Raw genomic sequence first — 216,746 nt, forward strand, 5'->3', positions numbered from 1 at the left:
GTATCGTTGAAATGTCGGAGGGATCAGTGAAAACCGTTTTGAAAGATCATTTGGTTCCGAAAAAAAGGTCAAAGCAGATTAAAAATGAAGGTTATGTTGACAGTTTTCTCCGATTATCGAGATGCGATTCACTCCGAATTCCTTCCGACCGGCCTAACTGACCAAACGAAGCTATTCGTAAAAAGAGACCGGAATTATGGGCCGACAACTCCTGGTTTTTGTACCACGATAATGCTCCGTCACATACTGCATTGATTCTTCGTGAGTTTGCAACCAAATTTGCAACCAATATCGTGCCGCAACCACCTCATTCGCCTGATTTAGCTTCATATGACTTCTGGCTTTGCAGAAAACTCAAACGACTGTTCCAAGGAAACCGTTTTGAGACATTAAACGGGAAATCGCTACTCGCATTCAAGGCTATTCCGGAGATTGACTCTAACAACTGTTTTGAGGATTGGAAAAAACATTGGCACAAGTGTATTGTAAATTTCTTTAAGGGGGACGACATAAATTTTAAAGAATAAATAAAAAAAATTAAAATTATAAACAAAGTCTTACTATTTTTTGCCCACAGTAGTATGTAATTTTTGTATTCTTTTTGCCTAATTCTTTCTTAAACATATTTTGACATTTTTAACATTTTTTTGTTTTCAAATAATTTATTTATGAGTATGTAAAAAATATTTCTTTAAAATGACGATAAGCAGACGTCAGCCGTTGCTATATTTCTTGCTACTCATCGTATTGTTGCAATGGTCCGCAGCAACGAACGACCCAAATGAAGACACTTTCTATCAAGATGTCAATTATTACGATACCGTGGCTAATTCCATTAACTTTGATGTCGATAAAGCGCTTTTACAACAACGTTTAAATGGAAATACAAAACTTGACGCAGATAAGAATCCCATTGATAGTTACCAGATCGACGACGACGGCGAACAGGATGCGCTGGACAGTAAAGAGGCCAGTGAAATGAAGCGTGAACCGCCATTTCTGTTGGAGGATGAGTCACTGAATCGGAAACGCGATGCCAGCGATAATGATAACACACTGTGCCACGAGCAGGAACAAAAAGCTGCATACATTTGTCATGCGCAAACGCCAGAACAGCAAGCGTGTTTAGATGCGGCCGTAAAGGACACAAAGGATACGATTGAGCATGTGACGTGTCTGATAAAACGCATGCGCGAACATGCGGTGTCCATTGTGAAGGAGATCAATGAACTGGAGGGCGATTTTCTGGGCGCCTGTCAAGATGAACGGCCGAAGCCAATTTGTCCGAAAAGACCGCCCAGTAGAGGCAATTGTAAGGGGCGTTACGGTTTTGCTGAAGAAGATGAGCCCAACAGCAGCTACAATGATGGCTTCGGTGCTTTCAAGCGTATCTACGGAGAAGCAGGACCACCAAGTAGTAATCAAAAAGCAAGTGATAACTCTAACAATCCCGCGGCTTTGAATGAACAACACAGCGAAAACAGTAACGGTAATGAAGGTGGCGGCGGCAATCAAAATGTCAACACGAATACAAATTCAAAGCCGAATTCGAAGGGTGCGCCCACTAAACCGCGCATACTTGTAAACGAATACGCAATGCCGCTCAAAGCCGACATATCCGATTTGCCACCCAACGAGTTCATAGAGCAGGCGCAATTTGCGGTGCACGCATGGAAAAATCAAATCGAGGAATGTAAGCGACTGCTCGACGAAGCAATGCTACGTGCTACGCAGCGTGAAGCCAACGAGTGCGCTGACAATCCGAATACGAGCGTTCAGCACATTATAAAAATCATTACCACGCCCGAAGAGGCCATGCATGAGGATGATATGGCACCGGCGGCAGCAGCTTCGATCACGCCCGTCCGCAGCGCCAATATGAAGGAAACAAAAGTTGCTAATAAAAATAGCAACAACAATGTGAATAATGATAATCCAATAGCGTTGAACAAGGTCGCGGTAACAAACGAAAAAAGTAACGACAAAGCCAGTCTCGCCGTCGATGACATGAAAGCGGTGCATGGCGATAACAATAATGACGCCGACAGCGATACCGATACCGATATAAATGATAGCTCAAATAACAGTAAACGCAACGATAACACGAAGAAGTGTCGCAGCGATAAGGAGAAGAAACATCGCGCTTTACCGCCGCTCTTGAGCGTGTTGCAGGGCATGGGTTTTTAATTGTATAATAATATTTATGTTTTATATTTTATATATAGTTATTGGTTATGTATTTTAGGTGTAGCGCGATCTAACGTATTTATTTTCGATACTCATACTTTATTTGCATTTTGTATTTATAATAAAAATATATATTATAATAAATAACTCTAATAACTCTAACAATATTGCGTAATATGTGGGCTGTATGCAGTAGTATCAAAAATATTGAAGCAGTGATTTTTACTAAGAAATAGTTATCGATACATTTCTTTGATACCGGAAAGTACATAGCAATAGTTTGCGCTAAGGCCTTACATCACCTTAATATCCCACTACCTTCCTATAACAACTTTATCTATATAACCTAAAGAAGCTCAGTTTTATATGCGCCGAACTCAAAAGTGTCTTTTGGTGCGAGTCTGGCATTTATACCCAAAACATTAACCAATAAGTATTCAATCGATTAATAAGTGATGTTGAGTTCATAGCAGAGGAACTCTCTGTTGCCAACATGTCGATTTTCAAGCACTGTTTCTTTAACTTGTTCGATGTTATTAACAGCAGTGGATGAAGGACTCGCAAGAGGCAAGTTTCGTTGACTTCACGACCTGAATGCTTTGTGCTACTCAAATACTTGTGTTAATGATAAAGTAGACACGTCAGAAAAACGTCTGCAACGTCGTTATTCAATTTTTTCCTTGCTAAAAATCGCCAGACAAACTTTTCGCTTTGTCAAACTCATAACAGGTTTTTCAATTGCGATGCTACAAAAGTAGAACGATAGGGACAGCAAACGACGCCATATTTTTTTCGCTTTTTTGACATTTCTCTTCAGTAAGATTTGCCATTTCATCATGGAAAGATATACAATCCAACAACGAGTCGGAATTATTAAAATTTACTACCGAAATTCGGAGTCAGTGGCATCAACTTTAAGAGCACTACGTCGAATTTATGGTCGTCATGATCGTCCTGTCAGATCAACAATTGATCGTCTATTGGAAAAGTTTGAATCCAAAGGCACACTACAAAATGTTCCCATGCCAGTGAGACAAAGAAGTGCCCTTACTGTCGGGAATATTGCTGCCGTTAGCGCATCAATTGAAGAAGACCGAAATCAGTCTCTCACTTCGTTATCAAGCGTTGGGCATCTCTGTGACGTCGTTGTGGCGAATTTTGCAAAAAGATCTTTGCCTACATCTTTACAATATCAAATTGACGCCAGAACTGAAGCTGCTTGACCACCAGAATCGTCGTATGTTCGTGAATTGGGCTGAGCAACAACTTGAAAATGATCCGGATTTTCAACGAAAAATCATCTTCAGCGATGAGGCTCATTTCTGGCTGAATGGCTTCGTCAATAAGTAAAATATGCGTTATTGGTCAGGCAACAACCACACGTACTCCATGAGTCACTATTGCAACCCGAAAAAATTACGGTTTGGTGCGGTTTATGGGACGGCGGCGTCATTGGCCCTTATTTCTTCCGTGATGGACCGGCACGTTACTGTGAATGGCAATTGCTACCGCACAATGATAACCGAATATTTATGGCCTGAATTGGATGATATGAACTTGGATAATATGTGGTTCCAACAGCGCGGCGCCACAAGCCACACAGTGAATGTCATAATCGATTTATTGAATACCAAGTTTAGTGAACGTTTTATCTCACGAAATGACCCAGTCTCCTCGGTCGTGCGATTAGACGCCGGCAGACCATTTTCGGTAGGGCTACGTCAATTCTATGGTCTATGCCAACAAGCCAGCGACGATTGATGAACTTCGTACGAATATCGAACGTGAAATTGCAGCAGTATCGACCGATTTATGCTTGAAAACCCTCGAAAATTGGGTTCAACGTCTGGACTTCTGCAAGCGTGCTCGTGGTGGCCATGCAAAAGAAATCGAGTTTCATACGTAATGGCATCGAATGAACTTTCATAGTAATAAAGAATTTCATTGATATCCCAAACCGTTTTTGTTTTATTTAGAAAAACTTTTGTAGCGCTCTTATTGAAAAACCCGTTATTTATAACTGAGATATGGCGAACAAACGTCACACGAACATAAAATTGTTTTACCAATCGAAGAAAAATTTTAAAGATTGGGTTTGCTCGCGCAATTTGAATGGTACAGTCTGGGTCATAGTCAATATGAATATTTCAGGCATAAAACACTTTTCGATATTTTAATGGATACTAAGTGTTATCGAGTGCTCATCACTTGTTCCCAAAAAACTGTGCATCATGAACATTAAGAAGAGTTGTAAAAGAATGTTGAGGAGAATACTAGTAGTACTTTAAAATGTTATTTTATTAACTTGTTGAGAATTTCAGACTTCATAATGCTAGACGAATGAAATAACAAGCAAATTGAGCAATAAAAGGGGGGCCTTGTAATCGTTAACTGTTTTCATATTTAAAATACAATTAATACTTTGATAATACCTACCGTTAACCCAATTCTTTTGTTGTGTTCTTCATACCAAAGTACATTTGAACACATGTTTGTAAATACTCAAAAGTAATAACACACTTAAGTTAGCAACCGCAATAAAGGAAATAGGCCAGCTATTTTAAAATTGCCTCATGTCTTCTATGCACATGTCCTCCAAAGTGTCCAAAGTGTCTACATTAGTATGCGTACCTATGTGTGGGTAAGCGTATGAGAATGTGTTGAAGGTAAGACCATTGGGAAGTGGCCCATTACTAACACGCCACGTGGTAATTAAGCTTTAATATTAACACTTTCATTGCATATGTTTATATGTATGTATGTATGTGTGTACGTAAGTTAAACGGCGTGTGCTTGCAAAGTTTCTTAACGATTACGTGCATTTTGTTGTTGCAACTGGAAAGTGCCACAAATGACATGTGTCATGAAGTGCTTTATTGTTGTTTAAGCGCAGGAAAAAAAGACGGCTGGAAAATCGTGTTGGAAGGGAAGAGAAAATGTGTGCTAGCGCAAGACTTGCCGGACTAGGAAATCATATGGTTTTTCCAAAATAACGGTTAATCGGTAAATTAAAATATTTTAAAAATTTTCTAACGTTTTTTTTTTTTGGAATTATTAATATTTTTTAACGAAGGGGTTATATACAGTTAGAAGACCGAAAAAAAGCGAATTATGCAGAATTTTTTTGAGAAACCTTTAAATTTATTGATCCAAAAATTTGATATCTTTTAACTGTATTTTAAGACTTAGTATTAGTAAAAATATTTATTTGGAAAGAATCTCCGGGAGCTTCTCTCAAAATATAACAAAAGTCAGTCAAAAATCAATGTCCAAGGCTTCCCACAGACGAACATGCCTCCACCCTCGCAGATTCTACACGAGATCCAGCGCAGAGAAGCCGCATCGGGAGAAGACGAGCAATACCAAGCAGCAATAAGAGTCGAAGCACGCCATCGACGACAACAACACGAAAAAATAGGAGAAACTACGGGAGGATATAAACAGAAACCCCTGGGGACTCGGGTATACAATAGTGATGCAGAAACTCGATGCCCGAGCAAAGCCACCTGACTATAACCGCTGCCAAAATGGATCACATAGTAAACGCATTCTTCCCCGCAAGCGAAATCTAGTAATCCAGAGCAGCCTCTAAGATTTCTGCAAATCTCGAAGTTTACCCTCGAGGAGCTGTAGTTAGCCACTGGCAAGCACAAGGCCAACAAAACACCCGGCTCGGACGGAATCCCAGCAGAAATCCTGAAAATAGTCGCTGCAAAGCGACCGGCATTACTTTTGATTATGTACAACGCCTGTCTCGAAGCCGGAATACTCACTAAACTGTGGAAAAAGCAACGGCTGGAGCTAATCAGTAAGGAAAGAGGAGATGCCACTTGCCATCAGCATAGCGCCCACTTTGCATGCAAAGGCTACTTAAATCCAGACCCGTAGGGACAATCTACGAAGCTGGCGGACTCTCCCCTAGACAATTCGGCTTTAGACCCGCAAATCAACTCTAGGAGCTATAAAATGCGTCATTGAAAGTGTAGAAGCCGCACAGCGTAAATGGGAAAAAGATGAAAAAATAGTGTTGCTGGCGACTTTAAATGTCCGAAACGCCTTCAACTGCGCCAGACGAGTGGATATGATCGACGCTCTCGGAGAAAGCTTTAAAATCCCCTACTATCTCAGAGCTGTGGTGCGGAGCTACCTTAGTAACAGAAAACTGTTGTACCAAACTAGTGAGGGATCACGACAGATAGCGGCCACGTTAGGAGCAGCACAAGGATCCATTCTAAGCTCAGACTTGTGGAACATCAGCTACGACGCTGTACTAAAACTCGACGTGGCAGACGACATTGCAGCAGTAATTACAGCAGGAGACACAGAAGAAGCGCGAAGAAAGCTGAATCTGGTTATGACGTGGGCAGAAGCATGGCTCGATTCACACAACCACCAGCTCGCTACGAAAAAAACGGAGCTACTACTGCTAACAAATTGAAATAAGTATGCATATAATCGACTGCGGAGATTCTTAGGACACAAAAAGCAGTAAATTACATAGGCTTACCGGACGCCGACTGCTGAAATTGTTTGGAAGAAGATGCGGTAGAAACAAGCCAGCACTTCCTTCTTGACTGCGTTTGGGAGGTCAAGACTTAGACACTTGGGGGCGCATAACCTCAGACATCCTACCGAACTGGCGGGTGTTGAAATTAAGTGCCTTTGTAAATTTGTATTGGCTACAAAGCGTTTTGCCAATCCGTAAGTCCGAACACGGGAGTTCTTTTTTCAATGGCTTCACAAAAGACTAAAATATCAGTCCACGTGCCATCTCTGATCAGCCATCTAACCTAACCCAACCTACATAGGCGTAAGACTGGATCCCAAATTAACCATTCTTTGTACAAATCCAGCACGTCGCAGAAAATGCAGCGAATATCACATCCCAACTTAGCAGACCAATGGCCAACATAGGGGGCCTCAGCCAAGAAAAGAGAAAGCTCTTAATGTCGACGGCAATCAGTGTACTATTATACTTAACTGACAGTTGGCTGCTCACCAGACATTGACAAAACGGCGCTCATTTATTTACAACCAGTGGAGTAGTATGGCAACCCACATGCACTGGAAGTAAATCCTTTATTGCATTATCCTGTCACAGTAAGTTTTTCAACTTGGCTTTTGCAACGGCAAATAATTTCACAATTTCATTTCAAGCGCCGAATTGAACGGTCGACCTGGAAAAAGCAGCAAGCACCACTCGTAGGAGCGCAACACCGAGCAGCAGTTCCCTTCAACCACCGGACGCCACTCTCTGGCGAATGGTGTTACAAACATTCTCAATTAGAAATATATATAAAACCAAGTGGGGCACTGTCTTGCCGTGTCATTACAAATCTGCCGTTTGAAAAGTCGATGTCACAGTGAAAACGCGAAATCTAAAAGAATATCTAACTTACAGAAAAGAAATGCAATTGCATGCAGACTGTGAAGGACAGTGAATATTTGAAAACTTTTTGGTGTTTTTAAGTTTTGTGCAAAACTTTTTTTCCACTTGTATTTCGGTTGTCCGTGGAAAGTTTCAACTCTTCGTGTGTGATTTTTTTTTTTTTTTTTTGGATAAAACTCGCATACTTATTTACCTTAACTGTGCAGTTTACTGAATTATTTCGCAACAACTAAACCAAAATCTAAATGTTTAAAAAATTATAAAAAGTTTTTGCATAAATTTATTTTAAATGTTGAAACGCAAACGTTATAAAAAGCAACACAACCACTAAATGTGAGAAGAAAAACGCAATTTGCGCAGCAAAATTAAAAAGTAGTTGGAAAAAACCAAAAGTTGTATGCTCCAGCCACGTCACGGTGTAAAGTTTGCCATGAACCTCATACCAAATATGTGCGATAAAATGTTTATACTGATTTTATTTTATTATAACGGTTCATATAATTGGAGTAAAAAGGTTTAAACAAATAGAAAACGCATAGCACTTGAAGCGCAGCACGCAGTAAAGCCGCAGAGGAAGGACACCAGTGTAGCAGGTTTGTAAAATTTTCAATTTTCTCCGCTATAGCGGAAAATATACTTATTATTATAAAAATTCTTAAATTATTACATTAGTCATAACAATATTTTGTGTATATGTGGCGCTTGTGAGCAGGGGTTGAGCCATTTTATGCGATTTTGTATATTTACGCGTGTGTGAGCCTTTGTTTCTTTGTTTGCGATTTATCGATTTTTTGGCAGACACATTTTGTTTTGTCAGACAACCATTACAACAAACCCACACTCGCATAGCAATCGTACAAAGCAGCCACTTATAGTGTATTTGGGGTTATGGTACACGCGCAACACTGGTGGCTTGCAAAAAGGGTTATATGAGGAAAGTGCGAACTCAAGCAGCTGATAAAGTGAGTGGTCTCAAAGAAACCCTGAACCTATCCGCGATTTCAACGCTCTTAGCCTGATATAAAGAAAAAACAACGAAAAATTATCAAACTAGAATAATGTCGCAAAGTCTGGAACTACGGAAGAGTTTAAAAACAAAAAAAAATTACGAAATAGTGACTACCTGAAAAAAAAACAAATTTTGTATAACTTTTTCGCCTATAGTAATGATATTAAATACTGAAATATTCGAAATTGGCTAGTTCCAGACATAAACAAGTCTATAAAGAAGACGACCTTAAAATTTCAAGTAAATTGGTCGAGTAGAACCTGAGAGATCGTGGGTATAGTTTTGAAAAATACAGAACATTTTTGAATATGGCTAGTTCCAGAGGTGAACAAGTCTATAAAGAGCATTACTAAAAATTTCAAGTATTTCAGTCGAGTAGAACCTGAGAGATCGTGGGTATAGTTTTGAAAAATACGGAACATTTTGGAATATGGCTAGTTCCAGAAGTGAACAAGTCTATAAAGAGCATTACTAAAAATTTCAAGTATTTCAGTCGAGTAGAACCTTAGAGACCCTGGGTTCTGTTTTGAAAAATACAGAAATTTTTCGAATATGGCTGGTTCCCTATATAACAAGATTAAGTAAGACTACTAAAAAAATGTTAGGTAAATCGGTCGAGTAGAACCTTAGAGACCCTGGGTCCTGTTTTGAAAAATACAGAAAATTTTCGGATATGATTAGTTTCAGATATAAACAAATCTATAAAAAAGACAACCTAAAAATTTCAGGTAAATCGGTCGAAGATATCGTTTTGAAAAATACAGAAAATTTTCCAAATTGGCTAGTTTCCGAGATAAACAAGTGTATAAAGAGATCTAAAAATTTCCGGTAAATCGGTCGAGTAGAACCTGAGAAATTGTGGCTATTATTTTGAAAAATACAATTTCGAGAAAAGTGCGTTTATAGTTTCAATTCCGGCCGAACCAGTTTGTATGCCGAGCCAGCTAAGACCCCATATCTCCGATAATAATTTGAATTTTCAAAATCCTCTTGTAGGCATATTAAGGAATAGCTGAACTTTGAAAAAACAAAAGCAAAATTTTATTTTTGAATTTATTTTCAAAAATTTTTTATTTTTTTATTTTTAACATTTTTTTTATTTTTTTATTCGATTTTTTTTTTATTTCTAGACCAAAATAGTACCTTGCGGGGTACACCTAATGTAAAATTTAAAAAGCACAAAATATTTCGAGAAGTTAAACCTTAAAAATAAAAGGTTTAAATTTTTAAACATAATTTTTATATCAATTTTTAAAATAATAATAATTTAAAATAATTTTTGAATGACAGTATTCTAAAATATAACCTTAATGAATATATTTTTAGCCGCGTACTTCTCGGAAAAGTGTTTTTCGAATTTGGAGTAATATAGTTCTCCATACAATGAGCTACCAGTTTTATGATTTCAAAAAATCGAATTTTTGCTGGCCAAAAACGAGAAATATTTTGGATAATATTCAACATTTTCTCTAAAAACGCCGCCATTTTGTGAAGTTTTGATTTTTTTCGATCATAAGTTATTGTATAGATAATATTTTCTAGGATAGAGTGTTTTCATCCACGGATAAAGCGAAAATCCCCGCAAAAGGACCTTTTTTTAACAACGTCGGATATCGTGTGTAACTTGAAAAATATTTGAATATTTGAATTTTTTTATAAAACGGAAATTTTTTTTTTTGAAATTTTGTGTTTGAAATTTTTTTTCTTTTAGTAACAATTTTTAAAAATTCTTTAGCTGATAAAGTTTAAGAAAATAATTTTCTCTAAAAAAGTTAAATTATTATTTAAAAAAAAAAATTTTAATTGTATATGTTTTCAGTTAAAACTAGAACATTTTGAAACCATTATTCTATAATCGTTTTTTGGAACTGCCACCTCCTTAAACAATATAAAGCCACATATTTACCTACGCTTCCCAATATTATTAGTCATCACTGTGCTGAGCAAATACTCATGCATCCTCTATTAAACTCTAAACTTTGTTTATATAAAACTATAAACTGGTTACCAAGGCAACTCGCTAGTAAAATGTAGGTGGACAGACAGTAAACCAGTGCAAATACTTTTCGTTTAGCAAATCGTTTTTTTTTCGAAATTACAAAATTACTTAATTTTAATTAATTCCAAAACTATAATAACATATTTTTCAACAACTGCAACTAACTGTTTTCTAAAAAAAAATCGGGGCGGTATTGTGTTCTTCATAATATTTAGAGAGAAAATTCCATTGGTAGCATACTATTAGGCGCATGCGCTTGCTCTGGCAATAAAGCAGGAAAAAAATGCATATTACGCATACTTTCCAGTGAGCGGATTTGTAGTAAATTATGCTGAAAGAAAGAATTCCAAACAGCAGCCACAAAATGCCAGCAACAATTGCCGTATGCAACAACAACAACTGTTGTATTATTTGTTTACAAAAATATTTACGATTGCTGGCACGTGATGGCCAAGCGAAATTGTGTAAGAAGAAGAAGCAGCGGCAGCACGAACAATATTTATAACGATTTTTCTACTGTGTGTGTGTGGGGTAAAGTGTTTGTGTGTTGGTTGGGTGTGTATGTAGGTGCTTTTTAAGTGGATTGTAGGCGTTTGGCGGTTATTGAGCACTTGAAGTGCCCTCAGACCTGCACGTTTGACATTTATGTAAGCAATAAATTTCCATTATAATAATGCCATTGGCTTCTGCGGGCACCTGCGTCGAAGCGTTATCCTTCTTTCAGGTTCATTGATTTTGCGAAGATTTTTGTTTATACAATATTTGTAGTAAATAAAAGAGTCTTATTTTGTTGAAGAGTTCAACAAAAGTCAAAATAAAATAATTTCACTTATATAAACATACATATAAATACAGAATGTATTTGAAAATTTACGTGGAAACAGTATTATTCATGATAATATTTAAGCACCTACTCGTACTATTTTTTCGATTTTGACTGGAAAAATCCATCCTTCCCATTGACTCTTCTCAAGCTGCTAGTGTATAGCACCTGACTAGGTTCAATCAAGCTTCTATAATTTTTTCAAGGAACTCACTTTTCACAAGACATACATACATACATATATATTTCCTTCGCCTAACGATGAGTCAATGCGCTGGTTGGATTTTCCATAACCAAGCGTTATGCTTTAATTTGCTTTGCTGACGTCAATTCGTTGCACGCGGCGCTAGTTTTGTAAGTGTGTATGTCTCTATAGGAATTTATGCTGTTATACTTGTGAAATTGTATACTTTATTTGACTTGCTAGTAACCGTTATTGTATTTGTGTGCGTGTTATTGTTTGGCAATGATCCACTTTTATTTCCCGTGTTATGGCCACATTCGACTATGGCATCAAGGACTTGCAGCTGTGGCTTCAGTTCAATTGCACTATAACGAGTTTGAAAAGAAATTCTGTTATTTTGTTGTATTTTGGATAGTGGAATTCATTCAGTACTTTTTTATGTGTGCGTTTGCAGTTACAGTTACATGATTTTACTCAATTCCGACTGCGACTCTGGCTACACGCACGAGGAGAAATGTGAAGAATGACCTATATGTCAAGTTAGTCTCAATTTCAGCAAGCAACTAACACGAAAGGAATTAGACACTGAGATTTCCGTTCGTTTCCAGGAAGTTTACAGAACAAGCAAAAGTCATTTGGAACCAAATCTAGCGAATGAAATTATTGAATGATGGGTATTTGAAGAGTGAAGTAGTGAAGACACTTGAGGCCTTGCTACTCCCGACCTTCGCTCACTACGTGAGCCTAGCAAACCACCAGCATGGCTTCCGAAAAGTGTACAGTGTCACCACAGCACTTAGCGTCATAAACACGCAGATAGTTCGTGGCCTTAACCAGAAACCACTCTGTGAGAGAATGATCCTCGGAGCGTTGGACTTGTCAAAAGCCTTTGACACAGCCAGTCACACAATGCTACTGCAGGACATCGAAAAAACTATGCTCCCTCCAGGACTGAAGAGGTGGACCATGAACTACTTGATCGGTCGTAAATCATTCGTACAATTTCGAGGTAGAAACTCAAAACTGAGAAGAATTAAAAAAGAGACTCCGCAGGGTGGTGTTCTCTCCCCGCTATTGTTTAACTTCTACAATTCGAAACTCTCACAGCCACTAGATCACATCGTACGCTGATGATTGCAAGATATTGACGTTGATGTCTTGATGGCGTCAAGATTCCGTCCGTCAATAATGCTAAAATTTTAGGTGTGACTTTTGACAGTCAGTGCTCCTTAACTCCTCATACGATCGCGGTCGTATCGCCAAAGTACAGAGCCGCAGCAAAATTATCAAGTCGCTAGCCGACAGCACACGGGGAAAGGATAAAGAAACGTTGTTGGCAACTTACAAGGCAATCGGCCTGACAGTCCTAAACTACGCCGGGCCAATGTGGTCGCCTGGATGCAATGAAACGCAGACGAGGAAGCTGCAGACCTGTCAGAATACTGGACTCCGGACTACGAGAGGATGCCTCTTGAACGTCTACACATTGAGGCCCTAATTCTCCCAGTTAAGGAGCATAATTGACTCCTTTCCAAACAGTTACCGCTGGGGACCTTGCAGCCAACTGCTTGGAGCGGAATCGCCTCCTAGGAACATCAAGAGATCATTCCTCCACTACGTCGACGACATCAGACAATACGTCGAACAGACATAGGACGGAACGCACTTCCGACAAGCAATACAAGCCTATCACAGTGGAGCAATCAACACCGACTCCCTTTAAGTGAAAGGCGTACTTGGAGTTAAACTATCATCCCTTGCAGAGGATGAGCTCGAGTTGTCGCGTGAAACGATAGTGACCCCTGTGCAACTTCGTTCTAGATACTGTAGCAGGTTAAACTCCTACCTATCCAGAATAGACCCCGGCACATCCAATATATGTCCTGCGTGCAATGAGCATGGCCACCTCTTTGCAAGCCCCACCACCCCACACATTTGACACTTCTTTCCCTTTGATCCGGCCCCGTCGAAACAACACGTTTCTTGGGTCTTCCGTTGGCTGACGTCGACGACAACTTAGCTTCCTTACCATCCAGACGGGGCTCTGGCATCCGTTAAAACAACAACATTGAAGCCGCGAAGGCCTTTATACCGAAATATCAATCATTGTGTGGGTCCATAAAGGATGAAGAGATGATCGAGAGTAGTAATATTATATCTTCTCTAAGACAAAAATGGCGCATACAATTTTTTCATGTTTCGACGTTAACAGAAGTGGAGAGTATACCCATTATAACATTTTTTTGTTCCGCTCTCAATAATTTAAGGCATCCTTAAGCCCTTGGAAGTGTTCTAATTCACTAAAACCTCCGAATATTAAAGAAATTCGAAAAAAAAAATTACTAGCATAAATCGGTTGACGCGTACCGTGTGAACCAGTCTGTGTCAAACTCGATTAGATTTATCTTATATTTTCGATTGAACCTAATGGATCCAATATTTTGCCATTCACGTATGCTACTTTGAATCCGCTTATTTGATAATCCACCAACCTACACAACTTATATAAAACCAAATAGGAATATTAATGGCTACGACAGTATTGTCACTCAATTCCATTCATGTTATTTATAACCAAAATCGTTAAATTTCAACATATGTATGTACATCAATAAAAATAAGTAAAAAAACACCAACAACAGCTAAGAACTATGTGTTTTTCTTTTGTGGCACGTTTTCCCGCATGTGTGAACACCTACTCAAGATCTACCTCCGCCCGTGGCGTACAAAAGTTGGTGACCTCCCATCCACCCACTCTTATTTATATAGCAAGGACGTCAGTGGCACAGTTTGCGCCAATTTGGAGTGCCCTAACGAGCATCACCAACGCAATTGGTTGGCACTACCACAAGTGCACATATCCACATGTCTTTGTGTGCGTGTATTGTACAATTGTGCATGCGATATTTGGCCTCAAATGGCTCCCAAGCGGTGCCGAATTCCAATATTCATTGTTCTGAAGTTTAATACTCTTGGCATATTGTCTACTCATGGTAATGGCATCTGGCAACTCTCACTGCGTTTCGTGTTTCTGTATTTTCTTAATAATTTGCGTGTTATTTTATGTTTCATTGGAACTTGACCGCAAGTCCATTGAGGGATGACTCATGGTTATAATAGGATTTGACATATTATATTATACGCCCGCTGAATTGAGTCAGTGTTCTTTATGAGCGACGCTGGATTGGATTAGGTTAAGAGGTCGATCCTAACAGGGATTTCACTTGGACAATTTAGAACGCCGGTCCTTTGTAGAACTTAAAACATATATACAAGTATAATATATACTAGGACCCTTTCAAATCGACAATCCTTTGAGACTATCACAAATTTGTTAAACCGCTAATGTCAGTTTTGGCGTTGTCTTCTGGTTGGCCGAGGGTAAGATTACCGAGATGTTTCAGCCTCAGTCTTGCAAAAGCTGGACAATGGATAAGAAATTATCTATTTCACCTCCAACCCCTTCCATTCAACTTTGACAACTAGCATCCGACAAGATTTTTAGGGTAAGCGGATGCATGTCTATTGGACAATGTCCAGCAAGAACCCCTAAGATTGCGGCAAGATGATATCTGATAAAGTAGTTCCATTTTCTGCGCTCTACTTTAGGCCGAAAGGATCTCGCAGTCGAACAGCAGCTAGTCTTCGATCAGGGACCGCTACGGTAGTTCATTGGTCCAGTGCTAGAAAGCAAGTTGCAAATAGATATCTAAATCGGTCCCATTCCGCACTAGTATTATCGCTCTGCTGTCGGAATGAATGCATACCTCCCTGAAAGAAGCTGCATTCGAAGCACTACATAAGTCTACCGCCGTCTTAATATCAGCCAGATCTGACTGAAAAATATTACAGCTTAAAGCTAACATTGACGAAGAACTCCTTATAGCAAACTCCCCTTCCCAACTCCCTTCGACCCATTCGTGTAAAAACTCTCTGTACCTCTTCTCCAGCGATTTCTCCTATCAATATATCTCTCGTCGGTATGTGAGCAGAGTGGTCGATCGAAAGGAAATCGGAGTGCACCACATCTTGATAATCGAAGAAAACTGTCAACATAACCTTGATTTTTGATCTGCTTTGACCTGGCTTTTTCAGCTTCGGCTTACTACAAGTATTTCCACGATATTCGGCCGATTGATCGTCTGTTTCCGGGTCGTAAGCATAGTCCAAGACTTATCGCCAGTAAAAAATACGCCCATGGCATCCTAGTAGTCGGAGAGGCATTGTTTCACGAACGCTAACGCGACGCTGTTTTTCGAAAAAATTGAGTGATTTTGGAACCAATCGTGCTTTCACTTTTCTTAGGCCCAAATTATCTTTCAAAATGGTTTTCACTGATCCTTCTGATATTCCAACGATGCCAGTAAGACCTCTCACTATTAATTGTCGATTCTCAAACACCAATTCCTTTATTTTTTTTTGACGTGTTGATCATCAGTTGATGTTGATGGCCGTCCCGGACGTGGTTCGACCAAAAACCAAACTCTATAAGTCACTCATAATTCCCGTCCTGCTGTATGGTGCAGAGGCTTGGACGATGTCAACAACTGATGTGTCGACGTTGCGAGTTTTCGAGAGAAAAGTTCTGCAAAATTTAATGGTCCTTTGCGCGTTGAATATCGCATTCGATGGAACGATGAGCTGTACGAGATTATGACATTGACATAGTTCAGCGAATTAAAAGACAGCGGCCACTCAGGCTAGGTCATGTTGTCCGGATGGATGAAAACACTCCAGCTCTGAAAGTATTCGACGCTGTCCCGCCAAACAGAAAAAGAGGAAGACCTCCACTTTGGAAGGACAAATGGAGTTTTCGCTTGGAATATCCAATTTAACATAGCGAAAAGAAGAAACGACTGGCGCGCTGTTGTTAACTCGGCTATAATCGCGTAAGCGGTGTCTACGCCAATTAAGAAGAAGAAGTATATCTAATACTACTAAAGATATTTTCTAGGAGTATAAGTCATTTTATCCCTTTCATAAAAAGTGACTATAGAGGTTTTTAAATGCTGTCTCTCACCTTTCCGTCTAAAGTTTTAAGCACATTGGATAGTAGATTAAAAGGTGCTCAGACTAGCACTTGGCACTTTATCGCATTTGAGCATGAAAACCACTTAATGATAATGATAATATGTGTATATACTAGTTATATAAGTAGTTGAGGTACTGAGGTGCGCGTGTAGGGAAAATATATACAAATATATGCTGTCATAAGATTTTCCGTGAATCAATTTTAATGCTATAAATATTTGTTGATTAAATCTATTAAAATATCAAGCGATCTTCCGTTCTTTTTGTTCACAAATAGCTACAGGAAGTCGGAGATTTCTACAACCGTTGCAATAGTGTTTTAGAATCACTAAAATTGTGCGACAATGAATAATTACACTGGCATTGACAGAAATCTAATAGCCGCGCTATAGGCTTGTATAAACCTATATTTGAAATAAAATATTTGTTGAGGAAAAATATATTATATTATAATATCCACAATTCAAAATTAATTTGCATGGCATAAATATATTATAAGGTCTGATCAAGGTCTGAAAAAAACTAGATTAATAGCTTTAAATTCCAAAAACTTGTGTCTTGACAAATATAAAATGCAACTTCATTGCACAGACATAAATAAAAAATATATTTGCAATGCAAATACATAATCACCAATTATGGAAATTAGCATAAATATTTGCGAAATATCTGGAAACCGACAAGTCATGTGGGCGAAAAACGCTACACACTTCAAACTCTTAACTTCCGTTCGCAAATTAATTATGTCCATGCATTTAGTGTTTATATTAATTTTTTCTCAAGTCATTAGCATTCGCATTATGCGATTTTATTTGTTTGTAAACAGACATGAGACGGTTGAAAAATATGCAGATATCGAATATTTTTGCGATAAAAACTAGTTTTGGAGCGAAAAATTTGTGCGATAAACGATAACTTATCTAGAAGTGACTAAGGTTTATCAAAAAGTATACTGTGTGCATAACATAGTAGATATATATACATTAAGATAAAAAAGCACCCAGCAGAAATTGTAATTAAATTCCACGAGTAAATGATACAAAGCCTTCAAGGACGGCCAAGAGATCGTGCTGGATGAACTTCGACCTCTTCAAATGATGAAAATATTAAAAAAGTGAAAAATATGGTGCTTGAAAATCGTCAGGCAAGTGTTAGAGGGATGGCAAGAGAGCTCGATATCTCTCGCGAGTCTATTCGAATGATTTTGGTGGATATTTTGGGTATGAAACGCGTTCTTACTGGACTGGTGCCGATAAAGCGGATTTTTTTCAAAAAGAGTACCGTATACCGGTCTATTTGGACAGGTTTGAACGTGCAAATTCCGATCCCACATTCATGGAGAGCATTATAACTGCCGATGAGGCATGGGTTCATGAGTTTGACATGCAAACAAGTCAACAATCATTGGAATGGAGAAAAAAAATAAGCCGAAACCAAAAAAACCACGCCAAAGCCGCTCAAAAATAAAGGTGATGCTCATTGTTTTTTTCGATGTTCGGGTTTTGGTGCATCATGAATTTGTTCAGGAGGGGCAAACGGTCAATAAGGAGTTCTATTTGGCCGTATCGAAGCCTTTGCGTGAGAACATCCATCGAAAACGGGCGGAATTGTGGAAGAACAACCTTCGTCTCCGGCCACTATTGTGACCGAATTCAAAGCCGAAAACGCAAAGAATACCATCGATCAACCACCGTATTCACCAGATTTGGCCTCGTGTGATTTTTTCTTCTTCCCCAAACTGAAATTACCGCTCCGTGGAACCCGTTTTCAGTCGATCAAAGATATAGAACAAAGTTCGCTGAAGGAACTGAAGGCCATCCCAAAAAGTGCTTATAAAAAGTGTTTCGAGGACTAGAGAAATCGTTGGCATAAGTGTATTAGATCTGGTGGATATTACTTTGAAGGCAACAAAATAAATAAATATTGATGAATAATTAATAATTTTTATTTACAATTTCCGGGTACTTTTTTGTCACAATGTATGTTCATGTGATACATATTTACAAACAAAAAATCGCTGACTATTTATAAAAACTGCGTACGCTTACCATAATTATTTTATTTACTTTGTTACTAAGTGTTAATGTGCCTTCATGTTGATTGGATTTTTCTAAGTATGTTCTTAATTATGATTAGTTACTAGCTTATCTTAGTAACAACGTTTATCAGCTGATTTTTGTTCGTAATAATATAATTAACAAAAGCTAAAAGCTGGTAACCATGAAATTTTCGTTATTTCTTCCTTTGCTAACGCTTTTATCGGTTTATATTTATGTTAATTTCTCTAATGTTCGTCTAAGTTATGACTACAGCGATATGATAACTTTTTTAATGGCCTTTTAGCATTTTTTTGTTTTGTACATAAAGCTGTTTGTTTGACATTGAATTTAATGCGCAAATCCTAGAGAAATGTATTTTACAACGCCCTATTTCTAGATAAGCGCTAGTTAGCTTTAAGTATACTCGAACGAAAATAAATTATAGCGTTAGTAAATCTCTTATCAGTCGCCTAACTGCGTTGTTTTTAAGATTATTCATTCAAATTATTATTTTTAGTTTGAATAGATGAATTTACAAAAGCACCGTTTAGCGAGAGCTTTATAACTTTGGAATTTTCCGTAGAAATATATATGACTACATATGTTTTTATTTTCCTGATAATTGTAGCATTTAAGACCCATACAAAAATGTGAATCAATGTTGCTGCAGCATACATATGTAGAATAATGGGCGAGGCATTGGAGTCTGGAGCGAAGTACTTTTACATTTAATATTTCTGATATAGAGAAGTTTCATTTAGTTTTCCATCTCCAGCAGTAGTTTTTAAACGAAAACAGGTGCTGGAGAGTCTTCACATACCGTTTAACCAGTGAATATTCAGAATATTATAAGAAATTGGAGCATTTATCGATAGCTAGGCTTAAAAGCTCGTATTGTTGCTATCGGATGGGATTTTGGGTGAAGCAATATCCATCGTTTTCTCATTTTTTTCTGTTCTCAGAGCTTCAGAGCATGGTTATTGGAAAGAAATTGGTCAAACTCAGATTTATTTTGAAGAAAAAGAGCGATTTATCTCAAAAATTGTATCGAAAAGTTGGAAGATTGTTATAAATTCCCTCGATTGCATTTTGGTTGGGTTAGTTTAGATGGCTAAACAGATATCGCAATTTATCTACTATATGCAATCCTTTGTGAAGCCAAAAACGAAAAGATTTGCTATGTTTGATCTTATAGGTGAGCACAATGCATGGTGGTCAATACATTTTTTTACTGGCATTTAATTTCTAAACCCACCAGTTCGGTGAGTTGTCTGAAAGTATGAGCTTCCAAGATTTTAAGCCTTGATTTCAAAAACGCTGCAGGAAGAACGAAGTGTTGAGATGTTTCTACCTTGTCTTCATTCATACTTCTTCTGCAGCTAGCGTCCTGTAAAATTTCCAACCTTATAGCATGAAAGCCGATAGGACAATGACCTGTTATAAGCCCACAACTAGAGAAAAGGGCAAACAGCTCACTAGTTCCCTTGATCTTGGGCCAAAATAATCTTGCGACAGCGTATGAATCGATGGTAACCGAGCGCTGGAAAGCTCCCGCGAAGCCCAGCTATCCGGTGGTAGAAAAAGCGGGAGTACTGCAATAGTCAGCAATTCGGAAACTGAAATTGATACTGAGTTCCTGAAAATATCCCCCGTTACCAATTCTCCCCTCATGTTTGTCAGTTCTCATCCGTAAAGAAGTTCACTGGTGTTTGGGGAGAGAAAAAACCGCCAGAGTGTGGTTTGCCAACTAAATGATCCAAAAGCCCTGGCATAAAGTCAAAGATGTGAGGATTTCTGAATGTTAAGACATATGTATGTCATTTAGAAACCTAGATTTTCTAAGTCTGATAGCAACTTTCGCGGCCATACACCAGTCTGGGATATCTAGGGGGATATGTTATATACAAAAGGGTATTAAGTGCCATGGTTGGAGTGGATCTTAGTGTACCACACATGCTGATAAGCGTCGCTCGTTGTACGCTCTCGAGTTTCCTTGCAAGTGTGGTCTTTTCTCCACACCAGCCAGCTTCCACCACACAAAGTCTCTATAGAACATAATGGATTTGATTATAGTGTCGTAAAGAGAGAACCATTTTCATTGAGAGATCCTATCTTTTGGCAATGGCTTCGCTACAGCAGTATAAGCAATCAATGCGTTCTTTGCTCTATCCTCGATATAAGGTTTCCATGTAAGCTTCATATCAGGAACGAGACCGAAATACCCTGAAGGGATTACAAGAGTTTACGGGCTTCAAAAAATCGAATTTTGTTTGTTGTCTTATAAAATTCGACAACTCTTCAAGAATATTGTCCTAAATTTTGTTTAGTTGATCCGAGTAATAGTTTCGGAGATACAGCCTTGAGAACTTGTATGCTAGCTAGACAAAGTGCGCCGTCGCCGTACGCGTTTTTCTCGAGACTGAGTTTTTGAAGTCGATTGGCAAGATTTCTCGAGAACTACTCATCCGATCTTCATGAAATTTTACACCGGTCCGTGAGATACAATTCTTAAAGCCTTGAACGAAGAATTTTTTTTCGATTACAACTATTTGAAAAATAATGTCGAGAAATTTTTACAAAAATTTTAATTTTTATGTAAAAAATTTTGCCAAAAATACAATTTTCACATTTTTTTCCTTAGTTAAAGTTCTAAGTTAAGGCTTTAACTAAAACACGCATTTTTTCACTTTAAAAAATCCTTTAAAGAGTTATCCTGCCAACGCAGCCGCAATTTTTTCCGAGTTGTCACAGGAAATGGCGTCACTATGGCTGAGTTTAAAATATTTTTTTCCAAAAATTTCATAATTTCTTTGTTAATAGTGTATTTTTATAACAGTTAAAAATTTTAATAAAATATTTCATTTTTTCTGTGAGAAATTTTTTTGAAAAAAGGCTATTTTTTTACCCGAGGAAACTCATGTTTATGCGAACTTTTCAATCAGTCTTTTAATAGCATTGTCTCAAGTTTTCTATGATAACGCATATTAATAATTTTGTTGTAATTAATAACGACTTTGCTGTACTGTATTAAGTTTGTGCGATTAGTAGCAATATAGGACAATGCATGTTGATTTATGACCGCATTTCGAAATTTGATAATTACGTATTGAACTAATGGCCTTTAAACGGTTACAAGTATTATTTTAACTATAATTAATTTATAGTTTGTATAACCTAAAAATAACTGCACACAAAATTAATTAACGAGGCCGTTAAATATTCTCTCTATTATTACATATACCAGAAAAATGAGAGCTTTCAACTCAGATAAGACATACATACTTACATATGTATGTACCATATATATTTACATAGCAGTTATAATAGGCTTAAAGTGGGCACATGCCCTTATTTTGTTTAAAATTTCAAACATATGTACAGTATGTGTTATATTTCTTGAACATATGTCTGTATGTATGTATGTATGTATGTATACTATTTGCTTAAATATGTCATACGATGTGACAATGTGTCAAAAGCATTTTACCTATTAAAATGTGAGTTAATTAAATTAATTTGAGTGGAAAATTTTGCACTACAAAAACACCAAAAAGTGCTGCGCATACTGTCAACATGCTGATAACAAGAAACACACTTACATATCGTCACCTAAAATGCAAAATAACGTATCATCAAAAAATTTGAAATTGAGTATCTTATTGCTTACGATTCACTACTATAAATTACATACATAATATTACATATGTCCATCATTTTCAGGTTCTGCGCTCATATATGAACCAGTTTTAACCAATATTAAAATTTTTTTTCACTCTTGTTCCATTTTATTTCGTGTTTCATTCACGTCACTGTAAATTTTCGAAAATGTTGTTACGTTATTTTGTATTTTAGGTGACGATATATACACATCTGATTACATTATATACTCATACTGGCAATAAAGCTAATTCAATATTGACATTTTATGAGTTTGCGGTGTAAAATTCCCAAGTTTTTGCTGTAGAAAATGTATGCACTTCTCAATATGAAAAATGTACGCTTAGTTGCACTCATTATAGAAATTACTTAAATTACTTAGAACTTTGCTTTTGGCCCTAGGGGTTAGTTCCCCAAACCCTTCCACAAATTTCTTCGAACACAAATTGTTTTACGGCTACAACAGCTGTCGGCTGAAGGTTGGTGGTTGAAGGCTCACCGTTGGCTGTAAGCGAACGTGTGGCGAATGACGTTGGTAATGTCAATATTTTAGCACTTGTTGTTGGGCGGTGTCACAAATGTCGCATGCATTAGACATATAGCCATTGGTTTACAGGCATGCATACTGACGTGATGAATGGACAAACATTTTAGACTAAAGTCGTTAAAGTCATCGTTATGGTTATTATAGTTGAGTGCGCAATATTTCCCCATTATTGAGCTCGAAGTTTTATACGTCAAAAGAAATTTGTTATGTGGGAGGGTATTTGTTCTATAGTCCAGATTTATAAACACAAATGAACATGCATATGTATGTAACTAAGTATTAGCTACGAAATATTAGCTACAAGGTCGTGACTTATATCGATCAGTTTGTATGTCTTCTGGGAAAGTGGCGAGGTGGACAGGAACGCAGGGATTGGCATTGATGTGTCTAAACTAGATAATTGAATGGGAGGTGGTGTCTTTTCAAATTAGATACCAAAATCGCCTTCCGTTTACCAGATCGCTGCGGTGTCTTTCAAACGGAGATCACAGCAAACAAAGAATGGAGTTTATTTATATATACAGATAGTCAATCGGCATTGAAATCACTAAAGTTTCCTAGGGTTTTATCAAAATTAGTAAAATAATGCCTTGATCTCTTAGTTGATCCAACATTATAATTCACGAGAAACCTGCAATGGGTTCCAGGGCATAGTGATATTCTCGATAACTGTTAGGCTGATAAACCAGAACCTAAAATTAGACTCCGAAAAAGAGACTATTTGCATGCGAACATGTTATAAATTTAACTGAGTAACGGTGAAGTCAATGCCGACATGCCGCCTATTAATATTCAAAAGGAATGATTTAAGAACTATAGTCGGGGTACTAACAGGTTACTGTCTAATTGGCAGACGTGCCAGCAGTCTAGGTACAACATACAACGACGATTGTAGAAGCTGTCAGGAGGTAGAAGAAGAGGAGACAGTAAAACATCTATGCAAGGCTCTGTACAGAAAAAGAATCACAATTAACGGTCGCGGGTTTTTGCATGACGTTTCAGGGGTTGTGCAAATAAAATTACATGTATTGATGGACTTTATCAGAAGCACGGGCTGGTTGAGAGAGGCTCGATGCGATGGTACATTATCATCATGTAAAATCTAAGAATTCTTCTTCCACAATTCCGGATGTTTTCACGCAATCGCCTCAATGCGGCCAAGTAGAACTCCTTATTGGCCGTCTGTCGCTCCGGATCAAATAAATAATGCACCAAACCACAAATATCGAAAAAACAATGAATATCTTCTTGATTTTTGAGCGGCTTTCGCGTGTTTTTTTTTGGTTTCGGCTCTTTTTTTCCTACATTTCAATGATTGTTGACCTGTTTGCAAGTCAATCTCATAAACCCATGCCTCATCGGCAGTTATAATGCTCTCCATGAATGTGGAATTGGAATTCGCACGATCAAGCCTGTCCAAGGAGACATGTTTACGGTATTCTTTTTGAAGAAAATTCAGCTTTATCGGAACGAGTCGAGCAAGAACGCGTTTCATACCCAAATTAATAGAGATTTCGTGTTATCTTGCCACCTCTCTAACAATTGTCTGACGATTTTCAAGCACCATATCCTTCACTTTTTTAATATTTCAGATTATTTATTTTATTTTTATTTATTAAAATCTTCGTGGCATAATATACTTAGTACAGGGTACAAGTTCTCTTGAAGTCGATAATAATGGATGTGGATAAAATGTGTCTACATCATATTACAGACCAATTTATACATATTTATAGAGCTAATTTGCCATTACAAGTCAATTTCCACTATTTTACTGCGACTGAGCGCTTCTTTCTCGAAAATTATATTTTTCAAATTTAAGAATTTTTTAATTATATACCATACATACTTATGTATGTACGTACATTCAGCATAAATAGCCCGTACTTGTTTACATTTACGTGCTACATTATTACGAAAGCGCAAAAAAGTAAAAGCGAAAGCAGTTGCCAAATCAAAATTCAAGATTTTTCTATGCCATGCAGCTGACGTTGTCAAAATGCCTAGGGCAACGAAATTAGTGAATCGCATAATGTAATACAAAATAGTTTAATTGTTTATTTTTATTTGCATAATAAGTATACTGAAAACATACATATGTATGTGTTTACAGAAGACTACATATACTGGCTTAACAGACTTCGTTTCCAACAATTGAAAAGTGGCGAATCGAACACACAACTGGTATAAAGTAAATATACTGGTATAATAGATGGCATCCCTATCTTCGTATTCCTTGTAACGCCTACTTCTCACAGAAATAACCAATATATAATCAATATGTAACCAATATACATATAACCATTTTATAACCAAAACTCAAATTTTGTTTCAATATTAGTGATTTTTATTAAATCGTTTTTCCTTCGCCTATAAACTTATGAAAACACACATATTTATGTACATATATGTGATAAAACACACAATTTGACGTATACATTTTGACAAGTCATAGACTATTAGAATATTATAGAAACATTCTGCACGAAATGCTAAAACTGAAAAGCTGCACCATTCACACTAACAACACGACAAAACCAACAAAACTGAAAATAAAACTATAATGTGGTTAAGAATTTTTACAACAACACGATTTGTTTATAAATAATGCCTTAGCGTAAACAAAAATGTAGGCCTATGAAACTACATATACAAGGTGCGTCGGATGTGGTTTTTAACGGGTGGTCCAAGTAAAGGTACCTTTTTCAATAGCCTTTTTTTGACAGATTACATGCCGCTCGACCTTTTCAGAAAAACCAACGGTTTGGTGTGGTTTGTTGGCCGGTGGAAACATCGGTCCATAATTCTTCAGAGAGAACGTAACCGTCAATGGCGACCGTTATCGCGGCATGATAACCAGAAATTTTATGCCTGAAATTGAAGCTCGTGATCTCGGCGACATTTGGTTTCAACAAGACGGCGCCACTTCCCACACATCACATCAAACAATGGATTTATTTATGGATTCGGTGAGCAGATAAGTTCACGTTTTGGGTAGGTTGATTTGGCACCAAGATCGTGTGATATCACACCGTTAGACTTTTTCCTTTGTGGATATGTAAAGTCTAAATTCTATGCGGGCAATTCCTCTTCGATTCAGGCCTTGGAACAAAACATCACGCTTGACATTCGCCAGTTACCAGTCGAAATGCTCCAACGAATCAGCGAAAATTGAACTCAACGGATGGATTATCGGAGACGTAGCCACAGCCAACATTTGAAAGAGTTAATTTTCAAAAAATAAATGCCAAAGAATGTTCGCTCGAATGATAATAAACACAATATATTTGCAGTTTCTGTGTTTTTTCTTTAAAAAAGCAGGGAACCACGAAATGGATCACTCTTTTCATTACTTGCTAAAGAATAAAGTATTTTTTAGATTAAAAAGAGACACTCAAATATTGCTTTACATAAGTTCACTGTTATCTCGAACCGCCATTGTTTGCTATTGCTCTTCTAATTTCTATCGGCAACGCGGTAGTTGTATATTTGTCTAGAAGTGCGAACGGAAATGAGCCCTCACAGATAGGGAATTGCGCACTTAATTTAAACAAACATTATACCTAGGTACATATACTTAGGTACATAATTGGCATATTTAAGATAAATTAAATAGCAAGTTTAATAAAATTGTTTTCAATTTAATGTGGGGGCTTGAAATTTTGATTTTTTGTCATTTAAGTGAATTTTATTGATTTTGATAGGGAGTAAAAAAAAATTCCACGGAAATGAAAGCGATATTGCTGCAAACGTAGGAGTTCTTACTTGACACTGTTTAATAGGGATCCCTGCGGTAAGAAGACATAACCGAAACTGACATTAAGGGACTACATGGGTTTCCTCTGGTAAAAAACAGCATTTTTCAATAATTTTTTTCTTATATAAAGAATGAAGAAATTTATTAGAATTTTTTATTGTTGCAAATATATAGGTACTATTAAAAAATAAATTCTGAAATTTTTGGAAAAAAATATTTTAAATTCGGTCATTGCGACGACATTTTCGGTGACCCCTCGGAAATAACTCTTTACAGAATCATCTAAAGTGAAACAATATGTGTTTTAGTTGAAACCTTAACTTAGAACTTGGACGAAGGAAAAAAACTGAAAATTGGATTTTTAGCAGATATTTTTACAAAAAAATTAAAATTTCGCAACATTTTTATTTTCAAATAATTTTAGTCGAAAAAAAGTCCAAGTTTTTAAGAATTGTAATTCAAAAACCTTTGTAAAATTTCATGAAGATCGGTTGAGTAGTTCTCCAGAAATCTTGCCAACCGACTTCAAAAACACAATTTCGAGAAAAACGCGTTTAAAGACGGCGCAATTTGTCTAGCTAGCGTACAAGTTCTCAAGACTGTACCTCCGAAACTATTACTCGGATCAACTTAAAAATTTAGGACAATATTCTAGAGGTGTAGAATTTATTACGAAAATAAACAAATCGACTTTTTTTGAAACCCGTAAACCCATGTAACCCCTTAAGCTGTCCAAGTGAGATCATGGTTGGGATCGACCTCTTAGACTAGTCCAACTTAATACCATATATACGAGGTTACAGTATAAAAGTCACAACGGTCCGGTGTTCTAAGCTGTGCAAGTGAGATCTCGTTTAGGATGGAACTTTTAGACCAACCTAACCTACTATATTCGATGATTTTCAGCAAAAATATTTGCTACTTTCCCGAGTCTCGCAATACTTTTATAAGAAACGACCCTAAGTTTGGGAAATATAAAATTATGTATGAAGGGTAACCCTTTGATGAAAACGTTTTTCTACAATTTTTTTTTAGATGTTTGTAATCGGCCTCCACTATAGTGAGCCCATAATTGACCTGGATACAATTACATACTTACACATATGAAATATTCAAATATTGACAAACTAAAGATATTTTGAAATCAAAAAAATGTGCATATTTTTCAAAATATATTTTTATCTTTTTTTACAGTGCGCGGCAGTGACGTTGGGACGGACAATTTGTCGACGTGTAAAAAGTACGAGAATTCGCAAATTTAATTTTATGAAGTAAAATATTTTTCAACACTTTGAATTTTGAAAAACAAAAAAATTAATATTACTAAGAAAACCAATTAACAACAACAAAAATAATTACAAAAATTTGTGTATAAACAACAACAACAATAATTACAAAAATTTGTGTATTAACTAAATAAAAATCAGCAACGAATTTTGAAATACTTGAAACATAAACAAAAAGTAAGTATTTCACAACTCGCGGAAAATTCGCCAAACAGCGCGAAAGTGGATAACTCGAAAAAGAAATCGCCTGTCAACACAAACATGCCTAACGAATTCTAAAGATAAAAACGGCAAGTAAATAGTGAAAACAGGTAATAAACATTAAAAACGTTAATAAAAAAGTGAACAATAGCCAAAAAACAGTAAAAAAGAGTTACGAGGCGCTTACGTACAAACATTAAGTAAACAAAAAAATTCCAAAACAATAAAACAAGCAGTAAACGAAACGATTTTTATTTTCGCACAGCACTACGTCAGCTGCCGGAAAGTGCAAGCCGTTTGGAGTGCAAACTAAGCAATTGTCGGATATTGCGACTCCGAGCCACGCTGCGCCTATCAGCAGACCATAGACAAGCAGTCAAGCAGCTAAGCCGTCAGTCAGCTGTTTACGACGCAATAAAGGTTTACAAATACAACTACATACATATATGTATGTGTGTGTACATTTGTATGTATGAATGTGTATGCATTTAGAGCGGTGAAATATTTATTGTGATTAAATTACCTGTGCAGCAGGCACTACACGCCGCGTAAATTGTCTCCTAACCCCGCTGTCAGCACTGACAGCTGTATAACTGTCGTAAATCGACGTTACAAACTAGCGTAGTGGCACAATAAAGCCATAAATTGGGCTGTAGAGACGTCAGCGGCGTAGACCTTCAAAGCCAAAACACAAGCAACAGCATAGACAACAACAAATACAACAAATATTGAAAAGCAAACTTTTGTTATCGTGCCACACAACTAATACACGTACATACATATATGTATATATACGTGTGACTGTGACAGCGACAAAGCAAAAAATAACAATAAACATAACAACAAGAAAAACAAAAATAAAATATAAAAGAGAAATAAGAAATAAGAAAAAAACTAAAAAAAATCAAAATAAAAATAATACAAAATAAAGTAAAAATATTTTACTAATAATCAAAGCAGCACACAAACAAAGCGCGGCATTAGTTGTACATTAGCGCAAACAGACATACACACATCCACACATTCAGACAGATAGACGTAGTCTGATAGCTGGCATTCGCCACTCGCCGCCGATCATCGGCTCTATATATATGCGCTGGCACAGCTCGTAGCCACAGATCGTACGTATTCTGATCGTCATTTAATGTGCATAGCAAATTGCCAACAATTCAGTCGTCTTTTGACTTTTGTGCGGATAACTACCAAGCGAACAAGGATCACAGTGCATTGAGCTACAAACAAAAGGAGAACAGCGCCCAGAGAGCCACACAAAAAAACAAACAACAGCAGCGACAGCTACCAGCGTTAAACCGTTCCAAATCGCCAAGTAATTTGGATCGTTAGAATTTTCTGTGCTGAACGGTGCAAAGAAACCGTTTTCCAATGTCGATTAATTCGCCAATACACACAAACTCTGACCTGATTTAAACAGGCAAAAAGCAGGCAACCAATTCGTATAGCAGTGCGTGTTAAAAACAACAACAACAACAGCAATTAGAACAACGCCACACATAAAGGGTGTTGTTTTTTCGTTTCCGTTTCGTTTTCGAAAATATTATCTATCAGTTTCGTTTTACGTTTCTCGTTTTTCCTTGTTTTTTTTTTAACTGCGTTTCGCTCATTTATACTTCGTGTTGAGCCATAATTGGAGAGGAAAAAAAGTGAGTGTAACACAAAACCTATACGCAAGTGCGGTTCCAAAGCAGTTTTAGCAAAAAATCACGTGCAATTAAGTATTTACTACAAAAACGCACAGCGCACAACAAAAACAAGTTTGACATAGTAAACAAACAAGTGACTCATTGGAACCAAAAGGTGTCGACAGCACTTAAGTGAAGCCAGAGACTTCCAGGCAAATCAATCTTGTAGGCTACTACAGCGTACTCTCGCGCTCTTATATATAGCCAACCAAACGTTTGCAGCGTCGATCAGTCGTTAGCGAGCAGTTACAGACGATCGTGTGTTGCGAAACGTGCGTTTAGCGCGTTGCAAAGTACAAAACAAAAAACACTTTTACGTTTAATTTAATCACGTTTTCTGTGCAAAACATAATAAACAATATAGAATTGTTGCGTATTAACGGTGGTGAACTCAAACAACAATCTGAAGAAACAAAGAATTTAATTTATCCGGGCTTTGGCCGTTGTATGGGTAAGTGAATTGGTGTCAAGCGGAGTTTAGTGTTACTTAAGTTATATGTATGTATGTATGTTTGTATATATTATATATAATACATGATTGAATTTCGTTAAAGCAGACGCTAGTTAATTTAATTTAATTAGAAAAAAATGTTTTAATTTAAAATAAAATTACTAACAGAGAAAAATTGAAAGTTCGAAGGAACATAAAAATATAGTATTTGGAAATTAATAATTTAACAAAAAAAAATAGTTTTAACCCCATTTAGTGAAACATAAAAATAGTAAAAAAAATACTAAAGAATATTTATATATAATAAAAACTAGTAGAGAAAACCCAGGAGTTTGAAAAGACAAAAAATGATAAAAAAATTTTGAGAAATTAATTTTTAAAAACAAATTATAGTTTCAAGCCCATTTAGTAAAATATAAAATTAGTAAAAAAAATTACTAAAAAAAATATATTAAAATTAAAAATACTAACTGTCGGTAATTCGAATCGACAAAACAATAAAATATTTTTTTGAGAAATTATTGTTAAAAAAAATATTGTGTCAAGCCCTTGTATTAAAAAAAAATAGTAAAAAAGTATACTAAAGAATATATTAAAATAAAAATACTAATAGAGAAAACCCAGGAGTTCGAAGAGATATAAAAATACAAAAATTTTCTGAGAATTAATTTTTTGAAAATATTTAATTAGTAAAAGTAAAAATAGTAAAAAAGAATTACTTAAAAATATATTAAAATAAAAATACCAACACGATAAGCCCGGAATTTGAAGAGACAATATTAAAATAATTTTTTGAGAAATTTAAGTTCATAAATACATATAGTATATTATTATTATTACTTTAAGACCAATTAAAAAATCATAAAAAGTACAAAAAAAATACTCAAATAATATTAAATAAAAATTTTAAACACGAAGTTAGAAGAGACATAAAAATAAAATAATTTCTTGAGAAATTAATTTTTTTGAGAATAATTAGTATAAATAAAAATAGTAAAAAAAATATTAAAAAAGAATAAAAAATACTAAAAAATATATATTATTAAACTAAAAATACTAACAATTTAAATACGGAGTTAGAAGATACATAAAATTATTATAATTTTTTGAGAAGTTAATGTAAAAAAAAATATAGTTTCAAACTCATTTAATAAAACATAAAAATAGTTAAATAATTGTTAGCCATTCTGAGGTTTTATATTTAGATTTAGAAATTTTAGTATTAAAATATTGAAAAAATATTGAATTTTTTGAAAACATCAACAGTTTTTAATCCGATATTCAATCAAACGTATTCATTTGGATTTAAAAAGATTATCTTCAAGTCTGCTAAGTGAACTTCAGTCATGTACTATATATAGTATAAAACATAAATATATTATAAAAAAGTATATTTAATTATATATTGTGGTTTGTGGTTTGAGTATTTATTACACATACAAATTTTTAAATTTCTTTCCAAAGTTATAGCTTCAATAACATACATACATATGCATGTGGTCAAAACAGTCTAAGAGAATGTTCTTTTTCCTCTGAAGTCAATAAGCTTTCATTTATATATCAGGGTTGATAATTTATGAGCCCAAAAATAATAATAGCATGAAACCCACTGGAAAAGAAAGAAAATAAAAAATAATTTATTTTTCGATCTGAGGTTGGAAGTGGAAGGAGTTGTTGATTTTTTACGTGTAAAAAATGGATTTTCTCGATTTCTGGTAAAACTAACAGTCCTATGGAAAATACAAAATTATTTATTTTTGTAGCTTATTTTACTTAATAATGTAAAATGCTCAATAACTTTCAATCGAAAACTCTCACGTCTAAATATTTCCTTTTTCTTAAGTCAGTAAGTAGTAGAAATCTCTAATTTTTCAACATTTTGTTGTAAAAATCATAAATACGTTATTGTGGTAATTTTTCCTAGAAATTATTAAACATTCTCTGATTTAAAATATATAAAATATAAATATTATTAAACATTCTCTAATTTAGGAAACGCAAAAATGTAGACTATAATGCCACGCAATATCACTAACACCGAAAAGCATGCTAAGCTAGTCCTGCTCACGCTAATATTACGTCATACAGACTATATGGATGCGAGCAAAGTTCTCGGTGGTAATAAGCCACCATTTTGAAAATGAACGCAGCGGCATAATTGCTTTCCGTTTCGATTTCTGACATTTCGTATCCTTTCACCACTTCGAAGTAAGACCTCTCATATAGATATTTATTTCAGTAAATATTTTTACCTATGTACACGAAACCGTTATAAATTCCCCCAGCTTCATTATTTTACTGCCGGCAAATGTCCAAACGAAATATTTGATCAATTAAATGCCTTTGCAGCCATTACATTTCTGACAAATAAATAATTGATTTTAATTAAATGGCCATCAAACAGGCAAACCAGCTGTTTTAAATTGCTGAAAGCAAGTAAATATTTTTGCAGCGACGTAAATTAAAGTAAAATAAAGAAAAATGTTAACTACGGCTCTAACAAAGCCATAACACCCTTCAGAGGTGCATTTTTATGGCACTAAAGGGTATAAAAGGAACTTAGTCTTGATTTTAATCGAACAGTTTGTATGGCAGCTATATGCTATAGTGCTCCGATCTGAACAATTTTCAGAGATATTATAGCGATATCTTGGCTAATAGTCTATGTCAAATTTGGTGTAGATATCTTTTCAAATAAAAAAGTTTTCCATATCAGGACTTGATTTTAATCGGTCAGTTTGTATGGCAGCTATATGCTATAATGGTCCGATATAAACGATTTGTTCGGAAATTGTGGAGTTTCTATGGTGAAGAGTCTGTGCCAACTTTAGTGAAGATATCTTGTCCAATAACAAAGTTTTCTATATAAAGGCTTGTTTTAATCGGTCAGTTTGTATGACAGCTATATGCTATAGTAGTTTGATATTAGCTTTTCTAAGAAATTTTGTAGATTCTTGGGCTGATAAGAACGTGTGCAAAATTTCGAACCAATTTCTCAAAAACTACAGGACTGATTCGGGTATATACAGATTGACAGGCACGTAAAAGAATAAGCTACTCACATAGTCACGCAAATCATTTGGCTACAAATATATCAACATATGAGTATACATACATACATATATATACATATGTACTCTGAAGGATTTTCGACTTTTCCTTCTGTATCTTAGAAACTTCATGGCAAACATAATAAGCACTGTTTAGGGTATAAATATTAACTGGGAAAAACTGATAGCAAGAAGGCACACAAAGAACTAAATTTATGGGAAAATAATGTTTTTTCCGAAAATTGAATTCTTCTATAGTTTTCCATCGCATTTAGTGAAACATAAAAATAGTGAAAACAGCATTTAAAATAGAAATTTTTAATATTTGCTTTAAAGACCATAATACGTGGCAAACGAGATACAAACAGTCACAACATGTACAAACATATGTATGTATTTATTTTCATAGGGGTATATAAAGGTATTTACGAGGCAGTTTTATTTTTATAGTGACCACAAACTCATACGTACATGTGTGTGTTTGTATGTATTTGCACTAAAATTTCTTTTTACTCGCTGCTCGCTAATATTTCTACTAGCGGTTAAATAGTAATTTTGCTTGGATACTCAATATCTATATATACATACGTATGTACATACATATGCATACATATGTATGTATGAGTATGTACGAGTATGCAGTTGTAGCTATGCAAACAGTAGAACTATTTGCAATTACTATAAATATTATTGCTGTGAAAAATGCGTTACCAGGCGCGTTGAGCGAGTATCAAATGAAAAAGCTTTTATTTATTGGCACCTACGCTTATTCAACTTTTATTTTTTGTATGTAAATGTAGGTATATGCTTCGCTGTATGCGTTCGTATATTATTTTCATTAGTCAATAAATTTGTTCAATCACTCGCGATGGTCACAGCGAAACAGATGCGTGCAAGAGAAACCGAAATGAAGACATTTGAGTAGCGACAGATTGTATTATGTATTAGAAAATATTTGCTTAGACTTATACACGAATGTTTAGTAGAACAAATTACGAATTTCAATTTCACGTGACCTCCATCTGGCGTTCACATGCACAAGTACATATATGCTTGATAAAGTAAGCATGTGTGTGTGGCTGAGTGCTTTAAAGGTCTGCGGTCTGATATGTAGGGGTTTTTATAAAGAAATATTTGGGTACAAAGTTTACTTGCTTTTATACATACAAACATATGTATATGTATAGATGTACATATATATGCGTGTAAGTGTTTGTGTGCTTGCGTATATTTATTAAGCAAACATTAATTACTGACTATTTTATTTATAAATCTACAAACCGTACATATGTATGTATGTAAGTTGTGTTTTCTCTTTGCTTCTCCAGCGCTCATGAATCAGCGTGTATTTTCTCTAATTTAATTACAGTAGTTTTTTTTTACAAAAATCATATTTAGCAAGTGATTCACAAAGCTTTTAGCACACATTCGCGAGAAATTCAGGAAAAACAAGTAGGAAATACATATGTATGTATGTATGTATTAATGACGTTTGTTAGTGGCGCTAAAATATACATAAATATGTACACATATGTACACATGTATGCATGTGTTGGCCCGCATTGTAATGCTTTTAGAGCTGACGTAAATTGAAAACCCGCTGCAAATATCTATTTCTAACAGTTTTCAGTGCGTTAAAAAAGAAACCATTGATTATTGGAATTCTGATTATTGGATCTTTGTACGCGTGGGCGCAGACTTGAATATTTATTGTCGAATAAAAAAGTTTGCTTGATTTTGATCGATCAGATTGTATGGCAGCTATATGATATAGTGGTCCGATTTGAACGATTTATTCTAAGATTTTAGAGTTGCTTTGGACAATAATCCTTGAACAAATTTCGTGAAGATATCTTCTCAAATAAAAAAGTGTCCCATATAAAAACTTGATTTTGATTGATCAGTTAGTATGACAGCTATATGCTATAGTTATGCGATTTGAAGCAAATTATTTGAAAATTATAGGGTTGACTTAAATAATAATCTGTGCCAAATATCATGAAGCTATCTTATCAAATAAAAAAGTTTTTCATATAAGAACCTGATTTTGAACGACTAGATGCTATGACAGCTCTAGTTGCAAATGTTTTGTCCGATACTGTATATCTTATAGTGTTGCGATATCGATGATTCCGAGAAAAAAGCAGCTTCTTAAGGAGAAAAGCTCCTGCCTAAAATCTCAGCTCGATATATCAAAAACTGACTAGTTCGCGTAAACACAGAGAGGGGTATCTAAAACGACTCAGCTCCTCAAGCCGATCATTTACTTATATATACACTTTATAGCGTCTCTGTTGCTTTCTTCTGGATATTAGGAACTTCCTGGCAAATTTACAGCGCAAAAAATTATTTAAGGTAACCTAAAAATCTCTAAAGATTTCGATGCTCCCTAATAACTTAACTGAAAACTAGAACTGCTTGCAAATTCTACCGAGAAATATGAATACAAAGTGCACATTTACTGCAATTATTTTCTAGACTTTACAAAATTGTATGAATTTTATTGAAATTTATGATTCCCCACATACAAAAATAAACCAAAAGTATTGTAAACATTTTCCCAAGTCAACGACAGTTGGCATGCCCCATTCTATAGCATTTCTCTAGCATTTTACGCATTGGAGAACGGCAGCCAGCCAGCTAAATATGCATCTTCATTAAGAAATCTCAGTGCGCGTCAAAGCTACATATTTGAGGTCATTGAAATTTCCCAGATGTTCGACTGTATGGCCTCAACAACATACATACATACATATGTATATACGTATGTACATATGTGGATATTGTTTAGGGTAGGGTGCGAAATTGCTTCTCTTCGCTACTCTCACGCGTCACATTACGGAAGTAATAAAGCTATTAAAGTACTATTGTTTGCTTAATAGAATTGAAAAATGACAGCTACGGCATTTTGTCTGCAAGAAAGGAAGATAGCTGCACTGTTTAGGGATTAGGTTAGGTCGTAGGTTGTCATACACAACAGATTGCGTCTGAGTGGCATCCGCCATTCTAATTTATTATTTTGCACCTAAAATCTTGTTGTTATACTAAAATAAATATATGTTAAGTAATTTGTTTTCATCGAGTTCCATAAACAAACAATGATAAGAGATCAACAACAAAGCATGATCACCTGATGCAATGTTTTAGGCTGCAAACAGCAGTCAAATCGGAGGAAAATAAACCTGGCAAACATACATATATGTAGCATAGGCTTGTCTTAACAACCCAACAATTTCAATAATTTGCCAAAAATTGTCAGATCTTTTCGAAAGCTTCCACATAACCTTCCCGTAAGCCTTAAGTAAACCAAAAATTCATAAACTGGATTCCTGTTCTAAGTTTACATATGTAAGTACACATAAAGATCGACGAACTAGCCCGCTTTGCGGCAGCGTCCAAGATGACGGGACTAGAACCATGCATCGCGGTGGGGTCCCACACTCTTAAGGAGCTGCCTGGTGTCGGCACGGAGGAGAGACTGGAGAGATAACAGCACTGGCAGCAGGCCATGCTAAGCTGCTTCTAGGAGGGTACAACCTCTCAAGGTTTAAGAAAATAATCAACCTCCCTCGTGACAAATTTCGCCTCCTTGTCGTGCTCCAAACAGGGCACTGCAGGCTCAGGAAGCACATGACCATAGTCTCTTGCGCAAACAGCCGATGCTGCGACATGGGACTGGAAACTCCAGTATCCTGATTCTTGATTGTCCGCCAATTCGCAAAAGCAGGCGTACGGTCCTAAGTTCCATCTACGTGGACAAGGGTCACATTACTTTAGTAGCGCCCCGCAGGCTCTTGGAATTATTTAGGATGCTGGACCTAGGTGACCATATGTGACATAGGAGAGAGTACAATAGACCCTAGGGCACAGTAATACCTCATTATTAACTATCTATCTATCTAGACATAAAGATACAAAACAGTTGAAGTACTCAAACCACATTCCTGTTACTATTCGCAATATATATACTACACTATACTACACATTCAAAATTATATATTTCCTACCTATCAATAATAATAAAAATTTGTATTTCATTATTTTTTCGCCCACACACAGAGCTTTCTAAACAACCATCGTATTTTGGAGACGAGCCGGACCTCCTGTTCAAAAGCGCGCAGGGCCGGAATAGTCTATTTTCTTCGTGTAACGGTGCTGCAGCCGCCTCCGCCGCCGCTCCAGCAACCGCTGCCGCTACAGCTACCGCTATTCCATTAACAAATAACGCAACAGCCAAAATTAATCTAGAAACCTCATTAAATGATTGCGAAAGTGGCTACGTGCCAACGGTTGGCCGTTGGGGCGCCGAATGGCCAAGTTGACTCGCCGAAGCCAGCCTGGTGCGATGTGGCGCCGCCGCCGCAAGCACAACAGCTGTTGAAGCAGCTGTTGTTGTTGGCTCCGGCGCCGATGCCGGTCCATCGGCGGGTACGGTACGAGTTGGATTGACTACGAACACCGTTCCTGTTCAAGATAGACCACAAACCAACAACGGCCAACGAATTGTTGTCGCCCAACAGCAGCAATGCAACGTGGACAACGGCAACAAGGCGTGGTCGACGGACAACCACCATGATGTTGATGAAAGCCATGTGGATGATGACAACGACACTGGTGGACGACGCGTTACAAATGGTTACGATGCAGTTGGTGCAGCCGCAGCAGCAGCAACAGCCGCAACAACAACAGTTGACAGCAAAATTAAAAATGTTGAGAACAACATGGTGGAAGCTGTTGTGGCCGGTGCCATTGCAATTGACTCCGATACGATTGGAAACATTGACAAAGTGGATAATGTGACATCGAATGCATCAATGGAACGCTGCTCGAACATACGTAAACTACTTGAGGAGCAGCATCGCAAATGGTGGCGCAACCAAATGCACGGCCAACAAGAATGGTGGGCCGATGAGGATAGCTACAATTTAACTGCATTCAATCAAATCAATGGAATCTGGCCACTGGGACATCCGCTGCCGTTGCCCGATTGGGCAGCCGGTTGTGATGATGAATACGCCAAAGGCGTACTACATTTCGATTCGGTTTGGGAATATGAAGATCTAAATGCGATTATTGAGACGAAATTACATCGTATGCTCGAGGAGACACATTACGATACAGTTAACTTATTTGTGGACTTTTATCGCGCCTTCAAGCGTACACGTCGCTCGGATCTGAAGTCGTTCTTCCAATTCTACGACTTGCCCATAAACCGGCGCCATCACATGTGTGTCTCATTGGCTATGGAGATAATGACACGCATTATTGAGATCTTTCCAGTGCTACAACATTATTTGTATTTAGTTTCGTGCGAAGAACAGGTCATGTCGCAAAGTGACTACATTGAAAGCACCGATGAAGTGGGTGGTTTGAACTCGCCGCATGCCAACGTCGAAAAGGAACACGCTATGGTTGCTATGAAAATATCGATTGCCGGACGTGAAGGTGTTATGATATTGGATCCGGGTTATCACATCGGACGTGCCGTTACCGTGATGTCTGACCAAATGTACCCACATACAGGTATGTAAAAGCAGTGTGCCTAAATTAACACACATTTTTTAACAAATCTATTCACAATTTCGCACAGGTTGGTTCACACAGTCGAAGGAAGCGCGTCTGCAACGTGACTACTGCTACAACTATTGTTTGCAAAACAAGAAGTTCGTTGAATGGATGGAACGTGAAACACGCGGCGATGAGCAATCATTCAAATCATCACTCATCTACGTCGAACAGCCCTATGTGACGGCGATCGATGTGACAGTGCGTCGCAATCTGGTGTATAACTTCCGCTCGCTGTTGTCGCGTGACGCCAAAGGACGTGTGTTCGCGGGCATTTACCTACCGGTTGTGCCAAACTGCAACGAGTCACATTTCACCCTCTTCTATGATGGACCAAATGATCAGCGCATAAAAGTGAAATTCATGTTCAACGTCTTCAAGAACCCAGGAAAGGTATAACCGTTGTGCTAATGAGTTACTCGTTGCATTATTTCACACATGTATGCATTTTTTTATTTGCAGATTCCCGATAATGTGCAGCAACATTTGTGCAAATTGGCACCGCAGTTAAATATGAAAGAGAAGGAGCTCACCGAACTCTGTAAATCCTTAGCCGATGTCATCAACGATCAAGATTTCATACAACAATTATTGTCCATTAATGAGGATATCGGCGTTATGTCAGCTGAAAATTGACAATTAAAGGATAAAAAGGTCGATGCTAACCTAAAAGGTGTGGAAGAACACAAACCACCTAACGCAAATGGCACGACTGCAATAACAACGTCAACAGTGGGAGCTCATTCGAGTGTCAGCTCGACATAAACTTAGATATTTTCTCTGCAACTTAATTATTCCTCATTTCACACTTATAAAAAGTTAAAGTAGAACAAAAATAACAAAAAAAAAAACATATATAAGCAAGAATTCTTCATAATGCACTTAGATGAAACAACAAAATTAAAGCATGAAAAATTAAGTATATACAAATATACGGGGTTACTAGTTTACTGGTAGTTTGACGACATTTATTCTTAACTTAAAACAAAAATTATTCCACACATATAAACAAGTTAACTCTAATAAAAAATATTATGTACTATATACATACTATATGCAAAGTACTTGAGAAAACAAATGTCAATCTTTAGAGATTATTTAACACTATATACACAACCATTAGAATGTTACAATTTGTATTCACACAGCTAAAATATTTTTGCTCATTTAATTGTTTAGTTAATTCTCATTTGACTACTGCTTCACTATAACGGTGGATATCATGTCTTGCTACGCTAGTTTTAACCACTTAAATACTTACATATATAAAGAAATTGTAGCAATTGTAAAATGCGTGCTGCGCACAGTTTAGCCAGTTATTAATATAAAATAATGTGCAATTTTTTCAAATAAGCAAATACTAATTGCAACAGTATCACAGGTACATACTTATATGTATAGAGCAAATGATATGTGAGACTTTTAAACGCAAGCTTGTAGCCGCATAACATACACTTAAACACAAGGACATGATATTCCTAAATAGTAAATGAATTTTTGTGACTCACCACTAGACTCTACCTATGCATACACCCGCTATAATATTATATTATTATTGTAATGATCATTCTTTAATTTAGTGTTTTCAATTAAAGGCAAATATAAGAAGAAGAGAAGAGGCGGAATAATGTGGAAAATTATTGTTTAAAAAATATACAAGACCATATATTTAAAACACTTATGTAACGTAGCTTATATATATATATATTCTATGCACGAAATAAACTTTACTTTGACAAAAATAAAATGTTCTCTAATTAATATTGAAGGATGGGTACAGCGGGATTTGCAATATGACTGTAGACAAGAAGTCAACAAGTTTAATAAAAATTAAACAACATATTCTAAATTTAGCTGCACCGGAGCTTTGTTGTTGTTGTAAAGAAGCCTTAACCTTAACGGGTGCATCTCTTATAGCATAAAAGGGTATAAAAATATTTTTACCTTGGTTCGAATCTATGGTAGCTATAATGAACCGATCTAAAGAATTTATTCCGAGATTTAAGCTTGCCTTGGACGATAAAATGTGCCAAATTGCTTGAAGGTATCCTGGCAAATAAAAAAGTTTTCTATACAAGTACTTTATTTCGAGCGATCGTTTATAACCTATTCAGGGCATCACAATGAGGTGTGAAAGCAGTAGATGCGAATTGCTGTGATTTACCAAGAGGATCGGTTGAATATGGTTGAATATGCGTAATAGCCAGGAAACTATATCTCTGCGTCACTTTCGCATTTCATACAAATATTTCTAAATCAATAATATTTGTTTTAAATTAGCTAAACTTACCTATCACACACATCACAATTTCCATTTCCTCCATTGCATTATATTTCCGCCGGGAGAATCACTAATTTTGCACGCTATTAAAAAGAATATGTAAAACTCACTTAATAAAAGTCTTTACTTACATTTCAGTAAAAATATGTTGAAGCACAAAACACAACACTTTAGTAATAGATAGTTACACAATTTTTTACCAACCATTCATTAAATACACAATTTTTTAATAATTTCTTAGAATTTCCTCTTCCAACTGACGCGTATCCCCGAAAATATAAAAGCGGAATGGTATCCGAGCGACATCTTACGTTTCATGCAGCAAAAAATATGCTGACGTTTTCTTTTGACAGCTACCTCTCATAGCAGCCAACTTTCGTCGTCTACGTGGAAACGATCGGATAGCCGAATTGGAAAAAACAACGAAATCGTCAATACCACGACAACGAACTGTCATACGTTTACGGCGAAGTCTTTATTTTTTAGGAAGCAGTCAATTGGTTCGTTGTGATTTCCATTGGCCAGTTGTAAATACGTGTTTTTATATAGAACTGCCAATAGCTAAATTACAAAATGGTAAATTATTAATGAGAATGTTCAAGTGTATAGAATTATCAATATTATTTTGCATAATTGCAGCCTGCACCAGCAAGTTCAACATCCGTGGGCAGCGGTTCACGTTCGCCAACTAAGATGACAGCACCACGCAGTGGTGGTGCTGGTGGTAGCAACCTCAAGCAGCGAAAGACCACAAGTAGCACCACAGCGGCCAGAAGTCGCACCACTGGTGCTGGCACTGGTGGTATGTGGCGCTTCTACACCGATGACTCGCCCGGCATTAAAGTGTAAGTGTTTACGTGCCAACATGGCATTTTATGTTTAGCATAATTGGGGTCACAATTGTCCACAGCGTGCATTTGTACTTTCTCTTTTCTTAAGTATAAATGATCAAGTTTGAAGTTTAAAAAGTGATATATAAATAGTTAGCTTTTAAAGTTTTATATTATTAATGATTCAGTGTTTTTGCAATTTCTTGTAATATCAGATTAATGAAGTTTTATTTCAATACAAAACAATTGCAGTGCAATATATATTCCATTCGTTACGTATTAGTAAATTACAAAAATAAATGCATTTCTTTACATTATTAATAAAATAATTCATTATATTGCAGTGGACCCGTGCCCGTGTTGGTGATGTCTCTGCTTTTTATTGCCTCCGTATTCATGCTGCATATTTGGGGTAAATACAACCGTTCTTAAGGAATCAGAAGAAGCTATGTAGCAAAAGTTGGGTGTGTATAAAGACAACAAGAACAAACGGCGAGCGTACACCTGTAGCAACATTTTTGGATCTTATGGAAATGTCAACGTCATCAGTGTAACAGCAAGAGATTAATGGCGGCCATACAACAAGTGCTTCCCAAGTGGCCGGTTGCTGCTTTGTACACACCTTTATATGTCTGCAACTAATTTCCAATGTACACTTTTGCTCTTAAGTTTAGTAAATAAGTTAATTTTCTACGTTTAAATTCAATTTCCATAAAATTGCTGATTGTCATTTATTATTTTTTGCTGCGTCTTGTAAAAGTATGCAGACAAAACAAAAACTCATTCCACAATTAGATTGGAGAATCAATTTTTTCGATTTACTTCCATTTGCAATTCGTAAAGTTAAGCATTTAATTGTGCAAAAAACATAACATTTGTTGTAAATGAGAGGGATTGTGGTTTTGTTCTCGATCAACTTAAATTTACAGTGCGCTTTCAACCAAATTATGTGCATTATGTAAAATCAAAGATACATACATATATTCTGATTTACTGGATACTTCGAGACAAATTAAAAATATGTTAAGATAATAAAAAACTAAAATATATTAAAATTTATATAATCGCTTTATTTCTGGGTATTAGTTTATGAATAGCTTAGTGGACGTATTTCGTAAAGTAAATTTTTAACATTTACCAAGAGTTTCGGATCTTTGCAGCGATTGTCGAGTGCGGAAAGAAATGCGGACATAATGAGATGATGGAAGTCACAATAACTCTAAAAGAATTTGAAATCAATTAATGAAATATGCAATATGTGTTGTTGTAGCAGTAGAAAGCAATGTACAAAGAAATTACAAGTAAAAACAGAACTTGATTTTAATGTTCTTGTTGTAACGGATTTTAATCGCTTAATTTCGCTATATGTTTTTATTATGTTGTAAAAAAACTTAATACTCACATCTATATTGCGCCAAGTCAATGTGTAGTCCAATAAAAATACATCCAAATTATCCGAACACAACTCCTTTATATCCACAAAGGTGGCATTCTCCGGAGTTATATGCACTTGCATCATATTTTCTTGTGGATCACGACAATGTCCGAAGTTTAATACAATATCACGTCGGTTTGCCAAACGATTCCAATCGGAGCGTGCAAATTTCAACATCAAACAATGTAACGCTATGCAAGAGTAGGTGTGTAATTCACAAGCTAAATGCTTTTCTGAAAAGTAACCTGTATAAAGAAATAAAAAAACAACATGTATAGCAACAACATATGTAATGTTCATTATATTACCATTTTCGATATAAAACCGAGCGTCATGATTCGAAAATATATTCAGGAAACGGTCATGGAAGTGCTATAAAGAAAGGCGAAGGAAGTTACATTTATATAATAAATTATTTATTTAACAATAACCTTTTTTAATTCTTTAAAATCTGTTATCGGTTCTTTTATGTCCATGTAGATTTTACGATGCCGAACATATCCTTTTGTGGGCTCTGTTACATAACCGCGATAGCCAGCAGCTGAAATATTAATCACACATCTAACATATTGGGTCTCCAGTGTAAAAATTACTTCGCCTTCACTAATAAATATATACAAAAACAATAATGAAAATAATAATAATGACTATCAAAATAATTATTTGTTATTTCCAGTGAGTTTACTTCTCTATGTCTGGTTCAACTCTCCAATCTTTAAAGGGAAAGTGCTCGTATAACTTGTACGCCAAACCAATTGTGCCTTGAAATTAAGAAAAGTAGCAATGTTCCAGTATTACTTACTAGTTTTTTTAATTTCTTTCACATACTCACCCAATCTATTAGTCCAAATGGTGATTTTATGCTTCTCTTTTTCATACTGTGTCTTATTGATGTATTTAGTTGTCCAGTGTGAATATTGAAATGCTTTCTGTTTAACTTCCTTTTCAGGTTCTAGCATTTCCTCTGCTTCTTTCGATAGCTCTTCCTCTTCCCTTTCTTCCTTCTCGTCTTCTTTCTCTATATCTTTTTCCGACTCCCTCTCAATTTCCGGTTTCACGATAGTTTCCAACCGTACACGCTCCTTTGGTTCTTTACCCTTTAGTATATCCAGATCGCTTGTTCGTGTTTTACGCTTAAGCAATTTATGCTTTGCCACTTGTAAGCTTGCCACGGACTGTGATGTCACTGGTGTTTTAGCAAATGACTCTTCTGACTTGATATTTTTCATTTTCTTCTTATGATCCTTAAATAAAATCGCGTTCATTTTCCGATCGGCCACTTGAAGTGTTTTTTTGTAGCTGCTCTGATATGACGCCCGGATTTTGTCCAGTGTTTGCACCAAATCGGAGAAACTAACTGGATGTTTTGTACCTGTAGCTGTCAAAGTATCTCTGTCCTTATCATGTATTACATAATCCATGTGCATCTTTTCGAGGCGTGGTAAATTAGGGAAAATGCGCTCAGGATTATTTTGACCATCATATTGAAATTCCTTAACTGCTTCCAACTGTTCACTGTCTTCGGAGGGACGCTTACGCAGCAGAATACCGCCTTTCTTCGGCTTGCCACGTTGCTCCTCGTTGGCTTCGTCTTGCAATTCGACGGGAAACTTAAAGGACGATATAATACGTGGCAGGCAATAACGTTGTATATTCCGTATTTGTACAAGACTCAAAGGCAAATCCAAAACAAAATCCTCAAGTGTGGGAAAAGTAATTGCTTGATGCATCGGCGTTTGCTGCGATATAAAAGTGACTAGCGACGCTATCGATGGACGGAATATGTTCGAAAATGAGCGTTTCGTGCGCATAGAAAGATTCGATGTCGATTGTCGGGGCGTATATGAAAGGTCCACAGAAGGGTAAGTAAGCGTGGTGCTACCACGATCCTTAGACAACACCTTATTCTGCTCATCAATTGGTATAGATGGCGTTGTACTCTGTATATTTGCACTGGACAATATCTCCGTTTCGTAGCCTACTAAATTATCTTCGTAATGGCATGCCAATGGCTCACCCCATAAGCATAAATATTCCGGCAGTTCAATTGTTACAACAAAATTCGGACTATCACAATTTTGTGGTGGTGTCAAAAAGAGTTGACTCAACTCGGCCGCCGTTAGACGTGCTATGCTACGCCTAGATAATGCAGACGTGCGCAGAATTGATGAACTAGAGTGTAGCGAGATACGTGAAGTAACTGGCGGTAGAACTTCCTCAGCAATAACGTCTTTAATAATTAGCAATTCACCGTTATTCTCGTGCCATGTCATATTGAAGTCGTTGAAATTGTAATGTACAGGTTTCTTAACAAAATGTAGTTGATATATGCCGCCGAGAATGGTATATTTCTTCAAATTTATCTACAAATGAGAAAATAAAATTTTTGTATTATAATACATATTATTATAATATATTATAATTATGTATATATAATATTATTATAATTTGTATATACATATGACCTCATCGGTTTCCAACTGCAATGACTCTGGATTATAAATATTATTTATGAAATTGTTGTAACGCTCATTTTCCAATTGCAAAAAGTCATCCCAGACATCCGGAAATGTATTTTCGGTGATTACAGGCGGCTCCTTTGGCAGTTTAATCAGTTTTGGCTCCTTCTTTTTGTCATCGTCAGCGGACTTGGCTTTTTTTAAACTTTCCAGCTGTTCATTCAGCGCGCTAGTGTTAAAAAATATACGATTTTAAGGAAAATGCTTTATAAAATGTCAGACTATTACAAAAAATTATAAATTGCAAAAAATTGCTTAAAACTTTTATTATTATTTTAATCCTGTATTAAAATGCTAAAATCTACTTGAGCAGCTTATTGGTTTTTAACTTAACAATCATTTAAAATCATTTACAGTTAATAAAAATATTTTCAACTTATTGCAAGCAGTTAAAATATAAAAATACTGAACACTTTTGCATACAAAAAGACTTACTGCACTTTGCTCTCATAGTCGGCGCGTCTCTCCATCAATTTCGTACGCACTTGATTCTGCAAGTCCACCTGTAGAAAATGTTCATGCACCAAGCATTCGTGTAAATCTTAAAACAAATGTTAAAAAGTAAATATTATTTGATTTTACAGCAGCAATTAATTTCTAACAATTTGTTTTGATTTTTTTTATATACATACTTATGTGGGTAGCTTACCCGGTATGCCAGCCGTCAAGTCTTCCACAACGTCTTTAATGTCTTGCTTAAAGCTCTTAGCGTTCTCACTAAATGGATCGAATAAGAAGTGTATGGCTCTTATGGTAAGGTTTTCTTTTAGAATGGAATACGGCAAAATAATCTTAACTTGAAGTTTATGTAAATTTGCCTCAACACATGGTAAGCTGTTTGTGTAAGAGAAAAATGAAAAATATTAAAAATATTAAAACTAAACATTAAATATAATATATTAAATAAGAAAAACGTTAACTTCAACTGCACGTAAGCTGTAATACCCTTCACATGTGCACATTATAGCAAAAAAGGTATATAAATATCTTAATCTTGATTTTGATTTTTTGGTCAGGCTTTATAAAAGAAAAGCAGGCACCGAGCTTGGCCAGTGCTTGTGTGACGCTCACGCCGTGAAGTGATGTGATTTAACAGTCATAATGTAATCTCGCGGGAAGCTGGTTGTTAGCTGGCTCTATATAAGAAAAGCAGGCACGGTGCCAGGCCAGTGCTTGGGTGATGCTTGCACCGTGAAGTGATGTGATTTAACAGCCATAATGTAATCTCACAGGAAGCTGACTGTTAGCTGGCTCTATAAAAGAAAAACAGGCACCGTGCTTGGTCAGTGCTTAGGTGACGCTTGCACCGCGAAGTGATGTGATTGTAGAGTCACTAGTGACTTCAACGGTCAGTTTGTATGGCAACTTTGTTCGATCTGCACAATTTATTCGGAGATTATGTCACTTCTTTGGAAAATAGCTCGTGTCAAACGTCATAAAGATATCCCGTCAATAAAAAAAAATTTTTCAAACAAAAACTAGATTTTAAAAGATTAGTTTGTACGGCAGCTATATGTTATAGTGGTCAGATACCGGCGATTCCGACAAATAAGCAGCATCTTCGGTAGAAAATAGCATGTGTAAAATTTCAGATCGATATCTGAAAAACTGAGGGACTTGTCCCGTATATTCACCCGGAGAGACAGATGGACATGGCTAAATCGACTCAAACTTATTATACACCGCTCACGGTAAAAAAAAATGTTTATACTCACTCTAGAAATTGAAAGAGTATAGGCACATTTTTTAGCGTCCAAATGTGTATACCAAAGTTTTCGCATTCATAAAAATATTCTGCTGTGGTGGCATCTACAGAACTGCGCGTTGAGATGAACTCGTTAGCTAAAATTAATTTCAAATCTTATTTAATAGCAACAAACTTACTCCATATAGGAATCTTCGGATGATAATATACGATATGCATAATGATCGAAATAGTGCTCGATTTCTTCATAAGCCGCTCTTTTTTGCTGAAAAATCAATAATATTTTTTATTAAGCCATATTTTTTTCTTTTTTTTTTAATAATTACAACATGCCTTTAATATATCGCGCAAAATTCGTAGCGGCGCATTGGCTGTTTTCGCATCATCATCTCCATAATACTCAATGCTCTTTACAACCTGTCGTCAAGAATAATTAATTTTGTTTGCAAGTGCTCAACTTATTTACATAAAAATTACTTTTAATAGTAAATCGATGTTAGTTTTGTACTCATCTCCGAAATTGGGACGCATTTCTTTGACCAATGCCCTGCGCGTCATGTCTTTGCTATATATATCCTGTGACAAAACACTGCGCTCATCAACCGACAGGAGCCAATCAATTGTTTTCTCCGTATTCAAACGATCGAAATGCTGCAATTTCTCAAAGAACAAGCGCACAGCTGGCGGTATATAGGGCTTGGGCAGACCATCGCAAAGCAAATATTTTTTCCACTAAAAGCAAGCGTTTGATGAGTATATACAAGTATGCAAATATAATTAATTTGCTACAAACTTTCTCTATGACATCCTCTCCGCGTTTTAATTCTTCCACTTTAAGAAAGGCCTCTGTTCAACGAAGAAAAATGGAAAGAAATGGAAAGAGGAATTTAGTTTATTCCGCTGCTACAAAACAGTTTGCTTGGAGTTTGCAAAATCGCTACTCCATGTCATTAAAGCACAATACTTCTTACCATTACTTCTTACTTTATGTAAAAACTCCATGAAGCGTTTGCTGCCCACTTACCGTCAATAAAGGAAAGACACGTTCGCAAATCTGCCAATCGCATTGCATACTTCGCATCGCGCGCTTGTTGCTCCTCCATTGTTAAAATGGTGTATTCTTTTTCAATTTTTGATGCTTTATTTCCTTTTCCGGCAGATTTTCTTTTCGGTTTCCTCTTTGCCATCTTTCTCGCGCTTTGTTTACTCTTGCTCCCGTTTTAATGTATTTGCACAATAAATCACTTAAATTTCGAGATTAAAAGGCGTTTTCATTAAATTTATAAAAAAAAACATATTTTGACTAATGTTTGATATTGTTGCTGTTATGTATTTAATATTAATTTCGACAATTTGAAAAGAAAGTAATTGAAATGACAAATTGTTTTTAAGCCAGAAACATTGTTCATACATATATGTACATAGGCAAATAAAAATTTTTAATAAACACAGTAATTGCTTGATTTTATTTCTAAAAATTTTAAATATTGGCAACTAAATTAATAAATAAAAATAATTATTAATCAATATACATATATAAGATATTTAATTTGCCGGCTCAGCAACAATTTGGAGACTTCTCAATAACTGTTTTCTTTTTAGTCTAGTGGCAACTATGCAGCCGCCATTGTCGTATTCGTTCTGTTCTGTTGGAATTCCTGCCAATTCGTTCATTTTAATTTTGATCTTGGAGCAATCTACTTCACTTGTTCAACGTTTCGAAATAATTGGAATAATTTTTATTGAAATGAAAGTTTTCCGTAAAATATTGCTAAAATCTTGTAGGCATAAATATGTTGCAACCATAATTTGTACAAGTTGAATGTTATTTGAAGGGATGGCATTGGAAATTGCTGATACAATTAACAAACGTAAGTTTTTGCTTAAGCTTTTGTTCAACATGCTTATAGTTTGATGATTGTTCTCGTCCTGAAAAAGTGTCTTACTTTTAAATTTCACAATTTATTTGTAAGCACTTGCATTTTTGCGGATAGATAAGAACGGCCAGCTGAGTTATTCTACTTAATAATTAGTTTTAGTGACGTAATGCATTTGTTTCATATATTTCTCCTTAAATTTTACAGCCTGCTAAGTGAAGTATAAATGGGTTGTGCTGAACAAAATGACCTGATATGTCTTAATAAAGGTAAATATTGCAGAAACAATATTCTGAGTGATAACAATTATATTTAAGGAAATAAAAATATATGGACACTTAATGATGATAAGTTTAATCATAAGTAAATAATTGCTGATTTACAACTTAAAATTTAACCAAAAGGATTCTGATGATCAAAATATATAACTTAATATGAAATCTGAAGTGTATTTCCCTTATTAATGACTACTTTTTATTTCTTTTAGAGCTGGAAAAATTGCAGCGGCTTGTAAAATGTGCAGCTGAAACCGAGTAATCTTGCATCTGCGATTTGCTTTAATTAAAGCCAGCTGAGGGAGAAAGCTTGGTAATACTGCTTAAGATGACCCAAATATCAAAAAGGTAAATATTCAACAATTTAAATAATTGCATTTAATAATTGATGTCGTACATTTAAATTCAAATGATGATAAGTTTAATCATAAGTAAACAATTGCTGATTTACAACTTAAAAATGAACCAAAAGGATTCTGAAAATACTAGAAACTAATATTAATTTTGTATCAATTATAGAGTTGTAGTTAATATATTTATGTTCTTTAATTTCAGATTGCAGCACCAGTTCAATGTGAAAATGTAAAAACAATATTGGAAGCTGCATATTCAAATGGTCAGTATATATATAAATTAAGAAACTTTTTTATATTTATATGATGACTCATAAATAGTATAGTTCATTTGAAATATACATGTAACAAATTTTTTCAACTGAAAATATTAAATAATATTCAGTTTCGTACATTAATATCTTTCAAAAACTAATGTTAGCTCTTTTTATTTGTTACAGATTTCCTGAAGGATATGGTTTATATATTACTATTCATTGACATATTGAGTAAACGTGAAAAGGTGTGTATAAATCTCTTATATTTATGTATTTTCTTTAATTTGATGATTTATCCGCACTCAGGATCCCTCTTCTGAGTGAACCCAATTTAAAAATCATGCTGTCCACTTCTTAACTGATCTAATTTTTTCATACTATAAATGAAATGAAAAAATTTTCTTTACTAACAAATATTTTCTTCATTTCAGTTAAAACATGTTATCAATCATGATTATTACGGAAAAGTTTGGAGGTGTAGCCGAAGTAAAGGTGAGCTTGATTTACTTCTGTAATTTAATATTGAATTTTAAATGATGAGTTATCCTCACTCAGGATCCCTCTACTGAGTCGAACCCAATTTAAAAATCATGCTGTCCACTTCTTAACTGATTCCTTATTTCAAAATCAATTTGTCGATATGAATCTTCAACATTTCTAATATATTTATCTTTATTGCAGGCTTTTGTATTCTCTCTGGATTTGCAGCCATTAAACATTTGTATACTAAATAAACTAAATAAAAACAAACATTTTTAAATGAAAATATTCGTGTTTATTTCAATTCTCCACATGAATATATTACAATTTTTTGTGTTGTGGTACCCGCCTTACTTCCACATCGTTCCATTTTTCGTACTACATCTGCTCCGCTAATTACATGTCCGAAAACCACGTGTTTGTTGTCTAGCCAATCCGTTCTATAAATTAGGCATACAATTTTAGCGCTATTTATTTGTATAATGTAGAAAAAACTTACTTAGTGGTGCAGATAAAGAACTGTGAGCCATTTGTGTTGGGTCCTGAGTTAGCCATTGATAGCGTTCCAAAGCCATTGTGTTTGAGAGTGAAATTTTCATCTGCAAATTTCTTGCCATATATAGACTTTCCTCCAGTGCCATTGTTATTAGTAAAATCACCACCTTGGCACATCTACAATTGCGTTTGTCTATGAGAATCTGAATACTTTTCGCTGCATTTGGTTTACTTACGAATTCTGGTATGACGCGATGAAAAATACTACCTTTATAGCCAAAACCTTGCTCATGCGTGCAGAGCGCACGAAAATTTTCCGCTGTCTTCGGCACTACGTCGGCGCGCAGTAACATTATAATGCGACCCACATCATGACCACCTATTCGTATGTCGAAGAAAACTTGAGGATTACGTTTCTCTGCTTTCTCAATAACCACGGGTCCACTAGGCTTGCTAGCAGTTGTATCGGCGCTCTCGTCATTAGTGCCAACTGTGTTTTCAGCTTCATCATCTTTAAGTGTCGCGCCGGCATGTTTCTGCAACCAATCATCGTCAGCCCAGACAGGCTTAAAGCTTCCTTCTTTAATGCGCACTGGCTTGGCGAGATTCACACGTATCGTGCGACCACAAAGTTCCGAGTCATTCTATTAATTAAAATCAATGTAATTAATGTTAAGTAGATGATTTTGTCTAGCAATATACCATATTATCTATCGCTGCAGCGGCATCCTCCGACATTTCATATTCTATAAAGGCGAATCCACGATGCTTTTGCGACTCGTAGTCAACCGGCATTTGTATATCGGCAATATCGCCAAAAGGTATAAAAGCATCATTAAGTAGTTTCTCAGTCACTTCATCTGCTAACGCTCCGACGTAAATAGTACGTTTATCGTTGGACATGTTCGAATTTATTAATAATTTCAATTAATACTCATTGAGAATATCACCATTACAACAAGCACAAACGTAAACAAAAACTGTGTGATGTTTAACTGTCAGTAAATTGTCATACTTCAACGAGTCTCGAAACGAGTACGTTATATTGCCGTATGTATCGAATTAGTATTGTCGGCTGGTATTAACTATAGTTGTTATAAAACTTTTATTGTAACGCAAATTACAAAAACAAATGTAATTCTTTATTAAAATAATTATTACTAACTCTAGCGTAATAAATTGCAACCGCTTATAACTTTATGACATCGTAGCCGTACACCTGTATTTATAGAATTACTTTGTCATAAAATCTGGTATGGCAGCTCTTAAGCAGACATTTTGAAAAATTATAAATTATTTTTGCAACGAATTGCTAGGTGTTCACTTCATTTAATTTCGCTACATCTTTAATTAATAACATAAAATAATAATAAAATAAAGAAAACCAAAAAAAACGTGAATGGGGTTAAGTCATCATACATTTGTTGGTGCACTTTCAATTTGCAGGCAAAGAAACTGAAAAAAATATTAAACTTCCGGCGGTAGGTGCTTAAATAGTTGATATTTGCAGACATATGTAAAAATTAACTAATAATAAAAGTGACAATTAGCTTTACAAAATGTTTAGACTGTGGATCAGCAATTTGTGTGTTATTAACGTGTAATTTTGTTTAAATTTATTCTATTAACAACATTTACAATCATATGCGGCATTTCTATTGAATATAAATATACAAATTGAAAATTATAACTGTAAATATTTTACCTAAAATTCTAATTCATATTCATAACTAATTGCTAGGTAAATCTTTCCGTTTGTAAGCTGTTTGTTGTTGAATCTTGGTGCCAGTGGCCATTTAGGAGAAACATTAGTAGTGCTTTTGATATGTTAGGTATATAACTAACGGTATATACAAGAATCGTGGCACCAAACAGTAGTAAAATATCTAGAAATATAGAATATTATATGTTATTTTATTTAGTAAAGTTGAACATCGAAATATTGTCCTAGTTACATATGTAAAAACTCTGCTTATCAATACTTATTTTATGGTCTCTTAATGGTTATTAGTTGTCTGTGGATAATCTCCGATATTTGCAACGTGCTATCAAAGTAATAAAAAGCCGTTTTGTGTGAAACAAAATGTTAATTAATCAGCGGAAGGTGCCAACAATATAAATATATATGTATATAAACATTTCTGAGAGCTTATGGGACGCAATAAATATAATATTATTCATTTCCTTGCAGGCGCAAACAACTTATTAGTGCTGCAAAAAATAGTTATCATTCAATCAACATGCAAATTAATTACTGAAATTAAACTCTTCGAATAATGCTAAAACTTAAATTCTTTTTTTGAAATTTTTTAAATATGTATATTTTAGTCTGATACTTTATAAAGATGTCAGCGTTTTTTCTCAGCCATTTTCAACTTACGCGAAAACACACGCTCCCAAGGCTCACAAATCGAAATTTGCGTATTCAGTTCGTAGAGCATAAAAAGCCATTTGATATAATTCAACGTTTTCTGAAAAATATTTTGTGTTTTTGAAAACATTACGAAGTTTTTTTTTAATTACGAAGCTCTTTAAAATCACGTTAGTTAAGCGCAGGAAAATAACGATTTTCGATTTCGCTGCCGCTTAATTAGTGTATAAATAAAATTTGTGGAGTTTGTCTTGTCAGCTATTTTCACTAAATTTCGTACTGCTTTAGTGCCTTATATTCCCGTCCCGTCAAGTGTTTAGAATTTTGTAACAAAGCGTTAATTTAGTGTGTTGTTAACACGCGCCCTTTCAGAAACCAACTGTCAATTGTTTATTAACTACATTGCGGAAAACAACTCCTGAACTTATCAAAATTCTTTCTATAAGTGCACGTGTACCTTGATTACCGGCTTCTGGTGCGCATCGTTTTTTTAATAAAAGGAAATAAAGACAAAACCAAGCCAGCGGCGTTATCGATAGATCAAGGTGGCTCATATAGTTTATAGCATAACTTTTATGAATGTATATATACATATGTGTACCTAGTTTTATATACATATATTTATTTTTATATAAGAATATGTGCACACGTTTGTCTTACATAGGTATGGTGCTATGTTTGTATGATTATGTCAGCCTAAGGTGTTCCCTGAATCATTTTTATGGCGAAGGCCTTATCGGCTGCAATGATAAATCATTTTTTATAGATAATGTAGGATACAAGCGATTTTTGCGAACTCATTTCTGATATAATTTAGTAACAATTGTGTGCTTAAAATTAATAGAGTTATTATTGAAAACAAATGCTTTACATACATAGATAATATTTACGCACATTAAATGTTTCAATGAAGCTCCCTTAACCCTTAATTAAACCCGTTAGGTATCAATGATATCAGAAATATCCACACAGAGAGCACATCATTTGGATAGATGTGTATATGCGTCGCCAAGCAAAACTCAACACGCTTATCCGAATTTAAATGTATGCCAGTGGACTTTATGCGTTCAGAAATCGATGTGAGATTTGTATAGGGAAAGTTGAGTGCATAGCCATAGATCTGAAAATATGCATAAAAGTATATACATAGTTATACCAAAATAAAATTTACTTAAATGTAATTGTTGCAAAATAAAATAGCCAGGGGCACCTAGAGATCGCATAAAACTTTGTCGAAGTGTTAAAAACATTGTACAAAAATCCAATTCCCTAGAAGAACTCTTTGTAAGAATATTTGAAAATTCGAATTTTAGCTTAAGCTCGTTTGGATGACGGGAAATTTGTGAAAACTTTTTTAAAAATTTCCAGTTCCATTTCCGTTTCCAGGTACAACAATCGTTTAAGTGAGTACCTGCCGAAGTCGGCCTAACCTCACGGTGCTTTAAAAAGCACAGAACATTACAAATAATAAATTCTTTTTGCACGTATTTTTGGTTCCAATTGGTCTATGTGGAAGTGACTCCTTTTCCACCTTGGCCGGGTTCGAGGCCAATCTAAAACCTCTGCCGTTCCTTTGGTCCGGCACCCGACCGCAGTGCGACTCTAGACTGGATTGAATTTTAGGTTTAAACCACAGCCACCACGAATCACCACAAAGGGCCAAACCCAATGAGCAGGTACAGATAGAAAGCAATCATTAAGTTATTCATCTATGACGATCTCTAAGTCTTTACATTTTTTTACGAAGGCAAGGGTAATGAAATACTGGACTAGACGGCCAAGAGAGGCGTACGACTCTGTTATCCGAAAACGTGAGTCGCATTGGTAAAAGCATATATTGTCTATACGACCATCTGGACAGGAACACGGTAAGCAAGGTCCAAATGACACTGAGGTGCAAAACAGCAAAAGTCATGTGTAAAGCGGTACATCAAAAAGTTGCCACTGGCACCCGATAGAAGGGGGTATAGGAACATGATAGGCGGCGCACGTCTGCAAAATGGGGCTGACAGATCGAAAAGGCTGCAGGAAATGTCAAGAGCAAGGCACCAAGAATGGAGTGTCTCTTTTGCACTCGTCCTGCAACAGCACGGCAACGGTTCAATCACTTGGGGTTTCTCCGCAGGAGACACTAGAAGAGATATCATTAGTGAGACTAACCTGTTGAGCTTCGCCTAAAGGATGACAACTCCTTATGGATTACGTAACGCTACTTCAACTGGTAGCGCTAAAGAATAAAACTGAACTCAATTCCCACGACAGCCGATTCTACGCACCGTTATACACCCGGATTTCATTCGGACAAGGGCTGTTTTTTCGGCGATCTAACCCCGTTTGGATCGGTGAGTACTAAAACTGAACTAGATTAACCTAACTTAAATGTTTGTTGGACCACCAAGATGCCCTAATCTAAGCTGAAACCCACAAACGCCGTCCTCAAACTCTTCTTTCATAAGCATGTCCTGGTTTTCAGTTACCTTATAGTTTGGAAATTCAGCCGCTACTTGGTCGGTGTACTTAGCTTCGGTGTACGATCCATTATCGGAAATACTTAGTTGTTCTAAGTCTTGAAGAATGCTTTGCAGGCGTGGCTGAAAGGCGCTGTTATGAAATATTTTAACGTCAAACATTTAAAATTTTCACAATAATTTGCTTTACAATTACCGATTCCAAATGGTCTTACGCATAGCGCGCCACGAATTGATTTTCTTCATTATCTTTCGCTCAATGTTGCGTCTCAGCTCGAATGTATTGAAGGCGAGCTGGTAAGTGTAATCCAGTTTTTGTACACCGCCCAACGGGGCAGGATTGCGTTTCGTGAAGGCGGGCAGCCAACAGGATGTGTCGTTCAAATTGAAATTCGTCATTGTGACACGCGTTTCAGATTGAATGTTGGCGTATAACTGTAACGATATTGCTAGAAAATTTTGCACGACTCTTTGATCAGATAATACTCACATTGTCCTGCGCCACCACCATGCATATCTTGTAGAGCGGACAGAAGACATCCCTTGTGCCGGAACGTTTGCCCGTCTGAGGATCGATAAGCATGAGTTCACCTTCATCACTTCTATACAGAACAAAAGCACACTCGCCATACGCTGTGGCATGACCGAGCACGAGCCAACAATTAACACCAATGCCGAGGAGAAAATTACACAACAACACGCCAAGATCCTTCAACGTACACCAATTGGTATCCAACACACATTGGTTATTTAGCCAAATGCCATCGAAGCGCATGCACGGGTCGTAGGTCTTCAATACATTCAAGAGTGCGACGAAACGGCAAGCCAATTCGAACTTCTGTTCGTTCAATTCCAACGGCAGTGGCACCGGTTCCAAGAGACGCGTTAAACAAACGCGTTTACCCTCTGCCGTGCAAACTAACGGTTCAATATAACGTGCGGAATGCAGCTCTTGCGCTTGCAGCGACCACTGTAGCAGCTGCTGTCGCACGTCCTTCAATTCGGCACATTCCAAGCTAGCGGTATTGATGTGTGGCAGTGTCACGTGCGGCTCAATGCTCATGTAGAACCAAAGGCGCACCGTTTCTTTTATTTCCGGAAATTGTTCAATAGATATATTCACGTCAGCTTGTGCGGTTATGTGCTCCAGAGTTGGTTGTTTGTAGCCAAGCAGCACTTTGGGTGTCTTCAACTCGATTACGCCATCAAGCTGAAAGTTAAAACAAAGTGACTAGTTGGAAGAATAAAGTTCTGGATCGGTCAAACCGGACCATGCACGCACCTTTTGTTGTGAGAGCAGTGTGTGCAAGGGAAACCGGTATTCACCCAGCCAATTAGTTTGTACGCGCTGATAAATATCCATGTTGCGCACGCTGAGTTCATCGTTAAGATGATTCTCGATCACTTCGTCGAAGAGTGAGATTTTGAGATCGTCGCGCAGATCCGTCAAGCTGCCACTAAACGCAAGAAAAGTTAGTACCCAAAACGTTGAAAATGTTTATTGATTTTTTGCCGTGTGCTGAAATACCTGAACTGCAAGATGAGTTGCTCATTCCATGTCGGATTTGAGCCCTCTACGGTTAGCGAGCGACAAAATTTATCTCTGTAACTTAGTACTATGAACGGACGCACGTTGGAGTATTTATAAACTGAAAAATTTGGAACATTTGTGGTAGAACTCTGAATACTGTTGGGTACTCAAAACTTACGCTGCGTCACGAACATGTTCGGGCTCTCATTACTGCGTTCCTTACTCTCGTTATCCGTCGTGCTTGGTATACGCACTGGTATGCCGGTAGCGCGTACGATATTCAGAACAATCTTGTAGTTTTGACTAGCATCCATATCCAGTACGTGCGCACGTGACGTAGTTGACGGAGTGGGTGGCGCGCTCAATGTACGTCTGGGATTGAAGATCAAACTTAAAACCTGAAAGAATGTGCTGTGGCCAGCGTTAAGAAAGTATAATTATTGTTGTTGTAGCGACAGAAATCTGACGAGTTGACAGTCCTTGGTCGTGGGACAGCATTCTGTTGCTATAACAACAAAACCAACAACAACAAAGTATAATTATTTCTAACTTATATAGAGCGTTACACTCGCTACACACCTCCAACTGGCAGGCACATCGCCGATCAGCAACTCTTCGGCGCTGGCCGCAGCAATGCTCAAACGCGCACACTGGCTACGTAACGCTTCGTACAGTTGCTTCAGATACTTTTTGCCCTCATGCTTATGCAAATCTATCGGATCCATCCAATCGCCCGCTTCAATGACCGCCTCCTCCTTATCGGACCAATCGAATTCGAGCTCATTGTCCAGTGCCGCAATAAAGCGCAAATCGCGTGTGCGCGGATCATTTTTCAAGTAACGTGAGCGCAGTAGCTTAAAGCGTCGGTTATGCTTCAAATCTTCGATAGGGCAAAAATGCAACAAGTCCTCTTCGAAGGTACACGTGTTAAATGACGTCGCTGCCGGTTTATCGGGTTCAGCCGACTCACTTGCTATTTCGTCGTCATCAGTGTGCTGTGCATTGTCGTCCAATTGCGCTAATAGTTTTTCGGCAAGGGGCTCTCGCGCAATTGCTTGACTCGTGGGTGAGCTTTGCAGCGAGCCGGTGGGACTGGTGTTGGCGGCAGTTGGCACATACCAGTGTGCGCTCAAGTCCACTTGTTCCTCACATTGAAAGCGTATGGTGAGACGCCCACTGACGTTTAATGATTTTTGCGCTGTAAAGCATATGCGTTGCTGCTCGGTGTCGGCCGTGTGCAGCGCGTGCGGTATAGGCACCTCTATATCGACGACTTTGCGCGCTGAGTGCAGACGGAATTTTTCGTAGAGCTGGTAAGAGCAACGTGTTGAAAAATACAAAAGTGGTTGTATACATTATTACATTTACCGTTACTCTTATATCCTTTGGCATGCGCCGCTCCAAAAAGATGCCAAATACCTCGTTCATCGGTATACGTAAATCGGGTTCGATGCGATAACTGCGCGTCGCGCTCACAAACTCGCCATCGAAGTAAATTTTCATGTAGAAACTTTTTAGTCGTTTCAAACCGGGCAGGTTGTAAAACTCGCCCTCACATACACGATGTAGTTGTACATTGATCTTCGGTTCGCCTTGCGCACCCAGACACTCGGCTAACTTGGCGCGCAATTCCGTCGACAGCTGTGTGATATCCGGTTTACGTGGCTTAATTGGCAGCTCGGTTATACCCGCCTTGCGATCGCGCGCCTTCCACAGACGTTTGGCGCGATAATAAATCTCCAACTCCTCGCGGTAAATTTCATTCAAGTCAGTCTCGAAGCGCTCAGCCCAGCGTTGTGCTTCCGCGGCCGTATTTGCCGCATCCTCCACGTGAATGCGCAGTTTGAAACGCGTACATTGGTAATCTTGTGTCTTACGTAGTTGCTTGAGACGCTTCCAAGTGTCTAGTATTTCTTTGAGCAGCTGCTTGGAATGCGCCTCCTCCTCATAAAGCCTGTTGCGTAGCGCACGCACGCTCAGCAACTGATTTTCCAGTTGTCGCGCTCGTCGCTCAATTGTACGCGCCGACTCCTGTTCGGCGCTGTTCCTTGACTCACGCAGCAACAGCTCATTGACCACGCGACGCTCGGTCTGCAGTTGTGCGCGCAGCTTTTCACAAATACGTTGCTGTTGCCGCTGCACATAATTCTCATGGAGTTCTTCCAAGGCGTTAGAGAGTCGATGTTCCTCCAACAAATGCGGATGAGCTGTGAAGAGCAGCTCCTTCATGTAGATGCGCACAAATTTCCTTGTGGGTATCTCGTCCGGTTGACGTGTCGGTACACAAAATACCGGATGAAATTTATGTGCGCAAAAGCTGCGGTAAAGTGTACGATCCTTCGTATATGACGACCACGTTGAATTGGTAAGCTTTAGTTGTTCCACAACTGCTTTAGAGATGGGTTCATCTCTCGCACGCTGCTCTGCTTGATGCCGATTCAGCATACGACAGATATTGGCACTTAGTGCTTGCGGCTTTCCTCTACTATCCAGATTCTCAAGACTACTGACAGCCAAGGCGACTTCCGACGTGAGTTTCGCCTGTGGCTTGAAAAGCAAACTTGCGTCTGGTATGAACTTTTCACACTCAATCCGTTGCACGACCACATCATCTTCATCGACTTGTATGTAGGTGGAAGCGGTTTGCTCGCGTTGCTGTGTGGAGGTCGGTGAAACGGTTTGTTCGCTGCCCTCAGACGCATTCTCATCTTCCTCGTCAGCAGTTGTAAACTCTTCCTGCTGCTCGTCGTCCTCTTCAGTCCTCTCGCTGCCATTGTCTAAACTAGTTTCTTCAATATTTTCGCTCTTCAGTAGCTTCTTATGTTGCGCAGAGCTCCCGGCTGTTGGGAGTTCTTCCTCGCTGGTGCGACAAAAAAAATCCAGACTCAACGTTAGCTCATCTTTTCGATGACTCTGTGGACTGTTATCGATAGACAGACTTGTGTTCTCCAATAAAGCTTGTACCTCGCGCTCATTTTCCTGGTATTCGCGAGTTGGTCGTGACTTGCAACGTTTGGTTTTGGTACGGTTCACTGGTTTAGAGCTCTTCCGACGATTTTCTTTGGATTTCTTCTTTCCGGTTTGTGTGAGACGACCACTCATTATTATCTATTTCTTATTTTTTTTATAAAATTTGATTTGCTACACGTGAAAGTCACCAGAATGCTTCGATTTGTGTTTGTCTGCTTTTGGTAATGAGTTTGTGCGGCTTATTAGGTTTCCTAGGCAACCTAATGGTACAACTAAACACAGGTAGTGACAGGGTTGAAAGTACGAACGGTTCGTGTGCACTTATCGTGGTAGGTAGCGCTATAAAAACAAGCAGACCAAGGGCAATTACCGATGCAATAGTCTTCAAAAACGACTTTTATCGCGGTTAGCTCAACATTGGTAACTGCTATTCGAGCACTGCTTAGCAGCAATTTAGATTTTTGACATACTTATTACGGTAAATTCAGGTTCCTGGATCCTGATTTAAAAGAGTTGGATTAGAAAAATATGGTTAGTGAACGAGACAGGATTTAGGGTTCAAAGAAATGGAAAGCATTTTGTGTATATTGTAGATTTGTAGTTAAAGGTGAGGTCTTGGTTAGCAGGACTATCATATCTTATAGTAAACTGAGCTTTCGCGAAACTAATGGAACTCAGTCCGGAATTGCGAATTTTTTGTTTGCGTAGCAGAAGAAATTGTAATTGTAACCGAAATCATCTAACGGAGGACCATGGAAAAATGCTGTTTCGACGGGATCGAACCATATGGAGAGGAGTGTAAGATGAATGGATTCATTGGGCTTGCAGAGAGGTGGTTAGTGGTATGCGGCGACTCATTGTATGCAGGGCATATGCATATTGGGAATGTTGGTGTCGATTTCGGATAGGTAGCAGTTCAGCCTGCTACAATATCCAGATTCGTAAGACAACTCAAGCTATTCATCTGCAAGTACGACATTCACTGAAAGACAGTCGATGAAGGTTTTAATGTCGTTCGGTGGATGTCTGATATCTCGGGCTCTATTCTGGATAATTAAACTCCTACTTAATCTGCTACCGTATACAGAACGAAGCTGCGCAAGGGTCGCTCTCGAGCGGCCAATTGCCTTTTAAGTTGATAACAATGTTTTTTATCTCCTCCGGCAGCTGGCTAGCGACTTAAGGATTTTTTTGCGGCTCTGTACTTTGAAAATAATCGCAGTGACCTCACCTACTGTGAGAATTTTTCCTATTAATATATTAAAAATACAACAACACATCAGCTGAGCACTTTTCTCCATGCTTTGACCGACCTATTTCATTTTAGTCTACATAACTGTGTATATAAGCAAATAAATGACACCTGCAAGAGTTAAAAAATTTGTTTTTTGCACTAAAAGTGCAAAGCCCGCACACTTTCCTCCCATAAAATAACAAAAACTTGATCTCCTTGACTTGAGTTTCTTCACGCCATTTGCATACTAAATGAAACATTCGCAATTTTGTTGTTTGTTTTCGTTTTTCTTTTGCTTATGGCATACAAATATAATGCAAATTTATATTTAATTTTGTTAAAAATCAGCATAATGAGTACAGCATAACTACCAGTAGAGACATTCACCACATTTGTTAACATTTTTGTAAGCAAACGACTTTCTATATGTATGTATGTATATGTACTATGTATGTATGTATGGGTACGTACGCTTGCTACGTACTCAATTAAAATTAATTACAAAGCTAGAATAAAATAACAAAATGTGTATATTTAGTTAGAATGAATTCCAAAGGCTATATATTGTAAAAAAAATACTTTGCAAAACAATGGTTAGAGAGAGTAGGGTTATAAGCGGTTGTGCAGTTATTTGTTTGCTTTACGGTTAGCTAATTTTAATTTGAGAAAAATACAATTTAAATTTTGAATAAGTCTAGTATTGAATATTTTATTTAAAAGTAAATCGGACGCAGTTACAGATGCGTCAGTTACGCGTGAAGCGTTTCGTGTTGGTATGCCAAATGCGTTTGAAAGAAATCTAAGTAAAAAATACTTATTAAAAAAAAAGAGCATAGAGTGTTGAGTGCTCTGCTTGGAACTCCTTGTTGACTTGTTTTGCTTCTGTTTCTGTTTGATCAACCAATTTTCTTGAATAAATATTGTATTTTATAATTTTTAGCTTAAATACAATGTTTATATTTATGTATGTTGTTCTTGTTTTTGTAAGTTGATAGCTACGCCTTTGTGCGCGCACTGTCAGCAAAGGCGTAGGCTTTAATGGAAAACGGCACAACTGTTGTTCGACTACTCGAGCACAGTTACTTCTTCCTTGACTAAAAATTCAACGATTTCCTCATCAACTTCCTCTGTATCCAAATTATCAGTATCAAAATCTGCAAGAGAAACAATTTGTTCCAATAAATGGATAAAAAAAAAAGCTTAAATTTTTGCATTTTTGACACTTACGATTTCTGAGCTGTAGGCGTCGGCTCTTTTGCTCCTTCCATTCGGCAATGCGTTTGTTGCGGTACTCCATGAATTGTTCACGCAATTGTGAGCGTTTCTCGAGCAATTCTTTGGATGCACGTGTCAAACGTAGACGATCCTTCTGCTCGAATATTGGGTAGTATTTCTTCAAATTCTTCTTGATTTCCTTCTGTTGTGCTTCCGACAACAATGTGGGCGGACGTGGACGCCATAAAAATTGTACGAAGTTTTTCAAGATGGTACGTCTTATGATACGACCTTGGAAGGTGTACATGTTGAAGCCTGTATCTTCTTTAACCTTCCACGCTGAGACACCAGTCACAACATAACGGCCGGTTGGGTCCCATTCGACTTCGGATGCGCGGAAATGATCGGGCGATGCAGTGATAATGAAGTCATTGTTTGTGTCAACAAATTCAAAAGTGCCCATAGAAAGATTTGCCATAACAATGAATTGGCCGCGTGGCGACCAGAACAAGTGCGTGCATGACTTCTTCTCCAATTTCTTCACAAGTGTTGGTTTCACACCTTTGTTCATCTCGTAGAAGCTGACATTCGCATTGCTTTGCTCACCATGTATAATCGAAAACTTATTGCCGACAGGCTCCCATGCGAAAGCAAGAATCAATTCGCGAATTTCCACTGAATCTACGGGGACTTCTTTTTCGCGCATGTGGAATATTTCGAAATTGTAGAACATACCGAGGAATTTCACATCCAGCTCCTTTTTATCTTTCTTCAATTTCGAGTAGCGATCCACTTTGACGCATAGATAATCACCTGATTTCTGCCAGTGCAATTTGCAGTCGGCTACATGGAAAAGATTTTTGTTACGTATTTCGCGTTTCTTGGGAATCTCCATAAGTGTCACACGCGCAGGAATTTGATTTTGTTCTTCTACCCAGTAGGCAATTACATTGTCGGTTGGCGACCACGAGAAGCCACGTATGCCAGGTATCTTAATTGACTTAAGGTCGAGCAGGTAAAACGAGGGTGTTTCGTAGATGTGGATTGAATTATCGCCCATACGTGCAACGTATTTGTCGTCATGCGACCACCGGAACATCGATAAGACGGACATGCCATCAGCGACGAAAGAGCGCTTTTCAACACCGGTACGTATATCCCAAATAATAACCTTCTGGCCGGTAGGTGTTGGTCCATAGGTAACTAGATAGTTTTCACAAGGTGAAAACTCCACGAACTGTGTGTTTGCATGCGGGAATTTCTGAATCTTTTGGAAGCTACTACCACCCCAAATGGCCACACCGGGTTTGTGAAATGTTACCACATATGTACCGAGTGGCGACCATTTCACAAAAGTATCAGTGAAGCGTTCGCGAGACTCCAATTCATTGGGCTCAGGTAGAGTGTTCTGCCAAAACGATACTTGTACGGAGTTGGGTGCAGTTTCAGCGGCTACGCTATATTGATCATAAGCATCCGGATCGTTGATGAAATTGTATAAATCGTTCTGGACTTTGAAAGGTTGTTGAGTTGGTGGTTCCCACTTTTCAGGTATGTTTTCATACCTACATAAATAATGTTGTAATATTATTAATATTTACATTAATAACGCAAGAAATACTTACTTCTGAAAATCAGTAAACAAATTAACGGAGAAGGTATGATTCTTATCAAGGCGATGATTGTTAAGTGATTTAACGGCCTCTTCAGCCATACTACCGTTTTTGTATTCCATAAATGCATAACCCTTTGTTTTACCCTCCTCATCAACCGGGAAGACGACATTTACGATTTCACCGCAGTGTGAAAATAATTTCTGAATAACAGATTTCAATTTCTCCAAACGGGATGGTTCTACTTTTGGTATGTTGTCCACAACAACAACGCTTTCAACACCATCTGTCTCCAAAGGACGCTGTGCCAACATGTTGGCTAACAGCTCTGGAAGTTAAATAAAAAACAATATAAACAACATTATTGAGTAAATTTTTGCACAAACGTCATAATTATTCAATTTTCTTTGCATTTTTGCCCCTTTTGAGGTTATGTTGCATGTACGGTGTTTGGCGTGCAAAATCACTCAAAGCAGAGCCGCAGTGGTGCTGCGCTGGCACTTACCATCGTCGGGAATGTCGTCAACATAGCCCTCCGGATCTTCGAAATTTGGCTCCTCTTCATAATCTCCATCATTGCCATCGGCACCGTACTCCTCACTTTTCTTTTTAGCCATATTTTAAACACAAAATTTGCACTTTTTCTGAAAGTTCCGACCGCCTTAAGTCATCAAACGTACGCACACCGAACGAAAAGAAATTGTTGCTGTTAAGTTGGCTGCATTGAAAGTCGAAATTGACACCCGAATTGTCAAACAGGTAAAGGCGAAAAATACGACAATGGAAGAAAACAAAAAGTTAAAGCAATAATTCACAATGATTTTAAAATTCACGATGGTTTTGAAAGTGGTAATATATTTTTTTGTAAATATATTTAAATTTTCTTAGCAAATTATTTACAAAATCATTACTTCGTGTTCCAAGCAATTGGTTTTATATATTGTATACAGATATATTTTCGCTTCCATGGCAAAAACAATTTTCATTGAGAAATACACATAACGGCACATGCGCATTAAAATGATATCTCAAGTTCAATGTGCGAATTAAGTTTAAAAAGAAATTCATTCAGAAAATGTCTTAGATTGGAGTGGCCGTACTTATTCTAGGTATAACTTACGAAATCACGTACAATATATTTTGGAAATAACATGCTAATTCCGATAGTCAAATTTATATATTTTATTAAAATGGCTTATTAAAAAAATCTGTAATCTTAAGAAATAAAATACGGATTTATTACTTTCCAAATTTTGAAAAAATCTATTTTATAACGGTACAACTTTTGTGTATACACATTTGTATTGTGATGAACACTATTTGCAACCCTGCACGTTTAGTGCAGCCACAACAATCCAGCAAATACAAAGGGGAAGTGATAAAACAACAACTGGCGAAGAAAATAGGAGCGACTGCGTTTAGGAGCAGAGCAAGCAGAGCTGTTACAGCGCAGTCAATGCGGACAGACGGAACGGATACGCGTATCAGGCATAGTGGTGGAGGCGAAAATGTTCACGCAATTTTTTATTAAGGAAAATTTAAATAAATAATGTAAAAATAAATTAGAAAACGTCGCTTTAATCCACAATATTGATGAAGTGAGTGTTAGTTATGAAATCGAAGTTGGAAATGTAGTTGAATGATTGAAAAATCTGCAAAAGCTGAAGAAAATTGGAAGAAGAAGAAGCTGTGGCAAAAGTGGAAAAGTTGGAAAAATTGATGGTGGTGTCTACTTTGCGAATGCCAATTTGTAGATATGTAGATCAAGTGTTCGTGTGCGTGTGCCTGTGACTGCGTGAAAATTTTCAGAGCTTCTCCAAAAACGACAGTTCGCATTATCCAATATATAGAGAAAAAATTCCGATACACGCTGGGGATTGTTGCAGGCGTCGCGCCCAGCAGCAATTGCGTTCGTTTTATTTAGCCTATCATAACATCAAAAAAAAAAAACATTGACAATTATAGTTTTGAAACATTTTCTTATAAAATTCGTTTAAAGTATTAACTTTTAATTGAGATAGGATTTTTTGCTTTTAACTGCAAATGTCCTCGATTTGGTCAAATGAAGCAGGCAAAATTTTTTTCTAGGTCCACAAGATACTGCTTGGAATAGTTTTTTTATTATACAATCTTTCAAAGCATAAATATACATATGCAGCTTATCAGAAAAGTACTTTAAAATAAAAAAGATATTTTCCAAATATTACGTATGTATGTACAGAAATAATATAAGTTTTGCCTTATTTACAAATTTGAAAGATTCGTTTTTTCAGTTTTGGTCAGAATAATGACTTTGCTTTAAAATACCCTAAAAACTAAGCTATTTAGTTACTATTTTAGATATTGATAATGCAGGGTTTTTTAAAAAGTTAGTCCAGACGTCAGACGTAAATTGTAAAGGATGAAGCAAAATTCGTATGTGTGCAAAGTCGTGCGGAAGTTTTTTGGTCAACGAAGGCTGTGGCAGCAGCGCAAGCAACACTTGCTCTCTCGTGCTCTGTGAAAACATGCGTAAAATGAGAGACAGCAAATAAAAAACATTATTCCTATGTGTACATAAATTTCATTGTGGAAAAACAAAGGCGAAGTAGCATAGAACTCGAAAAACTGGAGCTGTTTCCGCCAGAAACCAAACAAAGGAAGCGACAACATTATTAGAAGATATACTTTACGCACATACATATATAAATTTGTGGATATATTTATATAAAGCTTTTTGCAACTCCAGCAACAGCCGCCAAAAAAAAAGTAGAATGTGCAACTGGAGAGAACAATAACATCAGCAGGAGCAATATAACCTACATCTACGAAGCAGCAGTAAAGATGGAAATAAGAGAAATCGCCCAAAAATATATCTTGTTATTTTTGTAGTTGCTGTTTTTCGCTCCTGTTCAGCTTTCTTTATGCGCTTTAGACCATATCCAATTTATTTGTGCTACTGTTGATGTGCTTATTTTTGTTCTTTTTGTCACTGCTGTTGCTGCAGTTTGCATTGGTTGTCTTGTCGCTGGAGCAACATTTTATTGTTGTATCTATCGTTAGGTAGTATCTGCCGATACTGCTGTCTGACTGGCTTGAATATGTGTGTTGGAGTCGCTGGCGCAGAGTGATATGCCTACCAACTCACAATCACCTTGTTTTTTGCGGTAGAACACATTTGTTTGCCGTTTTTGTTGGTCATAACCGATTTGGCATCGCCCACAAATTTCAAGGCGCCGCCAAACAACAATTGCATATATTTTTGCTATGCAAAATATTTCTGTGAGAAGAGTTGTTCATAGCTTAAAGAATAATAATTATGGCCAAAAATATATATTACAAATATTAGCAGCTTAAAACACACGCTTACAACTCTAATCTTTTCACTCATATCATTTTTTTAGGTTACAATGTACATATGTATGTACATACAAAAAATTTGCCTCAGCACATTTATAATTAGAAAAATATTAATAATTACATATGTTACATATGCTAGAAGCGTTTAAGTGAGAAAGTTAAAAAATTTTGTATATTTGACGGTGGCCAAAACAGCAAGCCAATCGTACGACGTGCAAAGTCTTCAACCTGTGAGTGCCAAAGGAAAAGCAAAATAAATCCGTGTACATATTAGTGAACAATTTTCATATAATAAACAAAAATATTAAGCCACAAAACGCAACGTAAGACAAATTAACCGTTCACAACATCTACAAGACCAAATCATAAAAAGTAATTACTAAACAACCAGCTCAAAGCGCTTCGTTAATCCGTGCGTGTCGGTCGGTCACTGGATCCATCGATCGGGCGATCGTTGGTCACTCACTGGTTCGTTCGCTTATTCCTTCGTCTGAGATAAAACAACAACAACTTCGTCGTAACAAACTTACACAGTTACATGTATTTGTGTGTGCAGTGAAGGCGTTCGGTCGGTCCAGTCGGTTGGGTCCAGTCGGTCGGAAGTTTGTTCAGCTTTGAATGTCTTTATGCTTTAATCATGGTGAAATTGACCACCGACACAATACGCTACCACATTAGAACCTTTCTGATTACAAATCATGACAGAAGGACATGAAAGGTACGTAAATATGTGAAAATATTACCTTATAAAGTAATAATAAGTATTTAAAATAAAGTAAATATTAGATTTCGCACGTTGGCATAGCCTTCTCCAGTAATAAAGGTGAAAAAAGCTATTATCGATAACTTTGAAATTGTTTTATATAATACACATGTGATCAAATTTGACCCGGACTGACAAAAAAAATGCATTTTCATCTTTTTTAATATACATACATATGTATGTAAGTCTTTATTATCGTCTTCAAAATAGTCCTTAATAGAATTTTCCTTACATTTATTAAAAGTCTCGGCTGAGTTGTCCTTCAGTGCCTTCAGCGAACTCGAGGGTTTTCAGGCACTGTTTCTTTAACTTTTTCGATGTTATTGTTATTAACAAAAGTGGATGAACAACTTGCATGTCTAAATGGGGCAGTCCGTGTCAAATTTGATCACATTGTATTCTTCATCATATTTTTATGTCTCTTTTACTTATCTACTACAAAAAACGGAAGTAGGCCTTTGATTATACATATTTCTAAACAATATTTATACATCAGAAAAATTATTGATTTTATTTATGATCGAGAATTACGTGTAGCGCATTACAACACTCGATTGTATTGTATTAGAACTTTTCCCGTGTGGAAAAGCAACTTATTTTGACAGATACAGTGACGCTTACACGATGTGGAGCCCATTCAAATGAGTCATACTCCCCATAGACTATCTAAAGCGCTTGCTTGAAGAACTGCTGAAGTGTGCCATTAAAATTCAGCAAAACGAAATTGAAACCACTTCCGGTCTGTATATGCCGCTATCGCGTAATTTTTTCCTCAATATGTTTTTGATTCTTCAACAAATAACAAATTAAAATTCAGCAAACACTTGAACAGCACATTCGGAAATTTGCTTACGTTCATTAATAGTTGTTTTGATCGTTAATGAAATTGCGCACAAGTTTACGAAGCCATAAACACAACAAAACGAAAGCATGTTCCCTTACACCCGCAACTAATGCTGCGCGAACGACCACTACTTTACTTAAATTTATGGGTGATGTTGTTGCTGAAATTGCAGCTAATGCTCAATGGAATGAATGAATGATCACGCGCTGTTAACATCGATGTCTAAGCATAGAAGTTTTCTTCATTCATTCTATAATTATTGAAAACAACAAAAGAGTTTTAAGCATGCCATGGAGTTTGTAACACCCAGTAGGAATTGTCAGAGACTCTGAAGTACATAGATATATTGGGTAGTCGAAAAAGTTTTTTCGTATTTTGTCAAAAGATGTCGTTGTAGTCGATATCTCTAGTGCTACCAATCATATTGTGTCATACTATATAGTGCTTTAAAGGTGAGATTTTAAGCCTCATTTAACAAAAACAAAAATAATAATAAATTCGGGGAAGTTGAAAAAAAAGTTACAACTGTTCAAAAATGAATGAAAATAATAAAGAAGTTCGCTATATTTTGAAATTTTTGTATAAAATGGGAAGAATGCCACGCAAGCCAACAATGAAATTTGTGAGGTTTATGGAGACGATGCAGTATCAGTTCGTTTAACACAACAATGATTCGCTTGCTTCCGTTCTGGAAATTTCGACATTAAAGATGCACTTCGCTCTGGTCCACCTATCGTTGAAAAAGTCGATGAAACTATGGAAAATATTGAACAGGTCCCTCGCACAAGCAGCCATGACATCGCTAAGGAATTTAACATTTATCATCCAACGGTTTTGAACCATTTAAAAAATGCTGGCTACAAAAAGAAGCTCGATGTTTGGGTAGCACATGAATTGTCTGTGAAAAATTTAATGGACCGAATTAACATCTGCGATTCTTTGCTGAAACGAAATGAAATCGAATCATTGCTGGAGCGAATGGTAACAGAAGATGAAAAGTAGATCAAATACGACAATAATGTGCGAAAAAGAACATGGTCCAAGCGTGGTGAAGCTCAACAAATAGTCGCAAAGCCAGGATTGACGCCTCGAAAGGTTTTGCTGAGTGTTTGGTGGGATTGGAAAGGAATCATCCACTATGAGCCTGGTCGAAAAATTGATTATAGATTTTACTGTCAACAACCGATGAGATTGAAGTAAGCAATTGAAAAAAACGGCCAGAACTGATCAACAGAAAGGGCTTCGCCTTTCATAAGGACAACGCTAGACCATTTACATTTTTGATGATTCGCAAAAACTGGGAGAGCTTGGCTGGGAAGTTTTTATGCATCCACCATACAGTCCTGACCTTGCACTATCGGACTACTATTTGTTTCGGTCTATGCAGAACTCCCTTAATGGAGTAAAGTGGACTTTAAGAGAAGCCTATGAAAATTACTTGTCGCAGTTTTTCGCCGAGAAACCAAAAAAAAATTAACACTGATGGAATAATGTGTCTAGCGGAAAAATAGCAAAAAGTGGTCGACCAAAACGGTGCATGTTTGCTTATTTACTAGTGTAAATATAAAAAAATAAGTTGAAGTTTGATCAGAAATACGAAAAGACTTTTTCGACTACCCAATCTTATATTGTAGCACATCAAAGAATTCACGAAGCTGGCGGCTTTATTTCATAATCTATGTATAAGTTATTTAGTGCTCTTTTTCTTCGCTATACATATGTATATTGCATATTGTTGAATGTACATATGTATGTACAACAAATAACTATATTTTTACAAAGAAAACTTTTTATGTTTAGTTGATATGGTATTTGTAGAAATACAATAGGCTTGCAAGTAAGTATTATAGCATACACCCACTACAGTTCGGTAGTTTTTTTTTCAATCATTCGCGAAGCCAACCAACTCGGCAAACAATCAGACAGTCAATCAACTTGCCAAGTCATTAATTTCTTTCCTCTTTTTGCTATCTTTCAGTGACATCATTTCGATGCCGTCAATTTGCTTGCCTTTCCATTCATTAAGAATAACAGAACAGTGAATTCTTATATAAGCTTTACCACTTCTGTTCTTCAAAGACTTTTTGAGCATAAAAATATTTGTATATGCTCATTTACAGACACATACATATGTACATATGTATGTATATACATCCATGATCATTTGGTATATTGCTATTTAATATTTTATAGTTTGTATAACAAGTACTTCTTCAACTTTTGCTATAACCAAAAGTTTCATTCATAAGTTTTTCCGTGCATACACTTGTACATGTCCACTAGGTGGTTCCACATACATACATACGTTTATATAAAGTGTGAATTGTAATTTATTGACTCATTCAACGACTATGAGTAGCTCTAATAGAACCCTCATACCAGCAATAAATTGATAAATTATATGGAAACATGAAAGCGTTTTCAAGAAAGCATTGCTTATCGCACCAAGAGGTCTGATAATGATTTATAGGCACGCTTCATGCTGAAGGCGTTAAGCAGATCTTGAAAATTCTGGTTCAAAGGTTTTTTGTTTTTTATGAAACAGTAATATGGTATAATATCATAGAAAGTATGCTCAGAAAAACAATCAATCTGTCGGTCTTAAACTATGGTGAATAAGTATAAGCTCTATAAGAGGGTCGTTAGATGACGATAGATTAACAAAAGCTTCTGCCAGGTACAGATTTGGGGTCGGTTGCGTCATATCGCAATGTTGAGGACCGCTGTTTCATATTCTGAACCATTTACAATTTCTTTATGCTTATTTTTTCACGTTTAATTTTTTATATTCAATGTGGTATTCTTAAAAATGATTAAATCTTCAGCAGTCAAAATTTGATGGAAGCTGTATCTAAAATCGTTACAAATTAGGGGTATTGGTTAGGTTGATCCAAAATCGATTAATCTCACTTGGACACATATTCATTCTTTGTGTTACTTATAAACCCCTAAATGATGGATCACAAGATCCTCATTGTTCGACGATCCGTTTAGTGCTTACCACAAATTTATTTGGGCGGTTAATATTAATCCCAGTAACCTCATTTTGTTCGCTAAATGTGTGTCTACCGAGATATTTCAATCTGAGTCTAAAAGCTGCACAATAAAGAAGGAAGTGACAATATGATTCCAACTCGTCTTCTTCCACACAGAATTGTCAATGAGCGTTTGATAGAATAGCCTGCGATGTTGGACATTGTTCAGTTAGGCTAAAAGCAAGTCGTTCGAATGATCTCTTACGGTTAACACTGGACCAGAAAGATCTCGCAGTCGCACAAGTTCTGGTTGTTGACCACAGCTTCCTGAGCTCACTGGAGGTCCAACGCCAGAACGCAAGCAGATCTCGGAGAATCGACTCGGCTCCAATCAGATGAAATTGGGGAAAGGTTGTCCTCCTAGCTAGCTCATCGGCTTTGCAGTTTCCAGCGAGTCCGCTGTGATTGGGCAGCCATACGAGTCTAATATGAAATAGGCTGGATATTGCTAAAAAGGTCATGCACTCCTTGACCAGTTTAGAGTGCACAGTCAGCGAGCTCAAAGCCAGGCTGTCGGAGCACCTCACAGAAGGAAACTGCACTAGGTAGCACATCTACTGTTGACTGACATCAACCTCAGCTTGAAAGACGTTTAGACGATCATCATCAAATTTAACCCGAGATGGTCGTAAGAACTAGAATCTACATACATAAGTATGTATGTGTTTGATAGCTGTTTGCTTTCGGTGCCATATGTTACTATGGTAATTTTTATATAGTAGATCTTTGGACTTATGGTACGTTCCTCAAATCGGAAATTAAACCAGAAAAAAGTCACAGAAAACCAAAAATCTGGTGAATACGGTGGCTGAGCAATGACTCTCGTTTCGAGTTTTGTGCAGAAATCAATCACAATCATTCTAGAATGCCACAACTAACAGACCTGAAAGCGTCTTTTAGTGCGAGTTATATTTTTTTATTCTGAACTAGCGGCGCGACCAGCGTCAGTTCGAAAGAAGTCCTTTGTCCACACTAGAGAAGCTCTAGAATATAATATTAAAAGTATTAGTAAGCTATATTGTCTATCCTGCTGTCCCAGAGCTAAGACAGTGTTCTATTATTAAATCATATACATTTTTATAAGCTCTCTTCAGGCTTTTTTAAGAAACTTGTCAAATAAAATCATCGGGTCGTCTAGCTGACAGTCAATAGCAACCAACGATTCAGCATTTTCTTTTTGCCATCGCTTTTACTACACTTTTCCATTAACATTGCTTGCATACATTTTCGCTATCATTCAACATCGTTCGCTAAGTCGGCATTTATTTTGCTATTGTGTATGTACTGGTGTATTTTTACAAGCAATCAACCCCACGCGTACTTAACAAACGCATATAGGGTAAACACTTTCACGTACACACTCACCACTCCAAGGTGTAAGTAGGTAGTAGGTGTTCATTCATGATTATTGTAAAAGTTCACACGAAAATGCATACATGTTGTGTACTCGCCGTGCTCGTTGAGTGGATCGGTAAATTCGTGTAGCAATCGGTAAATCGTCTGGGAAATGTTTTGAGGGTTTGCCTATGCGGGCGAGTGCGTGCAAAAATATATACAGATATGTCAATATTGGTGTACATAAATACATGGGTATATGGGTATGTAATGCATTAAGCTATAAAAAGTAAGAGTTTTCAACACAAAACCTTCGCCTAACAAAGCTAAAACTATTTACATACTGACATATACATATGTATATGTATGTACTCATGAAAGTCTATATACATACATATACTATGTATGCACTCATGTCGAAACCCCACAACTTTGTGCTTTCGTTCGTCGGCACGATGTGTTGTGCGATAATGCTTTTCGCTAACTTCAGTGCTCTCACTGTATTGTCTATTGGCCTAGGCAACATTCTATCACCCATCAATTGCTCAACACCCACAAAACACCAGCCACCACCACCTTTCAAGCGCACAGTTTTTGCCATGAAAGTGGAGTGAATGGAGCACTTCCTTCCACTGTGTGTATAGATGATGGCCTGCGAGAGTGTGTATTTCCAAGTTTGGAGTAAGTAAACGAAAATGTGTGCAAAGCGAAAGTTGTAAAGAGCACGTTTGTTGGCCACTGAGAGAGCGCATGCTGCACAACTTTACCACGCATCGCTATTTTCCCTTTGATTTTGGTTAAGGTAGGCTTGGTTGTGACAAACCAAATTCTGTTTTGTATTTTTTGAAAAATCATGCTAGAATATTTAACTTTATTGGTTTGGCATTCAAAGTATATACATACTTCTTAGATATAGTTACAAATATTATATTTCTTTACCAGTCTCAAAAATGTATGCCTTTTTAAATTATTTATTCTCTTGCTTATATTTTGTTCTCTGCACTTTTAATGTAGCTGTAATGCTGAGTGAGAGCAGATATAAATTTTTCCGAACTCGAACGAAAATATTCGTTCATTGTTATATGCGGAGAGCAAGGTTACTCCACTAAGAATCCACTTCAACTGCATGCCAAAGCACAACAACGGCGTTTGATGCAAGTGAAGTTTAAAGGAATTTCATATTTTTGAAGGTTACACTCCTCAAAAGTTATATTAGCGTGCCTTCAACTGTTGAATTATCTTCTGAGAGAAAAGTTGAAATAATTGAGAAATGATTATTGCAGATATTTCATAAATTGATAATTGTGGGCAAAAAATAGTAAGACTTTAATTTAAATTTTGCGCGAAAGCCCATTCGGCGAAATATTTTTTTCTATGTTGGTATAACTTTCAGTTACATCTTTGCCAAATGTCACATCAAACAAATCATTATCGTTTCTGTAGTTCAGAAAGTTGAATACGAACCACGTCCAAGACGGCCAACGTCAGCTGATGATCAACACGTCAGTAAAATAAAGGAATTAGTGCTTGAAAATCGACGATTTATCGACAGAGAGAGGTCTTACCGACAACATCATTGGAATATCGAAAGGATCAGTGAAAACCATTTTGAAAGATCATGTGGGCCAAAGAAAAGTGAAAGCACGATTGCTTCCAAAATCACTAAAATACCTCTTTATCATTACCTCAAACAATGCTTTCCGACTACCAGGATGTCATGAAACGTATTATTACTGACGCTGTGTCTTGAATCTATGTTTACGACCCGGAAGCAGACGATCAATCGGTCGAATATTGTGGCAAAGCTGAGCCGAAGCCGAAAAAATCACGTCAAACTGTCAACAAGAAATTCTACTTGAATGGCCGGAATTATGGTCCGACAACTCTTGGCTTTTCGTGAGTTCTAGGCCAAATTTTGAATCAGTATCATGCCGGAACCACCGAATTCACCTGTTTTAGGTCCGTGTGACTTCTGGCTATTCAGCAAACTCAAACGACCGCTCCGGGAAACCTTTTTGAGTCAATTGAAGAATGGCTACGCGCATTGAAGGTTATTCCGGAAATTTACTTTAACAACTGTTTCGAGGATTGGAAAAAACGTTGGTACAAGTGTATTGATGAGACCAAGGGGGATTACTTTGAGGGGGACGACATAGATTTTGAATTATAAATTAATAATTTTAAAATTATAAACAAGGGCATATTTACTTTTTTGCTCATGCTAGTATACAATAGTTAATATTTTTTAGTAATAATAGTAATATTTTCAGTATTTGGAGAGCGAACAATCCTGTAGATACCCTCCAAGCGCTCTTAAATCTAGAAATCGTGATTATCTGTAGTGGTTGTGGCGTCAATTGGAAATTCCAAGCGAAGACAGGTCTTTCTCCACCTGGTCGTTCCAACGGAGTGGAGGTCTTCCTCTTTCTCCGTTTCCCTCGCCGGGTACTGCGTCAACTACTTTCAGAGCTGGAGTGTTTTCATCCATTCGGACGACACTACCTAGCCAGCGTAGCCACTGTCTATAATTCGCCGAACTATATCAATGCCGTAGTACATCTCGTGAGAGCTCATTGTTTCATCGAAAGCGATATTCGTCGTTGCCAATGCGCAAAGGACCAGAAATTTTCTCTCGAAAACTCGTAACGTCGACTCATAAGATGTTGTCATCGTCCATGCCTCTGCACCATATATGACTTATAGAATTTTGTTTTTGACGCTGGTTCCAAGATATTATCGCAGACTTCGAAGTTATGACTGTCAACAGGGACGTGGATGCCTAGTCGCGAGTGCGACGACTATTTGTTTGATGGCAGAAGATATTTCGTTTTGCCCTCGTTCACCACTAGATCGCTTCGCTGCCTTATCTAGTTTGGAGATAGCAAAACTAACGGCGCGTGTGTTTAGACCAATGATATCAATATCATGGGCGTACGCCAGCAGCCGTACACTTATAGAAGATGGTATCTTCTCTGTTTAGTTCCGCAGCTCGAATTATTTGCTCCAGAAGTAGATTGAAAAAGTCACAGGAAAGTCTGAAACCTCGTTTGGTATCGAACGGCTCGGAGAGGTCCTTCTCGATCCTGATGGGGCTTTTGGTGTTGCTCAACGTTAGTTTACACAGCCGTATTAGTTTTGAGGGGATACCAAATTCAGACATAGCGGCAAAAGGCAGCTCCTTTTCGTGGTGTCAAAAGCAGGCTCTTTTGCAAGATTTAGGGCATGGTGATATGGTCAGTTGTTGATTTGCCAGGCCTAAAGCCACACTGATAAGATCCAACCAGTTTGTTGACGGTGGGCTTTAATCTTTCAGACAATACGCTTGATAGAACCTGATAAAGATTTATTATAGAATCACAGATTAACAGAGAAATGTTTCAAGAACCAAGTTCTCTCAGACAAAAAAAGTATACAAAATAGAACCACAACGAAATTTTTACACTATATTGAAAATATAAGAAATCAACTGTGCTTAAAGAAATAAATAGTTTTGCGTTCGTTCCAATATTGGTACTCTATAAATATTTTTACTGTAACCACACACATATGTATGTATGTAGTCCACATTTTTATTTATAAATTTGCATTATGACACACTTAACTTATAAAGTAAATACATACATACTACATACATATGTACATACTGCATACCATGCCGTTCTTTGTATTCGTCATTATCATTCAATAAATGGTTCCATTCATAATAAAGGCAGGTAACCTAGATTCGTTTATTTGTCCTGTCTCGCTATATATTTTATCAACAACTAATCTACTTGTCATTTTTCCTTCACCCATCGGTTTGTCCGTCCAACCGCATACAGCGCCTATAACACATGTGTTTTAATTTACATACGCGCATACATACATATGTACATATGTAAGAAAGTGTAAATATACATTTTTTTGTGTAGGTGTGTTGTATGTATGTAGAAAAGGCTGGGCCGCTGATAGTGGCACTTCATATTACATACCTATTTAACTTAGCTGGTTGGTTGGATCGGCGCTACAGTTGTTGGCTGGCTGGCTGACTGGATTGCCAGCCTTTTCCGCTGCCCACTAACGCTGTTACATTTGCAATCAGGCAGCCGGACGTGGATGTTTGTATATGCATGAATGTAGATATGTACATACTTACATACATACACATGTATATGATATACATATGTACATATGTATGTAGATGTATGCGGAGCTATTGGAAATTCATTCAGTCATTTCATAATTGTGTACCTACCGACATATGTATGTATTTAAGAAGGTGTTAACTCTAAATAACAGCTCTAACTTTGTTGGAAGCATTTTGGCAACACACTATTTTGCCCTCAAGCATTATTATTGATTTTATTGCAGAGAGGCTGTTAAGCTGGGCGTTGAAAAGATTTAATTATTTGCAAAAAATTGCACTATTTAATTATGAGTAATAGAAAATAATGCTGCCATTGATTAAAAAATAAAGTGTACGCTAAAAATAAATTACATATTAAATTCCCACTAAATATTGGGTAGTCGAAAAAGTCTTTTTCTATTTTGTCAATAAATGTCATTGCAGTCGTATAACTCCAGTGCTACCCATCACATTATGTCATAGCATACAGTGGTGGAAAGGTGAGATTTTAAGCTTCATTTAACAAAAAAATAATAATTTCAGGGAAGTTGAAGAAAAGTTACAGCTGTTCAAAAATAAGTAAAAATAATGAAGAAATTCGCTATATTTTGAACTTTTTTTGTATAAAAAAGGGAAGAATGCCACGCAAGCCACCAATGAAATTTGTGAAGTTTACAGAGACGATACTGTGTCAGTTCGTGTAGCACAACAATGGCACGCTCGCTTCCGTTTTGGAAATTTCGATGTGAATGAACCTATCGCTGAAAAGTCGATGAAATTATGGAAAAAATAGAACACAGTTACATACATAAATAGCCACGACATCGCTAAGGAACTTAACATTCATCATCCAACGGTTTTGTACCATTTAAAAAAGGCTGGCTACAAAAAAAGCTCGATGTTTGGGTACCACATGAATTGTCTGTGAAAAATTTAATGGACCGAATTAACATCTGCGATTCTTTGATGAAACGAAATGAAATCGAACCATTTCTGAGCGAATGGTAACAGGCGACAAAAAGGGGATCAAATAGGACATTAATGTGCGAAAAAGATCATGGTCCAAGAGTGGTGAAGCTCAACAAATGGTGGCAAGGCCAGGATTGACGCCTTGTAAGGTTATGCTGAGTGTTTGTTGGGATTGGAAAAGAATAATCTGCTCCAGCCTGGTCGAACGATTGATTCTATATTTTACTGTCAACAACTGATGCGATTGAATCAAGCAATCGAAAAAAACGGCCATAACTGATCAACATAAAGGGCTTCGTCTTCCATCAGAACAACGCTAGACCACACGCATTTTTGATGTCTCGACCAAAACTGGGAGAGCTTGGCTGGGAACTTTTGATGCATCCACCATATAGCCCTGACCTTGCACCATCGGACTACCATTTGTTTCCGTCAATACAGAACTCCCTTAATGGAGTAAAGTTGGCTTCAAGAGAAGTCTGGGAAAATTAGTTGTCGCAGTTTTTCGCCGAGAAACCAAAAAAAATTAAGTCTGATGAAATAATGTCTCAAGCGGAAAAATGGCAAAAAGTGGTCGACCAAATGGTTTTATGCCCGCTCTAATGTACATACATAACTTATTGTATATAGCGTCATATATTAATAAAAAAAACAGAGAAACCAGAAAAGTTTTACACTGATGGAATAATTTCTCTAGCGGAACATGGCAAAAAGTGGTCTACCAAAATGATATACATTTGGTTCATTAAGGTTTATTATTAAAATAATTTGAAGTTTGATTAGAAATACGAAAAGACTATCATCGTTTTCTCCTGAAGAAGCTGCTCATTTGTCGGAATCATCGATATCGGTTCACTATAACATTCAATTGCCATGCAAACTGATTGATCTAAAGCAAGTCCTTTTATGGAAAACTTATACATTTGACAAGAAATCTTCACGAAATTTGGCACAGATTAAAAAATGAAAAATGTAGCCATAAACTAAACGCCTTACTGTTCTAAATCTACTTTTTCATAATCCTTGATAATTTATATAATGATATAATTTAGCAGCATAAAAGAAAAACACGGAAAAAGCATAAAATAATATTTAACACATCATACATAGATGCAGCAAAAGGCTTGCCTCCACCCACCGCCTTCCCATATGTGTATCATTCATTCATTCGTTCTGCAGCATATCGTGAATGAATTTCTCCGGCATTAGCTTTATAGCAGACAATCATTCACAATAGCATTCGTTTGTTGCCGAAACATACGTTTGTAGTGTGTGACCTTCGTTCTCACAAACGGCAGCCAATTTGTATGTGTGTGAGTGTAAAGTTCTCGATATGGGGTAGTGTGTAAACTTAACAGCGACATTGGACAGTGTGATGGCAAGAGGCAGCGTGGCCGAGCGGTCTAAGGCGCTGGTTTTAGGCACCAGTCCGAAAGGGCGTGGGTTCGAATCCCACCGCTGTCAGAAATTTTTTTATACAATTTAATTTTTGCATAAAATTTTTAATAATTAAATATTTCTGTACTTTTCTTATAATTAATATTAAAAGTTAAATATTTATGGTTTTGAAAAGCAGAACAATAGGGGATGACGGTAAACAATTTTAATGTGCTAAATATTATTTTCGCAGCTTACGAATTTATGCAAACTTTTATATATAAAAATTAGTGTTGTATTAATTTTTGAAATATATACTGCATTATATACATATGTGTGTATGTATATTTTATGTATAAATTTATTTTACGGTAAATACATTAAACAATTATTTCATTCATATAATTTCCATTGATAGTCTTCCATTTCCAAAGTTCATCCATATGTATGTAGCCATATAGGAGCATATATAGGCTGAGCTTGTGACCATGAAGTTATGATGAGCTCAGCAACGCCAAGCGGCTAGCCCATTCTGAAAATGCTTCTATGTATGTAGTAGGTTTGTATTTGTGCATACATATTCACATAGTTAATCATTGAGCAATACCTTTACTGCCTGTTCGCTTGGCATTGACAGCATTATCAGGGACATTGCCTAGGTACACGCCTTCTACTTTCTATATGTGCCATGTATATACATATATACATATGTACTATGTATGTGGCTATATGCAATATATTGCGTGCATATTTAGCTAAATTTCCATGTACAATGTAAAATAAACATTTTGATACACTGGATACTAGCGTAAAGAATGAAATGCCGTTTCAACTAGGGCTGACCGTTACTGGAAGGGGAAACATGTATGAATACATTGCAAAGAAAAGAGTAAATATTTTCATTTTATTTATAATTCTGAGAGTATTAAGCACGTACATATAAAAATAAATTATTATTATTATTTTTGTTTTCGCACTTCTAAGCTTCGTAGACTTTGTTTTACTTTTTATGCTTAAAAATGCGAAAAGGGGAGTAGGGTTGTAAACTAGCGTGTTATTGTAAAGAAAACGTAAATTGTAAGTAGAAAAATGCTACAATAAATTTCACAAGTGTTATTCTTAATCCGTATGAGTTTATTTTCGCCTGAAATGGCATATTTCACTTATAAACTTCACTTATAAGTTTAGTCTGAACACTGATTTCAGTGTACTTTTTTCCAGTAGTAAAGTATAAAGCATAGTACAAGGAAAATTCCTATTAAGTAGAATGTTGGAAAAGCCTTTTCAGAATAATTGAAGAAAATGCTGCTTATTGTTTTGAAATTTTTTTTATTAAAAATACTATATGCTTATATACAACACGCATACGTTATGTATGTACATTAGAGTGGGTCGAGTTTCTATATTCTAAAATCATTCTGGTCGACCACTTTTTGCAATTTTTCCGCTAGAGACATTATTCCATCAGTGTAAAACTTTTCTGGTTTCTCGGCGAAAAACTGCAACAAGTAATTTTCAGAGGCTTCTCTTGAAGCCAACTTTACTCCATTAAGGAAGTTCTGCATTGACCGAAACAAATGGTAGCCCGATGTTGCAAGGTCAGGGCTATATGGTGGATGCATCAAAACTTCCCAGACAAGCTCTCCCAGTTTTTGCCGAGTCATCTAAGATGTGTGTGGTCTAGCGTTGTTCTGAAGGAAGACGAAGTCCTTTCTGTTGATCAGTTCTGCTCGTTTTTTTTCGATTGCTCGCTTCAATCACGTCAGTTGTTGACAGTAAAATGTAGAATCGCAGATGTTAATTCGGTCCAATAAATTTTTCACAGACAATTCATGTGCTACCCAAACATCGAGCTTCTTTTTATAGCCAGCCTTTTTTGAATGGTTCAAAACCATTTGATGATGAATGTTAAGTTAATTAGAGATGTCATGGCTGCTTATGTGGCGGTCCTGGTCAATCTTTTCCATAATTTCATCGACTTTTTCAACGATAGGTCGAGCAGGGTGCATCTTTTACATCGAAATTTCCAAAACGGAAGCGAGCGTGCCATTGTTGTGCTACACGAACTGATACAGCATCGTCTCCTTAAACTCAACAAATTTCATTGGTGGCTTGCCTGGCATTCTTCCTTTTTTATACAAAAATTTCAAAATATAGCGAATTTCTCCATTATTTTCACTAATTTTTGGAGGAGCTGTAAAACTTTTTCAGCTTCCCCCAATTTAATTTTTTTGGTTAAACAAAGCTTAAAATCTCACCTTTCCAACACCATATGGTATGACACAATGTGATGGGTAGCACTGAGGATATACAACTGCAACGACAGCTATTGACAAAATACGAAAAGATTTTTTTGACTACCCATATGTATATGTATGTATATTTTATAGAGTCTCCGATGTTTCCCTCTCTGTATTGCAAACTTCGTGGCAAACTTAATATAACCTGTTCAGTGTATTAATATGGACAAACATTGATGTGAGCGAACACACTCATCTTTATCTACATATACTTATACATATGCATATAAACGCTCGCCCAAATACACATTTGGCTCAAGCATTCTATATTTGTATACAGAGCTTCTCCACAAATTGAAACTCCATTCATAACCAGCGCCAGCAGAAACTCCACTTTTCATTCAGAGAATATGGCCACATTGTGTCAACATTGAAGTCACATTGAAAGAACGTCATGGAAAACCTTGAAGCGATAATAGCAAAATGACTTGTACTAAAATAGTGATAGAGAAAAACTTGCGAATGCCGAGCTAACCCAATGGAACACTGTTGTATACAGTATACACGTGAAAACTCCATTCATAAAGTTGCAGCAATTTAATTTATTATTATTTTTTTTGTTGCTGCGCAATACCGCATACTTCCATTCTCTCTACACAAGCACAAGTAGTGTAAACGTGTGTGTGAATGTTTTCGCAGTTTGGGAGTTTTGAAGTTGCGCATATGTACACCGTAATTTGAGTTTGTGCAGGACGCACGAAAGCGACAGGAAGTCGTGCAGACACCAATACATACATAAGTACACACTTTAGCACTTCAGCGCAAACTCCGAAACTCCAAAAAACAAGAAGAGTACGCAATAATTTTGCCAAGAACACGTTTGACTCCAGCGTTTTGGCGCTACCACCTGTTCCGCTGCTTTGCTGCACACCTTTTGCTCCGTGCTCCGAACATGTTTGCGAAGCATTTCGTGTAGCCAATAGAAGGACACAACTACAATAAAAAATTGCTGCTGTTTGCATTTGTTGAAGGTTGTCTATAATATTTTTTTTTTGCCATGCAACGATGTTATTTTTAACAGCAGCTGCGACTTTAATACTCTTAAAAGGCCTTCGTTTCATAATTTTGTACGTAATGCAATTCTTTGCACACGGATGATTGCATGACTTTGGGCCCGTTGGTACGTTCTTTATGTGTATTTAATTAATTGTATCATCTTACAAAAGGTGGGCATTTGTGTAACAGGTTTTCTATGTATGAAGGCAAGTGATTTAATTTTAGTGCTTGACGTTTAGGGGTTCATGGGTTTACGGGTTTCAAAATGGTTAAATTCTACAACACCTCTAGAATGTTTCAATTTTCAAGTTGATTCCAGTAATAGTTTCGGAGATACCGTCCTGAGAACTTGTGCGCTCGAGGCTAGCTAAGCTAAGTGCGTCGTCTTTGAACGCGTTTTTCTTGAAACTGTGTTTTTGAAGTCGGTTGGCAAGATTTCTCGAGAACTACTCAACCGATCTTCATGAAATTTTACACAGGTCTTTGAGATACAATTCTTAAAGAATTGGATTTTTTTCGATTATAGCTATTAAAAAAAATCTCGAAATTTTCATTTTTTTTTAAACTGTCTGCCAAAAATCCAATTTTCAGTTTTTTCCTTCTTCCAAGTTCCAAGTTAAGGTTTTAACTAAATATCGTATTTTTCACTTTAGATGATCCTGTAAGTTGTTATCCTGCCAACACAGGCGCATATTTTTTCCGTTTAAAATATTTTTTTTCCAAAAATTTTAAATTTTTTTGTTAATAGTGTATTTATGTTACAATAAAAATTTTTATATAAGAAAATTGAAAAAAGGCTTTTTTTTTACCCGAGGAAACCCATGTAATCCCTTAAATGCACAAGTGAATATAATTCCTTTAGAAACATACATACATACATAAGTACATTTATTGCATTCGTTGGCGTTTAATCGATTTTTATATTGAAATTTTTACTTGCATATAAATAAATATTAATTTTAAAATTTATTATATTTTTTTTTTATAATTTCAGCGACTTCTTAGTTACAGTACGCGCACAGGTTATGACCAGAGACGAAAGCACCGAGGGTTGGTTACCACTCGCCGGGGGTGGTTTAGCAAATGTTTCAATACGCAAACGTGCTAGACTATCCCCTGGCGCTGCTGGACATGAATATATCATTTACGGCCAAAGAATCTCTGATCAAAGTGTGAGTAATAATATGCAATATAAAATTTTGATTTATTAATAAACATTGCTCTTAAGAATTTATATTGAATAATAAAATTAATTGTAAACATTTTCAAAAAATTAAATTAGTTCTAAATTTTTTAAATAATAAAATTAATTCTAAAAATTTTCAAATCAAATGCTTTAAAATCAAGTTTAAAAACGAAAGCAATTGCTTTGTTAAATCAATTTGTAAGTTTCTCATCAATCGATTTATCGATAAATATGCAGAAGTGTCAGTAACTATTTACATATCTCAGTTATTCTCAATTGGTAATAACTCCATTCAAATTAAATGCATTTGCTCGTATTTTAGGTAATTTTAAGCTGTGTCATAAATCGTGATCTGAAGTATTACAAAGTGATGCCCACATTTCATCACTGGCGTGCTGGTAAACAACGCAATGGTCTCACTTTTCAAACGGCTGCCGATGCGCGCGCCTTCGACAAAGGCGTACTGCGCGCCTACAATGAATTAATTGATGGTAATTATCACTCGCTGGCGCAATGCAATTGTAATTGTTAGCGGCAAACAGCAACAAAATCATCACCAATTACAACAACTATAAAAATCATATACTTTTATACTATGCGTTTCTTGTTGTTGGCAATGCTTGCAATTTCTTTGTTTAATTGTGTATTTGTGCGCATTTTCGTTTATATTTAAAATACTTTTTTTTGTTTATTTCACTCTCTACTACATTTGTTTTGTTAATGCTTGATTTCCGCAATTTACCATTATTAAAAATTTGCCTTACCCATATTTGCATACAAACATACATAAGTGTGTACAAGTGCATTTTGTTGTGGTAATTTCATGTTTTGGTCTTAATATTTTGTGTTTTCTGCATATAAGCACATCTAAAAATACATTTAGGTGCACTTATTTTAAGTAATAGTGTTGACTTTTATATTTTTGGCACAACTAAATATATTTTAATGTACAATATATATAATTATTTATGAAAAATAAATTAAGAATAAAATTAGATACTTAAATATAATGTCTGTACTTATGTGTATACATATATGAAATGTAATTGATGTTAAATACTTTTAAATGCATTTTCAAAATAGCGACATTATAAATCCGGCGGACGAAAATAAGCTATAATGCGCTTTACAGGTGTATTTCTAGAGCATAAAAGTGTATAAAAAGATCTTTACATAGATTTTGATCGGTCAGTTTTTATGACAGCTATATGTTATAGTGGTCCGATGTTAACTTTTCTGACAAATGAGTAGCTTCTTTGGTAGAAAACAACGAGTGTAATATTTCAGAGTGATACCTCAAAAACTGAGGGACTAGTTGGCGTATATACAGACGGACAGACAGGCGCAGTTGACTAAATAGACTCAGCTCGTAACGCTGGTAATTTAAAAAAATGTTAAATGTAGCGACCGACGTTTCCTTTTGGTAAAATTATACCAAATAGTAATCGGAAGTGGTTAAGTCTGTTGAATACAGCGGGTGAGGCAGCAGCTCCCAGCCAAGTACTTTGATTGTCTCCTGAACCGATTTTGCTTTGTGTGCCAGTGCATTGTCGTGTAAGAAACTTATTTCGCCGTGTCTTCTGGCCCATTTTGGACGTTTTTCGATCAATGCATGGTTCAAATTGACCAATTGGCTCACTAAATATCCTCTATATTGCTTGCATTTCGTAAATATTATTATTAAAATTTTACATTCATTTCAAAAATTAAATTTAAAACTTAAAATACCTGTTTATCAAATTAAATTTTTTAATATATTTTTTTTGTATTTTCATATCATACATATACATATGTACATACAAATTATATAACAATCACTTCTAAATATAGCATGTATTAAGTGTGCGCATGTTTTCCTATCATAATTTCTAGATTTTTTTACATGCACAAAATTCAAGCATAATTTTACTTTATTTTTATAAAAATATTTTTTATTTCAACTCACTTTTGCTTAATACATTTGGTATGATTTTCTTTTTTACTGCTTTTTCTCTCTCTTTCTCTTTCTTTCTTGATCTGCTTCAAAAAAAAAATAATTGGAAAATATCATAAATTAATGCAAAAATAATTGAAATCTAAAATCAACACAATGTTGTCTAATTCGCCATTATAAAAAATGTATTGTTCGAAATTCAAAAACTTCACAACAAATATGTATTACGAAATTATAATAAAACAAAATCATCCTTAATAACTTCATGCTTGGTAAGTTAAACTTAGTGTAAAAAGCATAAGGTATTGAATTAGTAGTTTTTGGCTTCCCGTAATACCTATATAGTGTTGTGTCCCATAAATCTGTGTTTTCATGAGGCGCTTAGAGAACATTTCTTTCCGAAATGCTAATGAAAAGACGCCAAGAGTCCCATATTAAACAACAATTTTATTTAATTTTTCGCCGTATTTCGTATTGTTAATATTTATTTAAATTTTGTATTTATTTTTTAATTTTTAGTGTTTAACTATGCCGTAAATCAATTAGTAATGCCTCAGCATTTTTTATTATTTAGAAATTTGTATAAATTTTGATTTAACGGTGATCCATAACATTTCTTTTTTACAAAGCTATATATGTACATATATTAACGGTATTTCACACTTTCTCCCTTTTTAGGCCTGGCCAAATCTAACCCATCAATAATATGTCCGCCCCTTACAAAATATGACTCTGTGGGTGAAGACGACGTTTTTATGGTGCGTATTAAATCGTTGTAATATTATACTTATTTTTAAAATTATTTATATATTTTTTATTTTCTTCATAGACCCTAGATCTACCTATAGAAGCCGAATGCATACAAAAGTCACATTCAAGTCCCGAAGGCAGCGAAAAAAGTCACAGTACGTTCACTTTCTTCCTATATGGTTTTCTAAAATTGTGCTAATCTTCAAATATTTTATTCACACTTTTCCAACAGAAAGTATTAGTGTCGATCGCGGTGAACGCATCAGCAACAAAAGCGATTTGGACCGATCTTCGGATGGTACTGTCACTCAACATCCTAAAGCCACCATTCACTACATATCGAACGAGAAATCATGCAGCCTACAAGCGCCACCACCACCACCCTCGCTGTCCGCCATCAACGTGTCAACTGGTGCTCATAACAACAGCAACGTTACCACAAACGTAAGCGTAGCCATCGTTTCGCCCCCAATCACCACAGTCTCGTCGAGTCAACTTGAAGCGCCACCGCCATCGCTGCCAACAGCCATTGCGACTAGCGAGAATTACTCCTATGTTCAACTAACAGCGGTAATGAATTTTCATTGTGTGTATGCAGTCTCATTAATGCTAATCTTTTCTTTCCATTTCCGACTTTACTCTATTTTTTGCGTTACCTCTTATTCTTATTTACTTTCTTCGTTTGATTTTTATTTCCTGTTCCTTTTTTTTTTGATTCCTGTCCTACAGGTGCATGATTACAATTATCCGGTTGTCGATCAGCCGGCTGGCGCGCAAGTGTTAAACGCACGCCGCGAATCGATCAGTGCATTGAAGAAACGAAATGCTTTGGAAGCTGCACAAGCACTTGCGGCTGCTCAATCTTCTCCGATTGCCGCTGGTGTGATACTCAAAGATCCCACGAGCAATGTGGATATCATTAAGAAGAGTCAACGCGCTCGTTGCCGCTACTGTCACGAGCTCTACAATGACGAATGGAATCGGAAGGGTGCATGTGAATTTGCACCCGATCGCTTTCGTTCGGCATTCGAGTATATTTCGGGCATGGGTTGTGCGCGTTGTATGTTGTATCATTGTATGAGCGATGCCGAGGGTGAAACGCCACAACATCCATGTCAGTGCGTCAATGAAGCTGGCTGCACTAAGCGGTAAGTAACGAAATCGTGTAAACACAAACGGTGCTTTCGCAGTTTGAGTCGGATTAATTAGTTTAAAATTAAGTTTGCCATGAAGTTTGTAACACTACAAAATATGTATTTATATGAATAAATAGCCGAGTTGAGAGTCCTTCGCCGGATAAAAATCCGGGTCCGTTCCGGTTACGTAGACCCGACTGTTGTGGGAACGGCCATGGATTAATGTCCAAAGCAACGCTGTAATCTCTGAATAAATTGTTCATATCGGACGGCTATAGTATATATCTGCCGTACAAACTGATCGATCAAAATCAAGAACTCGTATAGAAAACTTGTTTATTTTCTTTTCTAATTTCGGCATGCATTATTGTCCAAAGCAACGCTACAATCTCTGATCAAATTTTTCTCATCAGACCACTACAAATTGAGCGATGAAACTAATTTTCTGGGAAATCTGTGTAGAAACTTATTTGTTTGAGTAGGGTTTTATAGCTTCGGTGCATCCGAAGATCACTTTTTTTTTTGTTTCAATAATATTTAATACAACATTCATCTTTCATGCAGTTGGCTCGGCTTAACATTGCTATCATTGCTCGTACCCTGCCTTTGGTGTTATCCGCCGCTGCGCGCCTGCCATTGGCTGGGAGTATCATGCGGCGTGTGCGGCGGTCGACATAAACCACAAGTCTGACATTTGGAGGGACGATTGCAAAAACAATTCGACAATGGCTATGTTTACGGTTATGAGGATGCTATGAATTCAGACAGTTATGATTACGATGGCAACGGTATTGGCGATTTGGATGATCACTACGATAGCTACAATTACAACTACAACTATTGCAACTACAAAAAACTTAATTACAATAGTTATAGCTACAATTACAATAACTACAACCAATATAAACAACAGCAAAAACAACAGAAAGTGCAACAAAAACAACCACAAAGGCAACATTCAACAAGCACTAGTGGCACATTGACACAACAATTCGAACAATGGCACCTTAGCGATGACGCCATAATAGCTAAGGAACAGGAGAAGATTAACAAGCAGCGCTTGAAACAACAAAAGAAGGAGAAGAAGAAGAAACTCAAGCAACAACAGCAACTCCAAACGCCAATGCATTATGCGCTGCAACAGGCACGACCCACAGCACAACAAAATGACTATGGGCGTTTGCTTTTCTAAACTAATACGCTTCATACATTTGTAGTACTTTTGGTTTTGGCACAAAGTGAAATAATATTGTATATGTTTTATGGTAGGTTGTTTAAATTTGCATTTCGTAACATTTTCACTAATACTTCATATAAATTGCTCAAGTTGATTGCTTTTTTTTCTATCACAAATCATATTTATCATCCATATTTTTTTGTGTATATGTTATTAATTTGTGAGGCCATATATAATACATTCTAGTATTTTTAACCACATGCTTAAATGCTAATGATACACACAAAAGCTGATAAGTTCAAAACTTATATTCACTACTTCAGAACAGCCTGCACTGTCTTTTCGCATAAATCTTTTTTTATATGCGTTGTTTAAACTTTTTATTAAGTGATATATTTATATAGTGTAAAAACTGGGTTTTTATGTACAGTTTCAAAATAAGTTAAGCAATTTTATTTTTAAGCGTGTGACTTGAAATCTAATGTTAAGTTGTAAATAGTTAACTAACGGTACACATTGCGAAATTTATTTGCGATGACGACGCTTATATTAATTTTTTTTTAATTTTAAATTTTCTACGTGTAATATACACATTTCTGTATCTCTCATCGGCTATAGATGCTTCGTTTAATTTAATTAATATTAATACAAATGTGCCACTTATAATTGTTTGCTCTAATATATACTATGTTTAAGTTTAACGAAGTTTCTTTGTGAGCAGCGAGCGCGCACAGTATTACTAAGGCAAATTTTCAAATGTAATAGTACAAGTAAAAATAAAAGTAAAGAAATGACGCCAAAGCGAGCAAGAAAGCTGCTGTCAAATCTACAGAACGCGTTTTGTAAAATGATAATTGAAAAATGCTAAAACAAAAAAAATTGCGTGAACAAAATTTTTGGTAATAAAGAATCGCCTGAAAGATGCGTTAAAATTGAAAAAAAAAGCTTAAGAGAGAAATTAATGTGACATAAAAGGTACAAAAATTAGTATGCTTTGTTTTGTTGGTTCATTTTTAATTTAATGGAAAAAATATAATAACAATATAAAAATTTTTTCTCACTTAATAACGAATATTTATATTTTTTTCCAACTTAATATTGAATATACATACTTTCGCTAATTTCATAATAAATATATATTTTTTTCCCAACTTAATTCAATATTAATATTTAATATTTTTTCCAACTTAATATTGTATATGTATAATTTTTCTAATTAAGTTTGAATAAATATATTTTTTGTTTAATTCTCAGCTGTACAATAATGTGTATTTTTTGGTACTTTGACAACTGGCGTTAATACTTATTAAATTATTTTCTTTTTAAACAAAAATAACGGTACTCTTCCCAAGAAAAGATATTATTTTAGATATGAGCACATTACTAATTTGCTAGCCAATGCAAACAATTCAACTATAAACTTTAAAGCATAAATTTTTGAAGTTCCACTGTAAACAGAAGGCTACAAATTAGCAATGTGCTCTAAGCTACAATAAATTATAAGAAATTAACTATAGTATGGCAAACCACTGTAGTCGGCGAAAGTTGAAGAAAAATGAGAATTGTAGATTTCCAACCGACTACTTATAAAAAAAAAATGCATTAAAACCAAAATAGTGAAGTCAGCGCTATTATTTTACAAAATAAACAATGAGAAATTCTGCGTACAAAAAATATTATTGGATAATGTGAAGTGAAAACAATATTCACGAAAATAAGGCAAAAGCTGGGCGCATTGAACCTTTAAAGAAAAGGCAATGCGGCCTACAAGAAATACATTAAAAAAGTTGTAAAATTCTTACAAACAAATATTGGAAGCAAAAAGTAGCAAACTACAAGAAATTCCATTAAAAAATTTATTGTGTACAAAAAACAAAGATAAAATAATAATTATTTAGTATTTCGCGCATATTTGCAATGTACGCAGCTTTTTTCGAACAACTACTAAGAAACGTAACGCACTTTTTGCCAGCCCTTAGTTGCATTAAGAAAACTTAAAACGAAATGAAATAACAAAATAAATAATTAATTAATTTTTGTGTAAAAGAATAATTTTGACTCTTCTTAGGGCTCATGAAGACTCAAAATTATTTCTTTTGTTAATTTAAAAAACACGCACACACGTTTTTTTTAATAGTAACGACATTTTTATTTAGCAAAATGTCATATACCTACAAATATTTTTCCAATTAAATGCATTAAATATTTTTCACAATAGACACACAAATTTGCAGAATATTGCTATTTTAAAATTAACTGTGCTTTAAATAAATAAAAAAGGTAAAATTTGCGTTACATTTGCTTTGAGGTTAGTAAATAGCGGCGCGACAATTGCATAGACGCGTAACAAAGTAACAAAATAAAAAACATAAAATGTACCGTTAAAGCCAACAGTCAAATGTGAAATTGTGACAATTGCCATTTGACTTTTGGGCTTTGCTTAAGTGTTTTTTCAAAAGAAATATAAAAAACTCATACTTCTATTAATAAGTAAATGTTGAGAAACATGTATGTAAGTGGTAAAATATGCAGCTACTATATTAATATAATATTACTATTGTATACCTACTTATTGTAAAATTACAAAAACAATTCTGGAAAAGTACATGGGTATCTAACTAAATGTATGTATTCAAATATTGCAAAGAACCAGTCAGAGTAATTATTTAAAACAAAAACAAAAAACATAAATTGTATTCAAAAAAAACTAAAGAAATATATTAAATTAAAACTCATAAAAAATGTATTGTATGTGCAAGCATTGTAAAACTTTTATTTCATATAAACTTTTCTAACTTTTGTTTTGAGGTAAATTAACAAAAGAAAAATCAAAACAATTTATTATGCTACTAAATAATAATTCTGATTATTACTTAAAATTACTGTGTTTATTATTATTATTATTGTTGTATTTAAGTAAATATAAAAAATATATGCATAAAACGTGTCTAAAATAATAAAGAAGTATTTAAATATGTAATAAAAATGTGGATGAATTTAAAGTAGATGTGGCAACATTTTGAATTCGGGCGCTATAACGGCCAAGAAATGGAGGTGCGAATAAATGACATTTAATAATAAATGCAATTAAGCAAATAAAAACTAATAAAAAATGAGGTTGTGCAACATAGCAACAAATGCAGCATATATAAACAAGAAATTTAAATAAAAATATATTGTAATGTGTTACTAATAAACAAACAGGCTTATACAAGATAGATTGGTACTACATGCTCCGAAAAACACAACAACGCTGCTTTATAAAAAAACGTTCCCTGTCAGGCAAAGACACAGCAGAATAGGCACTGAAATGCATAATGGGCGTGATTTAAGGGACTGCTGGTAATGAAAAATCAATTGCTGCATTTGTGTCCCAATTAGCTTTCACAGGCGGTTTTAGCGAATTCGATATTCTGCAAAATATTATAAATGTCACATTTTTAACGTATCACCTTGTAAAGGTTTAATAAATAAACACAAAATCGTAGCACAGACCAGTTCATCACCCAATTCAGGTATAATATACAAATACTGTATTGAAACCCACACAAATTGTTAAAAATAAATTGATTTTTGTTTGCCTTATTATTAAATGTTATTAATATTTACAATGATATCATATTTTAGTGTTGAACTATAGTGGAGATTCTAATATTTGTTATGCATTTTTAGTTGTTGATCTTAAAATATTGGCGTGAACACATTTTTTACGCACTACTTTTCACTATTGATTAGTATAATTATTACTATTAACAATTGTTACATAATTCTTATTGAAATGTTTATAGAATTATTTATGTAAAATTTTTAATATGTGAAATTTAAAAGAAAAAACCTGAACAGTTAGTAAAATATTAGGAAGGTGAAATAAAGCTGCTGATGAATTACAATGAGGAACCAATACAAATGTAGGAGATATATTAATGTACAGGTATATGTTGGTACAGATGTATATCTTCGGCAAGAAGAAACGACATTCCAGCTTCTTGAGGGAACCCGCGGTAATAAATGTTTTTCATAAGTGTGTAAACTGTATTAATTACAATAATGGTATACAACTCCTTACTGAAAATATGCAAACACACAAAAAATAATAATTCGAATGGTGGAAATGCCATTAAACTATAATACATGCATTGAAGCAAAATGCAAATAATAAAAATTTAATAAAATATTTAATAAAATCTAATGAATAAAAAAAATAAAATTTGAATTTGTGTTTTACTAAAATTGTTAAAAGTAGCATTCTGGAACTTCTAAAATGGCTAGTACATATGTATACAAATTTTGCCAAATGGGGAGACGGTATATACATACATATGTACTTTCAATCACATCAGATCAGGTCTAAGTAACCGGAACGGACTCGGACGTTACAACCACAACAACGCTTCCGATCACCATACCCTCATGGGAATTGCCAAATACTTACTTTATAGGGGATATATGTATTCTGACTTATTCTTGGTTATAAATTTTATTATTCGTGCTGAAGAATTTTTGCTGCTGAGCGCCAAGGCACTATCAACTTACATCAACAGTAAAATAATGACTTTCAATATATTTGTTGCTACTTCCGGCTATTTCCATTCAAAAGTGACAGTTTTGGCTGCTGTCAAAGCCTGGCAGCTCTGCTCAATCAGCTGTTTCAGATCAACAAAACAATTGCATTTCTATTTTTACTACAAGCTAAAGTAACAAAACACTAATAATTTTCATATTTCGCTACATTTTAATAAAATCTCGTTCACAATGGAAAAATTGGAGGCGCTGAAAATATCATCAATGCGTCCACGCACAAATATACTTGACCGACCACTATCTAAAGGTAAAGGCGAGGTATCGCAAAGCATAGTAGCACTGCTTTTCAGTGAAATCGTGCAATACTGCCAAAGTCAAGTGAGCACAGTGCAGGAGCTACAAAACAGGTGCGTACAGCTACAAATATCATATTGTTCATATATTATCAATTAGTTTTTTTTTAATAAAGATTGCATGCCCTTGGCCAAGATGTGGGCACACGGGTTATTGATTTATACTTTATGCGCGAACGCAATGGCAAGCGTGAAACAAAGTTAACGCAAATGCTGTTATTTGTTAAAACAACAGTATGGAAGAATTTATTTGGCAAAGAGGCTGAAAAGCTCGAACATGCAAATGACGATGAATGCACTTATTATATTATCGAAAAGGAACCAATGGTCAATACGTTCATAAGTGTGCCTAAAGATAAGAGTACACTTAATTGTGCCAATTTTACAGCGGGTATTGTGGAGGCAGTGCTAAAGCATTCAGGATTTGTAATCATAAAAATACTTTAACTGTCGTGTTACCTATTTTATGTATGTATATTTTTTTTGTTCACAGCCTTGCAAAGTGACGGCTCATTGGCATAAAGGCACAACATACATGGTCAAATTCGATGACAATGTTATTGCACGCGACAAACAACTGGAAGATAAATAGATTTTACTGCACTTTATTTATATTAATCGCAATTTTATGTTCAATTTTCATATTAATTAGTCTACGTTTATTCATTAATAAAAGCGTATGCACACATTTTCAATATAGCTACAACTTTGCCACAAGCTATTTTTGTTATGCACTTTTCTCCGAAACAAGATTTAAATGAATTTGAATTGACGATCCTTATAGGCCACCTGACCAGTGCGGTATTTGTGTTCGCGACCATCTCGCTCTGATTTCAGCGCCCAAGCATAGATAACAATTGGCAACACAACGGCGAACATACCAGTGCGGAAGGCTACTCCGGTTGGTCGGAAGTGCTCATAGTTGGAGACACGCATCGCTTGGAAACGCGCCAAACCGGCATCGAACTGTAATCAAATGCAATATCATTACTTTAGTAAATCGGTAGACTATTGATGACATAACAGCGCGTCAGACAATATATTTACCAAAGTGCCACCTTCGCCTGTCGCATGTCTGTGGGGGTTTGATATTTGTTTCAAATATTCGGCACGCAACTTTGATGTCTGCTCATGTTTGCGACGCAAGAAATCCTTCTCAGCTGCTGATAATTCAGGCATTATTGCTGATTGTTTTCGTTTTTATACACACAGATTGAATCGCAGCAATTTCAGCGAACAGAATTATTTTTGCTGTCAGGCAATTGTCAAAATGATATGTCAATTTTCAGCTGCTTGGTGCTGTTGGCATTACTGCTAAGCGCAGATATGTAATAGATTCATGAGCGGATAGAATACCGTTAGTATTTGAATGTGTTTTATTGTGTAGTGTGTGTTTTTACAATTCTGAATTATTTTTAATATATTTAAATTATTGAAATTGATTGAATTGGTTATAAAAACAACTATTCGTATTGTTCCAATTGACAGGTAAAGGTTTCTATCACTAATATAGTGTTCGTAGTATTTTGCTTAGAACACAGAGAAATTTATTTTTGCGGAATGAAAGTCTTATCTGCAAAAAGTATGTCCCCAGCCATATCTTTATGTAAATCTTGAAAAGTTTATAATATATACAAGTTCGCATGTAATTAGTGTAAAAATATAATATGTAAAAATTCGCAAAAACTCAAAACATGCCCATTTTTAATTAATTAATTTAATGTTCAAACAAGAAAACAGAGCTTGAAAAATACTTCGTACCTTTGTTTATCTATACACATTACCATTTAAACCTCCAAATCTGTGCATTTTATTTCACCTGCATGCCTTGCAATCACTTCAGTGAGCAAATAAATTTACCGGCTAAGTAAATGCACATGTACAGTGGCCGGAGAAGCAAGGACATCAAAGCCTGATACAATAACAACAAAAGTACAAAAGCATACTCGCATGCAGCAGCCGCCACCCCTATGCAAATACATGTCTACATATGTACATATGTATGCCGACTTATTTTCCACTATCACGCGCAAACCAACAGCATTTGTTTTTTTCGGAAGGGGTAGTGGCTGAACAATATCTATCACAAGGCACGAGCGCATGTTGCCCGGAAAGGAATTATATGTATGTTTACTACAAATAGAAAAAATTACAAGTCAATGCCCAAACGATGAGAAACCGACCACTGCGCATGTGCAGCAAAATGTTATGCGCAGATTTGTGATTACTGACGGACTGGCTACTTGTTTATATGTCAATAGGTATTTATGTATGTATGGCTGTATAAAGTCGCAAATTTATAGATTTATGGCTGCTGCTTCGGTTCCTCATATGAGGCAGTCTTTGCTATTGTTGTTGCTGTTGATTTCGCTAGTGCTACTGCGATAATTTGGTAGGCACCGCGGAGGTGGTGAGCGCTTTGCTGAGTTAATATTGTCACATAAACTACCCTTGACTTAATTTATGTATATTCTCATCTTTTATATTTTTGCATTTGTTTTTGCAGAAAGGTGTTGGATGCGATGGCAAACTTTGTATGGTAAATACAAAAAGTATGTTTGTACATATGTGATTGTGGATACATTTTTAAGCGTAACGAGTTGGATGCATTAAAGTGAAGTGAATAACGCAGGAAACATATGTATGTTTATACCATATATATTGCATATACTGAGATGCCCCACCCTAAAGGATCCCAGAAGTTGGGAAAAATCTCCGTTTAGCTCATTTTTAAAGCGTTACCTCAGCATTGCATGAATTGATTAAATAATTCCAAAAGTGATTGGAGCCACAGTTTTGGGTATATAATGGATTATGGACCCCAATGCTGGTTTTATATAGAAAACGGAGTATCCAGAGATTTTTTCTTATCTAATCGCAATTGTTTTTGAGTTTTTGTTATATTGGTTAATCCAAACCATTCACGTGTGTGCTCGAAAGGTGGTCATAACCAGCAGCTATACCTCAAGCACCTACGGAATGAAAGAGAAACTGATAAAAGTATCCCTAAGAACACTCAGTATCCAAAAGTGCTCTCCCATTTTGATAAAAAAAAACAACAATCCTAAGAACGAGGTCGACAAATAATATCGCAGGATGTCAAACATTAGAATAGGTTGTTCTAGTTGGTACGTGTTGTCACGATCGGACCTTTGAGGTAAATTCGCATAACCGTTGTCCGCTGAGGCGTCCATATCCACCCTTATTTCCTCCAAAGTTAAAGAAAAGGTTATATACTATAAACAACCCATATGGGGGCTAATCCGAAACTTCAACATTCTTCGCAAATAATAAAGTTTTCATCCAAGAAATTGATTTTGATGGGACCGTTTGTATGACGGCTATGTTCTATAGTAATCCGATTTGAATAATTAGTGCGCAGATTGTACCGTTATTTTAGAAAATGATCTAGAATACATTTCGTTAATATACCGCTTAAATAAAAAAGTTTTCTATACAAGCACTTGATTTTGATCGGTCCGTTTGTATGACAGCTATATGTTATAGTGAAGCGATCTGAAAAATATATTCGGGGATTGTACCGTTATCTTAGAAAATAATCTAGGTCAAATTTCGTGAAGATATCTCGTCAAGTGAAGAAATTTAGTTAAGTTTACTTAAGTCAATGTGCTGCTAACCTACGTGCCTTCCAATTTAAAGCAACTTATAGCTATATAACAAGACTCAAGGACGATTTTTTGCGCAGAAAAGTTGATTTTTATAATTTTTTTTTTCAAAATCCTTAACTTTTTTAAATTCATTAAAATATGTAGTATAAGTATCTACAAGAATTTCTAAATATTTCCAAAAATATTCAATATATGAAATTTCCATAAAATTCCTTTTGCGATTAATCAATAAAAATGTCGTAAGGAGCAGTAGGCGCAACAACAAATTCAATAAGTACAATGTTTCACGTTGCCAGTGCGCATGTCAGGCTGCGCACAACACAAAATATACAGAACAGCAGACTTAAACACAAAAACAAACCAGCTACACAGCCAGCCACGAAGCGGCGAGCAAACCCACCAAGCAACCAACGAGCACAACAGCCTACCACCACCACCACCCCCCTTTGGCAATGCACGCGCTGCACCAGCTCAACGAAAACGCACGAAACGAAGTGCCGTTCAGTTGCAAGAGAGACGGCGGCGCGTACGGAACTAAAGTGTTGTGGCAAATAACGAGGAATACAAATAAAAACAACAAAAAAAAAGCACAATAATTAAATAAAATAAACGTGCGCGCACATATCGATGTAACAGTAGTTCGGGTGAAAAGTGTAGCAGCAAGGATAGACGCCTGAAAGTGTGCTTAAGTTGTGCTGCTGCTGTGTGAGCCGATTATCAAATCAAACACACACACATACATCAGCATACGCACGGAGGCGAACAGCCGAAGCGAATCGAGTGAGTGAGCGCAAGCTGCATAAGTGGACGATTGCTGAGCAACGAGCTCAGCGGAATATTATCTATACATTTGTGTATGTGTGTGTGTGTTGGTGCCACAGCTGTGTTGCTGGAGGGAGGTTAGGCTGGCCAAGTGCACTTTTGCTGGTCTGGTGGCTTATTGTTGCTGTCTAGGGGTTGCTTGATATTTTCACGTCCTTCACACTTTTCGTTTTGAAATAAAAAATATATGCGTGTGTGTGTGCTTGCACTCGTTTATCGCACATTGTACGCCACGGAGTTGCGCTGTTGTGCCTTAGCCGCCGTAGCGCTCAACGGTCCACGCTACAACAATCTTGGTGCGTCACTTTTGTCGACTCGCCCGCGTTTAGTAGGGCACAGACGAGTTGAGCGTCAGGACGCGCGTCAAACCGGTAATATACAGGTGTGTGACACATACACAAGAAATTGGCTTAACAAACGCGAGTGTGGTCTAGTATAATTGATTTATTACAAATTTGGAGTTGCACACATACACACACACACACACATGAAAGAGTTGGCATAATATTGATCTGTTAATTAGTTGCGTGTAAATTTTGTGAAGTTCCGTTATTTGATATATTAATTTGTGTGTGTTCTTCCAAAAGCATACATTTAGGCTGTTTTTGAAGCATACATTTGGGCTGATTTCTTCCAAAAGCATACATTTTGTCAGTTTTTGAAGCATACATTTAGGCTGGTTTTCTGCTTTGAGTTCTATGAACATAATATACATTTATACATACATACATATGTATGTTTGTATGTTGCCGCTTAAGTAGCTGCCATGTGCCGGTGTTTGGGCAGGAGGTTGCGCGCATGAAAACACACACTTTGTATGTATGAGTGTGAGCTTTGTGAAAATCGAGCATAATAAAAGTTGAGTGCCTTGGCAGGGTAGTTAAAATTTCACTTGGTGGAAAATATTTTTTCTCTAACATTTTACTTTCTGATTTAGCTGAAGATCGGTTTTTAAGATACACATATATATACATTAGGGTGAGCCACAATAAAATAAATGACGATTTTTTGTGCAAAAAATATACTGTTAGAAAAAATACCGGTGCAAACCAGGTGTTCCGGCTAAGTTTTAAAAGTGTTTGTGAGCATTCAAAGTTTTCCATAAAAAAAAAATATGTAAAAAGTCAGTTTACATTAAAAATAGAATACAGGGTTTGTCCGGAAAGTAATAGGACTGATTTTCTTTCACCGTACCTATACCTCGCAGCGTGCGCGCACCGACTGGATTCGGTAGAGGGCGTTTCTAGCTAACGAACGAGCGGCTGGTCAGTTGTCTCTGAGCACCTGGAGCGTCAGAACAAACATTTTCGCGTGACGTGTTTCTGTGAGTGGTGCAAGCCGAAAATGCAGCGTTAGAGCAGAGGTACGGGATTAAATTCTGTGTATCCGATAAATCTGCAACAGAGATATTTGATATGATCAATCAGGCTTACCCAGATGTTGCTTAAGCAAGAAGTGGTGTGTTTCGGTGGCACCAGGCCTTTTTGGAGGGCCGGGAAGAGATCGCTGATGAAAATCGTTTTTTTTAACATCAAAGGAATCGTTCACCATGAATTTGTTCCTCCTGGACAAACCGTCAACGCCAAGTTTTACGTGAAAGTCCTCAAAAGACTCAAACGAAGGGTCAATCGGGTCCGACAAGACGTCGCAGCCGATTGGAAGTTGCACCACGTCAACGCCCCGGCTCTCACCGCCCCTCTTGTGAACAGCTACCTAACCAAGGCCAACATTCTAACGCTTTCGCAGCCGCCCTACAGCCCAGATGTGGCCCCCGGACTTTTTTTGTTTCCTTGCCTGAAAAGGCCGATGAAAGGCATGCATTTTGAGAAGACCGAGGAGATCCAAGATCCTTAACAAGCAAAGCAAGTTCTAAGCTCATATTTTTCACTCAAATACCGCTAAAATTAGTGAAGTTATGACTAAAATAATGTAAGTAGCGCCTTAGGGTATGCTATGCTTGTTAGCTTTTCTCAAGTACTCTCCATTGATTGAAGTATTGAATTTTGAAAGTCAGAGAAAGTTACAAAAGTTTTATATGCACGAGCTCAATTTATAAATAGTAGAATTATTATAGTAGAATTGGCGTTAAGAAGCGCCTAATGGTATGCTTTAAATATATATCGGAAAGCTTTTTAAGCAAAATAATATCTTGTCTGATTGTAGTTGTATCCTATAACTATTATTTTTTGAAAGATCTTAACATTATTTTTCGTTTAACAAAAAGTTTTCAGCAAATTGAGACTTTTCAGTACAGGGTGCTTTGTTTTTCGCCCAGGAAATTATTCAACAGAACTTTAAAATTCAGAATTTAGAATGCAGGACTAGAAAAAAATATTGTTAATCTTATAGCTACTTCAGTCTACCATTGAATATATCTTTTCGAGCTGATGCATCAGTGAAACAATATTAATATAGCATACATTTCGGGGCATAAAAATTCTATTCTTTGTTATTTCTGTAAATTTCAGCTATTAACGCAGTCTTTAGGCGCCAACAAAGATGAGTCAGAAAAGCAGTGCTCGTTTGAAGTTGAAGCGTCGTTCCGGTGAGCAATGGGTGTCCACCAATCGCGTACTAAACAGCATATCGGGCTCTAAGAAAGCTTGCAATATCGGACGTAATCCAAACTTCGATACAGACGAAACCAAACTGCTCATACAGCTGTGGGGTGATCCGAAAGTGCAGCGCACACTAATTATAGCGCACAAAAAACATGCGGTGCTCTGTGATCTCGCCGCTAAGATGCAGCAATACGGTTACTATCGCTCGCCGGAAGAGATCAGCACGCGTGTCAAGAATCTGAAATGTTTCTACAATCGTTTGAAGAAAGAAATCGAGTCGGGCTTGGCATCGGCCGCTGAGCCCACTTGGAAGCATTACGCCGAAATGGATGCGATCATGAAGCGGCCGATCTTTAGTGTGCGACCGAATGAGGTGCCGCCACCATCGCTCAAATATCAGTTGGAGAAAGCGCGTGAAGAGCGCGAGGAGCGTAGACAGAAAATTTTGGAAGAAGGTAAAGCGACGGTAGTGAAAATTTTATGAAGATCCTTTTTTTAAATTTACTTTACTTTTACAGGCGGCACTGTGTCTGAAAGTGATGACGGACTGGATGAGTTGGTGGCATTGAGTAATGGAAATGCCTCGAAAAACGACATTGACGATGGTATAATACCCGATGTCGAAGTAGATATTAACGATGAGGCTTTTGCGGCCATTGCTAGTGCGGCGGAGAAGACCGCTAAACCGCTTTCGGCAACCAAACGACGCAAGATATCGAAGGCCAGCGACGGCAGTTTGGAGTTGTGCAATGAATATGGCGAGGAGCATATCGCCGACACGCGTAGCACAGATAGCAATGATATGGGAGAAGTGCAAATTAAGGAGGAAAATGACAGCATGGATAGCGAGGAGTTCCCCTTGTGCAAGGCTGTAAAGCGCAAATCGACGGATGGTGAAAAGTCTAAACAAAATCAGTCAAAAAAACAGAGCGCCGCAGCGACCACCACAGCGGCTAGCACACTGATCAAAGAGGAACCCATCGATGTGGATGCTGACGAAGAGAATTCGGTCATTGCAACGCAAAAAAATACTATGCCCACACTCATCGAACGCTTGGGCGACAACTCGTCGAGCATTGTTCTACCCGTCTCAAGTCCCATGACGATTGTTTCAACCGCCGCCAACGCATCCAAAGCAACAACCACCACTACGTCCAGCGCACAATCGACGCCGCAGGGTAAAATCTCTCTGGTACCCACAAATTTCCTTATGCAACCCAAACCAACAACACCAACCGCCACAACACCTATAGCAGCAGCGCCAGCGCCACTGATGCCACTCACTCACCAATCACAAATTCAACTGCTGCCGAATGCATTAAACACCAGCGGCACATTGCAGCCCGGACGCATTTTACTCAGCGGCACCACGAGTGTGAGCGGCGCACAGGGCACGCCCACCAGTGCAGGCTTTGTGGCTACGGGTCCGGGCGGGATGAAGCTACTGCTGGTCAATGCTGATCAGGCTGCGGGACAAATGAGCGCAACTAACACGACTTTGAGTAAGAGCTTGTTGCCGCAAATAAATGCTGCGCTACTGCAACAGCAGCAACAACAAAAGCAACAGCAACAACAGCAGGCGCAACAACAACAACAATTGCAACAGCAGCAGCAGCAACAGGAGCAACAAGCACAGCAGCTGCAGAAGGAACAACAACAGAAGCAGCAACAACTACTCAAGAAAGTTGAGGAAGCAAAAGCCAAGGCCGCCAATAAGCGCCAGCAAAAGCAGCTGCACGACAAGCAGCGACGCGAGGAATTGCTCTCACGCAAGGAGGCAGCTAGCATGCGTATACTGCTGCGTCACATATACAACGCACAAACGGAGAACAATGAAATACAGCAGCAGCGGCTGGCGCTGGAACGTGAGCGCTTCGAGTTCGAGCGTTCTGCTGTGGACCGCTTCTTTGCCGAATTACCGAAACTATTCACACAACAGCAGCAGCAGCAACAACAGCAGACGCAAGTGCTGCAACAGCAACAACAACAAGTTGCTGCCGCAATGCAGGCGCACACACAGCAGATGCGCCTCAATCCACCGAAACTGGTCTTCACGACCGCAGTGCCGGGCGGTGCAAGTATAGCGGGCGTGACTGGCGGTGCGACCATACTGACACCAACCAAGCTGGCGGCCAACGCTTTGCCCAAGCTGGCGCCGGCACCAACTGCGGTCATCGCACAAGCTCCGTTGACCGTGACGGTGCCAGCTGTCGATGCGACTGTGCAAAGCGGTGATGTACAACTGGTAACACCGAAAACGGAGCGGGAGGACTGAGGGGCTTTTAATGCGCATTGAATAAATACTCACTCTCTCCAAATAAGGTGCAACAACCGTTAGTGAAATTTTTTTAAAAGAAATAAATGATGGTCAAGGGCATTGAAAGTGCACAAACTTGGCAGTTTGTGAAATCCTAATTAAACATTTACAGTATATGACAAATATACGCATATTGATACTTATGTATAACTTAAAAATGCTTCAAATGAAATTTGAACCCACAGGCAGAATTAGTATTAATAATATTGGTTGCAAAAATTGAATTGATATTCGTAGGTATATATGTATACATACATACATATGTGTGTATATATTAGAAAATGCATGAATTAATAAAAATGCATAGCAATTATTTGCAAAAAATTATATGTATATTTGCACACTATAAATTTGTTTAACAATTGCAATTTCAATACTCATTTAATTGCTTTTTAGTTCAAAATATTAATTAATTTATATATTTTTGTAATAAACTAACAATATAACTACGTCCAAAAAATTGTTTTTAATAATTTATAGAATTTGTAAAATATTTGATAAATTAGTAATAATTTCTTAGATAAACTTTCGTATAACTTCATATTTTTTATTATGCATAAAATCGTAAGTGCGTAAAATTTCATTTTTAAATAGATTTTTTAAGCAGAACGCAAACTATGAAAGCGTAAAGTCATATTTAAAACTATATTACAGTATTTTTTACAATTAAATATTAAATTTAAAAAAATATATCTGTATATATAAATATAATGAATTTTTACTCGTCTTTTGTTGGCTAATAATTGGAAATATTGTGCAATTGGTCTACTAATCAACGAATTAATTACAAAATTTTAAGGATATAGTTTCACAATATCTATGTATATTCTTAAATTACATTTAATACCGTTCACATTATTGCTATGTGGTGTTTCAGTTAATTGTCTTAATTTAAATTTTTTTTGTCAATTTTTTGCAAATTTGTAAAATGAGAAATTGTATGTATTTTAGCAATACAAAATAAAACTTGCGCATAGACAAGCGTTTAAAAGCAAAACAAAGCAGTTCTACTATTTTAACAATTTGGATCATCGTCAAAGAAACGGTCAACTTTATAAGCACTTATCCTATATAGTCTATAATTATTATTTTTCACTAACATTTGACTACTAAAATGTATTAGACGCTAATCAGACAACTTTTTACGTACAACATTGCTGGAATACAATTGTCTTAGCCGAAAATTGGTGTGCGTTTGGATTTGCTGTAAAGTCAGCTTCATTTGACGTACGTACGTATGATGTATCAAAATGGTTTTGTCTTAAAATTGTGCATAGCTCTGCGTTTTTCACTCAATTTACCTAAGATTTCCCTAATACACTGTATAACCTGTTTATTTATCTTGTATTATAGTAAGTATTGATCTCCCGTTCCATATCACGTATTTCCATAATATCAGTTTTGAGTCGTTGTTTTAATATCTCACGGAAAATTGCCTCACGATCGGCGCTGTCACTGATGCCCATTCTTTGTAGTGAATAATCATTGATGCGAAGCAGAGCCCGGCCGGTAATTTCGTGCTGCAAAATTAAACCAATTTAGTTATTTATTATGTATCACTCATATACAACAAATAAAATGTGTACAAAACACTGTTGTAGTAAAAAAAAAAATAATTTGCTCGTTTTGACTTTTACAATTCAAAATTATTTGTCATTGTTTGACACATATAATTGTAAATTGTTTAATAAAATTCAAGCGTCAAGCCATTAGCTACTTTTAAAGAGATAAAACACTGTCTAAGGCTTCAAAATAGTTGAAGAAATTAAAACGAAAACGTTTAAGGATTGGAAGTATTATCAGCGGAATAAACAGCGTAATGACAGCCAGAGTAGCGAGCGTTTGTCAACAGGGCATCGACTTCAAGTGAGTACTACGCTTCAATCGTTCGTGGAAATTTTTAAATTATAAAAAATACCTTTGAAAAGAGCTCCAGATATTGTGGATACTCCCCACAGTGCCGCATATACCATTTCCTTACATCGGTTACCGACCATAGACACACCGACTTGGGTCGTGCGGTCTTCATGCGCGGCCGGCTGCTTTGTGTTGTTTCCTCAACCATAGCACTAATTTGTTTTACTGTACGGAGGTGTTTGCAGGTTTTTTTTTGTTTAAAAATATGTTTTTAATGTTGTATTGTCGTTATCGATAATTATTTAGCATTTTGCTGTAGTAATTTTATTTTTAAAAAGGATTTGTGCCAAAACTAAAAAATGGTACATTAGTATAATTTTGACAGCTATATGTCCGGAAGATTCCAAAAACAAAACAATAGGTGCAGTGTTGCAAAGCTGAAAAATCCGAAGAATACAATTTCATAGCAAAATATAAATAAATAGTAAATCTTCGTGGGCTGATTCATTATTATTGTTGATACAATGCGCCTTTTATAATATTAATAATGACTTTTTTATAGCTCAGTGCTTTTTTGTGATTATTTCAAAAAATACAACATTTTATTTTGATTTTAATCTCTCCGTCCGTCTGCGTAATGCCTCAATTTTGTTTAAATGGGCAGCACTTTATTTGCAGTTGGCTGCATTTCTGCATGACTGGCGGTTCGTGAACTGTCATTGGTTTGCCACTCAGACCAAAGCGAAAAGCGAAAAAGTGATTTTCAACTAATTCTCAACAAAGATTTTCAGACGTTTTATCTCGAAATTTCCAATTATAAATTGTCTAAAGCGATTAATACAGAGCAAATATAACGCGTACGCAGTGAACTACAACTAAAATTTGGATATATTGTAATAACGTATTTGCAGCAGCAGAAAAATGGCCGGAGCAACGTTGTTTGAACGCGCTCAAGCCCTTACAAGCGTGAATCGGGAAGAGGGTATTACTCTATTAAATAAAATTGTACGTGAACAAGAGGTAGCTGAAAACGATGAGGAGTTAATCCGTTTGAAGGAGCAGGGCATTCTGCAACTTGGCGAGCTATACAAGCAGGAAGGCAAGGCCAAAGAATTGGCTGATTTGATCAAGGTGACGCGACCGTTTCTCAGCTTGATAAGTAAAGCAAAGGCTGCCAAAATGGTGCGTACGCTAGTTGATATGTTTTTGGACATGGATGCTGGCACTGGTATAGAGGTGCGTATATAAACGTTTCTATATTGTAATTTTTATGCTAAACTTATTTGTGAAAATTTGTTTATCTTTAGGTGCAATTATGTAAAGACTGCATTGAATGGGCAAAACAAGAAAAGCGCACATTCTTACGTCAATCTTTGGAGGCGCGTCTGATTGCGTTATTTTTCGATACCGGTTTGTATACAGATGCATTGGCACTTGGTTCGCAATTGCTACGTGAATTGAAGAAATTGGATGACAAGAACCTTTTGGTTGAGGTGCAATTGTTGGAGAGTAAAACTTATCATGCACTTAGCAATTTGCCGAAAGCCAGAGCCGCACTCACATCTGCACGCACAACCGCCAATGCGATATACTGTCCGCCAAAGGTGCAGGGTGCGCTCGATTTGCAATCCGGTATTTTACATGCCGCCGATGAGCGTGATTTTAAAACAGCTTTCTCCTACTTCTACGAAGCGTTCGAGAGTTTCGACAGTGTGGATAATGCAAAAGCTCTAACAGGCCTAAAATACATGTTGCTGTGCAAAATTATGCTGGGTCAATCCGAAGACGTGAATCAGATTGTCAGCGGTAAATTGGTAAGCCTAAAAAATCTCTTATGTAATTTTGTGTTTTTACTTATTTCTATTACATTACTACGCATTTTGTAGGCAATCACCTATTCGGGACGCGACATTGACGCCATGAAGGCTGTCGCTGAAGCTTCACACAAACGTTCACTTGCCGATTTCCAAGAAGCTTTGAAAGACTACAAGAAGGAATTGTCCGAGGATGTAATTGTGAAAGCGCATTTGGGCACGCTGTATGATACTATGTTGGAGCAGAATTTGTGCCGCATCATTGAACCATATTCGAGAGTACAGGTGAGCAGTTAATCAAAACTTTTCATAACAATATTTACAACTCATCGTTTTAATTTGCAAGGTTTCTCATGTCGCCGAATGCATTAAATTACCCATGCCACAAGTGGAGAAGAAATTATCGCAAATGATTCTGGACAAAAAATTCAGCGGCATTTTGGATCAGGGCGAAGGCGTACTTATCGTATTTGAAGAGACACCCGTGGATAAAACCTACGAACGTGTTTTGGAGACTATACACAGCATGGGCAAAGTAGTGGACACACTTTACCAGAAGGCCAAGAAGTTGTCATAGATAAACTAACCGTTTCCAAACAATATATAATTATAAAGAAAATTTTAACAAATATTTTCTCTTTTTATAAACAAAAAAACATTTTTTCTGTTAAATTTATAATATTAAATATTGGCCCTAACAACAGTAATTGCAATCAGGCTCATTGTAATTCTATGCCGCATACTCAACCAATCCGTTTAACGACCGTTGCTTGTATACGAATTGGTGACAGCATTGAGCACAGTAAAAGCAGCAAGTTTGTAGTGTAAAAGTAATAGTGCAAATCTCCGAAAATACCGTAAACGATTTATATAAAATTTTTGCTAGTTTTTTTGTATGCAAGATAGACGGATCAACAAAATATATATTTACTTAATAAAAAAAAGAGAATAACTTAAAATGTCTGCTGGGCAAAATTGGCACCCATTTATTGTATTTGTAGGTGTACTGACTTAGCCACTAACACAACTATAAAAACAACAGATAATAACTATAACAATAACAGAAAAATGCAAACCATTGCTGTTTATTAGTAAAACGAAAATAAGTAAAATTTCGAGCGATAACGTATATTCCTTTAATAAAGAAAAATAAAGCGAATTATTATTATTTTGTCTCTCATATTATACTTTGCTTTAGTTTAATATTTTTTTGTTAATACTCTTTGTTTATTTTTGTTTATTACTGATGCTATACTGAAATTATACAGTTAAACAATAAAATTACTTTCTTTAAACAAAATATTTGCAAATAATTTCTATTCAATAAAAATATGTAAATATATATATACATATATTTCAACGGAGGAAAAATAAATGCTATAAAACTATGGAAGTGGTTTGATCAAACTTTTTTTTTTCCTCCGTTAGACCATCTCAACCACAACAACAATATAACTGTTTAGTAACAGCTTTCTCGCTATGCACAAATCTAGGCGATCCGATAAATTTGGATGAGATTTCTTTACCACTAAACAGAGTACGGACACCCACCACAAAAACAACTATACCTACAAATATGAAATAAATTGGTTGATATCTTCGCTAACAAATTCTACATATGTATCTAGACAGCTCAACTTGGAAAGCATCGAACAGATTTTATTAAAAAGCACCGAGACCCCATTTCTTCAATTACGTCGACGACTTAAAATAATACGCCGACCAGACTTCGGACTCAACTAACTTCCGACAAGTACTGAGCGCCATTCAAAGTGGAGCCATTAACATCTGCACCGACCCCGTCTCAGTGAATGGCGTACTTAGAGTCAAATCAGCACCTATTGCAGACGAAGAGCTAGAGTTTCGGAGAGTGACATTTGCGCAGCATCGTTCTGGCTACTATAGCAAGTTAAACTTCTACTTAACAAGAATCGACTCCGACACATCAAACTTATGTCCAGCGTGCAATGAGTCGCCGCATGACATTAGCCACCTCTTTGCATGTCCTACACATCCTTCCTTTCGACACCCTTGTCCTTTTGGTCCGACGTTGTCGAAACAGCACATTTTCTGGGCCTACTGTTGGTTGGCGTCGATGGCAACTTATCTAATCCTTACCATCCCAAAGGGAATTAGGTACCTGTTACAACAACAACAACCCTGTTTTCATCAACAAAATTCGGTTTTATCGCACTTAAGACCGTAAAAATCCAGCTAGGTTTTCAACAATAGCCTTTGATGATCATCAGATGTTATAAATAGATATAAGGCTAAGAATTATTTAAAGGATTGTACGATTCTTCGAAGTATGAAGTTCATTTAGACATCCGGTAAGAAAAATAATAGCTAAGGACTGTTAACTTGGCAGCAGCCTTATAAATTACTTCAGGGCTATAATAACAATAATTAGGGAACACCATTCTAAGACCAAGGGACATTGTCTATGTTGTTGTTGTAGTGGCAAAGAACGTTCTTGAAGTAATTTGCGGGAGCACTGTAGTCCTAGGGCGCATAATAGTCGGTGTCCATTTTTCACCTTGTAAATTCAGTATGAGTGTAGCGTTATATATGTACATAATTCAGCTTCAGTTCTGTAATCTGTTTATCACATGGTGCACGTGGTTTATATTAACTTCGAGGTTGTAGATAATTTCGTTTAACATGGAACCAGCATTAACATCAACCATAACGTCAGCTTCGAAATCCAACGCATAATAACTCTTACCAACAGTTGCTACTTCGGACTGAGTAGGCAATTGAGAAGTAAAGTCCTCTCTCGACGAACGAAGACCGAATTCTATAAGTCATTCATCATCCCCGTCCAGCTATATGGCGCAGAGACATGAACGATGACAACATCTGATGAGTCGGCGTTACGAGTTTTCGAGAGAGAGGTTCTGCGGAAGATTTGTGGTTCTTTGCGCATTGGCAACGTCGTATACCGCAGTCGATGGAACGATGTGCTGTACAAGACTTACGACGACTTTGACATAGTTTAACGAATTAAAAAACAGCTGCAATGCTAACTAGGTTATGTCGTCAGAATGGATGAAAACACTAAAGCTCTGAAAGTATTTAACGCCCTACCCGCCGGGGGAAGCAGTGGAAAAGGAAGATCTCCACTCCGTTGGAAAGACCGCGTGGAGAAGGACCTGGTTACACTTGGAATCTCAAAGCGCCAAACAGTGAAAAGGAAGAATGAATGGCGAGCTGTTGTAAACTCGGCTATAACCGTGTAAGCGGTGACTACGTCAATAAAGAAGAAGAAGACACGGGGTTTGTCATATTACAGAATACAAACATTAATAATTGATTTGAAAAAATATTTCGGGGGTTTTGCGAAATTTCCGCATAAAAATACCAAAAAATAATTGTTCGGAAAATATTAATTAAGACTCAGAAGAATTGATAACAAATTCTTCTCAATGAGCAATAAAAAGAAAACAAGCCAAACAAACGTGTAAATACCCAAGACAAAAAATCAAAAAAAAGTTCGCCAATTTCGAACAGAGAGCACGCAAATACAGCTGTTGCTACAGTTAGCTGTGAGCGATGGGGTTCCCTGAGCGCCAGCAACGTAACAGCACAAACGATGATAAGCGCAGATAAGTTCTGACGCGCGCGGCGCATATAAAAGCAATCGATCATCCACGGACAGAACACATTCTAACGAAAGCTCAAACAGCAAACACACAGCAAGCGCAGCTTCAACTGCTACAACAACAACATGAAATTCTTTGCGACCAGCATACTCGCTTTGGCGCTTTTCGGCGCACTCGCCGCCGCATACCCGCAATCGTTGGGTGGCTCGTTGAGCAGCAATCCGAACGGCGGCGCCGATGCTAGACTGGAATTGGCGAAGGGTATTGGCACGCCGGACCACAATGTGATTGGCAAAGTCTTCGCTGCGGGCAATACGAACGGCGGACCAGTGGCCACGGGAGGCGCCTTGGCCTACAACAAGTGAGTAGAGATTATAGTAAATATTTTTAATAAGAGTTTGCAATGACAGTGTCTATGCATTTGCTCCGCAGTCATGGCTTGGGCGCTGCCATCTCGAAGACGCACATTCCCGGCGTACGCGACACCTTCAGTCAGAGCGTCAATGCGAATCTCTTCAATAATGGCGTGCATAGCGTGGATGCCAATGCCTTTGCTTCGCAGAACAAATTGGCGAATGGTTTCAAGTTCGAACGCAACGGCGCCGGTTTGGAGTACTCGCACATCAACGGTCATGGCGCCAGCTTGACCCACAGCAATATACCGAACTTCGGCAGACAATTAGAGTTGGGTGCCAAGGCGAATTTGTGGTCTTCTCCCGATCGTAATACACGCTTGGACTTGACTGGCAGCGGTTCGAAGTGGTTGAGTGGACCGCTGAGCGGACAGAAGGACTTCAACGCCGGTTTGGGATTGACTCATATGTTTGGCTAAACGAAGATTAAAATGCTGCGGGGTAGTAAGAGAGTGGGGGAAACACATATGCTTCATGATTTGTGTAAAGAATTGTTCTTAAGTAACAGAATTTATTGTCCGTTTATAAAAAAAATATTTATTATAAAATAAAATTGTATTCGAAAAGTAAACCTTAAAGTTATTCTCATCTAGTTTTTGATAAAATATAAGACAGAAAATTAACCCTGATGAATAGTGATTTAAGGTTTGTCATTCAAGTTGTAAAAAATATTACATCAAAATTATTACTAACGACGCTCAACGCTCCGACGGTACTATAAAACCTTCGGATATATTTCTGACAGGAACAAGTTTCCTATACAAATGAATCATCCGTTTTAAATTAGGTCGAAAATTGAAGAACCTTCTGCAAGTAGCCCCACCTTCCCTTCTGGTCGAGAAGTAGTGCCTTTTAGGACACTGCCTAGTCAGCTAGGATAGGCTTGCTTTAAATTTTTGAAGCAGGTTTTTATAGAGATGAAGATTAATCAGTGTCTTCTAAGTGATCCAGAAGACCAGTTTAAAAAGATCGTTAACGGACAAATTAAAACACTAAATTTGTATATTTTTTGGAGTAGAGTTGATGGTGTACAGACCTAAAAGCTCATACTTCTATTCAAGGGATCTTGGTAACATTTTAGGGGTCATCACAAAGCACCTACCCTTAAAATCCCACCCTCAGAAAAGGGGAAAAGTGGATTCGGCGGAATGCAGAGCTTGAGCGGAGAATGTTGAGACGCTCGAGCATTATCTATGTCAATGCCCAGCCTCCAGCCGGATGAGAAGAAGAATAATCCACGGCTACCAATACTCCAATTTAAGAGAAATTGGCTAGCTGGGGGGAAAAAGAATCTGGTATTTCACCATATCCACGAAGTTGCTGGAAAAGACTTAAATTGGCGTAAGGATGACTCATGCGCCTCCCTTTCCAACCAACCGACCAAATATTTATTTGGTTCTATTTTTGACTACCGTTGGCTAGAGAAGAGATCTGCAAACAGAAAAAATTGCTTATCTATAGTCACAATTATGTTGAGTATATCATGTCTAAAATTGCAAATTGCATTTTGAACTAAGTAATATTCTCGAAGTCCAAGCAATAGCTTAAGTCATATAAAAGTTCTCCGGATTCCGGCATTCTCCGAAATAGGTGCATGCTGCTTGGATCCCCTTTCATCGGCCTTTTCAGGCAAGGAAACAAAAAGAGTCCGGTGCCACATCTGATCTGTAGGACGGCTGCTGCAGCGTTGGGATGCCGGCCTTGGTTAGGTAGCTATACAGAAAAAAGGCGGTGTGAGCCAGGGCGTTGTCGTGGTGCATCTGTCAATCGGTTGCGATGTCTTGTCGGACCCGATTGACCCTTCGTTTTAGACTCTTGAGCACTTCCACGTAAAATTTGGCGTTGACGGTTTGCCCAGGAGGAACAAACTCATAGTGGACGACGCCTTTTATGTCAAAAAAGACAATGACCATCGTTTTCACTTTGGATTTGCTCATTCATCACGACCTCTTCCCGGCTCTTTAAAAAAGTCTGGTGCCACCAAAACAAACTACTTCTTGCTAAAACAACATCCTGCTTGATCATATTAGACGTCGCAGATTTAACGAGTTTCCCCACACAGAATTTAGTCGCGTACCTCTGCTCTAACCCTGCCATTTCGGCTTGCATCACTCACAGAAACACGTAACGCGAAAATTTTTGTCCTGACTCTGACCGGCGTTCTAAGCTGTCCAAGTGAGATTCCTGTTAAAAACGACCTCTTAATCTAACTTAACAGGGCTGGTGATTTGTGATATTTTTAAGGTGAACAAGGGTTGGAATGAAAATTTTGCTGCCTTTAGAAAGTATACAAAAACATAAGAGACATTTTGTTATTCCAACTTTTTATTCAATAAATATTCTTCAAATTAACAACATTATGCTTTGCGCAAAATAAACTTATGATTGAACGCTTAACCGAACATATGGGTGAGACCCACACCGCCGAAGTAGTCGCGCTGACCACTCAGTGGACCACTTGTCCATTTCGAACCGCTGCCAGTTAAATCGATGCGTGTATTACGATCCGGTGAGGACCACAGATTAGCTTTACCGGCCAACTCCAATTGACTGCCGAAGTTAGGAATAGTGCTCTTGGTGATACTAGCACCGTGACCATTGATATTTGAATACTCCAAACCGGCACCGTTGCGATCGAACTTGAAACCATTGGCGAGTGTATTCTGTGACTTGAACGCATTGGCATCCAAACTGTGCACGCCGTTGTTGTAGAGATTCGCATTGACGCTTTGGGTGAATGTATCGCGTACACCGGGAGTGTGCGTTTTCGAAATGGCGGCGCCCAAACCGTTGCTGTAATGAAAGAATTCCATATAAAAATTATATTTGTGTACGCCTAACTCTAAGCTTTATACTCACTTGTTGTAAGCCAACGAACCGCCAGTGGTAACTGGACCGCGATCGGTATTTCCAGCAGCAAAAGCGCCAGCGACTAAATTGTGATTAGGATCGCCAATTGCCTTGGCAATGTCCAAGCGTGCATCGGCGCCACCACGTGGATTACTCGCCAACGAGCCGCCAACACCAACATCACGTGCCACACGCACCAAGATGGGACGTGGTGGGCGTGTCGGTGGCGGATAGTAAACCAAAGTTTGTGCACGAGCGCGTTGTGGATGTGCCTCTACGTAGGCGTTGAGTGCAATCGCAGCGACTAAGGCGAGTAAGAAGAGCTTCATTGTAATATTTTTTTTTGAGAATGGAGAATTTGCGTAGATTAGACTGATTGATAGCTGATCACTGCTGTGATTGATTGCTGTGTGCTAACTGATGGCTTGCTGAGCGCTGCAGCGTGCATTTATGCGATTTCGGAGGTTTTGTGGAACTGAACTCATTTCGCTTATCTCTTAGATCTCGCGGCTTTTTGTTGTATTTTTGTTGTAGAGAACATCCCCGAAATACGGAAGCTGCGAGTATAAATCTATATGTAGCATTGTGCCCGCAGTTGTTTTGCTATTGTGCTTTGGTGTGTTTGCTGAGATGAGCTGGCTTTCTTATCAGTTGCGATTTCACGGGGCTTCCTAGGCAAAATTTCTATACGTGCGAGAATGTCTTGCAATGTGCATGCATGTATATTTAAATATATGAAAATAGGTATGCAAGTACATTAGGGGATTACTTTTTATATCTCACAACGCTCTGAAAAGCTGAGTTTGAAACACGTCCACCCAAAAGCGTTCTAAAGTCCCCGTTTTATTATAATATTATGTCAAAATAAAGGTGAACAGTGATAGCTTGGGTGAAGTAATTTTTAAAACATGTGTAAAAATTTTCTAATTTGTATATTATCAATCTCTATCAAACCAGAAATTGGTCTACAGCCAGCTTCACGCGAGATTACATTATGACTGTTAAATCACATCACATCGCGATGCAAGCGTCACCTAAGCACTGACCAGGCACCGCGTCTGGCTTTCTTTTACAGAGCCAGCTAACAGCCAGCTTCCCGCGAGATTACATTATGACTGTTAAATCACATCACATCGCGGTGCGAGCGTTACATAAGCACTGACCAGGCACCGCGCCTGGCTTTCTTTTATAGAGCCAGCTAACAGCCAGCTGCTTGTGAGATTACATTATGACTGTTAAATCACATCACATCGCGGTGCGAGCGTGACCTAAGCACTGACCATGCACCGCGTCTGGCTTTCTTTTATAGAGCCAGCTAACAGCCAGCTTCCCGCGAGATTACATTATGACTGTTAAATCACATCACATCGCGATGCAAGCGTCACCTAAGCACTGACCAGGCACCGCGTCTGGCTTTCTGTGAGATTACATTATGACTGTTAAATCACATCACATCGCGATGCAAGCGTCACCTAAGCACTGACCAGGCACCGCGTCTGGCTTTCTTTTATAGAGCCAGCTAACAGCCACTCAGTCCAACAAAAACGATACTGCGCTGGATTTTGTGGCTGATGTCCTTGTTGTTCTTAATACTGTTTCCAAGACAGACGAAATTATCTACGATTTATCTACGTGTGAGCCAAGTCGCGAATGCCATGACTGTTTGTCTGATGACAGGAGATAATTATTTTTATGAAAAGTATGACGTAAGCCTAAAGTTGTCTAATCTCACACAAGCTCTAAAGTCTAAATCAGCTGATCAGAAATTTTATACAAATTATCTTTAATAAAATATCCAGTTTGCTATTGTTTATTGAGATTTGATCATTGATTATCATACGTGTTTATGAAAAGTGGTATTGAAAGCCGCTCGTAAAGTTGGAGTTATTCGGAGGGTTCCATTCGGTTAATCTCGCGCATAGACCGGTTTGGTCCATTTCGATCCCAGATGGAGTTCAGTTGCTAAATTTAAGAGGAGTAGTCATCGTTTAGGATGCCTCCGCTTGACGCGAATTTTAACAGACTCTGTGGCCTCACTATTGATACCTCTTTCAGTTTATCATACCGTGGGGACGCCAGATGCTTACAGTGTAGTCTTGCCAATGCGGCACAAGTGCACAAGATATGCTCCATTGTTTCCCTGATGCTCTGCTCTAGACATTTTCTGCAGTTTTCTGTGTGTCGCCACCAGACTGAGGGAGGGTTCTATAGTATAAGATCGGAGTGCTGGGATTTAATTGCAACAGATGGCGTTCTCAATGAGTGGAAACCCGAGGGTTTCGTTCGCAGGGATAAAAGATGTCACTCTCCACATAATTCAAGGGAGAAAAGTGGGAAAGAGTAGAGGTTACGAATAGCAGTTCTTCCTGATTGTTCAAACAAAAATCTATTATCTGATGAACTATTTTTTCTTTGGTTGGAACTTAAAAATAGATTTTTCTAAAAATCTTAACTTATCTTGAATTATCTGAAGGACTTATAATCTTATTTCCTAATTTTAGATAAATAAATGAACTCATATCCACATTCAAATTATTATTTTGCAAATTCTGTAGTTCACGCCGTGGGTCAATCAACGAAAAATTGTTCTTGGGGGATTTTTTGTTGGCACAGCTGTTACCAATCTTAAATATGCATGCATATATACATATATATACTTATATGTATGCAACTAAATGTAAAAAATATGCATGCTTTGGAGTAAATCCCAAAAGCATTCGACTGATAAGGAAGACAATTTTTTCGTGGAAGTCTTAAAACATTACAGCACACATGCAGACACACATATGCATACACAAAGTGAGTCTCAACAAATGAGAGCCAAAGAATCCCCGCTGTTGCGGAACAAAACGCTCTTTGTGCAAGCGCGAGCGTAGTTCTTCAGCCAAGCTTGCGCCTTAGTATAAAAACCAGTTAGAGCGCCACAAAAGCCAACAGTCAGCTTGACACAACGCCAGCGCGCAACATACAGCCACTAACTGCTCAAATTAAATTCCAGTTGTTCTTCTATATTGGACCAAAAATGAAGCTATTCATCTTCGCTATTATTGCTGCGGTTGCACTCAGCGCCTACGTAGAAGCACATCCACAACGCGCTCGTGCGCAAACTTTGGTTTACTATCCGCCGCCGACACGCCCACCACGTCCCATCTTGGTGCGTGTGGCACGTGATGTTGGTGTTGGCGGCTCGTTGGCGAGTAATCCACGTGGTGGCGCTGATGCACGCTTGGACATTGCCAAGGCAATAGGCGATCCTAACCACAATTTAGTCGCTGGCGCTTTTGCTGCTGGAAACACCGATCGCGGTCCAGTTACCACTGGCGGTTCGTTGGCTTACAACAAGTGAGTATAAAGCTTAGAGTTAGGCGTACACAAACATAATTTTTATATGGAATTTTTTCATTATAGCAACGGTTTGGGCGCCGCCATTTCGAAAACGCATACTCCCGGTGTACGTGATACACTCACACAAAGCGTCAGTGCAAATCTCTTCAACAACGGCGTGCACAGTGTGGATGCCAATGCCTTCAAGTCACAGAATACACTCGCCAATGGTTTCAAGTTCGATCGCAACGGTGCCGGTTTGGAGTATTCAAATATCAATGGTCACGGTGCTAGTATCACCAAGAGCACTATTCCTAACTTCGGCAGTCAATTGGAGTTGGCCGGTAAGGCTAATCTGTGGTCTTCACCGGATCGTAATACACGCATCGATTTAACTGGCAGCGGTTCGAAATGGACAAGTGGCCCACTGAGTGGACAGCGCGACTACTTCGGCGGTGTGGGTCTCACACACATGTTCGGTTAAGAGAGCGAGATAGAGAGATGGAGATAGAAGGAAAGGAGAAGATAGTGAAAGTTCCTGATACATTTAGAAGTAGTATGTGAATTGGCATGTAAGAAATATGTAAATTAAAAAAATCTATTTATTTTTCGGTGAAATAAACAAAATACACTATATAACATGATTCGTAAATTCTTAATCAAGAAATAGGAGTTATAAACAAGTATGTACAGCATCGTTGTATTCTTATTTTGGCAATGTAAAATAGTCTGCTTGAGCAATTGAGGGTCCTGAAAGGTCCATAATCATCTACTCAACTTTCCAAGATCGGCAATTTGGGCTTTCTTGCTCTTATCACACCACTTCATTAAGCTCTGCTGCTTCAAGGACAGATAGCAGAGCTCCTGGGCCAATAGATGTGACTTGCTTTTTCAGTGGATTCGTTGTTATGATAATTTTATTTACCATAGCTCCTTTTACTTCTGATAGCGTGTCAATCAGCGAGTATAAGCTCTGTTGTCTCTATCGGAAGATCACAAAACCGATATTGATCTGAAAAACAATATTCCAATTTATATAAACTCTGCAAATTGGTCAGTTGTTTCTCAACTGTTGTAAAGGTGACCCTTCAGGTCCAAGATATCACTCATTTTGTGGATACTGGACTAACTATCATGGTGTACTTTGGTGCCTTTCGTAATTGTGGAGTCCACATGTTTTTGACCATATTTTAAGCTTCTTTTAATTGAGACCAAATGCAATCATTTTAAGAATTCAACATTCCAGTAAATTCCGACTAATGATATAATACACTTCGATTTTCTAATAGGAATGTGGTACCGGTGAACATCAGTATATGTTGAAGCCTCTGGTGGCCATCCCAGTTGAGATTTAAGGCAAGTGTATGGAAAATTTGCATTAATCGTGAGCCTCTTTTGAGGGAGATAATAAAACATGTCAAAATGCGTTTTAGTCAGTATCGGTCAAATTTGATCATATGATATATTCATTAAAAAAAGTTCGCTGAATCCTCTGAAGACCATCCTAGTTGAGGATTAAAATAAGTGTATGGAAAATTGGCCGTTGGCCTATTTTGAAGGAGATCATAAAGCTTTTTATTAAAACAAGTCAAAATCTGTTTTTTATCAATCCTGGTCAAATTTGATCATATAATATATTCATTAAAAAAAATTTACTTCGAGTAGAGTATTTTGCGCAGTACAAAATCAGCATCCCAAAACACTTGTTGAATGTGGTTTTAATGCACACTTACAACACGAGGAATCAAAAAGAATATACGCTAATACAAATACACACAAAGTTCCACAATCACTTTTCCCTCTCACTCAACATAATCACAGCCCCCTCATTCTCTGCGCTTTAATCACACGCTTAAAAGCACACATTGTCGGTTGCTGGTGAGGACAGACGGTGCATGCGTTGAGTAGTCAGCAATTTGCAGCACATTTCCATTGCTTTTGTTTTTGTTGAGCTTTTATTGTTCGCATTTCGCTTACTTTGCTTTTTCCAATTCGTGTCTACAAGTGTTCTTTTTTCTTATTGCTACAGTTTCCGTATTCTTTGTTTCTAATAATAAACTTTTTTTGTTTATTCCCTCCTTACATTGCTTTCATATTCTTTTCGCCATCTTTGAATTACCAAAGTGTGGTAATTTTTCGCCTGTCTGGCCGTTACTGCCGCCGCTAGACGCCAATCATTACTTTGTTGGGAGTCAAGAGACAATTTGACGCCAGTCTATTGAAAGACAATGCCACTTGAGGCTTCGATTTTACGCGGCTGTGATTATGATTTAAATGAAAGCTGGAGTGTTGGAAGATTGAGTGTTTATTTAAATGTATGAAGAGAGTGTGGAAAATTTCATACCAAAACGCTTAAAGGATTTTTCTAAAGCATAAATCAAAGATTATTTCTGAAATTAGTATTGTAGAACTTTGAGGAAGATTTCTGTAAGAGCAACGTATTGATCCCGATAGGTAACTTGTTAATGTCTATAATTTTGACCGACGAAAGTGACTTTTTATTCTAAAATTGCTAGTCGGAAAATGATGTGGATACTTCTGACATATTTGCTTAAATCATAGGTAGAAAGAAGCTCTAATCATGTGAGAAAATCCAAGCCTTTTCAAGAGCACAGGGTTCACGTTTGAAGTCAGGAAAAACTCTGAACTTGAAGGATGAAAGAAATAAATTGTATTAGAATAGGATTGGTTCTCTAGAATATGGAACATCTTCATCTTGTACGAAGCCAGATATCGAGGATTGGCGCCAATTCCAGATACCAAGTGCAGAAAGGTCCTTCTTCTTACTCTACCCGATCTCTGCAGCGAAGTGAACGTCCTTTGCTTCCACCGACGGTTACTGAATCGATTATTTTCAAAGCTGTATTGTTCTATCCATCCGGAAACATGACCTAGCCAGCGCAGCCGCTGTCTCTTAATTCGCTGCAGTATGTCAATGCCGACATATATGTCGTTCCATTGACTGCGGTATTCGCCTTTACCATAAATCTTCCACAAAACCTTTCTCTCGAACACTCTTAACGCCGAATCATCAGATGATGTTATTGCGTATACCTCCGCACTATATACCAGGACGGGAATGATGAGGGCTTATAGAGTTTGATCTTTGTTCGTCGAGAGAGGACTTTATTCAATTGCCTACTCTGTCCAAAGTAGCGCCTGTTGGCAAGAGTTATTCTGCGTTGGATTTCAGGGCTGATATGGTTGTGGATGTTAATACTGGTTCCAAGAAAGACGAAAGTATCTATGACTTCATAGTTATGACTATTAACCGTGACATGTGAGCCAAGTCGCGAATGTGGGGACTGTTTGTTTGATGGCAGGAGATATTTCGTCCTGTTCTCGTTCACAATCAGACCCTTGCTTTCTTATCCAGTCTGAAAAGGTAGAACTAACGTCAAGGTTATTGAGGCCAATCATGTGTTGTTGTTGTTTTAACGGTTATCTAGTTCCCGCTAGAGGGGTAAGGTTCAGATAAGTTGTCATGGAGGTTATTCCAAGGAAACATACTGTTTCGATGAAGTCGGATCATAGGGAGAGGGATGTCAGATGTGTAGGGTTAGCTGGGCATGCAAAGAGGTGGTTTGAGTCTTGCGGGGACTCGTTGAATACTGGACATATCTTTTATATATCGGAGTAGATTCTGCATAAGGAGGAGTTTGACCTGGAACAGTATCTAGAACGAAGTTGTGCTAGGGTGACTTTCGATTCTCGCGGCAACTCGAGCTATTTGTCTGCGGGTGGCGGTATGGCTCTACTGCGAATGACAGTCAGTGTATGTCTGAAACTACTTGCGTCCGGAGTCTGGTCGGCTCATTGTCTTATGTCGTCGACGTAGTTGAGGCCAATGATATCAATATCATCGGTGGATGCCAGATGATATTATAGAAGACCTTGTCTATTTAGCTCTGCAGCTCATATTTTGTACTCCAGCATTAAATTTAAGCAGTCAGACGATCGACCTTTTTCTTGTTTGAAACTTCGCTTGGTACCGAACGGTTCGGAGAGGTCTTTCCTGGTCCTGACGGTGCTTTTGGTTTTACTCAAACTTCGGTTTATGCAACTGTATGGGTTTTGGGGGATTTTCAGTTCAGACATAGCGACATAGTGACAGCTCCTTTTCGTGCTGTCGAAGGCTGCTTTGAAATCATCGATGTCGATGCTTTTTTCACGGGTATTTTTCCAGGCGCATGATGAAAATCTGGTCGATAGCAGAAAGCCACGGCTAGGTCATGTCGTCCAAATAGATGAAAACACTCCAACCCTGAAAGTTTTCGACGCTTTACCCGCCGGAGGAAGCAGAGGAAGAGGAAGACCTCCACTCTGTTGGATTGACCAGGTTAATAAGTACCTGGCTTCTGCAAGGAAGAACGATTGGCGCGCCGTTGTGAACTCGGCTGTAACCGCGTAAGCGGTGTCTACGTCAATTAAGAAGAAGAAAAAAGCCACGCTGATAAGAGGCAATCTGATTTTTGAGGGTCGGCTCGATAGGACATCAGTTTTGATTTCTACTCTTGAAATAAATTGTATTCGTTTCACTGCCATAACGTTCCTAATTCGATTTAATTATTGCGCATGTCTTATCATTTGATAAAACGTATGTTGAATTATTTTTTTAATTCTCTTTAATATGTAAAAACCTTAACAAACTTAACCTCAAACTCAACTGAAGCAAGATAACAAAAAATGCTCGTTTTTGCCTTTAAATTTGAACTACAGCAAATTTATTTAGAAAAGCCCACAACTAAAGCTTCGCTGTCGCTCGTTTCTTGTTTATTCGGTGACGGAAACTGTCAAGCAGCTCAGCTTATTCCAAACAAACTCAGCGACATGAAACAAATGAATTGGTATTGACTTCATTAAGCTCAAACGTCCACAGCCTGACTGAGCTTCTGCGCTCTATTGCTTTTATGCTCTCTCTCTCTCCCTGTAATGCTCACATGTGCATGGCGCTCATTCACTTAACGGAAAATGAGAATTGAATTTAATGCGCTTTAGCGCGCACACATACGCCATGAAGGACGTTGGGCAGGCACCAGCACAGGGGGTGTCAGTGGCATATGAATTTCCTAGTACGAAGCGGAAATTGAAATGCTACTTGGAAAACGCTGCACGCTTTGAGCTGTGTTGTGTTTTCTTATGCTGAGTGAATGCCAAAGAAATTCGATTTGACAAGTCGGTTTGGTGAAATCGAGCGAGAGTCGCTGCAAGAAGTTGAGCGGAAAAGCAGTAGAGCGCCAGAGCAGTACAGTGACAACCGTGGTAGCAGCAGCAGCAGAAATTATATATGACTTGTGCTGGCGCTATTATATAGTAGAGGCGCATATATTTTTGTTGTTTCGCTTTGTGTGCTGTTTGGTGATACTTGGTCTAACGGTTATGTATAATACACGCCAAATTATGCAATATACTTACTGCACGTGTGAAAATCACTGATTGGCGAAAAGTTTGTGAAAAAAATTTATAAAAAAGTGAGAAAAATTTAAAAAGCGAAGAAATTGTGTGTAAAATTCTTGCTAGAAAAGTGTGTATAAGAGGTGTGTGTGAAAAGTGGTGAAAATGCTTTGGCAACGATAAGCAGTGAAAAAAATCGAATTTCACAGCGCTCGTTTGGCCTTCGGCGCGTTGAAGGCGAGTGAAAACGCGTAATACTGATAGCAAGCGCAAAGAATTGCAACAAAATCTGCAAAGAGTTGTAAAAAGAATTGCAAAGAGTTGAAAATAAAATAAAAATTTCCCTAAAAGTCGCGAGTAAAATTTGTTTTATAGAAAATTTTAAGCAAGCAAAGCATCTGCCAGACTTTTCTTCAACGACCTCAAGCAGACAATTGTCATACAGGCAAGTGAGTATACATACAAACAGCACACACACAACAACAAACAGCACACACATACACCAATAAACAGCACAGACACACACCAACACACAGCACAGCATGTGTGCTGCTACCTTGAATGTGAGCATTAAGTTGACAGTTGCAGGAAGGTGGCTAAGAGAGAACAATAAAAATCACTAAGTGTAAGCTTGAAAAGCTGGCAAAAACAACAAGAACGCATGGTGATAATTTTAAGTATGCGATTTGATTGGATAAAACTGACTGTGGACACAAATAAAAGCAAGGATGATGCAAACACAATAACAACAAGTGTATGAGAAAAACGAAAATAGGAAAGCGTAGAATTTAGAATGAAATATACATACATATATGTATGTATGTGCATGGAGGAGCATTTTAAGCAGAAATAATTGAATCAAAATTTCAGCTTTGGTTATAAATTGGTTATTTATCGGTTATCACACACATATTGATAGAAAATATGACTTTTGGTTAAAAAAAGGGGATATATATCGGTTATCACACACTCTTATTGAAACAAATTTGGAGTTTTGGTTATAAAATGGTTATAAATTGGTTATCACACACTCATATTGAAACAAAATTAGAGTTTTCGTTATAAAATGGTTATATATTGGTTATCACACACTCATATTGAAACAAAATTTGAGTTTTGGTTATAAAATGGTTATATATTGGTTAATATATCTGACAACGAATTAACATTTTTTTTTTGCAATTTTCTATAACAAAACTAACTCACTCGCAAGCCATAGCTAGTATGTGACTGCTTAAAAGCAGAGGAGGGGGAGAGGAGAATAAAAATAAGCGTATATATGTATATGTCTGAGCGCAATGTCTGCCAAAGTCTCCGCTAGGGTTTATTCAATATTGGCAAGATTATATAAAAATCATAAATATCATAGGCGCACGTAGCTGTACGTCTTCAAACAAACACACACATACAATTGTAATATAGTACTACATATTTATTTATGTATTTGTGTGTGTATATAAGGGTCTGCCAAGCTATTTCTGTGTCTCAAGTGCTTAGTAAAAATTTGCGTGCGCTTATTTTCGGCATACATTTGTGGGTAGTTATGGGAATATTGGTGAGAAAAGCACGTGGAAAGTGAATTTGGCTGCTTGACAAATAATATAAATCTCAAAAGCAGAACTGCAGGGTTATTTTTGTACAAGTATATATGTATGCATTTATAAACTATAGAATATTTTATTTGTGTAAATAAATATGGCATGCTGATTTTTTGGCATTTAATGGGAGCATACATGCTGCCATATAAATTTTTTCGTTGTCAAAAGGAAAACTGCGTATAAAATCAATAAATTCAAAGCAGGTATCAGAAAAAATATGTGAAATTGTGCTGAAATTTTGCATGCATACTTTTTACTACAAGTAGCTGTTAATTTGTAGGCAGCAGCAAATATGATGCCAATAAAAGATATGGCTGCCATACAAATTGTTCGCTCAAAATTAAGTCCTTGTATGGAAAACTTTTTTATTTAAAGATGTATCTTCAAGAAATTTGGCACAGATTTTTATCGTAGCCATTTCCACAATATTCGAAGAAATTTTTCAGATCAGACTACTATAGCGTATAGCTGCCATACAAACTGAATGACCAATACAAAGTGTTTGTATGGAAAATTGTTTTATTTCTCATTATATCTCCACGAAACTCGGCATGTATTATTGTCCAAGGTAATGCCAGATACTGTGAAGAATTTGTTTGAATGGGACTAACACAGCATATAGCTGCCATACAAACTGAATGATCAAAATGAAAAAAACGTCTTTTTATATACTTTTTATCTATAAGAAATGCAAGTAAGAATTGTATTATGGCTTAGGTGCAGACAGAGTTAACAATTTTTCTTGTTTTTTCATTTTTGTTTTTTTTTTATATTTTTTATTTTTTTTTATAAAATTAAGTAAACCTCAGTTATTGCAAGATTGGTTAATTCCATTAATAATTTTAAAATATAAAATATGTACTCGAATTGCATTTCTTTAAAGAGTTTTTTATCAATTTTTCAAACAAGCCAACAATGGTATCTTGAATCATTCCATTCATTGTTTAATATTCCACAAATTTTTCCGCCCACCAAATAATATCTAAAGCTTTATTTTTGTATCATGCTGTTATTGTTGTCAATAAAATAAGCTCCTATCACGCTTTTAAGTTTTAATAAAATCCCAATAAATTCCGTTTACTAAATGAGCCCCACGCCAGGCTCACCACACACTCCAATAGTAAGTTGGAAGAAAAAAATATCTGAAATAAAAACTGAATAAATATATAGGCTTACGTGCGATATGCGTCCAAGTGATTGCATAAAATGTTCAATAAGTGCACAATTGCAGCATAAAAGCGCGTTAACAAAACAATGAGCAGTGTAATAAGCCAGCAAACAGAGCATAGCATTAGCGATACATGGCGTATGAGTAATATATTGTAGGCAACGTTGGAGATTAAATGGCAAAGTGCACATACGCCATGGCGCACAGGCGACAACATACATATGTACATGCCATATATATGTACCTATGTATGTACTTACATATGTACTTAGTGCTTTTAGCATGAAGGCGCTCACACGTAGTTATTTGCGTGCGACCTTACACATGCAAATGCATATAATCGTATATACATACATACATACATACATATGTAGTAGGCAGCTCAAAGCCATTGCCAGCTTTGTATGTACATATACTTGTATGTGGATAATGCAAAATGCGCAATGACATAGAAAAATGTTAACTGGCGACACTGACACTCAACTGAAATATGATATTGAGCAAAGCAAAGTGCAGAGGTTAAATATATAAATTAAAGCAAAATAAATAAAAATACGCCAAGCGGAAAACGAAAAGCCAAATAAAAAAGCGCACAAATGAAAATGAAAAAATACGAAAAATAAATGTTAGTTAATTGTAGTTCAAGTGCGGCGATTAGCAAACGATTTAGCAGCAAATTTGCTGGTGTTAATGATTTTGAACTTTCTGCTATAGAACTTAAGTGAAGCGAGTGGCATGTATTGATGTGTGGAAAAAGTGAAAAAATAGGCTATTTGGCAATTTGGCTGTTTGACTTCGAAAACTGCTTTGAAGGCTGGAAGCGGAGGTTTTTACAGAGTTTGTGCTGAGGTTTAAAATATAGTGTTTTTTATTGCAGTCAAATTTCGAGCAGAGAGAGCAGACGTGTTCTATTAAGTGACTATGGCTGACCAAATTGCTGTGTAATATTGCTAGAAAATAATAAAAAAAAATTTTAAAAATTAAAAAAATTATAAAATATTTTACAAATGTTTGCTTTAATAAAATTAATAATAAAATTTGTAATATAAATAATAATAATTTAATAAAATTATTTTTTCCGCTGTTGTCACTTATCTCTATGGCTTATCACGAAATTATATGCGAGCAGTCTTATTCTATAACAACTCTCCAATCTCCGACATGCTTCGAAGGCTACTTGCTGCCAGCGAAGTATTTTTTTTTTATTTTTTATTTTTATATTGCGTCCTTGTCAATCATTGTGCGACGTGATAAGTGAAGACGACACAAATTTCTGTCAATTTGAAGAGCTTTTCGATTTGTATTAAAAAATGTGAAAAAATGAAAAAAAATGAAGAAGAGAAAATAAGTGTTCTATGATGCATGTCATTATTTATGACCTACAATAAGCACACAAATTCGCAAAAATATAATAATATGCTTATGAAGACGTTAGCAGAAAAATAAATGTCTCCTGTGAGATAATGAAATCTTATTTGCATGCCAAAGTGTGCGTCAACACGTCAATGTTTAGTGGGAACTCAAGATAAATTTAATAATCACGCACTTAAGCAAGCACTCTATCATTTCGAAGACATTCTATAATTTAAAGCATACCAATAGGCGCCTACGTCGAATACGAATGCTTGTTTGCACACGTCACACAGTGACACAGATTCATTGTTACGCCTGAAAAGAAATAAATATAGTACGCTTGTGTGGCAGAGAATAAAAGTGGGAGAAAGAAAGAGCGAAAGTGACATTAATAAGAGTCAGCTGTCAAGTTCGAATGGTTTTTGAAAGTTGTCATTGAAATATAAGTCAGCTGAAGATAAGGTCAGTTGGAATTGGGAACCAAAGGTGGCTTGTATTTATAGCGATAATGATTTATGATTTGAAATTGTCAAAGAAACCGTTTGAAAACTATCAATAACAACAAATAAATACAGATATGTAAAGAGTTATTTTTGGTTATTGTGATAATTTATTGAATTTATGGAACTTCAATTAATTTCGTCTCTGGCGATGGAGTATGAACAGCAAAAAAAATTATTTTTGTGAAGACTTGTTGAACTAGTGGAACGTCGAGTAGTTTACTCTTTTACAGCAAGGAACGATAAATGATATTACCGTGGACGCCTTCATCAGTTTCTTATTTCTTATTTTGAACTTATCGAACGCTAAAAAATTTAGTCTATGGCAGTAGAGAACGATCAATGAAACTACTTTGTACCCTTCCTCGAGTTTTTTGTATGAAGAACTACTTCTGGCTTTCAGAAAGTTATGTTGAACTTGTGGAACACTAATAAATTTGGTCTCTGGTAGCAGAGAACGATAAAAGAAATTTCCATGGACCTTTCCCTCACCTTTTTCTGTGAATATCTGCTTCTGGTTTTCAGAAAGTTTAACTGAACTTGTGGAACACTAGCAAATTTTGTAACTGGCAATAGAGAACGATAAGAGAAATTTCAATGGACCTTTTCATCAGCTTTTTTCTGTGAACAACTGCTTCTGACTTCCATAAAGTTTTATTGAACTTGTGGAACACTAACAAATTCGGTCTCTGGCAATAGAGATCGATAAGAGGCATTTCCATGGACCCTTTCTTCAGCTTTTTTCTGTGAATAACTGCTCCTGACTTCCATAAAGTTCTACTGAACTTGTGGAACACTAGAAAATTTTGTCTCTGTCAATAGAGAACGATAAGAGAAATTTCCACGGAGGATTTCATCGGTGTGTTTTCTGTAATGAACTACTCCTGGCTTTCAGAAAATACCGTGGACCCTTCCTTAAATTTGTTTGTGGGAAGATCTCCTTCTGCCTTTTAAAAAGTTATATTGAACTTGTGGAACATTAAGAAATATAGTATCTGACAGCAGAGAAAGATAAATTAAATTGCCGTTAACCGTTTCTTCAGTGTTTTCTCTTCCTCGATATTATTAAATACTAAAATATAACTATATTTTCATATTCACATTCATTGAAGAAAGTTTTGTTGAAAAAAATTTAAATAATATTTTATACTCTTTTGCTTCCAGATTATAAAATCACATTTTCGGGAGCAATGAGCTGTTGTATGGTTGTTAAAAGAAGACAAGGAAAAAAGATAGTTCAACGCTAAAATTTAGGAAACACTGCAAAAGATCAATAAGAAGACACTAGCCTGGATAAAAAAGATTGAGTAATTGATAAAATTTTGCAAGAAAAAAAGCGAAAAATAAAAAAGTTGATGCAAACATAAAGAAATATTTGTAGTTATTGTACATTGGTCTTCGTAAACCATACTAAAATTCGCGACACCGAAGAGGATAACACTTGTTGCAACAACTCGGCTTACCTCAAATAGAGGTAGACCAATACGGACAGCGAAAATACGCTAAAACCCATAAACTTTAGTTAAATATGGCTCAATACGGTGGTGGCGCACCAAACCCCTTCGGTGCTGGTGGCGGCTATGAACAGCAGCCTAGCTATGGCGGCGGTTATGGACAACAGATGGGCGGCTACGAACAAACTGGTGGAGGTTATGATCAAACAGGTGTAGGTTATGATCAAAGCGGTGCGGGTTACGATCAAAGTGGTGGCTATGGTAATCAGGGCATGGCTGGTAGTGCAGCTTATGGTGGTGGCATGCCGAATGCCGGTGGAGTGCCACAACAGCCTTATGGCATGGCAGCACGTCCAAGGGTCGACGTAGAGGCTACTGGTGAAGTGGATCCAACACTGTAGGTTTACTAAAATAGTTTGAGAAATGCTTTCAAATAAAATAAGATCTTGCTAACAGCTATCCGGAAGCCAAAGAGTCAACGCACAAAATACGCGGTCACTCTGATATTATCGAAATGCTTTTTGGGCCCACCGAACACGAACTCATACCGGTGAAGGCCTTTTATTTCTTCTTCTTTGCCGCTTTTGGTTCACTGTTTCCACTGATGGGTGTCTACTTCAAACAGATGGGTATGAATCCGGGGCAGTGCGGTATATTGATTGGTATGCGTCCATTTGTGGAGTTCTTGTCGGCACCCTTCTGGGGTTCCTATGCGGATCGGTGAGTACAGTTTGTTGTGTGGCTGTGATTTATTTCATATGAGTTAACAATGCATTTATAGCTGCCGTCAAGGCAAAAAGTTGTTGCTGGCCTCACTCGCATGTTGGGTGCTATTTACTATACCTTTGAGCTTCATCAAACCGGAGGCTGTGAATTGCATCGAACGCAAGAATGAAACCGATTTCGTTTTGACTTTGACACGCACGAAGCGTGATCTCTCCGCATATGACATGAGCGACATGAATAAGGACGATGTGGAGAGTTATCATTCTCAAGCGGCTTTACATGACGCGTTAACAATGCCAGCAAGCGAAGCGATGGAGGAATCGCATAGAAGGTGAGTGCATGCGGAGTGGAAAATCGCTGGTTTAAGGTAACGAAGCACTACTAATCGCTTCTGCGGCCCATATTTATTGTTCTTATGGTTCCAAAAGACTCAAGTATAAAGATATTTTTTTGCTTTCTTTAGACGCAAACGTTCATTGATACCACGCATTGATGCCGGCATCTCACCCATACACATCAACTTTGTCAGCAATTACGATGACAAACAGCATCGTGACTATGTTAGCCCCATATTCTCCTCGATGGTTTATCGCACACCCGACATTCAAAAGGCTTTCTTCCTGCTCTTACTCGTCATACTTATTGGTGAGTTCTTCAGCGCTCCCGCCATTACGCTCGCTGACTCAGCTGTCATCACATTGCTGGGCGACGATGCTGATAAGTATGGTCATCAGCGCATGTTCGGCTCACTCGGCTGGGGTATTTCTATGTTCATTGTCGGTATTGTGCTCGATCACTCGACACGTTTCTCGCATCATCCCTGCGGTGCCGGGCACATGGAGAAGAACTATAACATCTGCTTTGCCATCTTTTCGATATTGATGACTTGCGCTATTGTATCGGCGTCGAAGATCACTTTCAAATATGATCCCATCGACATCGAACAGCCCGTTGAGAACCCGGATGCCACCGCTAACAAACAGGCGGAGGATGAGAGCATGGCTGAGCTGGCTGCACAGCTGAATTTGCCCACGTTGGCCATGGGTAGTGGTACGGCGGCGGTCGGCAAGGCACCACCGGCCGCTGTGGGCGCACAGTCGACAATGTTTGCACAGACGACTAAGGAAATGCCCGAATGGTTGACTGTGTTGACGCACTTCAAAGATATGAAAACTATTTCGTTTCTATTTGTCGCCTGGTTTATGGGTTTCGGCATTGGACTGATATTTACCTTCCTCTTTTGGCATCTACAAGACTACGGCGGCACTCCAACGCTTTTCGGTGTTGCCTCTGTGATTAATCACGTATCCGAGATCTTTGCCTACTTCTACAGCTTTCGTTTCATCACACAAATCGGTCATATAAAGGTGTTATGCCTGGGCTTAATCGGCAATGTGCTGCGATTTTTGTACATCTCATATGCGACCAATCCGTGGATGGTGTTACCGTTCGAGCTGATGCAGGGCGTAACACATGCTGCCGTATGGGCCGCTTCCTGTTCGTACATAGCGCACAGCACACCCAAACATCTGAGAGCTTCAGCACAGGGCGTACTGCAGGGTATACATCATGGTTTGGGACGCGGTTGCGGCGCCATTATTGGTGGCATGTTTGTCACATACTACGGCACTACGAAAACATTCCGCGGTTATGGCCTGGCTTGCCTCGTCGTCTTGGGTGTTTTCATTTTCGTGAATTTCTATCGTAAAGATCAGGGCTTCATCTCGGATTTGCCAGCAACGGAGGATCCGCGTCAGGTAAGTTCATTACTGCTGGCGTATAGCACAGTTTGTAGTACAAGCTCGTTCAAATTACAGGTAGCGGAAGAGACCTCACATCTGGCGCCACATGGTGTACCCAGTAATCCAATACCGCGTGCACTCTCCAATGCACGTCTGAATGAGATGAATCCAAATGGTGGCACTGGCAATAGTTACGGCACCTACCAGACTTCGGGCGGTAATCTGGACATACCTGGCGCTAATCCACACAACCCATTCGCGCAATAAATTGGACAAAGTAAAATTTGGATAAGACGGGAAAATAGTTGAATTGGCTGAAGTGTGAGCATGGTGTAAGAGTGAGAGGAGAATATTTTTAGATGATTTTGCATTTACATATGTCTGCGTAGATCTTTTTTTGGTATGAGTTTCATGAACAGTTTTGATCAGATCTATTTGTATAGTTTATACATACATACGTAAGTATATTGGTAGAATAATATTGTTAACAAATCTAATCGTATAATTAATAAGAGACCGTATTTGTAGTGGAGGGCGATTACCTGGTTATTATTATTCAACTATTATAATTACTTCTTGCATTAGGTTTTAAGTAAAAAATTTCGTATTATCAATAACAGTGTTACTAAACTTATTAATATTTTGATTACCATTACTTTATTGGTATACATAAATTACCAGTACCAATACCAATGTACAATCAATTAATGTAATCATTATCCTTACCATTTTCATAATTTTTCATACTATTATTACAATTTTTGGAATGCCATACAATTACTTTTAACTATTTATTTTTATTAAAACCAATATTCTCCTTAGGTAAAGTATTGTTAATCTGGTAATGATTACTATTACCACCATTACCGTTTGATTACACCAATTTATTATTTTTATATAAAAAACATTACCAATAAAGGTATAATTGCAATTACACTACATATAATTATTTTTGCATTACTGCGCAGCAATGTACATATTTTTTAATTATTTATTTTTGATTAAAACTTTTACTAAGTAAAGTATTATTATTATAATCATTAACACTGCATTGCACGAACTTACTATCATTATTATTAGTTCAAGACTATTACCAGTAATATGTATAATTAAAATTACATTACATATAATTATTTCTTCATTACTGTTCACTAACGTACTATTTTAACTACTGATGTTTTTTTTTTAAAACAGGTTTCTTACAAAAGCAAAGTATTGCTAATCTTGTAATGATTACTTTTATAATTACTACCAATACTATTGGATTACACCAATTTATTATCATTATTATTGGTTCAAGACTATTACCAAATTATTTATAATTAAAATTACATTACATGTAACTAGTTTTTCATTACAGCTGTATTTATTGAAGTATTTTTGTCTGGCAACGGTTACTATTACCACCGCATTCTACCAATTTATTATTATTAGTTCCAAACCATTATCAGTACATGTATAATTAAAATTACATTACAATTACATTACACATAATTACTTTTTCATTACTGTTCAGTATTGTAGATATTATGTAAAATATTTTGTTTTAGTAAAACCAGTATTCTTACACAAGTAGTGTATTGCTAGTCCGGTAATGATTACTATAACATTGCAACCATTACCACTGCATTACACCAATTTTGTGTTATTATTATTAGTTCCAAACCATTACCATTACATGTATAATTATAATCACAGTACATTTAATTACTTTTCCATTACAGCTCAGTATTGTAGAAATTTTGAAAAAATTTTATTTTTATTAAAACCAGTATTCTTACAAATGTAATCATTACATTGTTTAATTATAATTACATTACAAATAATTAATTTTTCATTACTGCTCAGTATTGTAATCATTTTGCAAAACTTTTATTTTTGTTAAAACTAGTCATCCTACAAAAGTAATCATTACCAATACTAATCTGGTAATGATTACCATTACTAGTCTGGTAATCATTACTATCAATTTCTAAATATTTTATAAATTTTCGCTCTCTGCTATTTCTTAAGTGTTACATATAAAAACTAACTGTCCTTTCGTTACACCGTTAGTTAATTAAGTGAGCGGAAACGCAACACAAAAATAGCTGTATTATATTTACTAGCAAATTTTACATTTCATTAAAAAAAAGTTAGCAAAATACAATTCTAGATGTGTTTATTATAATTACAACTTTATTGAACTGTTCAGAAATATATTAATATGAAAAACTATAAACTTTAGATATGAAATGAGTTAAACGAAAATACTACATATTTGAAGAGTAAGATATAAAAAAAAAATAAAATAAATAAACGACAAAAGCATAAAAAAACACTAAAAAATATTAAACATAAAATTGTGTAATTAAACAAAGAGAACGCAAACATGGTAATGAAAAACAATCAACTTGAATGTGCAGCAATACAATAGCAACAAAAACCAGCTCAGTGTAGAATTTGTAACGAATAGAAAGTAGAAAAGAAATACGAAAAATATACAAAAACAAACAAGCATACAGTTGTAAAGGGAAATGAAAAGTGAATACGAAAAAAATATTACAGTAAACATATCTTGGAGGGCGGCCTGCATTAGCAAAAAAAAATTATATATTTTTTGTTGTAATGCTAAGTAATTGGCGACATAGAAATTTTATAAAACTCACAAAAAATAATTATTGAAATTATTTACCGCGTTTTATTGCATGTTTAAGCAATTTTATTCATTTTCAATGCGACTCTGTGTGAGATTTCCTGATGATATATTTTTTGCACACACCTAAGCTACAAAGAAATGTTAAAATATATATTTTTAAATACACAGCAGTAGTGTAGACGCAGTTAATATTATACTATATATATATTTGCACATAAGTACATGCTGGCATTTACATACATACATATATAAAGTAATTAAAAATCTCAAGATTATATAAAATTAATACAAGTACATAAGTAAGGGCGCAGCAAAATGACATTGAAGAGTGCCGAGGAAAAATGAGGTAATGACAACTATGAATAACGGTAAATTGTTGAGCTGACACTGGCACTCAAAATGTAATTAAGTAAAGTGACTGGCTAATTACCAATAAATAGCCAAATACAGCTATGAATTACATGAGAAATTACTATAATTTATTTTAAATTATTCTATTAAACTTAAAACTGTGGCAACATGGCATGCTGAAGGTAATATTTTGTTGCAATAAAACTCAGGAATTGATAAAAATCTTAAAGATTGTAAATTAGATTTATTTTAAAAATTTTGATTACAATTATTTAATAGCAAAATGCTTTTTTGATAATTTATTTCTCGATTTAATTAGTTTAATTATTTTAATAAAATATTGTTGTTATGTCATCAATTATATTAATTTTTAGTAAATAATTATAACGTAACTAGCAAAACAAGCGAAAAATGGCGTAAGAAAAAGTTGCGTGAAATCTCCACTGCTTTAACAGTGTAAGCTCCACCAGGAATTTTAATTTTTACTGAAAGCTTTATCAAAAGCTTGCTAGGTAGGGTGAAGCATATTGTATGAAGAATGTACATAAGATACATAAGAAGTGCTAAATAAGCAAAGCTTTATGAAAAGTTATAACTAAGTTGCTCTTTTGATTGAACAGCGAAAGCTCCGTTTGGAAGTTTAATTTAAAGTGTAAGCGCATCAAAGATTTTGTTAGACAGAGCAAATATATTGTATGTAGAAACACTAAATACCAAATTAGAAGTAAAAGCTCGGTGAAAGTATTCAGACATGAACGAAGATATGACAGTGACGGTTAAAAGTAAAAATTTAAAGTGAAAGCTTTAAATTTTATGTCACTAATTTCCGTGTAGCGAGGCATATTGTATGAAGAATGTGCGTAAGAAATGCTAAATAAGCAAAGCTTCATAAAAGTTGTAACCAAGTTGCTCTTCTGACTTAACAGTGAATGCTTCACTTGGAATTCTATTTTTAGGTGAAAGCTTAACAAATTTTTGTTAGGCGGAGTAAATAAATTGTATGCAAAAACGGTAAACACCAAATTACAAGTGAAAGCTCGGTGAAAGTATATCTTTGAATACGAAGATATAGCAGTGACGACTAAAACTACAAATTTTAAAGTGAAAGCTTTAATCTTTATGTCACTAATTTGTATGGAAAACATTTATTTTTCAACAATATAAAAAAAAACAGCAATTATAAGAAGACTTTTCAAATTCATAGGAGCTTTCATGAAAGCTTCAGAAAGGAAGTGGCAATAGAAAGTATTTTGGTTCATAAAAATGAACGAAGATGTAACAGTGATGGTTAAAAATAAAATTTTTAAAGTGAAAGCTTTAATTTTTATGTCACTAATTTAGATGAATTATGTCACTAATTTGAATCGAAAAATTATTTATTACTTTTTTTATATTTTTTTTTAACAATAAAATAAAGAAACAGCAAATGTAAGAAGTAAATTTTATGCAAAAATGCTAAATACCAAATTCCAAGTGAAAGCTCAAAAAACTGAAGCATTCAAAAATGAAGGAAGATAGAACAGTGACGGTTTAAAATAAAAACTATCAAGAGAAAGCTTTAATCTTTACCAGCAAATGTTAAACGAGTTTTCAAATTCATGGGAGCTTTCATGAAAGCTTAAGAAAGGTGGTAGTTAGTAGTAGAAGGCATTGTAGTTAGCTACTAGAGTTTAACACGGTGACGGTTAAAAGTAGAATTATTAAGTGAAAGCTTTAAACTTTAACAGCAAATGAGAAGAAAAGTTTTCAAATTCATGTGAGCTTTCATGAAAGCTTATGAAAGTAGAGTTCATCACACGAAATGAAACGCGATTTTAAGTTTCCATGAAGTCATGAAAGCTTCAATAAAGCTCTTAAAATGCAAAATGAAAGCTCAATGTATTTTTGGTGAGAATGATGTATAAATAATAAATAAATATATATGCGCTAGCGGAAGAAGTGAACAAAATGTAGCGTGCACGTGTACTTGTATGCACATACATACGTCATATATTGAAATTTTTTTGGTTGCAATGCTTTTTTCACATCACAATCATATCATTTTAGCAATAAAGTAAATATACAGCTATGTTGCAAGACAAAGTGTTTAAATGTTGCAAACAAATAAATATGTACGTAGCTAAAGAAATGTGTAAGGTATAAAGAAGAGTAAAACAAAGTTAAGTATACCGTTAAAATATTGAATTGGAATAAATCATATGCAAGAAAATCAATGAGAAGCAGCAGTAATATACCTAAATGTTGTACCTTGGTAAAAATACAAAAAAAAAAATAAAAATAATTAAACAAATTAAAAAACATAAAGTAAAAAAATTAAAATTAAAATAAAAAGTTATAAGAATTGAAAAAGTGTATTGTTTAATATTACTAATAGTTTTGGAAGACAGCTGATTTTGAAAGTTTTTTGGAAAAAATAATTGGCTGACGGCAAAAAATCTTTAAAATTTATTTATTGCTAATTTTTAAGATAACAACAAAAAATGTAGAACACTTTTGAACGAATGATATTATTGAAATCCGCCTCATTGATCAATCAATCGCTACATACATAAGTTATATACAAAACTACACTGAAAAAAATTAGCGAAAATACAAGAAATTATTTAGAACAAGCATATATATATACACATATACATTTATAGCGATAAAAAAATAAAGAAATAACTGTGCTGTAGTTGTAAATATGGCAAAATAGCTGGGCGAAGGCATGAGAAAGGAATAGAGACAAGAATTTAATTTTGAGTTATGAGTTCACTTTGAGTTTTGTGGCACTTTTAGTTGTTTGCTGTGAGAGAGAGGCAGATGTAGGCATATCCAGTAAGAGAGTAAGAGAACGGGCAAGATGTTGTGTAAAAAGATTAAAAAAGAGTAAGTGAAAGAGAATAGTAAACAGCTGTTATGGAAAATATTTTTTTTTTTATTTTTAGTTGATTTTTACAGCTGGTCAGTCAGTCTAAAATAAATAGAAATAGACAAAAAATATATAGATAATGTACCTAAAAGCTTAAAACATAAGTAAATGTACTGGAATGAATAAAAGCAGGCATTGCAAAGTTAAGCTTATGAACCGATTGATATTACTGAACTACACCATATATTAGAGACAAAAAACACAGATATGTATGTATAATAATGTCAAAATAAAATATTGCAGTACTATAATACTACAGTTTAGGTAACATACACTACATGCACAGAAACTAACCCAAAGATAACCTAAACCTTTTGATTTTTAACCGAAAGCTAACCTAAACTTTTATGATTTTTAACCGAAACCTAACCTATACTTTAACTTTCATTTAATTTTTTTTTATTAAACTTATTTTATATCATGAAAAATATTTTCAAGCACTTAGTTACACACTAGTTAGTTACCGTTACCTGCATTTTAGCATAATTTGTTAAACATACATACAAACATGTTACGCAAAATATGTAAAACACTCACTCACAGCTGCATAAAATTATATAAGTAAATAATATAAAGTATGTATGAGCATTTCTAACAAAAAAGTATTTAAAATTGTTAAATGTTACCACAAAAAGTCGACAGCAGCCGTTGAATAAGGTTAAAAAGCATTCAAAATGAACTGAAGGCGAACAAGTATTGTAATAAATAAATATATACACATACATACATACTATATATACAAAAATAAATACATATATACATATATAATATTATTGTAATGTAAACATTAACACAAAAATACTACATACTTATACCAAGGATAAGCAAATAAAGATAACAAAACCGAAAAAGAAATTTAATAATAAAAATTTATTGAGTGAATAAAAACACAGTGTGTTGTTTTTTCTAGAAAATATATTGAATTTATTTAATAAAAAAAATTTACAGAAAAATTTGGAATTGCTAACAATAAAGGATGTATGCTAGTTCGCATTCGATATCGATACGGACTATGATTTCAGGACTGCAGCTTTTGGATACTGTTGAAGCCTGGGCTGGTGGTCAAGGTATTCTCTCAGTCACCTTAGTATGTGGTAGTAAAACCATGCAAAAATGGCTGGCGAGATTGCCTCCGTCCTGTTAAAACCCTGCCAGGTCTCGGATCGGAATACGCTCCGCTCTCGCGATCACTAAGTTGATGTCATAGGCGTCCACGAAAGGCTGCAAAAAGCTTCAATTTTGATAGAGCGGCTACCGGCTAGGGATGGTAAGATAGACATTAGGCGGAGATGCGAGGAGGAATTGATGGCAACAGCAGAAGAACCTAGGTTCATGGTGGGCTCGGAGACCATGGAAATGTGAGAGTGGTCTGATCAGGTGTGCCAACGAACGGTCTACCTTACTGTTTAAGGAGACGACAGCTAGTGTTGGAAAGGTCTGGAAGAGAGCCACACGCGATGGCACAGAGCGAGGCTTTGGACAAGATCACTGCACCCTCGCAAGATAGAGAAGATATTGCGTTACTATAATCCGTCTCTCCCGACTGGTCACTGGAGCTTGTTAAGGCTGTTTCCACAAAGCCCAAATTTCGGTAAAGATTCGCAAAACTATCCTAATCGAAACGATAGCAACCGTAAAATTTTTTCTTGGTATTAAGATAAAAAAGAATCCGTTCTGAAGGGGAAAAGAAACTTATCGTATATAGTATGATTCAAACTAGTTCGGAAAGTACTTCTTTTTCTTTATAGACATCGAAACTGATTACGCGGTAACAGCTTAGATTACAACAGCGCGTCAATCGTTAGCTCGGTTTTTCTTCACCTAGCCTTTAAACCCCAGCCACTTTCAACGAAGTGGAGGTCTTTCTCTTCCTCGGCTTCCTTCAGTGGGGACAGCGCCGAATACTTTGAATACGCTGAAGTGTTTACGGCCATTCGGACGTCATGACCTAGCCAGCGTAGCCGCTATCTTTCGCTGAACTGTGTCAATGTTATCGTATAGCGATATTCTCCGTGGATACCGCGCAAAGTACCATAAATCTTTCGCAGAACATATCTCTCATCAGATGTTGTCATTGTACATGCCTTTGCACCATATAGAGGATGGTGATGATGTGTGACTTGTAGAATTTAGTCTTTGTTCGTTGAGAGAGGACTTTCTCTCATCTGAACCTATTGTGTCCTTTTAATTGGTGTTTTTTGACATGCCGGGTCCCAAACTCAGCGCAAAACCCTGGGGAGGGATGATTCGCCTTCTTACTTTAGCTCGGCTGTTTTTTGGCTACCCAAAGGATACTTGATCTATGACCGATAGTCGTGAGCTGCTTGAGTCATATGCAAAAGAATTGTTTCTTGGCGACTTCCAAGTGAATGGCGCTCAGAGAACTTGCGTGAACTTCTTCATGGCTCCATACTTCGGAAGGTACATACTTTAGTTAGATTGAAGTGATGGTCTGGCGTGATTCTATGAATGAAAAATCAGTGGCATGACTTCTCCTTCAAACAACATACATACTTCATTTAATCCTATACATTTTTATATCCTCAAAACCTCAAGCAATAACCGCACTACTACTTCGTCAGCGTAATGCCAGCTGAATGGCTCAATGGCCAACTCTTTGCTGGAATTGCATTAATTAAAACAGCAATTCACAGATATGCAACGCTGATTACCAGCTGCTTTATTTGAAGTGCTTTAATTCGATGAAATCAAGGCAATGGCACAGTGCGAGTCATAAAATCTTGCCGACGCAACATGTGGGCCAATTTTACCGTTACAGCATGCGGCACTAGTATGTGACAGGGAAGAACCTGAAAAGCGCTTACGGGCAAATCTCAATTGTGCTGATATCCAACCACTTGTCTGCGGCTGCGATTTAATGAGGCATAAAAGTGTGAACGACATTTAAAATTACACACAAATACTGGCGCACTTACATACACATAAATAAATATTTATACACGAGTATTATTATATTTATGTGCATAGTGCTGCGCATCCGACAGCAGTTACGTAAGTGAAGGCAAATGAATGTCAACGCCGATGTCCTTTTAATATCCACTTCATTGGTTTTTAATTAATTTTAAACATCGATAAGTGTCAAGGTATTGGTTTAATTTCCCTTTTTTTTGCTTTTTTTCATTTAAATAAGCCGAAAATTGTATTTGCATTGCGCTTGTTATGCTGACAGCATCCTTTGTGGGCTGTTAAGAACTTACGCATATAATGACGCAAGTGATTTCACGACGATCATGTGATGTGCGGTTGATTTAATTGAAAATCCGGGCTGTAGTTGTCGGAGGAATTTAAATGGTTTGCATAAATATTTTTTTCTTTAACTTTGTTTGTTATAAAACTTGCATTCGTAGCGAATGTGGTGAGTTTATTACCAAACGAAGTTCTGATATATTTAATAGTTTACCGTTATAATTGAGAAATTTTGATTTTATACTTATCCGACATAACTTTTGTTAGTTTTTCTTAAGTACTTTTCCGGTTTTAATGGTGTTCGTCCACAGTTGTTATCGGCACGAGGTGCTGGAAAGGTACCGAAAACTATCTCAAGACAGTCTCGGTTATTCAAGCATTAACGCTGGACAATTCGACTAAGATACATACTATTTGTTGAGTGGCATATATGGGTTAGTGAAATGGTTTGGTTAGGTTAGAATAAAATGTCGATCCTAATAGGGAGATTCCAGGTGGGACTCTGAAAAATATACTTCCATTGATTTAGTTGCATGCATAAAAAAAATGTTAAAAAAAATCAAAACCCGATGGAACGAGCTCCCTGGGTGGAAAGTCATGTTTAAAACTCCTATTGCCACTCGATAAAAGAGACTGCAAGAACATGATGGGAATACTAACTGATCACTGTCTGGTAGCGACTCATGCCCGCAGCATGGGACTGACAGTTTGAGAAGACTGCAGGAAATGTCAAATAGAGCTGGGCACCAGGGAAACTATGGAGCATCTCTTGTGCTTTTGTCCTGCATTGGCCAGACTACGCTGTAAGGATCTGGTATCCCCAAGGCATGATACACTGGAGGAGGTATCGATAATGAGGCCGCAGAATCTGTTAAAATTCCCGTCAAGCGCAGGCATCTTAAAGAATGACTTCTTCTCTTGGACCTTGGAACTGAACTCCATCTGGTATTGCAAAGGTAATTTCTTAATACTTCGTGGTCTGGTCGGTTATTGAAGTACCAACTCTGGAAAATTCGACTAAGATCCATGTGCTTTGTTGAAAGGCATGTATGGGTTAGTAAAATCGTTGGGTTAGTTTAGGTTAAAATTTCGAACCTAACAGAGATCCCTCCAGTACATCAATTGATTTGGTTTCTGTATTTAATTGATGTTAGCCAACTTTGTCGCCATCAGAGGATTCCCACTCAGCCGCTTGAGTTTTGAGCTTTTAACCACCAATTCTATGGGACACTGAAACCCCATTTAGTTGGTCATGTTCTATATACGATTTTTGAAAGATTAAGTTCAAATTAAGACCATTTTACAAAATTGAAGAATCATAGTCTCCTTCGTGTTTATTGCATCGTGACAGAGAATCTTGTAGTAATTGAAAGCTGGAAAATTTATCTCCTGACAAATTTAGCCTTAGGTTAGGTTAAGTAAATAGGCTGATATTCGTGAGACCACGAATAGTGCCACTTGGAGAGCTAGAGACGCCTACCCGTTGAGATGCTCAGGACTCATATGTACGGATCCGAAAGATCGACCCATATCAACAAAGAATTCCTCATTTTTGGAGGCGGCTAATATCAATTCCAGTCAATTCATCTGGTTCGTAGAGATGAGAACCGAGGTGCTTCTGGTAATGTCTCTAGTCTGGCGAAAGTTGAAAGAGAAGGACAAAGTGTCCCCTTGTTGGAGTTTGCCGTTTGGACACTAACCAGTAAGAACACCTGTCATTACGGCGATATGAACGTTGCTAAGATCAAATAGTTCAATACACGTCTTATATTCCACTCGTTCCCATCCAAGCAAGCTCATCGGCTTCACAGTAAAGTCTTAAGTTGCAGAGAAAAACAATACAAAAACTCCAACTTCCCGACTTATTAGAGATTGTACTTAGAGAAGAGATATACCATCCTAAGCTTTCTGGTTCTTAAGGCTTGAGAAGCTCATTGCTCCAACTTAACCTTTTGAAAAAATGAATGTTGTAAAACCTAAAAAAATCATTTGCATTTATGAAACAGTCAGAAACTAGTCAGTCATTCAACTTTCTTGCTTCTGAATCAACTCACACCCTGCCCGCACTTAGCTTTTCACTGTCATTCAAATAGTTTTCAAACATACTTAGCGCGACCTGGGGTTGACAGGTCCACTTTGTTACAGCAAAAAACCAGCAAGAGTCCACCCTCACTGCCGGGTCGCTCAGCGCATTCTTGTAGTTTTCGCTATTGTTGCATTTGTTTACAGTTACAAAAGTAGTGGCTATTGTTTTTGCTGAGTGTGCTCGGCGAATGCATTGTGTTGTCGATTGTTGTTGTTTTTTTGTCGTCAACGCGCCCAAACAATAACTCTGACAGCGTGTGGCAGCTGCAACACTTCCAGTCGTTTGTTTTTGTTTTCTTTTTGGTGGAAAATAAGTGCGAGCCGGGATAAAATGAAAGAGTTTTGCATTTGACAATGCGCTACTGAACTTAGTTCTGTCACTGTCCTTACACGCATTGAAACAGATTGTTGTTGTATTCTTTTACTATACGGAAAACTTTGTTGAATTCTGAATAAGCATCATCAGTTTAATGAACTCATGTCTGCTGAGCTTGAAAATTGCTGCTGAAAAGGCATATCATCTGAACCGCAATGCCTTGGAGAGACATAATTTTGACCGACTATTGAAAAGTTTTGCGGCGAATTTCTTTCTTGCAAGCATACATTAGATGCACTGGGGAAATAGCAGCAAGAATTTGTATATTCTTATAAGTAAGGAAGACTGCGGCGGTATTGTGGTGGCAGTCGCCCGGGAAATGACAAAATATAGATTTTTCCATAATTTCTGGCGAATAAATATATGAATATATATGGACGGGCTACCCAACGATATGTTGTACGATATATTGACATAGTTCAGCGAATCAAGAGACAGCGGCTAAGCTGGTTAGGTCATGTTGTCCGGATGCATGAGAACAATTCAGCTCTGAAAGTATTCGAGTCAAACCTCGTCGCTGGAAGCAGAGGAACAGAAAAACCTCCATTCCGTTGGAGAGATCAGTTGGAGAAGAACTTGGCTGCACTTGGTACCACGAATTGGCGCCAAATAGCGAAAAGACGAAACGACTGGCGCGCTGTTGTTAGCTCGGCCGGTAATCCATCGGCCCCTCCGCCGTTTTGTTCTTCTTCAGACGAGTAATTGCTATTCGAACTTCTTCATGGTCGGACAGTGGAACTTCTGCTTCATTATCCATTGAAGAATCGGGTTCGCACTTTCTGGTGTTCTGCTTTCATTGCCACTCGCATTTCGGCTTCTATCTTTTTTTGTCTGCAAAGGATGGAGTCATGTGGAGAAGTTCACGCAAGTGAGGAAAGTTCTCTGATCGCCATTCACTTGGGAGTGGCCAGAAACGATTCTTTTACACATGGCTCAAGCAGCTCACTACTTCCGGTCTTTGACCAAGTATCCTCTGGGTAGCCTAAGAACATCCGTTCGAAGTCGAGCTAAAGTGAGAAGGCGAAGCATCCCCTACATAGGGCTGTGCGCTGGGTTTGGGACCCGCCACGTAAAAAAACACCCCCAGTGAATAGCTATAACCAACCTCGGATGAGAGACCCCTCTTTTGATGACGACCACGGCAAACGAAAAAAGGACTACGATATAAGGGCATGCACCTGGAATGTCTGAACCCTTAATTGGGAAGGTGCCGCTGCCCAGCTGGTTGATGCCCTCGGGAAAATAAAGGTTGATATCACCGCCGTCCAAGAAATGAGATGAACGGGACAAGGACAGAGACGAGTAGGTCCGTGTGACATTTACTACAGTGGCCATATAAAGGAACGCAAGTTTGGTGTTGGATTCATGGTGGGAGAGAGACTCCGTCGCCGAGTACTATCATTCACTCCGGTGAATGAGTGCGCCCACGAAGGACGATGTGACCAAAGATGCCTTCTATGAGCGCTTGGAGCGCGCTTGAGAGCTGCCCCCTCCACGATGTCAAAATCGTGCTTGGCGACTTTAACGCCAGGGTGGGCAAAGAAGGTATATTTGGCACTATGGTCGGTAAATTCAGCCTCCACGATGAAACATCCCCAAATGAGTTGAGGCTGATTGACTTCGCCGTGGCCCGAAATATGGTTATCTGTAGTACTAGATTCCAGCATAAGAAGATTCATCAAGCTACCTGGCTGTCTCCGGATCGAAAAACTACCAACCAGATCGATCATGTTGTGATAGACGCAAGACACGTTTCCAGTGTTTTAGACGGATCACTATCTTTTTGCGGCCAAGATACGCACGGGCCTCTGTGCAGCATGATTTGAGTCTTAGATGTTGCTTTTTATCAAAGATCACTGAGGTGTAATTGGTTTAATTAACTTTTTTAGGTGAACATTCAGTTGGATTGTGCTGTTATCAGTTCAGTAATGAAAGCCTAGAGAGTTATAAATCACGCAGTGATGCTTTTTATATTCAAAACGGCTGTGGTTAACATTTAAAAATCAACCACAAATCTACTTTACTTCACTTGATCAACATATAATCATAACTGATAATCTTTTATAACTATCCACACACTTGCAACATTTTTTTTTTGCTTTTTAAATAATTTTCGCTGCAGTTGCGCCGCTCCCCTGTTGCATGCAACACAATTTGCATAAGCAAGCGACCATAGCATTTGGCCGCTCAAGCAAAAGCTGCATCAGCATTTAGCGGCGATGAGTGGAAAAGGATTGCGGATAAGCAGGGAGAGCAGCGAACTGCTAGAAGTAGCTGTTGCAGAGAGATAGAGAGCTACAGCACTCATGGGAGGCGAAATGCAGCGACAGCTGATGGCTAGCAGCGCAGGCTATTGCTCAAGCACACCCACCCCCAACCCAAAGAAGCGCAGCCAGCGCCGAGTTGGCACACTGCCGTTTGGGACAAATACATTTAAGTTTTTGGCATGCAATCGGGTTTCAATCTGACGCGATGTGAGTGTGTGAGTGTGTGTATGTGATTTTTGTGTTCGTGTGGATGTCTGCGCAGCGCCAGCTGATGATTGTGGCATGCAGCTATTAAGTGTAGCACTTTTTGGTGCTTGGTGTTTTTCTCAACTATTTTATTTTTGATTTTTTTTTTCAGCTCGTTTTGCTTCCGCCGCTTGTTGCTGCCGCTTGCCACTTGCCGCAGAGACAATAACTCCTAAAAATGTTTTCCTTTTACTGTCACTGATTTCCATGTTTCCTTGCTAACAACATTCTTGAAGACAATTTGGTGCACTTCTGCTGCTTTTGCTGTTGCGCAAGCACTTGGCTGCGTGTGTACAAGTGTGTGTGTCCATAGAATGCTGCTTGCCACATGCTGTGTCACATTGTATCGCATGTCTTGCCATTTTTGTAGATTGTACAACACATTGCTTTTGTTCTTGCTGTTTTTGTTGCTGCTTGTTTGCTGATTTTGCTTGCCACCACTGCTGTTGCATGCCACATCAATTTATTTAAATGTTTCGTAAATGCGCTTCTAAACGCTATTATTTTGCTTTCACAGCTTTATTTCTTGCTTCCTGATTTTATTCCGCTTCCCTTTCCTCTCTTCCTTATTTGTGCACCTTTTCGCCAGCAAACGCCAACGACAGCGGCTCTCAACTCCCCCTCGGCGCTTGGCAAAAATCACTGCTGGCGAGTGTTGCCAATGGCAATGCGGTTTTGCAGGCGCTGCATTTTGCAAATGTATGCATGTGTATGTGTGTTTATTGTGCAAAAACTGCATATTGCAAATGGTTTAATGTTGTTGTGCTAACAACAAAGTTGGTTTTGTTGAAGATGCTGCAGTGCGCGTTGCATTGTTGTCTCGGTCTTTTTATTTTCCATAAATTCTATTTTCCATTGTCTTCATTTGCGATTTGCTTTGTTGCAAGGGATGTTAGCAAATAACTGTTGTTTGGCGCGTTCGGAAATCTATGTTGCCGTTCGGTGGTATTTTTTACTAGCTTTATAATAGGCTTGATTTCAAAGAAAGATTCTTAAAGATTTAAATAATTATAGTATTCCTTTTAGGTTTGTAAAACCTGAGACACCGAAATTTAGAATCTCGGAATCACCTAACTGTTTGGTGACGACACACGCTCGCAAGATGGGACTGACAATTCGAGAAGACTGCAGAAAATGTCTAGAGTAGGACACCAGGGAAACAATGGAGCTTCTTTGGACACTTGTTCTGCAATGGCAAGACAGGAAAGTCTAACGGTGTGATATCACACGATCTTTGTGGCCAATCGACTGGCCCAAAACGTGAAATTATCTGCTCTCCGAAGTATTCTCCCAATAAATCCATTGATTGATGCGATTGTTGGAAGTGGCGATGTTTTGTTGAGACCAAATGTCGCCGAGATCACGAGCTTATTTTTCAGGCAACAAATAGTCGGTTATCATGGCCCAATAACGATCGCCATTGATGGTCACCGGTATCATTTTTGAAGAAATATGGGCAGATGATTCCACCGGCGCACAAACCAGACCCAACTTTTTTTTTGGATATAATGGCAGCTCTTGAATCTTTTCAGTTTGGTCTTTGTTCCAAAAGCGGCAATTTTGATTGTTTACTTACCCATTGAGCCAGAACTTCGCCTCATCGCTGAACAAATTTGGTTCGAAAACGTCGGATCTTCTTGGAACTTTTCAAGAGTCGAGGATCGAGCGGCTTCAGTTTCTGCACAAGCTGTATTTTACACACTTTCATTTTAAAATCTTAAATGCGACAAGTCGTTCCATACGTCAGTCCGAGTTGGTGCGAGCGGCGCCGAATCGACTTTCCACTGTAACTTGTAATAAGCATACCGTCCACTATGCATGTTAAACACAGCGGGTAAGCTCTATGAAAGGCTATTTAAACCAAGACTGGAAGCTTCTATCAACGAAGCTGGAGGACTCTCCCCTAGACAACACGGCTTTAGACCCGGCAGATCGACTCTGGGAGTTATAAAATGCGTCATTGAAAGTGTAGAAGCCGCCCAGCGTTGATGGCATAAATCCATAATCTAGAGATGCTGGCGACTTTAGATGTCCGAAACTCGTTCAACAGCGCTAGACAGGTCGATATGATCGACGCTCTCGAAAAAAGCTTAAAAATCCTCGACTACTTCCGAGCTGTAGTGTGGGCTCGCCTTAGTAACAGAAAACTGCTGTACCAAACTAGAAAGGGATCGCGACAGAACGACAGTCACATCAGGAGCAGCCATAGGATCGATTCTAGGTTCAGACTTGTGGAACATCAACTACGATGCTATACTAAAACTCGAAATGCCGGACGAATCGTACTTAATTGGCTACGCGGACGACATTGCAGCAGTAATTACAGCTATAAATACAGAAGAAAGCTTAATGTGGTCATGATGAAACGGTCGCAAGCATTGCTCGATCCATACAATCTCGATATGGAAAAAACAGAGCTACCCCTGCTAACAATAAACACATGCCCTTCGAAATAAGTATGTAACCGACTACGGATATCCTTAGGACACAAAAAGCAATAAACTATCTAGGCGTAAGACTGGACCCCAGACTAACTTTCTGTGTATAAATCCATCATCTCTCTTAAGAAGGTGAAGTCTTTGTACCTGCTATACCCCATATATGGTTTGAGACTTTACTAACTGAAATGTCTACCCAAAACAAAATTCCTCTTTTCCTTGTTCACTCTTTTAACGATCGCAGTACAGAACCTGTTAGTTATAATGGACTCAATCTTTCACTTTCTTCATAAGAAAGCTTTTTTAAACTATTCTGTTTAGATAACAGAGTTATGGATCCTTCTTAAAACCCCAATTAACCCGGCTTATTGTAGGTAAATTAAATTTTCTGCCAACATAAGTATAGTCTAATTTCTAGTTTCAAGCTTTTCAAAATCGAAATTTTATTCTCCCATTTCAGATCGGTCTTAGTATTATTAAGCATATAAAATTTTCAACTGGACCGCGTTCGTATCCTCCATTGAGACGGAAAGCATTTATTGCTGCGCTTGCTCTGCTGTTTGTGGAACTGTTTGAACAGCCGTTGAGCCATCTGAAGGTATGCCGTAAAAGCTTAGCGCTATGGAAAATAAAACGATGGCGTAGTAAACGGTAAATGCCATATCCAAATCGAAATCCATTCTGTTTATTTGAATTTTTAGTTTTATATGTGAATGTAAATTTATTTATCTCAAAAGTTGAAAATTTTTGAATGAATTGTTGTGAATTTTTATGTACAAATGTAACTGTAAAATAAAGACGAATTGTCAAACGTTACGGAGAGAGGGTTGCCACTTTATTGATAAATATTAATTATTATAAAATAAAATAAAAAAATAAATGAAAAAAAAATTAAGAAACCTTCAAAATGAACACAAAAATTTCATCAGATAAAAGTGAAAATCTCAGCAAGGACAGCAGAAAACATTGAAACTGAAAGTAACGGTTCATTATATGTTTGAGTACACACTCAAATCTCACATATAGTATACGAATTCTGTCAAAGCTCAAGCCAAGCGATTGCTGACTCTGAACAGATTGCTGGCTGCCGCTAGAAAATTGGCTATCAAATGCTGTTGTTGTTGTTATCGTAGCTGCATAGCATTTCACTATTGAGTGCACACATGAAACGCGCTGCTTATTAGAAGTGCACTTTGTATGCTAATGAGTGGATTGAGTGACTTGCAAGGCGGAGGAGGTTACCAGTTTAGTTGCGAAAAGTAGATGAAAAATGAAAGTCAACAAGCGGGGCAGGAAGAAGTGCAAAGGAAATGCAAAATAATTGCAAAACGCGTCTAATGCACAGCAATTTAAACGGAGGGAAGCATGAGAGCGGGTTCAAAAATGATGATGAGTGTGTAGCACAGCTGACATTGAGTAATTGAGTGAGTGATTTTCGTAATGTCAAAAATGTGTCAGTGTGTGGGTAAAACGGCAATGATTGCAGTTTTTATCACAAGGAGACAATGTTAATCGAAGTGTATGATATGTAATTGCAGGTATGCATTTTAGCGTGTGCAAATGTTGGCAAATTAGTCGTGTTGCCTTTGTTGCTTTCATTAGCTACATTTGAACAAGGTCACTTATACTATTCTTTTGCTCTAGATCGCAATTATTTTTATGGCCTCCAAATCATAATTAGTTGTCAGGCAATTGTAATCCCCCTACTTACTTTGAAACCGCATATGGACCAACTTATAGAAAGAATACAGCTAGGAGACAAGATAAACTGTATATTTTACTCTCGTTGAACCCCCAGAGGTGATCTAGTGATTGATGCCTAAAGCATACAGATATTATGGAGGGAACACTTCTCCAGTTTGCTGAATGGCAGTGAAAATATAATGCCAGGAAAAGGCGAACCCGATTCCCCAAACGATGACGATAGAGCAGACGTAACATTGCCCTACCATGAAGAAGTTCGAATAGCAATTTCCCGCCTGAAGAACAACAAAGCGGCGGGAGTCGATGGACTGCCGGCCGAGCTATTTAAATACGGCGGCGAAGAGCTGATAAGGAGCATGCATCAGCTTCTTTTTAGAATGTGGTTGGATGAAAGCATGTCCGATGATTGGAATTTAAGTGTGCTCTGGCCAATCTATAAAAAGGGAGACCCTAGCATCTGCGCCAACTACCGTGGGATAAACATCGGATATCCGGTTCTATCGAGCGTATTGTATGGAAGATTAAAGCCCACCGTCAAAAAAACTGATTGGACCTTGTCCAGATATTCATCATGCGCTAAGTCTTGGAAAAGACCCTTGAAAGGAGTATCGACATCCACCACCTTTTCGCCGCTTTTGATGCTGCTTTTTGCAGCACGAAAAGGAGCTGCTTTAATGCCGCGATGTCTGAATTTGGTATCCCGGCAAAACTAATACTTTACAGCCGTATTAGTTGAGCAACACTAAAAGCTCCTTTAAAATCGGGAAGGATCTCTCTGTTCGAGCCGTTCGATATCAAACAAGGTTTCAGACAAGGCGACTCCTTATCGTGCGACTTCTTTGATCTACTACTGGAGAAAGTAATCCGAGCTGCAGAACTGAACAGAGAAGGTACCATCTTTTATAAGAGTGTAGAACTGCTGGCGTACGCCGATGATATTGATGTCATTGGCCTCAACATCCGCGCCTTTAGTTCTGCTTTCTCCAGAATGGATGAAGCAAATGGGTCTAGTGGTGAACGAGGGCATGACGAAATATTTTCTGTCATCAAACAAACAGTCGTCGCAATCGCGACTAGGCTCCACGTCACTGTTGACAGTCATAACTTCGAAGTTGTAGATAATTTCGTCTATTTTGGAACCAGCATTAACATCAACAATAACGTTAGCCTCAAAATACAACGCAGAATAACTCTTGCCAACGGGTGCTACTTCGGACTAAGTGGGTAACTGTGAAGTAAAGTCATCTCTCGACGAACAAAGATCATATTCTACGAGTCATTCATCATTACGGTTCTGCTATATGGTGCAGAGGCATGGTCGATGACAACACTTGATGAGTCGAGGTTACGAGTTTTCGAGAGGACGGTTCTGTGGAAGATTTATGGTCCGACGACATTGACAGCGAATTGAAAGAGCGGCTACGCTGACCAGATCATGTTGTCCGGATGGATAAAAATACTCCAACTCTGAAAGTAATCGAAGTAGTATCCACCGGGTGAAGCAAATTAAGAGGAAGACCTCCACTCCGTTGGAAAGACCAGGAGGAGAAGGACCTGGCTATATTTGGAATCTCCAATTGGCGCCAGAAGAACGATCGGCGCGTTGTTGCAATAACCGCGTAAGCGGTGTCTACACAAATAAGAAGAAGAAGAACCCGCGTTGGTCCGAAAAAATAAATTGAGATACCGTTAAGTTATTGTAATCTAAAATAATCGAATGGAGAGCTTAGTGTGTCACTGATTTTATGGATTTAGGTTTACGGCTTAGCTTAGAATCTATACCACTATGAAACTAGTGTGAAACAAACACATATTCGGAGATTTTACAAATGCATTGCCACATGTAGGGCCCATCAGTACTAGCTTATGCCACACATATGAATAAGGTATGAATTTTATATATAACGGTTCGGAACTATGTATTCATAGCAATTTTTTGACTTATGTACCGTTATGTACCACAAAATTGTTACGAATCGTTTAGTTTAGCACTCTTGATGGTCACCACTTTCTCTTCTTCTTCCTCAGCTATTCGATTGTTATTATGCCGCTGACTACCGCAATAGCTGTAGAAATACACTGAGTGTTGCATGAAATGTTGCAAGCAATTTGAAGCAACAACTGAGCAATTGTTGTTACTGTTTTCATGTGTTCGGGCGAATTTTCGAAATTGCTACAATGACAGCGACAAGATTGTTGTTGTTGTTGTTAATTGTACTTGTTATTATTGGCGTCTGTTGTTGTTGCTGTAACATGGCTGTGATGCATTTCTGCTGTTGCAAATAAATTTCATGGCTTGCCACATTTCTCTATGCCGACTAAATATACATACAAACATACAGACATATCCGTATAAATGTATGTATATATTTATATGTATGTATGTGCCACTTGCATATCGTCGCCTGAGTATCCTTTACCGTCAAGTTAGAATGCGTTATTTCCGTTAGCTGCCGACTGTTGTTACTCCGCTATAACAACTACAACAACAGCAGCGCGCTTTTAGCGCCGAAGGAGTGAATGAATGAGCGGCTGACTGAGTGTTTGGCAGCACACAGTGGCTACTACCACCTGTATGTATGTATGTTTGCATGACTGTATTTGTATATGTATGCATGTATAAGGGTAACTTGCTCGCTGCTGGTGCAACATTTAGCGGTAATGCTTAAAAATGGCTGCGGCATGCCGGAAACGGATGGTGTTGCAGTTGAAGTGGCATGCTTGCGCTTGAATGCGCTTTTCAGCGGAACACAGGCACAAATACGCACACACACACGCACGCAGTTTCAGTTTTCATTCAATTCGTGTAGACCACACAAACAAACGCATACACAGACACACACAAACAGTGGATTCTCCGCAAGCATGCATATTCAGCATATAAATAGCATATTCTCACTCTAAAGCCGAGCAATTCTTCTGCTGTACGCCATGGCAAAGAGTGAAAGCCAACAAGCGGTGATAAATGAAGTTTTAGTGGTTTTTGACCCAGTTAATAAATTGTTGAAGTCGCAATTGCCGGCAACACTTACATGCACCGCAGCGGGTGGTTGGTTAAGTCAATGATTTTTTGAGTGATATTTGAATATTTTTATACACTAACCGAGTTTGTGACACCCACAAAGTGTGGTTGGCTTTCTGTATATAAGCGAACTTGTCTCTCAGTGCGTGAAATATCGATGAAATTCTGTACGCGCTCTTTTCTCCGCAAGAAGCAGCTCATTTGTCGAAATCAACGATATCGAACCATCATAGGATATAGCTACCATATAAACTAACCAATCAAAATCAAGATCGTTTATAGGGAATTTTTTTTATTTCAAATGATATTTTCACAAATTTTCGTATATGTATATTGGGTGCATATGTATATATCGAACTTCAACTTTTTTTTATATTTATAATGACTTTAATGAACCAAATATGTACCCTTTTGGTTGACCAATTTTTGTCATTTTTGCGCTTGAGACATTATTCCATCAGTGTAAAACTTTTCTGGTTTCTCGGCAAAAAACTGCGAAAAGTTATTTTAAAAGGCTTCTCTTGAAACCAACTTTACCCCATTAAGGAAGTTTTGCATTGACCGAAACAATTGGTAGTCGGATGGTGCCAATTCAGGGCTCCCAGTTTTTGCCGAGTCATCAAAGAAGTGTGTGGTTTGGCGTTGTTCTGATGAAAGATGAAGCCCTTTCTGTTAATCAGTTCTGGCCGTTTTTTTTCGATAGCTTGCTTCAATCTCATCAGTTGTTGACACTAAAATGTTGAATCAATCGAACGACCAAGCTGGAGCACCAGTGGATGATTCCAATCCCACCAAACACTCAGCATAACCTTTCGAAGCGTCAATCCTGGCTTTGCAAACATTTTTTGAGGTTCACTACGCTTGAACCATGATCTTTTTCGAATCTTTTTGTCATATTTTATCCACTTTTCGTCTCCTGTTACCATTCGCTTTAGAATTTCATTTCGTTTCAGCAAATAATCGCAGATCTTAATTCGGTCCATTCAACTTTTCACAGACAATTCGTGGTCTACCCAAACATCAAGTTTTTTTTGTAACCAGCCTCTTTTAAATGGTTCAATACCGTTTAATGATGAATGTGAAGTTCCTTAGCAATGTCACAGCTGCTTATGTGACTGTCCTGGTCAAGCTTTCTCATAATTTCATCGACTTTTTCAAAGAAACGTCGACTAGAGCAAGGTGTATCTTTCGCGTCCGAAATTTCCAGAACGGAAGCGAACGAACCATTGTTGTGCTACACGAACTGATACAGCATCGTTTACCTAAACTTCACAAATTCCATTGGTGGCTTGCATGGCAATCTTCCCTTTTTTATACAAAAATTACAAAATATTGCGAATTTTTTCATTATTTTCACTCATTTTTGAACAGCTGTGACTTTTTTTCAACTTCCCCCAATTTCATTTTTTGTAGAATGAAGCTCAAAATCTCACCTTTCCAACACTATATGATATGAGACAATGTGATTGGTTGCACTGGCGATATACGACTGAAATGACATTTATAGATAAAATACGAAAATACTTTTTCGACTAACCAATATTTCTGAAGGGTATTCTAGTTTGAAGATTCTTCGGTCTGCTGCTTTTTTACCATAGCATCGAATGGTTCGGATAGACCTACCTCTAGCTGAACGTCGATTTTGAATATTAGGAAGCCTAAGAATTATATAACTAAAAGAAACGATAAGAGACAGGACATGGATCGTCGAATGGTCAGGCACTTTCACTCTTTTTCCAGTCGCTGTCACCCTTTTTCGAAACAGATCTTAACGCTCACCATAGAAAAATTTATTAAATACACTATTTATACCGTTTATTGAACCTTTTCGTGTCAAATATGTTTATATTTTACGAATTTGACATCCTTAGCGAAACTCAAGTCCATGCTGTGTCAGTTTTTTCCATAGCTTGCATATGTATTTTGGCGCATCTTACGAGAAATATTGAGCTTCACTGATATATCGAACTACCCTCGTATATATCAATCTACTCCAGCCAGCTCCCTTCATGCCCGCAGCGGGGTAATGAAAAGTGCAATTCTAATAATCTGAAAAAAGTGAAGTTTATTTTAGTTTTAGTGCGTAGTTTGGTTGGAATGTAGACCAGACTAGCTGCACAGGTCCCACAAAGTTAAGTGGGCGTATCAAGGGTACACAAGTCAAATGTTGAATATATGGATTAGAGAGATTTTTAAAACTATGATGCTGATGCAGCTGCATATATAAATTTGTGCCAAGAAGAACAGCGCTGGAAATTACATATATACATATATACATACATATAGACATATAGTATATATATACATATTCATAGATATACAGACTTATATACATATTGATATATATATAAGCAAGTAATAGTGGTACTCAGGCAGGTATAGTAAATAGAGCACTTAGGGGAGATTGAACATTAAGTTAGGTTAAAGATTTATAGCAAAGAGTGGGGACAATAGCTGAATCTTGGAGTGAAAGCTTAAAGTGTGATAAATGAAGTAGAGAAATTAAAGAGTACCGAAGCTGAGGAATTTACGACTGCATGAAGTAGCTGCTATTTTCGATTCGCTGCAGTTTGCTGTGTAGTTCTCGCAACACTTAGGAGAAACTTGCCATAAATATAGTTGGAGTTGGATTAAATTATAATATTCAAACGTTTATCTTCGGTGTAACAAGTTCATAGAGTATAAATTCTTAAGTGAAAGTTAGGTTAGGTAATATGTGTTATGTTGAGACCATAGTCAATGAGAGCTGACGACAAGACTCGGGTGAGAGAACCCCTTTTATGAGAGCAACCTTTAAAAAATTAAAATCTCAAAGGGTTTTTGGATTGTCGAAAGCTGTACGATAGATCGAGCGGAAAAAAAAATCGAATCTAAAGTGCTCACGACGTACTCTGAAGTTAGTTGAATCGACTTTTGTAGCGATGTGAATCGTATTAATTCCTACAGTAAACTCCAAAGCTTTCTCAAAACGTTAGAGTCAAGTTTTAACCAATGTATTTCGAAAAATTTACATCTGAGATGATCTGAGGTGACCTCACCGGAAGCTGGCTCTTAAAATAAAAGCAGGTATCGTGATTGACCACTGCTTAGGTGACTATTAGGCCTGATTGTGATGGGATTAAAAAGTCAGGAGGCGGCCTCACGGGAAGCTGACCAGTCTTTAGGTGACTCAGGCGCCTCGAGGTGATTTTATTTGATAGTCATGAGGGGACCTCACCGGAAGCTGGCTGTTAGCTAGCTCTATAAAAAAAGCAGGCACCGTGCATGGCCAGTGCTTAGGTGACTCACGCGCTTCGATGTGATCTGATTTAAAAACTAGAGGTGACCTCACGGGAAGCCGGCTGCCTTTTACATTTAGTCAAGTCAACAACCTTTGTTTACATTTGGGGTCAGTGAACCTCTTGTTTACATTTTATGGGGATAATGACTCTTTTTTAACATTTTGCTAAGGTTAATGGCCCCTTTGTTTACAATTGGGGGTCAATGACAGTTATTGACCTTTTTATTTACATTTAGCCGAGCTCGAAACGATTGTTTACTTTTCGCCAAGACAACAACCTTTGCTTACACTTAGGACCAGTGAACTTTTGTACTTCGAGCATATTATTAATTATAGCACTTTTGGGCTGAAGTAAAAGTTTGTTTGGAAAAAAACGAGTCTATTTTTAGGCGCGATCTCAACTTTTCTTGTTATTTTTTTGGATGTTCCGTCCAGTTGACTTTTTATGAGAGTTTAAAAAATTCACTTAATTTTACTTTAGTTTGGGACGTCGACAAACGAAGCTAAAGAAATTTCTATAGCAATTTTATATAAAAGGTTGACCTAATTAATAGACTAACTAAAAAATTTTAAATAATTAATTATTTTCTTTGCTCTCGAATTTCTCATAAAATCAAAGAATTTTGCCATTGCTTTACCATTTCTTTCTCGCGATTGCTCCACGCATTTATTACCCACTCCAAAGGCCACTCTCTTCTTTCTTCCATTTTTGCTCCAGCGCCATTTTCCATTAGCATTGTTTCCGCCAAACCCACACATTGCTAGCGCTCGGCGGCAAATGAATTGAATTGACTTGACTTGATTAATCACATTAGCGCGCCAGCAGCATTAATCAAATGGCAATGCGCCAGTGATCTGGCAACGCTATTAATTTTATTACACAAACACATGCACGCACACAAACGAAGCGAAAACAACGCAGAGTGCAGCGAGACAAAGGCACTAAAAATAGACGCGAAGTAACTGGCTTCAGGAGCAGCACACGACTTTTGTACGGAAGTTTGAAGAAAGCGACGATTTTGAGTATTTTTTACAACGAAACTGGAATACTTGAAAATGGCAGCGGCTGTTGCAGAAAGGAGTATTGTTTCATTTGTTGATGTTTTTTTTTCAAACTCCCACACTGTCCTGTACAGAGCCTTTATTTTGCTTTGGATGAGTGGCAAAATCCTTGCTTTGCTGGCTTACTGCATCTGTCGCCTGCATTGTTGCATTTCTTGCATTGAGACACCACCATCACATGCATATAAATTGTATGTAGCTTTCTAGAAGTATGCAAAATTATATGCCACCAGCGAGCAGACAACAAGTGACAACCGCTCCGCCTCCTCTATTGTACATTTATGTGGGTCTCTTATAAGTAGTGCGCATATAAATTTATAGCATAGCTTACTGTATGTATTACCATAAGGATTCGAGACACTTGTGTCATATGCAAATCACTTAGTGGCGCAGAAGTCACTGTGCCACAGCCACTTGCGTGCTATGCCAAGCCCTGCCTTGCCATGTAATGCATTGCTATGTGTGCTGGTGTGCTCTCTACTACCAGGCGAATTACTTTTTATGTCCGCTCATCAACTTACAACTCAACTCAACTCACTCAACTCAACTCAACTTGTGCGCCTTCTAAGTTCCTAAGTTGTACTCGAAGTGAACTAAAGTTCCTGCTCAACTTACATTTCCTCCGCCACTTATGTCTACACTTCTCTTTATTCTTATGAATTTATGTATGTGTGTGTAAGTAGTTTATGTAGAGCAGTGTAGTCGCCTAGATTATGCTCACTTGTCTACATATTGTGTATATACATATATATTCTTTGGCTGGAGTACAATTTCAGTCACTTTGTCCGACACCACTCGAAACTGTGAAGATATTGGCGCTGGCAGTGTATACTTTCTCAAGATGACTGCATTATGCCAAGACTATGATTTCCATTGTAACGGTGTAGTGCATGAATACAAACTTCCATAATTATGTATTGAAATTAGATTGCTATTTTTCATATATTATTTCAAATGAACGCTGTTGGCCTTAAAGCTTGAATTTTTGTTTCAATTTATATTTGAGGTTTTATACGAATATTACCATGTTTATGATTTGGAGAGAAACACTAGTTGGACAGCAGAATGTACTGAGCTTTGTAAGCTTGAAGTAGTTATAACATTGAAGCTTTCACTATTGCATATGAAAGCTCAAAGCTTGAAGTAATCTTTGTTAAATACACTCGAAAGACATAACAGGTCAATTGAACAGTCTCCGTCCTGACACACAGATGACGCTACTAGAATCAAATCCATATTACTTTTAGTTAGCCGTAACCTTCAAAAGGCGCTTGAGAACTTTCAAAGCTGTCGGATCATTAATTTGTGAATTATATCATTAGAAAAAATGGATAATAAGGAATTTCGCGTCCTGACAAAATATTGCTTTTTGAAGGGAAAAAATACAGTTGAATCAAAAACATGGCTTGAAAATGAGCTTTCGGAAATTTTCCCAAGAAAATCGACCATCAAGAATTGGTATGCTATGCCTAACGGTTTGAAGCTATCACAAATTATTTGATGTTGCAAAGGTCACTTTCGGCTATCTCTCCTGGTACGCCGAAAATATGACTCAGGAGTTGTTTCAAGATGAAATTTTCTAAGAGCAAGTTATGCAGTACATAGGTTCATTGTATTTTACTCTAGATCAGAACGAACTCGTAGTCGTATAGGCAAATTACATAGCAGGCCCAGTGTTAGAGCGCAAATGGACAATGGATATACTCGTTTCCACTTCGATGTAAGTACTACATGGGTGCCACTTGGTATGAAATAGTCATGTATACTCATTAATTGTCTATTTGTTGATTGAATTTTGAACTTATTTTAGTTATTAGTTTCACTTTTATCCACAATATAATTTGATTACATTTTCTTATATAGTTTTAACACCTTAAAGCTTTTGTATCCAACTTCGGCGCCACTTTCATCTTCTTTCCTTCATAAATACTCTAATCTCCTTAGCTTTTGCTACAAAATCCGAACTTCATCACAAGCAAACGGAATTTAATATTCAATACAACCATTTAATCTTCTCCTCCATCATCATTTTTACCTTGCACACTTCCGTTTTCTCGCAAATTACCCAAAGAGTGGGCGTGAATTAAGTGCAAATACCTAATTTCTCATCAAATATTCCAAATTTAATTGCAATCATATTAACGAGTGTTTTATTGTTGTTGCTGCTTAGCGTGAAACTGCCAAAAATGCTTAGAACTTTTGAAGATTTAATATATACATATACTATATACATATCTTTATATATAGACGCGTGTGTGCGTCGTTGGCAAGGCGGCAACATATAATTGGATTTGTTTAACGCGAAAATGTGGAAAACTGCTACAAATGCATACTTAGTACTGCTTGAATGCGTTTGAGATGCGGAATGCGATTAGGCGGCAGGGTTGCCAGGGTGTTGAAATTTATGATGTAGTTGTTAAGCGTTTTTTGCTGCTAGAAAGAGGTTTAGATCTTAATGGGGTTGTGCTAATGAGTAAAGACAATTTTACTTTATGAATATAACTGTACTAAATTAGTACTAAAAATTAAAAAAAATTATGAATTGTACAGAAAACGTTTTATGGAATGGAAATGGTATAAAAGTACTTGAAAGTTCTTAAATAGTACTAACTTTAGTACTAAAAATTTTAAATTAAATATTAAAACTAAGAAAAGATTAGTATTAAAAATTAAAAGAAAATTAAATTTAATGGGAAATTAATAACATGGTATTAAAACTAAGAAGTACTAAAAAGTTGTTAAAGAGTGCTAAATTTAGTACTAAAAATTTAAAATGAAATAGTAAACCAAAATTCCAAGGAAATTCTTAATAAATGTAAATAATTATTCTTAGCAAAGTTTAGTGCTAAATTTTAATAAAGAAATGTTGTAAAGTGTACTAAAAATTAGTATTAAATTTTTTGAATATCTTAATGCACTTTATCTTGTAAATATGTTAGTTTATAAGAATTGTGTAAAAATAAAATTAAAGTAAACTAGTTTACAAATTTATTACTAAGTTTAGTACTAAAAATTTTAAATCAAATTCTAAAACTAAGTTACATGAAAATATTAGATGTAGTAGAGATAATATAATACAATTTTTGTATTTTTTTAGTAAATTAATTAATAAAAAACTTTAATACAAAAAAATTGTAAAGTGTACTAAAAATGAGTACTAGATTTTTGAAATATTTTAATACATATTATTTTGCAAATATTAAAGTTTATAAAAAATTTTGTGCAAAAAAATTAAATTAAACTCATTTACAAATTTTGTAATAATTTTAGTACTAAAAGTTTAAAATCAAATACTATGAAAAATATTAATAATTTTTTTAGTAAATGTTTGTAAATAACTCTAATAGAGAAGAATTGTAAGGTGTACTAAAACTAGTTTACAAATTTAGTACTAAGTTAAGTACTAAGAATTTTAAATCAAATAAGTATATTTCATGAAGAAATCAGTGTTACTAAAGATACTATAAAAATGTAATTTTTAAAAGAAATTTTAACAAAAAAATTTAATAAAGAAAAATTTTAAGGTGTACTAAAAAGTATTAAAACGTTTTTAGAAAACCTTAATACATCTTATATAGCAAACTTTTTATTTAAAAAAAAAATGTGTAAAAATAGCATTAAATAAAACTCGTTCACAAATTTAGTACTCAGTTTAGTACTAAAAGTTTAAAATCAAATACTATGAAAAATATAAATAATTTTTTTTAGTAAATTTTAGTAAACACTTTTAATATAGAAAAGTAGTAAAGTGTACTAAAAATCGTTTACAAATTTAGTACTAAGTTTAGTAATAAAAAAATTCTAAATTTAATTTAGTAAATTTTAGTAAACAATTTTAATACAAAAAAGTTTTAAGGTGTGCACTAAAAATAGGTTGCAAATTTAGTACAAAGTTTGGTACTAAAAATTTTTAATTTAATATGAAAGCTACTTTTCAAGTTAAGATTAGAGATACATTAACAAATTCTACTTTTTTTTGTTTACTTTTAGTACTAAATATTTTAGGAAGGGTTCTAAAGTCTACTAAAAATTAGTACTAAATTTTTGGCATTATTTTTTTTTGTTAATTTTTTATTAAAAATAAATTTTTAGTGTCATATTTGCTTTAAAAAAAAATACTTCAAAAATCTGGCAACTTTGCGCAACATACGAAGTAATGCGTGCGTGAAATGTTCAAAGTAATTAAATTGTACGCGTTTATTTGCAATCTAATGTGTGAGACGCTACGCACCTGTTTGTCTACACGCTACATAAGTAAACAACAACAACAAGGTTTTCACACAAATTTATGTATATAAATAGTATGCAAATACTCGTACAGTGCATATTTTCGAAGGCTTCTATTTAGGCAGCTATTTAAAATGCATGTGTGCTCACCAGCAAGAAGATGAAAGGACATTTTAGCTTGGGCGAAGAGAAAGAGAGCGTAAGAGAGTTGGTAATTTGGTTACTGTTAGATACAGTGACATAATGAGATTTTAAGCAGTTAATAAAAATCATGTGGTGACATTTTGCTATGAAAAGTAGCAACAAAGCATATTATATATACTTACACCAACATATATACATACATACATATAGACAACACCAAATATATATTATATGTATATGTATATGAAGCGCTTATACAAACAGTGAAATAATTTGCATTACATACTTTAATATTCAAAAGCAGCTTAATTACTTTTCTATACCCCCCGCCTGCACAGCTCGCCAGCAGTTTGTTTGAAAGCTATTTGTGTTGCCTACTTTATGGCGCTGCAAAAGGCAAATTTCAAATTCTATGTAATGCAAATAAGCAAAATTTGTGACCCAAATTTTTAAAATTTATAGATTTCAAATCAAGCAACTGAAGCTTGTTGCGGCTGCAAGCGGTTGAAAAGCAACCCTTCTTCACGTGGCTTGTTTGTGCTTATTTTACGCCCACGCTTGCTTTGGCCACGGCCCACAAACTGGCTTGTAAACAAATTTTGTAATCAAATTGCAATTTGTCAGCTAAAAATTTTAATAATTCAAAGGCGACATAAGAACTTTTTCACCCTTCTCTTTTTGCTGATTTTTCTATTTTGTTTGGTCTTTGCAGTGGTTACCCTTTTGGTGTCGTCTTCATAGGTTGTGTTCCAATTTCGTGTTTGTATGGCAAGTAATTTGCTGATTTTATCAGTGATTCTGTAGGGGTAGAGGTGGTTTTGTGAAAAGTGCTGGGTTTGTAGGTCGTTGTTGTTATTTTTTTATGGCATTTGCATTTGAAAGTGAGCCGAAAAAATATTTCGTTAAAGGTACGAAGAAAACGGTCTCTCAATATGGAGGACTATAGAGCTTAATCTTCAAGAAGACACGCTGGCGGGAGTGTCGAATTCTAAAATCTCCCTACGGTTACTAACAAAATGATTATGAACCTATTACGAGAGATGGGGAAAGATGCGGTTGGAGGGGAATAGCCCCCTAGGGAATCTGACGCGAAAGCATGGACTTCTGAAGTGGTCGGAGTTGCGAGGCAGTTGATGCTGGGGCTTGCGTGGAGAACTCGTTGGCGTTCCAGTTGATAATCTTCAAGACACGGTTACACACTAAAGAGCGTGGGCGGGATGAAGTTCCGAAAAAGCTTCTGAATCTGTGGAACGATGTTCAGGTTTACTGAAGTGGTCTACGGTTTTGGATTTCCAGCAACCTCGGCGTACGTGCGAAGGGGTTTTTGGGATCGTGGTTGGGGTTGGAGTAGCTGTACCCGGGGACGAAAGGCTCTATGTATATAGAAAACATAGGCGCAAAGGGCGTGAAATTAGTTTGGCGTGTGAACGAAGTTAAAGCTAGAGGAAGATTTTCTTTTCTTTTTACCTCGACCGTGACGTTGAGGATATTGAGCGTTTGAGGTCGAAAATGGATTTTGCTGAAGAGGCTGAAGGGTCTAGGTGAACCTAGATCATAAGCCAATTTTAGGGACCCTGCGTAAGCGGTGTACGCTCTTCACTGCAGGAATGTTGAGCTTAAGCTCATAGAGAATGGACTTGACATCAAGACACTCCAGGACAACCCTGATGACGATAATTAGATCATGGTCTTGATTGAGATGATTTGTAGTGTTGAGAGGACTGAGCGGAACCCCTTGGCGGTTTCGGGATAGACTAAACGGGCATCTGACGTACATTTAGCGGAGCGGATGGATTACGCAGACCGTCTTTTAGGCTATGCTTTCTTACGGAGAATTCTGATGGGCGGTGAACTTCGTTCCTTCTGGATCAGATCATCGCTTTAATCCAAGGATGTGGAGAGGAAGTTGTTATCATGGGTTTCTGATAGGGATTCCGAGTATGTGGTGCGGAGACGTTTGTGTTTTTCCCGGTTAGCAACTTATTGGAATACAAGATCGACTTCGGGATCAATGAACATCTGAGCTTGGTCGGCGTCGGGGACCACCGAGTCGGTGAGTTTGGAGAAGGATTTTAAAATTTCATCTATCGAGGGAAAGTAGATGGGAAGAGACATGGCGAGAGCGATAAGATCGCTCTTGTTGAGATGGCAAGGGTCCGGTAGGAGATTCATATTGTACACTTGTTCGCATATAATGCATTTTGTGTCGCTCGGGCAGCGTCACAACTTGAACTGCTTCTATAGCAGTAGCTTCACACTTCAAAATAAATATTGTTTGCCCTTCTAACGAAATAAAAAAGTGGAAATTACGACCTTTTTTCAAAGGCCATATAACCAGTAAATTGCTTTTTATATTTTGTCTGGGTCAAACTTTTCTCCTCACACTATCGTCATTTTTTCCTTTCTAAAATCATTAGTTCGAAAATATTTAATTTTCCACATTTTCTTCTTCTTCTTTTCTTTGTTACCTTTTTCTATGACCTTCGACGCTTCAGCACCCAACACTCGCAGCACTCAACGTCTGCAGGCGTTTAAGTAGTTATGCCGTTGATGGGTGCACCCATCAGCACCGTTGAGTGTTGCCAATCAACTTTTGACCCAAAAGTCAAGTTGCTGTAAATTTCGTGAGATTCTATTTCGTGTTGCTTTTCATTATTTATTTTGTATTTTTTGACAATTTGCTAACAAACGGCGGGTGAGTGCCTAAAATGGCGAATAAGCAAATGGAGAAAAAATGAGCGAAATTAGAAATGGCAACTGTAAAGAAGGAAGAATAAAGCAAGTATGCAAAATTGTGCGGTTTTCGAGCAAAAGAAAAAGAAAAGGCAAAAAAATTAGGGCGTGGGTGCATAGTGCAGTATAGTCCATGCTTGGTAAAATGGTAAATTGTGTCACTGCCTTGCGCCGGTTACGCCATTTTGACTGTTTTGTTCCGATTTTCCTTTTGCCTTTTGCACCGGAGACATAGATTTAATCACAAAATTGCTTTATTTACCTTTAGTTGGTTTCTAGTTGGCGGTTTTTGCAGCACTTTCTTGAATATTGCCACCCACATGCGAGATAGAGGCAGATTTTTTATTGTAAAAGTGTTAAAGTGGTGTCCTAAAAAGTAAAGATTGGGGTCAAGATAAAGCTTTTGCTAGTTAGTGGTATGTATTTCGAGAGGTAGGAGGTAGCTAAGTGTATTCCAAGGGGATTATAGAGTTAGAGTAAATCCTTCATTTTTTTATGGTATGCAGAATTTTGAGCTTTTATCTGCTTTAAGCATACTCGGATTTTTTATAAGTTTGGAGTGTATACACAGGTCGTCCGATATTAGCGCATCCATATTTCTCGTTATTTGTGTTCCAATCTAGTCAGTAAAGCTTTATATACCCTTTAGCTTTTCCAGAGCTTTTTAAAGCTTTCATGTTTCCAATCATGTGTTCGGTTTTATATGTTTTTTTTTAGATATTTCAAAGCTTATAAGTGCTTTTAAAGTACACGTCGTCGGAAGCTTAGTGCATACACGGATTTTTTAAAGTTTTCGAGTGTATACAGAGATCGTCGGATATTAGCGCATCCATATTTCTCGTTATTAGTGTTCCAATCTAGTCAGTAAAGCTTTATATACCCTTTAGCTTTTCCAGAGCTTTTTAGAGCTTTCATATTTCTAATCATAATCGTTGAACTTTGAATGTTTTTTTAGCTTTTCAGAGCTTATTCGAGTTTTTAAAGTACATTTCGTCGGAAGCTTTGTGCATATTCGTATTTCTTATAAGTTTCGAGTGTATACAGAGGTCGTCCGGCATTATCGGATCCACTTTTCTTATAATTTTTGTTCTAATCGAGTCATCATATCAGTTGAGCTTCATACGCTTTTTAAATGTTTGTTTTTAGCTTTTTCTGAGCTTACGATATGAACTTTATAAAGAATAGACCGAGGCAAAAAATCGACAGGCGACCACATCTAAATATTTTGACGTTACGCGACTACAATCAAAAACGAAATGAAAGAAAGTGAACCGAGCTCAAATTTGTAAAAAGTTGGTTGAAAATTTAAAATTTGCCTGGTAAAATTTTTTTCATTTTTTAGGTACTTTCATTGCTCTACCAACCCAAATAGTACGCTTGGGTTGCCATCAAAAATGCTTTCAAATTAATTGGCTGTGATGCTTTGTCTCCGAGAAGGTCAGTTACCAATGCACAAATAAACAATTGAATTTCTAGTAACGCTGTGGCATTCGAACAATGCGAGTACATCGGTTATACAAGTATATATAGATATTCACTCACTTACCGACGAAACAATACAATTGCACAATAAAAAGTTGGAGCAAAATCTGGCATGGCATGCAACGAGAGTGAAATGTTGATTGGCGAGGTATTGTTGTGCTGCGAATGTACACTTTGCTGCCACAAATTCGGCTACCGACCGATTGTTTGGGCCGCCAATGAAGCAATGGCGACTGTGTGCGCCATAACAATAGGTGGAAATGGAAAGTGAATTCTGAATGAAGCTATTTGCTGGGTAACAGTAGGCTCACTTGGACGCTGGTAGCTGGATGGCAAGCAACTGTGGGCAATTGGGGGCAATTAAATTGAAATTTTGACAGTTTAGTGGTTGGGTGAGAAAGCGGATTTACAATTTCTGACAGGTGCTTAATTGCCTGTTTAGAGTTTGACGGTATATGAGGTGAAGGATTGAGGTTGAAAGACCGGTTTATTGCTATAAAATCATAGGAAAGTAAAAAAAATACAAGACAACTTCATATAATGTACACGTCAAAGTGACAGTAAGTCATAATGCTACAATTTCATATATAAAATTAAAACACAAAAAATTTATAACAAAAAATTTATAGTTTAACTAAAAATCTTAGTGACGGTCTACGACAAATTTAAATGAATAATAATAATTAATTGAGTTGCATATCAAATTTTGTCAAAAAATGTTAAAGACAGCAATAATGACCATGACTGTGATTATGATTTGAAAATGTCAGTAAATGTACTTTGAGGGTGACTTTAACATATACGTTGACAACCAAGAGGAAAATGGCAGCTAATGTGTCAAAAATAATGGCAATAATGTCAAAAACAACGACCATAATGTCAAATTTAATATAAATAATGACAAAAAATGGCAATATTGTCATACATAATGACATTAATGTCAAACGTAATGACAATAATGTTAAAAACAATGACCATAATATCAAATATAATGACAATAATCTCAAACATAATGATAATAATGTCAAGCCTAATGACCATAAAGTCAAAAATAAGGACAATAATGTCAAAAATAATGGCAATGATGTCAAACATAATGACAATAATTTTAAATATAATGGAATAATTTTAACATAATGACAATAATGTCAAAAATAATGTCAAACACAATGGTAATAATGTCAAACATAATGGCAATAATGTCAAACATATTGACAATAATGTCAAACATAATGACAATAATGGCAATAATGTCAAAAATAATGGCAATTATGTCAAAGACAATACAAATTATAAATAAACAAAAAAATAACCAATTTACATTAGCATAATACTCAGACAACCATGAGGACAGTGACACATACAGAGAGAATAAAACAACGTTTATGACAAAATAATGACAGTGAGAGCAAGGTAAAAAGAAACAGATTATTGTACAAATTTTGAGTTAAATGACAATTTTTTTGGTGAGAAAAGAACGTCTTCAGATCAATATCTCAAAAAATTGAGGGATCGACTCAGTTTGTCACTAATGACAATGACTTTTCAAAAAATGACAAAGTCAATAACATGGAAGTTGATTGTGACAATAATTAGAAATATGTGTTTCTGGCTGCAAAAAACATTGATTTATCTGCTGAAATAAAGATTGTGCGCCTAAAGGTATGCTACAGAATCAGATACATAGAACTAGCTGTAAAAATCCTCAGTTATTGCGCCTAGAAGTGCATCAAACAAATATACAATACCTTTCCATATACTATTTCTGAGAAATGCTTTCAAAATTGACAAGCTGACAGCAGTTATTGCTAAGTACAGCTCAGTTTCACAGTAAATGACGCAAATTAACAACACTCATTTCGTTCTTCTTGGTAATTTCCAATATATTGCAGGGACACAGCTGCCATTGACGCTGTCACTCAACACACTACGCACGCGTTGTTTAAATCTCAATTTGGGAAGCAGGAAAATTTAATAAAGTTACCCCATTTCCAGTTCACTGAACTGTCAGTTAATAATTTAACCTAATTCTTATATGTCAATAAAGACAGCAAACATAATGGCAACAACAGGACAACGGAGACAACAACAACAAGTTGTTGAACGAAAACGAGCACACTGATAACTAACAATAATAAGTGAAATAAGACGACAACAACAAGCGTGTATAACGGAACAGCTGCCAAGGAAACAACAACAAGCCGAAGTATGCAATAAAGGAAGCTGCTGAGAAGCAAGAAAACGCAGCGGCACTTAAAAGCGGAGACGGTGAGAACGTGTGGACATAAATACATGTGGGAGTTGGCAAATTTATATAATAAGTAAGGAAGTGCTAAGTGCGGGTGTAACCGAACATTTTATAGTCTTGCAACTTGTAAGGAACATAGCGGGGGAGACCGTTGACTTCAGCTGCACTGAAACTTTAATATCGATCTTCGAGGTATTTCTTAAATAAAAAATAGGTCTTTGGTCAATCAGAACTTGGCAGATCAATTTGTACGGCAGCTTTATCTCATAGTGGTTCGATATCGGCGATTCCAATAATGAGAAATTTCTTGGGAAAAAGAAAGCGTTCAACTTCGATCCATTTGTGTAGATTTAGCCAAGTCCACAACTTTTGTTTACATTTAGCCAAGTTCATAACCTTTGTTTACATTTTGGGATCAATGAAATCTTTGTTTACTTTAAGAGATCAATGACCCTTTTGTTTACATTTGTCTGAGTTCAATGACAACTTTGTTCACATTTAATCAAGTTTACAACCTTTACATTTAACCGAGTCAACAACCTTTGCTTACATTTTGGGGTCAATGACCCCTATGGTTACATTTATCCGATGTCCGATGTCCTTCGTTCATTTGTCCGAAGACCCTTCAAGTGCACAACATTTGTTTACATTAAGCAAGTCTACAATCTTTGTTTATAATTGGGTTTAATGACCTATAGTAAGTAGGTTGAACCAAACTTCTTGTGGTGCTAAGGTATATATTTACCAAGTTTCTTCCAGACATTTTAATGTCTACTCAACTAACAGTTTGCAAAGATGAACGGACGGACTCATCCGGATTTCAACTGGTCTCGTCATCCTGATCAATTATATATGCAAGTAGTACAGTAGTAACTCCATCTCCATCTCGATTAGTTTTTGGTGAACAAAACTATTATACACTGACCAGCATGTTGCAGGAGTATAAAAAATTTGAGTGGAATGACAATAACAACAAGTGCAACGGATGTGATGGACAACTAAACAAGGGAAGTGAAAATATGCCGTACATTAGGAGGAACCAAAAAGGAGGAATAAAGTTGAGTTGGGTTTGTTGGTTGTAAAGGGATTCCTTGCAATATTAAGATGTTTTGCTGAAATGCAGAAGAAGAGAGAGCAAGAGGGGAGAGACATAGTATGTATGTATATGTGAGTGTATTTGAAATGTGTTAAAAATGTAAAAATCTGGACAAGCATCTTGAAAAACAAAGACATAGGTCAAAAGGCAAACAATGTAAAATAAGTCAACCGTGACTAAATCAGTTGTCTGGCAAGTGAGTGAGTGCTTGATAGACTGTAAGAAGGGGCAGAAGTTACAAGTAGGTGCCTGATGTGATGAACGCTGCGTCATTTTAATAAAGGGAAAGTATTTCTGGGAAAATGTGCACAGTAAAGTAGCTTGTTTATTTTATAAAGCGTTGCGAGATTTTAGTATAGAAAATATAAATTGTTGATGGACGGTTGAAAATAAGAATTGAAGAGACAATTTAATAGATAAGCGAGTTAAAGTGTGATATGTCTGTCAAAGGAAGATAAGATATATTATGATAACATATTTTTGAAATTATCCGAGAAACTTTTTATGAACGGAAATTAGTGGTTTCTTCTCTTCTGTAGGGACTTGAACTAAGAAGTTTAGAGTTATGTAGCTATTCGAGGTCTGATTGCTGACAGATCGACATTGAGATAAAATTGGATGTAATAGAGGTATAATAAGATTAAAAGAAAAGAAAGATAAAGATATTCCAGAAAGAAATGCTAAATAAGTAAAGCACCAAAAGGAGGGCGAAACATTTCTTGACTTATTCTTGGTCTTCTATATTGATCATTACCTTTCTTTCCCTCTTACATGAGTTTCGAGGGAAAGAATGGGAATGATAAATATAGAAGACAACTGTCTCTTTTAACTTAACATAACCTCTCTTAACTGCCTATTATGGGATCTCAAGAAGGTTCAAATAAGTGATCGAGAACTCCAGCTGTACTCCGGACAATTTAACTGTGTATTTTATGTTATCAGAGCGAACCCAGGGTTATTGGGCAATGACTGTTAGGTAATATACGAATTTCAAATGACGGAATATTTTTATAGTAATCTGACAACAACAACTGATTTTGGATATCGTTACGAAAGATCTCTATTTCTCAAGAAGTTGCTCATTCTTATGCGATAATCACTGAGGAGATTTAAAAACGATTGGAATTAAGTGCTTGTATTGACTCCGTTGGTAATATCAAAAGATCAGATAGGTGACGAGTTTAGTCTGATTTAGCGATGTTCGTCTGTCTGACCGCTGAACTAGTCTTTCAGATTTTGAGATATCATTACGAAATTTTGCACTGTTTCATTTCTCCACAAGAAGTTGCTCATTGGTTGGAATCGCCGATATCGGATCACTGTAGCATATAGCTCTCATATAAACTCAACGATTGGAATTAAGTGCTTGTATTGAAAATTCTCCAATTTGGTGAGATATCTTCTAAACGAAATTTGGTGAGGTTGATACTTTTTTAAAAAAAAAAGAAAAATTTGCAAAATCTCTCGGTTCTTTAAGAAATTCTTCAGATCGAATAATTTCATTTAAATGTTACAGCTGCCATACAAATCAACTGTTCGGTGGTTTGTACGCTGGTGGAAGCTTTGTCATTTTTCGCGATATGTTGGACGAAACGTTACGGTAAATGGCGATCGCTATCGTTCGATGCTAACAAACTTTTTGTTGCCAAAAATGGAAGAACTGAACTTGGTTGACATGTGGTTTCAACAAGATGGCGCTACATGCCACACAGCTCGCGATTCTATGGCCATTTTGAGGGAAAACTTCGGAGAACAATTCATCTCAAGAAATGGACCCGTAAGTTGGCCACCAAGATCATGCGATTTAACGCCTTTATTCTATTTTTTGTGGGGCTACGTCAAGTCTAAAGTCTACAGAAATAAGCCAGCAACTATTCCAGCTTTGGAAGACAACATTTCCGAAGAAATTCGGGCTATTCCGGCCGAAAAATTGGACTTTCCGAATGGACCACCTAAGACGCAGCCGCGGTCACCATTTAAATGAAATTATCTTCAAAAAGTAAATGTCATGAACCAATCTAACGTTTCAAATAAAGAACCGATGAGATTTTGCAAATTTTATGCGTTTTTTTTTTTAAAAAAAGTTATCAAGCTCTTCAAAAATCACCCGATACAATCTCCGAAGAGATTGGCTTGATTGGACTACTACAAGATATAGCTGCCATACAAACTCAACGATCGGAATCAAGTGCTTGTATGGAAAGCTTTGTCATTTGACGCGATATCTCCACGAAATTTGGTGAGGATGATAGCTCTAAACAGTGATACAATCTCCGAAGAGATTGCTCAGATCGTATCACTATAACATATAGCTGCCATACAAACTGAACGATCCAAATCAAGTGCTTGTATGGAAAGCTTTTTCATTTGACGAGATATCTTCAATAAATTTGGTAAGGATGATAGTTTTAAACAATAATTTGAGCTCTATAGAAATTGTGTAGATCAGATCACTATAATATATAGTTGTCATACAAACTGAGCACTCGGAGTTAAGTTCTTGTTAGGAATCAATTGTATTTTTGAAGGGTATAGCAACCGAAGCTAAAGATTTTTCTTGTTTATAATGAAATTTCTTCATTTATAATTAAATGAAAATAAAAAGAGATAATACTTTAGTTATATCTCTAAGACAAATATAGCAATTATATAAAATCAAAACAAAATCCATTCGCTGAAAACTATTTATAAAGCGCAGCCACATCCAATACCGAAACTAATTACCTAAATACTCAACAAAAAATGCCACCTTCAAAGGCAATTCAATCCATTAAGGCCTTAACTGCACACGCTCACCTCACAGTAATTACTTTTTTCGCAGGAGTTTCCGGCTGTGATTTGTTTAATGTGTGTGTGAGTAGGGAATAGGCAACCGAATCCGACACACTCACACTTGTGTGGCGCTGCGGTTTACTTTAGCAAAATTCTTAACAAAATTTGGTTTGGTTGCGTTTTTCTTGTTTGCTGTTCTCCCTCTATTTTCGTTGTATTTTTTCAAGTCTCGCAGTGCCTAGACTGTTTGCCTTATATCCCCAGATATCTACACGCGCTTGTGTGGATGTGTGCTCATACGTGTTATTGGTGTTGACAGCGCTGCTATTGTTGTTGTTGTTGCTGCTTGTGGCTACCACTTCAATAATACTTTTTCCATTTTTTCTTTGCTGCTTTGCAGTTGTTCATGTGTTATTTCTTCAGTGTTTGCGCTATACACTGCTGCCATTGTTATTGTTGTTGTAGTTTGTGGTCTTGTATTTTTGCCGTCTAATTTAAGGCCACCTTAGTGAGCCAGTCGCCTTGGGGCCACTTTTTGACACTTTTGCCTTGTTCAACGACTGGCTTCGCCTCTCTGTGACCCCGCCATGTATGTGCGCTTTGCGTTTGTGTGCGTGTGTGCGCACACTTATTCATTTTTGCATTTCACCTTTTCTGCTTCTTCGCCTCGAATATCTTTTGTATGTATGTGACGGTGTGTGTGTGTATTTACGCGGGCTTTTGAACACGCTGAAAGGCTCTGCCAAGCATAATTGGGTAACCCAAGTGAAAGCATATAAATAATTTACGCTGCCACACGATTCAACACTTGAAGTGGAGCGTTAGGGCGACTCGACGCACATACTCGTGTATAATGAGGATTCGTGGAATTATGGGGATAAGAAAACTATATGTATTATTAAGGATATTTTTCAAGACGTCTAAACTTTACGTAAGTGCAGTGGAAGTGGTGTTGAGATGTGTGTGGATGGTATCAAGTAGTAGGGAAAATACGATCAAACTCGGTTGTAATTCTCAACCAGTTTATGATTAATATAAAATACTTTCTGTTTAAATTATTTTTTTTATTGATGGAGCTGAGTTACTTTTCAAATTCACTTTAGATGACGATTTCTTCAGGTGTAATCGGGGAAGCTCCCTCTTTTTTTGTCGCGGCAGTCAGGGAGGAGGTCTTCGATCTCATACTGGCCTCGATTGTGATTACATCCTTGACCTTTGTTTGGAGGACTCCCACTTATTCTCCAATCACAGGTGACCTGGATTTGTTGTATCCCTGACATGAGGTTGAAATGTTCTGGAGGATCTCACTTCATTCTTCGATCACAGGTAAATTGCGTTCAGTCCGGTTGAAGGAAGACCGTCTAGAAAACCCTTTGGGAATCTTAGGAAAATGAATCAAGAAATATACTGTATTTTTGCCTCAGAGGCACCTATCTGATAGATCCGGTTGTTTTTGTGGGGCGGGGGTGGAGGACTGGTCGCATGTAATTGCAGAATTCCCGAAGCACTGGGACATCAGAGATCTAGGTAGTATGGGGATTAGTTAGACTGATGGACGTTGTTATGTTATGTTAGCGGTGTGATCTCCACTAGTCGGAATATCGAACAGTTAGGGTCGTTTGCGCGCAAATTGTTTAGGCGGCGAAGGCGTTTAACTGAGAATTATGATTAGCTTCTTGTGTGAATAGTGTGTGCGTATAATGTACATATGGAATCCAACCCCTAGTCAACGGTCCAAAGCAGTATGGTAGTAGTTTCGGCTACGAGGTCTGACGGGAGACTTAATTCTGATACCACGGGAGTAGGAGACCTGGGCGTTCGCTCCAACCTGGTCATGCGGACTGGTAACTGGGGGAGTATCGTGGTAGTTGTGGTTAAAAACCGAATGCGGGAAAAACTGACACTTCGTCAGTTGATTGTGGAGTTGCATTGCAACCGGGTGTCGGACCCAAATTACGGCAGAGGTCTTAGATGGGCTTCGAAACCTACTAAGGTAGCTAGTGTGCCCATTCCACACTGCCAATTGGTACCGACTCGTTTGGTGGATGTTGGAACTCTCAGAAATCTGTGCATCTAGTAGAAGACTCTTCAACAACGTCTGGAAGAGTGGGGAAATTTACTGCTTTACGTTATACAAAACTGGACAGAAAAGAACAGAAAATTATAAGTCCGAAATAAGGAAGGTTAAGAGGTATTTATCGGAAACCTTCTACGGAAAGGTAGAAGGGTGTAATGAATCCCAATCGCTTGGGATATTTAAAAGATGAGAATGACAACTGAACTATGATCACTAAGGAGACCCTCCTCGTTCCTATGGACTTACTTTCCGATCGATTCTTTCTCTGAGAAAATACCATTTGGAGCGTTTGAGACAGAATGCGTAGCCTTCTCGACCCTGACCCTGAACAAGCGTCACCGGAAATGGCCGTTTCACTCGCGTAGCCTTCTCGAGCCTTCCGAGTAAGCATCATCTGACATGGGCGATTAACTCTCTATCTTTGGGCTTTCATTCCATATTCAGCTTAAGAAAGAGAGAGCTGAGTAAGACGCAGTCTTAAGCCGCCTGAAAGCTTGTTATCTGACTGTTAGATTTGTACGAAGTAGTATTATTGGCAGTTTTCAAGATATAAACGGAGGATTATCATGTTTTTTAGTCTTCTATAATAGTTATGAATGGAAATTGTAGTATTTTTTTTACTATAAAGAGAGGATAAGGCAAAAATATTACGAAAGCTTAGTTCAAAAGTGGCAAAGATGGTCAGTGGGTTAAATTCAGTTAAGTTTGAAGGAAGTTTTTTAAAGTGTAACTGTAAAATGTTCCAAGAAGAGAATTCTGAATTTAAATAAATATAACTCTGGCTTCTCTTCAGTTGTGAAATAAATCTTTCGCCTTTTACTAAAAAATAAGTCTGATTTAGGCTTCTATTGCTTTCGCGTTTAAGCGACTGTTGCCCCGGACTTTACTTGTTAAATATTTCAGTATAAGACTGTTTCTGGGAGTGTGTTTATGCAGAACATTTCTTTTTTTTTACTGTGATGTGACCTTTAGTGCTGCAATAGCGCCATCTTGTGATGAAGACGAAATGTGAAACCAATTGTGTTCATTAAGTAAGATCGTCTGTAATTCTCAACCTGATTTAGGATACTTCTTAGTATATATTATTTTATGCTATAAGTATATTTATAAAGACTTTTGAATCCAGGTGAGTCTTCCATATTCATTAGGTGCAGGCTTCTATATTTTCTCATTTCCAATTTTAGATTTTCTTACCAAATTAAATATATATATATATGTATATATATCATATACCCTCAATTTCATTGGAGCACACCTTAGTCAACCCACCATTTTCATATTAATAATTTAATGGCGTATTCACGTTTAAGCAGCGGATAAGTGAAATTGTTAACACCATTAAAGAGTTTCATTAAAAAGGGGTTAATAATGTTAAATAGCGTGAAATGAGTTGTACAACATAAAGCGTACAAAATATCAGCTTACGTAATGCCATTAATGACACACACACACATATCGCTGCCAACACTTTTCAATTTCTATTCAAAATTCACGCAACACTCTCACTTTTATGCGCTGAATGTCAGTCAGAGTGACAGCTAAAATGATGCGTGCGTGAAATTACCGTTACATGTGTATGACATAGTCTTCTGTGTGTGTGTGTGTGTGGTTGTGCATATAAGTAAAATGGTTATGTAAATTTCAATAATTTCTTTTGGCAAACGCATCAAATTTGATATGACATTAGTGGGGAAGCGTGAGAATGGTGCGTGAGGCAATGCCTTTTATAGCGGAAGTGTGGCTGGGATTACACTTGTTTAATTTAGAAAACCACAAACGTGTCTATTTTCAACTTTTTGTATTCATGCGCTTTGAAGTCTACCCATATTTGATAAGAGCTTAGTTTGTTGACGGTTTACGACGGTGTCTCCACCAATGTTGCTGTCATAAGCTCGTGTTCATATTATAAATAGAGAGAGAGAGGTTGGAAAGTTAGCTTTGCGGAGAAAAATCTTTGCCAAGGTTTTATAAAACAAGTGCTAAAGAAACTGTGGTGCTTCAGGATTAGAGCAATATAAGAGGAATTATTCCGAAATTAGTTCCTTTCGAACTCAGTGTCAGTTGAATGCAATTTACAGTTGCAATTTATCGTTCGTTATTCGTACGAAGTTTATCAATCGTCGCTGGCATATTGGCATAGACCATAGACTTGACATAACCTCACAGGAAATAATCCTACGGCACCAAATCCCACGACCGAGGCGGCCAATTGACTGGGCCATTTCGTGAGATAACACATCCACCAAACTTGGTTTTCAATAAATCGATTATGACATTCGCTGTGTGGCTTGTGGTGCCGTTTTCTTGGAACCACATTTTGTCCAAGTCCATATCATCTAATACGGGCCAAAAATATTCGGTTATCATTGAGCGGAAGCGATGCATATTCACAGTAACGTGTCGGTCTTGATCATCTCGGAAGAAGTACGGCCCATGACGCCGCCGGCTCATAAACCGCAGCAAACCGTAATATTTTCGGGATGCAATGGTGACTCATAGAGTACGTGTGGATTGCTGCCTGACCAATAACCCATATTTTGCTTATTGACGAAACTATTCAGCCAGAAATGAGCCTCATCACTGAAGATGATTTTTCGACGAAAATCCGAATAATTTTCAAGTTGTTGCTGAGCCCAACTTACGAACATACGACTATTCTGGTGGACAAGCGACTTCAGTTCTTGCGGCAATTTGATCTTGTGAGTATGTAGGCCAAGATCATTTCGCAAAATTCACCACAACGACGTCACAGAGATGCCCAACGCTTGAGAACGTCTTGTGAGAGACTGACTTGGGTCTTCCTCAATTGATGCGCTAGCGGTAGCAATATTCCTGATACTACGGGCACTTCTTTGTCTCACTGGCAGGGGTACATTTTGTACTGTACCTGTGGATTCAAATTTTTCCACTAGACGGACGAATGGGTGCCGCACGAGCTCGCTTTTAATAAAAAAGAGTCCGAGCAGTGTTGGGTGAAGTTCAAGTGTAAAAACAAGAGTTTTTGGGTCGATATAATTGATGAAACAGCATTTCACTACGAAATCCAATCAACAGTCATCCGAGTGAACTGCACACGACGGACCCGTTCCAAAGCGCGGAAAAACGCAATAGTCGTCTGGCAAGGTTGTGGCGGCTGTAGCCACAAGTCAGTAAAAGCGATGGCAAAAATCATTGAATTGGGTTTTGAATTTCTTCTGCATTCATTATTTTCTTCAAATCCAGCTTCTAGCGACTATTTACTGTTCTAAGATCTCAAAAGAATGATCGCTATTAAGAAATTGTCGTCGAATGAAGAGGTGATCGCCGAAACTGAGGCTTATTTTGAAAAAAAGGACAAATCTTACTGCAACAATTGTATCGAAAAGTTGGAGGGTCGCTATAATTAGTGTATTGTCCTTCAAGGGAACTATGTTGAATAAGAAAAAATGAGTTTCGGGGAAAAATGTGTTTTACTGTGGTAGCTCGAGGACTTCTCAATTGACCTAGAGTAACTGGTGGCATATCGGCACCATTACCGTTGATTAAGAAAATGCTCTTCTAACTGCAATTATTTTTCTGCAGTCATCAGCAAACTTATAGACGAAAGTTTCGCCTTTCAGGTGCGATATTCTTCCTGCTTTCGCTTCATAGCTTTGGATATCGCACGAAGAGTCCGAGTAGACAAAAGCAAGCTCTATAGAATGTGGAAAAGGCATGTTTTTTAGATTATCTCAACAAATTCTGGATGAATTTCGATTAGGAATTTGACTAATTCGGCTGCTTGTTGGAATTTTACTCGCCAATCTATAGTTCTAATGGTAGAAGTAGTGCCAAACTAAGCGATACAGCTAGTTTCGACACACTTCCGTCGAAACGAAAGGAATAGAAAACATTTGATGTGCATAAAGTATTAACTGTAAGGCATTATCGTCTTCTTCTACTTTTTTATTGGCGTAGACACCACTTACGCGATTATAGCCGGTCATTATCGTCTTGCCTGCTTGAATTCGGTACAAGCGAGCTGTTGCTTCAACAAAAAACTACCCCGACAGTAAATTGATTTAATTAACATGCAAATGCGCGTAATGCGATCCGTTTAGAAGCTTCCAAATATGACCCAAATTTCAAACGAAAACACATATACCTACACCGTCGACGAACAAATCACTCGGCAATTGCGAACACAGCTGATAATCACGGTGGCTAAATGCCTACAAATACCGATAATCAAACGCAGCGCCATTAAAATCAAAGTCACCACCTGCCACACCCAATAAATCAGGCTTCAGTTTCATGCATGGTGCAGATAAAATTGCTGTGCATGTGGCAGGTTGCACGTGCCACACACATGTCTATTGGTGCAGCGATATCTGTGGGTTCAAATTTAATAATATGCCCTATATTCTTGTATTCCTGCTAAGGCAAGATGTCGAAATTGGAGTAAGCAAACATGAGCGCTGCTCGGCGATAACGAAATGAGCTAATCGCTGCACAGGCAAGCGAGTTAAGAATGTGGCCGTGGCTCAAGTAAGTCATAAAGACAAATTTATATGTGCATGCGTGTGTGTGTGTGTAACTGTGACATGAAAGATTGTCAGTATCAAATGCTGCAGTAATAGCAACAACGAGTCCATCATTAGTGCGGTAAAAAGTCAATGGTACTACCAACAGAGCTGGCGCGCTGTCGCGTAGTCACGTGTCGGCGCCAGTAATTTAAAACTGTCATCGGCGCAATGTAACGTTTCATATTCGAACGATTCGCTGGCATTTCGGGTACGCACGCAGTATGAAGCTGTGTGGGTGTGAGAGAGTTTGAGGGTTGAGGTTGCGTACCTTCATTGCTGTTGATAAGGGTTAAGGCAATAGTAGCGGTTGTCAGTGCTGTGGGAGGTGGAGGGCAATCGAGTATCACTGCAACTGTGCCAAATTAAGCAAATACACACCAAAACATATTTACACATCTATATACATACATAAAGCAACTATTTGCTTGAGCACTTGTGTGGCTACAACAAATAATCGACACGACACTTCAACGCTTTGCTGCTTAGTTATGTGTGTGTGTGTGTTTGTTGACGCTTGTAATACCATTTGGTTTGTTAGAATCGCAAATGTATTACGCACATATTATATAATTTATTGCAAATTTGCCAAGCGTAATGAAGTGTCGTCCCCATTAAGATTAATTGCCATGGGATAGTTGTGGCACCCGCCGGCGGCTGGGCATGGTAGACGCCAGGCGGTGAATTGTCAGCGGCAGTCACTCGCACACGAGTGTAAATAAACAGCAACGCTTGCTGGCAGCTGAGACACAATGGCGCGCACGTAAAACTTATTTCGAGTTTCATCTTTCATTTCAATTTCTTTTATGCTTGACTTCCAGCTTTTTTGGCGTCCAAATATGCAGTAGCTACTCCCGGACGATTTTTAGCAGCGCAAAAATTTACTAATTTTTTGTTACTTTTCATGCGAGTGGTTGTTTTCTTTATTATTTTTCAGGTGCGTGACTGCGTAGCGGTATCTCAAAGGATTTATAGTCTTTTTGAATTCCTTGAGAGTATGAAATTTATGAGGAACTCGGTTTTGAAATTCATGCCGAGCACCAAAATCACGGTCGAACTAAAAATTTCACGATTCCAGCGATGCCAAGGTTGTATTTGAATCGTAATCTTTCTTGGTAGTAAAGCTGATAAGGCAAGGTACAGGAAAATGCTACTTTTATAAGTTTGTCAAAACTCAAGGGTCAGTGTTATATGTTCATCCTAATTGTAGGCAATATATTTCTTTAAAATGCTTCTTACACCAAATTGTTAAATTCAAGCAGGAAGAACAGTAAAGTTAAGTAAGTGTTGCCTACAATTAGGCGAATTTGAATAAAATGAAAATGAGTTGAAAAGCACCCGGTCTACCATTGCGAAATATTTTTTTTTTGGCGACATTCGTTTTTTGTGTTCAACATATTTTCCTTCAAAGGTGATACACTGATTACAGCGGCTGCCCAAGTTTTCGATAGCATTTTTGTAATACGATTTGTACTTTGCTTCAAAATAGGCTTCAGTTTCGGCAATCACCTCTTAATATGACTAAAATTTCTCCCCAACGAGCATTATTTTGAGCTTTTAGAACATAAAATAGACGATGATAGCCAGATCTGGAAAATACAGTGGATGGGGAAGCAATTCGAAACCCAATCTAGGGACTTTTGCCATCGCTTTCACTGACTTGTGACACATTGCATTTTCGTGGTGAAACATCATACTCCGTTTCTTCAAATCAGGCCGTTTTTCGGCGATTTCGTTTCGTCGGTTTTATTACGCTTGAACATCACTAAAATCTGTTCCGAATCATCAACTCGCCGTGGTGTTTGGTAAAAAGTGAGCTCGCGCGACACCCACTTTGCCCAGAGCTTTCGGATATCCAAATAGTCGTGAATGATATTATGATCAGTTTTTCTCTTTAGAGTGTCTCTTATCTCAAAAAACTTGGTCGATATCGGCGGTTCTGATAAATCGGCAGATACTTGGATAAAAACGGACATATTTCACATTGATACCTCAAAAACTGAGCGACGAAGATGCCGAACTGCCTTTGGTGGTCACTGAAGATGAAATACTGACCAAAGCTAAATAAATTAAAAAGTACAAAGCGCCTGGAGTAGTTGGCATACCCAAAAGAGCTCTGAAAGGAGACATGACTTTTCTTTAAGAAAAAATCTAAAAGCTCTGAAAGTTCTCCAAAAGCTTTTTGCTTCATTCACTTACTTTTTGAATTATTGAAAAGCCACAAGTCACAATAAAAAAAAAGTTTCTTCATGCTTCATTTCGTGCTGAGCTCTTATTGCATCAAGCTTTGTATTGTACCTGCTCGTTGATTAATTATGCTTGCCATTCATTATAGAAAACTTCATTTAAACTTTTTGGGCAAGAATTGTTCATTTAAATTTTGGTGAGGAGTTATAAAATTCATTACATTTCAATAAAATGGAAAAATTTAATCAAGTAATAAGTAAGTAAATCAAAATAAGAAAACATAGCATACATTCTGGCGTTTTCAACAAAAATCTTTGAAAGCTCAATACATAATTAGTATTTAAAGATATTTATACGCTATTTAGGTAACTCGCTTGTACTCTTCCTAAACCTAGAAAGTGCCAAGTTCATTGCGATAATTGGTTTCATATTTCGCATCCGTCTAACCAGGCCGAAAGGTCAAAATATCAAATACTATTTAAAATAAGTAATATAGGCCTCAGCATACATAAAACATTATACACATATTTTTGCTAATGGCTGTCAAGGGTTAAGGCTTTATGTTTATATATGCGCGTGTATGTAAATTTCGTGGTAACCAAAGCTTCGGTTGGTTTTCGATACCCTCATTTGGTAGTGTGTGTAAAAGGGATCAGTATGGCACCAGCAAGTGGAGACTAATTTATGAAGGTAACCATTAATAATACGAAAATTTATGGGTAGTTTGCAACTCGAGGTCACAGCAAATGTAAGGCAAATTTATGAGAAGTAAACAAGTAAATACAAATTGCAAAAAAATTAACAGATTAATTGGTAGGCAGTAAAAGTGGATGGCTTGTAGCAAAAAAATATATCATATATTAAGCAAGTTTAAAAAAAAAGTAATAAACTAAATCTAACCTTAAAAATGGAAACATTTAATTAAGGCATTTTTGTGTACCACCGGATTAGGTAATGCTTCATGAGAGAGAGAAAGTCTCTTCTATTGTACGGACTGGCTGACGCTTAATCTATTGTAAGTCTCCTAGATTTGTCATAATTTGAACTGAAACTTCGCTGACAGCTTTCCATTTATCAGGGAATTGACGCATACATTTGTGTTATCAAATTTTTCACCGTTACACTATCGCCGAGTGTAGATTTTAGCTTTTTTCTTTTGTATTTAAAAAAACGGGTGCTTTCAGAGCTATTTTAGAGCTTTTAAACTTTTTTCTTAAAGAAACAGTTTTTAGAATTTTCATAGCAATTTAAACAGGAAGTGAATGCATATAAAAGCTTTCGCAGAGCTTCCGGAGCTTTCAGAGCTTTTAAATTTTTCTCTTAATTAAACAGTTGTTAGAATTTTCATAGCAATATCAACAATCAAATTATTTTTTGCATGTGTTCTAGCGAAAAACTTAAATTAATGGCTTTCTCAATTTTGGCACTGCATAAAGTAACCCGAAATGAGCAAAACTGAATCGCTTTCTGCCCAAACTCAGACGCTAAAATAAAACTCATTAAGCAATATATTTGCGCTGCTAATTTATGCATGCTTTATTTATGCCAAGCGCTGGCCTATGAATAAATATAGACAAGCTTAAAACTTCTTGGCTAATTTCACACATCACACATACATACATACTTACTTATGTATGAGTAAGTAGTGGTTTGTATGGCGTGTTGGGGTCTATTTGCTTAATAATGCGCTTTTTGTAAATATAATTTATTATTCTTCCAACACCTCACACCCCAGTCTGGACAAAGGCAACTAACTCGCTGTTTATTTTTATATAATTAGCTGCGCTTAATTGAATTTGCCGTCTGGTAGTCATAAATAAGTAATCATTAATATTTGATTAGTAAAAGATAAGCAGATTTAATAATGCAAAGGCAAAAATAGTAGTAATGTAGGAGAATAGAAAATGAGGCAAAATAAGTAGTAATTTAAGGAGAGCGTTTTCACAGCTTTTTAGAGCTTTTATATTTTTTTCTTAAAGAAACAGTTTTTAGATTCTCCTAGCAATTTAAAAAGCAAGTGAATGAATCAAAAAGCTTGCTGGAGAGCTTTCAGAGCTTTTTTTAGAGCTTTTACACTTTTTTCTTAAATAAACAGTCTTTAGAATTTGCATAACATTATCAATTCCTTTTAGAGAAGATAAAGTTGTCTCATTTCATTACGTTGTTCATTTACATATATAAATACTTTAGACGATCTTCGATGTTTTTTTTCTGTTTGTTACAAACTTAATACACACTGTTCCGGTTATTAAAGCAATTTAATACATGAATCAAAAAACTTTTGGAGATCTTTCAGACCTTTTTTAGAGCTTTTAGAATTTTTGTCTTAAAGAAAAGTTTTGAGAATTTTCAGAGCAGCTTTTGGGGGCATTCCGAGCTTTTTTTAGAACTTTTTGATTTTTTTCTTAAAGAAACAGAACGTTGTTCATTTATTTAAATACTTTATATGATTTTCGATATTTTTTTGTTTGTTACAAACCTAATACACACTGTTCCGGCTATAAAAATAATTAAATACAAAATCAAAAAGCTTTTGGGGAGCTTTCAGGGCTTTCAGAGCTTTTTTACAACTTTTAGATATTTTGTTTTAAAGAAAAAACAAGTTTTTATAATTGTCGTGGCAGCTTTTGGAGAGTTTTCAGAGCTTTCAGAGCTATTTGATTTTTTTTCTTAAAGAAAGAGAAACAGAACTTGTAAGAGATTTTAATTTTTTGTCTTAAAGACACAATTTTTAGAATTTTTTCATCAGCTTTTGGAGAGCTTTTTTAGAGCTTTTTGATTTTTTTTTTAAGAAATACAAACAGAGCTTGTAAAAGATTTTCTAAGAAACTAAATTTTTACTATTTTTCACGCGCAATTAAACATAATTCCAATTAAACTCCACACATTTTCATACAATTTGGCTGAAGCAAATATGTTACGTATACGCCATGGCAAACATTTTACGCATATAAGCGTTTAGTCAGCATTTATTCACCAATACACTTGTAATTATGTATATATACTTGTAAATTAGTTATATATATACATATATCCAAAACTTATATGAAATATTTGCGTATTACTAGCACAGCTTCCAGGTTACGTATACGCCGCGTACGCCATGTTGCGACTTAGTGCTGAAGCATCATTTATCGCTTCTTACTTTTATTTAAACTTGTTGTTTGTTTCATAAAATCCATAATATTAAAGCTGTTAGCACTATTTAATTTCCGGTTTCGATATTACAAAGCAATAAAAATGCTTGCTGAGCGCAAATGGTTGGAGTGGCCTGCAAGTGCTTGCTGTAGCTTTTGTTTTTCCACACTTTTTTCAGTAGAATAGTGCTTTTAATACTGCTAGGTTTTGCAATTTATATATCTTCTACTGTTTATAGGAGCTGGAGCTGAAATAAGCAATTCTGTAGTCAGCGAGTTGAGAAGAGCAGCATAATATTCTTTACTTAGCTTACTTAGCAGCTGCTTTGGAAATAGTTATACAAGGTGACTCCTTTCAGTTATTTGTTGCAAATTTATGAGAATATAAGTCCGGAAAACTGGGGCCTTAAAAATTTAGCTTTAGAGTACTATGTTGTGTAAGCCTCGGGAAAGTGAAGTAAAGATCGTACCTATTCGGGCAGATTTTTTTCAAAGTGAGCACACTATTTCAGCTATTATTTCACTCAGCGGAAGTAATTTCGAATTATTTCTCTCTCATAAAGCAAATATTGAAAGCATTCACTCATAGTGTATTCTAAAATCGACAAATTGGCAACTCTGTACATATACAGTTATATTTAGTATTATAAAATAGAAAAAATTAGAGAAGACAGTAATTAGTGAGCACAATCGACGCACTACTCAATTTACGTTCTACATTGAGTTCTCAAACCCCACTTATTTCTAACGTCCAGTGCTTTCAAAACTCTGCACAATTTTTGGTAGAATTTTTAAGCAAACAAGTTTGCCCATAATCGCTAGTTATTACAGTTATTTCTATCATAATAAATATATGCAGCCTCCCAAAAACCTATTGCTGCTGCTTACTTTTTTACATACACCGTCAACTCTCTGTGGAAATTTGAGCGTAAATGCTTCCTTTTCGGCTAAAGGATTTGTGTAAATAACAACATTTGCCCTGCACTTATTTGGGCTATTAAAAATGCAGACGTTCCCGGTATTTGTGTAACTTCTTTGGTACTCTTTTTGCGCTGGCAACTTCTTTACGCTTCCGGCTAACGGTTGTTGTTGTTGTTGCACTCAAGCTATAGTTGCGCTGTGGACTACTCAACTGCAGCTACAACTCTTCCGGTTTTTACTTTTTGCATCTGTAACGGTGCGTTGGTATGTAGATGTGTGTGGGTTATAAAGCTGCAGCTGTTGTGCGCTTCTCGCTCGAGGCACTCGGAGCATATACTTCGAAGTATACTCAGTCTGCCGTTAAATGGGAATTCGATTATAGCGTAAATATACTTTTAATATTGGAAAATTTGCAATATTTACACATACAGACATGTAGCTTTTGCAAAGGATAAAAATGAAATTATTTTTTTTTATAGAATTTCAATTTTAAGCTTTTGTTATAATTAGAAGTTTCGTTGACCATGTTGGAGGTCTACTGATTTTTAACTAACTTTTTAAAGGTAAAATATTAGCCAAATTGTTGTATAAATGCAAAGTTCTGAAAACCTTTAAAATGTCCCACCACGGCTGGTGAGCTTTTCGAAAAAACTTTGAGTTATATGCTTATATCCTTTCAATATAGCTTTACTTATGTCTAAATTACTTACAATGGCTTTCCGCGTGCTTCATAATTATACATAGAAATAGAATGACTTCGAAGCTTGAAGTCATGAAATCGTTCAAGGTTAGAAACATATAGAATTTGCATAAGCTTTCATGCTCATTCCACGTTTAAAATCATTGAAGCACAAAATGTCAGAAATATATACTATAGTATAAGCTTTCACACGCTTTTAAGGCTTGAAATTATAAAAGCATCACTAAAACTCTTAATTCAACCAGTATTGAAAGCTTAAAATCTGGAAAGCGCATACTGTCAGAAAAGTATTCATCTTCATACATTGAAATATAATAAGCTTTCATATGAATTTGAAGCTTAAAATCGTTAAAGCTCGAAAAGCATCGATACGAGTATTTAGTCTGTTTCTATACGAGTTTGTAGCTTAAAGTCATGAAAGCACTACAAAAGTTTATTACCAGGAAGCTTAGAAACTTAATAAGCTTTCGCCAGTATAAAAAGGCTTACAATTATGAAAGCGCACCCTGTCAGAAATGTATTAGTGTTCATACATAGAAATATATAGTATATTTAATACGAATTTGAAGCTTCAAGTCATGAAAGCTTAAAAGTTCTGAAATACATTTAAATCTAATAAGCTTTCATAGCATTTTGAATCCAAAATTCATGAAAGCACCACGAAAGTTTCTAATGTCAGTTATACATAAAAATTTAATAAGCTTTCACCGACAGTGTAAGCATAAAATCATGAAAGCGCATACTGTAAGAAATATATTAATGTTCACACATTGGAATATAATAAGCTTTTATAAGAATTTGGAGATTAAAATCATCATACCTAAAAGATACACAGAAATTTGTTCAGCTTTCATATGAGTTTGAAGTATAATGTCATGAAAGCACCACGAAAGTTCTTAATGTCACAAATACATAAAAATTTAGTAAGCTTTCATACGAAATCGAAGTTTAAACTCATGAAAGCTCTTCATATTAGAAATACATAGAAATTTAAGAAGCATTCACAAGTATTGAAAGCTTAAAATATAATAAGCTTTCATTCGAATTTCAAGCTTAAATTTATGAAAGCTCAAAACAATATAAATACATACAATTGAATAAGCTTCCATACGAATTCGAAGCTTAAAATCATGAAAGCACTATGAAAGCTCCTCATATCGGATAATAATAACTGCCGAAGAACTATTTTTTGAACAACCTTAAATCCGAAAGATGGACTCAGAAAACGTGCGTACGACGTCTGTTTTACTTTCCGCAAGCAATTCACAATTTATCATATACCAAAGCACAGTAGAAAGTCCAACCCAAATGGCAAATTGTTTTCTAATGTGAAGGCATAAATTCGATGCAACAAATGCACGCATTAAAAGCTCCTCTCTATCAAGACACAAGCGATAAGAATAATCTCTCTAAATAGAACGTGAGCTCAGTGGCATACCTATGAAAACACTGAGACTACGGATACTAACAACAACACAGTTATCACCACAATCAATAGTGCAGAGACAATGAACGCATTGTTAGTGTTGTTAAGCACCGTTAGCACATCTCAAACAACTAAATAACAGCGCAAACCATCAGCAACAACTGTTACCAACTAACGGCTGGCATTTCTGCTTCAATGCCTCGGCACACAGCCCAACCGCTAGCAACAACAGAAAGCGCTTAAGAAAGTCTACCACCCGCGATCAGCCCCAACTTGCAACTCAATTGCAGTGATTTGTGCCGCCTAGCGCGCTAAACATATATATGGTGTTTATATACATAAATATAGACACAAACATACACAGGCTGCCACAACTTGTTAATGGAAGCGTTAAAGAAATTGTTTCACATTAAAAGTGTAGCAGCAACTTCAGGCAGCACATGAAATGGCCAACAAAGGAAAACTTGCCGACGCCTCTGTGCCACGAGGGGGTGATGTATTGTGGTGCGGTTTGTGCGCACATTTGCAGCTGACGAGCTGACAGTCGAGTTTTTCCATTTCTTCGTTGCAGGCGCGTGTGGAAATTGTTTTATACTTGCCGCTTGCCTTTCCACTCCTTTTGCTGTTGTTGTGTTTATTGCCATGTGTTGGGCCATCAATAAAATCATCGAGGTCATTAAATGGATTAACTGCCAGCCATCAGGCGCATAAGTTGCCACTTGCCACTTGCCGCTTTTCGATTGTTGTGCGCTTACCGCGCTTGAGACTCTCGGCCGACAGACACTTGTCTGCTGTTGGATTTGGCTGCCAGCTGTGCTGCTGCTCACAATGCCTTGATGGTCTGGTTTCTTCTAATTCTGTTTTGAGCTGTTATGAGTGGAGTGCTGCTGCTCACAATGCCTTGATGGTCTGGTTTCTTCTAATTCTGTTTTGAGCTGTTATGAGTGGAGTGTCTTTTGATTACGACTTCATAAATATTCATATTTTTTAATATTTTATTTTTAATATTTTTCTTGAGCTCATATTTTATGCATATTTTTTTATATATAAAATTTTTTTTTAGAAAAATTTGACAAATTTAAAAACAATTTTTTTTACTTGATACTTTTTTATTAAATTTCTAAAAACTTTTTTTGTAAAATTTTTTAAACTTTTCTATAAAAAGAAATTTCTAAAATTTTTTAGCTTTAGAGCTGTCATTTCATCTAAAGAAAACAACGATTTGGTGTGATTTGAAGGCCGGTAGAAACATCGATCCATATTTCTTTATAAATGATGTCGGTGAAAATGTAACCGTCAATGGTGACCGTTATAGCGCCATGAGATCTCGGCGACATTTGGTTTGAACAAGGCGGCGCTACCTCCCACACATCTCATTAATCAATGGATCTATTGAGAATACACTTCCGTGAGCACATAAATAACTCCACGTTTTGGGCTGGTCGACTGGCCACCAAGATCGATATAACGCCGTTAGACTTTTTTCTTTGGGCGTGGGTATGTCATTTGCCAGTTACAATTCGAAATGTTCGAACGTGTCATCGAAAATTGGACTCAACGGATGGCTCATCTGAGAAGTAGCCGCGGCCAATATTTGAAAAAGCGAATCTTAAAAAAAAATAAATGCCAAAGAACATTCTTATATTTCTGAGTTTTTTCTTTAAAAAACCAGGGATCCTCGAATTCGCTCACCCGTTATATGGCGAATCTACGAATTGACTAGCGTTCACAAATATTCGTAACTTTGTTTCATGTGACAGACATGTCGATTTGATCGTTATTGGAAACTGCACTACTACTTGCATACAACTATTAATTCCTTTATATATATGTATTTGATTTCGTATATATTCATTGATGTCAATCGGCAATTGTGTGGTCCAACACACTTGCATTATTCAATAACTTGAGCTGCTTACTCGCCACTGTACACATTAGTTTTGATTTGATTGCCAACTGTCGATTAAAGTTGCGATTAGCATACAGAGAACGCTCGTAAATTTAATGTTAATTATTACGCTTCGTTGAAGGCGTAACTTGGGGTGGTGGGAGAGGGTTTAATTGAAACATTACGAATAAATATATAAATATATTAAACAATTTTCAGCACAAATATGTTCGTATATTAATATTAATATTTTAATTATAATAAAAATATGTTTCGTTGACGATTTAAGTTGTAGTTATGGTATCTACTAAGTGTATCCGAAATATAAATGTAAAATTTAATTCAGTAAAAACATTTTTATAGTAATCAAAAAATATATATATTATTAATTTATAATTGTATAAATAGTATCTATAGTTTTTTCCATGTTGGCAAAAAATTATTAAAAATTAAAAAAAAAAATTCATATATTTTTATGTTATAAAAACTTTTTGAATAATTTCTGGATATTTCCTAATCTAACCCTAATCTTTTTTCCTTAAACACATACTAGCATTCTTTTTTCATATCATTAGCAAACACAGATTATGCACTGATATTCAGGAGCTTCTCTCGTGCTCGGAAAAAATGATTTCGGACGACATAAATTTTGAAGAAACCCAGAAAAAGAGATGAAAAAAAAGACAAAACTTCCCTTGAAGATGGGCGAGGTATCAGTAAAACCGCCAAGTCACACGCTTTGAAATCGGCCAGGCAGATAAGAGCTTAGCTAAATCTAGCGGTTAGTGATATGACTGTAAGGAGAAGGCTTTTAGAAAGAAACTTATGTGCACCAAGTTCAAATAAAAAGCCGCTACGCGTGAAAAAATTTAGAGCTCATCAAATGGAATTTGCCAAAAAAACATGTCAACTGGCCTGTTAGCAAATGCTGTAATATGTTGAGCGCTGACAAGTCAAAAATTTATTGAATTTAGAGCACTTGCTAGAGAGACTGTACTACATCCACTCGCAATGCAGTTACCAGCCGAAGCACATCTATAAAACAATAAAGAATGGCAGATCAAAAACGTTAAAAAGATATTGACGGTATCAGACAACTTTTTTTCAGATAGCAACGAGAGCTCGACATCTCTCCGTTCCAAGGCTTTTGGTGGATATTTTGGGTATGAAACGCATTCTTGCTCGACTCGTCTCGGTAAAGTTGAATTTTTTTCAAAAAGTGTACCGTAAACAGGTCTCCTTGGACATATTGGATCGTACGAGTTCCGATCCCACAATCATGGAGAGCATTATAACTGCCGATAAGACATGGGTTTATCAGTTTGACATGCAAACAAGTCATCAATCATCGGAATGGAAGCCGTTTTCAGTCTAGTGAACAGATAAAAAAAAATTCGCTTAAGGAGCTAAAGGCCATCCAAAGAGTGCTTATGAAAAGTGTTTCGAGAACTGGAAAAATCGTTGGCAGAAGTGTATTACATCTGGTTGGGATTACTTTGAAGGCGACAGAATAAATATTGATGAGTTATTAAGTATTTTGCGTTTAATTTACAATTTCCTGGTACTTTTCCGACACAATGTATATATATGAAAATTATTATGCATATCATTAAATCATTATTTGCGCTCACATTAATTAAGCATAAATAGTTGTGACCTATTTGCTAAATGGAATTTAGTGCTCACTAAATAACTGCATATCTACACACTGGAAATTTACTGAGTGACATTGATTTATATGTAAATATGTATGTATGCTTATACACTAGTGGTCTAATTAGTTATCTACACGTATGAAAATATAGTTGATATTTTGTTCGATTCAAATGTGACCCCATTTAAGCGGATTATTTATTTGCATTTTATGTAAACAGTCACTGTAATTTGTCATTTACATACTTAATAATATAAAAAAAGTTAAATTCAAAAATTATTCTAAAAATTGATTTACTAATGCAGATGCATTTACTTTTTTTTATTGATGTGAGTATGTATATCTTTTAATAACTTCAACCACAACACAATTAAAGAGCCCCATGGGAGTTGTTTACCTATGAGAAGAATATGCTTTAAAACATATTTGGACTAACTTTTCATATATAAAAAATCCTAGAAAAATACTCATATCTTCGAATAAAAATTGTTCGTTGAAAAATGTTCATAGCCTCATCCTCGTAGAAATTCTTAATTCCATTAAGCATGTCCAAAGTGTCCTATTTGCGGCACTTTTTTGAAGAAATATTCGGCTTTATCGGAACGTGTTGAGCCAGAACACATTTCATGCCCAAAATATCCACCAAAATCATTCGAACGGACTGGCGAGAGATGTCGAGCTCTTAACTCAGCACTAAGCGAAGTTAAAAAACTATAATTTGACACATAGGAACGCAGTAGAAAGAGGCAGAGAGGTGTGGAATAAAAATTTTGAAAAATGTTCATAGCCTCATCCTCTAAAAACGAACTCGCTTAGAACTCCACCACCACCGACACTGTAAAACAGTGTGAAATAGCAAGAAATCACCGCTTATTCCCCTCATAACGTTTCTGTTAAATACTACTAAAAGGAACAAACCAATAACTAAATGCGCCTGAAATATTGAATTTTATTTTCGGAATGGTATTAACTTTTATATAGGTCAACTTGTTAGGATATATTAGGTTAGGTTATCTGAAAATAATTTTCATACTACCTTTCTGTTCCTTTAATTTTACCAGTTTTCAAAATTTGAAATGCCTTTGATGTAGCCTTAAAATTTGGCTGCTGTTTTAAAACAAAAAACACACCCCTGTATCGAATTTTTTAAGCAAAGCCGAAAAATTTATTATGTTGAGCACTTACTTGCGTTTAATGGCATATAAAATTGAGTTTTTATTAGCAAAACCGGAAGCTCAAATGACAGCTGTGATAAGTAGCTTAAAAGCTTAACCCTAATCGAATTAACAGTGCGAAAAATATGGCATAATTTTCAATAATATTTATTTAATTTTTTTTTTAATTTTTATGCTAGTTTAAACTGCTTTTCCAATAATTATAAATTCGCCATAAATACTTAATTTTATTAGTTTTGAAATGGCAAAACGCTTAGCTGAAAGAGTGATATAAAAGCAAATAAAAAAACGCTTGCCAATGACAAGCGCATATCTGGCGTGCTTGTGGTGTTACAGAAATATCAAAACAATGCGCTGTCACAGGCAGTTAAATAATATTTCTAATAAACATCAACGCAAATTTGTGTGTGTCTTCGAAACATTTCTGGTGAATTTATCTACGCGGCTAACCACAATTCAAATTAAATGCCTTCGAAAGAAGCCGAATGAGATGAGACAAGGAGACAAGTGATCAGCGCGCACTAATGGCGAACACACATGTGGCTAGGCTACATATATATGTATGTGTGTGTGTGTGTATTTATGTGTTTATAAAACTATTGCTGCGGTTAACTCGGCATGACAGACAAACTTGGTATGCGGTCGGCAATCGATTCATTTTGCTGATTGTTGATAATGTGTGGGCAGTTCTGTGAGTAATGAGTTGTGATTTTTCAAAATATTACTGTTTACATACATAAATATATGCGTATGTGTGCGTGCGGCGTGTGTGTTTGTCTCATTAGAGCGCCATGGTAGGTGTGTGTGCCCATTTATTTGGCTTATATTGCGGTCAAATTAATAGAAATTATTGTGGAAATATTTGTGTGGACAAGACACGCGTGCATGGCGGGCGTGATAAATTTGTGCAGATAAATATAGAGTAAATAAGTGCGGCGTAAATAGAAGTGTTGTGTAAATAATAAGACAAATTGTTATAATTTGAAGTGTGAGGGTATGGAGATGTAAATAATTGCGCTTGTTGGCGTAATACTGATAATTTTTCATACAATTTTGAGAGCAGAGCAGAATAAAAAAAAACTACTCAAAAACCATCAACTTGTAGCGTTTCTGGATTAATAATCGTTCAGTGCGCCGACACTCGTAAAAATAAATTCACCTCATCCTCTGTTTCTGTGTTGTTACGGGCAGAGTTGCCACACCTACTTTCCCTTCAGTGACTTTCGTAGGATACGGAGGGAACGAAACAGTCTTATTTCTCTTCAAATACGTACGAAGAAGCTTGTCCATGATTCTAGCTGTTGACTGAAATTGAGTGGTAGTAGATTCCTCAACTCGCTGAGGCTTATCATTTTGCATGAATCTGCTGTTCTGCAGGCATTCATGCTGCTCAACAGATTCTCCGGGCTGAGTGTTTTCAGGGTCCTCTTTGGCGATGTATGCTGGCTTGAGCCTATCCACGGATACAATCTTCTTTCTTCCCTCGACCTTGATTTTGAAAACGTAGTCATCTAGGTGCTCTAGGCCATCGTGCGGTCCAGAATAGCCACCTTATGTCGCTTTACTCCATCGATGCGGAGAAAAATGTGGGAGCAAGTGTAGAGATTTAGATGAAATTTCGAGATTTAGTGTGATGGCCAGTTGGTGTGAGCTTTAATGCTCTGATGTGGTCACGAAACTTCTCGAAGAAAATCTGTGGGTCCGATGGCATGTTCTCCGAAACGAAAAATTCTCCGGGCACAAGTAAACTTGTGCAAAATACAAGGTCAGCGAGCAAGGTGAAGCCTTTAGGTCTTCTTTAAAGCACGTGCGAAGATCTTGGAGTACTGTGGGAAGAAGTTCCGTCCAAGGAGCCACAGAGTTGCTAGATAATGTTATTTTGTTGCGATGGACACCAATCAGCCGTGACAAAGCCGTGAAAAGCGCAGACTCAAACCGGGAGCCTTGAAATGTGGTAATGGTCATTGGGGTGCCCAGCTGAGTAATCCAGTTCGAGTAGAATTCATTGCAAATGACGTCAGCTGTCATATTCTTCAGAAGAACAGCGACAGGCCTCATCTGGAAAATCTACCTATGATTGTTAAACAGTGCCTGAGCTGATTGACGACTGGTTCACTGAGATCGAGGTGTGCATGATTGAATCCAGCGTCGATGTGTTTAGGTGTGAGGCGATTGTGACTCTGACGCTTGGAGCGCAGGCACGGTATGCAGTTGCGGGACCAGCTCAGTGCGTCCCTCTTGCTGCACGGCCAGATGAATTTCTGCTTGAGTGTGCGAGCGTTAACTCGACCACAGAGATGGAACAGTCCATGGACCGTGTCGAAGGCCACTCGGCGAAGTTTTTGGGAATGAAAGGTCTCACTACAGATGATATAGAATCACAATAAATTAAGATGTTTTCGTCAATCGTTAGGCGTTGAAGCTTCAAGGTCGTGTTGTTGTTGTGAATTAGCTGCTGGAGCTCTTCATCCTCTTGTTGCTCTTGCTTGCTTGCTGCTGATCCTTAAGAAGGATCGCTATGCTAAGTTTAGATGTGGTGAAATGAGCAGCGAAGACCGGCGAATGCAGTGGACGACCAAAAGAGGTTGTTACCGACGAAAGCATCAAATTTTTAGGCATGTGGACTTAACTCCGTCCAAAGGTCCCAACGCACTCATAATATGATGATGTGGTGAAATGAGCAGCGAAGACCGGCGAACGCAGTGGACGACCGAAAGAGGTTGTTATCGATGAAAATATCAAAAATGTAGGCATGTGGACTTAACTCTGTCCAAAGGTTCCAAGACACTCATGATATGTCGATGCCTAGACGGCAGTTCTTGGGGCTGCAAGCCAGGTATCATAAGATTAATGTATACAATGATCGTAAGGCCCTATTGTCACATTTGAAAGTTGCTGGGGTTCCCAGCTGCTAACGCAGTAATGTCGTCTAGGCCTTCAATTAACGGAAAACAACAACTGGCCCTCTTCCAAGGGCGGCGTTACGAAGAAGGTTAACTTGCCCAAAGCACTTGAAATCATGCTGGGGTAACACCACTGCTCGAAAGGTACCAAAGGGCAGACTGTAATGTCGTCTCAACAAATGAAAGGCATTGAGCAGACATTGCGGAATCAATCTCCACCGCAACTAGCGTATCGCTATACTCTGCGGCCAGAACCACTATAAAGGAGCTGCGTACACAGAGGATAGAATAGGGTTAACTTTGGCAAAGAAGTTCAGAGTTTAAGGAAATGATCAAGGCGGAGACAGAACGCTCAACATACAGGAAACTCCGGAACGACTTGGAACAGTGAACTCTAGAAGACCTGATTCCGGAATGTCCAATAAATTGCAGAAGCAGGCTTAAGGCCGATGAACCATAGCAAAAAAAAGTTGAAGCTTTCTATGTCAAATTAGTGAAATAATTAAATCCAGTGCTGCCAAAGGCAAGCAATAAATATTGATAATTCTAATTAAGTAACTGAGGCTGCATTTGCCATATTTTCCAACTAACAGCAGGGAAGGACACGTCCTGTTTACATACATACATAGCTAAATATTAATATGAATTGATTTGTGTGTGTTGAGCATTTCAATTAAATGTGCAGGGTAAAATTAGAAAAAGGTAAAAATAGAATAAAAAAAAAAATAAAAAAGAAATTAAAAACAAAAGCAAACACAAAACAAATGTCGGAAAATACAAAAATATGTAACTGTTAGCATATATTTACGCAGTGCCACCGCAGAGCAGAAAATATGTAAAACGGAAATAATTACGCATACGCAGTGCTGCACTCAGCTAACTACAAAAGCTGCGAAAGGAAGCTGTGCTGCGTCAAAGCAATCATGAATAATCAGCATGCGCATATATGAGCCAGAGCAATGTCTATATTATAGTAACAACAACAAATTAAAATTACAACAACAATATGTTACAACACCACACTTAATAAAATTACAGAGCGCAATGAACCGAGCGCCCTCGACGCTATTTGCTTTTGTCCCGCGCTGACAATGTTATGTGGCAAATGTTAATAGAGAAATGACAAAACTGTGGCAACTACTACCACAACAAACAACAACACGCTTGTTTTCAACAAACTACAACAAAAACAAAAAAAATTAACATACAAGCAGTGCTTAGGAATTTTCGCCCCTTGCCCGCCCCATTTGTTGACCACATTTACAAAATGAAAATGTATGCGCACACAAGCCCACATAACTGTTTTGCAAACATGACAGCATATATTTGAAAATACGTCGTTCGGCATATATGCGGCTGGTGGCGATGGTGGTGGCAGCGCTTGGCGAGCGGAAATCCAGCGCTAGTTGCCACAACAAGGCAGGAGGCCAGCAGTGGCGGCAGCAACAGGCCAGCAAGCGGCCAGTCCGTGTAATTGTATAACTGGGCCAGCGATGTGGCAACAACAAAAACAAGCGAAACAAGAACTAACGGTAATATTAGCATGCTACACACAGCAACAAGAGAAAAAAAAGCATAGAAAATGCGCGCAGTGCTGCAGCCAGTGTTGCCATATGCAATCAAGAATGCGTGTTAGGCGAAAACAAATACACAGACACACACGCAAATGCTGTGTGTGTGCGAAACAAGCGGCGTTGAAATGTGCGGAAATGCTCGCAAAATGTCTGTCAACACGCTTTGCATTTGTAATTGTATGTGAATTCGCTGCTAAATGCATATGTATGTGTTGGCTTGTGCATGTATGTGTCGTAAATTGTTTGGCGTTCACTTTCGTTGCAGGTTTTGGCGTTGTATTTTTGTTGTTTTTTTTGCATATTTTGCTTTGCTTTCCTTCAATTTGTTGCCTCAACGCTTTCGTATGTGTATCTAACGCTATGTTTGCATGTGTGTGTGTGTGTGTATTTGCTTATGTAAATGCTTAACTATTGTCATTCGCCTGCATACACGCGTTCGTAAATATTTATGAGTTCCTTCACTGGCTCATCAAAGTTTCAAGTGCAAGCGCACACATACAAATTGGAAGAGTTAGCCCTGTTTGGAAATTAAGGCTTACGTAATATGCATAGTTCAACACAGTACAGTTATATATTAGTGTATGCATGTGTGCATGGAATTCCTTAATTTTAAATAGCGCAGTCTTATTAAAATTGTCAGCAGATTTCATGGAATGAGTGGCTCAAAATCTGGAAAAAGTCCAGGCACTCGTATGAGACAAGCTTAAAAGTTTTCAAATCTTTCTTTATAGTTAACATTGTTTTGAGGTCTTAGCATAGAAAAGGGTAGCTGGAGAACAGTTTCGAAAAATACTAAACGAACTCATGTATTTTATCGACGTTTTCTGAGATTTAAGATATGCTGAATCGGTTATATGTGAGCTCTTTGGGCAAAAATTTTTTTCTTTAAAATTTTGGTCTTGTTAATTAGCACAATCAACCTCATTTTAAGGGCTTCTAAAGTCATTCTGTTTTCTTTTTTTTAAATTCAGTCCACAATATACTCTGTTCGTTACCTTCGGAACCTAGACCTGTGTTGTTATATGACCTATACGGAATTCAGCAAACTACTTGCGAATGGTTAATGATCAGTACTTTGATGATTCTAGCATCTGGCTAACTTCTTCTTCTTCTTTAATGATCTCTTCAACGTAGTGGAACTCTTCCACTTCCTCTGCTTTTACTGGCGGGTTCTCAATTGAAAACCATCATAGCTTCTCTTCCATTACGGAAAAGGAGTGGAGTTCTTCCATTTCTTCCGCTTTTACTGGCAATCTCAATCGAAAACCATCATAGCTTCTCTTCCATGAACACTCCTAAGACAAACTCATCGGATGTTCTCATTGTCCATGCCTCTGCATCATTTAGCAGAACGGGAATGATGTTGTACTTGTAGAGTTTGACGTGTGAGCCAAGTCGCTAATACAATGACTGTTTATTTGAGGACAAGAAAAATATTTTATCTTAAAAAATATTGCAAAGATCTTCTTCAAGAACTGATAGTTTCATAGATGACTTATCGTGGCAGCCTTGGACTCCACCTTTTGCAGCTATCACAAGCGCCATTTGCGTCTTTCTTTTTTATTTCGTAGATGGTTTTTTAACTAGCTTCGAACTGTAAGAAAATATATGTTTACTGAGACATTAACTCTTCCTAAGGTAGTATATTGTAGAGTACCTAATTCTTTATATGCATTGGTTGCCTTTTAAATTTCGTGATTTGGCAACACTGATATTACTCGGAATGTTTGGACACTTGACCGAGACGAATATTTTAAGTTACTGTAAGAAAGACAAGTTTTTTTTTTATAGCAACTTAAAATATTCATCTCGCCCAAAAAATGATCGCTAATGGTAGATCATTCCAAGACGAATCTCGTGAAGGTCCACCAACATTAATTATTGTCCCGAAAACTATTGTTGTTGAGCGTAGACTGATACTGCAAGATCGTTATGTGACCTATCGGGATATAGAGACACTCAAATTCCATGAACATTTTACTGTAAAAAAACTGTTTCACGTTGGACCCCACATCTTTGTCAATCGCTCAAAAAAGGCTTGTGTCGATTGGTCCAGGGAAACGTTAAAGAAATACGCTAGCGTTACTTCGAAACATGTCTATGCCATCAGAAAGTTGATAAATCGTGGATTGATACATAGAAACCCTAAAGTAAATAGCAGTCGACAGTATGGCTGTTTCCAGATGAGCCGAATACAACAAAGTTATTAGCATGAAGCACTTCCAAACAAATGGGTGCCAGCATTTATGGAACAACTGAACATATCGCAACAATACTTGTAGAACACCCAGAACAATATATTCTAAATGATATACAACCATTTCTTTGCTGGTTGTATTTCAAGAAATTAGGTAAGCCATCCGCCGAAAATGGACCGCTCTTTACTACAGTACTGCGAGCTTTCAAACATCGACTAAAATAACTGATACCAAAAGTCGCCGAGATCACGAGCTTCATCTCAGGCATCAATAGTCGCCATGAACAGACCGACGATTCCATCAGCCCACAAACCATACCAAAGCATTTTTTTTCTGTATGAAATTGCAGCTATTGAATCTTTTGAGGTTGTTCTTTGTCCCAAATGCGGCAATTTTGCTTTTTAATATACACATTGCTCCAGAAATGGACCTTATCGCTGAACAAAATTTGGCTCGAAAAGGTCGGATCTTCTTGGAACTTTTCAAGAACAAAAATAACATGACAGCTTGACACGACTCAAGCGTGACTTGTCAAGCAAAGGCTACCTCTACTTGGATCACCCTTTAGAAATAAAGCTTGAAGCACTAGAGCCATATCAGTTCTGAATTAGAACCTATTCTGAAAGGAAACAAATGCTTTAGGTATATTACTCACAAAGTTTCTTCAAAAATCTATGAACTTCTATTATTTTACTGTAGAATGCGAATGCCTGAAAATGGTGGCAGCACTCGGCTAACATCAAAAACCGCCATAAACTCCACTTATCTTACAAATTTCACTAAATATGCCAACAACACTTTCATCATCAATAAAAATAACCCATATACCCATAATGCCTACCCGAAATTATCCCAGCAATTTCATTTAAAAGAAACCAGCTGCTGCCGCACATTTTCTTGTTTGCCAACACATTTATTAGCCCTTTAAAAGCATTTACGTACGCCCCGCTCCCCGCTGCTGCACAAAATTGAATATTTAACACACATACTTGTACATATGTATGCATACTTAAATAGCTCTCGTATGTGAAAATAAGATTGCTCGGCGCATTTGATGCTTAAAATTGCATTCGAGTGCCAGTGGAAGTTGTGAAGTGGAGGTTAAAGTGTGTAAGTAGTTCCAGTTGGCAGCTGTGCGTGTCACGTTTCACGGCTGCCATAAAAAAGTGTGCACGTACGCACACACACACACAAATGCAGCGCCCGGCGATAATATAAAAATGGGCACTACTCGCAGGCATACGAACTTCAATGGACTTTATTTCGCAAGTATTACACCTTGCAGCGCTGTTTGGCAATCGTGAGGCATGTTCAGCATAGCTCGAGGCGCAAGTGGGCAGCGCGTGACAGACCGTGGACCGTGACGCTTTGGGCGACAATTGGCGTTGCTTCGATTTTGTTTTCATTATTTTTATTTTTCATTTTCATTTTTAGTTTTTGTTTTGGTTTTTATTTTGCGTGAAAAAGGACGCCCAACTATGCGAGGAGAGTGCGCAGCGAGCGTTGAGTATAAAAATAATTTTTATTCTTGCAGTTACAACAACAACGGTAACAGCAGCAGCGGTAATTGGAGCGTAAATTTAGTGCTGCAGCAGTGCGAAGTCCGAAAAAAGCAGCAAATAATGTCAAAATATAAATAAATTAAAAGGGAAAATGAGCAAATCGGAAAGTGTAGCAAAATTAGAGCGACACTAGAGCGTTTTTTCGAGCGCTATGAAGAGAAGCGGCAACTATTTTTGTATTTGAAAAAAGAGGAAACAAGTGTTTAAGGTGAAAAGCTGCGTTGTTGCTAAACAATAAAATGCAATGGAGTAGATATAATTTATGGTGGAAGGTGCAAGTGGAAAAAAATCAATACATTTAAGCATGAATAAAGCGAAATAAAGCGATTAATTAGAAAAAACGTTGGCAATTTTTCAATAAGCAGTTATTTGGTATTGGAAAAAAGTGTCATGCGCTGTAGCGTTGGTTATTTTGAAGTAGAAACGAAATAGTTGTAATTGAAGAAAGATGGAGTTACATTCAAAATCACGTAATGCAATGTTTTACATACATTTCGAAATTTAATCTATTGCATAAAGCGAAAATTAAAAAAAAAATCAAGTATAAATGCGAATAAACTGAGTTTTTTGTCAATGCAAGTGGTTAATAGCGCTGTCATGGTTGATAAGTGACAGCTGACAGTTGCGAAAGTTAAAGCAAAGTGTTTTTTAAGTTGTTAATTCTAACAAGCAACTTCTAAAATTAGCAAAATTTATTGCAAAGTGATGTAGATGTTGCCCATTTTGACAGATGGCAACTGTCAGCAATAAAGAGGTTGCCGTAATGAAATCTGAGAGATTACATAACCAAGCGATTTATTTAAATTTATTTTTTTTTTTCTATAAAATATACGCTTTAATAAGACTGAAAAATTATCAGCTTCGATTTTCTATGAGATTTCTTATTATTGCTGTAATGGTTGATAGGCGACAGCTGACAGTAGCAAAAGCTAAAACCAAGGGCTGTTGAGTCGTCAAACTTAAAAAGTAATCTCTCTAAATTAGCAAAATTCACAGAAAAATTATGCAAATGTTGCCCATTTTGACAGATGACTATTGACAGAAATAAAGAGGTTGGTGTGATGAAATCTGTGAGATCACAAAACAAAGCAACTTATTTTAAATGAATTTTTATAAATATTCCCAAGAAAATATACACTTTTATAAAGCTGGAGCTTGTGTTTTAAATATCATCAAATAAATGGAAATATTAATTCTTTTGTCATTTGAAAATGACAGCTGACAGCAAAAATTGACATTGAATATGTTAAAAATCCTGTAAAATAACTGCTTTAAGTAGAAAAATTCACTGTAAAGTTATGTAGATGGTTTTTTTTTTGGCTGCTGACAGCTGACAGCATCTGAAAGATTACAGTACAAAAAAAATATTTTGAATAAATTTTTATTGAAGTTTCCACGAAAATGTACCTTATATTAAGACTGGAATATTTTGAGCCGTTGTTTTGTTTTAATATCATCAATATAAAATTATTAATTCTGTCATGGTTGACAAATGACAGCTGACAATAAAATTTGACATGGAATGTGCTATAGATCCTGTAGAATGACTGCTTTAAGTAGGAAAATTCACTCTAAAGTGATGCAGTTGGTGCTTTTTATGACAGATGATAGCTGACAGCATCTGAAATGTCACAGTACAAATATTTTGAATCAATTTTCATTAAAAATCAAAGAATAAGCAAAAAGATCAACTTAGTTAACTATAAACGCATACAAATCTTCATTAGTTAAATCAAATGACATTTTACGCTCTCAAAGTTGATAGCTGTCAAATGACAGGAAATAAGCATACCTAAAGTGCTGTAATTTGCTCTATTCTGATCATCTTCCAATGTATCAGGGCTATGAAGGGCGTAAATATATATATTGTTGTGAATCAAATGATTGTTAACCTTGTCATAGTTAACAGCTGACATGTGACAGAATATACAATTATATCAAATTGATTTACTTGCTGTAATCCTGATTATTTATAATTTTATAACTACTAGAGTGTGATAGTAAGGCTAGTGATTGATAATAAGACTGTGGCACTGAATTGGTGTATATATATTTTGTCAATAATTTTCAAACTGAGAGCTGACAAACTGATTTCTAAGAATATGAGACTGATTTGTCGAAATGTCGTACATATTTTAATTTGCAACCTTTATTTGATAAATATGTTCGATATACACGACATCAAATTTGTTTTGTGAGATTTCATAAATGACAGATGACAGCTGACAGTTGAAAGCTTCGATTGTATAAACTAAATGTTGACCAAATATTTAAGTATAAAGTTATAAGTTAATAAAAATAGTATTCTTGAAAATGCTACTTATGACAATACTACTTTTTCGAATAATATTTTTAAATTTCAAAAATTTTTCCAATAAAAAGCTTTAAAAAATTCTCATTTGTCTTAAAAACTTTCACTAGCTGGCTCAACAACATTATATATACATACTTCGGCTTTCATCTCTGGCTGCTGTTCGGCTCCACAGCCGCCTAATTTGTAGCTTCGCCGGTGGCGCTAGGCATGCTTTATTACTTGCGCGCCTCAACCAACAACAACCAAGTCAGCAACAAGCAGCAACAGAAATTTACAACAGAATCGCATGTACAAATGTATATATACCTACATATATACATATAGTATATATAGAAACGTGAACGCAGTAATTTGGGGAAGCTTTTTGGGCCACTTTGCTGCCTTCGGGGTTAATTAAAAGTTTGCATGGGCACTGGCGCTTGGCGACCGACCGTGGAAAAGCGAAAGCGCAGCAGCAACATCACCAGCCGTAAGCAGAGTTGGTGAATGGCGCGAATAAAGGCGATATAAGTTGAGAGAGCGAAGAAAAAAACTAAAAATAAATAAAAATTAAGAAAACCGCGCAGCAGTAAATAGCGAACAAAGTGACCGCAGTAGAAAGTGCATGAAAGGGCACACGGAAAAAGACCGACTTTCGCAGGAGTTTCGGTCACAACGCGCATTCCCACTGCGAGCAGCGTATTCAGGGGAGCGCGAGCTTTTACAATTTATATATATTTATTTTTACAATTTCGTTCCAATTTTTGTTGGTTTATTTTTCGGGAAGAAAATTTTTATTTTATGGTAGAAAAAATATTTATTTTTTTAAATTTTTGCGTTTCTTTTAAATTGTGAAATTAATTAACTTAAAAAGTGTTTCGCTTGCTGTGCGCTCCTGCTGTGCTGCCTACATTTAGGCACTTGGTGTAGCCAAAATGTGGTGCTGCATACTTTTAGGTGCCGCAAGGAACGTGAGCTCTTTGCGCTGTCTACATTTAGGCGCTTGATGTAGCTAAAATGTTGTGATGCATACATTTAAGCGCCTGAGGGAGTGCACGCTGCATACATTTCGGCGCCTGATGTAGCCAAAATGCTCTACTGCATACTTTTAGGTGCCGCAGGGAATTATAATTCTCTGCGCTGCATACAATTAGGCGCTTGAGGTGGCGAAATAAATGAATTTTGAAGAGCACAAAAAATTTTAAAAATCTAAAGATAATTTCAAATGAGCAGGCATCGCCGTACAACCAAACTGGCGAAATGGCCGCTTAGAAAAAACTCGCAAATGACAATTCCCACATAATTTTGCAAATGTTTAACTAAATTGTATACTTCATTATTTCGTGTCTTCGCTGTTCGCGCGCAATTTTGCGTATTTCATTGGTGACCTCTTTGCTCGCATTTAATTAACTGCACTGTGGGGAGCGCTGCCGCTGTGCCACCCTTGCCGTCATGCCTCAAAAATGCAACACTGCAGCGCGTTGCTAAAATGCGAACCACTGGCGTCGCCAAAAACTGACGCTGCGCTGGAAATATTTTGCCTGGAAAATTCATTTTATTTTTGGTTGATGCAAAAATATTTTCTGAAAACGCTAAGCAGCAGCGTTTTGCGCTGCAACTTTTGGCTGTGGCATGTTTATGTGGCTTACCGCAGCGCACGCCAGCTTGCGCCCAAATGCCAGCGCTGAGCTTGAGCGCAGCATAAACTGATTTATTTCCCCTCGGCGCATGGAATTTATGTTTGCTTTTCAATAATTTATTTTTATTTTTGCCGAACTGTACTAATTTTGTGTGCCATTTTTATTGTTTTTGTTATGGCTTGCTTGCTTAAAATAAATATGTGCAAACTTTCCTGTTTTTCCGTATTTTAAACCACTGTTCCGGCTGTCTGTAGCCTCAAAACGCTAACGTTTCCTGTGACGGTTTTCTTTCCGGGTTTCCCACTCTTAAAATGGTGTGCACACACACTTGTACGTTTTCATTTATCTTTATGTGTAGTCTACATTCAACTCGATTTTGCTTAATTCACAGTCGGCGAACTTTATTTTCTGCCTTTTCACCTGATTTTCATTTCTTCTCAACTGCAACTAATTCAACCGCACCGAAATGCCAGCGCGACGGCGTCTCGTGCGCCTGCAAAGTGTGATGAAGTGCGTTTTGTAGCTGTATGCAGTGTATGAGTGTGTGTGTGTTTGTGTGTGTACGTTTTCACTGTGCTACTTAGCATAATAAAGTCGTGGGCCCGCTTGGCTGCACAGGCGTCGGGCGGTCGTCGGTGCTGCTTTAGTGGTCGGTAATGCCTACTTAATTATCTAAAAAGCGGAAATGAGAATTTTACTTGTTGCCATTTGCAAGTTTTTGAACATGCACCAAATATATGGGTGCCATTGACTCGCTTTCATTGCGACCCTGTGGGAATTGGATATAATACTATAATATGAAATTACTTTGGAATCGATTCATAAAGTAACAATAGAGATTCATAGTTCAGAAGCGGTTTTTGGTTGTGATTTTAGCAGAACAGAACGGTTTAACTCACTTCAGCTCTTTATAAGGATATTTATTTTTTCTTGTTTCCAGAAAGAATGCTGAACTTTCAGTTCATATATTCGAGCCACAGAGTGTTTACTGATCGATAAATTGATCTTCAAAGAAGCTTAAACGTTTCCTCATATGCCATTCTCATATAAACTTTCTAATTATAATAATATTCGATAATTATCGAAGCAATAATAGAGCCAAGAACATTGTTGTTGTTAAATTAATGGCACCAAACATTTTTCTAAATGATATCGAAAAAACCTACCAAGTTGACAGTCCAATGCCGGATAAAAATCTTAGTTATTTCCGGATTCGAAAACCGTGCGTCGTAAGGACAGAGTATTGAGTGTTTGACTACGAATAAGTTGTTCAGGATTCGAACTCTAACAAATCCAAAGCCTAGTATATAAGTAAAGCTTAATTTTGCTACCCTCGGGTGGGAAAATAATATAGACCCCCCCCATTAGGCCCTTCCGGTGCTGAGAATATTCTTTGTGTAACGCACTTCGACAGCCAAGCGGCCAAACTGGTTTTGAGCTCGCTGACTGTGCGATCAAAACTAGTCAAGAAGTGCATGACCTCATTAGTAATAGCTCTACGCTTTTTCTATATAAGACTCGTATAGGTGTCCGGTCTCGTTGGAAACTGCTAAGCCGAAGAGGCTGGCCAAGAGGGCATCCTTTCCCCAACTTCATACATTTGGGGTGGAATCTTCTCCGATAGCGCTCAGCTAGCGCTGGCAAACGACTGGAACTTGTGCGACTGCGAGATCCTTCTGGCATACATTAAGACATCGTTCGAACTACTGGCTCTTAGAAAAGTCATCCTCGCTACAATTATAGGTGTTCTGACTGGACAATGGGTTTACATGCGGTGCGCTTAAATGATCTATTGGATGCTCTTTGGTAGGTACATCTTTGGTGAACCTAGAGAACTGGCTGGGATTGATATTAACCGCCTTAATAGTCTATATGAAATTTCATGAAAATATCTCGTAAAATAAAAAAATATTTCATACAAGAACTTGCATTCGTTCAGTCTGTTTATATGTCAGCTACATACTATTAGGGATCGGTATTGGCGGCTCCGATAAATTAACAGTTTTAGGGAGAAAAAGTGTGTATAAAATTTCACGATGGACTGCGGTATAGGGTGGTGTATACTCCCATCATCTTGACATCTCTTTTTAAATCCCTCTGCCACACTCAGCCAGAATCCTCCAAGCGGAAGTGCGAGGTTTAGATAAGGCCTGTGAAGCACTATAAAATAAAAACGGGAGGATATAGAAGTCAAACATATATACGGACAGCCAGGCAGCATTGTTAGTTTCTCGACACCACAAATAAGTTCTAGCGTAGTCTGCAACATCTGAATGGCTTTAAGCTCACTGGCAGTTCAACTCTACTTGTCCATAATTTGATTTTCCGGTCGCAGGAATATTTTCGGCAAACAAAAAGGCGGACGTGCTGGCAAAGCTAGGACCCTCTGGCCTCTTTAGACGACTCCGAGGCGGAGTCAGTACCATGCCCGCTGGGAACGATCAAACGAGAGCTTTATAAAAATTTTGAAAAACTAGCTCAGAGCAGATGAAACTCTATAACAAGCTGCAAGAAAATAAAACAGATACGGCCCAAATATGACAGAAAGCAAATCAAGAACTTACTACTGGTTTTCCCATAAGAGTGATATGGCTTCTTTTAAAGTTTTTCCAAGACAAAATCAGCAAATTTCCGAAGTTTACAGAGGTGCAATGGCTTCAGTTTTTGAGTGAGAACAATTTTATACGGATGCCAAGCCAAATCCTTTCTCAAAATCCGCGAGATTCTAATTTGAAACAGTTCTAGTTTTCGAGAACGTCTTGGAATCGACAAATATGCCAAATATGATCTATCACCAAGTTTGTTTAAAGCAGCTGCTTAAGTAGGTACACCTTAGTAGTGCGCTGCGACTTTTTTATTGGATACAAATATCGACCAAAGAATTTGTCTCAAATTTTGTATTTCAAGCTAAATTTCGTGTGCAGAATCATTGCGAGTGTTGGAAAAGGCTTTTATCAAAAAAACAAACTTCTTCTAAAATGGTCGAGAGATCGTTAAAGACATGCTTCTTTCTGGACGACCTTCGCTCTCCGCAACTGATGAAAATATTAAAAAAGTAAGGGATATGGTGCTTAAAAATCGTCAAGCTATTGTTAGAGATATGGCAAGACAGCGCGACATTTCTCGCGAGTCCGTTCAAATGATTTTGGTGGATATTTTGGGTCTGAAACGCATTCTTCCACGATATATGCCGATAGAGCTGAATTTTTTTCAAAAAGAGTACCGTAAACAGGTCACTTCAGGGCATGCTTGATCGTGCCGATGAGACATTGTTTTATGAGTTTGACATGCAAATAAATCAGCAAACATCGGAATGGAGGGAACGAAATCAAGGTGATGATCATTGTTGTTTTCGATATTTGTGGTTTGGTGCATCATGAATTTGTTAAGGAGGCACAGTTTGTCAATAAGGAGTTCTATTAGGCTGTATTGAGCCGGTTGCGTGAGAACATCCGTCGAAAATGGCAGGAATTGTGAAGGAACAATTCATGAATTTTATATGATGATAAAACATCAAGGTATGGAGCCACGATTGTGACCGAATTTAAAGTCAAAAATGCAATGAATACCATCGTTCAACCATCCTATTCGCCATATTTGGCTCCGTGAGATTTTTTCCTGTTCCCTGAACTGAAATTGCCGCTCTGTGGAACCCGTTTTCAATTTTTTTTTGTCAATTGCTGTTTTGTTTCGGGCTCATACGCATAGATCCATGATTCGTCACCTGTGACGATCTTATAAACGTCTTTTGAAGCACCGCGATCGTATTTTTTCAGCATTTCTTTACACCAATCCACACGAGCCTTTTTTTGAGCGATTGTCAAATTTTGCGGATCCAACGAGAACAAACCTATTTTACGGCCAGGTGTTCATGCAATATCGAATGTATGCTGGTGGGAGAAATGCATAGGCATGCCTCTATCTGAAGGCATGTTACATGACGGTCTTGCATTATCAGTTCACCTACGGCATCGATGTTTTCTGGCACAACGGCTGTTTTTGGACGACCTTCACGGAATTCGTCTTTGAGCGAGCGTCGGCCACGATTGAATTCGTTGTACCAGTTTTTCGCAGTGCTATAGGATGGTGCTTCATAGCCATACAAAGATTTTAGTTCATCGATGCACTCTTGTCGTGATAATCCACGTCGAAAGTTGTGAAAAATGATCGCACGAAAATGTTCACGAGTTAATTCCATTTTTTGGCCGAGATGAATTTTTTAATTCCCTGTAAATAAAACAATTCACGATTAAATGACAAAACGTTTTGAGTGATGTTATGCTAAAAAATGTCAAACTTTCCAATGGAAATGTCAGATTGCACCTGGCAACACTTAGTGTTGCCCTAGGCCAGAATATATATAGCAGCGCTCGTAAATTCTGACGTTACCTTCGGGGTGTTATAAATTTCATGGCAAACTTAATATACTTTATTCAAGATATAAAAGTATGTTTGGATATTTCAATTTTGGTATTTCGCCAGCTTAGAATTTCAGCATTACATTATTTCGAAAAAAAACTTATCGAATTTGCGCAGAATTCAAGTATTTCACTGGAACCAATGGAATTTCGCACAGCGAAAACGTCAAAGTATTTGAAATTTGAAGCGTTGACAGCACTCATAATCTGACAAGCAGTAAAAATGTATAAAATATTTCCACCGAAATAGCGAAATGTAGAAATATGTTCAGCAGCGCGCAAATCGATTTAAGTTTTCATGTTTTCGCATTTTTATTGCGGCTCTCAAATATTTTGCCATTTTATGATTTTTGCTATATTTTCGCAAAACTTTTCTTTTTATTGCTTTGATGGCACATGTCTACACATTCGCTATTGCTGCTATTGCCGCTGTTGTTGTTAATGTTGTTTTTGTTGTTGTTGTCGTTTTTGTGTCATTTAGCACGCAAAATTTTTATTAACTAACGAATGTTCACACGCTGTCACCGAAAACTATTTTTGCGCGCGCCAACGAAATTGCGCTGTCAACTTGCCTGTTGTTGTTGCTGCAGCTGTTTTTTCGCGCTGCTGCTGCCGTTGTTGTTGTTGTTGTGCACATGTCGCCGCTGTTGCTGTCAGCAAAGTTGCCGCTGTCAACGTGGCCATCACAGCTGCTGCATTCGCCGCTAAAGCGCTTATCACTTTTGTGCCGCGCTTTTGTCACACTAACGGCACGCTTGCTGCAACGTTGTTTTTTTTTGCAGTTTTTTAGTTTTTAAAGTTGTTTTTGTAGCTCTTTGCTGTTTTTGGCGCCCTTGCTCTCTGTTGTTGTGGCAGCAACATGCTTGGTAAGCTCGCAAGGGAAGCTGCTCGCTGTGATTTCATATGTTGACACTGTTTTTGTTGTTGTTGTACATATGTATGAAGCTGTCATATGTTGCGCTGGCACACCGGATGCTTTTGATAACCGAAACGTGACTTAACCGCTGTCAAGTCCGCGCCGGAGTGACTAAAACACAGCGCAGCAGCAGCGACGGCGGCAGCGGCTGCAATAACCGAAAATAACAGTAAAAAGCGCACAACAAGTGAAATAAATGCAAATGCTTGTTTTCAACACATGCCTGTGTGTGTGTGTTTGTGTGAGTAATGCAAAGCCGTTTTTGTTGTTGTTGCTTTTCAATAGTAAAACACTACCAAGAATGCCTTGGTGAGCGCGTAAGCGGTGAGTGGCGTGTGAAAACAAATTTTATGCGCCAAACTTTTGTTGTTAGTGATTTTTGTCGTCTCATTCGTTTTACAGTTCTAACGGACACATTTTTCAGCCAATTTGTTGGCGCATTTGGCGCGACAATTTAATTTTTCAACTTTCTAATTTTGCAGTCTTTCCATTTTTATCATTTTGTGTGTTTCAACAAAATATAGCTGTTGTTGTTGTTGTTGTTGTTATGTACAACTTTATTGAGTGCATTATCGAATTTCAGCTATGCGAAAGTGCTTTCAAAAGTTCATGTTTTAATTTGCAAATTGTTTCAATTTAAGGTGTCGGTATTTGACCTCCGCCATTTTGTGTTGATATATGTACCGTTATAAGTTAATGCTATTGCAGCAAATATCTGTATAAGTGAGCTGTCAAAGTAGAGTGTCCGGTGATTCGGTAAATTTCATACACCTCTAATTGTAATTCTCAACGAGTTTATTAAATATTGGTGGGTTATAATCTCACTCAATTTACCATATTTTCTGGTACGGCGCAAAATATAACACGGACGTATCGTCATACACAAACAAAATACTCCACTGGACCAAAACTCTTCAAAAATGGGGAATTCACACGGCAGCTGATGTAAAGACCCACCCGCTCTAACCTGAAGGAGAATTTGGACATTGAAATTTCTAAGGTCTTAAAAAGTATCGTACAAAGAAACTAGGCCTAGCCAAGGTATGGTGCAGGGAGGTTGGACTGAAAATAAACCCCTCGAAGACGATCATCGTCCCGTTTACGATACGCAGGTCTCTGCCAGGCTTCAGGAACCTAACCCTTAGGGGCAGAGAGGTTGAGATGACTAATATCTAAATATCTTGGCCTCACGCAGTATTCAACTCTGCGGTGGGAACAGCATGTTGATCGGACCATGGTCAAAGCTACGAAAGCACTTATGGTGTGGAATCGACTAACCGGTAGAGCCAGAGGCTGTAAGCCAAGGGTTGTCAGGTAGTTGTAAACCATGAAAGCACTTGCCTGCGTCTGCATGCCGGGTGCCATACTCCAAACAGATAGCAGAAGTAAGGTAATATCTTCCCAGCGCATGAAGGTCTTAAGTGGCGACATACCACCGGCTCTTCACCTAAGGGATAGCATTACCAAAAGTGTATACTTCACTAGGAAGTTCAAGGATACCCTCAGCAGTAAGGCTGAATGGAACGATTCCACTCTCAAGCTACTGCTTAGGGATAATAAAATCAAGTGGTCCACCGGCTCGAAAACATCGAAGGAAATTGGAATTCTAAGCAGAGGATTTTTGCTATAAGTCGGTGCGTAGATATAGACCTTCAATACAGCTATCGGAATAAGCGTATGACGCTGAGTATAACTTCAGCGATAGTCAAGCGGCACTCAAAGCGATCTCTGCGTACGAGATCAAATCGCTATTGCTCCACGAATGTATAGAACGTCTGAACAGTCTATCAGAACGTAACCAAGTTCACCTTATCTGGGTGCCAGGTTACAAAACTATAGCCGGGAATGAACTGGCTGATCAGCTCGCCCGCTCCGCAGCATCCACCGATACGGTAGGACTCGAGCCTTTCGTTGCGGTTGATCCCCTTACTATAAAGGAGTTGCTCCGCAAGGATGAGGGAGTGGGTATGAAGAGGTATTGCCAACAATTCGAAGGCATATGCCATGTCAAGTTGCTAATAGGTGGTTACAACCTTAAAAGGTTTAAAGATGTAATCAGCATTTCAAGAGATTATCTCAGGCTACTTGTCACCTTCTGGCCAAGAAGCACTTATGTATAACATGGGAATAGCTTCTTGTGCGAATGGGCGGTTCTGCGACATGGAGCCTGAAACTCCAGAACACCTCACCTGCTAATTGAGTGCACAGTTGTCTGTAGGCGCAGGATAAAGGGTCTTGGATCCATGTCTCCAAATAGTGATCACATTGCCTCAATAGCACTTAGCTGTATATTGGAATTTATCAATATGCTGGAGCTAGGTGAATCGTTGTGACTTAGGGGAGGGCACTATAGAACTTAGGTTGCGGTGCAATCCTTATTTAATTTTCGAATTTAATCTAAGGACTAAAAGATCTAAAATAGTTGGAGTCAAATCCAGATGCTAACAGATAATCGGAATAAATGAAAGATTCTTATCTCTCCATCACTGACCTGTGAATTTACTCTGATGAATTATTAGCGACATGGAACAACAAAAATTACTCCACGGTAATTAAAAGAGCTTTGGCATCTGCACTAATGATCTTCCCATGCAGTATAAATACAGGTAGTACTAGCAATATCAGTTTATTTAAGTTCTAAAATGACACGTTGTTCTTTTTTTAAGTTAAACTCAGGAATTAGAGATGACTTGGAAAGATTCGGTTCGAAGTTAGCAAGCAGCTAAAGCTTAGTATAGATTTACTTTTGGCATTTACTGATTATTTTCTTCTTTCCTCTTTTGCACTGTGATTGTACCCCGAACAAGGTATATTAAGTCGACCACGAGTTTGTAAGAAGAAATGTTGAAAACCAGCTCAGTTTTTCAGATATCGACCTGAAATTTTACACACGTTGTTTTCTCCTCAACAATGTGTCCATTTGTTGGAATCACAGATATCGGACCACTATAGCATATAGCTGCCTTATAAACTGATCGATACAAATCAAGTTCTTGTATGAACAACTTTTTTATTTGCGAAGATATCTTCACCAAATTCAGCATGGGTTACTGTTTAAAGCAATAGCGTAGTGTCCGAAGAAACTGCTCAGATCAAGTAACTATAGCATATGGCTGTCATACAAACTGATCCTTCTTGTATTGAAACTTTTGCATTTGTGAAGGGTATTAGAGCTTCAAAGCAGTCAAACTTAAAGTTTTTGTGTTTTGCTTTGAGTTAACTAGAATTTAGTCGGCCATAAATTCCACAAGTTACTTAAATTGCAACAACAACTACACTTTTACTTTAAACTTCTGTACAAAGTAAATATTCAAGCGTAACTTTATTTATTGCCACCGTGCGCTTTTATTGTTTTATAAGCCGAGCGATTTAATTTGATGTCAATGCCATGCTGCTACTGTCGACTTTAGTATAGAGGAATTTGGGCAAGACAACAGCAACAATAGCTGCTTGAAATTACAAAAGCAATTCAAGAACGACAATTGTGCCGTAAGAAAGAGTGGCACAACCCTTGAGAAACAATCTGAGAAATACCTGAAGTGCAAAAGCAGAGCATAAGTTGCAAGCAAATGCAAACGCAAAGAAGAAGAAGAATGTGCAACAAAAGTGAATAAAGTGTTGGCATTGTTGCGCGGCACACGTGCAAAGAATAGGACGATGAAAGCAAAAACAAAAATCTTATATGACTTTATTTAATTTTATTGCAACTAAGCTTAAGACTTGGAAGCACTGTGTGTGTGTGAGAAGTGTGTGACGTGTGTAGGTGCATTTGGAGACAGTGGTAATGACTGCCTGAATGCAACACTGCATAAAGGTATGAATGCAACGCTGTGATAGCTGAGGCACAAATGCACCGGAAAGGTCTCGTAAACACTATATGAGGCAATAACGGTACTTTATTGTGTAAGGTTTCGGGATTTCGGCACAGCAGAGGGCTTTAGCGGTTGCGTAAATTAAATTTTTCCGCTCATCACCGCGTTGTCAAAAAATGCCAAGTATTTTACTTGCGTAGCAAATGGAGTGCCAGAGAAAACTTGACGAAAAAATTAAAGTAGAAAGAAGAAGAAGCACATGGCATTGTTTATAAGAGATCGCTCGAAAAAAGCTGCGCGCCTTGGCGGCAAATTCCCTAGCTGCAAGCTGTAAGCAGTGCAAAAAATGAAATCAAAGTAAGCTCTGCGGCTGCAGTGTGCCAGGACACATACTGCCGGCAAAGACGCGTCTCACGAACTTTATGCGCATATGACTAGCGGCTCCATTAGCGACATGCGGCGACTTATATGCGAAAAGTACTCATGTGCCATGGCGGCACAGCGTGCTTGGGCGCGTGTGTGTGCCTAGAAAAGTAGTTGAGAACGTGACGCTTCATGTGAAATGGTCGCTGTGCTTTCGAAATCTGTCAACTCCATGGTATAATGTGGCTCTCCAGTTGCGTGACAAGTAATAAAAGCTTGGCTGTGTCAGCTGAAGATGCCATTGTAACTGAGTACCAAACGGCTGCATTTTGCAAGGACGAGACAAATGATGTGGAAAAGTGACTAATGAGCAACACCTGAGGCATTTGCTTTCTATATACACAGATGGACAAAAGTCACCGTCATGTGGCCACTTGAATGTTTAAGAAGCGACCATGCCCACAAAATACTAAAAACACAGAAATTGAAATATACATCTGTAACTGCAATTAGTTTAATTTTTATTTGTGTACAAAATGTCTATTTTACTTTGCCTTACGTACAAAAACAAAGACTTACTAATATTATCGTACATATTTCTAATGGACAAAAGTCACCGTCATATCAGACAAAATTTCATTTATAAGCGAAGCAAACATATTTTAATATGTTGTATGTTTACCGTTATTTTTAATAACTTCTTGCAAACGTTTTGGCATCGAATGAACCAATTTTTTCGTAACATCTGAGCTGATTTTTAACCATTTTTCCAGAAGTATTTGCTTTAGGTAGTTTTTGATGTGATATGGTTTTCTCGAACGCGTCTATCCAAATGGTCCCACAAATGCTCGATTGGATTAAGATCTGGGGACTGTGGAGGAGTTTTCAGGGTGTGAGGAGTGTTGTACAAGACCCACAATCGAACAATTTCTGCTGTATGCTTGTGTCGTTGTCATACTGAAAGTAGTACTCGTTCTCAATCCTAGCTTTTCAGCACCTCTCTTCAAATTTTCTTTGAGAATATTCAAATACAGTGTTTTGTCCATTATTTCGTCAATAAACACTAACTCTCCAACGCCAGCTGCTGACATGCAACCCTACACCATGACTCCAGCACCTCTATGTTTTACTGTTGAGTGAATATTTTTTCTGATTATGCATCGCCCTTTTGCCGCCATGTCAAAACACGCCCATCTGACTTGATAACACAAAAATTTACTTTCATCAGAAAGATAACTTTCTCCCAAAAAGTCATTTGGCTTTGTTTAAGTGCTGTTTGCGAATAAAAGTCGTTTTGTTTGGTTAATTTTACTAATGAGTGGTTTTCTTCGACAAACTCGGGCATTATATCCATTACTATTGAGCACTCTACGGACAGTGCGAGGGTGCACAACTGTACCTGTGTCTTCCTTCAGCATTGCAGCTATTTCTGACGAAGGGGTTTTTGGCTCTTTTTTTATTATCTGTACTATCTCCCGTTTTTCCCGGTCTGATAGCGCAGGTGGTCGCCCGCTTCTATGTTGATACTCGCAATCTGGATCATTTTTAAAACGATTTATTTTACCGGTAATTTACCAGATTTCCCGAATGCTTTTATGTTGTTTATAAGCATTTAAGATAATTGTACGCTCCTCAACAGTCGTTTCTTTCCTTTTTTGACTCATTTTGTATTAACACGCGGCATATGAAAATATTTGCACACAAATAACGGTACTGAATTGTGACATGTTAATTTCGAAGTTACCATATTACATGGAATTGATTATAGAATAGTTAGAGTGCTCAAACTGTTTTTATTACTTTATATTTTTTAAAACATAACCACGAGTAAAAAAATGCAATGGGTGACTTTTGTCCATTAGAAATATACGATAATATTAGTAAGTCTTTGTTTTTGTACGTAAGGCAAAGTAAAATAGACATTTTGTACACAAACAAAAATTAAACTAATTGCAGTTATAAGATGTATTTCATTTCTGTGTTTTTTAGTATTTTGTGGGCATGGTCGTTTTTAAACATTCAAGTGGGCTACATGATTGTGACTTTGTCCATCTGTGCACATATGTGGGGTATAACATATGTGTATATATACATATCCATTATATATACATAACATGTAGTTTGAACCTTCTTCCCAGTTTAGTATAGGTTATATGTGTAGGCTTTGTTTAACTGAAATTCAGGTGAGTGAATATATTTTACGATGGGAGCGGAAGTTGCTAGACGGATCTTCAGAAATGTATGCAAAAATTCTGCTAACAAACCAAATTTTTAAATTTCACCAGTTTGAAGTAAACACCAAACGAAATCTCTTTTTTGAAACTCAATATCTTTTTATTATATTTTTATAAACTGGACAAGAATTGGAAAAAAGTATTTTAATGAAATCTGTAGTTACTTCATTTCCTGTTTACTTAGTTTAGCGCCAGATTGAGGCGAAGTCTGAGTAATCCCAATGAAGCATTACCTCTACGGGATTAAACCATCCGTAGTCCTGGATGGTTTTGTTTGCGGAGAGAGTAAGGAAGTCATTAATATTTGCTTTGCTGGAGGAGAGGTATTTGAAAATGTGGAACTCAACAACAAAGGTAGTGTTTTGACCCCCACGAAAGCATAGCTGGTAACACAATATTGTTCTATGGTGTATTCGTCTGGTTGAATGCGATCAAAAATGCTGTACTGGACAAAAGTTTAAACGTGTCCAAAGAGTGGCACTCTGAAGCACCGTGGACCACACTAGCAATATCATTTAAAGGTATCTTAACATTGGATAGCACCGCCAGCAGGTTCCACAAGGCGTTCTGGGCGTCGGGGAAGCAGGGCATGAAGGGGATCCCGTGCTGAAGATGATGCCTGTGGCCCCTCTTCCTTCAACTGCAGTTCTGAAATTTGGGATCATGTGTCACAGACGTTGGCTCAGGAATATGGGGTAGAGAAAGGGCGTTGAAAGATGCCAACGATAGGGCGATGTGGGGGAAAAGGTTCAATAGGTTTAATATAAAATATCCTCAATCTTAGCCTTAGGGTTCAGACCACCGGGTTTTT

The 216,746-nt window shown here is 37.0% G+C and overlaps 16 protein-coding genes, 1 long non-coding RNA gene and 3 other non-coding genes across 26 annotated transcripts; 13 read left to right on the plus strand and 7 right to left on the minus strand.

Moving 5' to 3' along the window:
• The first annotated feature begins 7,353 nt into the window (after nt 1-7,353).
• LOC126755557 (uncharacterized) lies at nt 7,354-40,622 on the plus strand. The gene is made up of 5 exons (XM_050468213.1): nt 7,354-8,169; nt 27,817-30,260; nt 37,370-38,833; nt 38,901-39,268; nt 39,338-40,622. Exons 3-5 carry the CDS (start codon nt 38,032-38,034, stop codon nt 39,509-39,511), a joined length of 1,344 nt encoding a protein of 447 aa, XP_050324170.1. The 5' UTR covers nt 7,354-8,169; nt 27,817-30,260; nt 37,370-38,031; the 3' UTR covers nt 39,512-40,622.
• Nucleotides 40,623-41,565: 943 nt separating this feature from the next.
• Nucleotides 41,566-43,050, plus strand: LOC126755570 (protein transport protein Sec61 subunit beta). Its single transcript, XM_050468225.1, has 3 exons — nt 41,566-41,732; nt 41,796-42,001; nt 42,331-43,050. The coding sequence occupies exons 1-3, from the start codon at nt 41,730-41,732 to the stop codon at nt 42,416-42,418; spliced, it is 297 nt and encodes a 98-aa protein (XP_050324182.1). The 5' UTR covers nt 41,566-41,729; the 3' UTR covers nt 42,419-43,050.
• Nucleotides 43,036-48,968, minus strand: LOC126755571 (uncharacterized). The gene is made up of 15 exons (XM_050468226.1): nt 48,670-48,968; nt 48,439-48,491; nt 48,123-48,377; nt 47,979-48,062; nt 47,825-47,910; nt 47,656-47,757; nt 46,590-46,774; nt 46,376-46,481; nt 45,887-46,109; nt 44,254-45,784; nt 44,107-44,182; nt 43,853-44,024; nt 43,730-43,793; nt 43,389-43,666; nt 43,036-43,205 (listed from the first exon to the last, which is right to left on the minus strand). Exons 1-15 carry the CDS (start codon nt 48,830-48,832, stop codon nt 43,074-43,076), a joined length of 3,510 nt encoding a protein of 1,169 aa, XP_050324183.1. The 5' UTR covers nt 48,833-48,968; the 3' UTR covers nt 43,036-43,073.
• Nucleotides 48,969-49,272: 304 nt separating this feature from the next.
• Nucleotides 49,273-51,173, plus strand: LOC126755572 (uncharacterized). Its single transcript, XR_007666501.1, has 7 exons — nt 49,273-49,516; nt 49,730-49,791; nt 50,010-50,145; nt 50,353-50,413; nt 50,591-50,652; nt 50,839-50,899; nt 51,089-51,173. It is a non-coding gene; the product is annotated as an uncharacterized LOC126755572 (long non-coding RNA).
• On the plus strand, nt 49,858-49,940 carry LOC126757701 (small nucleolar RNA Me28S-Cm3227). Its single transcript, XR_007666779.1, has one exon. It is a non-coding gene; the product is annotated as a small nucleolar RNA Me28S-Cm3227 (small nucleolar RNA).
• On the plus strand, nt 50,201-50,284 carry LOC126757700 (small nucleolar RNA Me28S-Cm3227). The gene has a single exon (XR_007666778.1). It is a non-coding gene; the product is annotated as a small nucleolar RNA Me28S-Cm3227 (small nucleolar RNA).
• LOC126755559 (peptidyl-prolyl cis-trans isomerase E) lies at nt 51,160-52,361 on the minus strand. Its single transcript, XM_050468215.1, has 4 exons — nt 52,085-52,361; nt 51,619-52,026; nt 51,387-51,559; nt 51,160-51,327 (listed from the first exon to the last, which is right to left on the minus strand). Exons 1-4 carry the CDS (start codon nt 52,283-52,285, stop codon nt 51,183-51,185), a joined length of 927 nt encoding a protein of 308 aa, XP_050324172.1. The 5' UTR covers nt 52,286-52,361; the 3' UTR covers nt 51,160-51,182.
• Nucleotides 52,362-53,171: 810 nt separating this feature from the next.
• Nucleotides 53,172-61,079, minus strand: LOC126755550 (coiled-coil and C2 domain-containing protein 2A). 3 transcript variants are annotated; one of them, XR_007666499.1, is made up of 10 exons: nt 59,121-61,079; nt 58,332-59,062; nt 57,931-58,163; nt 57,750-57,870; nt 57,504-57,678; nt 56,712-57,431; nt 56,418-56,656; nt 56,231-56,354; nt 54,629-54,873; nt 53,172-53,268 (listed from the first exon to the last, which is right to left on the minus strand). XR_007666499.1 is itself a non-coding variant. In XM_050468203.1 (10 exons), exons 1-9 carry the CDS (start codon nt 60,852-60,854, stop codon nt 54,679-54,681), a joined length of 4,272 nt encoding a protein of 1,423 aa, XP_050324160.1. In that variant the 5' UTR covers nt 60,855-61,079; the 3' UTR covers nt 53,172-53,268; nt 54,648-54,678. The 3 variants fall into 3 exon arrangements, 2 of the variants coding, with proteins under 2 accessions (XP_050324160.1, XP_050324159.1); XM_050468203.1 differs by having other exon boundaries at nt 54,648-54,873; XM_050468202.1 differs by lacking the exon at nt 53,172-53,268 and having other exon boundaries at nt 54,585-54,873.
• Nucleotides 61,080-62,222: 1,143 nt separating this feature from the next.
• Nucleotides 62,223-65,490, minus strand: LOC126755553 (eukaryotic translation initiation factor 3 subunit B). Its single transcript, XM_050468209.1, has 4 exons — nt 65,290-65,490; nt 64,797-65,112; nt 63,184-64,736; nt 62,223-63,110 (listed from the first exon to the last, which is right to left on the minus strand). The coding sequence occupies exons 1-4, from the start codon at nt 65,399-65,401 to the stop codon at nt 63,022-63,024; spliced, it is 2,070 nt and encodes a 689-aa protein (XP_050324166.1). The 5' UTR covers nt 65,402-65,490; the 3' UTR covers nt 62,223-63,021.
• A 708-nt stretch (nt 65,491-66,198) lies between these two features.
• Nucleotides 66,199-94,242, plus strand: LOC126755556 (sprouty-related, EVH1 domain-containing protein 1). Of its 2 annotated transcripts, none has more exons than XM_050468212.1 (9): nt 66,199-66,382; nt 68,168-68,841; nt 84,842-85,019; nt 85,356-85,524; nt 87,645-87,724; nt 87,796-87,871; nt 87,949-88,283; nt 88,446-88,864; nt 89,417-94,242. In XM_050468212.1, exons 2-9 carry the CDS (start codon nt 68,822-68,824, stop codon nt 89,541-89,543), a joined length of 1,404 nt encoding a protein of 467 aa, XP_050324169.1. In that variant the 5' UTR covers nt 66,199-66,382; nt 68,168-68,821; the 3' UTR covers nt 89,544-94,242. The 2 variants fall into 2 exon arrangements, with proteins under 2 accessions (XP_050324169.1, XP_050324168.1); XM_050468211.1 differs by having other exon boundaries at nt 66,200-66,382; nt 87,949-88,286.
• On the plus strand, nt 80,559-80,638 carry Trnal-uag (transfer RNA leucine (anticodon UAG)). The gene has a single exon. It is a non-coding gene; the product is annotated as a tRNA-Leu (tRNA).
• Nucleotides 94,243-94,666: 424 nt separating the features above from the next.
• LOC126755565 (trafficking protein particle complex subunit 5) lies at nt 94,667-95,602 on the plus strand. Its single transcript, XM_050468220.1, has 3 exons — nt 94,667-94,957; nt 95,020-95,329; nt 95,397-95,602. Exons 1-3 carry the CDS (start codon nt 94,782-94,784, stop codon nt 95,493-95,495), a joined length of 585 nt encoding a protein of 194 aa, XP_050324177.1. The 5' UTR covers nt 94,667-94,781; the 3' UTR covers nt 95,496-95,602.
• On the minus strand, nt 95,493-96,172 carry LOC126755568 (uncharacterized). The gene is made up of 2 exons (XM_050468223.1): nt 95,951-96,172; nt 95,493-95,869 (listed from the first exon to the last, which is right to left on the minus strand). Exons 1-2 carry the CDS (start codon nt 96,080-96,082, stop codon nt 95,657-95,659), a joined length of 345 nt encoding a protein of 114 aa, XP_050324180.1. The 5' UTR covers nt 96,083-96,172; the 3' UTR covers nt 95,493-95,656.
• A 2,879-nt stretch (nt 96,173-99,051) lies between these two features.
• LOC126755552 (AF4/FMR2 family member lilli) lies at nt 99,052-104,391 on the plus strand. Of its 3 annotated transcripts, none has more exons than XM_050468206.1 (3): nt 99,052-99,312; nt 101,823-102,370; nt 102,434-104,391. In XM_050468206.1, exons 2-3 carry the CDS (start codon nt 101,854-101,856, stop codon nt 104,188-104,190), a joined length of 2,274 nt encoding a protein of 757 aa, XP_050324163.1. In that variant the 5' UTR covers nt 99,052-99,312; nt 101,823-101,853; the 3' UTR covers nt 104,191-104,391. The 3 variants fall into 3 exon arrangements, with proteins under 3 accessions (XP_050324163.1, XP_050324164.1, XP_050324165.1); XM_050468207.1 differs by lacking the exon at nt 99,052-99,312 and adding an exon at nt 99,562-99,736; XM_050468208.1 differs by lacking the exon at nt 99,052-99,312 and adding an exon at nt 99,562-99,725.
• A 357-nt stretch (nt 104,392-104,748) lies between these two features.
• Nucleotides 104,749-106,499, minus strand: LOC126755569 (protein aveugle). Its single transcript, XM_050468224.1, has 2 exons — nt 106,151-106,499; nt 104,749-105,752 (listed from the first exon to the last, which is right to left on the minus strand). Exons 1-2 carry the CDS (start codon nt 106,295-106,297, stop codon nt 105,570-105,572), a joined length of 330 nt encoding a protein of 109 aa, XP_050324181.1. The 5' UTR covers nt 106,298-106,499; the 3' UTR covers nt 104,749-105,569.
• A 303-nt stretch (nt 106,500-106,802) lies between these two features.
• Nucleotides 106,803-109,203, plus strand: LOC126755558 (26S proteasome non-ATPase regulatory subunit 11). Its single transcript, XM_050468214.1, has 4 exons — nt 106,803-107,325; nt 107,397-107,903; nt 107,976-108,188; nt 108,250-109,203. The coding sequence occupies exons 1-4, from the start codon at nt 107,011-107,013 to the stop codon at nt 108,478-108,480; spliced, it is 1,266 nt and encodes a 421-aa protein (XP_050324171.1). The 5' UTR covers nt 106,803-107,010; the 3' UTR covers nt 108,481-109,203.
• A 2,350-nt stretch (nt 109,204-111,553) lies between these two features.
• LOC126755564 (attacin-B-like) lies at nt 111,554-112,489 on the plus strand. The gene is made up of 2 exons (XM_050468219.1): nt 111,554-111,866; nt 111,938-112,489. Exons 1-2 carry the CDS (start codon nt 111,631-111,633, stop codon nt 112,335-112,337), a joined length of 636 nt encoding a protein of 211 aa, XP_050324176.1. The 5' UTR covers nt 111,554-111,630; the 3' UTR covers nt 112,338-112,489.
• A 1,736-nt stretch (nt 112,490-114,225) lies between these two features.
• Nucleotides 114,226-115,206, minus strand: LOC126755561 (attacin-B-like). Its single transcript, XM_050468217.1, has 2 exons — nt 114,778-115,206; nt 114,226-114,711 (listed from the first exon to the last, which is right to left on the minus strand). The coding sequence occupies exons 1-2, from the start codon at nt 115,095-115,097 to the stop codon at nt 114,312-114,314; spliced, it is 720 nt and encodes a 239-aa protein (XP_050324174.1). The 5' UTR covers nt 115,098-115,206; the 3' UTR covers nt 114,226-114,311.
• A 2,480-nt stretch (nt 115,207-117,686) lies between these two features.
• On the plus strand, nt 117,687-118,736 carry LOC126755563 (attacin-B-like). The gene is made up of 2 exons (XM_050468218.1): nt 117,687-118,110; nt 118,177-118,736. Exons 1-2 carry the CDS (start codon nt 117,791-117,793, stop codon nt 118,574-118,576), a joined length of 720 nt encoding a protein of 239 aa, XP_050324175.1. The 5' UTR covers nt 117,687-117,790; the 3' UTR covers nt 118,577-118,736.
• Nucleotides 118,737-123,293: 4,557 nt separating this feature from the next.
• Nucleotides 123,294-138,162, plus strand: LOC126755551 (major facilitator superfamily domain-containing protein 6). Of its 2 annotated transcripts, none has more exons than XM_050468204.1 (6): nt 123,294-123,935; nt 129,270-129,956; nt 130,016-130,279; nt 130,341-130,616; nt 130,749-132,042; nt 132,103-138,162. In XM_050468204.1, the coding sequence occupies exons 2-6, from the start codon at nt 129,634-129,636 to the stop codon at nt 132,292-132,294; spliced, it is 2,349 nt and encodes a 782-aa protein (XP_050324161.1). In that variant the 5' UTR covers nt 123,294-123,935; nt 129,270-129,633; the 3' UTR covers nt 132,295-138,162. The 2 variants fall into 2 exon arrangements, with proteins under 2 accessions (XP_050324161.1, XP_050324162.1); XM_050468205.1 differs by lacking the exon at nt 123,294-123,935 and adding an exon at nt 127,655-128,091.
• The last annotated feature ends 78,584 nt before the right edge of the window (nt 138,163-216,746 follow it).

This window comes from Bactrocera neohumeralis, chromosome 4 (assembly GCF_024586455.1).
Source record: "Bactrocera neohumeralis isolate Rockhampton chromosome 4, APGP_CSIRO_Bneo_wtdbg2-racon-allhic-juicebox.fasta_v2, whole genome shotgun sequence".
In the NCBI taxonomy this organism is placed as follows: Eukaryota; Metazoa; Arthropoda; class Insecta; order Diptera; family Tephritidae; genus Bactrocera; species Bactrocera neohumeralis.

Bases quoted from the DNA above. Each gene is read 5' to 3' on its own strand.
- LOC126755557 (XM_050468213.1), top strand. From the start codon at position 38,032: ATGGTGGAAGCTGTTGTGGCCGGTGCCATTGCAATTGACTCCGATACG. The intron at 38,834-38,900 runs GTATGTAAAAGC...AATTTCGCACAG, and splicing joins CCAAATGTACCCACATACAG to GTTGGTTCACACAGTCGAAG. The intron at 39,269-39,337 runs GTATAACCGTTG...TTTTATTTGCAG, and splicing joins TCTTCAAGAACCCAGGAAAG to ATTCCCGATAATGTGCAGCA.
- LOC126755570 (XM_050468225.1), top strand. The intron at 42,002-42,330 runs GTAAGTGTTTAC...ATTATATTGCAG, and splicing joins GACTCGCCCGGCATTAAAGT to TGGACCCGTGCCCGTGTTGG.
- LOC126755571 (XM_050468226.1), bottom strand. From the start codon at position 48,832: ATGGCAAAGAGGAAACCGAAAAGAAAATCTGCCGGAAAAGGAAATAAA. The intron at 47,911-47,978 runs GCATGTTGTAAT...TTGATTTTTCAG, and splicing joins TTTTGCGCGATATATTAAAG to CAAAAAAGAGCGGCTTATGA. The intron at 46,110-46,375 runs GTAAGTCTTTTT...TTTTAACACTAG, and splicing joins GACTATGAGAGCAAAGTGCA to CGCGCTGAATGAACAGCTGG.
- LOC126755559 (XM_050468215.1), bottom strand. From the start codon at position 52,285: ATGTCCAACGATAAACGTACTATTTACGTCGGAGCGTTAGCAGATGAA. The intron at 51,560-51,618 runs GTAAGTAAACCA...ACGCAATTGTAG, and splicing joins ATCGCGTCATACCAGAATTC to ATGTGCCAAGGTGGTGATTT. The intron at 51,328-51,386 runs GTAAGTTTTTTC...CCTAATTTATAG, and splicing joins TTCTTTATCTGCACCACTAA to AACGGATTGGCTAGACAACA.
- LOC126755550 (XM_050468203.1), bottom strand. From the start codon at position 60,854: ATGAGTGGTCGTCTCACACAAACCGGAAAGAAGAAATCCAAAGAAAAT. The intron at 59,063-59,120 runs GTAAATGTAATA...TGCTCTTACCAG, and splicing joins CAAAGGATATAAGAGTAACG to CTCTACGAAAAATTCCGTCT. The intron at 56,657-56,711 runs GTGAGTATTATC...ATATCGTTACAG, and splicing joins TGGTGGTGGCGCAGGACAAT to TTATACGCCAACATTCAATC.
- LOC126755553 (XM_050468209.1), bottom strand. From the start codon at position 65,401: ATGGCTAAAAAGAAAAGTGAGGAGTACGGTGCCGATGGCAATGATGGA. The intron at 65,113-65,289 runs GTAAGTGCCAGC...TTTAACTTCCAG, and splicing joins TGACGACATTCCCGACGATG to AGCTGTTAGCCAACATGTTG. The intron at 64,737-64,796 runs GTAAGTATTTCT...TTATTTATGTAG, and splicing joins TTGTTTACTGATTTTCAGAA to GTATGAAAACATACCTGAAA.
- LOC126755556 (XM_050468211.1), top strand. From the start codon at position 68,822: ATGACAGAAGGACATGAAAG. The intron at 85,020-85,355 runs GTGAGTAATAAT...CTCGTATTTTAG, and splicing joins AAAGAATCTCTGATCAAAGT to GTAATTTTAAGCTGTGTCAT. The intron at 85,525-87,644 runs GTAATTATCACT...CTCCCTTTTTAG, and splicing joins CTACAATGAATTAATTGATG to GCCTGGCCAAATCTAACCCA.
- LOC126755565 (XM_050468220.1), top strand. From the start codon at position 94,782: ATGGAAAAATTGGAGGCGCTGAAAATATCATCAATGCGTCCACGCACA. The intron at 94,958-95,019 runs GTGCGTACAGCT...TTTTTAATAAAG, and splicing joins GTGCAGGAGCTACAAAACAG to ATTGCATGCCCTTGGCCAAG. The intron at 95,330-95,396 runs GTAATCATAAAA...TTTTGTTCACAG, and splicing joins TGCTAAAGCATTCAGGATTT to CCTTGCAAAGTGACGGCTCA.
- LOC126755568 (XM_050468223.1), bottom strand. From the start codon at position 96,082: ATGCCTGAATTATCAGCAGCTGAGAAGGATTTCTTGCGTCGCAAACAT. The intron at 95,870-95,950 runs GTAAATATATTG...ATTTGATTACAG, and splicing joins CAGGCGAAGGTGGCACTTTG to TTCGATGCCGGTTTGGCGCG.
- LOC126755552 (XM_050468206.1), top strand. From the start codon at position 101,854: ATGAGTCAGAAAAGCAGTGCTCGTTTGAAGTTGAAGCGTCGTTCCGGT. The intron at 102,371-102,433 runs GTAAAGCGACGG...TTACTTTTACAG, and splicing joins ACAGAAAATTTTGGAAGAAG to GCGGCACTGTGTCTGAAAGT.
- LOC126755569 (XM_050468224.1), bottom strand. From the start codon at position 106,297: ATGGTTGAGGAAACAACACAAAGCAGCCGGCCGCGCATGAAGACCGCA. The intron at 105,753-106,150 runs GTATTTTTTATA...TTAATTTTGCAG, and splicing joins ATCTGGAGCTCTTTTCAAAG to CACGAAATTACCGGCCGGGC.
- LOC126755558 (XM_050468214.1), top strand. From the start codon at position 107,011: ATGGCCGGAGCAACGTTGTTTGAACGCGCTCAAGCCCTTACAAGCGTG. The intron at 107,904-107,975 runs GTAAGCCTAAAA...CGCATTTTGTAG, and splicing joins AGATTGTCAGCGGTAAATTG to GCAATCACCTATTCGGGACG. The intron at 108,189-108,249 runs GTGAGCAGTTAA...TTAATTTGCAAG, and splicing joins AACCATATTCGAGAGTACAG to GTTTCTCATGTCGCCGAATG.
- LOC126755564 (XM_050468219.1), top strand. From the start codon at position 111,631: ATGAAATTCTTTGCGACCAGCATACTCGCTTTGGCGCTTTTCGGCGCA. The intron at 111,867-111,937 runs GTGAGTAGAGAT...TTTGCTCCGCAG, and splicing joins GGCGCCTTGGCCTACAACAA to TCATGGCTTGGGCGCTGCCA.
- LOC126755561 (XM_050468217.1), bottom strand. From the start codon at position 115,097: ATGAAGCTCTTCTTACTCGCCTTAGTCGCTGCGATTGCACTCAACGCC. The intron at 114,712-114,777 runs GTGAGTATAAAG...CTTTCATTACAG, and splicing joins GGTTCGTTGGCTTACAACAA to CAACGGTTTGGGCGCCGCCA.
- LOC126755563 (XM_050468218.1), top strand. From the start codon at position 117,791: ATGAAGCTATTCATCTTCGCTATTATTGCTGCGGTTGCACTCAGCGCC. The intron at 118,111-118,176 runs GTGAGTATAAAG...TTTTCATTATAG, and splicing joins GGTTCGTTGGCTTACAACAA to CAACGGTTTGGGCGCCGCCA.
- LOC126755551 (XM_050468204.1), top strand. From the start codon at position 129,634: ATGGCTCAATACGGTGGTGGCGCACCAAACCCCTTCGGTGCTGGTGGC. The intron at 129,957-130,015 runs GTAGGTTTACTA...TCTTGCTAACAG, and splicing joins GGTGAAGTGGATCCAACACT to CTATCCGGAAGCCAAAGAGT. The intron at 130,617-130,748 runs GTGAGTGCATGC...TGCTTTCTTTAG, and splicing joins ATGGAGGAATCGCATAGAAG to ACGCAAACGTTCATTGATAC.